The 287,843-nt window shown below is 44.1% G+C and overlaps 1 protein-coding gene and 1 long non-coding RNA gene across 3 annotated transcripts; one reads left to right on the top strand and one right to left on the bottom strand.

Annotated features, from left to right (window-relative positions):
• The first annotated feature begins 52,366 nt into the window (after window positions 1–52,366).
• LOC121285284 lies at window positions 52,367–123,619 on the top strand. Its single transcript, XR_005944625.1, has 3 exons — window positions 52,367–52,436; window positions 53,069–53,221; window positions 123,389–123,619. It is a non-coding gene; the product is annotated as an uncharacterized LOC121285284 (long non-coding RNA).
• A 157-nt stretch (window positions 123,620–123,776) lies between these two features.
• usp40 (ubiquitin specific peptidase 40) lies at window positions 123,777–273,114 on the bottom strand. Of its 2 annotated transcripts, none has more exons than XM_041200781.1 (32): window positions 272,852–273,114; window positions 259,627–259,988; window positions 246,782–246,849; window positions 242,945–243,058; window positions 241,304–241,468; window positions 218,594–218,740; window positions 216,149–216,292; window positions 210,721–210,849; window positions 207,130–207,234; window positions 205,093–205,200; window positions 203,199–203,538; window positions 200,022–200,103; window positions 189,188–189,359; window positions 182,463–182,547; window positions 181,271–181,341; window positions 173,851–174,197; window positions 172,631–172,760; window positions 166,985–167,042; window positions 165,826–165,879; window positions 165,488–165,576; window positions 163,897–163,983; window positions 159,054–159,090; window positions 157,197–157,261; window positions 153,148–153,222; window positions 151,967–152,096; window positions 145,981–146,075; window positions 143,566–143,684; window positions 142,483–142,548; window positions 139,263–139,473; window positions 136,009–136,104; window positions 134,814–134,908; window positions 123,777–127,848 (listed from the first exon to the last, which is right to left on the bottom strand). In XM_041200781.1, the coding sequence occupies exons 2-32, from the start codon at window positions 259,829–259,831 to the stop codon at window positions 127,728–127,730; spliced, it is 3,810 nt and encodes a 1,269-aa protein (XP_041056715.1). In that variant the 5' UTR covers window positions 259,832–259,988; window positions 272,852–273,114; the 3' UTR covers window positions 123,777–127,727. The 2 variants fall into 2 exon arrangements, with proteins under 2 accessions (XP_041056715.1, XP_041056714.1); XM_041200780.1 differs by having other exon boundaries at window positions 272,873–273,114.
• Window positions 273,115–287,843: the final 14,729 nt, after the last annotated feature.

The following is a 287,843-nucleotide window of genomic DNA, read 5'->3' as shown; positions in this document are numbered from 1 at the left end:
CAATTTCCCAACAACAGACGTTAAACTAACTGGTCAATAGTTTCCCACCTTCTGCCTCCTTTTTGAATAAGGGAATTATATTAGCATTTTTCTAATCCACTGGAACCTTTTTAGAATCAAGGGAATTTTGAAATATTTTAGCCAATGCATCCACTATCTTTGCTGCCACTTCCTTTAAGACCCTGGGATGTAGGCCATCAGGTCCTGGGGACTTGTCACCCTTTAATCCCAATAGTTTGCTCGTACTTTTTCTCTAGTGATGGTGATTGTTCTAAGTTCCTCCTCTATATCCTCTGCACTACCTGTTACTATTGGGGTGGTACTAGTGTCCTCCACTGTGAAAACTGAGGCAAAATATTGATTAAACGTCTCTGCCATTTGTGCGTTCGCCACTATTAACTCCCCAGTCTCTTTCCTTTTATATACTTGTAGAAGCAAGTAGATGAGAAGCAAGTAGAAGCACAGATGAGGGAATCCATGTAACCCATCCTCCCATAAGCCTCCAGCATTCCCATCAAAGCTAGCTGTCTATCGAATGATTCCAAGAGTTTTTGCCTCCACTGTCCATAGCCAGGCATTCATTCTGATGGGAGCTGGTTGTCAAAGTAATAGGCAACTGAAGATGAGTGAATATAACTTTAATGTCAGGTATATATTAGGCAGTTAAAGATGGGTAAAATATTCTGTTAAGCGCATGGTGTAGAGCTAATAGGAGAAATAAATAACTAACCGGAGTCTCGTGTTACAAATCTACCCTCCATTCAAGATTCAAGCTACAATTGTCCTTAAATTTGTTAGATTTATTAAGTACAAAAAAAACTTAAAACAAGATACCACATTATCTTAGAACATGACTGCAAAGAAATTTAAAAATGCTCCATTCCTGTTCTTTTAGCTGATATGTGCACACTCGCAGCTGTCTTGTATTGCAGGTGACTATAATGAGCCATCTTGGGGTGTTTCTTTGGAGGACTCTTGTGATGGCATGTCCTGGGCTATCACTTCTCCTACACCATCACTTTGCTGCATATCTTACTTGTTGGGTGCCATGCTAGCCAATTGTTCTGGATTAGCATCATGTCTGCCAACTTCATTACCTGGACAAAGCGCATTTAGAATGTGCTCAGAATCCAGCCTCTGCCCAGAAGGGTCAGCAGTTCGTGCATTTCTGCACATTCTCTGTTTCTGGAACTCCCTCTTTGTGGATCCTGCCTTCGCTTTGGGATGTTCTGTAACCACTTCTTTAACTTGTACTAGTACATATCTGTGCATTTTGAGGCCCAGGGTGCCTTGCTTTAGGTCTGTTACCACTACTTCTGGAAATACAATAGTTTTTCTACATCTGTCACTAGTGGTTGAAAGGACTTTGTGTTTTAAAAAAAGCAGAATAGTTATTTGTACTCATTTCCCTTCTTTTGGATATTTTCCCCCTCCACAGTAGCCAACACAGATACAGTATGTGACTAAAATGTATTTATTGCCTGGATACTTCTGTATTTTGACCACTGTTTAGAGGTTGCTGATGAGAACTAAACCAACTCAACTAAGATTATTGGCTCCCTCGGCTGGCACTAAGGCTCACTGTCAACAAGGGAGCCTTCAATGAGGCCGTGGGCAAACGCGATGGGGTTTGCTGGGCAGCCTTCAGGAGCCAAGGGAGACTTGTGTAATCCAGTTAAATTCTGGTGGGCTCAAGGATAATTACTCTGGCAGGTCCACTAAATTCAGCTCCACATTTCGTGCTCCTGGAGATCTCTAAAAGTTCATCTTTTTCTTCTTGCCTCCTATGCCTGTATTAAAAGGTTTTCTATCCCACTCACCTTCTCTTCAGTACTGCTTGCTTCCATTTCCAGCTCTTTCATTGCTGAGGATATCATTAGATTCAAAAACATCATCTTCCTGGTAAGCCACATTGAGAACCATGGTCACTGTTTAATCACGGGTGGGATCTGATGCTTTTCTGGACTCTTCAGCTTCCGATAGTTGTGGATCACTAGCCGATTCCAGCAGTGGCTTCTCTCTAACCTGAAAATCACATTAGCCATTACAAATTGAACACAACAGTTACAATTCTAGGAGCTGTCAGGTACGTAAACATTAGCAACCAAAGGAAAATTCCCCTGGAATCTTTGGTGATATATGCATAAGAGGGGAATCCTGAAGTAAAGGTCACAAGTGTGAATTCAGCACAAACTGATGATGAATGATTAGGAGACAACCTCAGTGCAAAGGTCAATTGCAACTCTCCTAATTGCTGTTCTGAATGAGATAAGCCAACTCATCTTGGATGGGGGAGTCAAGCCTGGGATAATATAGTTTGTATGCCGTAGTGCTACAAAAGACGGTGGGCAGAATTTTCCTTCCCTGTTAGCATTGGGTGTGAGCAGGCAATATGGCGGGAAGGCCAAAAATAGGTTTCACGACATTGTGAAACCAGTTTGCAATCGTCCGCTCTGCCTGTCAATGGTGGGCTGCATTTCTCACCACTGGATGTCAGGAACGTAATTTGAATTATAATTATAAACCCTGCTTGCCGGAGTCATCCCCCCACACTGGATCATCCAGGCACAATCACACCGATGTGTTTCACAACTGTACATAAGTGTAGTGCACCTGGTGAGCGACTTCAAGGTCTGTTTACCTACCTTGCTTTGGGCAATTCCCGTGGTAATTCAGGCTTCTCAGGCAGCACTGCATCACTTTTAGATGCCTCATGGACAGGTCTTTACCTACCAGATCAGCTGTAAGGTGGGTGTGGCTTTTCAATGACTGTAGGGCTAGCACTTGTTTGGGGAAGGTGGGGAAGAGGCCTCAGGGAAGGGAAGAAGCTGCAGGGTGAATGTATGATGGCTTTGAGTGTGAGTGTTTAGGGTGATGAGATGGCTGCCTTATCCTGGTGGCACAGATGAGGTCATTCATCCCCTTTCTGCACTGGGTGGCCAACCTCTTCTGGCAGTGTTGGCATTGACCACTACTATCACCGCCTCCCAAGCCGGAGTGGTGAGATTGCTGGACTTCCTGCGGCCAGAGGAGGACATCACCGTGGGCATCCAAAAGGCATTGACGGGTCACTGAACTCCTGACTTTCAGGGCCATATCTTCATAGCAGCAGTCCTGGGCTGTAAGCATTGAGAACTGTGTGTGTGGCTGCAGTTTTGATATGGTACCCGGAGTGAAGAAACTACATGATAACGGTGTTGCGGGTGATTTAGTGGCTGCCTGCCAGCATGATGACATGTTTCCTGTGGCTGCATAATTAATGAGGTGGGAAGTGGGCGATTATGGCATGAAAAGCCACCATTCCAGCTGGCGGATAAAATGTCCCTTTTCCCACCTGCTACCACAATTAGTGCAATTCCAGGAAGATTCGCCGAGTGTCTTGATCCTCTAGGCTTTGGGGTGTCCAAAGAGTTGAATTCCAAACTGATAAAGTGCTTTAAAGCATCAGACTGATTTTTGTGCCTGTATAATCTCTGCTCATAAACGAAAAGAGAAGTCATTTTTATTTTTGCAGGGTGCTTTGCTGGCACTGCAGGGGAGGGTTTAAACTAACTTAGCAGGAGTGATGGGAACCGAGAGGTAACAGAGAAAAAAACAAAGTACCCAAAGAATTGGGAGAGACAGACAGCACCAAAGGAAGAAATAGTAAGGTTTTAGGCAAGGTCAGAGTAAGAGGGAAAGCAATATGATGTAAAGTAGGTTTTCAGTGCATGTGTGAATGCAAACAGTGGTAAATAAGGTTGGTGAGCTGCAGATGCAGATAGCCACATGGGAATGTGTTGTTGGGGCAATAACAGAAACCTGGCTCAAAAGAGGACAGGACTGGGTATTAAATATGCTTGGATACAAGGTGTTCAGGAAAAAAAGGAGGACGGGTGAAATGTTGATTAAGGATAAAATTAAGAGTTCTGGGGAAAGAGAATGTCCTAGACAGGCCAAGGACAGAATCTATTTGGCTGAGATTAAACAATAGAGGTATTTTTACACTGCTGGGCATATGCTACAGGTGACCAACTAGTGGTAAAGATATAGAGGAACAAATTTGCAAGGACAGTACAGCAAGGTAGAAAGCTATGGAGTAGTTAAAAGGGCTTCAATTATACTAATAGACTGGATAGTTATAGTTTAAAGGATAGAGAGGGGAAAGATTTTTTAAAGTGTGTTCAGGGGCATTTTCTATATCAGTATGTTTCCAGTTAAAACAGGAAGGATGCATTGCTGGATCTGGTTCTAGGAAATCAGGTGGAACAAGTGAATCAAGTGTCAGTAGGGAACAACTGAGGAAAGTTATCATAGCATTGTAAGTATTAGGTTAGCTATGGAAAAGGACAAAGAGCAATCTGGAGTAAAAATAATAAATTGTGGAAGGGGGGTTGTGGGCAGGCCAATTTCAGGGCGGTGAAAACAGGTCTGGCCCAGGAAAATTGGGATCAAAAATTGGCAGACAAAACTAGAATTGAACAATCGGCTGCCTTTAAGGAGGAGAGAGTTTGGATATAGTCAAGGTACATTCCGAGGAGGGGGAAAGGTAGGACAAACAATGCCAGAGCTCCCTGAATGATGAAAAAAGGAGAATATAAGGTGAAGCGGAGAAAAAAAAGTGCATATGACAGATGTCAGGTTGATAATACAAGTGAGAACCAAGCTAAATATGGAAAGTTCAGAAGGGAGGTGGAAAGAAAATAAGAGAAGCAAAGAGAGAATGAGAAGAGACTGGCGGCCAACATAAAAGGGAATCCAAAGTCTTCTTTCAGCATACAAATAGTGAAAGGGTGGCAAAAAGAGGAATAGGACAGATTAGGGACCAAAAACGGGGATTCATGCATGAAGGCAGAACGTATGGCTGAGGTACTAAATGGCTATTTGCCAAGTCTTTATTAAGGAACAGGATGTTGCCCAGTTTATATTGAAAGCAGAGGTAGTGAGACACTGGATGAGGTAAAAATTGATACGAGTTATTGGAAAATCTGGCTGCACTTAAAATCGATAGGTGGAATCTAGCGAATCTCCTGGGAGTGGGAAACTAGGTGGGTGGGGTATTTAATTGCTTGGGAGGCAAAGTCAAGTGGGGGATGAAGTTGGGAAGTAATTTGCTGGTGGATTAAAAGCGGATCATGGTTCTGGATGGCAAGCAGTGGGAACCAAGTTTTAATGTATTCACATGTCATGTACGCTCATTAAAACATATGGTCATCAGGTTAAATTGTACCTTTGTGATTACGTCGGCAACCACTGGGAAACGTGAGCTTTCAGACTGGTTAAAGATGGTGTGTAGCAGGCGCGGTAGTCTTCCTGGTGGATTTGGAGTGAGTAGAAGTTGCTTTTCATATGGGGAGCTTTGTTGGACTAGGAGAAAAAGAGCATTGAGCTTGGGTGCTGGCTGTGCTGGGAGGTCAGGGCATGGCTATCCAAGGGAGGGAGGTTGGGTTATCGTAGCTCTAATGGCAGATAGAGGAAGGGAGGTGGACAACAGAGCAAAGGTCAATATCTGCTGAGGGCAGATGAAGCATGATCTAGGGTAGATAAAGGGTGATTGAGGACAGGTCAATGGTGAGGCTGGGAGAGTTGAGGTTAACTGAGGGCAGGTCAAGGGTGATAGCAGAAGGGTCGAGGATGACGGGTCAGGTCGAGGGTAGTGAGGATAGTTATAGGTTGGCAGACAGTTGAAGGGTGATGGGTGGTTCAAAGGTCACAGTCGGCAGAGCTAGGGTGATGGATGGAGGGTCGAGGGTGATCAAAGAAGGCCAGGCCAGAAGTGACTGCATGAGGTTGCAGGATGATGGCTTGCAACTCCAGGGATCCAAGTGTGGCAGGTGGAGCAGGATGGCAACAGGTTCAAGTTCAAAAACCTCCTGTCTGACAGGCAGAATGATGCTGCCGGCTTGCAGGGAGTGGATGCCTCTCCAGGTGCCATTTAAGTATGGCGCCCGGACGCAAGTTTGACCATCATGAGGAAATGGTGGGTCATCGACTTCCCGCCTGCACCCAGTGCAAAATTGGCAATGCCCCTCAACCATCCATAGCTCATTGGCTGGCTGCTACATGATTGCACGTGCCTCCAAGCAGAAGTCCCGCTCACTTCCAGTCTGGCCAGAGGAACACTGGCCTTTGCAACAAGATTCCGCCTGATAAGTCACTGGGACCCAATGAGGTGCATCTGAGGATGCTGGACAAAGTGCGTGTGGAAGTTGTGGAGGCGCTGGCTGTAATCTTCCTATCGTCCTTAGATAAGTGATTAGAGAATTGCAAATGTTACACCCTTGTTTGAAAAAGGATGCAAGGATATACATCGCAACTGCAGATCAATCGGTTTAATCTCTGCAGTGGGAAAGCTTTTTGAAACCATAATTTACCACAAAATTACCAGTCACTTGAGCAAGTGTGAATGGAGAAAATCTTGATTGAGTTGTTGATGAGGTAACAGAGAGGGTTGATGAGGGTAATGTGGTTGATGTGTACATAGCCTCCAAAAGGCGTCCAATGAAGTGCCACATATCAGGCATGTTGGCAAAGTTGAAGCCCATGGAATCAAAGGCACAGCTGGCACATTGATGTAATAAAGCAGATGGGTTTTTGGGAGGACTTGCTACTTATTGGGACTGGGGTTGTTCTCACTAGCTCTTCAATGTTGGTCTTCGAGAGCAAGAACACAACTAGATTCAATCACAAACATTGGACCAAAGTATGTTGGGGGAGGGGGGAAGGTATCATAAATAGCAAGTTAAGGAAGCATTGGAAATAAAATATCATAAATACTGACATATAAAGATTGGGAGAAATTAGACTGTTTGCGGGTCTGTGGGTTAGATGAAAATAATGAGCTAGAATTTCAGTTCAAGGGTTAAAAGGAATGCTGAAAGGACCAAAAAGAATAACAAGGAAGGGATGTAACTCTTAACAAGGACCCATGATAATGATCAGCCAGCATAAACATGAAATGTTGCTTGAGTTAAATGCAACAGCTATGTTCTTTGCACATCCTCAGTGTACCCTTTTCCAGGTATGATCAGGACTTTTGATCTGTCATCCCAATTCTCATTGCAAATAGTATTATCATTGATGATCAAGGCAGCAGATTAAGACATCCTGAATGGATCAACCTTCACCAAAAGAGGAGAAACAGAGATCACACCCAGCATACAAATAAACTCCATGGTGATGTTTATGTTCAAAATCACTACACATCTGTCTGACCCTTCTTTTAATACACATCACTGACCTCTTCGAGGTTGACTTTATCAGTTGTGGCCCCAGTTTTGGACAGTTCTGTAATTGCTGGATCACTCACAAGTAACGTGGGGATTTCTGTAGTTACAACAAAATGTGCGTCACTCTCTGAAATGGAAAATTCTTCGTTTGGAATTTCACTGTTATCCAAGCCTAGGCTGGAACTGGTTCCTGACAGAAATTTCTGTGTTTATAAGCAGAAAGGTTTCAGCAACAGACAAGCAGCTTTTGGGAGGTCTTTATACAAATTGGGACTGGGGCTATTCTGGTTTTACTTTGTGTTACATCGAGTGCAAAGACAGTAAAGCAGATCAGTCAGCTCAACCGATCTGTGCTCTCATTTATGTTCCATCTGAGCATCCTTTCACCTCTCTTTATCTAACTTCATCAGCATTTCATTCTATTCTTTGCTCCCTCATCTGTATCTATCTTCCACTTAAATGAATCTATTCACCTCAACTACGCCCTGTGCTAGCGAGTTCCTCCCTCTCCGGGTAAAGAAGTTTTTCCTGAATCCCCTCGAGTGACTTGAGTCTGTATGGCTCTGAAGAAGGGCCATATGGACTCGAAACGTCAACCCTGTTTTTCTTCCCACAGATGCTGTTGGACCTGCTGAGTTTTTCCAGAATTGTCCGTTTTCTCTCATTACCTCTGGCGTCTCCCAAGGATCTATCCTTGGCCTCTTCCTATTTCTCATCTACATGCTGCCCCTTGGGAACATCATCCAAAGGCACAGCATTAGTTTTCACATGTACACTGACAACACCCAGCTCTATCTCGCCACCACCGCTCTTGCTGACTCCACGGTGCTCAATTATCAGACTGCTTATCCAACATCCAGTAGTGAGTAGGCTGAAATTTCCTCCAATTAAATATTGGGATGACAAGCTATTGTTTTCAGTCCCTGCTCCTAACTCCATTTCCCACCTATCAGCTCCATCCCTCTCTCAGGCAATGGTCTGAGATTAAGCCAGTCTGTTCATAAGCTTGGTTTCACTTTGGTCATGACATGGGCTTCTGACCTCGATTGCACACCATCACTAAGACTGCTTATTTGCACCTCCATAACTCTGCTCAACTTCATCCCTGTCTTAGCTCATCTGCTGCAGAAACCCTTATCTAAGCCTTTGTTGCCTTTAGACTCGACTATTCCAACATACTCCTGGCTGGTCTCCCACACTCTACCCTCTGTAATCTTGAGATCATCCGAAACTCTGCTGCCTCTTCTTAATTTGCAGCAATTTCTGTTTCCCTTTCACCCCTGTGTTTACTGACCTGCATTGATTCCTGGTCAATCAACATCTTGATTTTAAAATTCTCATCTGTTTTCAAATCCCTCCATGGCCTTGCCCCTCCTTATCACTGTAATCTTCTCCAACCCCACAACCCTCCGAAACATCTCCTCTAATTCTGGCCTCTTGTGCATTCCCAATTATAACTGCTGCACCATTGGTGGCTGTGTCTTCAGTTGACTAGGCCCCAGGCTCTGGAATGTCCTCCCTACACCTCTCTGCCTCTCTACCTTGCTTTCCTCCTTGAACACACTTCTTAAAACTTATCTCTGACCAAGCTTTTGGACATTTGACCTGAATACCTCCTTAAGTGGCTCAGTGTCATACTTTGTTTTGTAATGCTCCTGCGAAGCACCTTGTGGAATTTCATTATAAGCGCTGTATAACTGTAAGCTGCTGTTATTCTTTTTACACACAGTCATACGCAGCTGGAGAATGAGATATTTTGGACATGCATGGGTTGGATGCAAATAAGAGGGGCACAATTTCAGTGGAAGGCCCAAAAGGAATTCTGAAAGACTGAATAAAACAAAAAGGAGGGATGTAACTCTGATAACAAGTAGTCATGATAATGATGAGGCACTACAAAAACTCCCTTCTGACTGAGTCAATTGTAACAGCCGGGTACAGTGTAGGAGCCACCTCCTGCATGCTTCTTTATAGGTGGGATTGGATGTCCAGGCCTTTCAGCAAACTGCAGAAACTCCTGCAGCCATCCGAGGGGTGGAGCACCCCTCCGACCAAGGCCTGGAGGACCTGGTGGGTGAAGCGGGGTGCAGACTTCGCCTTGAGGCTTTCGGCCTTTCACTTATGGGTTGCAGATATCGCTGGTGGGCTGGAGAGAGTCAAGATTGTGTGTTGGACTGGCCTTCAAATATGGCGCCCAGACCTTCGAACCCGCCGGCTGATGGTGGGTGGGTGAATCAGCGCCTGACCCGCCAGGTGATTCGGAGCAAAACGCACCATTGCATAATTATTGAGGTTCCAAGTGCAGAATTGGGTGCGAGTTGCCGCCATTACGGATGGTGGGCTGGGCACTGCCAAGACCGCCCACCACTGCATTAGTTTTGTTTTGGGAGCATTCCGCCCACTGTCTCTAGTTAGCACTGGTGATCCCAACATTGCTTGATGATCTGAGGCATTAGCTTAAAACATCCTAAATAAATTACCCATCACCAAAAGAGGAAAAACTCCAGAATCACACCCTGGGCACAAAATAAACTCAATTGCACTGTTTATTTGCAAAATTATGACACACCCCTCCCAACCTTCCAAATTTTAAAATGCATCACTGTCCCCTTCCTACTGGTCAACCTCTGTATGGTTGACTTTGTCAGGTGTGGCCACAGTTATGGGCAGTTAAGCACCAGATCACCCACCATTGATCTGGAGATTTTGAAGAGGGGACAAATAGAATTTGAGGATAAATTAACAAGAAATAGAAAAACATATTAGAAGAGCTTCTACAAGTTTTAAAAAAGGGGCCTCATCTATTTACAGTCTATCAATGAGGGGCCAAGCATAATGTATCCAAGTTTGTTGATGATGAGGCAGACACAGAATCCTTAAAGGATATAGAAAGGTTAAGTGAGTGGGTAAGAAGTTGGCATATTGAGTATAATGTGGGGAAATGTGAGATTATTCAATCTGGAAGGAAGAATAGAAAAGCAGGATATATTTTATAAGTTGTGAAACTATTAAATGTTGGTTCAGAGGGATTTTACACAAACTGCAGCAAGTTAACATATAGGTACAGCAAGCAATTAGGGGGGAAAGTGGTCCGTTGGACTTAATTGCAAGGGGGACGGAGTATAAGTAAGGAAGTGTTGCTGCAAGTTTACAGGGCTTTGGTGAGACCACGCTTGGAGTAATTTTTAGTCTCTGTGCCTAAGGATACGCTTACATTAAAGGTGGTGTAACCTGGGAAGAGAGAGTTGTTCTGCATGGAGAAACTGAGTAGAATGGGCCTATAATCTTTGGAGTTTAAGCAAAGTAGGGGTGATCTCACAGAAGCATAAAAGACTCCAGGCAGAATTTTTCCTGCCTGCTGGTGTCGGGCATCATGGTGGGTGTGAGCGGACAATATGGCAGGAAAGCCAAAAATCGGTTTCACAACATCATGAAACCAGTTTGCAATTGTCTGCTCCACTTGTCAATGGTGTGCCACGTTTCCTGCCACTGCACATTGGGAACTACATTGTAATGTATCTGTATATCATTATAAGCCCAGCTCACCGGAATGTCTGAGCACAATCACAATGATGCATTTCACAACTGATCATAAGTGACGTGCACCTGGCGAGTTGCACTTCGCTCAGGACTTTGAAGCTTGTTTGCCTACCTTGCTTCGGGCAGCACTCACAGTTATCAGTGCCAGGCTTCGCAGGCAGCGCCACATTATTTTTAGGGCTCACAGGCAGGTCTCTGCCTACCAGACCAGCTGTAAGGCAGGAAAGGCTTTTCAATAGCTGCAGGGTTATGGCTTGCTTGGGAAAGGGGTAGAAGTGGCCTCAGGCAAGGGAAGAGGCTGCAGGGCTAGGACATTACTGGAGAGGAGGGGTATCCCAGGGTGTATATGGGGACACATGTGGATCTGTGCAAGTGGCCTCCAGATGGTGAGGGCTGAGGAGGCAGTCTCCAGAGGAGCTGAGGCCAGATGGAGATGTGAGGGTGTGTGTGTGAGAGAGTGAGTGGTGATGTCCCTTGAGCTGGCAGTGAGTGAGATGCCAGTGAACGTGTGATGGCCTTGTGAGTGTGTGAGTTTAGAGTGATGAGATGGTTGCCTTACCCTGGCAGCACGGAGGAGATCATTCATCCTCTTTCTGCATTGGATGCTGAACTTCTTCTGTGCAGCATTGGCACTGACCAGCACTGCCACCGCCTCCCAAGTTGGAATGGTGACACTGACAGGCCTCCTGCGGACAGAGTGAGGGTAGAGGATATTGTGATGGGCTCCAACGGGGATACGCCACTGAATCGAGGGGCTGCAGTCTTCTTGCCTTTTGGAGCCATGGTTCTATGCAGCACCCTGGGCTGCAAACACTGAGGTGTGCATGCGGCTGCACTTTAAATATGGCGCTAGTGTGAGGAAGCAGCGAGGTGATGGCGGGGTGGATGATTCAGAGGCCACCGTCCAGCGAAATGGCATGTTTCCCTGGAATGTATGATTAATGAGGTGGGGGTGAGACAATACAGCAAGAAAATCTGCCATTGCGGCCAACGGGTAAAATGTCCTTTTCCTGCCCACTACTGCACTCAGTGTAAATCTTGGATGATTCCACCCTCCGCAAGGGCCTGACAGAGCAGATGTTGAGGGTCTGTTACCTCTGGTTGGCAAATTAGGGCCATAGTCTCAGGGTAAAGTGTTGGCCAATTAGGACTGAGATAAGGAGACATTTTTTCACTCAAAGCATTAAAACATCTGCCGCCCATATCCTAACTTGCACTAAGTCCCACTCATCCCTTACCCTTGTGCTCACTAGGCTACATTTGCTTTCAGTCGGACAACATCTCAATTTCAAAGTTCTTACCCTTGCCTTTGAATCCTTGCCCATCCCATTGTCTGTAACCTCCTCCTGTCCTACAACCCTCCAAAATATATGAACATACGAATTAGGAGCAGGAATAGGCCACTTGGCCCCTTGAGCCTGCTCCACCATTCAATAAGATCATGGCTGGTCTGAATGTAACCTCAACCCCACATTCCTGCCTACTCCCAATAACCTTTCACCCCCTTGTTAAACAAGAATCTATCTAGCTCTGCCTTAAAAAATTCAAAGATTCTGCTTCCACCGCCTTTTGAGGAAGAGAGTTCCAAAGACTCTCGACCCTCTGAGAGAAAAAAAATCTCCTCATCTCTGTCTTAAATGAGAGACCTCTTATTTTTAAACAGGAGCCCCTAGTTCTAGATTCTCCCACAAGAGGAAACATCCGATCAAGTCTCCGATCTCTCTCAATCCTGACCTCTTACGCCTCCTCAATTTCATCATTCTACCACTGGGGTCTGTGACTTCAGCTGAGCAGGGCCTAAGCACTGGAACTCCCTCCCTAAAACCTTCCATCTGTCTCTCCACCTTAAAACCCACCTCTTCAACCAAGATTTAGATCACCTCTCATAATATCTCCTTGCATTGCTCCGTGTCAAACTTCATTTGCTAACACTCATATTTGGGGACACTTTACTATGTTAAAGGTGCTATATAAATGCATTTTGCTTTTGTAAGAAGCAGCACAGAGTAACAGAAAAATATATTTACATTTAGCAATGCTGCACATATGATGCCATTTTAAAAATCAGAAATATGCAGCAAGTCATCTCAACCTGAATTTGGCACAAAAGATTCCTTCATTCACACCAGTTACAAACTGAAAGAACCTAACAAGACACATTGAAATCACCAGACCATTCCTGGCTTATACGATACGTAAATCACTGGCCAATACTGGGGCCACACCAGATGAAACCAACCGTGTAGGCAATGACCAGAAGGAAGGGATCAGTAATCATAAAAATGGAAGAAGGAATAGGCCATTCAGCCCCTCAAGCCTGCTCTGCCATACAGAAAAATTATGGCAGATCCTAAACCTCAACTCCAATTTCCTGCCCAATCCCTATATCCATCAATCTCAGCCTTGAAAATACCCAATGACTGAGCCCTCTGGGGTACAGAATTCCAAAGATTCACAACCTCCTCCTGCACTACAACCCTCCAAAACCTCTAACCCCTCCCAATTCTGGCCTCTTGCACCTCCCCAATTTCATCTTACTGCCAATGGGGTCTGTGACTTCTGGGATGTGCAAGACTCAGTACAAGTTAGGATAAGGGTGGCAAATGTCTGGATGCTCCCAAGTTTATGGGAGGTGACAAATGGTAAGCCAACTAGCACAACATTGGAATGGTCAAGCCTAGAGGATGAAGGTTTCAGTAGCAGATGAGTTGAGGGGCAGAAAGGGGCAATGTTCTGGAGGTGAAGAAGGTAGTTTTGGTGATGGAGCCGTTACATGGTTGGAACACATCTCAGGGTCAAATAGGCTGCCAAAATTGTGAATGGTCTGGTACGGCCCCAGACAATGGCTGGATAGAGTAATGGAGTTGGGTAGCTCAAGGGATTTGTGGCAGGGACCGTAGACAATGACTTTGAATGGAAACAGAGGAAGGTAGCCCCGCCAAGCTGGCTGACAAAAGAGAGGTGTTGGAGGATGATGGTGTGGTCAACCATGCCAAAAGCTGTAGACAGATTGAGAAGGATAAACAGGGATAGTTCACCATGGTCACAGTCACGTAAGATGTCATTTGTGAGATTGATAAGAGATGGTGGCAGGGATGGAAACATGATCGGGAGATTTCAAACATGGAGTTGTAGGAAAGATGGGTATTGATTTGGGAGAGGAAAGGGAAGTGAAAGATGGAATGGTCGTTTGCAAGGTCAGGGGTGATAAAGGTGGCTTTTTTGAGCAGGGGTGTGATGGTGGCAGATTTACAGAGGATGTGGACAATATCTGAGGAGGGGGAACAAGGGTAGTACAAGCACCACCTGTAATGCCAGGAGTATTACAGGTAAAATGGATGAGTTAAGGGTGAGGATTGACATGTGGAATTGTGATATAGTAGCCATCACTGAGACGCGGTTGAGGGAAGGGCAGGATTGGCAGCTCAACATTCCGGGATATAGAATCTTCAGATGAGACATGGGCGGGGATAAAAGAGGAGGAGGTGTTGCATCATTCGTTAAGGAGTCCATTACTGCAGTAAGGAGAGATGATATCTTGGAGTGGGCATCGAATGAAGCTTTGTGGGTACAGTTTAGGATTAAAAAAGGGGCAACTACATGATTAGGTGTTTATTATAGACCCCCAGATAGTCAGTGGGAATTTGAGGAGCAAATATGTGCACAATTTGTGGAGGTGTGTAAAAACAATAACAATAGGGTAATTATATTAGGTGATTTCAACTTTCCCAACATTAATTGGGCTAGACATAGTGTTTAAGCACTTGGATGGAGTGGATTTCTTGAAATGTGTACAGGAGAACTTTTTTGGTCAATATGCAGAGGGTCCAACAAGGGACAGTGCATTGCTGGACCTAATTCTGGGGAATGAAGCCGGACAGGTGGCTGAGGTGGTGGTGTGCGAGCATTTTAGTGATAGCGACCACAACATGGTAAAGTATAAGTTTGTTATAGACAAAGACATCGACAAGTTGCAAAAAAATGTTTTGGATTGGGGGAGATTGTTTTTTAGTAAAATAAGGCAGGATCTGGCCAAGGTAGACTGGAAACAGTTATTTGTGGGGAAATCTACAGAGGAACAGTGGGGGGTGTTCAAAAAGGAAATGGGTAGGGTACAGGCTCAACATGTTCCCTCTAGGGTGATAGGAAGGAGTAACAAGCCCAGAGAACCATGGATGACCAGAGATATTCAGGTTACGATGAGAAGGAAAAGAGAGGCTTTTAGCAGGTACAAGGGAAGCAAATCAGCAGAGGCATTAGTGGAGTACAGACAGTGCAGGGTGGAACTTAAGAAAGTAATTAGGAGAGCAAAGAGGGGATATGAGAAAGCTCTGGCTGGTAAAAGTAGAGAAAATCCCAAGATATTCTATAAGTATATCAATGGGAAGAGGATAACCAGGGAAAGAGTAGGGCCCGTAAGGGACCAAGGGGAAAAATCTATGGGTGGAGCCAGAGGACATCGCTAGAGTGTTGAATGAATACTTCACGTCCGTCTTCACCCAAGTGAATGAGGATGAAGGTATCGAACTCGGAGAAAGAGACTGCAAGGTTCTTAAGCAAATTGATATAGGGAGTGACGAGATATTGGAGGTGTTGGCAAGCTTAAAAGTTGACAAATCTCCAGGTCTGGATGATTTGTGTCCCAAACTGCTGAGGGAGGCAAGGGAGGAGATCGCAGGGGCTCTGACCCAAATTTTTAATTCCTCTCTGGCCACGGGGAAGGTGCCAGAGGACGGGAGAATAGCTAATGTGGTTCCGCTATTTAAGAAGGGCTGTTGAGATAAGCCAGGGAACTACAGGCCAGTGAGTCTCACGTCAGTGGTAGGGAAACTATTGGAGAAATTTCTGAAGAGGAGTATCTATCTCCACTTGGAGAGGCAAGGTTTGATCAGGGATAGTCAGCATGGCTTTGTCAGAAGGAGGTCATGCCTAACAAATTTGATTGAATTTTTTGAGGAGGTGACCAGGTGTGTAGATGAGGGTAGTGCAGTTGATGTAGTTTATATGGATTTCAGCAAAGCCTTTGACAAGGTCCCACATGGGAGACTTATAAAGAAGGCAAATGCACATGGGATACAGGGTAATTTGATAAGGTGGATTCAAAATTGGCTTAGCTGTAGGAGGCAGAGGGTGATGACAGAAGGATGCTTTAGTGACTGGAAGCCAGTGTCCAGTGGCATACCACAGGGTCCCCTATTAGTTGTCATTTATATAAATGACATAGGTGACTATGTGGGGGTAGGATTAGTAAGTTTGCGGATGACACAAAGATTGGCTGGGTAGTTAACAGTGAGGTTGAGTGCCTTGGGTTACAAGAAGATATAGACGGGATGGTCAAATGGGCAGATAAGTGGCAGATGGAATTTAACCCTGAAAAGTGTGAGGTGATACACTTTGGAAGGATTAATTTGTCAAGGCAGTACTCAATGAACGTCATGGCACTAGGAAGTTCTGAGGTACAAAGGGACCTTGGCGCGTGTGTCCATTGATCTCTGAAGGCGGAGGGGCATGTTAGTGGGGTGGTGAAAAAGGCATATGGGACACTTGCCTTTATCAATCGAGGTATAGATGACAAAAGTAGGGAGGTCATGTTGGAGTTGTATAGAACCTTGGTGAGGCCACAGCTGGAGTACTGTGTGCAGTTCTGGTCGCCACATTATAGGAAGGATGTGATTGCACTGGAGGGGGTGCAGAGGAGATTCACCAGGATGTTGCCTGGGATGAAACATTTAAGTTATGAAGAGAGGTTGGATAGACTTAGGTTGTTTTCGTCGGAGCAGGCAAGACTGAGGGGCGACCAGATCGAGGTGTACAAGATTATGAGGGGCATGGACAGGGTGGATAGGGAGCAGCTGTTCCACTTAGTTGAAGGGTCAGTCACGAGGGGGCATAAGTTCAAGGTGAGGGGCAGGAGGTTTGGAGGGGATGTGGGAAAAAACTTTTTTACCCAGAGGGTGGTGATGGTCTGGAATGCACTGCCTGGGAGGGTGGTGGAGGCGGGTTGCCTCACATCCTTTAAAAAGTACCTGGATGAGCACTTGGCACGTCATAACATTCAAGGCTATGGGCCAAGTGCTGGTAAATGGGATTAGGTAGGTAGGTCAGGTGTTTCTCACGTGTCGATGCAGACTCGACGGGCCAAAGGGCTTCTTCTGCACTGTGATTCTGTGATTCTGTGAACCACTACCAATGTCAGCTAACATGGGGGCCAAAAAAGGCAAGTTGGGAGGTCAGCAGTTTAGTAGGAATATGGGCAAGGGAGCAGGAGGTGTAACTCCTGGGCATGGGTTTGGACAGGGCAGGTGAAGAAATAGGAGGGATTCCTTCCTAAAAGCATCGTGGGTGTTTCTACGACAAATGGAGTTCAATGGTTCAAGAAGGTGGCTCCCAACCTCCTACTCAAGGGCAATTAGGGATGGGCAATAAAAACTGGTCTAGCCAGCGACTCCCGCACCCCATGGACAATACATTTTTAAAAATTCTAGAGGAAGATGTGAATTCAGGGCTAGGGCTCGGGGGAATCTTAAAGGATGTTTGGCTTGATGAGCTGGGGCAAGTATGGAAGTGGCAGAGTTTGAATGGATAATTTCCGTGTTAGTAACAAAGAAGTCTAGGGGCTCTGCACACTTGTTGGAGATGAGGGTGGAGGAGGCAGGGGAGAGGGATTTTAAAAAATGGTTTGTAGTTTCTATTCAAGGTGTTACATTTGCATTCCAGGATGATCCTGAAATAGTGATCAATTTTGGCAGAGGAGAGCAGAACCCAGTAGTGTTGTCCATGGTCCAACCAGATCTGGCAGTGGACAGCTAAACCAGTTGTCCACAATAGCATTCAAGTCTGTGTCTGTTAGGCTCAAGGGAGTGGAGATGAGGGTTGTAGCAAAGTGAATGAGCAGGGTGAGAGAGAGAGAGAGAGAGAGAGAGTAATGGTTTTAATGGGGACACAGATGGAAATGAAGGTGTGATTGAGCAACTAACAAGAACTGGTTTGGTGAACAAAGCACAAAAGACAAGACATTTCAGAATTTTAAAGCGCTGCTGTAAGGGACATGGGATAGACACTGAAGGAAGTGGGACTGGGAGAGAGCAGAGGGATGTGGGTGGAGAGGGTCAGAAGTGATCAGTGATGGCTTTATCAGTGATTGACACAATGGTAGTAGGGAGGTCACGTGAGATGGTAAGATCGGGGTGGTGGTGGTGTGGTCACATACATGGTTAAGGGAGTTTATTATGGAGTGGAAGAATAAGAGAGCATAGGAAGGTACTGAACTCAGGGGAGAGAGGTTAAGCTGAGTTAAGGTAAGGGTTGAAATCACCGAGTCTGTGAAGTTGCTCAGTGCACAGGCTGAGGGAGGAAAGCATGAAGTAGCCTTGGTGAGAAATTTGGTGTGGTACATGGGTGGGTGCTGGAGGATGAGGAATTGAAGGAAGCGATGGGGGTGGGGTGGACAAGCTGAGATGCTCAAAGGGAGAGAGGGAGTCAGACAAAGACAGAAATGGCATCACTGATGTGTGAAATCTGGTCCCTCCCACATATGTGCAGCCAACAAGCAGCAAGGGAAATGCTGGTGACAGGTTTCACTCGTGATAACGATAAGGCAATATGAATATTACGTGCTACGTGAGTCAATTACAATAAGGGTGCACAGCGTGTATGCTCTGCCCCATGTGCCTGTTTCTCTGCATGATCAGATGTCCAGGCCTCTCAATCTGCCATCTCAAATTATTGTTGGTGATACCAATGTTGCTTGATGACCCGAGGCAACAGATCCTGAATAATTCGACCTTCACCCAAAGAGGAAAAACTCCAAAATCACCCCCAGGGTACAAATAAATTCCACTGCACTGTTTATGTACAAAATCACTACAAACTTGTCCACTTGTCGCATCCCTTTAACTTTTAATACACATCACCTGACCTGTTTCTGCCACTTGTTCTCCTCATACTTGACTTCATCGGCTGTGGCTTTAATTCTAGGATGTTTTCCAATAACGTCAGAAGCTAACAATAAAGTGGAGTGTTCCATCGCCTGATCATGCTCCTTATCAGTCTCTTCGCTTACAGTCGAGTACAATGAAGGTTTATATTTTGATAAATCCAGACTGAGACGTTTTCCTGAATGTTTCTAGATTTACATATAGAAAGATGATTATTTTTAGTATTGCTGCATACAGTTTTCTCTAACTCCACAATGCAAACTCCTGTATTGAACCAGGCAGAACAGCGAGATCGAGGGCATATTTATAGATGATGGGAAATAAGAAGCCAAGATAAAGCCATGTGATTTTCACAACTATCAATGTGAATGTCATCATCTGAATGTCCAGTGTGGGCTAGGAATAATAACTGTGAACATATGCACACTTTATGAATGGTGAGAGGAGCTTTATCTAATGGATGGAATGTCTCACTTGATAGACAATTCATTATTTTGAGGTTTTGTCTCTTGACTGTTGAAGGTAATAGATTGCCTTGGGATATTTCTCCCGAATTCCCCAAGGGCAGTTATTACCAGCTGCACCATGCAAGCAACTAACATGCCATCTGTCATATAGAAGTACAGGGGTTGAGGATTATAATATGATCAGTTTTAAGATCATCTGGGTATTAATGCCAATGAGGACCAGGTCAGAAAAATGTGATTTCAGGGGGGACAAAACCAAAAGGAATTAAATGATTGGCATTGCTGAGAAATAGCCGGGACAAAAATATGGACTGTAGACCCTGATTTCTGAAATTCCATCCCTCCATGTCTCTACATCTCTTTCCTCCTTTAACTTCCTAAAATCGAGATCTTTCACCAAGCTTTGGTTCTCTGACCTAACATTACCTTATGTGTCAGATTTTGCTTCATAACATCCCTGTGAAGTGTCTTGGGTCTTTTCTGAAAAACTGCATGAGGGCAGATGGGCTCCAAAGTGGGCAAGTAGGTGGCAAATGCAGTTTAAGGTGGAAATGTGCGAAATAACATGTGCCAGAAGCATGAATAGGAAAAGAAAATCCATTTGAAATGGTAAGATTTGAAATGCAGTCAAGGCCTGAGGGATCTTGATGTGCAGGATACACAGGTCATTCAAAGTGCAGTATAGGTTGATAGGTAGTAAAACTGGGTCAATGGAATCCTTGGTTTGTGATTACAGGTGTAAAGTACATAATCAAGGAGATATTCTTAAGCCTGTACAAAATGCTGGCTAAGCCAAGGTTAGATTCTTGTACAATGTTTTGGGCACTATATTACATGAAGTTGTCTACGAATTAAGAGCTGCTGGCTCCGTTTAAGTGGCATCACAGATGTCTGAAACCTGGTTACCCCTCAAAGCCCCTCTTCACAGGTTTGCAGTCAATGAGAGTGAGTAACACACGCTGCTTGCCTCACTCATGATAATGATCAGAATATGATGAGCTGCCTGAGTCAGTTCAACAGGGCTGTTCAGTGCATGCCCTATTCTCTGTGTGCCCAGTTCTGGGATGATCTGATGGCCAGGCTTTCACTGTGCCATCTCTATATATCATTGGTGATACCAATGTTGCTTAATGACCCCAGTCAGTCGATCAAGGTATCCTGAATAAACCTACCATCACTAAAAGAGGAAAAACCCTAAATACACCCAATTGAATAAAGTCCATTGCGCAGTGTTTGTAGAAAGTCACAATACACTTGTCCCGCCCCTTCAGCCTTTAATACATATGGATCACTGAACCTCTCCTGTTGGTCGCTCTCTTCACGTTTGACTTTATCAGGTGTGGCCCCAGTTTTGAGCAGTTTTATAATTACCTTTTAAAGTGTAACAGGTCTGGAGAATTTAAATTTATCTTGCTCTATGTCACTTCCTGGTTTTATACTTGAATCTGTTGCAGTTGCACTACTTGACCAATCCAGGCTGTCAAGTCTTGCTAAAAGGCTCTGCATTAATAACAGAAAGATTGGATTATTGTGAGCAATGCTCAGTATACCTTTCTATCACTCTGCAACACCTCCTACAATGATCAAGACAGACCCATCAGACCTAGACCAGATTTATACTTTGCAAAATAGCATGTTGCCAATGAGCAGTGTGGGAGTATTTGCTGCACACCTCACTCATTGCAATATTACAGGATTTTGACCCAGCGACATTGAAGGAACGGCGATATAGTTCCAGTTTATCCATCTGAATAATGGTTTGATATCAGCTGCATGAATATTAGCTGCTGTTTCTCAGAATGACTGGCGTGCTTTTACGTGTTTCTTGGTGGATTTTTCAAGTCTTTGTGAATGTGAAGGTTGGTGTTGATCATGACATTAGCCATCTAATGGAGCAAGATGGCTTTGTGGTGAATGGCAGGTGGGTCAGTGTGGGTCAGCACTGAAAGCCACTCAGTTGGAGTGGATTAAGCATCCCTCGTCCTGTCCTCATGGCAGGGTTTAACTGCACATCCACGATCCACGACTGGTGGCTGCAGGACCATGAGCAGAGCAGGATTCTGCAGCTGAACAGACTCGACTGTCATCCATCAAGTGACTATAAAACAGCTTGAAAATCATTCGGTTACTGATTCCATTGAGGAAAAATATGATTTCAGTTGGATCAAAGTAAAAGATGTTAAACAGTAAACAGTCCATATTGCTCAGTTAGCTGGGATAAAGGTACATAGAAGAATACAAGGTACATAGTTGGTATTATTGGGCAGGATTTTTCAGATGACCTTCGGTTTCCTGTCCTGCTGTCGAAGAGAGTTTTCGGAGAACGCCTCCTGGCTGATACCAGCTGCTCTGCAGCTACTTCACACTCGGCGGGGTGTTAATCACGAAGGGTGAAACTTCCGACCCCATCTGGAGAGGAGTTCCCGCCTTAGAGAGCTGCCCGCCAATTGGATGGCTGACAGCTCTGTAGTCCCAGCAGCGCCAGATTCGAGCAGTGGCCATTGCTGGGACTACAGCCAGCCCCCAAAGATGAGGAGGCTGGACTGAAGGTAAGTCTGGGGTATTGGCAGGGCCTGACTGACAAGCCCCAGCAAGGGCAGTGAGGGAGATGGGGAGCCTGGTTTGAAAGGCCATGGGTGGGAGTGGGGCTGGGGGTTGCCTCCGATGGTCACAGAAGACCCCAAAGGAGGTACCAGCCCTCTTGCAATGTGCAGGTAAAGCTACCGGGTGACTAACTTAGCCTAGGCCTCCCCCTGTTGTGAGTGAAACAGCGGTGGCGGGAGTAGGCACCACACTTGCCATTAATTGGTTACTTAAGGGCCTCAATAGGCCCAAGGGCCACCTGATGTCTCCACTAGTCCCTACGAAATGGGGAAAGGTCGGGGCAGGCAGGTCATGTGCTGCGTTTTATGAGTCCTCCACCCTCAAATCCCCGGTGGAGGTCCATAAAATTCCAACTATTAAATATACAGGAATACGAATATCTGAAGTTAGTTTAATTGAAGTTAGAGGTAAGATGCTAAAGGCTTTGTTCGAGAACTTGAAAGAGAACAGAGGGAATCCCCGTATGACTTCTGATCTGCACCACTGGGGTCTACCTGCTTTAATCTGTTGCATTATAACTGCAGTTGTCCAGATTCTGCATAGTTCATGCAGCTAACCGCCCAATGCACACTGAATAGAATGGTCTCCATGCTGTGTGCAAAGTCTTGAGACAGGTTGCAGCTGGATCCTTCCATGCTCCGTGGGATTGTATGCGCGAGCCATCAGCCTACGTTGGTACCCTGGACCCGTGAAATCAGCGCCTAGCAGCCTCTGCAGCAGTAATTGACAAACAAGACAATAAAAATGCAAGGAAAGCACAGAGGTTCATTCCTAAAGGTTCAGTTTCCAAAGGGCTTGATGTGGACACACAGACACCATGGCAACTCCAGTAATTAAATGGACACATCTGGAGTTAGCAGGCTCCTGCCTTTCACATTCAATCTCTTCCCACTGGCACCAGTGTTGATGACAGGAGGGCCACCAGCCCACTGGACAGAGCGAAGATGTTCTCCCTCCTCCCATCCAGGGCCTGTACAACGGCCTCGATAGCACCATCGGAACATAGCAGCCCCCATTCAGTAGTTACTTCAGTCATATTTCGCCTCTCAGACATTTTTCCAGGGAGTGTGCAGCCAGACTGCACCTCCTGTTTAAGAGATGTTGGCTTCCTTTAGGTGGTGCCATAGACGCCTAAAATCTGGTCCCCGCTTACGGGTGGATGGCCAATGAGCAATGTGGGAGTGTTGGCTGCATACCGCACGCATCATAATGTATACATGCTACCTGAGTCAATTATAATAGGCTTGTGCAGTCCACACGCCATCCCTGCATGTCGATTTTCTGCGTGTGATCAGACGGTCAGCCCTTTCAATCCTGACTAAATCTACCTTTGCCTAAAGAGAAAAGCTCCAAGGTCACACCCAGGCTACTGAATTGCACATTTAATATACATCTAACCTGGCCCTTCAACTTTCAACACCCATGGATTAGTGACCTCTTCCTGCTTGCTGTCGTCTTCATGGTTGCCTACACCAGTTGTGGGCTGCAGATTTTCAGATGACACCAAGATGGAAATTTCTGAAGTTTTACCTTGCTCTGCATCTATCTTTGATGAAGGGCTAATTTTTGACATTTCTGCATTTAATTTCTGCAATTAAAAAATCATTATTGTTAGCAATGCTGCATTATACTTTCCAAATCCTCTGCCCCACCTCCTACACTGAATAGGGTAAACCAGTGAGATCGAGGATGTATTTTACATTGTGAAACAGAAAGCCAAGGTGGCAACTGAGCCATGGCTGTTGAAGTGATTGATTCATTTCCCAGGCAATGAATGTGCACTGGGAACATATGAGCCTTTTATAAATCTGCTCATTGGATTTCGCGAGAGGAGGGTTGTCCAATGGATTGAATCAATCGCACATTGATGTTGGACAGTTTATAACCTTGAAGTTTTATTTTGCGTGTTGAAGGTGATTAATTGACATTTTGATCCACTTGTCTGAGCTTTATTACCAGCTACACCAGACAGATGTAGGATTCTACATCTAGGATTCGACAACTAGGATTCTAAAGATCATTCAGAATTACAGATGTCAATCAACTATAATACATTCAGCAATGAGATCTTCTGGCTTTGGTGCTGGTGAGGACCAGGACTGAAAAATATGGTTTCAGGCAGTAGTTAAATGGACCATATAGCCAAGAGATAGCTTGGGTCTAAACAGATAGAAATGCTGGTGTTAGTAAATACGCAGTGCAAAGTATATCCTTAAGTTAGTTTAACTTAATTTTCAGGCAAGATGCTCAGGGGCTGATTTTCCCTGGATAGTTAATGCACTAAGGAGTCTCCGAGGGGACTCTTGAGTTGCAAATCCAGGTGAGCCCATGTTTACCACAAAGCAACATCTTGGTAAGGGATAAAAACAAAAAAACTGCGGATGCTGGAAATCCAAAACAAAAACAGAATTACCTGGAAAAACTCAGCAGGTCTGGCAGCATCGGCGGAGAAGAAAAGAGTTGACGTTTCGAGTCCTCATGACCCTTCGACAGAACTTGAGTTCGAGTCCAGGAAAGAGCTGAAATATAAGCTGGTTTAAAGTGTGTGTGTGGGGGGCGGAGAGATAGAGAGACAGAGAGGTGGAGGGGGTTGGTGTGGTTGTAGCGACAAACAAGCAGTGATAGAAGCAGATCATCAAAAGATGTCAACAACAATAGTACAATAGAACACATAGGTGTTAAAGTTAAAGTTGGTGATATTATCTAAACGAATGTGCTAATTAAGAATGGATGGTAGGGCACTCAAGGTATAGCTCTAGTGGGTTTTTTTTTATTTTATATAATGGAAATAGGTGGGAAAAGGAAAATCTTTATAATTTATTGGGAAAAAAAAGAAGGGGGAAACAGAAAGGGGGTGGGGATGGGGGAGGGGACTCACGACCTAAAGTTGTTGAATTCAATATTCAGTCCGGAAGGCTGTAAAGTCCCTAGTCGGAAGATGAGGTGTTGTTCCTCCAGTTTGCGTTGGGCTTCACTGGAACAATGCAGCAAGCCAAGGACAGACATGTGGGCAAGAGAGCAGGGTGGAGTGTTAAAATGGCAAGCGACAGGGAGGTTTGGGTCATTCTTGCGGACAGACCGCAGGTGTTCTGCAAAGCGGTCGCCCAGTTTACGTTTGGTCTCTCCAATGTAGAGGAGACCACATTGGGAGCAACGAATGCAGTAGACTAAGTTGGGGGAAATGCAAGTGAAATGCTGCTTCACTTGAAAGGAGTGTTTGGGTCCTTGGACGGTGAGGAGAGAGGAAGTGAAGGGGCAGGTGTTGCATCTTTTGCGTGGGCAAGGGGTTGTGCCATAGGAGGGGGTTGAGGAGTAGGGGGTGATGGAGGAGTGGACCAGGGTGTCCCGGAGGGAGCGATCCCTACGGAATGCCGATAAGGGGGGTGAAGGGAAGATGTGTTTGGTAGTGGCATCATGCTGGAGTTGGCGGAAATGGCGGAGGATGATCCTTTGAATGCGGAGGCTGGTGGGGTGATAAGTGAGGACAAGGGGGACCCTATCATGTTTCTGGGAGGGAGGAGAAGGAGTGAGGGCGGATGCGCGGGAGATGGGCCGGACACGGTTGAGGGCCCTGTCAACGACCGTGGGTGGAAAACCTCGGTTAAGGAAGAAGGAGGACATGTCAGAGGAACTGTTTTTGAATGTAGCATCATCGGAACAGATGCGACGGAGGCGAAGGAACTGAGAGAATGGGATGGAGTCCTTACAGGAAGTGGGGTGTGAGGAGCTGTAGTCGAGATAGCTGTGGGTGTCGGTGGGTTTGTAATGGATATTGGTGGACAGTCTATCACCAGAGATTGAGACAGAGAGGTCAAGGAAGGGAAGGGAAGTGTCAGAGATGGACCACGTGAAAATGATGGAGGGGTGGAGATTGGAAGCAAAATTAATAAATTTTTCCAAGTCCTGACGAGAGCATGAAGCAGCACCAAAGTAATCATCGATGTACTGGAGAAAGAGTTGTGGAAGGGGGCCGGAGTAGGACTGCAACAAGGAATGTTCCACATACCCCATAAAGAGACAGGCATAGCTGGGGCCCATGCGGGTACCCATAGCCACACCTTTTATTTGGAGGAAGTGAGAGGAGTTGAAGGAGAAATTGTTCAGCGTGAGAACAAGTTCAGCCAGACGGAGGAGAGTAGTGGTGGATGGGGATTGTTCGGGCCTCTGTTCGAGGAAGAAGCTAAGGGCCCTCAGACCATCCTGGTGGGGGATGGAGGTGTAGAGGGATTGGACGTCCATGGTGAAGAGGAAGCGGTAGGGGCCAGGGAACTGGAAATTGTTGATGTGACGTAAGGTGTCAGAGGAATCACGGATGTAGGTGGGAAGGGACTGGACAAGGGGAGAGAGAAGGGAGTCAAGATAACGAGAAATGAGTTCTGTGGGGCAGGAGCAAGCTGAGACGATCGGTCTACCGGGGCAGTTCTGTTTGTGGATTTTGGGTAGGAGATAGAAGCGGGCCGTCCGAGGTTGGGCAACTATCAGGTTGGAAGCTGTGGGAGGGAGATCCCCAGAGGAGATGAGGTCAGTGACAGTCCTGGAAACAGTGGCTTGATGTTCAGTGGTGGGGTCATGGTCCAGGGAGAGGTAGGAGGAAGTGTCTGCGAGTTGACGCTCAGCCTCCGCGTGGTAGAGGTCAGTGCGCCAGACAACAACAGCACCACCCTTGTCAGCAGGTTTGATGACAATGTCAGGGTTGGACCTGAGAGAATGGAGTGCAGTAAGTTCAGAGAGAACTTACTGAACTTACTGCACTCCATTCTCTCAGGTCCAACCCTGACATTGTCATCAAACCTGCTGACAAGGGTGGTGCTGTTGTTGTCTGGCGCACTGACCTCTACCACGCGGAGGCTGAGCGTCAACTCGCAGACACTTCCTCCTACCTCTCCCTGGACCATGACCCCACCACTGAACATCAAGCCACTGTTTCCAGGACTGTCACTGACCTCATCTCCTCTGGGGATCTCCCTCCCACAGCTTCCAACCTGATAGTTGCCCAACCTCGGACGGCCCGCTTCTATCTCCTACCCAAAATCCACAAACAGAACTGCCCCGGTAGACCGATCGTCTCAGCTTGCTCCTGCTCCACAGAACTCATTTCTCGTTATCTTGACTCCCTTCTCTCTCCCCTTGTCCAGTCCCTTCCCACCTACATCCGTGATTCCTCTGACACCTTACGTCACATCAACAATTTCCAGTTCCCTGGCCCCTACCGCTTCCTCTTCACCATGGACGTCCAATCCCTCTACACCTCCATCCCCCACCAGGATGGTCTGAGGGCCCTTAGCTTCTTCCTCGAACAGAGGCCCGAACAATCCCCATCCACCACTACTCTCCTCCGTCTGGCTGAACTTGTTCTCACGCTGAACAATTTCTCCTTCAACTCCTCTCACTTCCTCCAAATAAAAGGTGTGGCTATGGGTACCCGCATGGGCCCCAGCTATGCCTGTCTCTTTATGGGGTATGTGGAACATTCCTTGTTGCAGTCCTACTCCGGCCCCCTTCCACAACTCTTTCTCCAGTACATCGATGATTACTTTGGTGCTGCTTCATGCTCTCGTCAGGACTTGGAAAAATTTATTAATTTTGCTTCCAATCTCCACCCCTCCATCATTTTCACGTGGTCCATCTCTGACACTTCCCTTCCCTTCCTTGACCTCTCTGTCTCAATCTCTGGTGATAGACTGTCCACCAATATCCATTACAAACCCACCGACACCCACAGCTATCTCGACTACAGCTCCTCACACCCCACTTCCTGTAAGGACTCCATCCCATTCTCTCAGTTCCTTCGCCTCCGTCGCATCTGTTCCGATGATGCTACATTCAAAAACAGTTCCTCTGACATGTCCTCCTTCTTCCTTAACCGAGGTTTTCCACCCACGGTCGTTGACAGGGCCCTCAACCGTGTCCGGCCCATCTCCCGCGCATCCGCCCTCACTCCTTCTCCTCCCTCCCAGAAACATGATAGGGTCCCCCTTGTCCTCACTTATCACCCCACCAGCCTCCGCATTCAAAGGATCATCCTCCGCCATTTCCGCCAACTCCAGCATGATGCCACTACCAAACACATCTTCCCTTCACCCCCCTTATCGGCATTCCGTAGGGATCGCTCCCTCCGGGACACCCTGGTCCACTCCTCCATCACCCCCTACTCCTCAACCCCCTCCTATGGCACAACCCCTTGCCCACGCAAAAGATGCAACACCTGCCCCTTCACTTCCTCTCTCCTCACCGTCCAAGGACCCAAACACTCCTTTCAAGTGAAGCAGCATTTCACTTGCATTTCCCCCAACTTAGTCTACTGCATTCGTTGCTCCCAATGTGGTCTCCTCTACATTGGAGAGACCAAACGTAAACTGGGCGACCGCTTTGCAGAACACCTGCGGTCTGTCCGCAAGAATGACCCAAACCTCCCTGTCGCTTGCCATTTTAACACTCCACCCTGCTCTCTTGCCCACATGTCTGTCCTTGGCTTGCTGCATTGTTCCAGTGAAGCCCAACGCAAACTGGAGGAACAACACCTCATCTTCCGACTAGGGACTTTACAGCCTTCCGGACTGAATATTGAATTCAACAACTTTAGGTCGTGAGTCCCCTCCCCCATCCCCACCCCCTTTCTGTTTCCCCCTTCTTTTTTTTCCCAATAAATTATAAAGATTTTCCTTTTCCCACCTATTTCCATTATATAAAATAAAAAAAAACCCACTAGAGCTATACCTTGAGTGCCCTACCATCCATTCTTAATTAGCACATTCGTTTAGATAATATCACCAACTTTAACTTTAACACCTATGTGTTCTATTGTACTATTGTTGTTGACATCTTTTGATGATCTGCTTCTATCACTGCTTGTTTGTCGCTACAACCACACCAACCCCCTCCACCTCTCTGTCTCTCTATCTCTCCGCCCCCCACACACACACTTTAAACCAGCTTATATTTCAGCTCTTTCCTGGACTCGAACTCAAGTTCTGTCGAAGGGTCATGAGGACTCGAAACGTCAACTCTTTTCTTCTCCGCCGATGCTGCCAGACCTGCTGAGTTTTTCCAGGTAATTCTGTTTTTATCTTGGTAAGGGAGTTGAAACACATGCTAGGAAATGGCCATCCGGTGGGTTATTAAGGGGCTAATTGTCATTGAAATCGCCTGCTAACACTCATTAAAGAGACTGCACAGCATTTTGGTGCCTAGTGTTTGAACAATTGCCCTTTCCTAACAGTGACCAGGAGTAAACAAATCGTTGCCAAGGATTTTGAACCCTGCTAGGGTGAGTTGGAAATCTGAAGGGACAAAGAGGATTGGCTGTGGAGGAATAAAAGTGAAATACTGTGGATGCTGGAGATCTGAAATAAAAACAAAGAACTGGAGAAACTCAGCAGGTCTGGCAGCATCTGTGGAGAGAGAAACAGAGTTAAAACTTCGAGTCCAACTGGTTGCAAAGGAGAGTCATATTGGACTCAAAATGTTGACTCTATTTCTCTCTCCACAGATGGTGCTAGACCTGCTGAGTTTTGCCAACATTTTCAGTTTTTATTGGCTTTGAAGGAACTCTGTGTGATGCCACCTCCAGCAGTTGCCATGTGTCCATGTCTGCCCTTGCCCACAATAGGCAGAACAGGTGCTGGTCAGCTTTACTTCCCCCAGTGCTAAGCTGCTGTCTCAAGCTGTGTGCTCCCCACCAATGCGCCCCACCCCACTCCTGCAGGAAAGAAGTGTCTTAGTGACAGACTTGTGGGGTGTCATGTGCCTGTCATGGTAGAATTGCTGATACCTTCTGTGTAAGCTCTAACTTGTAGATAGGTAAGGAACTATAGGCCAGTTATTTTAATGTCCACGATAGGGAGGATAATGGAATCTTTCTCAAAGATATAATTGTAAAACATCTGGTAATTGAAGATATAAAGTAGAACAGAATGGATTTACAAAAAGGAAATTCATGCTGAATTTTTTCGAAGAAGTAACTGAAAGAATAAATAAGAGTAAGGTAATGGACGTAACACATTTGGATTCTCAACAGGTCTTCAATACGATAACGGCGAATAGACTCGTGACTAATGTCAAAACACACGGGACAGTATTTAATGGAGGTGACAAGGTTTCAGCTGCTGGCTGGGGAGCTGACAAGAGCCCCACATCACCTGTTTTAGTGAAGGCCCACTGAATTCAGGCATTTGATAGGCGAGCCTTCGCCCAGGATCAAGGACCTCCGCGGGCGGAAGTCACTTCTGCCAAGGGCTGCCAGCCAATCAGAGGCCAGCAGCTCTATTGAACAGCAGCGCCAGTGGTGAGGCAGTGGCTCCTACCAATCCAACAGCCACTGAAGGCCTAGGATCGTTACTGCACACAGGTGAGAGATAGTAAGATGGCGTTCACAGGGTGGGATCACAGGGGAGGGGGTTTGGGGGTTAGCAGCAAGGGCAGGGGCATGGCTTTCAGCAGGAAACCCCCTTCCCTTCTGATTCCGGATGCCTTGATCAGGATACCCTTCCGCAAATTTGGAGGACTGAAAAATATAAGGAGAGAAGAATAAACTGGCAGAATGGGTGTAAATGGTAAATTAATATGAATATAGATTATTGTGAGGTGGTGCTTTTTGGTAAAGGAATAGGAGGCTATTCTCAACAAATCACACAGTCAACCAGTCTCACTGAAACTTTACCTTCCCCATGAGGGTTTGCAATCTCCACATTTGAAGATCTCTCCTTGGAATTCTCTCCAAAAGTTGCTCCCACTCAGACAGCTTTAACAGTGACCCACCTCACAGGGTTTCAATCCAGCCTTCCAAGGTTCCTTCTCCCTGGATTGCAGAGTACACTCAAACATTAGCTCACCAGCACACTTTCAGATCTTTGGCTGTGCTAAGCAGAACACCACTACTCCAAAGTGGTACCTTTTCCCAACAGCCATCTTTACTTAAAGTCTACTCCCCGCACCCCTTTCTCTAACTTTTTATATCAACTTAACTGGGGCTCCTGCCTATCTCTGTATTTGTTGCACTTGTTGGCTGGCAGACTGCCTGTCACTGACTGTCTTAAAAAGAGCTGCTCACCAACCCTTGGACTGATCTGGCGACCTATCAAAACACTCCCAGAGGGTCTACCCTTGTTACAAGGCAGGAACCAATGTAACATATATTAGGACAACCTGTACCTTAAATGTTACAGTCTCCACAGACTACTAATTTAGCATCCAGAGACACATGGATCACATGGATTTCATTACTCATATCAGTGATGTCTCAGTAGTGACATCAACCATAGTCCTGCTCTCAGAAGAATTTTTTGGGTGCATTCAAGCCAGAATACACCTCCCCTTTGATGATCTGTGTCATTTACAGCAGGTGTGTACAGGGCACACCTCACCCCTGTGAGTCCTTTTCCAGACACGATCAGATGTCCATGCCTTTCAATCTGCTGTCCCTAAAATTCTGCGCTCCCTCCTGCCTTGCGTGTAGGAAATTAGCAGCCCTGAGCATTCAGGTTATACAACCCACTCATTGTATTATTACTTGCTGTCTGGGTCAATTACAGCAGGTGTGTACAGAGCACATCTTACCCCTGTGTTGTTCTTTCACAGGACGTTGACCCTTGTTCGGCATTTAACACATTCTGCTATCTTACCTTTATGCCACTATCAGCACCTTCTTTGGCCTTTAACAGCACCATTAATACTCCCTTTGTCTTGTGTCCATGACATCTTTGTCCAATCTCTCCTGAGCTCCCACCTATCCCTGACCTTTATTTTGCTCCACCTGCTCCACCCACTCTTAAACAGTATCCGCAGTATTTGTCTTTTGTCTGCGTGTCCTTTTCCAGGCATGATCAGATGTCCTGGCCTTTCAATATGACATCTCTAATTATATTTGACAATAAAAATGCTGTTAAATGATCTGAGTCTGTAAATCAAGACATCCTGCTTAAAACAAACTGCACCAGAAGAGAAACAAGCTCTGAAATCACGCCCAGGTTACAGATAAACTGCATTGTACTGTGCATGTACAAAATCACTACACACCTGTCCCAATCCTTCACCTTTGAACACACATCACTGACCCCTTCCTACTGGGCCCTCACTTCCCCATTGGCTCATTAAAGTCAGATCCAAGTTTTGGGTCATTGATAATTTACCTGTTGAACTGAGAGTTCTGTGGAGATTCCTGGAGTTTTATCTTGCTCTGTGTCATCCTCTGGACTCATAAATGCAGAGCTAACTTTTGACAAATCCACACTTGGGCGTCTTGATGAATATTTCTGTATTGATAAATAGAAAGATATGATTATTTCAATTTATGCATGGGATCTGAGTGCCGCTGGCAAAACCAACGTTTATTACCCATCCCTGATTATCCTTGGGAAGGTGGTGGTGAGCTGCCTTCTTGAACTGCTGCACTTCATATGGTGTAGGGGCCCCCACAGTGCTGTTAGGAAGGGAATTCCAGGATTCACACCCAGCGATGTGGATGGTGTGTGGCTTGGAGCGGTACTTGTAGGTGATGGTATTCCCATGCATCTGCCACCCTTGTCCTTCTAGGTGGTAGAGATCATGAGTTTGGAAGGTATTGTCAAAGGAGTCTTTGCGAGCTGCAGTGTATCTTGTGGATGGTACAGACTGCTGCCACTCTGCCCCAATGGTGGAGGGAATGAATGGTGATGATGAGGTGCCAATCAAGTGGGGCTACTTTGTCCTTGTTAGTATCGAGCTTCATGAGTGTTGATGGATCTGTACTGATCCAGGCAAGTGGAGGGTATTCCAACACACTCCTGACTTGTGCCTTGTAGATGGTGGGCAGGCTTTGGGGAGTCAGGAGGTGAGTTACTCACCACAGGATTCCCAACCATTGACCTGCATTTATAGCCGCACTCTTCATATGGCTACTGTAGTTAAGTTTCTAGTCAACGGTAACACCTGGGATTTGAAGCTGAGAGATTCAGTACTGGAAATGTGGTTAAATGTCAAGGAGAGATGGTTATATTCTCTATTGTTGGAAATGGTCTGGCACTTGTGTGGTGCAAATATCACCAGATACTTATCAGCCTCAGCTTGTATGTTGTCCAGATGTAGTTGCATGCAGGCATGGACTGCTTCCGTATCTGAGGAGTTGCAAAAAGAATTGAACACTCTCCAATAGTCAGGAAACATCCCCACTTCAACCTTATGCTGCAGGGAAGGTCATCCATGAAACAACGGAAGATGGTTCAGCCCAGGAAATTGTCCTTAGGAACTCTTGCAGCGATGTCCTGCGGTAGGAGAACAGGGCTTTGATCTGATCTGTTGGTTATGAGATTGCTTAGTTCAGTCTGTAGCAAGCTGCTTCTGCTGCTTAGCATGCTTGTCTTCCAGTGCTGTAGCATCATCAGGTTGGCACCTCAACTTGGGTACACATGGTGCTGCTCCTGTCCCCTGGCTTGATGGTAATGGTAGACTGAGGGAAATGCTGATCAAGATGAAGGAGTGTGGATTCAGCATTTGAGGGAGGATGGTAAGTGATAATCTACAGGAGGATTTGTTGCCTATGTTTGACCTGATGCCAAGAAGTTTCACGGGGTCTGGAGGCAATGCTGAGTCCTCCCAGGGCCAATCCCTCCCGCCTGTGTACCACCCTGTCGCCACCTCTGGTGGATATATCCTGCTGTTGGGAAGGGATGGTGATGGAGGAGTCTGGGACATTGGCTGTAAGATAAGATTCTGGGTTGACTCTGTCAAGTCTTGCTGGACTAGACTGCAGGATGTCCAGACCTTTCTGTCTGCTGTCTCTAATTATTGTTGACAATGCCAATGTTGTTTGATGACCCAAGGCAGTAGATTGTGACATCCTGAATGAATCAAAGTTGACCAAAAGAGGAAAAACTCTGAACTCACACCCGGGAAAAATAAACTCCATTGCACTGTGTATGTACAAAATCACGACATATTAGACCTGACCCTTCAACTTTTAACCTACATGGATCACTGACCACTTCCTGCCAGTTACTCGTCATGGTTGACTGCATCAGCTGTGACCCCGGTTCAGGACAGTTTAGTAATTACCTGATAAGCTGAGTCCAGCTTGGAATTTTTAGCTGTTGTGTCTCGCTCTTTGTCAGCCTCTGAACCTGAACTTGATGATCTTGGAGTTTCTTTTATTTTTAAAGATCTCTAAATAGAAAGATATTGTTATTTTTAACAATACTGCATATGTTTTTCTATTACTGTGCACTGCCTTCTGCACTGACCAGTGAGACCGAGGGTGTATTGATGCACTGCAAAATAGGAAGCCAAGATTACCCCTGAGCCAGCTGAATTTCATGTCAGTGTATGGGATTCTGGGCAATTTACTGGGCAAGGAATGATCACCGTGAACATTGGGACCTCTTATAAATCTGTTCATTAGATTTTTTGAGCATGCTGAGAGGGGGTGTGTCTACTAACAGAATGACCTGCTTGTTGACGCTGGACATTTCATTATTTTGTAGTATTCTCTCTCGCGTGTGGAAGGCAGTCGATTGACCTGAGACATTTCAACCTGCTTTACTCAGGGTAATACAAGCTGCATCATGTAAGTAACTAGGATTGCATCCATCATACAGGAGTCAAATAATTATAAAATCATCAGTTTTAAGATTATTTGGATATTGATGCCAGTGAAAAGCATGCCATAAAAGTATGATTCAAGTTGCTGGGGCAAAAGCTGGTACAATAAGCTGGTATTACTAACTATCCAGGAGAAAGCACATACTCAAGTTAGTTTAACTCATGTTACAGGTTAAAAGATTTGTTAGAGAACATCTGAAAAGAAGAGCGTGATTGCCAGCGTGGCTTCTGTTCCACACCCTAAGGGTCTACCAGCCTTTCAACCTCCATGTTCCAGGGCCACTGCTCCCCTCTCCACTTTGCCAGATTTCCCCTCTGTGTTGTTACTGGAGCTAATTGCTTGGTTCGTACTAGACAGGCTGGTCCCTGTGTACCGTGTGAAACCTTGGGACAAGTTGGAGCTGGACTCAAACCCCACAAATGTTATGTTGTAAGGATCTGAGCTGGTACTTACAAGGTTCGGATTGAAGGTCGGTTGATCTTCCTGTGAGCTGCAACCGTCCTTTTTCACTGTCACTGGGATTTCCACATTCTTCAAACATGAAATGAAAGAGAGGGTCAAAGTTTAGCTTGTGGTGTGAAATGAGAGCAGACAGAGAGAAGTAGGTGGTGAAAGCAGCTGTTCACACAGTGTAGAGTGTGAAACAGAATTCTGAAGGGACAAAGAAGATTAGGTGTGAAGAAACAATGAGCAACATCTTTTTCAGCATTGCCAGTTGCCATGGCTTCGACTCTGCCCCTCCCTATGATTGGCAGCGCGCCTACTTCAAGGGGGCAGGGAATGTGCAGTGGAGTTTATCCTCTATACCAGTTCCAACCTGCTGTCTTGAGCTGGGCTCCATTTTCTCTTGCTAGTCAGCTAGCAACTTCTTGCTGAAGTGTGCTAGTGAAAGTCTTGTGATTTCTTTGTTCCTTTCATGGTCGAAGAGCCCATATTCTCTGTGTAAGATGCAAGTCATGGGTAAATAAGGAACTATTTATCAGTTAGGTTAACACAAAGATAATGGAATCCTTACTCAAAAGATATAATGGAAAAACACCCAGAAACTGAAGAAGAACAGAACAAATTTGAAAAGGGAAAGTCATGCTTGACCAACTTGATTGATGTTTTTATATTTCACAAAACTTTTTTATTTGATTCATATAAGCTTTCGGAAACCTCATCCCGCTTGTGGATAAGGGTTCCCAAAAAGCAATAAGGCCAATTGGCCCTTTTGCCTGCCTGCCAACCTTAAGGTTGGATGAGCAGTGTTAACAATGACACTAATTAATTCGTTAATGGCTTTAATAGGCCTATCAGTTTTTGGCGGGCGCACAGCTGACTCCAGCACCCACCCGCTGAACAAAACATCGCGATGATGTTAGGACGCAAGCCTGACATCATCACATGTCATTTTATGTGCCAGCATGTCAGGCCCGCCCCCGCATGCCGACTGAAAAATTCGGCCAGTGTATTTATTTTTCCCAAAGATTACTGGTAAAATTGGTACTATGATAGGTTTTTATTATTAGAGGTAAAGTCCAAAGACATAGTGAAACAATGGGAATTCGCATTCGAAGGGGAAATATATATATAAAGGAGAGAAGGCTATGTGTAAGGGCAGGCATTCTAAGATCTAGAACAAGTGTGAAAAGCCTTCAGCATCTATGCCTCAAGCTGCTGCCTACAAGGAACCGAAGCTGAGAAAAACTCACTTTGAATTCGACTGTTCATGGTATTGTGCGTTACATTGCCTGGGTCTTTTAAAATATATGTGTCTTACTGTTGCCTTAACAAAAGTGTATCTGGGAGTTAGATTAACTAGGGGATTTAAAAGTTATCATAGTAGTAATTTGTAGATCTATGTATGTACTTAAAATCATTTCTTCTATTAATAAAGGTTTAATTTAATTTTACAAAAATGCCTATAAGACTCAGTGGTATTATTACTACTGAATTCAAGGCACACATCTCAAAATGTATACAAATTGCAAAACAGTTGTGGCAGTTGTTTCAACTTTCCCTTTGGGATTTGAGCAGCTCAGCATTTACCATTGGCTGTTCCATAACAGGTATGAAACCAGTTCGCGATTGTCTGTTCTGATGATCTGCTGATGGCAGATGGGCCATGTTTCCTGCCATAGGACATCGAGAACCTTCCTCTCCATTCCATCGTCCGTCCACATCGGCGGGAAAGCACACCGACGTGTTTCACAACAGCACATAAAAGGCGTGGACTTGGCAGGCTGCACTTTGAGGAGAACTCAAAGGTGAGTGCACAATAATGTGTGCAGTGCTTGCCAGGGTTGCCTGTTAGATCTCAAGCTTGGAGTCTTGCAGGAGGTGGGGGCGTTGGGGGTGGGGGGGGGTGTTGATGGCGGAGGAGGGGATGGTGGCAGTCAAGGGCAGCCCCGCTGTTGAGGCAACTTGTGGGGGAAGGGCAAGGTTTGCCCTGCCATTAAATATAGCGCACAAGCAATCGGAGTGGGGGATAGGGTGGGCGAGGGAAGCAGCCACAGATTCAGCAAACCTGTATAAAGTGACCATTCCTCTGCAGCTGAGACAGTTCAGACACAGTCACATTGATATGATTGGGGTCGGGCTTCTAACTTATCTGCCCACTCAAGCAATGCAGAGGCATCAAAGTGCTCCAAAGATTACCACCACTCCCACCCCCCCCGGCATAGACTGCAGGGTCATGAGTATTTTAGTGGACGGCAGAACAATTGGACAACTGCACGCATTGTACAATCTCTTTGCTAAAGCTGGCCATAGAGCAGTCACTATGGAGGTGCTCACAGCCCAATGAAATGTCATCATCCCGGTTTGGACCAGTCTCCCCATGGTTCAAACTAACAGTGCAGCCTTGCACTGTGGGTTAGGAGAATGCCTGTGCCTGAGCTGAGAGCACTGCATGCAGTCCAATGGGCAAATCTGCTGCCAATCGGCCAAGTGGAGTAGGGCGGAGATGGGTGGGGTTTCAGGCAGCCATACAGCGCACTAATTTCTGGCCATCCAAGGTGTGGCTAGCACTGTCCGGGAAGATTTAAGGGGCCTTCACACTTAACCAGGACATGTTATTTGTACACCCATGCTAACCACGTATGTTTTTTTCATCCTGCAGGAGGAGTACATCAAGAGCATGGAGCCTGGTGAACTAGCTGTATGCCCGACAGCCTACAGAGAGCGAAGACGATGGAGGAGAGAGCGACTGAGGCTCCTGGCTGTGCAGAGGCAGGAGCAGCACCCTCAGGAAAAGGGGCGGCTCAGGCTCCTGCACACACCGCCGAAGAGCCACAGCAAGTCGTTGGTGGTTGGTGCCCAGCGACACCCAGGGTCTATAGACACCGCCTTTGATTCCTGCAGATGACCGAGAACCAGTGTCGCTGAAGACAGCACATGTCTAGGGAACTGATCATTCACATCTGCCAGCTGCCGTAGGATTTGGCACCACGGGGACACGGTGGGTATCTACTGCCAGCAGCTGTGAAAGTGACCGCGGTGCTCAATTTCTACATCAGTGGCTCCTTTCAGGGCTCCACGGGTGACCTCTGTGGGATATCACAAGCCTCCACCCACAAATGCATTCATGAGGTCACCGATGCCATCTTCACGAGGGCACACAACTTTGTGCATTTCACCCGGGGCCAGTGCTGCCAGGATGCAAGAGCCATTGGATTTGCCCAGATCTCAGGTTTCCCACAGGGTCAGGGTGAGATCAACTGCACTCACCTGGTGCTCAGATCTCCATCACAACACGGGGTGAACTACATCAACCACAAGGGATTCCACTCGCTGAATGTGCAGCTGGTGTGTGACCACCACAAATGCATCCTGCGGGTCTGCGCACGGTTTCCAGGGAGTGTGCACAACTCCTACATCCTCAGTCAGTCACAGATCCCTGAAGCCTTCTGGGGTCCACAGAAGCTATCGGGATGGCTCCTCGGGGACAAGGGCTCCCCACAGAGACCGTGGTTGATGACACCCGTGTGGCAGCCTCAGACTGCAGCAGAGCCATGGTATAATGAGGCTCATGCTGTCATGCATCGTCGTCGTCTACTGCGCCCTTTACAACCTGGCGCTGCAATGGGGACACGATGGCTGAGGTGGAGATAGAGGAACTGGAGGTGTCCTCCGATGAGGAGGACACCACAGGAATGAAGGTTGGGAGGTCCTGGAAGGCGATGATGACAGAGATGAGGCCCTCGCACGGGCTATACGAGGCAGGCGCGCTTGGGAGGCCCTCATAGCTGCTAGTTTTGTGGAGGATGATGATGACATGGAACGAGGTTACCCCACAGATCCTCACATTGCATCTATGAATGTTTGACTCCAGTCTGGCTCATGGCAGCTCACATACCCTCTGTGAGAATGCTCCTATCATGGAGATGCAGTGGAGGCCCTAATAGTTGCTTGATCACAGGAGGATGATGACGACATGTAGTGAGGACACTCCATAAATCTTCACGTAGACTCTGAATGTCTGACTCCTGTCTGGCCAAGGGCAGCTCGCTTGAGTTCTGTGATCAGGGTGATATCATAGAGATGCAGCCATGAAACTTTAGAAGCATCTGATCCTTTGTCTGCCTTCAGCACCTGAGCCCTTCTGAAGCACAGCTGGTTGCTGGTCACTGGTCACAGATGCTGAAGGGATGGGGGCCAGCCCCACCTTAATGGTGCTGAGAGCACAGAGAGAATGATGGAATTCAGTGACACCTGCCCACGACATTCTGGCACCAATGACCAGCACCACCAATGTGTCCAGTGAGTGTGAGGCTTCACTTTGGTCTGAAGGCTGCACAGAGAACAGGGAAGAGGCCCTGGACAGAGACACCTGCCTTTATCTTGTGCAGAAAGGTTTCACATCTGAGTGACACAAACACTGCTCATCAGAACAAGGAGCCATTGGCAGGGAGACATTCTTGGGAGTTTATTGACAATAGTGAACAGTATGTACAAGTGATTAATACCCAGCCCAGACTGTAAAACTAGTTCTTCTTAACTTTCCTAACCCTGCCGCTATGTCTTGGTGCTTCCCAGACATCCACAGTGGAGGTGGAGGCAGCCTGCTCACTGCAATGCGCTGTCTGTGCTGACCTTGGTGGGCATCCTCTGGAGGGCTGAGACCTGGAGGGCCCCGGCTTACCTGGGGGGTCCTTTTGTGTGGCAGTGGCACCCTCCTCGACCTGTGGAGCTGGAACTGTGGTCATAGGAATAGGGGATTCGGATGGGCCAGACACTCCAGAGTCACCTGGATGGATGGTCCCAGGATGGGCACCTGCTGATCCTCCTCCCTATGGGTGCTTCTTGCTGAATCCTTGAGGAGAAGGGGTAGCTGGAGTGAGATTGAGTTGCCTGGCACCCCTCTCGTGGACACAGTGTTGGAGGCCAACTATGGCATCAGTGATGGAATTCAGCCCGTGCAGCAGTGCAGGACCAATGTCCTGGACCAAGGTCTCCATGGCAACCCCTATCCTACCAGTGTTGACCTCGGTGTGTTGCCATGTCACCACTATCACCTCAGAGTAAAGGCGGACAGACACCTCCATCATGCCTTGCAATTGAAGAGTGCAGTGGACATCCCTTCCTGGTGTTCCCGAGCTTGCCTTTGCAGCTCCAGCAACTATGACATGACCCGAGTTCAGAGGCTCGTCACCTGACTCGGACTCCGCAAATTTCTGGCCACTAGCAGTCCCCTGATTGCTGGAAAACTGGGAAAAATCCCTGCCTCTGCCTGCTGTGGATCAGACAGTGCGATGTGTTCACCAGATTATGATCCCATGGCTATTCTAAAGCTGGGTCCCACTGAGGTGTGTGTCTCTGCGCCGGTGGAGGGCGTGGGTGAGCACTGTGATGGGTCTTCAATGAAGGTGCCTCCAGGTTCCTCTTCAGTTTCTTTGGGGCTTAATTGGAGGTCCTCGGTCATGAACTCCGTCGGCTGTTTCCCAGATGTGCTTGCGGAAGCAAGGGGAGATAATTAGTGCATGGCAGTGGCTTGTGAAACAGGACACATCACTCACAGCATGGTTATCTGATGGATGTTGCTCTGCTGCACCCTCACTTGGTAGAGCAGTGCCGACCTCACCGTCAGCACGGGACCAGTCCAGATCCTCACCGGCCAGCTGGATGGCTCTGTTTTCAAAGTCCGTGAGGACCTTGAATTCAGGCATTCCTCCACCTGTCTGCGACCTCTCCCTCTTGTTGTTGGCCAGCTTGTCCTGCATGAATAGAGATGGAGACAGTGTAAGCAGGACGCCTGCCAGGCCAGATCATAAGTATGCCCCACATGTGTGGGTGGTGAGTGGTGCCATAGATGGGATGAGGACAATGAAGTTGGGTGAGAGAGTGAATAGTGATGTCCCTTGAGCTGGCAGTGAGTGAGGGCCCTGTGGATGTGGTTTGTGAGTGTGAGTTGAGAGTGATGAGAAGAGTGACTTACCCTGGTGGAACGGAGGAGATCATTCATCATTTTGCAACACTGGCTGGCTGTCCTCTTTTGAAGGGCATTGGCGATGACCACCACTGACACTGCCTCCCAAGCCTGGTTGGTCACACCACTGCCCATTCTGCGGCCAGAGTGGGGGTAGGGGACATCATGACAGGCCTCCACAACATCCAAAAGGCGTTCCCGTGATACGTCACTGAACCTGGGGGCTGCAGTCTTTTTGCCTTTCGAGGACATCTTCCCTGCAGCAGTTGTGGGCTGGAAGCATTGAGATGTGTGTGCATGGCTGGACTCCAGTGTAATGAAGCGGCGAATGAGAGCCTGCCCGCCATGGAAACTGCATTATTCTCAGCAATGCATAAATAATGTGCCAGGTTTGGAGTGACACAGCGTGAAAACCCACCATCGCCGCCGGCAGGTAAAACATCGCTTTACCCGCCTGCTACCGCACTTAGGGCAAATCTGGGATGATTCTGCCCTATGACGTTGGCTAGAGACAGAAATGATACATGCACTTGTGAAGGAGACCTGAAATAATGATCATGAACATAAGACTAATGAATCCAATCTCAATTCGGGTGATTTTTATTTTCACCTAGAGAGGCTTTAGACTGGACGTCGCTATTACATAGAGTGGTTGAAGTGAATAGCATAGATATATTTACAAGGAAGCTTGATATGTACATGAGGGAGAGATGAAGAGAAGAATATGCTGATAGGGTTTAATGAAGGTGAATGGGAAGTGGCATAAACACCGGAATGCAGCAATTAGGACAAAAGTGCTGAGTCTTGTAATTAGTGAGGCTGCAACTAGTAATAATGGGCAGAATTGGAGAAAGCACTGTTCTTACCATAACATGTCTAGTCAGATCATTGAACTTCCTACTGCATTGCAAACAGATCCTGAGCGCTAGCTTTCCGCCATTCACATATCTTAACATTGTTTCTCACTGATGGCCTTGTGGAGGTCTTCCCCCATCTCCAAACAGGAAAAGGGGATCTCCCCACTCTCCTCTGCTGTCTCTCTCAGTAGCACCACAAGAACATATCAGTGCCATCTCAGTAGATGGTATTGGTTGTGGTTTCTTGGAGCATTCAGCCAGAATCCCCTTTAACAGGTGCTTGCTACCTATAAGCGGCCTCAGAGTCCTGGACTCCCACCTGTCTTGTGTGTAGGTCATGAGCAGCGCTGGACACTCAGGCTGCACACCCCACTCATTGTGTTATTACTTGCTGTCTGAGTCAGTTACAGCAGTTGTGTACAGGGCACAGCTCACCCCCGTGTGGCCTTTTCCAGGCTTGATCAGATGTCCCGGCCTTTCAATCTGCTGTCTTTAATTATTTTTGACAATAAAAATGCTGCTTAATGACCTGAGACTGTAGATTAAGACATCCTGGTTAAAACAAACTACACCAGAAGAGAAATAAACTCTGAAATCACACCTAGGATACAGGTAAACTGCATTGTACTGTGTATGTACAAAATCACTACACACCTGTCCCAATCCTTCACCTTTGAACACACATCACTGACCCCTTTCTGCTGGGCCCTCACTTCCCCTTTGGCTCATTAAAGTCAGATCCCAGTTTTGGGTCATTGATAATTTACCTGTTGAGCTGAGAGTTCTGTGGAGATTCCTGGAGTTTTATTTTGCTCTGCATCATTCTCTGGACCCATAAATTCTGCCATTGATGGGCTAACTTTTGACAAATCCACGTCAGGACGTCTTGCTGAATATTTCTGTATTGATAAATAGAGAGATATGATTTTTTTCTTATCCTTTCATGAGATATGTGCATCACTGAGCATTTGTTACCCAGCCCGATTGCCCATGGGAAGATGTTGATGAGCCGCCTTCTTGAACCATTGCAGGACAGCTGTTGTATGTATGCCCACAGTGCTGTTAGGAAGGGAATTCCAGGGTACTGATCCAGCCACAGTGAAGGAACAGGAATATATTTCCAAGTCAGGATGATGTGTGGCTTGGAGGGGAACTTGCAGGTGGTGGTGTTCTGTCGCTCTTGACCCCCTAGGTGATATAGATGATGAGTTTGGAAGATGCTGCCTAAGGAGCCTTGATGAATTACTGCAGTGCATCTTGTAGATGGTACACACTGCTGCCACTGTGCATCAGTGGTGGAGGGGGGTGAATGTTGAAGATGATGGATGGGATGTCAATCAAGTGGGCTGCTTTGTCCTGGATGATGTCAAGCTTATTGAGTGTTATTGGAGCTGCACTCATCCAGGCTAGTGCAAAGTATTCCATCACACTCCTGACTTGCACCGTGAGGATGGCAGACAACCTTTGGGGAGTCAAGAGGTGTGTTACTTGCTGCAGAATTCCCAGCCTCTGACTTGCTCCTGTAGCCATGTTATTTAAATGGCTGATCCAGTTAAGATTCTGGTCAATGGTAACTCCCAGGTTGCTGATGGTGGGCATTTCAGTGATGGGAATGTCATTGAAAGTCCAGGGGAGATGGTTAGATTCTCTCTTGTTGGGGATGGTCATTGCCTTTCATTTGTGTGGTGCAAATATTCCTTGCTCCTTATTACCCCAAGCCTGAATGTCATCTTGCTGCATGTGGGCTACGTCTGCATTTGTATCTGATGAGTTGTGAATGGCACTTGTAATGACAGCGGATCACAGCTTTGAATTACTTCTGGAGATATTGAACTTTTTAAGTAAGACGTGTTTTTTTAAAAAGATCTACAAGAAAAAGCTGGCTAAGAATGTAATGTAACCACTTTCTGGAAAGTTCCTATCTGGATTATACTTGACCGACTAGTCCAGAGAGCCAAGGAATGGTTCTAAAAAGGTGTCAAGGCCTACTTCGGACAGAAACTCTTTCAAGGGAGAGATACAATGCAAAAGACTGAAATTTAATCTCCTGCGGTTGTGGAGATAATGGAGATTGATGACCATATCTCAGCAGAAACCATCTCCTGTGGGTGATATTTCAGAATGTGGAAATGGTCTGAGTTGAAAGAAGGCAGACACTGGGCAAAAGACGTTTGTTTCTTTTCCCCTTCCAGGAATACACAAGGAAATGGGTTAAAAAGCTAGCTGCAAATCTGATCTGCGTGTTCTAGTTCTGGTGTACTAGTGTGTGGTGTGAAGGTCACAGCAGAAGAACATCAAATAGACATCCCTGCAGCTTGCATGTAGAAGTCTATTTCTCTCTCTCTGGCTAGAGGCAAGTCAGCAAAGCCACAGTCAAAAAGTAAACAGGACGACTCCTTCAGCTAATCTGCAGAACCAAGGGCAGAATTTTACATCCTGGCTTTTAGTAACTAATAAACTTACTCTTTCTGTGACTGAAGAAAGCCTGGTTAAATTGGCTCCTTCTAAAACATAAATACATTTGGACTGGGAAAAGGTATCTACAAAGGAAGGCATCCCTTTTAAATTAACTTTGTTGTGATAATCTGCGGGGTTTGAATAAAGAAGGGGAGACAGCTCATTCCCCCTCAGCCAGGAACATAACAAAATTGGGGCCGCGTTTGGGAAGTTAACAATCTGGAGTATCTCGTGCGGGATCATAATAAATTGGGGGACCTCGCCCATGGACCAATCATAACAAATTGGGGGCTTGGTGCTGGAATACTTCCCACAGATGAATCAAAAGAATTAAAGTGGGGAAAGTAAATTTTTCCTTTGAAACCAATTTTAAAAACTGCAAAATGGTTTTCTTGAGTCTTTACTATTAAAGTGTAGAAACGTCCACATTTGACGCCAGTTCTTTTCTCGGAGAAGAGGACTTATTTCTGAGGATTTAAAAGCTACGTTCCTCGAACAGTTAAAAGAGCTAGCGAGGGACTAAGAATTAGAACTTTGCCTGAAAGCCAGAAAACCCAAAATTTAAAAGGGGGTGGCCAACGGTCTACAGGTGGAAATTGAGGACAGTGAAAGAGTAGCAGTAGAGAGATTAAGACTGGAGCGGTGGAAATTAGAATTTCAGGAAAGAGAAAACGAAAGAGAAAGAGAGGAAGAGGAATGTGAAAGGGAAAGAGAAAAGAGAGAATTTCAGGACAGAGGAAGGGAAAGGGAATTTAAACTAAAACAGCTCGAGCTGAGGAGCAGGAATCCTACTGTGTCCCTTGAAGAGACCACTAGCTCAGACTTAAGGGCTGAGGCAACCCGGTTTGCTCATTTAATCTGTTAAGCTTGATGAAGCAGAGGTGGAAGCGATTAGCACACTGGTCCCTATTACTACAGAGTAAACTTTAAGGGAAAGCTCATGAGTTTTACTCCCTCTTGCTTAAAGAAAGTGCCACTGACTGAGATAGCGAAGAGGGCTCTTTTAAGAGTGTACCAGTTAGTGCCGGAAGTGTACCATCAGAAATCCCGTACCCTCAGGAAACAGCCTGACCAGACATACCTGAATTTGAAAGACTTAAACAACTTGATTTTGACCAGTGGGCGCAGGCACTTAAAACAGAAGCCACTTAGGAAAACCTCCATGAAGTAATTCCCCTCGAGGGGTTTAAAAACTCCATACCCAGCCAGACAGCTTTTGAAAAGCTGAAAGCCATTTTTATAGGTGAGCCAGTGCTTGCAGCCCTGAACTATAGCCAAGCATTTAAAGGAGCCATCCATGCCAGTGACATAGGTGTAGGGGTGCCTTCCTCCAGGAAAATGAATCAGAATAGAGTCACTAATCGAGTACTTCTCCAAAAAACTAAGCAAGCATCAGTAATCCACAGTGGAGAAGGAAACCCTCGCTTTATTTTTGGCTCTCAAACGCTTTGAGATATATGTCTGAAATGGATAGAGAGAGACCACAGTCTATACTGACCACAACCCTTTAATCTTTGTGGAAAAGTTTAAGACACAGAATGCCAGGTTATTCCTTTGGAGTTTGCTTCTCCAACTGCACCACCTAAAATCACCCACATTGCCAGGAAATAAAATGTGATTGTAGACACCCTGTCCAGAATTTAAAGAGACCTGATTAGAACTGACGAGATAAAATTGACCAGGGCTAGGAGAATGAGTGTGTGTGTGAGTGTGTTGGTTTTATAATTTTCTTCACCCCTTTGTAATGAAATGAGAATGAATCTCATTTCATTTGTCTGTGGGGGAAGTGTCATGACAGTGGATCACAGCCTGAATTACTTATAGACATATTGAACTTTTTAAGTAAGATGTGTTTTTTTTTAAAAAGACCCACAAGCAAAAGCTGGATGAGGATGTAAGGTAACCACTTTCTGGAAAATTCCTGCGTAGATTATACTTGACCGACTAGTCCAGAGAGCCGATGGAATGTTGCACCTAAAAAGGTGTCAAGGCCTACTTCAGACAGACACACTTGAGAGGGAGAGATGCAATGAATTACTTTAATCTCGTGTAGTTGCGGGGACAATGGAAACTGTTTACCACATCTCAGCAGAAACCATCTCCTGTTGAGTGATATCTCAGAATGTGGAAATAGTCTGAGTTTAAAGAAAGCAGATTCTGGAGGAAAGACATGTTAGTTTTTTCCCTTCCAGGAATACACAGGAAATGGGTTTAAAAAGCTAGCTGCAAACCTGATCCGTGTGTTCTAGTTCTGGTGCGCTAGTGTATGGTGTGAAGGTCACAGCAGAAGAACATCAACTAGATGTCCTTGTAGCTTGCATGTAAAAGTCTATTTCTCTCTCTCTGGCTAGAGGCAAGTCATTAAAATCACAGTCGAAAAGGAAACAGGACAACTCCTTTAGCTAACCTGCAGAACCAAGTGTCTCCAAACCAACTGCTCAACTGCCAAGTCAGTTTTACCTGAATCACCCAACTTAACGGCCACAACGTTTCACCATTTATTCCTAATGGACAAGCCAAAGACTAATTTATATATCTTTTTAAAAATACTTTTATTTTTGTATTCAACTTCTCATTTCTGATCTATGCATATGTGTGTTGTGTTTTATTATTTTTGTCTCTGGTTTTTAGTAACTAATAAACTTACTCTTTCTTTGACTGAAGAAAGCCTGGTTAAATTGGCTCCTTCTAAAACATAAATACATTTGGACTGGGAAAAGGTATCTACAAAGGAAGGCTTCCCTTTTAAATTAAACCTTGTTGTGACTGACCGAGGAGGGGGTGGCGGGGGGGGGGTTGTCGAATAAAGATTGGGAGCTAGCTCATTACTCCTCACCTGGGAGCATAACAAAATTGAAGTCCTGTTTGGGAAGTTAACAATTTGGGGTATCTCATACTGGACCATAAAAAATTGGGGGACAGGTCCTAACACACTGAACACTGTGCAAGCATCAACAAACATCCCCACTTCTGATCTTATGATGGAGGGAAGCAGCTGAAGATGGTTGGGCCTAGGACACCACCTCGAATAACTCCTGCAGTGATGTACTGAGGCTGAGATGATTGGCTTCCAACAACCAGAATCATCTTTCTTCCTGTAAAGTATGACTCCAACTAGTGGATCATTTGGCCCTGATTCTCATAGACTTAATTTCGCCAGGGCTCCTTGATGCCACACTTGGTCAAATGCTGTCTTGATGCCAAGGACAGTCACTCTTACCTCAATTCTGGAATTCAGCTCTTTTGGCCATGTTTCAGCCAAGGCTTTACTGAGGTCTGGAGCTGAGTGACCCTGGCGGAACCCAAACTGAGCATCGGTGAGAAGGTTATTGCGGACTAAGTGCTGCTTGGCAGCACTGCTGACAATACCACCCATCACTTTGCTGATGATTGAGAGTAGACTGATGGGGTGGTATTTGGATGGATTTGATTTGTCCTTTTTGTGGGCAGGACCTCCTTGGGCAATCTTCCACATTGTTGACTAGATGCCAGTGTTATATAGCTGTACTGGAATAACTTAGCTTTGAGTGTGGCTAGTTCTGGAGCACAAGGCTTCAGTACAACTGCTGGGAATGTTGTCAGGGCATGTAGCCTTTGCTGTATCCAGTGCCTTCAGCCATTTCATGATATTGACTTAGCTGAAGACTGGTATCTGTGATGCTGTGGACCTCAGGATTAGTGGCTAGATGGATCATCCATTTGGTGCTTCTGGCTGCAGAGGGATGCACATGTCAAAGCCTTGTCTTTTGCTGCCTCATCTCCTGAATGCCGAGTCTGCCCCAGAACAGAGGCCTTCTGAAACACTGCTCTCGAGATAAGTCAAGGAAATGCAGCCTCTGCCTGTACGCCCTGTGTCACAGGTAGTGCCTCCTATGAGCAGCACCCTCTGTGGTGCTGCCCTCCATTCTGTGCAGCTACAGGTCTGAGGCCAGAAGGTGTTGCTGCTGCTCATATTGCTCCTCTTCTGACCTCCGGTCTGTGGCAACATCTCCTGATGTGAGAGAACAAATCTCCAAAGTGTAGATCAAATCTCCAAGCCACTCACCATCCTGACTTGGAACTATATCACCGTTCCTTCAAAGTACCTGGGTCACAATCCTGGAACACCCTCCCTAACAGAACTGTGGGTGTACCTATGCTACATAGATTGCAGTGGTTAAGTAAGCAGCTCACCACCTCCTTCTCAAGGGTAATTAGAGATGGGAAATAACATCCAAGAAAAGATTTAAAAACTTAAGACAAAGTGTACCCTTTCAGATGCCAAGCGTGCACATCCCCACGAGAAAAAGTTAAAGGTACTTCGGATTAAACTAAATAGGTTCATGCAAGAGGGAAAATTTAGAGATGTCATTGTCAGTGCTTCAACTTTTAACATTTGTGGATCATTGACCCCTTCCTGCCAGTCGATCTCTTCATGACTGACTTCATCAGGTGTGACCTCACTTTCGGGGAGTTCTGTAATTACCTTGTAACCCAAGACAGGTCTGAAGGTTTTAGCAAATTTCTCTTGCTGTTCAAGAACCTCTTGATTTCTAAGTGATGTGAATGAACCTGAAATATATGGCGAGTCCATACTGTGTTGTCTCCTTTGTTCATGCTGTATTGAAAAAAGGAAAGATATGATTATCTTTATCAATGGTGCATCCATTTTTTTATGACTCTGCAATGCCTCCTACACCAAACAAGGCAGACTAGTGAGATCGAGAACATATTTCTGCTTTGTGGAACAGGAAACCAACATAAATATTGAACCAATGATTTTCACAACTATCAAGTGATTTGCCATTTACTGGGCAAGGAATGTTAATGATGTACAGAGCAACTTTTTATAAATTTTTTCACTGGATTTCTTGAGCATGATGAGAGGAGCTTGTTTTAATGGATGGAATAACCTACTTGTTGATGTTGGACAATTCACTGGCATCCTTCCATCTTGTAAAATGACGGTTTATACCTTGTTGGGCAACTCTGTTAGCACTGCCTGGTGTGGCTCAGGAGCTTCACTCTGGCATGGCAGTTGTAGTGTATTGAGAATTGCACTGTGCATTTTGTCAGTTTAAGGCTACTATACGTACATGTACCAACAGAGAGAGTCTAGAAGGAGAATAAAGCAATCCATGTTTTAACAGCACATACTGTTCTGATTCTGAATGTTTCTTATTGAATCTTACTCTTTCTTCCCAAGAATTTCACAATGGCAATGGAGAGGGTGAAAAATATGAAACATTGCTTTCAGGTATGAAACTTCTGAAAGGTATTTCTCTACTTTCTGCATTCAGCCTCTTAAGTTGGAGATTTAGGGAACATTGAGGCTGTAACCTGTTGTTAGACACACATGGGTATTGGACCTACCTGTGACAGTGTATGCCAATCCTGGGTATTGGACCTACCTGTGACAGTGTATATCAATCCTGGGTATTGGACCTACCTGTGACAGTGTATACCAATCCTGGGTATGGGACCTACCTGTGACTGTGTATACCAATCCTGCGTATGGGACCTACCCGTGACTGTGTATACCAACCCTGGGTATGGGACCTATCCATGACTGTGTATACCAACCCTGGGTACGGGATTTACCTGTGACTAGGTATACCAATCCTTGGTACGCGATCTACCTTTTTAAAAATTCATTCATGGAATGTGGGCTTTGCTGGCTGGGCCAGCATTTATTGACCATCTCTAATTGCCCTTGAGAAAGTGCTGGTGAGCCGCCTTCTTGAACTGCTGCAGTCCATGTGGTGTAGATACACCCACAGTGCTGTTTGGGAGGGAGTTCCAGGATTTTGACCCAGCGACAGTGAAGGAACACCAATATATTTCCAAGTCAGGATGGTGAGTGACTTGGAGGGGAACTTCCAGGTGATGGTATTCCCATCTATCTGCTGCCCTTGTCCTTCTAGATGGTGGTGGTTGTGGGTTGGGAAGGTGCTGTCGAAGGAGCCTTAGTGAATTCCTGCAGTGCATCTTGTAGATGGTGCTGCTAATGTGCGTTGGTGGTGGAGGGAGTGAATGTTTGTGGATGTGCTGCCAATCAAGTGGACTGCTTTGCCCTGGACTGTGTCAAGCTTTTTGAGTGTTGTGCGAGCTTCACTCATCCAGGTAAGTTGGGAGTATTCTATCACACTCCTGATTTGTGCCTTGTAGATGGTGGATAGGCTTTTGGGGGTCAGGAGGTGGGTTACTCGCTGCAGAATTCCTAACCTCTGACCTGCTCTTGTACCCTCTGTATTTATATGGCTAGTCCAGTTCAGTTCCTGGTCAATGGTAACCCCCAAGATGTTGATTGTGGGGGATTCAATAATGGTAATGCCATTGAACATCAAGAGGCGGTGGTTGGATTTTCTCATGTTGGAGATGGTCATTGCACGAGTATTACTTGCCACGTGTCAGCCCAAACCTGGACATTGTCCAGGTCTTGCTGCATTTGGACAAGGACTGCTTCAGTATGTGAAGAGTCGTGAATGGTGCTGAACATTGTGCAATCATCAGCAAACATCCCCATTTCTGACCTAATGATGGAAGGAAGGTCATTGATGAAGCAGCTGAAGATGGTTGGGCCGAGGACACTACCCTGAGGAACTCCTGCAGTGATGTCCTGGAGCTGAGATGACTGACCTCCAACAACCACAACCATCTTCCTTTGTGCTAGGTATGACTCCAACCATCGGAGAGTTTTTCCCCTGATTCCCACTGACTCCAGTTTTGCTAGGGCTCTTTGATGCCACAATCGGTCAAATGCTGCCTTGATGTCAAGGGCAGTCACTCTTCCCTCACCTCAGGAATTCAGCTCTTTGATCCATGCTTGAACCAAGGCTGTAGTGAGGTCAGGAGTGGAGTGGCCCTGGTGGAACCCAAACTGGACGTCAGCGAGCAGGTTATTGCTGAACAATTGCCGCTTGATAGCAGTGTTGATGACCCCTTCCATTACTTTACTGATGATGGAGAGTAGACTGATGGGATGGTAATTGTTCGGGTTGGATTTGTCCTGCTTTTTGTGGACAGGACATACCTGGGCAATTTTCCACATTGCCGGGTAGATGCCAGTATTGTGGCTGCACTGGAACAGCTTGGCTAGGGGCACGGCAAGTTCTGGAGCACATTATATTGCTATTGCTGGAATATTGTCAGGGCCCATAGCCTTTGCAGTATCCAGTGCCTTCAGTAATTTCTTAATATCATGTGGAGTGAATTGAAGTGGCTGAAGACTGGCATCTGTGATGCTGGGGACCTCCAGAGGAGGCCAAGATGGATCATCCACTCGGCACTTCTGGCTGAAGATTGTAGCAAATGCTTCAGCCTTATCTTTTCCATTGATGTGCTGGGCTCCTCCATCATTGAGGATGGGGATATTTGTGGAGCCTCCTCCTCCAGTGAGTGGTTTAATTGTCCAGCACCATTCACAACTGGATGTGGCAGGACTGCAGAGTTTAGATCTGATCCTTTGATTGTGGACTCGATTAGCTCTGTCTATCACTTGCTGCTTATGTTGTTTGGCATGTAAGTCATCCTGTGTTATAGCTTCACCAGGTTGACACCTCATTTTTAGGTGTGCCTGGTGCTGCTCCTGGCATGCCCTCCTGCGCTCTTCATTGAACAAAAGTTGCTCCCCGGCTTGATGGTAATGGTGGAGTGGGGGATATGCTGGGCCATGAGGTTACAGATTGTGATCGAGTACAATCCTGCTGCTGCTGATGGCCCATAGCACCTCATGGATGCCCAGCCTTGAGTTGCTAGATCTGTTTGAAATCTATCCCATTTAGCACGGTGATAGTGCCACACAACATGATGGAGGGTATCCTCAATGTGAAAACGGGACTTCGTCTCCTCAATGACTGTGCAGTGGTCAGTCCTACCGATACTGTCATAGACAGATGCATCTGTGACAGTGTATAACAACCCTGTGTATGGGACCTACCTGTGACAGTGTACGACAGTAATACCTTACACTGCTGCTAGGTCACTTAACTTCATTGGAAAACTTGGATGCTATTCCGAACAAGCAATGATCTCACTGAGGACATACCCCTCAGGGAAGCTAATGAACACAGACTGTGTTAAAAGTCAAGACTAAGCATCTCAGAATTCGGGCAAAAAGGGCCTGAATTTTTTGGATAGCAAGGTCGCTCTCCCTGCCCCCCGAAGCTTCAGCGGGTAACACCCCCTCAGCTCTGAGCGCCCCTCAGCCATTTCATGCTCCAATCAGCATTAAGTGGCTGCAGGCGGGGCATCCACCCCTCAATCAAGAGGAAGTCCCGCCCTGGAGAGCTGCTGGCCAATCTGATTGGCTGGCTGCTCTCCAGTCCCTGCAGTGAGAGGAGCTGCGTTAACTGGTGAGAAAATGCAGGAGAATGTTGGAGCCTAATTCCGGGCACTGGTGGCCCAGGTAAGATTAAATGGTCCTAGGGTGGGGAGGGAAGGGAAGGCCTGGGGGAGGGGAGGGGGCGTTGCGAAGGGGGCAATTGGGGTGTCGGGAGAGGCTCGGGGAGGGAGGGAGGGCTGGAGGCCACTGGACCTCAAGAGTTGGGGGGGGGGGTGGTGGGTAAGGGGTTCATGACTTCAGAAGGGGGCTTCTGATGCCAGCAACCTTCACCCCCACCCATCACTTCCCACCCAAGATCTAAGTCCATTGATTTTTTCCCTCCCCCCCACATAAGGGCAATCCTCCCGTCAGCCTAAAAGTTGAGGCTGGGTGGAATGTTTCTTAAGTGGTCAATAATTGGCCACACAAGGGCCTCGATTGGGGCAAGGGCCGGCTGAGCGCTGTCTGCCCCAGTGTGAAATCACTGTGAGCTCAGGGGAGGCAGGAACCTCGAGGGAATCTCGTTTCTTCAATTTCACCCCCACCTCCCCTCGCCTAAAAACCCACTGGCAGGGGAGCGTAACATTCAGGCAGAGGGGTTTCATGAAGTAAAAAGTCACTTGTTTCAACAGCGGATCTTTTGCCTCAGGACGAATGAATTTAAAAAAAAGATTAGATCATATCCTCAAACCCGTTTCTTTATCTTGTGATTAAAGTGATACAACACCCCCCTCTGCTGGCGGATGTACCTCACTACAAACATGGAGGGGAAATCATCAGGAATTCAATAGGAGGGCCGCATCACACAGCATTGAGCAAAACTAACAGGAACATCAACATGGTCACAAGTTCGGTGTGGAAATAGAGAGGTAAGCAGTGTTTAATGGACCTCTTGGAAAAACTTGTAAGAACTTTGATAAAGTTTGAAACAATTTCAAAAGTCCTGAAAACTTTCATAACCATATAAGTATGGCATAAAAGGCTGAGGGAAAATAAAAATAAAAAGACATGTAAAGTAACAATAGTTTATAAAAAACCCCCATGCCATCTCTCCGAAAGAGCTTTCCCCTCACTCATTCCCTTGCCCCGTCAGCCCCTGTACCCTCTCTCAGAGAGAGAATAGAGCGGGGAGGGGGAATGGGGATTATTAACGTCGAGGGGCGGAGTAGGGTTCAGGTTAGGTTTTTAAAAAAACATTTCAACATAGAGAAACACCAACAAATTGAACAACAATCTCAACATTGAAAAATATCAATAAGTTCTAAAGGAACAAACATCAACAAATTCATCAGCAACTTCAACAGGAAAAATGACAGCAAATTCAACAACTTCAACACTGAAAAACACCAACAAATTCAACAACAACTTCAACATTGAAAAACACCAACAAATTCAAGATCAACAGTAAAAACACCGATAAATCCAACAACATCAACAGGTAAAAACACCAACAAATTCAACAACAACCTCAACATTGAAAAACACCAACAAATTCAACATCAACAGTTAAAAACACCAACAATTTCAACTTGAAAAACAACAGCAAATTTAACAACTTCGACATAGGATAACACCAAGAAGTTCAACAACAACATTGAAAAACCCCAAAGTTGTGGGGTGCCAAAGATTGTGAAGGCAGAGAGAGAGATAAAAGAGAGAGGATGAAGACAGAAAGGACAAACAGAGAAAGAAAGACGGACAGAAGAGGAAAGACAGAAAGGGAAGTGAGATGGGATAGAAAAGACAGATAGAGCACATAGAAAGAGAGAGAAAAAGAGAGAGAACCAGGATGATTCTGGAATAGTGAGCAGTTTCAGCCAACGAGGAGTAGACCCGTTAGTGTTGTGTAAGGTCCAGCCAGGTATGGCAGTGAATGACTAAACCAGTTGTCCATCATAACTCATTCAAATCTGTGTCCCTTAGACATAAGAGAGCAGAGATGAGGGCTGTACCAGGGGAAACAGCTAGGGGGAGAGAGAATAATGGTTTATTGGGGACTCGGAGTGAAGATGAAGGTGGAGTTGTGTTTGAGCAGAGGGCTGAAGGTGAAACAGCTGGGATTTTGAGAGTGGAGTTGAAAGTGAATTGGGGGAGATATTTTTCCAGGGTGAATATAGGAGGAGTTAGGGTTTGGAAGGGGCAACAGGATGTGGGTAGAGAGCATTACAGGGAAATGATGAGAGATGGTCTTAACTGTGATTGATACTGTTGGCATAGTGAGACCATGTGAGATGGCAAGGTCAAAGAGGCGGTTGTGAATATGGGTTGGGGAGTTTACATGGAGGGTGAGATTAAGGGAGGATAGTAGGGCAGTGAACTCAGAGAAGAGAAAACATAATGAATTGTGTTGGGTGTTGAAATCACCGAGAATGAGAACTTGTTCAGTGCAGAGGCTGAGGGAGGAAAGCAGTGGAGGTATCTCGTTGAGAAAATTGGCATGGTACTTGGGGGGTGGGGAGGGGGGGGTGGTTTGTGGTACAGAGGTGGTTGTTGTATGATGTGCCTGCATGCCATTGTAATGTAACGATGCTCAGTAGAGCAAGGGTTAATGTGGGACTGGAGAATAATACCACAGTATGATATGTGGAGTCACATGGTAATAGACTGAGAGAACAGTCTAGAAAGAACACTCTGGAACCAGCCTGCATGGAGAAACAGCACCATGTGTGACAGTAACCTGGGATCTGTACACAGTTAAAGATTAATGTTACAGACAGGAGGGGGATTAATTTAAACAGCTCTGATTTCCCCACTCACTACTTGTCTATAAACAGGAAGGTGTTTTTGATTTCCCCCTTTATAAGTAGTGATCTATCTTTCCCAACCCTTCAGTTTTGGAGTTATCTAATCCTCTATTAATAACCCCACAGCAAACTCGAGATAAGGTAAAATAAGATTATAAATAAAATAAGTTTATTTTACACATACACACAAAATGCGGGAAGGGGGTTCGCAAAGTACCCCCCCCCCCAACTATTTTGCATTCATACAATAAAAGAGGGATAAGGGAAAGAACAGGGTACAGAGCAAGACCACAGTAAAAATAAGTGTTATGGTTTCATGTGAATCCAGAGTCCAGGATGAAAAATCCAATGGTATATTCCTTCAGAGGTTAGCAAGCTGACTGTTGCAGGGTGATCTGTCATTCCAGGAAGTGAGGACTTCCATGATGGGAGAAGATACATAGAGATTAATTAGGTTTGAAGGCACAGATACAGATGTGCCAATGTTCCAGTAGTTCACAGTGTAGATGAGGGCCAGGCAATCTACCGGGACAGAGCTCTTTTGTTGCTGCCTATTACTTGGTAAAATGGTAGACTGCCTGGGTTCAGTTCCATTTGGCAATGTTACAGGTTCTAGCAGCTTGGGGAAGGTCATGTGACATACCTCCCAGTTCTTCTCCTGGGTGTTGGACAAAGGATGTATTTTCCCAGGTCTTGGGGTGTTTAATGGAGGATTCAGAGTCCCTTGGGTCCTTGCAGACATACTGTCTCTGTTGGCCAACTGTGCCTTAGAAATGTAAAGGGATTTGGTGCATTTCTTTGGAATTTAGTTTTCTGCAGTCACAAGGGCAGTAGCGCCCCTTTAAAGATAACAAGGTCCCTGCTGGTTTCTGAGGGTTAGAAATTCCTCTGGTATGAGTCATGGCTAAGTCAGGGAAAAGTCTTTGTCCATTTAAACAAAAATAAATAAATAACTTTATAGCATAGCCAGTAAAAGGTTCATGTTTAAATAAACAAATCTTGAGAGGGTTGCTTCCAAAAGATATGTGATATGAGAGGTGGAATTTTAAATGATTAACCCAGAACAGTCTCCCAAGGTGGGAGGCACTAAAAAAAGCTGAAGCCGAACTAGAGAGACATACAGCTAAGAAGAAAATTTTGAAAGAACAATTGAAGATGCTTGGCTTGAGACTTAGAAGTTGAGGAATCCACCAGAGTGGAAGTTTATTGCAAGACCCCTGAGTGGTGCAGTGTAAAAAGGAAAAGAGCCTGGTGATGTCACACAGACAGGTGAGCAAAAATACAAAAATTGCAAGATCCTGTGTGACGGAGTTAAGGAACCTGGTCAGATATGGGTGAGCAAACATAGAATGAAAAGAAGCTGTACTTGGTATTATAGAGTAAGTGGCAGTCCCACGGCTCAGCATATCCACAGGGGAGCTGGAAGGCAGCTGCAAGTTGAAAAGAAACCTGTAAAAACAAAATCAGCTAGCAGAGCCAAGAGAAAGAAACCTGCAGGGCACATTAAAAAATGGAAAAAGCCCGCACAGTTTAAGAGACTGGGAACCCGTTACACTCAGGAAAAATAAACTTTTTCAGCAAGGACAAGTAAAAAGAATTGTTGCTCTTCTCAAGTGTTCAAAACAAATGGCACTAGGAAAACAAAACCTGTGAGTTGTCAGCTCGTGGCTTGCAAAAAAAGCACGCACCTGCTAAAACTCTTGAAGCACAAAGCTCAAAGAGAGCTGCAGAGTTTTAAATAAGAATCACCCAGAAAATAAATGCTGCAGTGTTCTCTTTAAAAAAAAAAGTTTTAAGAAAATGTTTTAAAGAAAGCCCACAATCGTGAGGATCCCAGAAAAGCATGGGAAAATTATTGGGAGACAGCTGGCAGGTTGCCGATAACCCTCAACGTTCAAGATAAACAGTACCTGAAGAGTTTATAAAGAAGAAAAAGAGAGAGGAAAGTGCTTCCATTTTAAAGCATCCTTGATCACCAGGGAGCCCGCCAAAATCAGAAAAAAAAAGGTGGGCAAATCACAGTGACAGAGCAGATAGCTGCAGACAGCCTGAAGTGAAAAACATGGATACTGCACTTAAAGAGATAACAAAATTTCAAGTTGTAACAACAAAAAAAACCAAACAGCTATGGACAGCAACTTAGAAGAGCCGGTCACAGGAAAGGGCTAAACAAGATCCATGAGTAGAAGTCTCGGAGGAGACAATCTTTAGTTTACAGGAGAATCACAGGATTAAATAAGAAATCAGAAGAAGTACAAGTAGATGAGGTTTTATTCTTCTTTGGTTTATTGGCTGGTGAAATACGCTATAGCCAACGTACCAACCAATACTTGGCAACATTTGGTGAGATATTAAAAGGCTTTAACAGATATTTTAAACTCTAAGCTGTGGAGAGCGCAGACCCTAGAAGAAGGTCTAGCACATCCTCAATAAAGCACCGAGGGCAACATTAAGAGACCGCAGAGAGACACCAACTCCCAATAAAGCACTGAGGGCAAAAAAGGACTCCAGAGAGGGTAACAAAAGAACCCAGAATGAGGGCAACAAAAGACCCTGGAGTGACAAAGCCATATGACCCCAGAGCAAGGGAGACAGATAGCAGTGCAGAGTCAGCAGATGGCTGAGAATGGAGGAAAGATATCTGAGCTAACTCAAAAGAAGCAAAACATGCAAAAAGTAAACGAAGCTGTTCAAAGCGAAAACATTTGCATCAGAGATGAACTGGAAGATTTGAAGCACAGGGTTCAAGCTGAGTATATGCCTTTGAAAATGTACAATAAACTGAAGTCTTCAATGAACCAAGCTGTTTGAGATTGGAACAAAAACATTTCAGAGATAACACAAAGGTATCAAGAGGAAATAATGATCCTCAAATCCAAGGTTGGCAAATCAAAGCAAGAATTGGGAAAACTCAACCAGATGTACAGCCAGGCAAAACAGTAGGCAGAAAAGGCTCGCAAAAAATTGTGACCCTAAAAGACTGCTTGAAGAATCAATATATAGCTATGGAAAAACATGAGGAATGGAAAAAGAAGTTGAATATTACTTCAGAAAAAGCTGTGTTGAAATTATCAGTAGTGACAAAATGATGCACTGAAGCCCAGAGTGAGTTGGCAAGAGGTCAACAAGAAAATAAACAGTTGAAAGAACAACTGATTGTCCTTCAAGATCAAAAGCAAAAGGAATGCATAACCATTCAGCAACATGAAGAAATGAACACTGTCTTAAACAGCAGAATGGAAGCATAGCAGAGGAAGCTTGAGGAGTCTTTGCTGAATTACAGGAAAGTTCAAGATGAAGCAAGTGAGCTTCACAAAGAAAAGGAAAACCTGTTTACGAACTTTTACATGGCACAAGAATTCCTCAGGACAAAGTTTATTCTTCTGGAAAATTACAAAGAGAATGCAAATGAATTTAATATCACTCTTAACCACCTGAAGAACCAGTTGGCAGAGAAGACTCAGCAATTTTCAATATTCTAAGGGGGAAGCAGAAAGCTACAAGAAGCAGACTGAATAGCTGAAGGAGCAGTTGGATGGAAAAGGGAGGCATTGAAAGGAAAATCCATCAAGCTTTCCAAACTGCGAACGGATAATGAGGCCATGAGCAGCATCATTACAGAATTGAAACAACTTAAGACTTTGCCGGAGACAGAACTGGCCAAGAGTGAAACCAAAATGAAGGACAAGGACAAAGTTCTGTTGCAGACAGAGAAAGAACAGACAGAACTAAGATCGGAAAATGTAAATCTGATACTGAAGTGCAAGGATCCAGAAGAAGATATAGCACTGGATGTTGCAGACATACTGAGAACCATTGGGCTGAATGAAAAGATTCATAAGCTTGCAAAAGGGTCTGAAAATATAACAGCAGAAATTGTGAGCCAAGTGGAAATGAATGTTCCATTTACAAAGCATATACGCCCAGCAAGAACATGGCGGACACCACAGAAAAAGAAAATTCTTGTCCACTCTGGGAACGAACAGAGAGCACATTCCCTTTGGAAGGAGTGGGACAAACCTATAGTGTGTGAAAAAAGCAGATGGGTTGTTGATAAAGAGGAATGCAACTTGAAGGAGCACAAAGAACGAATCAAGCGGAGATAACCAAGTACCAGAAGCACAGAGAACTACTACTGTTCCTGCAAATGTGACAGACTGAGATACGGAAGAACTGTCAAGCCTCAAGACTGTCTGAAATTATAAAATCAGAGACTTAAGATGGGGGAGCAGGGATGGCAAGTAAAGATTGTATTACAAATACTCTGTTGGAAAGGAAAGATTTCTTTGGAGAAGAACGGGGAATATCGTATGATGTGTCTGAATGCAATTGTAACGTGAAGGTGTTCAGCAGAGCAAGGTTTAACGTGGGGCTGCAGAATAGCATCACCCATGGTATGATGTATAGAGTCATATGGTAATAGACTGAGAGAACTGCCTAGGAAGAACACTCTGGAACTAGTCTGCCTGGAGCAACAGCACCATGTATGACCGTAATCTGGGATCTCTAGATAGTTAAAGATTAACTATAAAAGGTTCATGTTTAAATATACAAGTTTCAAGATCTCATCATTGAGACGTCTAAAGAACCCAAATTACAACAGTGGTAGGCAACCAAGATTGGAAATGAGAGGTGAGGGAGTGGAAATGGTGAGGTTCTCAAAGGAGGAGAAAGTACCAGAGGTGTAGGGAGACAGGCCAGGGTGAGATTTGGTTAGAAGAGACTAACTGTCCATTCCACAGTCAGTCATCCTTCAAGGCCATGATGTTGATTAAATCATCCACAATAAGCTTGTGGTTGGCAAGATCCTTAGGAAACAAGAGCAGGAGTAGACCATCTGACCCATCAAGCTTCCTCTGCCATTCAACTAGATCATGGCTGTTTGACTACCTCAACACCATTTTAATGCACTATCCCAATATCCCTTGATGACTTTAATATCTAGAAATCTACCCATGTCTGTCTTGAACATACCCATTAACTGAGCCTCCACAGCCTGCTGAGGCAGAGAATTCCAAAGATTCACCACCCTCTGCGTGAAGAAATTCCTTATCTCAGTCCTAAATGGCCTACCCCTTATTCTGAGACTGTGTCCCCTGGTTCTAGACTCTCCCAACCAGTCAGGGGAAACATCCTTTCTGCATCTGCCCTGTCGAGCCCTGTAAGAATTTTGTATGTTTGAATGAGATCATCTCTCATTCTTCTGAACTCCATGGTGTACAGGCCTGGTCCTCTCAATCTTGTTCACAAGTGAATGGACATTCTGGAGGAAGATGTGGAGAGGGGGCCATGATGGTAGAGTCCACATGATCAGCACTGGCAAGGGAGGAGATTGCCAAAGTCACTCCCCCTAAGCTTGGCGGGAAGGTGAGTGGGGGAGTGGAATGGGGAATTTGGCTTTGCTGCTTGTAAGGAGGCAGTGTCATGTGACTTGATGGACTGGTCGCTGATTGCCAAGAGAGGCACAGAGGGAAGCTGTGGACTTATCCAAGAGGGAGTCAAGTCTGGGGTGGAGGCTGGAGAGCAGGAAGGTCGAGGAGTACTGAAGGATTGGGGTAGAGATTTGGGAAGGCAGAGAGCCTAGGAGGGGAGAGATTAAAGGAGGCATAACGACAGGCAAGAACAGTCCAGGAGGGGCAGAGAAACAAGAAGCAAAAAGGAGGAGGAAAATAATAAAGTAGAAATGGAATTGATGGGCTCAAATCTGGAGTGACTGCCAAAGAATAAACATAAATAAAGAGGGGGAAAACTTAAGTTATGTAGACTGGTTGCGTAGCATTTATCAGGACACAAAAATCCTGGTAGTGAATGGGGATTAGCGAGAAGCTAATAGGAGAATTCATGGTTGGTCATACGTTCCAAAGTGCATTGTCAGTGAGTGTGAGGGGGAGTGAGTGTGTCTGTGAGTGTGAGGGGGGAGTGAGAGAGTGTGTCGGTGAGTGTGAGGGGGAGTGAGTGTGTCTGTGAGTGTGAGGGGGAGTGAGAGAGTGTGTCGGTAAGTGTGAGGGGGAGTGAGTGTGTCGGTGAGTGTGAGGGAGGGTGCGAGTGTGTGTCTGTGAGTGTGTGGAGGAGTGAGTGTGTGTGGCTGTGAGTGTGAGGGAGAGTGAGAGGGTGTGTCTGTGAGTGTGAGGGGGAGAGAGAGAGTGTGTCTGTGAGTGTGAGCGGGGGAGTGAGAGTGTGTGACTGTGAGTGTGAGGGGGAGAGAGAGAGTGTGTCAGTGTGTGTGAGCGGGGGAGTGAGAGTGTGTGACTGTGAGTGTGTGGGGAATGAGAGAGTGTGTCTGTGAGTGTGAGGGGGAGTGAGAGAGTGTGTCTGTGAGTGTGAGGGAGGGTGCGAGTGTGTGTCTGTGAGTGTGAGGGGGAGAGAGAGGGTGTGTCTATGAGTGTGAGGGGAAGAGTGAGAGTGTGTCTGTGAGTGTGAGTGGGAGTGAGAGAGTGTGTCTGTGAGACTATGGGGGTGTGAGAAAGTGTGTCTGTGAATGTGATGGGGAGTGAGAGAGTGTCTGTGAGTGTGTGTGGGAATGAGAGAGTGTATATGTGAGTGTGAGGGGGAGTGAGAGAGTGTGTCTGAGTGTAAGGGGGAGTGAGAGAGTGTGTCTGTGAGTGTGAGTGGGAGTGAGAGAGTGTGTCTGTGAGACTATGGGGGAATGAGAGATTGTGTCTGTGAGTGTGATGGGGAGTTAGAGAATGTGTCTGAGTGTGTGGTGGTGTAAAAGAAAGTGTCTGTGAGTGTGTGGGTGCGGGTGAAAGAGTGTGTCTGTAAGTGCGAGGGGGAGTGAGAGATTGCGTTTGTGCGTGTGAGGGGGAGTGAGAATGTGTGCCTGTGAGTGTGTGGGGGAGTGAGAGAGTGTGTCTCTGAGTGTGAGGGGGAGAGTGAGAGAGTGTCTGTAAGAGTGAGGAGGAGTGAAAGAATGTGTTTGTGAGAGTGATGAGGAGTGAGAGAGTGTGTCTGTGAGTGTGTGGCGGAGTGAGAGAGTGTGTCTCTGAGTGTGAGGGGGAGAGTGTGTCTGTGAGTGTGAGGAGGAGAGTGAGAGTGTGTTTGTGTCTGTGAGGGGGAGTGAGAGAGTGTGTCTGTGAGTGTGTTAGGGAGTGAGAGAGTGTGTCTGTGAGTGTGAGGGGGAGTGAGAGAGTGTGTCTGTGAGGGTGAGGGGGAGTGAGAGTGTGTGTCTGTGAATGTGTGGGGAAGTCAGTGAGTGTGTCTGTGAGTGTGTGGGGGGGTGTTGAAAGATTGTGTCTGTGAGTCTGTGGGGGAGCGAGAAAGCGTGTCTGTGAGTGTGCGGGGGAGTGAGAGAGTGTGTGTGTGAGGGTGAGTGAGTGTGTCTGTGAGTGTGAGGGGGAGTGAGAGATGGTGTCTGTGAATTTGTGGGTGAGTGAGTGTGTCTGTGAGTGTGAGAGGCAGTGAGAGAACTTGCCTGTGATTGTGAGGGGGAGTGAGAGAGTGTGTCAGGAGTGTGTGAAGGAGTGAGATAGTCCATCTGTGGATGTGAGGGGGAGTGAGAGAGTCTGTCTGTGAGTATGAGGGGGAGAGTGAGAGTGTGTCTGAGTGTGAGGGGGAGTGAGAGATTCTGTCTGTGAGTGTGAGCAGGGGAGTGAGATTATGTCTGTGTGTGAGGGGGAGTGAGAGAGTGTCTCTGAGTGTGAGTGAGAGAGTGTGTCTGTGAGAGTGACGGGGAATGGGAGAGTGTCTGTGAGTGTGTGGGGGAGTGAGAGATTCTGTCTGTGTGAGTGAGTGTGTCTGTGAGAGTGAGTGTGTCTGTGAGTGTGTGGGGGAGTGAGAGACTGTGTCTGTGAGTGTGAGGGGGAGTGAGAGAGTGTGTCTCTGAGTGTGAGGAGTAGAGTGAGAGTTTGTCTGTGAGTGTTTAGGGGAGTGAGTGTGTGTGTCTGTGAGTGTGAGAGGCAGTGAGAGAATGTGCCTGTGATTGTGATGGGGATTGAGAGAGTGTGTCTGTGAGTGTGAGAAGCAGTGAGAGATTGTGTATGTGAGTGTAAGGGAGAGTGCGAGAGTTTGAGGGTTTGTGGGGGAATGAGAGAGTGTGCCTGAGTGTGAGGTGGATTGAGAGTGTGTGTCTGTGAGAGTGAGGGGGAGTAGGAGAGTGTGTCTGTGAGTGTGTGGGGGAGTGAGAGAGAGTGCCTTTGAGTGTGAGTGGGAATGAGAGTGTGTGTCTGTGAGAGTGAGACAGTGTGTCTGTGAGAGTGATGGGGAGTGGGAGAGTGTGTCTATGAGTCTGTCGGGGAGTGAGAGAGTGTGTCTGTGACTGTGAGGGGGAGTAAAGAGTGTGTCTGTGAGTGTGAGGGGGAGTGAGAGAGGGTATCTGTGACTTTGTGGGGGAGTGAAAGCCTGTGTCTGAGTGTGAGGGTGTTTGAGAGTGTGTGTCTATGAGGCTGTCAGGAAGTGAGAGTGTGTCTGAGAGTGTGTGGGGGAGTGAGAGAGTGTGTCTGTGAGTGTGTGGGGGAGTGAAAGAGTGTGTCTTTGAGTATGTGGGAGGGAGTGAGAGAGTGTGTCTGCGAGTGTGTGGGAGGGCGTGAGAAAGTGTGTCTGTGAGTGTGTGGGTGAGTGAGATAGTCCATCTGTGGATGTCAGGGGCAGTGAGACAGTGTGTCTGTGAGTGTGAGGGGGAGAGTGAGAGTGTGTGTCTGTGAGTGTGAGCGGGGGAGTGAGATTGTGTCTGTGAGTGTGAGGGGGAGTGAGAGTGTGTGTCTGTGAGTGTGAGTGAGAGAGTGTGTCTGTGAGAGTGTGGGGGAGTGAGAGAGTGTGTCTGTGAGTGTGTGGGGGAGTGAGAGAATTTGTCTGTGAGTGTGTGGGGGAGTGAGAGTGTGTCTGTGAGTGTGAGAGGCAGTGAGAGAACGTGCCTGTGATTGTGAGGGGGAGTGAGAAAGTGTGTATGTGAGTGTGTGAGGGATTGAGAGAGTGTGTATGTGACTGTGTGGGGGAGAGTGAGAGTGTGTCTGTGAGTGTGTGGGGAAGTGAGAGAGTGTGTCTATGAGTGTGAGGGGGAGAGTGAGAGTGTGTCTGTGAGTCTGTGGGGGAGTGAGAGAATGTGTCCGTGTGTGTAAGGGGACGTGAGAGAGGGTGTCTTTGACTTTGTGGGGGACTGAAAGCGTGTGTCTGTGAGTGTGAGGGGAAGTGAGAGTGTGTCTGTGAGTGTGTGGGGGAGTGAGAGAGTGTGTCTGTGAGTGTGAGAGGCAGTGACAGAACGAGCCTGTGATTGTGAAGGGGAGTGAGAAAGTGTGTATGTAAGTGTGTGAGGGATTGAGAGTGTGTGTCTGAGAGTGTATGGGGGAGTGAGATAGTGTGTCTGTGAGTGCGTGGGGGAGTGAAAGAGTGTGTCTGTGAGTGTGTGGGAGGGAGTGAGAGAGTGTGTCTGTGAGTGTGTGGGGGTGTGAGGTAGTCCATCTGTGGATGTCAGGGGCAGTGAGATTGTGTGTTTGTGAGTGTGAGCGGGGCAGTGAGATTGTGTCTGTGAGTGTGAGTGGGAGTGAGAGTGTGTGTCTGTGAGTGTGAGTGAGAGAGTGTGTCTGTGAGAGTGTGGGGGAGTGAGAGAGTGTGTCTGTGAGAGTGTGGGGGAGTGAGAGAGTGTGTCTGTGAGTGTGTGGGGGAGTGAGAGAGTGTGTCTGTGAGTGTGTGGGGGAGTGAGAGAGAGTGCCTTTGAGTGTGAGTGGGAATGAGAGTGTGTGTCTGTGAGAGTGAGACAGTGTGTCTGTGAGAGTGATGGGGAGTGGGAGAGTGTGTCTATGAGTCTGTCGGGGAGTGAGAGAGTGTGTCTGTGACTGTGAGGGGGAGTAAAGAGTGTGTCTGTGAGTGTGAGGGGGAGTGAGAGAGGGTATCTGTGACTTTGTGGGGGAGTGAAAGCCTGTGTCTGAGTGTGAGGGTGTTTGAGAGTGTGTGTCTATGAGGCTGTCAGGGAGTGAGAGTGTGTGTCTGAGAGTGCGTGGGGGAGTGAGAGAGTGTGTCTGTGAGTGTGTGGGGGAGTGAAAGAGTGTGTCTGTGAGTATGTGGGAGGGAGTGAGAGAGTGTGTCTGTGAGTGTGTGGGAGGGCGTGAGAAAGTGTGTCTGTGAGTGTGTGGGTGAGTGAGATAGTCCATCTGTGGATGTCAGGGGCAGTGAGACAGTGTGTCTGTGAGTGTGAGGGGGAGAGTGAGAGTGTGTGTCTGTGAGTGTGATTGAGAGAATGTGTCTGTGAGAGTGTGGGGGAGTGAGAGAGTGTGTCTGTGAGTGTGTGGGGGAGTGAGATAGTCCATCTGTGGATGTCAGGGGCAGTGAGATTGTGTCTGTGAGTGTGAGGGGGAGTGAGAGTGTGTGTCTGTGAGTGTGAGTGAGAGAGTGTGTCTGTGAGAGTGTGGGGGAGTGAGAGAGTGTGTCTGTGAGTGTGTGGGGGAGTGAGAGAGTGTGTCTGTGAGTGTGAGAGGCAGTGAGAGAACATGCCTGTGATTGTGAGGGGGAGTGAGAGAATGTGTCCGTGTGTGTAAGGGGACGTGAGAGAGGGTGTCTTTGACTTTGTGGGGGACTGAAAGCGTGTGTCTGTGAGTGTGAGGGGAAGTGAGAGAGTGTGTCTGTGAGTGTGTGGGGGAGTGAGAGAGTGTGTCTGTGAGTGTGAGAGGCAGTGAGAGAACGAGCCTGTGATTGTGAAGGGGAGTGAGAAAGTGTGTATGTAAGTGTGTGAGGGATTGAGAGTGTGTGTCTGAGAGTGTATGGGGGAGTGAGAGAGTGTGTCTGTGAGTGTGTGGGGGAGTGAGGGAGTGTGTCTGTGAGTGTGAGAGGCAGTGAGAGAACGTGCCTGTGATTGTGAGGGGGAGTGAGAAAGTGTGTATGTGAGTGTGTGAGGGATTGAGAGAGTGTGTATGTGAGTGTGAGGGGGAGAGTGAGAGTGTGTCTGTGAGTGTGTGGGGAAGTGAGAGAGTGTGTCTATGAGTGTGAGGGGGAGAGTGAGAGTGTGTCTGTGAGTCTGTGGGGGAGTGAGAGAATGTATCCGTGAGTGTGAGGGGAAGTGAGAGAGTGTGTCTGTGAGAGTGTGGGGGAGTGAGAGGGTGTGTCTGTTAGTGTGTGGGGGAGTGAGAGAGTGTGTCTGTGAGTGTGAGAGGCAGTGAGAGAACGTGCCTGTGATTGTGAGGGGGAGTGTGAAAGTGTGTATGTGAGTGTGTGAGGGATTGAGAGTGTGTATCTGAGAGTGTGTGGGGGAGTGAGAGAGTGTGTCTGTGAGTGTGTGGGGGAGTGAAAGAGTGTGTCTGTGAGTATGTGGGAAGGAGTGAGAGAGTGTGTCTGTGAGTGTGTGGGAGGGAGTGAGAGAGTGTGTCTGTGAGTGTGTGGGTGAGTGAGATAGTCCATCTGTGGATGTCAGGGGCAGTGAGACAGTGTGTCTGTGAGTGTGAGGGGGAGAGTGAGATTGTGTGTCTGTGAGTGTGAGCGGGGGAGTGAGATTGTGTCTGTGAGTGTGAGGGGGAGTGAGAGTGTGTGTCTGTGAGTGTGAGTGAGAGAGTGTGTCTGTGAGAGTGTGGGGGAGTGAGAGAGTGTGAGTGTGTGGGGGGTGAGAGAAGGTGTCTGTGAGAGTGTGGGGGAGTGAGAGAGTGTGTCTCTGTGTGAGGGGGAGAGTGAGAGTTTGTCTGTGAGTGTGTGGGGGAGTGAGAGAGTGTGTCTCTGAGTGTGAGAGGCAGTGAGAGAATATGCCTGTGATTGAGAGGGGGAGTGAGAGAGTGTGTCTGTGAGTATGAGGGGGAGTGAGAGAGTGTGTCTGTGAGAGTGTGGGGGAGTGAGACAGGGTGTCTGTGAGTGTGTGGGGGAGTGAGAGAGAGTGCCTTTGAGTGTGAGGGTGAGTGAGAGAGTGTGTCTGTGAGTGTGAGTGGCAGTGAGAGAGTGCATCTGTGATTGTGAGGGGGAGTGAGAGAGAGTGCCTGTGAGTGTGTGGGGGAGTGGGAGAGTGCGTCTGTGGGTGTGAGGGGGAGTGAGAGTGTGTGTCTGTGAGTGTGTTAGGGAGTGAGACCATGTGGCTGTGTGTGTGTGATGGAATGACAGGGTGTGTTTGTGAGTGTAAGAAGCAGTGAGAGATTGTGTCTGTGAGTGTGAGTGAGAGTGCGAGAGTTTGAGAATTTGTGGGGGAGTGGGAGAGTGTGCCTATGAGTGTGGGGTGTGAGAGGCTTCATCTGTGAGAGTGAGAGAATGTGTCTGTGAGTGTGAGGGGGAGTGAGAGAGAGTACCTGTGAGTGTGAGTGTGTGTCTGTGAGAGTGAGAGAGTGTGTCAGTGAGAGTGAGAGGGAGTGAGAGAGTGTGTCTATGAGTGTAAGGACAAGTGAGAGATGGTGTCCATGAGTGTGAAGGAGAGCGAGAGAGTGTGTCTGTGAGTATGTGTGGGAGTGAGAGAGTGTGTCCGTGAGTGTGAGGGAGTGTGGGAGAGTGTGTCTGTGAGTGTGTGGAGGAGTGAGAGAGTGTGTCTGTGAGTGTGAGGGGGATTGAGAGTGTGCATCTGTGAGTGTGTGGGGGAGTGAGAGAGAGTGCCTGTGAGTGTGTGGGTGAGAGACTGTGTCTGTGAGTGTGAGAAGCAGCGAGAGATTGTGTCTGTGAGTGTGAGGGAGAGTGTGAGAGTTTGAGAGTTTGTGGGGGTGTGAGGGAGTGTGCCTGTGAGTGTGAGGTGGATTGAGAGTGTGTGTCTGTGAGTGTGTTGGGGAGTGAGAGAGAGTGCCTTTGAGTGTGAGGGGGTGTGAGAGTGTGTGTCTGTGAGTGTGAGTTTGAGTGCGAGAGTGTGTCTGTGAGTGTGAATGGCAGTGAGAGTGCGCATCTGTGATTGTGAGGGGGAGTGAGAGAGTGTGTCTGTAAGTGTGTGGGAGGGAGTGAGAGAGTGCGTCTGTGGGTGTGAGGGGGAGTGAGAGTGTGTGTCTGTGAGTGTGGGGCGGAGTGAGAGATGGTGTCTGTGAGTGTGAGTTTGAGTGCGAGAGTGTGTCTGTGAGAGTGAGGGTGAGTGAGAGAGTGTGTCTGTGAGTGTGTGGAGGAGTGTGAGTGTGTCTGTGAGTATGAGGGGGATTGAGAGTGTGTGTCAGTGAGTGTGTTAGGGAGTGAGACCGTGTGGCTGTGAGAGTGAGGGGGATTGAGAGAGTGTGTCTTTGAGCGTGTGATGGAGTGAGAGAGTGTGCCTGTGAGTGTGTGGGTGAGTGAGAGAGTGTGTCTATGAATGTGAGGGAGAGTGCGAGAGTTTGAGAGTTTGTGGGTGAGTGGAAGAGTGTGCCTGTGAGTGTGTGGGGGAGTGAGAGGGTTTGTCTGTGAGAGTGAGAGAATGTGTATGTGAGTGTGAGGGGGAGTGAGTCAGTGTGTCTGTGAGTATGAGGGGGAGAGTGAGAGTGTGTCTGTGAGTGTGATGGGGAGTGAGAGAGTCTGTCTGTGACTGTGTGGGGGGGTGAGAGAATGTGTCAGTGAGAGTGAGGGCGAGTGAGAGAGTATGTCTGTGAGTGTGTCGTGGACTGAGAGAGTGTGTCTGTGAGTGTGAGGAAGAGTGAGAGATTGTGCCTGTGAGTGTGTGTGGGAGAGAGAGTCTGTGTCTGTGAGTGTGTGGGGGAGTGAGAGAGTGTGTCTGTGAGTGTGTGGGGGAGTGAGAGAGTGTGTCCTTGAGTGTGAGGGAGAGTGAGAGAGTGTGTCTGTGAGTGTGTGGGGGAGTGAGAGAATGTGTCTGTGAATGTGTTTTGATTCATGTGATAGTGTGTGAGAGCTTGGGGTAGTGACAGTACGATCGTATGCATGTGAGTGAGAGAGTGGGTCTTTGAGTGTGTGGACGGGAGTTAGAGTGTCTGTCTTTGATTGAATGGGAAGTGAGAGAATGTGCCTGTGCGTATGCGTGGGAGCGTGACTGTGTCTGTGTGTTGGAGGTTTGTGAGTGAGTGTGTCCCTATATGTAGGCGGGAATGTGTGTGTGTGTCTGTGCGTTGGGGGATTGTGATTGAGTGCGTCTCTCTATATGTAGGCGGGAGTGTGTGTGTCTGTGTGTTGGGGGATTGAGTGTGTGTGTCTCTATATGTGGGCAGGAGTGTGTGTGTGTGTCGGTGTGTTGGGGGTTTGTGAGTGTGTCTCTATATGTGGGCGGGAGTGTGTGTCTGTGTGTTGGGGGATTGTGAGTGAGTGTGTCTCTATATGTGGGTGGGAATGTGTGTGTGTGTCTGTGTGTTGGGGGATTGTGAGTGAGTTTGTCTTTATATGTAGGCGGGATTGTGTGTCTATGTGTTGGGGGATTGTGAGTGAGTGCGTCTCTCTATATGTAGGCGGGAGTGTGTGTCTGTGTGTTGGTGGATTGAGTGTGTGGGTCTCTATATGTGGGCGGGAGTGTGTGTGTGTGTGTGTCGGTGTGTTGGGGGTTTGTGAGTGAGTGTGTCTCCAAACGTGGGCGGGAGTGTGTGTGGGACTGTGTGTTGTGGGATTGAGTGTGTGTGTCTCTATATGTGGGCAGGATTGTGAGTGTGTATGTGTGTTGGGGGTTTGTGAGTGAGTGTGTTTCTAAATGTAGGCGGGAGTGTGACTGTGTCTGTGTGTTCTAGGACTGTGAGTGAGTGTGTCTCTATATATGGGCGGGAGTGTGGCTGTGTTTATGTGTAGGGGCACTTTGAGTGAGTGTGTCTCTATATGTAGGCGGGAGTGTGTGTCTGTGTGTTGGGATATGGTGAGAGAGTGTGTCTCCATATGTAGGTGGGAATGTGTGTGTCTGTGTGTTGGGGGATTGTGAGTGAGTGTGTCTCTATATGTGGGTGGGAGTGTGTGTGTGTCTGTGTGTTGGGGGATTGTGAATGAGTGTGTCTCTATATGTGGGCAGGAGTGTGTCTGTGTGTGTGTGTGTTGGGGGACTGTGAGTGAGTGTGTCCCTATATGTAGGCGGGAGTGTGTGTCTGTGTGTTGGGGGACTGTGAGTGTGTCTCTATATGTGGGCAGGAGTGTGTGTCTGTGTGTTGGGGGACTGTGAGTGAGTGTGTCTTTATATGTGGGCAGGAGTGTGAATGGGTCTGTGTGTTGGGGGATTGTGAATGAGTGTGTCTTTATATGTAGGCGGGAGTATGTGTCTGTGTGTTGAGGTTTGTGAGTGAGTGTGTCTCTATATGTGGGCAGGAGTGTGAGTGGGTCTGTGTGTTGGGGGATTGTGAATGTATGTATCTCTATATGTAGGCGGGATTGTGTGTCTATGTGTTGGGGGATTGTGAGTGAGTGTGTCTCTATATGTGGGTGGGTATGTCTGTGTGTGTCAGTGTGTTGGGGGATTGTGAGTGAGTGTGTCTCTATATGAGGGTGGGAATGTGTGTGTGTCTTGTGTTGGGGGTTTGTGAGTGAGTGTGTCTCTATTTCTCTTATGTGGGTGGGAATGTGTGTGTGTCTGTGTGTTGGGGGTTTGTGAGTGAGTGTGTCTCTACATGTAGGCGGGAGTGTGAGTGGGTCTGTGTGTTCTAGTACTGTGAGTGAGTGTGTCCCTATATGTAGGCGGGAGTGTGTGTCTGTGTGTTGGGGGATTGTGAATGAGTGTGTCTCTATATGTGCGCAGGTGTGAGAGTGGGTCAGTGTGTTGGGGGATTGTGAATGAGTGTGTCTTTATATGTAGGCGGGAGTATGTGTGTGTGTGTTGAGGATTGTGAGTGAGTGTGTCTCTATATGTGGGCAGGAGTGTGAGTGGGTCTGTGTGTTGGCGGATTGTGAGTGAGTGTGTCTCCACATGTGGGCAGGGGTGTGAGTGGGTCTGTGTTGGGAGATTGTGAGTGAATGTGTCTCTATATGTAGGAGGGAGTGTGTGTCTGTGTGTTGGGGGACTGTGAGTGAGTGTGTCTCTATATGTGGGCAGGAGTGTGAGTGGGTCTGTGTGTTGGGGGATTGTGATTGAGTGTGTCTCTATATGTGGGCGGGAGTGTGTGTCTGTGTGTTGGGAGATTGTGAGTAAGTGTGTCTCCATATGTAGGTGGGAATGTGTCTGTGTGTCTGTGTGTTGGGGAATTGTGAGTGTCTCTCTATATGTGGGTGGGAGTGTGTGTGTGTCTGTGTGTTGGGGAATTGTGAGTGTCTCTCTATATGTGGGCGGGAGTGTGTGTGTGTGTCTGTGTGTTGGGGGATTGTGAGTGAGTGTGTCTCTATATGTGGGCAGGAGTGTGTCTGTGTGTGTGTGTGTGTGTTGGGGGATTGTGAGTGAGTGTGTCTCTATATGTGGGCAGGAGTGTGAGTGGGTCAGTGCGTTGGGGGATTGTGAGTGAATGTGGCTCTATATGTGGGCGGGAGTGTGTGTCTGTGTGTTGGGGGATTGTGAATGAGTGTGTCTATATGTAGGCGGGAGTGTGACTGTGTGTGTTCTAGGACTGTGAGTGAGTGTGTCTCTATATGTGGGTGGGGGTGCATGTGTGTCTGTGTGTTGGGGGATTGTGAATAAGTGTGTCTCTATATGTGGGCGGCTGTATGTGTGTGTCTATGTGTTGGGGGATTGTGAGTGAGTGTGTATATGTGGGCGGGAGTGTGTGTGTGTCTGTTGGGGGATTGTGAATGAGTGTGTCTCTATATGTGGGTGGGGGTGTGTGTGTGTCTGTGTGTTGGGGATTGTGAATGAGTGTGTCTCTCTATGTGGGCGTGAGTGTGTGTGTGTCTGTGTGTTGCAGGATTGTGTGGGTGTGTCTCTATATGTGGGTGGGAGTGCGAGTGTGTCTGTGTGTTGGGGGTTTGTGAATGAGTGTGTCTCTGTATATGGGCGGGAGTGTGTGTGTGTGTCTGTGTGTTGGGGATTGTGAGTGAGTGTGTCTATATATGTAGGCGGGAGTGTAACTGTGTCTGTGTGTTCTAGGACTGTGAGTGAGTGTGTCTCTATATGTAGGCAGGAGTGTGTGTGTGTGTCTGTGTGTTGGGGATTGTGAGTGAGTGTGTCTATATATGTAGGCGGGAGTGTGACTGTGTCTGTGTGTTCTAGGACTGTGAGTGAGTGTGTCTCTATATGTGGGCTGGAGTGTGTGTCTGTGTGTTGGGGGATTGTGAATGAGTGTGTCTCTATATGTGGGCAGGAGTGTGTCTGTGTGTGTGTGTTGGGGGATTGTGAATGAGTGTCTCTCTATATGTGGGCAGGAGTGTGTGTCTGTGTGTTGGGGGACTGTGAGTGAGTGTGTCCCTATATGTAGGCGGGAGTGTGTGTCTGTGTGTTGGGGGACTGTGAGTGTGTCTCTATATGTGGGCAGGAGTGTGTGTCTGTGTGTTGGGGGACTGTGAGTGAGTGTGTCTTTATATGTGGGCAGGAGTGTGAATGGGTCTGTGTGTTGGGGGATTGTGAATGAGTGTGTCTTTATATGTAGGCGGGAGTATGTGTCTGTGTGTTGAGGATTGTGAGTGAGTGTGTCTCTATATGTGGGCAGGAGTGTGAGTGGGTCTGTGTGTTGGGGGATGGTGAGTGAGTGTGTCTCTATATGTGGGCAGGGGTGTGAGTGGGTCTATGTGTTGGGGGATTGTGAATGTGTGTATCACTATATGTAGGCGGGATTGTGTGTCTATGTGTTGGGGGATTGTGAGTGAGTGTGTCTCTATATGTGGGTGGGTATGTCTGTGTGTGTCAGTGTGTTGGGGGATTGTGAGTGAGTGTGTCTCTATATGAGGGTGGGAATGTGTGTGTGTCTTGTGTTGGGGGTTTGTGAGTGAGTGTTTCTCTATTTCTCTTATGTGGGTGGGAATGTGTGTGTGTCTGTGTGTTGGGGGTTTGTGAGTGAGTGTGTCTCTACATGTAGGCAGGAGTGTGAGTGGGTCTGTGTGTTCTAGGACTGTGAGTGAGTGTGTCCCTATATGTAGGCGGGAGTGTGTGTCTGTGTGTTGGGGGATTGTGAATGAGTGTGTCTTTATATGTAGGCGGGAGTATGTGTCTGTGTGTTGAGGATTGTGAGTGAGTGTGTCTCTATATGTGGGCAGGAGTGTGAGTGGGTCTGTGTGTTGGGGGACTGTGAGTGAGTGTGTCTCCACATGTGGGCAGGGGTGTGAGTGGGTCTGTGTTGGGAGATTGTGAGTGAATGTGTCTCTATATGTAGGAGGGAGTGTGTGTCTGTGTGTTGGGGGACTGTGAGTGAGTGTGTCTCTATATGTGGGCAGGAGTGTGAGTGGGTCTGTGTGTTGGGGGATTGTGATTGAGTGTGTCTCTATATGTGGGCGGGAGTGTGTGTCTGTGTGTTGGGAGATTGTGAGTAAGTGTGTCTCCATATGTAGGTGGGAATGTGTCTGTGTGTCTGTGTGTTGGGGGATTGAGTGGGTGTGTCTCTATATGTGGGCAGGAGTGTTAGTGGGTCTGTGTGTTGGGAGATTGTGAGTGAGTGTGTCTTTATATGTAGGCGGGAGTGTGTGTCTGTGTGTTGGGGAATTGAGTGTCTCTCTATATGTGGGTGGGAGTGTGTGTGTGTCTGTGTGTTGGGGAATTGTGAGTGTCTCTCTATATGTGGGCGGGAGTGTGTGTGTGTGTCTGTGTGTTGGGGGATTGTGAGTGAGTGTGTCTCTATATGTGGGCAGGAGTGTGTCTGTGTGTGTGTGTGTGTGTGTGTTGGGGGATTGTGAGTGAGTGTGTCTCTATATGTGGGCAGGAGTGTGAGTGGGTCAGTGCGTTGGGGGATTGTGAGTGAATGTGACTCTATATGTGGGCGGGAGTGTGTGTCTGTGTGTTGGGGGATTGTGAATGAGTGTGTCTATATGTAGGCGGGAGTGTGACTGTGTCTGTGTGTTCTAGGACTGTGAGTGAGTGTGTCTCTATATGTGGGTGGGGGTGTATGTGTGTCTGTGTGTTGGGGGATTGTGAATAAGTGTGTCTCTATATGTGGGCGGCTGTATGTGTGTGTCTATGTGTTGGGGGATTGTGAGTGAGTGTGTATATGTGGGCGGGAGTGTGTATGTGTCTGTTGGGGGATTGTGAATGAGTGTGTCTCTATATGTGGGTGGGGGTGTGTGTGTGTCTGTGTGTTGGGGATTGTGAATGAGTGTGTCTCTCTATGTGGGCGTGAGTGTGTGTGTGTCTGTGTGTTGCAGGATTGTGTGGGTGTGTCTCTATATGTGGGTGGGAGTGTGAGTGTGTCTGTGTGTTGGGGGTTTGTGAATGAGTGTGTCTCTGTATATGGGCGGGAGTGTGTGTGTGTGTCTGTGTGTTGGGGATTGTGAGTGAGTGTGTCTATATATGTAGGCGGGAGTGTGACTGTGTCTGTGTGTTCTAGGACTGTGAGTGAGTGTGTCTCTATATGTAGGCAGGAGTGTGTGTGTGTGTGTCTGTGTGTTGGGGATTGTGAGTGAGTGTGTCTATATATGTAGGCGGGAGTGTGACTATGTCTGTGTGTTCTAGGACTGTGAGTGAGTGTGTCTCTATATGTGGGCTGGAGTGTGTGTCTGTGTTGGGGAATTGTGAGTGAGTGTGTCTCTATATGTGGGCAGGAGTGTGTGTCTGTGTGTTGGGGGATTGTGAGTGAGTGTGTCTCCATATGTAGGTGGGAATGTGTGTGTGTGTCTGTGTGTTGAGGGATTGTGAGTGAGTGTGTCTCTTTATGTGGGCGGGAGTGTATGTGTGTCTGTGTGTTGACAGGGTGGTATTATGAGTGAGTGTGTCTGCGTTTTGGGGGTATGATGAATGATTGTATCTGTGTGTGTGCGGGGTATTGTGAGTTACTGTCTGTGTGCATGTTAGGTGGGTAGGGGGCGTTGTTATGACCCAACACAGGTTAAAGCAGATTCATTTTAAAATCCCAGAGGGAAACTTTAGACAACTGTCATAAACTATAATTTTAAGTTGTGTGTTTGAGATGGCAGCTCTCAATTTAGGAATCAGACCACCAGTTCTCGAGAAGTTTTATATTAAACTAAATGAAACATTTTATTAATTTATACAGGTTAAAATACATATACACATGGCTACAAATTACTATCATAACTTTTAAAAAATACCCAAACTAATCTCCATTAAGGCAACAGCAACCCATAGACTTAACCAGACACCAGGCAAAGCATTTTCACCTTATGATTTCAAAATGAGGTTCTTTCCACTTTGGTTCCTGTTGAGCCAGTTGGAGGCTTACAGCTGCTTTGATCTTACGTTGCCTCTGCTCTGCACACCCAAAAACTGCTATTGGTTATATCCAGTACATCTCACTGAATGTAAATTCCTATTGTACCACCAGCCTCTTTGAACTCCACCTCTTCTAATAATAAAACCCCTTTCACAGCACCAATTTTATTAGTAATAAAAACATATTACTTGGTCTCTGCTGGCTAGGTACCAGATTTCACCCTGCTTCTTGAATGGTCTTTTCGACAAAATGCAAATACATGCTATCTCTCTTACATCTCAAAACTTGTACACATCAAAGCACCCAGACTAGCTGGCTTTGATCCAATTAAGACACACCCACAGACTAAACCTCTATTTGAAAAGAAAAATATTTTCCAAAAATATTATATACATTCAAAGCTTTGTGACAGGAGGGGCGGATTAAAACACACACAAACAATTTATGCTGGCTCAATGCAGTTTCCCACAGCAGCCATTAGGTTTTTAGTTTTCTGTCTGAAAACTTGTTTCGAGTTTCCAACCTTCCCCGTTAAGCCACCGTTCTCTGTTGATGTGTCACACGCTAGAAACCCAGCTGATGAAGGATACAACTGGATCCAATCTAGACGCAGTTCCGTGAACATTAATTTGCATAGTTGCACATTGCAAGCATGTGCCTCCTAGCCCACCACCACAGTTTCAACCTGTTCTGTCTTACAGGTGCACAGGTGAATCCCCAGCTCTTGCCCGCTGCACCCCCCTCCCCAACCCGCATATAATTAAACAGGATTAAAATGCACTTAATATCTCAGCTTGCACTCTTTAGATGATGAAGGGGCTTTGGGAGACTGCGGTGTTTGCTTTTCTCTCCCCTCTCCGTGTCAGGAGGTCATGGGCCCCAGTTCCACCGCAGAGACTTGTGACCCATAAGGTAGGTCGACACTCCCGGCGCCATTGCTGAGGGAGTGCTGCACTGCCAGAGAAACCATACCCCCCCACCCTCCCCGAGCAGCTATTGGAATAAGAGCCCCAAGGGGTGCTTCTGGGTTTTGGGGGGTGGGGGGGGGGGGGTGGTGGGGGGGGGGTGTGCTGCTGGCATCTGCCTCTCGAACGCAACCTCGTGGAGAAGAAGAAAAACACGCGCACTATTGGCCTGTTTGATTCACGGGGCATCGGTGGGATCTTGCCATACAATAACCAGCTACCGCATTGGCCAAAGCAACCCGGTGGGTGGGCTTCAAACAGAAGTGGGTGAGGAACCAGGTGGTCATCCCGATGGAATGCGAGGCGAACGTGTTGGAAATGGGCTTGAACACTCCCCCAAAGAGCCCGTGGAAGCAGTGCAAAATGGCCCCCTGGAGGGTCCAGTTTGTTCATCCCCCAGCCCAATGTGCCTGATCTGACCGGGAGAATGCTTTTCTCTGCCCGGAGGGCAACCGGCAAATCTTTCGACTGGGTCCATCAGGATTGTGTACAGTGGGAGTGAACGGGAAGGGGTTTGGGTCCATCAGGATTGTGTACAGTGGGAGTGAATGGGAAGGGATTTGGGTCCATTGGGATTGTGTATAATGGGAGTGAACAGGAAGGGGTTTGGGTCCATCGGGATTGTGTACAGTGGGAGTGAACGGGAAGGGGTTTGGGTCCATCGGGATTGTGTACAGTGGGAGTGAACGGGAAGGGGTTTGGGTCCATCAGGATTGTGTACAGTGGGAGTGAACAGGAAGGGGTTTGGGTCCATTGGGATTGTGTACAGTGGGAGTGAACGGGAAGGGGTTTGGGTCCATTGGGATTGTGTACAGTGGGAGTGAACGGGAAGGGGTTTAGGTCCATTGGGATTGTGTACAGTGGGAGTGAACGGGAAGGGGTTTAGGTCCATTGGGATTGTGTACAGTGGGAGTGAATGGGAAGAGGAGAAGTGCAGTCGCAAACCATCTGCTACGGACTCCCCGCCAGCCCTTCCAAAAGCAGCTTTGGGATCCTCTGCCGCTCGCCCCTTCAGCAGGCAGCCAAGGGCTCGGTGTCTGGAAGAGGGCTCCACCAGCTGTGCAGCACTCCCTCAGTACTGGGATGGGCAGCCTGGAGGAGCGGGCTCTGGCCCCCTAGGTGTGGGGAACCCGACTCCAGGACCTCCCGACTCGGAGACGAAGCAGGAGGAGGCATGGCGCTCGAATTCAACATGAATCATTAGCTCCCTTTCGGCCCACCCCTTCAAACCACAGCACCCCACCCCCCCTGCCGTTGCTCTGGGATCAACCTTGCATTTGACCAAAGGATGGGGCCATAGTTCCCTTTCTGCTCGAATTGAAGAGCAGTAGAACCCATCGTTAGGCTACTTCTTCCGCTCAGGCCCTTTAACTGGGGTCTCCCCCTCCCCAGTACCCCTGCCAAAACTGTGCACAGGAGGCCTCAGACCTCAGGCCTGAGGGCTACTTTGACCCATTCACATCCAAGCAGTAAACCACAGCAGAGGGTTTGGGCCTTGCTTGGCCCCTGCACCCCGCTCCTTGCCCGCGCCCCAGACACCACCTCCTCCGAACCCCCCCCACCCCACCCCACCCCGGCCACAAGGCCCCACATCGCCCATGACAGCTCCAGTGAACAGGTTAGGATCACGAGAAAGACACATTTCCCCCGCTCCCCGGAGAAATCGGCCTGTTGTTATGCTCTGCTGCCCTTCCCTTCGCCGGCTGTAAATATTTGTGGCACCAGGTGCATTGCCATGGCAACAAAGGCCTGAATCCCAACCTTGTGGTTTTAGTCTTCTTTTGATTGCATTCACTTTAGTTGACTGGCCGGGTGCAAAATAAAAATGCAGCAGAACCACTGCCTTAAGGGGACAATCGTTCATCAAGCTGCACCAATCGATTACCCCCCCCGCAACCTCACCCACTGGCTCCCCCGCACCCCACCCTGCTTCCCTCCGACCACCACCACGACCACCACCAACCTCTATCCTCACCACGAGTCACCCCCAGCTCCAACCTCATCTGCTCTGCCCACTGCCATCCTACGTCCTGCTAGGTGGCTGGGCGAAGGTTGGGTGGAGGCAATAACAAGGCTACAGCCTGTTACAGCGCGATACAGCGGGGAGGGAGAGGGGCAGTGGGATTAGTTTGGGATTGATACAGGGCTATGGGGAGGGAGCAGGACAGTGGGATTAGTTTGGGATTGATACAGTCTATAGAGAGGGAGTGGAGCAGTGGGATTAGTTTGGGATTGATGCAGGGCAATGGAAAGGGAGTGGGGCAGTGGGATTAGTTTGGGATTGATACGGGGCTATGGGGAGAGATCGGGGCAATGGGACTAGTTTGGGATTGATAAGGGGCTACGGGGAGAGAGCGGGGCAGTGGGATTGATACAGGGCTACGGGGAGAGAGTGGGGCGGTGGGATTAACTTGGGATTGATACAGGGCTATGGGGAGGGAGTGGGGCAGTGGGATTAGTTTGGGATTGATACAGGGCTATGGGGAGGGAGCGGGGGCAGTGTGTTAGATTGGGATTGACACAGGGCTATGGGGAGGGAGCAGGACAGTGGGATTAGTTTGGGATTGATACAGTCTATAGAGAGGGAGTGGAGCAGTGGGATTAGTTTGGGATTGATGCAGGGCTATGGGGAGAGATCGGGGCAGTGAGATTAGTTTGGGATTGATACGGGGCTATGGGGAGAGATCGGGGCAATGGGACTAGTTTGGGATTGATAAGGGGCTACGGGGAGAGAGCGGGGCAGTGGGATTGATACAGGGCTACGGGGAGAGAGTGGGGTGGTGGGATTAACTTGGGATTGATACAGGGCTATGGGGAGGGAGTGGGGCAGTGGGATTAGTTTGGGATTGATACAGGGATATGGGGAGAGCGCGGGGCAGTGGGACTAGTTTGGGATTGATACAGGGCTATGGGGAGACAGTGGGCAGTGGGATTGTTTGGGATTGATACAGGGCTATGGGGAGAGAGCTGGGCTATGGGGAGAGAGCGTGGCAGTGGGTTTAGTTTGGGATTCATACAGGGCTATAGGGGGAGAGTGGGACAGTAGGATTAGTTTGGGATTGATACAGGGTTAAGGGTAGAGAGCAGGGCAGTGGGATTGATACAGGGGAGTGAGAAAGGTAGTAGGATTAGTTTGGGATCGATACAGGGCTATGGGGAGAGATCGGGGCAGTGGGATTAGTTTGGGATTGATACAGGGCTATGGGGATGGAGTGGGGTAATGGGATTAGTTTGGGATTGATACAGGGTTATGGGGAGAGATCGGGGCAGTGGGTTTAGTTTTGGATTGATACAGGGCTATGGGGAGAGATCGGGGCAGTGGGATTAGTTTGGGATTAATACAGGGCTTTGGGGAGAGCGTGGGGCAATGGGACTAGTTTGAGATTGATACAGGGCTATGGAGAGAGAGTGGGACAGTGGGACTAGTTTGGGATTGATACAGGGCTATGGGGAGACAGCGGGCAGTGGGATTAGTTTGGGATTGATACAGTGCTATCAAGAGGGAGTGGGGCAGTGGGATTAGTTTAGGATTGATACAGGGATATGGGGACTGAGAACAGCAGTGGGATTAGTTTGTGATTGATACAAGGCCAAGGGGAGAGAGCAGGGCAGTGGGATTAAATCGGGATTGATACAGGGGTACGGGGAGAGAGCAGGGCAGTGTGTTAGATTGGGATTGACACAGGCTATGGGGAGGGAGCGGGGCAGTGGGATTAGTTTGGGATTGATACAGGGCTATGGGCAGAGAGCAGGGGCAGTGGGATTAGTTTGGGATTGATACAAGGCTAAGGGTAGAGAGCAGGGCAGTGGGATTGATACAGGGCTATGGGGAGAGATCGGGGCAGTAGGATTAGTTTGGGATTAATACAGGGCTTTGGGGAGAGCGCGGGGCAGTGGGACTAGTTTGAGATTGATACAGGGCTATGGAGAGAGAGTGGGACAGTGGGACTAGTTTGGGATTGATACAGGGCTATGGGCAGAGAGCAGGGGCAGTGGGATTAGTTTGGGATTGATACAGGTCTATGGAGAGGGACTGGAGCAGTGGGAGTAGTTTGGGATTGATGCAGGGCAATGGGGAGAGAGCGGGGCAGTGGGACTAGTTTGGGATTGATAAAGGGCCATGGGGAGAGAGCGGGGCAGTGGGATTGATACAGGTCTATGGGGAGAGAGCGGGGCAGTGGAATTAGTTTGGGATTGATACAGTGCTATAGGGAGGTAGTGGGTCAGTGGGACTAGTTTGGGATTGTTACAGGGCTATGGGGTGAAAACAGGGCAGTGGGAGTAGTTTGGGATTGATACAGGGCTATGGGTAGAGAGCTGGACTATGGGGAGAGAGCGGGGCAGTGGGTTTAATTTGGGATTCATACAGGGCTATAGGGGGAGAGTGGGACAGTGGGATTAGTTTGGGATTGATACAGGGTTATGGGGAGAAAACAGGGCAATGGGATTAGTTTGGGATTGATACAAGGCTTTGGTGAGAGAGCGGGGCAGTGGGACTAGTTTGGGATTGATACAGGGCTATTGGGAGAGAGCGGGCAGTGGAATTAGTTTGGGATCGATACCGGGCTGTGGGGAGAGATTGGGGCCGTGGGAATAGATCGGGATTGATACAGGGCTATGGGGAGGGGGTGGTTCAGTGGGATTAGTTTGGGATTGATACAGGGATATGGGGAGAGTGCGGGGCAGTGGGACTATTTTGGGATTGATACAGGGCTATGGAGAGAGTGTGGGACAGTGGGACCAGTTTGGGATTGATACAGGGCTATGGCGAGGGAGTGGGGCAGTGGGATGAGTTTAGGATTGATACAGTGCTATGGGGAGAGATCGGGGCAGTGGGATTAGTTTGGGATTGATACAGGGCTATGGGGAGAGATCGGGGCAGTGGGATTAGTTTGGGATTAATACAGGGTTATGGGGAGGGGTCTGGCCGTGGGATTTGTTTGGGATTGATACAGGGATATAGGGAGAGCGTGGGGCAGTGGGACTAGTTTGGGATTGATACAGGGCTATGGGGAGACAGCGGGCAGTGGGATTGTTTGGGATTGATACAGGGCTATGGGGAGAGAGCTGGGCTATGGGGAGAGAGCGTGGCAGTGGGTTTAGTTTGGGATTCATACAGGGCTATGGGGGAGAGTGGGACAGTGGGATTAGTTTGGGATTGATACAGGGTTAAGGGTAGAGAGCAGGGCAGTGGGATTGATACAGGGCTACGGGGAGTGAGAAGGGTAGTAGGATTAGTTTGGGATCGATACAGGGCTATGGGGAGAGATCGGGGCAGTGGGATTAGATTGGGATTGATACAGGGATATGGGGAGAGCGCGGGGCAGTGGGACTAGTTTGGGATTGATACAGGGCTATGGGGAGGGAGCGGGGCAGTGGGACTATTTTGGGATTGATGTAGGGCTATGGGGAGGGGGTGGGGCAGTGGGAATGGTTTGGGATTAAGACAGGGCTATGGGGAGAGAGTGGGACAGTGGGATGAGTTTGGGATTGATACAGGACTATGGAGAGTGAGTGGAGCAGTGGGATTAGTTTGGGATTGATGCAGGGCTATGGGGAAGGGGTGGGGCAGTGGGATTAGTTTGGGATTAAGACAGGGCTATGGGGAGAGAGTGGGACGGTGGGATGAGTTTGGGATTGATACAGGGTTATAGGGAGAAAACAGGGGTGGTATTGGTTTGGGATTGATACAGGGCTATTAGGAGAGAGCGGGGTAGTGGGACTAGTTTGGGATTGATACAGGGCTATGAGGAATGAGAAGGGTAGTGGGATTAGTTTGAGATTGATACAAGGCTATGGGGAGAGAGCAGGGCAGTGGGATTAGATCGGGATTGATACATGGCTATGGGGAGAGAGTGGGCCAGTGGGGTTAATTTGGAATTGATACAGGTCAATGGAGAGGGACTGGATCAATGGGATTAGTTTGCGAATGATGCTGGGCTATGGGGGGAGAGCGGGGCAGTGGGATTTATTTGGGATTGATACAGTGCTATGGACATAGAGTGGGGCAGTGGAATTAGTTTGGGATTGATACAGGGTTATGGGGAGAGAGTGAGGCAGTGGGACTAATTTCGGATTGATACAAGGCTATGGAGAGTGAGAAGGGTAGTGGGATTAGTTTGGGATTGATACAGGGCTATCCGGAGAGATCGGGGCAACGGGAATAGTTTGGGATTGATCCAGGCCTATGGGAAGAGGCCAGGGCAATGGGATTAGACTGGGAATGATACTGGGCTATGGAGGGAGAGCGGGGCAGTGGGACTAGTTTAGGATTAATATAGGGCTATGGGGGAAGAGTGCGGCAGTGGGATTAGCTTGGGATTGAGACAGGGTTATGGGGAGAAAGCAGGACAGTGGGAGTTGTTTGGGATTGATACAGGGCTTTGGGGAGAGAGCGGGGCAGTGGGATTAGTTTGGGATTGATACACGGCTATGGGGAGAGAGCAGGGCAGTGGGAGTAGTTTAGGATTGATACAGGGCTATGGGGAGAGAGCAGGGCAGTGGGATTAGTTTGGGATTGATGAAGAGCTATGGAGATAGAGCGGGGCAGTGGGATTAGTTTGGGATTGATTCAGGGCTATGGGGATAGAGCGGGGCAGTGGGATTAGTTTGGGATTGATACAGGGCTATAGGGAGAGAGTGGGGACAGTGGCACTAGTTTGGGATTGATACAGGGCTATGGGAAGAGGCTGGGGCAGTGGGATTAGACTGGGATTGATACAGTGCTATTGGGGAATAGTGCGGCAGTGGGATTAGTTTGGGATTGAGACAGGGCTACGGGGAGAGAGTGGGACAGTGGGATTAGTTTGGAATTGATACAGGGTTATGGGGAGAAAACAGGGCAGTGGGAGTTGTTTGGGATTGATACAGTGCTATGGACAGGGAGTGGGGCAGTGGGAGTAGTTTGGGATTGAAACAGGGCTACGGGGAGAGAGCGGGGCAGTGGGATTAGTTTGGGATTGATACAGGGCTATGGGGAGAGGCCGGGGCAGTGGGATTAGATCGGGATTGATACAGGGCTATGGGGAGAGGCCGGGGCAGTGGGATTAGATCGGGATTGATACAGGGCTATGGGGGGGGGAGAGTGTGGCAGTGGGATTAGTTTGGGATTGAGACAGCGCCACGGGGAAAGAGTGGGACAGTGGGATTAGTTTGGGATTGATACAGGGTTATGGGGAGAAAATAGGGCAGTGGGAGTAGTTTGGGATTGATACAGGGGTTTGGGGAGAGAGCGGGGCAGTGGGATCAGTTTGGGATTGATACAGGGCTAAGGGGAGAGAGCAGGGCAGCGGGATTAGTTTGGGATTGATACAGGGCTAAGGGGAGAGAGCAGGGCAGTGGGATTAGTTTGGGATTGATACAGGGCTATGGGGAGAGAGCGAGGCAGTGGGACTAATTTGGGATTGATACAAGGCTTTGGGGGAGCGGGGCAGTGGGACTAGTTTGGGATTGATACAGGGCTATGAGGAGTGAGAAGGGTAGTGGGATTAGTTTGAGATTGATACAAGGTTATGGGGAGAGAGCAAGGCAGTGGGATTAGATCGGGATTGATACATGGCTATGGGGAGAGAGCGGGCCAGTGGGGTTAATTTGGAATTGATACAGGTCAATGGAGAGGGACTGGATCAATGGGATTAGTTTGGGAATGATGCTGGGCTATGGGGGGAAAGCGGGGCAGTGGGATTTATTTGGGATTGATACAGTACTATGGACAGGGAGTGGGGCAGTGGGAGTAGTTTGGGGATTGATACAGGGCTATGGGGAGAGAGTGGAGCAGTAGGATTAGTTTGGGATTGATACCGGGCTATGCACAGGGACTGGGGCAGTGGGAATAGTTTGGGATTGATACAGGGCTTTGGGGAGAGAGCGGGGCAATGGGATCAGTTTGGGATTGATACAGGGCTAAAGGGAGAGAGCAGGGCAGTGGGATTAGTTTGGGATTGATACAGGGTTATAGGGAGAAAACTGGGCAATGGTATTAGTTTGGGATTGATACAGGGCTGTGGGTAGTGAGCAGGGCAGTGGGACTAGCTTGGGATTGATACAAGGCTTTGGGAAGAGGGTGGGGCATTGGGATTAGTTTGGGTTTGATACAGGTCTATGGGGAGAGAGCGGGTCAGTGGGATTAATTTGGAATTAATACAGGGCTATGGAGAGGGAGCGGGGCAATGGGAGTAGTTTGGGATTGATACAGGGCTATGGGAAGAGGCCGGGGCAGTGGGATTAGACTGGGATTGATACAGGGCTATGGGGGAAGAGTGTGGCAGTGGGATTAGTTTGGAATTGATACAGGGTTATGGGGAGAAAACAGAACAGTGGGAGTTGTTTGGGATTGATACAGTGCTATGGACAGGGAGTGGGGCAGTGGGATTAGTTTGGGATTGATACAGGGCTATGGGTGGGAGAGTGTGGCAGTGGGATTAGTTTGTTATTGAGACAGCGCCACGGGGAGAGAGTGGGACAGTGGGATTAGATTGGCCTTGATACGGGGTGAGGATTAGAATGGAAAACAATCCCCCAGGGTTCCTGCTCCTGGGAACCATCCATGGCGTTTTCCGGATATATGTTGCGCACCAGCTTTGGGCATGTATATGATCCCAGTTGGCCTAACAGGCCTCATTCTCCCAGCAGCCCACAGTCAGCATTCGTCCATCAACCAATAACGTCAAAGGGAAAAAACACCTCGAGTGTACGGGCTCATGTGCCAGCTTGATGTTTGTGGGATCTTGCTGTGCATGTAATCCTACGCCGCGTCTGGCTGTGCTTCCAGATTCTTCCTCACCACATAACAGAAGCCAGCGGGAGGCCATCGCAACACATGTTAGGTTAACAATGGGTGTAGATCACTTATCTGGTTGGCAGTGCAGAGTAGGAAAGTCAATCCGAGCGTGGCATCAAGGAGCCCTAACAAAGCTGGAGTCAGTGGGAATCGGGGAAAACTCTCCGCTGGTTGGAGTCATACCGAGCACAAATGGCTGTGATTGTTGGAGGTCAATCATCTCAGCTCCAGGACATCACTGCAGGAGTTCCTCAGGGTAGTGTCCTCGGCCCAACCATCTTCAGCTGCTTCACCAATGACCTTCCTTCTACCATGAGATCAAAATTGGGGGTGTTTGCACGATGCTCAGCACCATTTGCGTCTCCTCAGACACTGAAGCAGTCCATGTCCAAATGCAACAAGACCTGGACAATATCCAGGCTTGGGCTGACTAGTGGCAAGTGACATTCACGCCACACAAGTGTCAGGCAATGACCATCTCTGACAAGAGAGCATCTAACCATCACCCCTTGGTGTTCAATGGCATTACCATTGCTGAATCCCCCACAATCAACATCCTGGGGGGTTACCATTGACCAGAAACTGAACCGGACCAGCCATATAAATATTGTGGCTACAAGAGCAGATCAGAGGCTGGGAATCCTGTGGACAGTAACTCACCTCCTGACTCCCCCCAAAAGTTTGTTCACCATCTACACGGCACAAGTCAGGAGTGCGATGGGACACTCCCCACTTGCCTGGGTGACTGCAGCTCCCACAACGTTCGAGAATCTCGACACAGTCCAGGACAAAGCAGCCCCTGCACAATCGGCACCCCATCCACCAACATTCACTCTTTCCACCACCAACGCACAGTAGCAGCAGTGTGTATACCATCTACAAGATGCACTGCAGCAACTCACCGAGGCTCCTTCGACAGCACCTTCCAAACCCACAACTGCTACCATCTAGAAGGGCGAGGGCAGCAGATGCACGGGGAACACCACCAGCTGGAAGTTCCCCTCCGAGCCGCACTCGCCACCATGACTTGGAAACGTATCGGCCGTTCCTTCACTGTCGCCGGGTCAAAATCCTGGGAACTCCTCCCCTAACAGCACGGTGGGTGTACCTACACCACAGGGACTGCAGCGGCTTGAGAAGGCGGCTCACCCACCACCACCTTCGCAAGGGGGCAATGAGGGGATGAGGCATGGGAAGTGCCGGCGATGCTCACGTCCCGTGAATGAATAAATAAAAGGATGATGTCGCTGGTGGGGAAGGCTCTTGAGGCAATACACCGGGACAAAATTAACGGCCGTGGAAAAGCTTTTGCTTACATGTCGAATGCCAGCAGGGGTTTGTTCCCGGCGCGCTGTATGCCCGGCCGACTTGGCCACACTTTCGAGAGAGAGCGCCTAAGAGATTGACGAGAATCGTCATTTCGAGGGCCGAGGGCCTTCAGCGCCACGGGTAGGCCGGAGAAGCCGGAGCTGTTTTTCCCCGGGGAAGAGGAGGCCGCGACGGGGGGGGGTGGGGGGTTTGGTCTAAGAGGCGTTCAAAACCACGAGGGGTCTGAACGGCGGGGAACCGTTCCCCCTTTGGCGTAAGGATGACGAACGAGAGGGGCGTGGAGCTAAGGCGACGGGCGACGGGGATGACAAGGAGGAACTAGGGCCCGGGACGCTGTCTGGAAGCTACTAATGTATATAATTTTGGAAAATATTTTTCTTTCAAAATAGAGGTTAAGTCCGCATGTGTGTCTCAATTGGATTAAAGCCAGCTCGACTGCGATGTGCACTGGCTTTGACGTGTGAGAGGGGTAGGCGTGCATTGGCACGCGCGCTGAGGAGCGCTCCAATCTCCCTGAGGCACAGGGACCTTAACGCGATCAAATAAGAGGTTTGTCAATTTATCGAAACACATCCCCTCTCGTGTGACCGTCTCGTCTGGGAGGGAGGGGGTGGTGGTGGTGGGGGGTGGGGGAGAGGGGGTCATGTTTTTATGTTTATGAGCCAATTCTTTAATTTATCGAATGGCGGGCGAGGCTTCCTAAAAAAAAACGCGGAGGCCGCTTGGTCTTCCCCGCCAGCCTGGCCAACCAACCAATCCTAAGGACGGGGCGGGGACTGGGGCCTGCGCCCTGCGCAACAATTGAGTCCTCCTGCACTTCCTCTTCTGTCCACTGTGGCGCTGTCGCTGCGAGAGGGAGGTGGGGTGGCCGATCCGATTGGCCAGCAGCTTTCTAAGGCGGGGCTTACTCCCGCGTGAGTAAGTCCGTGAGAGGGGGAGGGGGCAGGGCCGGAGGGCTGCCGGGCGATCCGATTGGCCTGTAGCTCTCTAAGGCTAGGCAGGGAGAGGAGAGGAGAGGAGGAGCGGGGGAGGAGGAGAGGTGTGGAGGAGGGGGAGGGGTGTGGAGGAGGGGGGAGGGAAGGGGAGGGGGGAGGAGGAAGAGGGGAGAGGGGGGAGGGGAGGAGTGGGGAGTGAGGGTGTTGAGGGGGAAGAGAGGGGAGGGGAAGGGGGAGGGGCGGAGAGGAGGAGGGGATGCAGGAGGTGAGGGGAAGAGGGGAGGGGGTGGGGAGAATCTGCAGGACTTTGAGCAGAAGAGCAGTGGTGGGAGGGGGGAGGCCGTTAAATCAGGGGAGCTCGTTCAAAAGGGGCCAGCAGAGGCAGGATGGGCCGGGCGGCCTCTTTCTCCGCGCTGCTTGCTTCACGGTCCGATGACTGAGCGCCGCTGCAGGGGTGCCTCGAGGCCACAGCTACCCAGCTCCCCCTCTCCGCCCATCCGGCTGAGAGATCCGGGGGCGATCTGCGGACCCCCTGGGTAGCTCAGTAAACAGAGCGTAAACAGATGAACAAAATCCCCGCCGGGAGGAAGAAAGGGAAGGAGCCAGTTTTAACCAAGAGCCCGAGCCAAACATCTGCTGCACTGTGCTCGCAGTCCCCTGCTGCTGTCCCTGCCCTGAGAGTGTTTGATGGGGACAGTGTAGAGGGAGCTTTACTCTGTATCTAACCCTGTGCTGTACCTGTCCTGGGAGTGTTTGATGGGGACAGTGTAGAGGGAGCTTTACTCTGTATCTGACCCCGTGCTGCACGTGTAGTATTTAATGGGACAGTCACATTGGCTGAAACACACACTGTTCCATCTTTCTCTGTGGTGGCTGATTGCCATTTACAGACTGAAATTGTATTTTAATGGAAAACAAAAACAGAATTACTTGGAAAAACTCAGCAGGTCTAGCAGCATCGGCGGAGAAGAAAAGAGTTGACGTTTCAAGTCCTCATGACCCTTCCACAGAACTAAGTGAATATAGGGAGAAGGGTGAAATATAAGCTGGTTTAAGGTGGGGGCAGGGGAGGTATTTCACCCCTCTCCTAATATTCACTTAGTTCTGTTGAAGGGTCATGAGGACTTGAAACGTCAACACTTCTTCTCCGCCGATGCTGCCAGATCTGCTGAGTTTTTCCAGGTAATTCTTTTTGTTTTGGATTTCCAGCATCTGCAGTTTTTTTGTTTTTATCTTTGTATTTTAATCGATTGGATGTTGGTACACAGCACCATCTGCTGTGTCTCCTTTAGTCCTTTCCTTCATTTCCAATTGGACGCTGCTGTTACCATAAAAGGGGATTAAATGTCTCACCCTCTCTTCCAGTTACAGTCAGACATCGGGCAGCCTGTTCCTATCCGAAGGGATTAACCCTCTCACCCACCTCTCTCCCAGTTACAGTCAGACACCGGGCAGCCTGTTCCTATTGGAGGGAATTAACCCTCTCACCCACCTCTCCCCCAGTTACAGTCAAATGCTGGACAGCCTGTTCCTATCAGAAGGCATTAACTCCCTCAATCACCTCTCCCCCATTACAGTCAGCCACCTGGCAGCCTGTTCCTATCGGAGTCTGTTAACCCTGTCACTCACCACTCCCCAGTTACAGTCAGACACCAGGCAGCCTGTTCCTATCTGAGGAAATTAACACTCTCACCCACCTCTCTCCCAGATACGGTCAGACACCGGGCAGCCTGTTCCTATCTGAGGGGATTAACCCTCTCACCCACCTCTCCCCCAGTTACAGTCAGACGCTGGACAGCCTGTTCCTATCGGAGGGGATTTACTCTCTCACCTACCTCTCCCCTAGTTACAGTCAGACACTGGGTAGCCTGTTCCCATCAGAAGGCATTAACCCCCTCAATCACCTCTCCCCCATTATAGTCAGCCACCTGGCAGCCTGTTCCTATCGGAGTCTGTTAACCCTGTCACTCACCTCTCCCCAGTTACAGTCAGACACCAGGCCACCTGTTCGTATCTGAGGGAATTAACCCTCTCACCCACCTCTCCCCCATTTACAGACAGACACAGCGCAGCCTGTTCCTTTCCGAGGGGATTAACCCTCTCACCCACCTCTCTCCCAGTTATTGTCAGAGACTGATCAGCCTGTTCCTATTGAAGAGGATTAACGCTCTCACCCACCTCTCTCCCAGTTACAGACACCGGGCAGCCTGTTCCATTCAGAACAGATTAACCCTCTCACCTGGAACTTCCAGTTGCAGTCAGACACCTGGCAGCCTGTTCCTATCAGAAGGGATTAACCCTCTCACCCACCTCTCCCCCAGTTACTGTCAGAGACTGATCAGCCTGTTCCTATTGAAGAGGATTAACCCTCTCACCCACCTCTCTCCCAGTTACAGACAGACACCGGGCAGCCTGTTCCATTCAGAACAGATTAACCCTCTCACCTGGAACTTCCAGTTACAGCCAGACAACAGGCAGACTGTTGCTATCCAAAGGCATTAACCCCCTCACTCACCTCTCTCCAGTTACAGTCAGACACAGCGCAGACTGTTCCTTTCCGAGGGGATTAACCCTCTCACCCACCTCTCCCTCAGTTAGTCAGACACCGGGCAGCCTGTTCCTATTTTAGGGGATTAACCCTCTCACCCACCTCTCTTCCAGTTACAGACAGACACCGGGCAGCCTGTTCCATTCAGAAGTGATTAACCCTCTCACCGAGAACTTCCAGTTGCAGTCAGATACCAGGCAGCCTGTTCCTATCAGAGGGGGTTGACCCTCTCACCCACCTTTCCCCCAGTTACAGCCAGACAACAGGCAGACTGTTCCTATCCAAAGGCATTAACCCCCTCACTCACCTCTCCCCAGTTAGTCAGACACCGGGCAGCCTGTTCCCATTGGAGGGGATTAACCCTCTCACCCACCTCTCTCCCAATTACAGTCAGACACTGGGCAGCCTGTTCATATTGGAGGGTATTAATCCTCTCACCACCCCTCTCCCAATCAGTCAGACACCGGGCAGCCTGTTTCTATCGGACGGGATTAACCCTCTCAATCACCTCTCCCCAGTTACAGTCAGACGCTGGGCAGCCTGTTCCTATCGGAAGGCATTGACCCCCTCAATCACCTCTCACCAGTCACAGTCAGACACCTGGCAACCTGTTCATATCGGAGTCTGTTAACCCTGTCACTCATCTCTCCCCAATTACAGTCAGACACCGGGCAGCCTGTTCCTATCTGAGGGAATTAACCCTCTCATCCACCACTCCCCCAGTTGTAGTCGAACAGTCAAACCTGGCTGCCTGTTCCTATCACTTCTAGCCACAAAGCGTTGTAGGAGCTTCTTCCGCCAATGGCAGCTGGTTCTGGGTCAATTGTTAAATTTAAATACTATCTTGACTTCTGTTAACCAAATCTATCCAGGGTGTGTGGCAAAGGCAGGCAGGCGAAGTCCGCTCACAGATCAGCCACGATCTCATTGGATGGCAGAACAGTTTCAAGGGGCTGAATGGCCTCCGTCCGTTCCTGTACTTCCCCCCACCCAGCCCATCCACATAATTTTGGAGGGGGAGGGTGCTTATCGGGGAGGGTGTTCCCCTGCCTTCCCCCACCGCCCCCCCCCCCCCCTAGCCGTCTCGTGGACAACCCCTCGGGCTTGAAAGGTAGCAGGCAGGTCTGTCTGCTTGTCATTGACTAGAATCAAAATTAAACTCAGGCCTGTCCCTATAATGGATGGCCCAGCCTCAATGTTCAGTCCTCGAACCTAATGGGGTATTAAACTGACACCAAGCCACCAAGCCCATGATGGTGAAGCATAAATCTAGACACAGATCCTTTTCTTGACAGTAGGTTTATTTACAGAATGGAGCATTACAAATCTCTGCCTGCTATCTGCCAACTCACCCAGCATTCCCTCTTTATATGTACTCAAGATACTTAATCAATCAATACCCTCCACTTGTTTGTCCTTAGCCTTAACGATACAATTAACAAAACATTAACATGAGCCTCAGCAGCACATTCCAAAGAGAAATCCAAGTGTTCATTTGTTCATTTATTCATTCATGGGATGTGGGCTTCACTGGCCGGGCTCAGCATTTATTGCCCATCCCTAATTGACCTTGAGAAGGTGGTGGTGAGCTGCCCTCTTGAACTGCTGCAGTCCATGTGGTGTAGGTACACCCACCGTGCTGTTAGGACAGGGATTCCAGGATTTTGACCCAGCGACGATGAAGGAACGGCCGATATATTTCCAAGTCGGAATGGTGAGTGCGGCTCGGAGACGAACTTCCAGCTGGTGGTGTTCCCCGTGCATCTGCTACCCTCGACCTTCTAGATGGTAGCGGTCGTGGGTTTGGAAGGTGCTGTCGAAGGAGCCTCGGTGAGTTGCTGCAGTGCATCTTGTAGATGGTACACACTGCTGCCACTGTGCGGCGGTGGTGGATGGAGTGAATGTTGGTGGATGGGGTGCCGATCGAGCAGGGGCTGCTTTGTCCTGGATGATGTCGAGCTTCTTGAGTGTTGTGGGAGCTGCACTCATCCAGGAAAGTGGCGAGTATTCCATCACACTCCTGACTCGTGCTTTGTAGATGGTGGACAGGCATCAGGAGGTGAGATTACTCGCTGCAGGATTCCCAGCCTCTGACCTGCTCTTGTAGCCACAGTATTTATATGGCTGGTTCAGTTCAGTTTTTTTTCAATGGTAACCCCCAGGATCTTGATGGTGGGGGATTCAGTGATGGTAATGCCATTGAACATCAAGGGGTGATGTTTAGATTCTGTCTTCTTGGAGACAGTCATTGCCTGGCACTTGTGTGGCGCGAATGTTACTTGCCACTTGTCAGCCCAAGCCTGGATAGTGTCTAGGCCTTTCTGCATTTGGACATGGACTGCTTCAGTGTCTGAGGAGTCGTGAATGGTGCTGAACATTGTGCAATTGTCAGCGAACATCCCCATGTCTGACCTTATGATGGAGGGAAGGTTAATGATAAAGCAGCTGAAGATGGTTGGGCCGAGGACACTACCCTGAGGAACTCCTGCGGTGATGTCCTGGAGCTGAGATGACTGACCTCCAACAACCAACCATCTTCCTTTGTGCAGGTATGAGTCCAAGCAGCAGAGAGTTTTCTCCCTGATTCCCATTGACTCCAGTTTTGCTAGGATTCCTTGATGCCACACTTGGTCAAATGCTGCCTTGATGTCAAGGGCAGTCACTCTCACCTCACCTCGGGAGTTTAGCTTCTTTGCCTATGTTTGAACCAAGGCTGTAATGAGGCCAGGAGCTGAGTGGCCTGGCAGAACCCAATCTGGGCATCGGTGAGCAGCTTATTGTTAAGCAAGTGCCACTTGATAGCACTGTTGTTGACCCTTTCCATTACTTTACTGATGATGGGGAGTAGACTGATGGGGCAGTAATTGGCCAGCTTGATTTGTTCTGCTTTTTGTGGACAGGACATAACTGGGCAATTTTCCACATAGCCAGGTAGATGACAGTGCTGTAGCTGTACTGGGACAGCTTGGCTAGGGGCACGGCAAGTTCTGGAGCACAAGACTTCAGTACTATTGTCGTAATATTGTCAAGAGTCCCCTTCAGCCGTTGATATCTTGATATCACGTGGAGTGAATCGAATTGGCTGAAGACTGGCACCTGTGATGCTGGGGACCTCCGAAGGAGGCTGAGATGGATCATCCACTTGGCACTTCTGGCTGAAGATTGTAGCAAATGCTTCAGCCTTATCTTTTGCACTGCTGTGCTGGGCTCCTCCATCATTGAGGATGGGGATATTTATGGAGCCTCCTCCTCCAGTAAGTTGTTTAATTATCCGCCAACATTCACGGTTGGATGTGGCAGGACAGCAGAGCTTAGATCTGATCCATTGGTTGTGGGATTGCTTAGCTCTGTCTATCACTTGCTGCTTATGCTCTTTGGCATGCAAGTAGTCCTGTTTTATAGCTTCACCAGGTTGACACCTCATTTTTAGGTATGCCTGGTGCTGCTCCTGGCATGCCCTCCTGCACTCTTCATTGAACGAAGGTTGATCCCCTGGCTTGATGGTAATGGTAGAGTGGGGGATATGCTGGGCCATGAGGTTACAGATTGCGTTCGAGTACAATTCTGCTGCTGCTGATGACCCACAATGCCTCATGGATGCCCAGTCTTGAGTTGCTAGATCTGTTCAAAATCTATTCCATTTAGCACGGTGGTAGTGCCACACAACACGATGGAGGGTATCCTCAATGCGAAGACAGGACTTCAACGACTGTGTGGTGGTCACTCCTACTGACACTGTCATGGACAGATGAATCTGCGGCAGGCAGGTTGGTGAGGATGAGGTCAAGTATGTTTTTCCCTCTTGTTAGTTCCCTCACCACCTGCCGCTGGCCCAGTCTAGCAGCTATGTCATTTAGGACTTGGCCAGCTTGGTCAGTAGTGGTGCTACCAAGCCACTCTTGGTGCTGGACATTGAAGTCCCCCATCCAGAGTATATTCTACGCCCTTGCCACCCTCAGTGCTTCCTCCAAGTGATGTTCAACATGGAGGAGCACTGATTCACTAGCTGAGGGAGGGCGGTATGTGCTAACCAGCAGGAGTTTTCCTCGCCCGTGTTTGACCTTTTGCAATGAAACTTCATGGGATCCAGAGTCGATGTTGAGGACTCCCAGGGCAACTCCATCCTGATTGTATACCACTGTGCCTCCACCTCTGCTGGGCCTGTCCTGCTGGTGGAACAGGACATACCCAGGGATGGCAATGGTGGCATCTGGGACATTATCTGTAAGATGCGATTCTGTGAGGATGACTATGTCAGGCTGTTGCTTGACTAGTCTGTGAGACAGCTCTCCCAATTTTGGCACTAGGCCCCCAGTTGTCAGTAAGGAGGACTTTACAGGATCGACGGGGCTGAGTTTGCTGTTGTCGTTTCGGTGCCTCGGTCAATGCAGGCTGATCCTATGAAGGTAGAATTTAAATGCAACAAATAAACCTGGAATGATGAAGCCAGTTTCAGTCACAGGGACCGTGACAACCGTCATTGAGTGTCGTAAAAACCCCATCCAGTTCACTCACTTTCCCCCCTTCAGGGAAGGGAAATCTGCTGCCCTTACCCGGTCTGGCCTACACGTGACACCAGACCCCACTCAACAGCAATGTGATTGACTCTTAACTTCACCCCCCCCCTACCACTTGAAATGGCCAAGCGAGCCCCACACCTTTCAAGGGGGAAGTTAGGGATGGGGGGGTGGGGGAGGCAACAAATGCTGGGGCCTTGCCAGCGATGCCCCCATGTCCTGTGAGGGAATAAATAAGAAAAAAATATCGTGAGGTGGCGTGTTTTGCTGGGAAGATGCCGGAAGGCGCCTACAGTTTGGATAAGGGGAGTTTTTTGGGGGCGATGAAGCAAAGCAATCTTGGGAATATGGGTATACAAATCAGTAAATAGTAGCGAGGCAGGTTAATAAGGTCGCAGCGAAATGTCGGAGCTCATTTCTAGAGGGACAGAAGAGCAGGGAAGGGCTGTTGAATTTGTACAGCTCCAAGGTTAGGCCGCATTTGGAGCACTGCGAATAGTTCACCTGTACAATGGAAAGGTTATACAGGTAAGAGGTAAGACAGCGTCCAGGACAAAGCAGCCCCGCTCGATCGGCACCCCATCCACCAACATTCACTCTCTCCATCACCGACGCACAGTGGCAGCAGTGTGTGTACCATCTACAAGATGCACTGCAGCAACTCACCGAGGCTCCTTCGACAGCACCTTCCAAACCCATCACCCCTACCATCTAGAAGGACGAGGGCAGCAGACGCACGGGGAACACCACCACCTGGAAGTTCCCCTCCGGGCCACTCGCCATCTTGACTTGGAAATATATCGGCCATTCCTCCACTGAATCACAGAGTGCAGAAGAGGCCCTTCGGCCCATCAAGTCTGCACCAACACGAGAAACACCTGACCCTAGCTATCTAATCCCATTTACCAGCACTTGGCCCATAGCCTTGAATGTTATGACGTACCAAGTGCTCATCCAGGTACTTTTTAAAGGATGTGAGGCAACCTGCCTCCACCACCCTCCCAGGCAGCGCATTCCGGACTGTCACCACCCTCTGGATAAAAAAGTTTTCCCTCACATCCCCCCTAAACCTCACAGAATCAGTTGCTGGGTCAAAATCCTGGAACTCCCTCCCTAACTGCACGGTGGGTGTACCTACACCACAAGGACTGCAGCGGCTCAAGGAGGCGGCTCACCGCCACCTTCTGAAGGGGGCAATTAGGGACGAGCAGCAAACGCCGGGCCTGGCCAGCGATGTTCTAATCCCAAGAACAAATGCTTAAAAATGTGGTAGCGAATTCCCCACCCTCTCAGCCCTTTGGGGAGAAAGAGATTCTCCTGAATTCATTATTGGATTTATTAGTGACAATCTTACGGTGACTGCAATTGGTTTTGGTTTCCCCGTCAAGTGGAGACTCCTTTTCTATGTCTAAACGATTAAAACCCTTTGATTATCCTGAAGACCTCTATCAAGTCACCCCTCAGCTTCCTTTTGTCATAGAGCCCCAGACTATTTGGTTTTTTCTTAAAGTTTCGGATGTCGGAGATTAATCACACCGAGGCATCATTTCGTACATAGAAACCCCATTTCCTACTTGTGCACAAGAGAGAGCAATACAACGAGAGCTATTGTACGGTCTCAAAGCAGAATACACAAACACTTGCTTAAAAGCATTTTACAACCAATCAGTAAATTTTGCACATTTCAATCCACTTATTTGCATACGTGAACTGACCAATCCATGTTTTATTAAATTTCCAATCCCTTCACAACAGACTTTGTGGTTACGAAAATGCTTATCACAAATTTAATTACATTCGGCCTGAGAAAGAACAACATGGAATGTCTCAGGGCTCATCCTACAACAGTAGTCAGACAAGATGGTATTGTTCTTCAAGGTTGCAGTATTTTTCTCTTAGGCCTTAAGCATTTAATTCAATTTCTCCTTTAACCCTTTTAGTACTAAGTGGCTTCCCTATTTGTCTAGGTCACCACATGGACCTGTTGTCGTGATTTGGCTTTTTATTCTCCGCTACCTCCATTTCATTTTTCTGTGCTCCGTGCTGACCAAGTGTGGTCTGACCAAGTTTGGACATCGCTTGTGTGTAATCCTCTTTCTCTAGAGATAAACCCCAGGGGTTGGTTTGCTATTATTAGTAGCTGAGAAAAAAGAGAGACATCGAACCTTTTCACTTTGCACTCATCAGGACACTTCGTGAGAATGCCAATGGAAGGGGTGAGCAAGAAGTTGTACTGTACGTGACTGGCTGATCATATCGAACAGCGCATCCTGGCCACTGTTTGCCATGGTCAAGGTACATGGCCGCACACGACCGGCTCATGCTTGCAGAACTCGAAACACAGTGCCCAACATTAGATGCGATTCTGCGATTGGACAATGCTTGCTAAGTAACCCCTAGCGTGCTAAAAATTACGCTGACAGCCAATTTAAGGTTGGCCGTTGGGCTCACAGTGTGGTACATTTGCCAGTGCTGGAAGCTGCATATTTTAGTACATCGGGCCCTGTTCTTTGCAGACAGAAAGAACAATGTACGCACATTGCGCCTGTTTTGGCCTAAGCAAAATAAGTGACAGCCATTCGCTGACTCATTCCTCAGGGCAACACCTTGACCGATCAGGGGTTAAGCTGCCTGGTTTAAATTCCAAACAATGCTTGGCAGTTAACTGTCAGTCACCATCACTGGTGCATTCTCTGTGGCAATGCCTCTACCAAGCAGAGTCCACTTCCCAACCAATCAGCACTCTCTTCACATGCAGTATAAATTGTTGTTTTATAAAGTGTCCTGATGAGTGCAAGACGAAAAGCTTTGACATGTCTCTTTTTTCAGCAACTCTCAAGTTCTGTGCTACCGAAGGACTATTATTAATGGTCTTTTTTTGTTAAGCTGTATCTCTCTTTTTACTGATTTGAATGGCTGAGCTAGGCTGACCCTCAAAGGTCGCGCTGGGGAGAGCACTGGGGAGAATGCTGCACCCTTATTGATGCAACCTTCGCACAGTCCTGCCATGCCTTGGTGGCTCAGATCGGAGCCTCGGAACCCCATTAGGGCTGAGTTTGCAGTGGATTCGGAAGGGGAAGGGAACGTTGGCATTTATTGTGAAGGGAATTTGAGTATGAAAGTAAGGAAGTGTTGCTACAACTGTACAGGGCCACAGACCATAGCCAGAGTGTTTTTTTAAAAATCCTTTCATGGGGGGTGAGCGTCGCTGGCTAGGCCAAGCATTTATTGCCCTCCCTCATTGCCCCTTGAGAAAGTACTAGGGCACAGCAGCTGGTAAATGCTGAGCTGCTCAAATCCCAGGGGGAAACTTGAGACAGCCGCCACAACTGTTCTGCAATTTGTATTTTTATTTCACGATGCGTACCTTGAATTCAGTCGTAACAACTCCACCAAGTCCCAGAGGTTTTTTTTTACAAAACTAAATCAAACATTTATTAATAAGATAAATGATTTTAAGCACATACATGGGTCTACAAATTACTGCTATAATAACTCCTAGCTCCCCAATTAATCTAACTCCCAGTAACACTTCAGTTAAGACATCAGTAAAACAACATAGATTTCAACAGACCCAAGCAAAGCACACAATACCCTGTACAGTGATATTTAAAATTAATTCTCTTAGCTTTTGTTCCTATAAGCAGCAGCTTGGTACATAGAGGCTGGAGGTTTTTCACACTTGTTAGATCTCAAAGTTTCTTCTTCCTTACACATAGCCTCATCTCCTTTATACATGTTTCTCCCTTTCTAAGGTAAATCCCGTTGTTTCAATATGTCTTTTGCAACTTTACGTTTTCCATAATATAAATTTTTCATAGCATTCATATTATCAGTAATCTTTGGGAAAAATAAACACACTGTTTGGCTTAGCCTCTGTTGGCTAGGTGTAACACCTTACCATCTCTTTAAAATTTACGACTCAGGTTTGTCTAAAAACACAAATATTCTTCATACATCCCATTCTAAAACTTCAGCCAGGTTTACATATTTAGCATTCCAAACCTAGTTTCCCTTCTGATACATCAAAGCACCCAGACTAGCTGTCTCTAATTCAATTAAAACCCACAAACTCACACCAACACACAGGGAAACTAATCCAAATCCCACTATTAACCAACTTTATGATAACTTACAATAACGTTATGAAAATTATATTATTTTCACGACACCCCCCTCCTTACTGGAAAATTAACCGTCATAATTTAAAACGGTGGCTTCATTTCCTTAACCCATTTTTTAAATGTCCAATTTTCCCTTTTAGCTTCAAACTCTTGACAATGCATCTGCAATCAGATTTTCCCAACCAGCCGCATGTATAATCTATTGATTAAATGGTTGCAATAATAAAGTCCGTCTGAAAAGGCTTGCACTTTTGTCTCAAAATTTGTCCAGAAGCTTTAAAGGATTGTAGTCAGCATAAACAATTGTTTCTGATGAATTATTTGCCACGTACATCTCAAAATGCTGCAATGCTAACACCAGACACAAAGGGCAGAATTTTATGTCTGTCCGGCGGGCGGATCCGATCCCCGCCGGACAAGCGGGGCCTCGCTGCCATTTTACGTGGGCGGGCCAATTAAGGCCCACCCAGTGTGACGTCCGGTGGGAAGCGCTCTGCGCTCCCTATGCGGGCGGGTGGGATTCCCCAAAAGCGAGAATGCACTCTTTTGTGCATGCGCTCGAAAGAGCGCACATCTCCCTGAGGCTAAGTGCTGCCTCAGGGAGATCGCTGATACTTTTAAAACTATTAAAAGTAGAAAGAAAAAAATTCCCTAACATGAGAGGGGACATGTTCATAATGTACATAATAAGTTTATTAAGCTTTTAAAAACCCTACATGAAACCTCATCCCGCCGGTGGATGAGGTTTCATGTTTTCTCTATTTGCCACCGGGGCTCCTGGCCTGCCCGCCAACCTTAAGGCCATTGACAGGTCGGCGGGCCCGCAGCTGATTTTGCTGCGCCCCCGCCTTCCTGAAAATTTAAATGGGCCGAGATATTGTCGGGAGTTCCACCCGGCGCCATCCCACGTCATTTTACGCGTCGACGAGCAGGGCCCGCTCCCTGCTCGGCGACGGCAAAATTCTGCCCGAAGTCTCCTTTTCGATCGTTGCATATTGTTGTACCTATAGCTGTACATACAGTTTCCATGAAAAACACTCCATTGGTTTCTCAACTCCAGTGTCAGCTTCTTGCAACAATACGGCCCCAATGCCTACATCATTTGCACCAATGGCCAACTTAAATTGCTTGACATGATTGGGTACTGCCGAAATAGGTGTCATAGTCAATACAGTTTTCAAACTATCAAATGCCTTCTGACACTCCTGTGTCCATTGAAAACTCTTTTTAATAGTTCAGTCAATGGAGCAACCACAGTGCTAAAATTTGGTACAGAATTCCGGTAAAACCCACTTGTGCCCAGAAACATCAAAACGTTGCCTTTTGTTCTAAGCACAGGGAAATCCACGATAGCCTTGGCTTCACATCCCTCGGAGCCACCTTACCATGTCCAATGGTATGGCCTAGGTATGTAACTTGCGCTTTTGCAAATTCACTTTTAGCCAAATTCATCACCAAATTAGCTTCTTGTAATCAATTAAATAATTCGTCCAGATGTTGTAAATGCTCCTCCCACGTTTGACTGAAAACTATCAAGTCGCCAATATAAACAGCACAATTGCTCAGTCCTGCAATTGCTTTGTCAGTCTTTGAAATGTTGCTGATGCGTTTTTCATACCAAACGGTATGACATTAAACTGATATAGTCCATCTTGCATCACAAAAGCTGATATTTCCTTTGCCCACTCCGATAACGGTACTTGCCAATATTCTCTTAACAAGGCAGTCTTTGTGATAAATTTTGATTGCCCCACTTTCTCAATGCAATCTTCTAACCATGATATGGGATTTGAATCCGCTTTTGTCACCGCATTCACCTTTTGATAGTCCACACATGGGCCAGGATTTTCCCCTCGGCGATTTGGGGGCGGGGCCAGGTCGCCGAGGGGAAAATGACGCGGGATGATGTCGAGAGGAATCCCCGATGTCATCCCGGTCCCTTTAAATTTTTAGGAAGGCGGGTGGACAGCGAAATCAGCTGTCCGCCTGCCGACCTGTCAATGGCCAATTGAGGCCATTGACAGGCTAGTTAAGATAATTAAAGACCTGCCCGTCCAAGCTTAAGGCTGGCGGTCAGGCCAGGAGTCCCAGCGGGCTCCAGTTTATTCATGAAACTTCATCCACTGGCGGGATGAAGTTTCATGTCCGTTTTTAAAAAATGTAATAAATTTTAAGTGTTTATTATTAACATGTCCCATCTCGAGGGTGCCATGTTAATAATTTTAATATTTCTCTATTTTTAGACTTTACTCAGGACTCAGGAGACAGGACTGTCTCAGGGAGCAGTGCGCTCTTTCGTGCGCATGCCTTAATTGGCCAGCCCACTCAGAATGGCGGCTGGCCCCACCCTCCCATCCGAGGGCAAAATTCTGCCCATAGCCTTTGTGTTCCATCTGGTTTGGGGACCAGCACATGGCGATATTTCGGTGGGGGGGCGCGCTCAGTTCGTCCGCCATTAATTAAAGCCCCTTAACTTGCCAATTGCGTACGATTTTGAGGGGCCCGTGTGAACTTCGGGTCAGCGCACGAGCCCAACGGGCAGGCAGGTAGGAGATTATTTAAGAAAACATTTGCAATGTCGGGATATGTGGACTCAGAGGGGTTGTTCAAGTTTTTCACAAAGTTATAATTGATGAAAGTGCTTAAAACTTGCCTGTGTGATTGTTAGTAGTTCTCATCGATGTCCAAGAGGCTTTTGTGTGAAGTGAAAGCTTTCTGCAGACAGCACTCTTTTTCAGCCTTGCAGCTTTCCGGAGGCCTCCAGTTAGCCTGGGGCTATGGGCTCAGACCTCTCCAGTGGAGGCAGCTCCCCTGAGGAGGAAGGGAGGGATAGAATCAGCAGGAGGCCAGGACTGGACAATCAGCCTCCAAGGGAGCCACCTTTGGAGGGCCAGGCGCAGGCACAAGGGGCACTGGGCCAAGAGGTAACGCAAGGCGGAAGGGGCCGCAGAAGACACCACTATCCTGCTGCCAGGGTATACAGGCGGTGAAGCAGCTACCTCAATATGTCTGAGGTGCAGTGCTGAAGGAGGCTCCGCCTCTCAAGGGAGACAGTCAACTATATCTGTCAGATGATTGGCCCTGAGATCTCCCCTAACTATGTGGGTGGACACTCCATGCCAACGACCCTGAAGCTCACAGTTACCCTCCACTTCTATGCCTCTGGCTCCTTCCAGGGCTCAGTGGGTGATCTTTGCAGTGTCTCCCAATCAGCTGTCCACACTTGTGTCAAGCAGGTTACAGACGCTCTGTTCAGATGGGTATCCACCTTCACCCACTTCCGCTGTGACTAGGCAAGACAGACACAGCGAGCCAGAGGCTTCGTGGCCATTGCTGGCTTCCCCCGCGTCCAGGGTGCTATAGACTGTACACATGTGGCCATCAAGGCACCAGCAGGTGAGCCCGGTGCCTTCGTCAACAGGAAGGGCTTCCATTCTATTAACATGCAGAGAGTGTGTGATCACAGGATGCTGATTCTACAAGTTTGTGCAAGGTACCCAGGCAGCTCCCACGACGCCTACATCCTCAGACAGTCCCAGGTGCCGGGGCTCTTCAGTGCTCCGGCTCGGCTGGATGGTTGTCTGCTGGGTGACAAGGGCTATCCCCTCAGAAGGTGGCTCATGACTCCTCTCCGCCGTCCAAGAACAGAAGCTGAGCATTGGTACAATAGGAGCCATGGCTCCATAAGGGCTGTGGTGGAGAGAACTATTGGTCTTCTCAAGATGCGCTTCCGATGCCTGGACCACTCAGGGGGCACACTCCAGTGCCCCCCAGATTGCGTCTCTCTGATCATGGTAGCATGCTGCGCTCTGCACAATCTTGTGCTGGAAAGGGGGGATGCAGTTGATGATGAAGACCTTGACGCCCTGGATGAGGCTGCACATGATGAATCCAGCAATGCCTCGGAGGATGAGGAAGCACAGGGCGATGATGAGGGGCAGCACACCAACCCACTACTACACCAAGGAGGCAGGGACACCCGGGACAATTTAATCCAAAGAACCTTCAGCTAGCTCCAAACGCATGGATCAGCAGGACCAGCATTGGCTGGCGCTTCCACACGTGACACATCTTCCACCTGTTCAGCTGCAAATAAGGGTTTAGTACAGAAACATCAATGTCCACTCAAACACTCATGATAATTATGTGAAAAAGAAAAATGCACCACAAACGAAAGACCCTCAGCCATGGTAACAAAGGTGGACTTTATTCTGTCCAAAACAGAAACATACACCACTTGTTAGCGATCATAAAAATATGGGTCCCTATTCTAAGGCCAACACAAAATCACCAGTGACATACCCGGGGAGTGCCTAAGGTGCCTTATGCTTAGGTTTTCGGGTGCTACGTCTTGGTGTCGCCCCATTGCTCAGAGTGGCTTGTGAGACAGCCTACTGATTCTGCTGTCCTGTTGGCCTCGATGACCTTGGTGGGCATCCTCTGGCCCATGGAGCCTGTGCTGGCCCCGCCTGGGAGGGAGTGGCCAGTTCCAGAACTGGCACCTCCCCAGCTGTCGCAGCCTCAACAGAAGCAACGTTGAGTGGCAGAGGGGCGGAGGAGCTGCTGCTCCCGTCCAGAACGTCCTGAAAGGAGCTTGCAGCGACGACAGGCAGCTGCTGCACCGACATGAGGTCCAAATCTACCTCCCTGCTCACCGCAGATGCATGGGCACCGAGTGCCAGCGCTTGGCGTCCACAACATCTCCGACAATGGAAAACACCACCTGTGGCCAGTACCGCTGTGAAGGCTTGCTGGTCAGAGCGTAACCCAATCATATTTTGATCCATTTGGTGGAAGCCCCTCTCTATGAGAGTCACCAATCTCTCATTGAAGGAATCCTGATGCTCTGCCCTGAGGGCGGGTTCTTCGTGTGCACGCTGCCTAGACTCCTCCGTCTCAGAGAGCAACTGAACTATTCCCTCATGCGGCCCTGCCAGATGCAAACGCACTTCCTGCCGCCTTTCCTGCAGCTGCTGCTATGGGGACAACTCCAGAGGCACGTCATCAGTGCCGGACTCAGCATGTGCCTCGTCCTCTGCAGCCCTCCGGCTGCTGGCGCCATCGGCACTCTCTGTCCCTACCATCTTCTCCAGCAATCGTGATGTGCCCTCACCACTGTGACCCGGGATGCTAGCCGGCGGTAAAGTCCCCACCGAGGTGTGTGTGTCTGCGCTGGCGCCTGGCTGGCTGAAATGATGTGCTGCAAGTTGTACTTGTTGGGCCTCAGGTGTGGAGAGGGGACTGCAGGGTTGAGGTGCAGGTCGCTCTGGTGGTGATGTTGAAATTAACAACACGGACAGTGCATCAGTTAGCGTTCATTCAGTTCAACCTTTCATCCCTTTCATCCCCAGCCTCATAAGTCACTCACCCTTCAAGACCCTAAGGAGAAGAACATTGGTGAGGTGAAAAAGAGCCAAGAGGAGGCCCAACCCTTAAATGCACATTCAGACAGGCTGGTCAGATGGCCTCAGGAATGCCACATGGCATGTTATGAACCATAGGAGTGGGGAGGGTGATAGTGGTCACAAATGGGATAAGGTGACTTTGCAAGGTGGTGGAGATGCGATTCCTCAAGGGGACGAGGGTCCCTTCTGTATGACCCGTACGTTAGAGTGTCTCAGTCTGTGAATGAGCAGTGTTTCAGCATTAACGATTGCAGCAACCATCAGTGGTTTGGATGGTGGGCAGACAGAGTGGATGGGACTGCGGACCTGAAATACCTGCCCGCTGGACCCCAGCCTCGTCGCCCCCGGCCTCCTGACTCCTGCCCAGCTCCATGGCCTGCTCTTCAAAAGGCGTGAGGCACTGCAGGAGGGCGCACCCACCTCCAGTTCTCTGGCGCTCCCGGGCATTGTGGTGAGTTTTTGCTTGCAAAACAGAGAGGAGGATTTATTGGGGCTGCTCGCTCATGTAGACTGCATGCGCACGCCGCACCCCAACCACAGTGGCCCATCTGAGGCCTCCAGCGGCTCCTGTTCACACTACTGGTGATCAGGCCCCAGAAGAGAGCACGGCTGGTCCCAACCCCCTCCCCCAACGGCCACCTTGGACATTCAGCGTCCATCATGTTGAATAGCACATGAGTTTTAGCGCCCATGGCAAGGAGGTGCAACTAGGTGCGGCTCCCCTTGCACCATTTCATTACCATCAATATGACAAGTGTTGGAGTTCTGAGTACGTGTCATGCGGCCTCCCCTGCAGGTTGTCTACAGACTACTCAAATGCCACTGGGTTGGTATTAAGCCACAGAAGTTTATAGCGCATCGAAATACAGATAGCCACATCGCCATTAATGGCACAATGTACATCAAAATCCATCTGTTGCGTTAGGTGATTTCAGTTGTGATTCAATTGGCTTTTGTGCCCCTGGGTTAGACAGCAGTGATGCAATCAGGGTCCTCAGTCCTCTGGCTCACCACTCACTGGAAGCGGATGTGTACAGATTCAAAGTAAGGACAAGATTGAACCCAGCTGTGTGAAGCCCAGCCATTTGGGAGAGTTAATGAAGAGAACCCAATTGGTATGTTAGAACTGATGGGTTATAACTATCAGGAAATAGTGAAGAGCCTTGGCTTTTCTATAGAAGTTTAACTGGTCTTTAGAATTATTAAACAGCTTTATAGGGCTTGTGGGGAGTCCAAAATAAGGGGCACTGAATTTAAGGTAGTCACAAATAAATCCAATAAAGAATTCAGAAGAAATGTCCTTACCCAGATGTGGTTAGAATGTGGAACCCACAAGGAATGGTTGATGTAAATAGCAAAGATCCCTTTAAGGGGAAACTAGATAAAAACTGAAGACTCCAGCACTGCCAGTCAGTCTGCCTCCCTACCAGTGTGGTATGGTTTATATTGGGGCCAGGAAGGGTTTGTACACATCTTCATGATAAGTTTTAGTTAACTGGTATACTAGGCTAGGGGATAGATCAATAGAGAAGCAATGGTTGACATTTAAAGGTATATTTCAGAATACTCAGAATAAGTGTATTCCTACTATAAAGAAAAATTCTAAAGGGATGACCCACCGTCAATGATGAACTAAAGAAGTTAAGGAAAGCATCAAACTTAAGGAAAAGCATATAATTGCGCAAAGATATGGGGCAGGTCAAGTGATTGGTCAGAATATAAAGGCTGAAGGCACTGGATACTGCAAAAACTACGGGCCCTGATAATATTCCTGAAACAATATTGAATATTTGTGCTCCAGAACCTGTCACGCCCCTAGTCAAGCTGCTCCAGTACGGCTACAACACTGGCATCTACCCAGCAATGTGGAAAATTGCCCAGGTATGTCCTTTACACAAAATAAAAGCAGGAAAAGTCCAAGCCGGTCAATTACCGCCCCATCAGTCTACTCTCCATCATCAGTAAAGTAATGGAAGGGGCCATCAACAGTGCTATCAAGTGGCAGTTGCTTAACAATAAGCTGCTCACTGATACCAAGGTCAGTCAGCTTCTGGCCTCATAAAAGACTTGGCTCAAACATGGACAAAAGAGCTGAACTCCTGAGCTGAAGTGAGAGTGACTGCCCTTGAGATCAAGGCAGCATTTGACCGAATGTGGCATCAAGGAGCCCTAGCAATACTGGAGTCAATGGGAATCGGGGGAAAACTCTCCGCTGGTTGGACTCATACCTGCGCAAAGGAAGATGGTTCTGGTTGTTGGAGGTCAGTCATCTCAGCTCCAGGACATCACTGCAGGAGTTCCTCAGGGTAGTGTCCTAGGCCCAACCATCTTCAGTTGCTTCATCAATGACCTTCCTTCCATCATAAGGTCAGGAGTGGGAATGTTCGCTGATGATTGCATAATGTTCAGCACCATTCGTAACTCCTCACATACTGAAGCAGTCCATGTTCAAATGCAGCAAGGCCTGGGCAATATCCAGGCTTGGGCTGGCAAGTGGCAAGTAACATTCGCCCACACAAGTGCCAGGCAATAACCATCTCCAACAAGAAAGAATCTAACCATCGCCCCATGACATTCAATGGCATTACCATCACTGAATCCCCAAGTATCAACATCCTGGGGGGGTTACCATTGACCAGAAACTGAACTGGACTAGCCATATAAATACTGTGGCTACAAGAGCGGGTCAGAGGCTAGAGATCCTGCAGTGAATAACTCACCTCCTGACAAACCCAAAGCCTGCCCACCATCTACAAGGTACAAGTCAGGAGTGTGATGGAATACTCTCCACTTGCCTGGATGAGTGTAGCTCCAACAACACTCAAGAAGCTTGACACCCTCCACTACCGATGAACAGCACCGCAGGAATTTACCAAGGCTCCTTAGGCAGCACCTTCCAAACCCACGACCACTATCATCTAGAAGGACAAGAGCAGCAGATACATGGGAACACCAACACCTGGAAGTTCTCCTTCAAGCCACTCACCATCCTGACTTAGAAATATATTGCCGTTCCTTCACTGGCAATTCCTGGAACTCCCTCCCTAACATAACTGTGGGTGTACCCACACCACAGGAACTGCAGCAGTTCATGAAGGCAGCTCACCACCACCATCTCAAGGGCAATTAGGGATGGGCAATTAATGCCTGCCTAGCCAGTGACACTCATATCCTATAAATGAATTAAAAAAGGCAGAGAATAACCAAAAGGTTAATCAGGAGTAAGAAATTAGAGTATGAGAGGAAGCTAGCTAGAAATGTAAAAAAGCATAGCAAGAATTTCTACAGGTATTTAAAGAGAAAAAGAGTAAGTAAAATTTCCTAGATTCTGGAAAGGTTCCATCAGACTGGAAAGTAGCAAATATAATCCTTCCATTCAAGAAGGGAGAGTGGCAGAAAACAGGAAACTATAGGCCAGTTAACTTGATGTCTGTCATGGTGTTAGAATCAATCATTAAGGAGGTTATAGCTGGGCACTTAGAGAAACTCAAGGTAATCAGGAAGAGTCAGCATGATTTTGTGAAAGGGAAATCATGTTTAGCCAATTTATTGGAGTGCTTTGAAAGAGTAACATGCACTGTGGATAAAGGGGAGCCTGTAGACATGCTGTACCTGGATTTCCAGAAGGGATTTGATGGGAGGGGGGGCACATCAAAGGTTATTACAGAAATTAAAAGCTCTTGGTGTAGGGGGTAACATATTAGCATGGATAGAAGACTGGCTGGCAGGCAGAAAACAGAGTATGCATAAATGGGTCTTTTTCTGATTGGCAGGATGTGACAAGTGGAGTCCTATAGGAGTTTGTGCTGGGACCTCAACTTTTTACAATTTATATCAATGACTTAGATGAGGGGAGTGAAGGCATGGTGGTTAAATTTGCAAACAACGCAAAGTTAGGTAGAGAAGTATGTTGTGAAGAGGATATAAGGAGGTTGCAGACGGATATAGATAGGTTGAGTGAGTGGGCAAAAATAGGGCAGATGAGGCATAATGTGGAAAAATGTGAAATTGTTCACTTTGGCAGGAAGAATAAAAAAGCAGAGTATCACTTAAACAGAGAACTGCAGAATTCAAATGGGCAGAGGGATCTAGGTGTTCTAGTGCACGAGTCACAAAAAGTTAGCATGCAGGTACAGCAAGTAATTAAGAAGGCTAATGGAATGCAAGAGGAATTGAACATAAAAGAAAGGATGTTATGCTTCAGTTATACAGGGAATTGGCAAGTCCACATCTCGAATATTGTATGCAGTTTTGCTCTCCTTATTTAAGGGTTGGAATGCCTTGCAGGCGGTTCAGAGGAGGTTTATTAGATTGAAACCTGGAATGAGCTGGTTCTCTTATGAGGAAATGTTAGACAGACTTGGCTTGTTTCCACTGGCGTTTAGAAGAGTGAGGGGTGACTTGATTGAAATATATAAGATCCTGAATGGTATTGACAAGGTGGACGTGGAAAGGATGTTTCCTCTTCCTCATTGGTGAGTCCAAACTAGAGGTACCATTTTAAAATGCAGGGTTGGCCTTTTAGGACAGAGATAAGGAGAAATTTTTCTCAGAGGGTTGTGAGACTTTGGAATTCTCTGCCTCAGAAGGCAGTGGAGGTGGGGTCATTGAATAGTTTTAAGACAGAGTTAGATAGATTCTTGTTAGGCAAAGGAATTAAAGGCTATTGGGGATAGATGGGAATATGGAATTCAAAACCCAAATGGATCAGCCACGATATTAATGAATGGAAGAACAGACTCAAGGGGATGAATGGCCTACTTCTACTCCTATTTCGTATGTTTGTATATTCTTGAATCCAGAGTACCCATTGTTTGTCCAATCACGATGCCTCAGTGAGGCAGTTGTCTTTTGTGACAAGCAACCGTTGTGCATGCACAGTCACTTCATAATGATGTTTGCAACTAACATATTCTCTTCCCTCCCTCAGATGCGCCATCCTCACAATGGGCTGCATTGGGACGCCTGAGGACGCCCCCATTGCCCAAGGAGGAGCTGCCGACCAACGCACCCACATCACATCCTCTGTCTGCACCAAACACCAGTGCAGATATAGGCCTGTCAGTGGGCAATGGCATGTCTGCTCAGTTGGTAGAGCACAGCGGTGAGGGCACATTGCACTCGCCTGCTGACTGTAATATGATGCGATGACATTGCGACATGTGCCTGATATGTTCTCATGCGAGGTTAGATCAGCCATGCGCCCAATCTTGCAATGTAAAATTCTGGCTCTAGGTGCAGACACAGGCCCTGAAGCTGTGTTTTGATGTTGCATTTAGTTCCACCAGCTGCTTCCTAAAAAAAACCTCACTTTTGAAGAAGGGAAAGCCTGGAGATGGGTCTAGAGCTGTGTCATGAAAGTAAAATAATCTTCATAACATTTTTCTGATTTATTGTGAAGTAGGTTTATGGGGCTAAGTATAGTTGGGTCTGTGTGTGATTGAATTACAATTGTAGTCAAGCATACCGCAAGCTTTAAATCATCAAAAGAAGCTAGGTGCTTGACATGCTAATGAGTAAACATGGATGCTGGCTTAGCATGCAAGGTGTGAAGGGAATTGCATTTTTAGATAAAGGAAGGGATATTTGGATTTCAAAGGGATTTTAGTCTGTTTACAAATAGCTAGATAAGCAAGGCTAAGGAATGTGTTTCATTTTTTTTTTCCCCAAAGGTTACTGGCAATATTGACACCATGAAAGTTTTTGTTATGAGGAAGATATAGTTTCAAAGACATATGGAACAATAGAACTTACATATTAAAGAGAGAGAAACATATAAAGGAGAATGAAGGGCTATATGGAAAGAGAAGGCCATGTAAGATCTAACAGGAGTGTATGAAATAGCTCTAATGAAGCCTCCAGCATTTGTGCATGAGTCTGCTGTCTTAGGAAATTGAAGTTGGGGAAAAGCCATTTGAAATTCCACCATCCAGGGTATTGTGTTAACTTGCTGAGTTTGTTTTAAATCCAAAATTTATTTTGGACCATTGCTTTAAAGGGAGTGTAACTGAGGGATAGCAATTTTAGGAGTTATTATAGTAGTAATTGTAGTCTTATGTATGTGCTTAAAATCTTTTATTTTGATAATAAATTTAATTTTAAAAATCTCTAAAGGTCTTGGTGGACTTATTACTTCTGAATTCAGTAAATACATCTCATAATAAATACAAATTGCAAAACCGTTGTGATAGCGTGACCAAGTTTCCCTTGTGGATTTGGTTTGCCTGGCACACATTATCTGCCACGTCATAACAGGCTGGAATTCTAATGCAGGCTCAATCTTTCTTTGTTCGGTTATTACACAAGCCCTAGACTTAAATCTCGGCTTAATTTTCAAATTCCTGCATGCTCCCTGACACTCCAACACCAAGCTTCTTGCTGTCTTTCACTTCACTCCATCACTGATGGCCCCTCAGTTTTACCACTACTGTCCTACCCTCTCTATTCAGTTCTCTCCAAGCTCTCTGCTTTCAAATACCTTTCCTTTAATGTGCCTTTGATTTCTTAACTTGCTCTTTATTTTAAAACTTTTCTCTCTTGCTTGGTATCCACTGCTTTGCACTCTTCAATGTAAAGCAGTTAGCGATGAGCCCCAGCATTAGTATAAAATTGCAAATTGTGCTGTTCACTAAGTATCTGTTATTCTGCATGACCATTTATCATATTCAATTATTTCATGATTTTGCAAATGAAAGTAACAAGTGAAATTGATATTTGAGATCTTTACATTTTATGGCTGGGGAGCTTATATGTAGAGAGATGCAAGGTATCATAATTGTATGATATAACTGGATGGATCAGATGGTCTTTACCTGTCAATTGTTGTTCATATGTTTGCACATTTTCATCTACCATATTTTGAATAACTCAAACTTGGAGGTGATAATAATTGCCCCAGTGAAGGTAATTGTATTTTTATTGCATTAATGCATCAAACTGGAACACGTGTTAGATTTCATCCTTTAAGGAAGCAGCTGTTTAGCTGTATAGTGACAGTGCTGGGAGTGTGGATCCTTCTTCAACACATTGGTAGGATTGTAAAAAAAGTTTTAAATATAATACAGCTTTTGCAAAGAGCTCTGACCCATGAGAGATTATATAAGCCATTTCTGAAGTTTGTGGTGAACATAAAGAAATTGGAGTATTGTATGTTAATGCTTTAGAGAGAATGCAAATACAGTTTATTTAATGGAGAAGTAAGTACCTTTAACATATCAAGAGTTCAAAAGAGATAGTGTTTTAGTGACAGACATATATGGAGTGTTCAGAACACCTCAGCATAGGTAGATATGCATATTCCTTTGGAATGACTCCAAATAGTTTTATGATAGCAATCTGCCCACTGCATAAAAGACCCATTAAATGCAATCCAAACCAGACTAGTTGAATGTAACTGAGCATTTCAGCTACCACAAACTCAGCATTGCTGTGCATGCATGTTTCACCATTTGTCATATTCACTCCCTGCACCTTCCCAGTGGTATATGGCAGGATACTCTGTACAAATTACTGTCGTTGGGAAGAGAAGTTGAAGTTCAGTGTAAGATCATCCACTTTCAATCCAAGAAAAAATAAATGCATTTTCTAAATGGTCAGAAACTAGGATAGAAGCGCAAAACAATTTAGGTGTCCATAGGTATACAGCTTACTAAAAGCTACTGCACACGGTACAAAACAAGACTAAAGCTCTCCAAGAGGCTGTGAATGGCAGTGCAGTGAAAATTCTCAAGACTGAGATTGATTTTTTAAAAATTTTAGCTAAGAGCATCAAGGGATATGGATGAATGATGCCAGTAATGGAGTTGAGTTATAGATCAGCCACGATACAATAGATTGAACAGAACATGCTCGAGGGGCTGAGCAGCCTCTTCCTGTTGCTATGGCCTAGTTCATGAAGCCACTCTGCGCCATTCAGAATTTACCATTCACATGGTAAGTTTGAGTTAAAGGAATTATTCAGTGCCAATGATAGGAATTCAGTCAGCTTTTAATGTCAACATTAATTGAGACTTCAATCAAAGAATCCATTCAATGGCAAACAGCAACTCAGAAACAGAGCATTCAACGAGAGCTTTTTAGGAAACCATAATTTTTTTTTTACCTCTACAGCCTTAAGGCAGCTTTCAGTTCCAATTTAAAGATTCTTGATGGTTTGAAAGAAAGCATTCAATTATTTAATGCAGTAAACGGACTGAGCATGAATTTGCTAACCAAGAAAATATTTCAAATTATTCACTTATGGAAGAACTCCTGCCTATCACAAAAGACTGTGCACATCATACTGGGTAGGTATTGAACCACATAAGTTTCCAGTACATTGAATCACATCTGTAGAAGTGGCTATGATTCAATGTGATTTCAGTTGGGTGATTCATTTGACTTTAGTGCCCTGGGGTTAGACAACTGTATTGAAATCAGGATCCTCAGTCCAGTGAGCACCCCCTGGCCTGCCATTTACTGTAAGTGCCTGTGTACAAATGCTAAGTGACGACAAGATTAGACCATGTTGTGAAGCCCAGCCATTTGGCAAAGTTAATGAAGAGAAACCAGCAGCCATGCCAACACAGAGGGCTTTTAACAGGAAAAAATGAACAGCCTTGGGCTCTTTTCAAAGCAGGGTGAAATAATAGGTCTTTGGTATTATGAGGAGGTTTGATAGGGTAGATATAGCAATGGTCCCACTTGTGGGGAGTCCAAAATAAGGAGTTGTTACTAATAAACCCAATAATGAATTCAGGAGAAACTTCTTCATCCAGGGAGTGGTTAGAATGTGAAACTTGCTACCATAAAGAAGTAGAGTGGGGGGAGGCTTGTGATCATCATCTCTCTTTAAAAATGGCCGTCAATAGTTCCTATTTTTGTTCTGGGGAGACAGGTTGGATTAGAAGCTGGGCCCTTCGTCCTGGAATGAGGCTGCTAGGTGTAGAGGCAGGCTGGGAGGAAGGCTTGCTTCTATGCACTGGCACTTTGTTTAAGCTATTTAAAAAAAATTATTAAAACAACAAAAAAAATCCCTCACCACCCCACACACTCCCCATCCCTCATCCGTGTGATCTATGTGCCACCTGATGGCCCCTCATACTCCCTATGCCAACACATACTCACAGGAATATGACAGGCAAAAAAAAGTGCCCAAAAATGTGTGTAGAGTGTTAAGGTTACTGGCTGCTTTTGTTGAAGTCAGTTGTTAATGTGTTTTCTTAACAGAGAGATGCTAAATAGAGGTTTGATTCTTACTTTAGGTCGAGGTTTTGATCCTCTAAAGCTTTTATGGAAACGACAAATTTCCTCTTCATTGCACCTATATTTGTCTTATAGGTTCCTTTGATTTCAGTCAGCTTTGTTCTCTGAAATATTAATTGTGTGATTTGAAAATAAGCCAATCGAGACATTTTTCATCAACATATTTAAAACAGCTGGGGGCACAAAGGTTGGCCAAAAGGAACAGGTGGATGTAGTTTTGTTTTATTCTATCCAGTTCTGTACCTGACCCATGCCCAAACAGAGAAGCACTAAGCTCTAAGCACTAAGCAGAACCTCTCTTGTCTCCCAGTGAAAAAAGCAACTCGTGATTTTTATACCAAATCTTTTGATTTTTAAAAGTTTGTCTCAATTTATAAATGGTGGGGAGGGCATGTCTGGTCCAATGACGTAGGTAACTGTTCTGGAGCTATTCTGCACCAATAATGTCCTCAGTGGCATTGGGATGAATTGTTACTTAATCTATTTTTGGGTAGGTAGAGAGGCGGAGAAGTTTTGGGAGGGGATGTCAGAAATCTGGGCCTAGGTGGCTGAAGATACAAGAAGCAATGGTGCAGCAAAAGTGGAGAAAGTGGATACAGAGGGTAGGAAGACCAAAAGGCTTTGGAAGGACAATAAATCTGAAGTAAATGATGGGGACTGGGACATAAAGAGAAGTGAATACAAGGATGTTGATTTTAAAATTAATGCCCCCCTTGAACAGGCAGATGGCGGCTTGGTGACACAGAGCTGCAGCGAAGTGTTCACTTAGACTATACGTTGAAGCTTCCCACTTATATATCCACTCCATTCCCTCCCCAAGAGACTTGAGACTCTATTCTGGCTGTATTCCAGGATGACCTTTTTTTTTTTAGAAAAAAACAATAATTGATCTTCCATATAACAATGGAATTAACAAGTTTAAGAGGAACATGAGCTTTCCTTTTGGCTTGTACATACCCTGTGTTAACATCAAACAGGTACACATAAAAAACAAGGAACTAAATATTAAATTGTATGAAAGAAAAAGATACTAATCAGCTCTGACCACCAAAAGATTAATTGCATCTGAAAATCATTTGTTAAACCTAAGTACTCTGTTGCATGAATACAAACTATAGATACCTATATTGCAATTTTTTTTAACAGGACATCCTCAAGTTTGGTCTGAGATTTTTTGCTGTCTCTGAATTCAAGAGCCAATTGCTCCACAATAATTTCTAGTGATGCTTTATTCTCTTCCTGCGTCAAACAGTTTTGGTGACTCCCCCTTCATGCCCATGTCTGGCACTTGCTGCCTTGGACAATGACATGATCTGAGTTCCTCCCTACTGTACTCCCCTTGAGGAAGTGTCACACTGTGTGCCAGGAATACAGTGGTTTGAATAAAATAGGTGTGCAAAGGAGCCCTAGTGGTTAATGGGAATCAGAGCAAAAACTCTCCACCAGCTGGAGTCATGACTAGTACAAAGGAAGATGGTTGTGGTTTTTGGAAACCAATCATCTCAGCTCCAGGACATCACAGTTGGAGTTACTCAAGGCAGTGTCCTAGGCCCAACCATTTTCAGCTGTTTCATCTGCCATTAAAGTATAATAATTTTCATAACATTTTTCTGGTTTATTGTGAAGTAGTTTATGGGGGTAAGTATAGCTGAGTCTGTGTGTGTGAGATTTAATTACATGTCAAACCAAGGCCCACTCTTTCCTCATAGGTGGATGTTAACAATCCCAAGGTCCTATTTGCTGAAGAGCAGGAGGAGTTCTCCCAGTATCCTGGCTAATATTAACTCTTCACCAACATCAATAGAACTGTTTGTGAGACTTTGCTGTGAGCAAATTGACAGACACATTGCTTACATTACAAAAGTGGTTATACTTCAATTGTACTTCTATGGGTGTAAAGCACTTTGAAAGGTCCTGAGGCTGTGAATGGAGCTAAGTTTTTTCTTTCTGCACTAGAGAATGTTCATATTAATAATGTACTACATTAAAAACAAATTACAGAAAACCCAGACATAAGTACCTTTACTTATTGACAGTTTATTCATGGTGTAACCTTTCCACACTTGACTGTAAAGTTCTGCAATCCTTTCCAATCCCCCGCAAATGGAAATATCTTGTTTTTGAAATAACATTTTATTTTGATTCTAACGCTAAGCAGAATGACGGTGATGAAATGTGACACTTGTGCAACTTATCAAGGAAAAGCTTTGAAGTCAGTTTAGGGGTTTTGATGTGAAGATGGAAGAAGTCTTATACAAGTGACAGAAAAATCCCTCACACTGAGACACTAAGGAAATGGTTGATGGGGGCATGTCAAAGCGGATTCCTAATCTGGCTGCTGGATATGTCTGGATTTTTAAATTCCACAGAAAGTGCACACACTGTAAACAGAATAAAAATAACCACGATTTCTTTCCCCTCCTCTTTCTTCAGGCAACTGAAGGCTAAAGAATTATGCACCCTTAAGGCAGCAATTGAAGAGAGAGACTAGATCAGCTCAGAAGGAGAGCAAGTTTCCAGCAAGAACATGGCACAATCTTTGAAATGAGCAGTCCAGCCATGTCCGACATATTGCAATCAGAAACTCTGTCCGCTTCTCAATGAGAGATCATCAAACCAGGAGACTAGAACTTATCCATTTGTTTTCTGTAGGGAGCAGCTGGGATTGGGTACAAAACTACAGCTGTGGAGCAGAAAGCAGCAAGGATCCTCCTTGACACTTTTTTTTAAAACAAAAGTTAATGGGCTCTGATGTACAAATGCTGATTGGCAGCAGTCTATTTTGGCCAACAAAATAAATTTGAACTTTAGAGCTCGTCACTCATAACGTGTCCGTTTACAAAACATCTGGTCCCCAGATGTGTCCATTCTTCAGGTTAAAATGTTAACAGGGTCTGCTGTTCTGACAATAGGGAACTTCAAAAGTCAAGCACGATTCTCTCCTTACTTGGGTGTCCAGTTATTTTCCCCTGGGGTTTCTGTATATTCTACATCGTTAATAGCTTCACATATCCAGGTTCTAAGAACTTCAGTAAGTGGATAGATTATACTGGTAACTAATCTGAGATATGAGGATGGCACTAATTCTGGCAGATACAGAAGAAAATCTACAGACTCCTGGACGCAATTGTAACAGAAATGGATCATTAAATTGCAGCAAAACAATTTGTATGATATCAAAGACAAGAGTTACACCCAAATGCAAAATAACAGTGAAATTTAAAGAAATAAATCAAGTAGAATTATTTTCTTATCTGGGGCCTAATAACATCTGATAGCGAAAATTCATCAAGACATGAGGAAGTGCATAACATTTGCAAAACAAACCTTCACAAAAACATCAGATCTCTTTAGATATAGGAACATCTTGATGGAAAGTGGAATGAGATTACTAAAATGCTACAGCTGGTCAATGTTACCAAATGGATTCAAAAGTTGGAATAGAAGCAAGACAATGGAAGATAAATTAAAGGCAACAAAGATGTAGTTTTTGAGACAACTAATGAGGAAGCTGAGGAAAGCAAGTGCACAAGAAACTTTGCAGATATTATCGAGAGACAACTACTATTCCTTGGGCAGGTACTTTAGAGAGGGTAATTAGAACATCTGTTAGTGACTGCTAAAATTGAAGGTAGCAGAGCAAGAGGGAGACAAAGGAGGAAATATACCTATTCTGCTTCTTAAGCTGTTAGTGTAAGATTTGAGAATAACACCAAGATTTTGGCTGTTATCAAGGAAAGTTCAAGAGCCATGATCGCCAATGTTGTAAGACATGGCACCTGAAGATGATGATCTAGGCTGTAAGATCACCAGAAATCAGTCAATTACCACTGAAATCAGCACATGCATTGAAAAAGCTGCAGCTATTATGTCCAAATTTCAGTAAGAAAGTTTGGAACAACAGCAACCTGACTAAAAACACCAAACTTCAAGTCTACCAAACCTGCATTCTCAGTGCACTCCCCCACAGGAGTGAGAACTGATCAACATGTGCTATGGAGGAGAAAAAGCTGAACATAGTTTCCACCTTCACTGTCTCAGATTTATCCTCAGCATTTCTTGGCAGGACAAGGTCAGAAGACCTGGAGCACGTTAATTCTGTCAGCATACTGTCATTACTAACCCAACAAGGTCTGCGCTGGCTTGGCCATGTTCTTCAGATGGATGACAGCCATAGACCCAAAGACCATTTGTAGAGTGAACTTGCCACTGGGCATCCATACCTCCACTACAAGGACAGCTGCATGTGAGATATGAAGATGACAGACATTGGGTAGAATTTTCTGTGCTCGCTGGCAGCGGGCATGCTCGGTGGCATGAGTAGGCCATATGGTGAGGCAGCCAGAAATTGGTTTCACGTCCACTCAGCCCGTCGATGACAGGCTGCGTTTCCCTCCACTGGACATCGCGGGGGCCTCACTGTAATACATCTACATAAGGCCAGCCAGCCAGAATCATCCCCTCACACTGGGTCATCCGCCCACAGCAACATGTTTCACAACAGCATATGTAAGGTGTGCACTTGGCGGGCTGCATTTTTAAGGGGATCTCGGAGGTGAGTGCACAGTAACATTGCACCGCGCTTGCCTGGGTTGCCTGTCGGACTTCAAGGTTGAGGTGCGTTGGGGGGTGTTGAAGGTAGTGCACAAGCAGATGTGTGGCGGTGGGGGGGGAGCATTGGGGAAATCTTGTATAAAGTGACCATTCCTTTGCAGCTGAGACAGCTCAGATGTAGCCACATCGACATGCACGGAATGGGGTCTCTAGTTTATCTGCCCACTCAAGCAATGCAGAGGCATGAAAGTGCCACCAAGTGCACCAGAGTTTTCACCCCTCAGGCACAGACTGCAAATTAATAAGCTTCTTAGTGGACTGTAGAACAGTTGGACAACTGGGCACGTTGTACAATGTGCTTGCTAAAGCTGGCCGTGTAGCAGTCACTGGTGGAGGTGCTCACAGCCCCTTGCAATGTTATCTTCCCAGTTTGGACCACTCTCCCCTAAGGTTCAAGCTAACAGTGCAGCCTTGCAGTGTGGGTTAGTAGAATGTCTACACCTGAGCTGACAGCACAGCATGCTGTTCAATGGGCAAGGCCGCCACCAAAATCGGTCAGGTGGTTGGGGCTCCAGGGAGCCATGCAACACACTGAACTCTGGCCTTTCAATTGATGCCCAGCACTCTCCGGGATGTGTTAAAGGGCCTTCAGACTTAACCAAGAGAAGTTCTTAGTATACCCAAGCTAACCCACATGTCTCTTGCTTTCATCCTGCAGGAGTACATCATCAGGAACATGGAGCCTGATGAACTAGCTGTATGCCTCGTGGCAGCTAATGGCAGGAAGAAGGTGTGGCTGGGGCTCTTGCACAAGCCGCTGAAGAGCCATAGCAAGCCGTCGTTGGTCGGCGCCTAGCTAGACCCAGGGTCTATAGACACCGCCTTTCATTCCTGCAGATGACTGACAACCAGTGTTCCCGAAGACTGCGTATGTCTAGGGAACTGATCGGTCACATCTGCCAGCTACTGTAGGATTTGGTGCCACGGGAACATGGAAGGCATCCACTGCCAGTAGCTGTGAAAGTAACCAAGGTGCTCAATTTTTACGTCAGTGGCTTCTTTCAAGTCTCCACAAGTGACATCTGTAGATATCACAAGCCTCCACCCACAAATACATCCATGGCATTGAGGGGAAACAGCTTAGTGCATTCCGCCCAGGACCAAGAAAGCCAGGATTCAAGAGCAATTGGATTTGCCCAGATCCCAGGTTTCCCACAGGTACAAGGTGCAATCAACTGCACTCACGTGGTGCTCAGACCTCCGTCCCAGCAAAGGGTCAAATGTGTCAACCACAAGGGCTTCCATTCGCTAAATGTACAGTTGGTGTGCGACCACCACAAAAGCATCCTGCAGGTCTGCGCACAGTTTTCAGGGAGCATTCTCAGTCGTTCACAGCTCCCTGACATCTTCCAGGATCCACAAAGGCTGCAGGGATGGCTCCTCGGGGACAAAGGCCACCCACAGAGGACATGGCTGATGTGGCTGCCTCAGACTGCAGCAGAGCGAAGGTATAACGAGACTCATGCTGCAAATTACAACTTGGTGGAGCAAATCATCCGGATGCTGAAAATGAGGTTCCGGTGCCTAGACCGGTCTGCTGGAGCCCTGCAATATAGTCCACAGAGGGTGTTACACATCATCGTCACCTGCTGCACCTTTTACAACCTGGCGCTGCAATGGGGAGAGGAGCTGGCTGAGAAGGAGATACAGGAGCTGGAGGTCTCCTCCGATGAGGACGTCAACTGTGATGAAGGTGAGGGGGCCCTCAAAGGTGACAGTGATGGCGATGAGGCTCTTGCACTGACCAGATGAGGCAGGCATGCTAGGAAAGGTCTCATAGTTGCTAGATTTGTGGAGGATGATGATGACATGTAATGGGGAGACACCATGGATCCTCACATTGCATCTATGAGTGTTTGACTCCAGTCTGGCTTATGGCAGCGCACATACCCTCTGTGATAATGCTCCTGTCATTCAAACGCAGTGGAGACCCTAATAGTCACTTAATTGCAGTGAGGACACTCCATAGATCTTCACATAACCTCTGTGAATGTCTGGTTCCTGTCTGGCCAAGGGCAGCTTGCTTGTGCTCTGTGATCGGGGTCATATCATGGAAACGCAGCCATGAAACTTTAAAAGCACTTGATCCATTGTCAGCCTTCAGCACCTGTCCCCTTCAGGGGCACGTCACTGGTCAGATACTGAAGAGATGGGGGGGCCAGCCTCATCTTAAAAGGTGCTGAGAGCACATAGAATGACAGAACTTTGTGACGCCTGCTCATGACATTCTGGCAGCAAAGGCAAGCACTGTCGAGATGCAGGCATCACTAATATGTCCAGGGAGCGAGAGGCCGGACCATTACTCTGGTCTGAAGGCTGCACAAAGCATAGAAAAGAGACCCTGGACTGAGACACTTGCCTTTATCTTGTGCATGAAGATTTCACATCTGAGTGACATGAACACTGCTCATCAGGACATGAACACTGCTCATCAGGACAAGCAGCCATCAGCAGGGAGATATTCTTGGGAATTTATTTACAACAGTGAACATTGTGTACAAGCCCAGGCTGTGTCAAGTGGTTATGATACTGGGTTTGTAACCCCAAGATCAAGAGTTCAAATCTCACAATGGCAAACTATGAAACAATGTAACTTCATCTGAATAGGAACAGATGGAAATGTGTTTGTACTCGAGAGTTACATCTTAACTTTCCTAACCTTGCCGCTAAGTCTTAGTGATCCCCAGACATCCACAGCGGAGACGGAGGCAGCCTGCTGACTGCTACGCCCTTTATGTGATGGCCTTAGCAGGCATCCGCTGGAGGGCTGAGAACTGGAGGGCCTCGCCCTGCTTTTGGGGTCCTGCTGTGTGGCCCTCCTCAGCCTGTGGAGCTGGAGCTGCTGAGGTTACAAGAAGAGTGGACTTGGATGGGCCTGCCACTCCCAGAGTCACCTGGACGGATGGCCCTGGGAGGTACACCTGCTGACCCTCCTCCCTATGTGCCCAATGGCCCTTGGCTGAGTCCAAGAGGTAGCTAGAGTGAGATTGAGCTACCCGATATTCCTCTCATGTGCACACTGTTGAAGATCAACTATGGCTTTGGTGATGGAGTTTAGCCCATGCAGCAGTGCAGGACCAACGTCCTGGGCCATGGTCTCCATGGCGGCTGCCATCCTACCAGCGTTGACCTTGGTGTGTTGGCATGCCGGCGCTATCACCTCAGCCTAAAGGCAGAAGGACTCCTGCATCATGCTTTGCAATCTGAGGAGTGCAGCGAACATCCCTTCCTGATGTTCCCAAGCTTGCCTTTGCAGCTCCAGCAATTGTGACATAACCGAGTCCAGAGGCTCGTCATCTGACTCGGAATCAGCAACGTTCTGGTCTCCGGCAGTCCCCCGAGTGCCGGGGACCTGGGAAGTACCTGCCGCCGTCTGCTGTGGATCAGAAAGTGTGACACGCTCACCAGATTGTGATCCCGAGGCTACTCTAAAGCCAGGTCCCACTGAGGTGTGTGTCTCTGCACTGGTGGAGGGTGTGGATGAGAGCCGTGGCAGGACTTCAAGGAGGGTGCCTTCAGATTCCTCTTCAGAGGTTTCTTCGGGGCTTGATTGGAGGCGTCCTGGGTCGTGGACTCTGTCAGCTGTTTCCCAGATGTGCCTGCAAAAGCAAGGAGAGATAATTAGTGCATGGCAGTGGCCTGTGAAACAGGACATATCACTCACGGAATGGTTGTCTGACAGATGCTGCACTGCTGGATTCTCACTTTGTAGAGCACCACCGACCTTTAGAGTAGCCTCGGGATCACAATCAGCACAGGAATGGTCCAGGTCCTCGCTGGCTAGCTGGATGGTTCTGTTTTCAAAGTCCGTCAGGACCTTGATATCAGGCATTTCTCCACCAATCTGCGACCTCTCCCTTTTATGTGCCAGCTTATCCTGCATGAAAAGAGATGGAAAGAGTGTAAGAGGATGCCTGCCAGGCCAGATGGTAAGTATGCCTGGCATGTGTGGGTGGTGAGTGATTCCATGGATGGGATGGGGACAATGAAGGTGAGAGAGAGTGAATGGTGATGTCCCTAGAACTGGCAGTGGATGTGTGATAGGTTTGATTGTGTGTGGTTGAGTGTGAAGAAAAGAGTGACTTACCTTGTTGGAACAAAGGAGATCGTTTATCCTCTTGCGGCACTGGGTGGCGGTCCTCTTTTACAGGGTGTTGGCGCTGACCACCACTGCCACCCAAGCTGGATTGGTGATGTTGTTGCCCATCTTGTGGCTAGAGCGGGCTAGACGACATCACTGCAGGCCTCCATGGCATTCAAAAGGCGCTTGAGGGGTGCATCATTGAACCTGGGGGCTGCAGTCTTTTTGCCTTTCTGGACCATGTCTTCTCAGTGCTCCCAGGACTGCTGCACAGAAGTGTGCGCATGGCTACACTTTAAATATGGCGCCCAGTGTGAAGAAGGGCCAAAGTGATGGTGTGGCGGGTGAATGAAAGCCCACCATGGAAATGGCATGTTTCCTGGGCATGCATAATTAATGCAGCGGGTCTGGGATGATACGGCCTGAGAAGCCGCCATTGCAGCTGATGGGTAAAACAACACTTAACCTGTCTGCTACCGCACTTAGTGCAAATGTGGGATGATTCCGCCATTAACAGCAGATAGTTGCTGACAACTGTGAGTTCTGGAAGCTGACTGTTTGAAAGGGCACTGGAAGAGGCAAGGCAAAATGAAAAGCATGGCTAACTGATAAGTAGACCCAGAACAAACAGAAGCCAATGAATCCTGCACCTTCTTAGCCCAATGTCTCCCTCTGCAGCAAATGCAGCAGAGACTGCCACAGAGTGGGACTTCTGAGCTACACCAAGCAATGTTTAATGCAGAATTGACTATGATGATGAAAACCATTGTCTCACGAGACGGAAGGCTGCCAAGTCAAATGTGTATAGTGACTGGGAGCTATAACTTCCAACTATTGTACAGATGCACTACTTGAGCAGGTGGTGGAAATGGGTTCAATAACTTGTGAAAAAAAAATTGGAAATACACACTTCAGGATATGGGGAAAAGAGTAGGTGAATAGTTATTTCAAGATGTCAGCAGGCACAACAAGGCTTCCTTCTGTGCTGTATGATGCTTTAAACTTTGGCAGATTTTTACATGGCTGGGGCAGCTGGGACCAATAGCACACACCTATTCACTTAATGTCACTGCAAGTGCCATTTGTCCGTCCCTGTGTAGAGCAGAGATCAAATCTGAGCTCTGTATCATCAATATGACTTGGTATGAAACACTACAGAATATTCACCCACTGAATTTTGAATAAGGGAAAATCCAGGCTTCATTATCAACTTTTTTTCTTTGTTGTCATCAGAGTTGAATCTCAACCTGGCCTGAACCAACATTCACATGCGAAAGAAAAGAATTCGATTTATATAGCAGTTTGCAGTGTCCCAAATCCCTTTACAGCCAATGTAAAACTTTTTGTGATAATGACCAGATAATCTCTTTTGGTGATATTGGTTGAGTGATAAATATTAGCCAGAAGAAAAGGCTCCCTTCAAAAACAATCTTCTTCAAATAGTGCATCTTGGGATCTTTCGTGTCCACCAAATGTATTTCCAGTAAGAGTCACCACGTTGCTCTAATTCATCTTCGATTTTCAGTGGTCCACCATAGGTAGCTGCCTGGACCCAAATCTCTGGAATTCCTTCAGCATCTCTCTCCTCCTTTAAGACACATCATAGAACCAACCTCTTTGACCACGCCTTTGATCTCCTGTCTCAATGTCTGACATGGTTTGGAGTCAAAATTTGCTTGATATAACACCTGTAAAGTGCTTTGGGATATCTATGTCAGAGGTGCTTTATAAATGAAAACTGTTTTAATTTTGCAGAATACCTACTACGCAGCCCAATATCCACATCCAATATCCAGCAAGCTTCAAAATTATGAAGTTCCTAGCCACCTAGAATTTGAGGTGCAATCATCAGATGAATCCATATTCAACCAGCCCAAAATCTCACCAAAGGTCTGCAGTGTGAATGTAATGGGGAAGTTGCATTTCTGTATATGCTTAAGTCAGAGTTTAATGTTCCACCTGAAACATGCAGTCAGTCCACACACTTCCAATGATTCACTGGAACATTTACTGCATATTACATCTTCGACTGCCCCACCAATTCAGATAAAATCTATATGAATCAGTAATATACAGTCAAATCATTAAAAGTCAAACTATCCAAAACTCAGACGGAAATAGCACAATCACAATAGCGGAATGCTTTTGTATAAAGTCTTTAATCAATTTATAGAGATTTACATTACTTATTGCACTTGTGCCTGTTCTTGATAAAAAATAAACCGATTCCAACATCTTAGGAAAATTCATAAAGAAGGCTTTCCCCCCTACCCCACAAAACATATTAGAATAATTACTTGATAAACAGTTGGTTGCTCACATTGGAGAGGATTAATCTGCAGCAGTTTGTATAAGATTTCCTTTCAATAGATACTAAAGCCCTTCTGAGCACCAGACTTGCATCCTTGCTAGTCTTGCAATTGCTTCTCTCTGCTTTTTAGGCCACAACCCAGAGGGAACATGAAAAATGCAATTCCTTCAAACCAAAGTCTCAATTTTTCCATTCTAATACATGATTTGCTTTTCTTTCCATCTTTCTTACATAATGTTGTAAAACCATCTTTTCTCCCTCTCCATCCCCAAATCTAATTACCGGGGTCCGAATTAATTACAACAGGGAACTGCATAAAGCCCTGTTCTGCTGAGAGTCTTGGAGGGAACTCTCTCATGGCTTCTCCTGTAACTTTGGTGAAAATTTGTTGCGAGCTCCAGTAGTGGAATGGGAAATGCTCCCCAGGAAATTCCCGGGGGCCATCTCTTGTGGCAGTGCGCAGTCAAAAGGAGGCCAAAACAGCAATGAAAACTTCAAGTTGCATACAAAGACTATGGTTAAAGAAGAATTGATTCAAACCATTCATAAGTACTGATCAGCTCCTGAAGTAATGGGGCACCTTCTATAAGTGGTCTTGTTATTTGCCTTATATAATTATGTAATAAATTTGTGGCTCTTCTTTCATTAATAGGGTTTCACTTTTTAAAACTGAACCACCCAACTGTTGCACTCTTTTATCCTCCTCTGTCTCTATACTTACTCCATCCGCTGGAGGCAGACAGAGTGGTGGGGAAGAAAATTTAGTCTAAGGTTGCCTCAGGATCATTTAATAGTTAGAGGCCCCCATCAGTGCCTGAAGGGGTTTACATTTCCCTCTTCGTTATGCCACCATGTGGAATGCTCCATTGACTGAAAACGGGCAAACACAGGCAAGGTCCCTCTCTTATGTGAGCATTGCATCTAATGTGAAGCTGATATTAGTCATCTCCAAGGCTACTGATGGGTCAGTGCACAGGCAATTCCGAAGCACAGTCACTGTTGGAAGGGTGGCAGAAGCCAAAGCCTGCTGTATGGAGAGTGAGACAGTCAGAGATAAATGAGGAACCTATCTGGGGCATGCCACCTGGAAGAAGAGTCTGCATTCAACACATGAACGCCTTCACACCCAAAGACCAATGAATCAATATACACTGATACTCTAGTTTTACTTGGCATCCACTGGCACAAAGTAAGTACAGCACAAGGCACTAATTTTGGAAAAATATGTTGGAGAAAATAACTAGCCCCAAAGGGGCTAAAATAGTTCTTAAAGAACTACAACAAATTAGGGCTACACCACTTATTGACTAAAAGAAAAACGGCTGAACTAATCATTTTTAAAAGTCTTTAGGGATTCTGTACATATTTGGTCTGTTGATTCTAAAGTAAATATAAAGTTAATGATAATCAAGCTTAGACATCTTGTCACCTGTGTTCCTGTTTTAATCACACTAACTAATGTGAAATAAGCTACTTCTTTTAAAAGAAAACCACTGCTTGGTGCTGGTAAAGGCTGCTCCAAAAACAAAGCAAATGCTTTCTAAAGGTCTCCATAAAACTAGCTTTCAAATCAGCCTGTGTAGGTGGTTTCTTACCTTCCCTCCCCACAATGAAGCCAATTGCTAACTTCTGACTGAATTACTCATCTCTTCTCATATGCACCTCTGCTAAAGGCTTTTCAGCTCAATTTGACATTATTAATAGTTTGTTAAAATCTATCTCCCATTTGGGCAATAACAAGGGACACATATAACATGGGTAGTTTACCATATTATGTCATCGCAAAACTCTAATACACATCCACACCCCACAGATTGAAGAAACAAATCGCTCGCCAAAATAATATTCTACTCAACAATTTTTGTGGCAATTTTTTGATTTAAAACTGAAACAATTGCAGTACCAACATAGTACCACGCTTTCTGAAGAAATTTTTCACTGAGCCACTGGTGCTTAACCTGCATTTTCAAGGCTACATTTTGCATCGTGTTCTGTTGGGCAGAGAAATATAATTCTATGCATTTTTCTGATCTCTTTTAAAGAAACAAAACTTCAAAGCTCATCCTATAGCATTTACAAAATTCACAGGCAGTTTTCACAATATTGTTAATTGATTCTCTAATTCTTGCCTCCTATTCTCTATTATCCAGATCTTATACAGTCCTGTTAGTTAAATTGCCCTGAAAAGCCCAGTGCAGATCAACACAATTATTGAGGTCCCAATAGCAGTGAATACTTCTAGGTTTTAAGTGAAGCCTGAAAGAAGTCACAAGAACAGTGCTTATTTTTCTATGTAATGGTGATAAATGGTGAATAAATCTCAGTGGAAGAGGTTAATGAATAACAATTGAAATTGGACTCTCCATTTCAAACAACTGTTTGAAATTCTTTATGCAAATCTGCTCTGCAATCATTAGTTTATAGCTGATATAATCTGACAAACATATTTTATTAAATGGGATCAGTGAGTAATAGTTTCTTAAGCATGTGGACTACTTACAACCGAATTAACAAAACTGACTCATTTGTAACAAGCACGAACTGGGTAAGGATTTAACTTCTACCTGGTTTGTACTTGATTGTACTTATACAGCAGAATAACCAGAAATTCAAAGTGGAGGAAAGCTTTACGATATCAACTTAGCAATAGGAAATTGGCTGCCCTACTAGCTATGTAGAAACCATCGTTGAGTGCTCTACAGTTAGTCCATCCTATTTACAAGAGGTTAGTTCTCTTTTTAAGGCATTGGATAGCCCAGGTGGCAAAATGACTAGTCCAAAAGAAAAGTAGCTTTTTAGTCATTTGTGACAGATAAAGTAAGGAAACAATGATCCTATAGGAGGTGTGATCCAATGGCAACATAGGCTCATATATAAACATTTTTATTCCTTTCCATAGAGTATGCGTTCTGAATCCACCTCAACTTAAACCATTTGTGCATCAACAGTAAAGAACTAAGTTTTCTCTGACCTGGCAGCTCCTGAGGTTACAAGTGTTCATGTGAGGACCACAGTCCTTGCCAGCAAGTCAGGTTCTCACTGAAAGTCAGACCATAAAATCCACTTTAATTGCGATTTTTACACCTGCGTTAAATAAAAATCATTTATATCACAACTAACTGGCTTTGCAAGTGATAACAGCCTTCACATAGGTGTGAGATCTATACTGGATTTTGTGGTCTTGTGAAATTCTAATCAATACCTCAATCACATCCGAACAAGCGCAAGAGGGATGTTTTCACGAAAGTACGTTACCAAAACACTATGTAAAGCATGGACAGCTGCAACACTGGGCGTCCACAATGTAAACAAGCACCAGTTGCTGGTGTGTGAGAAGCTTTGAATTATTTCTTGGGAATGGATTCCCATTTATTGCATAGGTATTTTAAAAATTAGTTTTGAATACTTGCAAGAAGAAAACTAATTATTTTTAAATATTGATTTAGGCAGTTATTGACAAAAAAAAAATCAAAGTTCCTCTGGAGAAGGTTCTTCTCTTTGTTCTGACAATGCGTTCTGTTGAGTCTCTCTTCCCAGTTCGAGAAGGTAGAAGGGAACCTCACCAGGGCACCATCAAACTGGAGTGAAGAATCTGACAGCTCTTGCCAATTTATCCTCAAACCTTACTTCATAACAGACCACCGGCTGCCTTTATTCCTGTGTATTTAGTAGGTGGTGAATCACTCTGTTCATTTAATCGCTCTTACTCAGCTCCACACTTTTAACAGTCATTGCAAGAGCTCATCAGCTCTTCCAGGCACCCTCTTCCAGATTCCACAGTTGTTATCTGAAGTCTGCTACACTGATTGACAAGGCCACCTCGGGTCTGCGAGCACGAGCACGAACTGTTTGTCTTTCACTGCTTTCTGGGGCATCTCCGCTCCGATGGGCAGTAGCTTGCTGACTGTGAAGGAAAAAGATATTGTTAATCTATGTGCCCAGAAGTTTAAGTTCTGTACTTAAGCTTATAATTCTTAATATTTCAAGCTTGATGAGGCTTGCATGAAGTTCTATGTTAAAGTTGCTATATAAATGCAAGTTAATGGTACAGACTTAGGCAAGGATTTCCTGGTCGGCAAGCAGGGTGCGGGGCCCGCTCGCTGGCGCGTAAAACAACATGAGGTGACGTTGGGCGAAACTCCCAACGTCACCCCACCTCATTTCACTTTTCAGGTGGGCGGGGGCTCAGCAGAATCAGCTGTGCGCCCGCCGCCCTGTCAATGGCCAATTGAGGCCATTGACAAAGTAATTAAAGTACGTAATGGACTTGCCCGTCCAACCTTAAGGTTGGTGGACAGGCCAGGAGCCCTGGTGGGCATTAGAAAAAGCATGAAACCTCATCCACGGGTGGGATGAGATTTCATGTAGGTTTTAAAATTTTTAATAAAAGTGTTAATGACAGTGATGGACATGTCCCAACTCATGTGACAGTGTCACATGAGGGGACAAGTCAGGGGAATTTTTTTTCTATTGTTAACATTTTTAAATTTGGCGCCGATCTCCCTGAGGCAGCACTTAGTCTCAGGGAGATGAGTGCGCTCTTTCGCGCGCACTCGGTCTGGGGATTCCCTTGCAGATAGCGCTCCCTTGCGGATGTCATGCTGGGTGGGCCTTAATTGGCCCGCCCTCGTAAAATGGGGGCGCGCCCCCGCTCCTAAACTTCCCCCCAGTGGGGGGGAAATTCTGCCCTTGGTTTATAAACAAAATTTTAATTAAATGAGCCTTTTCTGTTGTGCAAGACTTGACAGTTCAAGTCCTGCAAGTCACAAACATTAGTCTGCTATTAAACACATTAATGTGGCTCTTAATGGTGCAACATTAGAAAAAATGAAGGATTTATACAAATCAGCTTTGTGTGCAACATGATAATCTCCATTCCTGCTGCCCGCTGTTTTCCTTTAGCTGGGGGCCATCTAAATAAATAACTTGTTTGTTCAGGGTTTAAACTACTATGCTTTGTTGTGCTCAGTGGAGAGGAGATGCACTTGCTGGTCTAGTATTGTTAACTCAACATTTCCAGGCAGATTGAACAATATTTTGCACAGTGTCATACTTATAGCATTGTCAATGGGAAAACAAAATCTCTAAAAGGCTAAGCCAATTGTTGAATGACAGTTTCTACAGCTCAGGATTAACCCAGTGTTCATCAAGGAAAGATTCAAGTGAGTTCCTGCTCTGGACTGCAGGACTCTAATCTCAGAAGATTACACATCAATGACTATTTAAGACACACAGGATGAGTATTTGTTGACTCTTCATCATTCTCCACTGAGAATAATGGGAACTGTGACTTCACAATTACACTGTCCAGAAATCTCTATTTTGTCACATTCCCCCTGCCCCTGTCCCCAGGAGAGTTGTATCTCCTGCTTCCATATTCAGAGCTCTACAGAATTTGCTAATCTGTCTCATGCTCATGTTGTTCTCCACAGAGTCACAGAATTGTTACAGCGCAGGAGGGCACTATTTGGCCCATCATGTCTGCACCGGCTCTCTGAATGAGCATGAAGACTCTGTGCCATTCTCCCGCCTTTGCCCCGCAACCTTGCACATGTTTCTATTTAAATAATAATCTAATGCCTTCTTGAATGCCTCGATTGAACCTGCCTCCACCACACTTCCTGGCAGTGCATTTCAGTCCCAAAACACTAGCTGTGTCAAAAAGTTTTTTCTCACCTCGCATTTGTTTCTTTTGCAAATCACTTTAAATCCGTGCCCTCTCATTCTCGATCCTTTTACGAGCGGGAACAGTTTCTCCCTATCTACTCTGTTCAGTCCCCTCAGGATTTTGAATACCTCTATCAAATTTCTTCTTAGTCTTCTCCTCTCCAGGAAGAAGAGTTCCAACTTCTCCAATCTATCTTCATAACTGAAGTTTCTCATCCCTGGAACCATTTTTGTAAACCTCTTCTGCACTTTCTCCAATGCGTTCACATCCTTCCTAAAGTGTGGCACCCAGAACTGTATACAATACTCCAGCTGAGGTCTAACTAGTGACTTATACAAGTTAAACATAACCTCCTTGCTATATGCCACTATTAATAAAGCCTAGGGTATTGTATGCTTTATTAACTGCTCTCTCCACCTGCCCTGCCACCTTTAATGACTTAAGCACATATACACCCAGGTCCCTCTGCACCAGCACACCCTTTAGAGCTGTATCCCTTATTTTGCATAGTTTCTCCATGCTCTTCCTACCAAAATGAATCACACTTCTCTGCACTGAACTTTGTCTGCCACCTATCTGCCCACTCCGCCAACTTGTCCATGTACTTTTGAAGTTCTACACTGTCCTCTTCACAGTTTACAATACATCCAAGTTTTGTGTCATCTGAAAACTTTGAAACTGTTCCCTGCACACCAAGATCTAGGTCATTAATATATATCAAAAAAAAAGCAAGGTCCCAATACCCTGGGGAACTCCACTACAAACCTTCCCCGCCTGAAAAACATCCATTAACCATGACAAAAACAGAAATACCTGGAAAAACTCAGGTCTGGCAGCATCTGCGGAGAAGAACAAAGTTGACGTTTCGAGTCCTCATGACCCTTCAACAGAACTAAGTAAAAATAGGAGAGGAGTGAAATATAAGCTGGTTTAAGTTGGGGGGGAGAAGTGGGTGAGGGGTGGTTGTAGGAACAAGCAAGCAGTGATAGGAGCAGATAACCAAAAGATGTCACAGACAGAAGAACAAAGAGGTGTTGAAGGTGGTGATATTATCTAAAAGAATGTGCTAATTAAGAATGGATAGCAGGACACACAAGGTACAGATAACTCTAGTGGAGGTGGGGTGAAATAAGACTAAAAGGGCATAAAAGGTATAGATTTAAAAATAATGGAAATAGGTGGGAAAAGAAAAATCTATATAAATTATTGGAAAAAACAAAAGGGAGGAGGAAGAAACGGAAAGGGGGTGGGGATGGGGGAGGGAGTTCAAGATCTAAAGTTGTTGAATTCAATATTCAGTCCAGAAGGCTGTAAAGTGCCTAGTCAGAAGATGAGGTGCTGGTCCTCCAGTTTGCGTTGAGCTTCACTGGAACAATGCAGCAAGCCAAGGACAGACATGTGGGCAAGAGAGCAGGGTGGAGTGTTAAAATGGCAAGCGACAGGGAGGTCTGGGTCATTCTTGTGGACAGACCGAAGGTGTTCTGCAAAGCGGTCGCCCAGTCTGTGTTTGGTCTCTCCAAGGTAGAGGAAACCGCATTGGGAGCAACGAATGCAGTAGACTAAGTTGGGGGAAATGCAAGTGAAATGCTGCTTCACTTGAAAGGAGTGTTTGGGCCCTTGGACGGTGAGGAGAGAGGAAGTGAAGGGTCAGGTGTTGCATATTTGGCATATGCATGGGGAGGTGCAGTAGGTGGGGGTTGAGGAGTAGGGGGTGATGGAGGAGTGGACCAGGGTGTCACGGAGGGAACGATCCCAGGGAGGGTGAAGGGAAGATGTGTTTGGTGGTGGTATCATGCTGGAGTTGGCGGAAATGGCGGAGGATGATCCTTTGAATGCGGAGGCTGGTGGGGTGATAAGTGAGGACAAGGGGGACCCTATCATGTTTCTGGGTGGGAGGAGAAGGCGTGAGGGCAGATGCGCGGGAGATGGGCCGGACACAGTTAAGGGCCCTGTCAACTACCGTGGGTGGAAAACCTCGGTTAAGGAAGAAGGACATGTCAGAGGAACTGTTTTTGAAGGTAGCATCATCAGAACAGATGCACGGAGGCGAAGGAACTGAGAGAATGGGATGGAGTCCTTACAGGAAGCGGGGTGTGAGGAGCTGTAGTCGAGGTAGCTGTGGGAGTTGGTAGGCTTGTAATGGATATTGGTGGACAGTCTATCACCAGAAATTAAGAGAGGTCAAGAAAGGGAAGGGAAGTGTCAGAGATGGACCATGTGAAAATGATGGAGGGGTGGAGATTGGAAGCAAAATTAATAAATTTTTCCAAGTCCCGACGAGAGGATGAAGCAGCACCGAAGTAATCATCGATGCACCGGAGAAAGAGTTGTGGGAGGGGGCCGGAGTAGGACTGGAACAAGGAATGTTCCACATACCCCATAAAGAGACAGGCATAGCTGGGGCCCATGCGGGTACCCATAGCCACACCTTTTATTTGGAGGAAGTGAGAGGAGTTGAAGGAGAAATTGTTCAGTGTGAGAACAAGTTCAGCCAGACGGAAGAGAGTAGTGGTGGATGGGGATTGTTCGGGCCTCTGTTCGAGGAAGAAGCTGAGAGTCCTCAGACCATCCTGGTGGGGGATGGAGGTGTAGAGGGATTGGACGTCCATGGTGAGGAGGCGGCGATTGGGGCCAGGGAACTGGAAATTGTTGATGTGACGTTAAGGTGTCAAGAGGAATCACAGATGTAGGTGGGAAGGGACTGGACAAGGGGAGAGAGAAGGGAGTCAAGATAACGAGAAATGAGTTCCGTGGGGCAGGAACAGGCTGACACGATCAGTCTGCCGGGACAGTCCTGTTTGTGGATTTTGGGTAGGAAGATCTCTAGAGGAGATGAGGTCAGTGACAGTCCTGGAAACAATGGCTTGATGTTCAGTGGTGGGGTCATGGTCCAGGAAGAGGTAGGAGGAAGTGTCTGCAAGTTGACGCTCAGCCTCCGCGAGGTAGAGGTCAGTGCGCCAGACAACAACAGCACCACCCTTGTCAGCGGGTTTGATGACAATGTCAGGGTTGGACCTGAGAGAATGGAGTGCAGTAAGTTCAGAGAGACAGGTTAGAGTAGGTGAGAGGAGCGGAGAAATTGAGATGACTAATGTCACACCGACAGTTCTCAATGAAAAGATCAAGAGAAGGTAAGAATCCAGAGGGAGGAGTCCAGGTGGAGGGAGAATATTGGAGGTGGGTAAAAGGATGCGTTGAACAGGGAGAGGACTCCTGCCCAAAGGAGTGAGCCCGGAGACGAAGACGGCAGAAGAAGAGTTCAGCATCATGCCGAGCCCGAAATTCATTGAGGTGAGGGCGTAAGGGTATGAAACTAAGTCCTTTGCTGAGCACTGAACGTTCAGCGTCTGAGGGGGGAAGGTCAGGGGGTATAGTGAATACACGGTCGGGGCTCGGATTGGAAGATGGGGTAGGGACGGAGGGACGGGCAGGGGTGGAGGGTCCTGGATGGGTGTTGGTGTCGATGAGTTGTTGGAGCTTGCGTTCCTTAGCACTTGAGAGAAAGAGAAAAAGTTTCTTGTTGAGGTGTCGGATGAGACGAAGGATAAAATGAAACGGGGGCACGCGCAGCTTTGAAAAAGGGTGCTGCGGTTCTGCTGGAGGGAGAGGTCAAGTGTGTTCATATGGCAGCGCATGGCACTGAGTGTGGATCTCAGAATGCGGCGGGAACAGCAGTCCGAGAAACGTTTTATGTCCCAGAGATACCTGTAATCCTGGGTGGGTTCGAAACATGAGGGATGGAATTTCAGTTGAAATCCACGTTGGGTAAGCCGGAGACAGAGACAGTCACTGAGAAAGGAGATATGGCTGTGAAAGCGAGTTTTAGTAAACACCTTGTCAAACACCAGGAGAGAAATGGAAAGCAATGAAGGTGAACAAGGCAAGAGAGAGATTCGAAAATCCTGACGGAGAGTAGCCAAACTTCTTCAAGGTAGGCATTTCTTCAGGAGAAGTGGCAGTCAATTAAACACAGAGATAGAAACAAAAAACTGCGGATACTGGAAATCCAAAACAAAAACAGAAATACCTGTAAAAACTCAGCAGATCTGGCAGCATCGGCGAAGAAGAACAAAGTTGACGTTTCGAATCCTCATGACCCTTCAACAGAACTAAGTAAAAATAGATGACTCACTGTTTCCTATTACTCAGTCAATTCTGTATCCACATTGCTACTGTTCCTTTAATTCCATGAGCTATAACTTCCCACAAGTCTGTTCTGTGCCATTGTATCAAACGCTTTTTGGAAGTCCATGTACACCACATTAACAGCATTACCCTCACCAACTCTCTCTTAACAAAACTCCAGCAAATTAGTTCAACACTATTTTCCCTTAAGAAATCTATGCTGGCTCTTCCTAATCAACCCACATTTTTCCATGTGATTATTAATTCTATGCCGGATAACTGTTTCTAGACAGGAGACAAAATCTAATTGCAAACTGCAGCAATATAGTTTGTTTCTCAACTGAGTGTTTCTACAGGACAGTTTAGACAAAATATAACTGCACATCACTCCAGGCTCCGTACTATTGGGAAATGCTCTGCTCTTAGGGGTACAAAAGAAGGACATCTGTTGCTAAATAGATAAAAGCAAAATACTGTGGATGCTGGAGATCTGAAAATCAAAACAGAAAATGCTGGAAAAACTCAGCAGGTCTGGCAGCATCTGTGGAGAGAGAAACAAAGCTAACATTTCAAGTCCAATATGACTTGAAGAGGAGTTTCAAAGAAGTCATATTGGACTCAAAATGTTAACTAAGTTTCTCTCCACAGATGCTGCCAGATCTGCTGAGTTCTTCCTGCATTTTCTGTTTTTATTGTTGATAAATAGATTTGGGTAGTGAGCTGTTAGGAAGGACTAAAGGTATTAAAGGGTATTTATACTGGGGAAAAAGTGGCTTTGAGATGGCCTTATTAATTGCTTTAAGGGAACAGATAAACTGGATCACCAGCATGTCAGCCCCTTGCAGCAAATGCAAACACAGCATTACTTCCAAAGAGAGTTTATTACAATCCTATTGTATAGACCATTGGATCAGTCAAAATGGCATGAAATTCATGCCATGATTCAGACATGATTCAGTTTGAGCCCTGAAAGAGAAATCTATTTTAACAAATTTTAATAAGAGCAGATAGGCTCTTGTGGAAATTATAGCGGAAGGGGTTTAGTCCATGGGCAGAAATCTTAGCAAATAAGTTACCGTTTGTCTTTATTATTGCCTTCGAGTCTGAGCTTTTCTTTCCCAATGTCATCGGCCATGGTGCTGAAGTCTTTATTCTTGTCAATTAACAGATTCTGTACGAATAAAATGTTTAAAATTATCCAATGAAGTTTAAGTAGGTGAGTTCCTCCAATGTAATCTGATCAATTCTCATTTTATCCTTGAACACTTGGTCCTTCATTTCCCCTTTTGGGTTCAGAGAGGCATTCGAGAATTCCCTTCATCTCACCCAAGTTACTGAAATGGGTTTATACACAACTCATCACGGAGTAATGTGGACAAATGTGAACTCGTTAATTTTGGCAGGAAGAATAAAAAAGCTTACTATCTAAATGGTGAGAGATTGCAGAGCTCTCAGATTCAGAGGGATTTGGGTGTCCTAGAGCATGAATCACAAAAAGTTAGTGCGCAGCTACAGCAGGTAATTAGGAAAGCTAATACAATGCTATCATTTATCGTGAGGGGAATTGATTACAAAAGTAGTGAGGTTATGCTTCAGTGTACATGTGGTGAGACCACATCTGGAGTAGCATACACAGTATTGGTCTCCATGCTTAAATATGTAAATATATTAGAAGCAGTTCAGAAAAGGTTTACTAGACAAATACCAGGAACGGATGGGTTGTCTTATGAGGAAAGGCTGGACAGTTAAGCTTGTATCCATTGGAATTTAGAAGAGTAAGAGGCAACTTAACTGAAAACTTTAAGGTCCTGAGGGGTCTTCACAGGATAGATGTGGAGAGGGTGTTTCCTCTTGTGGGAGAATCTCGAACTAGGGGTCACTGTTTAAAAATAATGGGTCACTCATTTAAGGCAGAGATGAGAAATTTGTTCTCTTGGACAGTTGAGTGTCTTTGAAACGCTCTTCGTCAAAAGACGGTAGAAACAGAGGAATGGAATTCAAATGCAGACAAGTTATTGTTAGACTTTAAAGATCAGATGTGATAGGATTCCGGCCTTTGTATTACAAAAATGATGTAGAACCACTGGAGAAAAGATTTACAAGAACGATATCAGAACCAAAAGGTTACGACTATCAGGAAGGACTGCACAGGCTGGTGCTCTTTTCATGGATGGAGCATGATCGATGGCATACACCTGTTTCTCTGCCGTAAAATTCAACATGAGAAAGAGTATCAATGAGGAAACAAATGTTGGGCAACTTCAGGCTTACCTTAACACCAATGATATCTCCGTCTTTCAGATAATAAGGTGCTCCCTGGAGGCTCTGCAGTTTCTTTTTCTTCTTCTTCTTTGAAACTTGTTGGCTCTAAAGAGAAAATATGAGATTTTAACTGCAAGACAGGTTAAGGCATGAGGTGCTCAAGCTCCAGCACAGCAACCCATGAGGTTTACTTCGACGAGGTCAATAGTACTTCAAAACAGTGAGGCTAAAATGAGAGTTCACCCTGGTGTACTGGGCCAATATTTATCACCCGACCACCACCACAAAAATAGATTATCTGGTCATCATCACATTGTTGTTTGTGTACCTTGCTGTGTGCAAGTTAGCTGCCGTGTTTCCTACATTACAACAGTGACGACATTTCAAAAGTACTTCATTGGCTGTAAAATGTTTTGGGGCATCCTGAGGTCATGAAAAGCACTATATAAATCCAAGTTTTTCTCCTCTTTAAGATCAAAGGCTTTGAATAAATACTTCATCAGGGAAAAAACAAAATCGGTTTACAGCATTTCAAAACATGGGGCTTTTGATGCTGTATGTTTGCTAAGATCAGAGGAGAGGTGGAATAGCTCCCCTCTTTCCCCACTCTTTGTTTGACTGCGACAGGTTTTTTTTTTAAAAAAGATATGCTTGCCAATCAGTGAGTGTTTAACTGTTTATGTGTTGTGACAGTAAAATACATAAGCAGACAGGTTTTCTTGAGTTTCTTTTTGAAAAGAGGATAGCTTTTATTACACTTAAGCTGGTCTACGAAAAATAATAAAAACGCTCCAACTTTCACACAGGCACTCAAGTTCACGCATACAAAAAGTAGTTTACAAAGTAGGAGGACAGATTAAGTGATATTTTAAAAATCCAATAAATATTAGAGTGGGACGGTTATTGCAGGTTGATGACTTGTGTGAATCCAGGCTGAGCTCTTCGATCCTTCTGTTTTCGGCATCGAGGCAGTTTATAGATGTGATGGATGAGTTTTCTGTTCTTCTGGAGATGGCAGCTGCTGGGCTGAGTTCTTTAAAAATTTCTCTGCCTACAGTGGCGTGGATAGTCAAAAATAGCAGATAGGGTTTAAACTTGTAAAAATAGGTGGAGAGGGATAGAGACCCACACAGGGATCTTCTATGCTGTTCACTTCCATACTGGCTTGTTTCTCCCTGGTGCTTGGAGTAAGAAAGATTAGTTATCTGAAATCAGTTTAAACCATTGCTATACAATGGGGAATGGATAGTGGTTACTCACACCTACTTAAGATAAACTGGTTTCTCTACGGATCTCTTTAAGTTCTGAGTTCTGGTACAGAGAGTCTGGGAATGCATGGATTTTGAGCTTTGTTAAGTTCATAGACAATAGAGGATGAGAATAGAAGGTACGATGGTTTTGGCTCAGCATGTCCATTCAGGGAAAGCAGCCACCCAGGTTAAATTAATTAAGAGCTTTCTGGAGACTTGAGGTAAATGAGTCTCATAAGTCATCTGACTTTCGACAGCCATATTAACCACTTGCTGTTTTAGTACTTTTAAAATGTAGTCAGCGATTTTCTGCTAGTAAGTGCATAAAGTAATTTTTTAAAAGTATGGCTTCGTAACAATATTCTATCTCAAACAAAACACCCTTGTAAAGTACTTGCATAATCACAGTGCATCAATAAACTGTCAGCTTCTTCACAGCGATGACATTGGAGAGTTCTCAGTTGCTCTCTGAAGTCAGACACTGATTCTATGAAGCTGTAAAACAACAGAAGTACAAGGTACTGAAATAACAGTAGCAGGGACGAGAACTGAATAAAGTTGTAACGGGCTCCGATTTAACTGCACCATGGAACAATGGAAAGTATTCTGATTCTCATTGCTGCTTATGCTCAATCCCATAGGTGGGGGACAGGAAGACCCATTATTAGCTGTACCGAAGATTGGTTTCCCCAAACGGACAGCTAGGTAAAAGATGAAGGTTGTATTTTATTGGGTTTTTAAACTGCAGAGTAATGGGACAACTGCAGGAAATGAGATGCAAGACATCATAAGTAAGCCCAACTGCCCTCCATAGCAGCCAGTTGATACCTTGCAATCAAATACAGCACTTGTGTCATAATGTTCCTGTATGATACTTACTGTGGATGTTAAGCTACCTTACATAGTAATGAAACAAACTGCAGCTCCAAGTCAAACACAGCTTGAGTACCTAAGTACTGCTTTCCCAACCACAATGAGAACATAACCGACTTAGCAGAAATTTGTATTCAAATGGCATCTTTTACACAACTAAAGTGTCCCAAAATACTTCAATGACAGAACGGTCATCATCGAGCAGGAAGAAATATGGGGAAGAAAGATGAGCAATATTAAAAGGTAAGTTTTCCCTGCTTTCAAATGCCCAAAAAGAGGTAAGAAGTGAACATGAGATGGCAAGGGATTGATGGCTGGCCTTTATCACTGACGACAGGCCTAGGGGAAGGGAAGCCAAAATATACACTCTTTTAAGAGCCGGAACAGCAGTTTGTATGAATTGAAGATATTGAGCCAGGTGAAATTGGTCAGGACAGGGGTAAAGCAGGTGGGTGGCCAGGGTACAGCCGTGGAGGTGGCAACTGATGTAAAGCAGGTAAGCCTGGTAAGGAGAGGGTTAGAGAAGTAGAAGATTGAGATTATTAAAAGGTGTAAATGAGAGCTCAGCATCACAGAGGTTGTAGTACGCAGGAAATGGGCAACCTTGCATAGAATTTTTTGGGTAATGTATCAGAGAGGGTGTTTGGAGCTTGGTTCAATAGAATGCTGAAGTTGGCACACCTGTTGATTCAGACTGAGCAGGGCAGCCAGGGAAAGAAGCAGCACCAAATCCAAGGCAAAATTTTTGGAAGGAGCATGACAAACTGCATTTGACTTCAAAATGTTCTGGCCGATGCAGAACTTGATATTCAATATCACGCACAGAGATGGAGGCAGAGAAACGACGTTTTATATCACTGGTGTGTATCTAAATGTCAACCCAATGCTTTGAGGATGAATTTACTAAGCAAATAGAAATGGGCTGAGGATGGAGCCTTGGGGAGTGCCAGAGAATACTGAATAGATGCTGGAGAAGTTATTTGCATTCAATTTCCAGCATGAGACACAAGTGAACCATTACTCATTATTTAGCATGCTAGGCACATAAGTCTTACCAGGTATAAGAGAATTGTTTTATTGGGCCAAGTTCACACTCTGCATTCTAAAGAGCCATAATAGTACTGTTGAATTGTTTCTCACCCAGCTGGTCATAGGCATCCACTCAAACTGATCTGGAAAGTATTTGGCAATTTCAATCTGCTCTGGTGGCAATGAGTAGTGCTGTACAATTTTCTGTTTAAGGGCTCGAGCCGTGCATTCCTTGGAGGTGTCCCAAACAAATTCCTCCGCTGGGTAATACGACCTTTCGCCAGGCACTGCCATCTGCAGCCGCAGCAAAAACTCTGTGGACCTGAACAAAAGATAATTTCAAGTGCATTTACATAAAAGATATTGGACCCCCTGCTGTTACTGCAAACACTAGATGCATAAACTATTTTTTTTTTAATTCACTCTTGAGAAATAGGCATTGCTGACATTTATTGACCACTCCTTACTGTCCTCGAGAAGGAAGCAGTGAACCACTGTACTGAACAGCTGCAGGCAGTACGACAAAGGTGGTCTCACAGTGTTTCCAAATAGGAAATTCTAGGATTTTGACCCAGCGATGAAGAAGTAATAGTGATATATGTCTATGTTATGATCCCCAGCTGAGATTACCCCTGGACAAACCTGATCCCAGGGTGGAATCCAGCCTGATAGATCCTAACTTATAATTGTTTGTTTAAATATGTGGAGAGTAGCTACTGAACAGAATCACAGGAATCAGCTGGTGTACTTTCTACAAAAGAATAAGACAATTATTCAACAAGAAAAGATGAACTGTATTACAATACTCCTTCACCCACAACTACACCTTTACAGATATATATAGATTTGTAAGGATAACACAAATCACAAAAGCTATCTTATACTTTAAGGTACACAGTAAGTGCCCAGTCCATATAAATCTATGGCACTCTGTGGTCAGACACACCGCACTCTGACTTAAGTGACAGATACACCTCAACCAGATGCTGTGGATCACTCCTCAACTCTCCCCAGGCGCTTTTCAAACCATGAGCCAACCGGTCAACACTAAATTCCGTCCTTCACACAAGGGTTTCCAATCTTCACTCTCCAACGCCTTGCTTTGGAATCTTCTCCCAAACCAATGCTTTCTCTCGGATGCCTTCTGCAATGGTTCGCCTCCGGGGTTTTGAACTCTCCTTCTGATGTTCTTCTTCCCTGGGTCACCACATGCATTCAAGCTGTCTTCCACGCCCTCTCTCTCATTGTCTCAGCTGTCAACAGTACACCACTGCTTCACATGCCCACAGCAAACAGTTATAGACCTTCAGTTGTCTCTTTTTACCTTCTTGCAAGCTGTTCTCACTTTAAATCTGAAGCCTGGAGCTTTTTCTCTGTCCCTCACTCTTAACTTCACTTAACAGAGCCTTTTCCAGGTTCCTGTCCTTCCTTTGACTACAAGGTCTTCTTTGGACTTTCCCCTCTTCCACTCCTTGGATTTTTGGGGTTTTTCTTCACTTGGGACCATTTAGTTCTTTTGGGAAATCTGCAGCCCCCTCTACCAGTGTCCAGACTGTCTGGGGTCCTGGCTTCAACTGAACTTAAACTGCTGTTTCTTTAGTTCTGTGCATATATCTGTGGGAGGAACCTGCCTATCTACACCTCCCCCTCCAACCCCCCATTGCTAGCTACACCACTATTCTTTCTACTCGTGTGTTTACTTTTACTTTATTGGGGTCGTAAACGTCTCATTAGAAATGTAAGCAGCCTTTTAAAGTGAAACTAAACTTCCACTTGACCTTGCTTAACAGATACAGAAATACAAATGAAACCTAAACTTTAAAGCTAAAACTCATTCATAACATCCACAAATACAAGTATAACATACTTAAACAATCTCTATTTCCTAACAGTCTAAGTCAGGGTGATATACTGATTGACATTAATGGATCTAGAATTCTAAAACAGGGACTTCCAGAAACAATTTTCACCAGTTTAATCTTAGATTTTTGGATAGAGAATATTGGTTAAAAATATTGGTATGGCAAGATACAGTTAAGGAGCATGGCTTTTTTCTTCATTCATTCATGGGATGTGGGCGCTGCTGGCCAGTACAGAATTTATTGCCCATCCCTAATTGCCCTTGTTCAGAGGGTATTTAAGAGTCAACCACATTGCTGTGGGTCTGGAGTCACATGTAGGCCAGACCAGGTAAGGATGACTTTTTCCTTCCCTAAAGGACATTAGTGAACCAGATGGGTTTTTACATCAATCGACAATGGTTTCATGGTCATCATTAGACTTCTAATTCCAGATTTTTATTGAATTCAAATTCCACCATCTGCTGTGGTGTGATCTGAACCCAGATCCCCAGAGAATTACCTTGGGTCTCTGGATTATTAGTCCAGCGACAGTACCACTACACCACCACCTCCCCCTTTCTCCTCCTCCAAAATATTCTTCTGGAGGCAGCTACAAGAATAAACAGAACTGCCTGGTATATTAGCTGTCTTTTGGATAAGATGATAAATCAAGGACCCATCTGCCTGCTCAGGTGGATGTAAAAAAATAGTTCAAAGACCAGGTGAATTAACCCTAGTATCCTGCCCAGTTTTTAATCCCTCAAACAACAAAAAAAAAAAATAGCTGGTCATTATCCCTTTGCTGTTTGTACTAGCTTGCTGTGCGAGAAATTGGCTGTTGAGTTTTCTACATTATAACAGTGACTACACTCCAAAAGTATTTAATTGATTATAAAGTGCTTTGAGATGTCTGGTGGATATGAAAGGCGCTATATAAATGCAAGCCTTTCTTTTTTGAGGTGTCCAAACTAGAACCTGTGGGCCACATGCAGACAATCCTCCAGCACAAAAAACCTCAGGCAACTCAAATCTTACTTGTACTTATATTTCACGCTCACTGGTTTATCTTTTTCAATTTTGGAGACCTCGGTTTTTGGAAAGGGCTCCATTAGAGTGCAGTTGCCTCATGGCTGGATAAATTAAAATCAGGTCATCAAGTCCAGCTGGTTGCAATTTTTAAAAAGAAATCATGGGAATAGTGATTAAACTTTCTATACGGCCAGTTCTCCTGCTTTAACCCACCCTTTATTCATTTTCAGGAATACAGTACACTGTTAATAAAGTGAATTTAACCATTAGAAAGAAAAAGCAGCAGTTGGTATTTTTCTCTGTGCAGAAACATGCTCTTCAGAGAATAAAAGTGGTCTCTGTTCACTAAATCAAAGAATGTGGTGGAGATGATGAATCTTTGCAACGACAATCCAGGTCTATCAGCAATGAAACATCCCACTGCAAGCATTGGGCTGAAACAATACAATGAACATACTTACAATAGATGCTCTTCTGCCTGCAGTGGTTGAATTCCAATCTCTGCACTGGCCCCCAGCTTGAATTTGCTGCAGAGACAAAAAGAATAAAATTCAGGATGGAGGCTGAGTTTCTCACTTTAACAAATCTCATCATATGGATTCATCCAGTGCACATATAGAATGTAAGGGGGCAGAGTGCAGAATATCAGCAGGACACAAGAAATGGTGAGTGAGGCGAACAATGTGCAAAGACATAAAAACAAACACTTACAGCACTTACGGCACAGAAAGAGGCCATTCGGCCCATTGTATCCATGCTGCCAGGAAAGAGCTATTCAGTCTCATCCCACATTCCAGCTGTTGGTCATAGCCCTATAAGTTTGCGGTATCTCAAGTGCAGTTCCAAGTGTTTTGTGAACGTGATGAGGGCTTCTGCTTCTATCACTTAATCAGGCAGAGAGTTCCAGATCCCCACCAACTAAGTGAAAAAATCTCCTCAATTCCCCTCTAATCCTACCAACAATTACTTTGAATATCACCCCCGGTTATTGACCTCTCCCTGCCAACAGAAATCGTAGGTATATCTCTAAGTTCTCCAGCCCCCATGAAACCAATCATCCAAGCTTGGACATGTATGCAGTTTCTTCATTGTTGCTGGGTAAATATCTTTGAAATCCCTACTTAACATTACCATAGCAGCACCTTTACCACAAGGACCACAACAATTCATGGAGAAGGCTTGCCAATTCTCAGACAGCTAGAGATGGGCAATAATGCAGTCACATATAGATAATGAATAATAAACACATTTCCCAATATCAGAAATTAAGATCCTATTTAGGGAGAATCTTCTGGCATAAAACTTCTGGCATAAAACAAGTTCAAATACTAATCGCCCTGCCTGTGTTATTATGAGAGCATTATAATCTACAGAACAGTTTCACCATCCACTTTAGTGTGCAAGTACAAATGAGCAAGCTTATTCATGTTGGTGTAAAATGCAAGCCAGGCAATCAATGTGCTGAACTCCTGCCACAAGGTTTGAACAAGTTTAGTGTAATTGCCAGGAGATATTTACCCGAGTGTCCACCTGCTGGTACTTACCTGAGCTGCTGCTGCTGGTTCCGTAGGATCTTGACAGGGCATTTATTCTCCACCAGCCAGACTCTTAGGAATTCCACTGAAGGGACAGAGGGATCCTGCAGCACAGGCAAGGTCAAAACCTGCAAAAGGAAAACAGTAAGCTAAAAAGATTGGTGTGTGCTGTACACAGAGTCAGCAGCATGATTCACCATATATATTCATTCTTTTTGCTTCATATATAAATGTAAGTCTGCACCTTTCTGTAGTTTTTCTTTTTTAAAATTCAACGTTTGTGCTTGTTTTTGCTATGTGCACCCCTTTGGTAAGGACTATACTGGTGGGGAATAGCACTTTTAGTCCAGTGGCAGTCTCAGTTTTCCTAAATGAGTTGCAGCAGTAAAACAGCAGTAGTGACGGACTTCAGAAAATGTGGTTCATTAAAGTGCGTAAACTTTGACCTCAAGAAGCAATTTTCATCTCATTTTCCCATAATTGTGAGATTCTAGCACCCACAATCCAGAACAGCAGCAGTTCCCAGCAACATGGAAAGTGAGAGGTTGCAGTAGAGAAGGATTATAACTTTAAATGAGGGCTTTTATTGGCACTGTGAATGTCGAGACAACCCTGCCATCACTTCATTTGGGAAGAAGATAAATGCTGAGAATTACTGGCACCATGTTCTTGTAAGATGGGATTTACAGCTGAGAGAGATTTTGACTGGGCAGAAACGTTTAAAGGAATGGAATGGTGGGAGATAAGGCTAGGAGGAGTTTGTCCGCTTTGAAATATTTTTTTAAAATGTCATCAGTCCAAGAGATGCCAGTGATGCAGAAACTGAACGAGGGAGTGAAAAACAGTAATGAATTTGAGCTGTCTATATCACATCAGCTAAACAGGGAGTTGAGAAGAACAGAAGCACGAAGTAAATTCTCAAAGCAAGCAGAGGGAAAAGTTAACGGTGGGAGAATGGTGAAGCAGAAAGCCCAAGGATGGAATGTATTAGATGTCACTTGTGGCATGGTATTGGAATACTGATGTGCGTGTGTGCAAATATAATTTGTTGTGTGTGAAGCTAGTAGCGTGCAGAAGAGCACAGCAAATTTGCACTCAAGGTGGCGACTGTAAGAATGTGGGTGTTTGAGGGTTTTGTGAGGGATTAGGCATTGCAAGAGTTAATCAACCTAAACTTTCTTCCAAAGGCTTAGTTCTGAATAAACATACTCCCTTGAACTTTCTGCTGATTGCAGGTTCTCAACTGAGTCACAAGTGGCCTTGTTATTGCAACACACTAATTATTGATAGAAAATTGAGGAAAAAGAAAATCTATTGTTTTTACTTCATATCTGTGACTATGGGAATGAATTGCAAATCGTTGAAACAGAACCAACTATAAATCCCTTTTCCTAATTTGCAGCATTATGCTTTTGCTAGTCAGCAGTTATGTAGAGTATCCCCTCTACAGACTTATTGGTAGATTAATCACAAACTCAGCAAATGAGAGGCTATCCCTTGGCTTCAGGGGCTTGTATTCGCTAAATAAATAGATAGCTCATATTTTAATATTAAATCTGTCAGCTTATAGTTTCCATTAATTTAATTATTTTATTAATTAAGTTTTATTTCTCTTTTGTCAGAATTAAAAAAAATGTTAAAAACTAAGTTTTAATTAGTTAGAACTCATTGACCTCAAGGTCCTGGGCTATATCATCACCCTGGAAACAGAAAATGCTTCTACTAAGGCTAAAAGGCAGGTAAGGGAAGCCCAAGGTATGTGCCTGGATTCAGAGCTTGTGATACCAATTATTGGGTAGAACGGGGTACAGAAAGTGCATCATTGGATGGATTTTCTATATTCTGATTACAGCCACAATGCACCGGTGGTGGGCAGGTTTGATGTTTAAAGTGGTGGTTTGAGCTGCTGATTAAGCAGACTGTTACAGCATGGGATTGTACCAATTGTCAGCTCAAGATGACCACACTTGGGATGTGTTTGAGGAACCGACATCCTGGTCACATCTCTGCAGGATGAAAGAAGGTGTGTTTAATCCATTAAGCTTCTTACTCGGTGCTTGAAAACATCAGTACCTCCAAGTCATACATGGTCATGTATTTCTGTTCCTTCATCGTTGTGGGTCAAAATTTTGGAACACCTCACTTAACAACAGTTTGGGAGCACCTTCACCACACAGGCTTCAGTGATTCAAGGTGGCAGCTCACCACCACCTTCTCAAGGGCAACCATGGATGGGCAATAAATTCTGGCCCTGCCAATGATGTCCATAACCCAAGAGTATATTAAAAAATATATAAATCTCTGCTAATTAAATGGAGGATCTGCTGATAGGCATCCAAAGCTCTACAAACTGAAAAGGGTACAGACCTCTTCAAACAGTGTGCAGGAGAATCAAAGGGGAATAAAATTAGTGAGTTAACCTACCTGAGTTTTTAAATCCTCCAGACTAGCTTCCCCGGATATCTCAATATTACCCATGTACTTGAGCTCAGTGCCCATATACTGTTGTAATGAAAAATCTGCAACACAACACATGGATAAATCAGAATTGCCCAAACACAATTTTGTACAGCTAACTCTTGCTGCTGATCATGTATTAAACAGTCAAATAAAAGAAATTACATCATACAAGGCATATTGGACAATGACTTACCCATTCATAGTAGTGACAGACAATAATAGCGTAGAGCTGTTAAGAAATTGCTGAAGAAAAGATGCTGTGAAGCTTTTCGTTTTACACTCATTAGGACAGATGTAAGAATGCCAACTTTCAAAGGGAATAAAAATTTATACTGCAAGAGAAGAGTGCTGATTGGTTGGCAAGTGGACTCTGGTTGAGGTGTTGCCACGGAGAATGCACCTGGTAACATTTATCCCCCAAGCTTTTGTTTAATTAGAAAATGTGCAATGCCTGGACATTTTCTGTTTACAGAGGACAAACTTTTCACGCAGCAAATGGTTAACTAGTAGAAGACAGAGTTGGGATAAGGGGGCATTTTCAGGATGGCAACCTGTAAATAGTGGAGTGCTACAGGGATTAGTGCTGGGGCCTCAATTATTTACAATATATATTAATGACTCAGATGAGGGAAGTGAATGTGCTACTGCCAAATTTGCGGATGATACAAAAATAGGTGGGAAGGCAAGTGGCGAGAATGACACAAGGAGTCTACAGAGAGATATAGACATGTTAAGTGAATGGACAAAAGCTTGGCAGATGCAATATAATGTGGGAAAATGTGAGGTTAGGCACTTTGGCAGGAAGAATAGAGGAGCTGAATATCATTTAAATGGGGAAAGACTGAAGAAAGCTGCAGCACAGAGAGATCTGGGAATCCTTGTGCATGAATCCCAAAAAGCTAACATACAAGTTCAGCAGGTAATAGGGAAGGTAAATGGAATGTTGGCCTTTATTTCAAAGGGAAAGGAGTATAAAAATAGGGGAGTCTTACTAAAACTATACAAGGCACTAGTTAGGCCTCACCTAGAATACTGTGAACAGTTATAGGTTATCTAAACTTAACTAAGGAAAGATGTACTGGCATTGGAGACAGTCCAGAGAAGGTTCACTAGGTTGATCCTGGGTATGGAGGGATTTTCTTCTGAGGAGAGGTTGAGTAGGTTGGGCCTGTACTCATTGGAGTTTAGAAGAATGAGAGACGACCTTATTGAAACAGATAAGATTCTTAGGGGGCTTGACAGGGTAGATGCTGAAAGGTTGTTTCCCCTTGTGGGAGAGTCTAGGACCAGAGGGCATAATCTCTGAGTAAGGAATCGCCCATTTAAAACAGGGGTGAGGAGGAATTTCTTCTCTCACAGGGTAGTTAATCTGTGGAATTCTTTACTGCAGAGGACTGTAGAGGCTGGGTCGTTAAGTATATTTCGAAGTGGAGGTAGACAGATTTTTAATTAGTAAGGGAATCAAGGGTTATGGGGAAAAGGCAGGAAAGTGGAGTTGAGGATTATCAGGTCAGCCATGATCTCACTGAATGGCAGAGCAGACTTGATGGGCCGAATAGCCTACTTGTGCTTCTACGTACGTCTTATGGTCTTAATGCCACTAAGTAAATTGCTTATTTGGAGAGCCAGTGCAAACACGATGGTTCAGCTGGCCTCCTTTTGTGCTGCAAAAATTCTGTGATTGTGTGCAAAAGGACCCTGCATAAGCTTCCAGCAAGCATAAGTGAGCCACATTGTGAGCCCGACTGATAATTTCAAACTGGTTGCTAGTGTAATTCTTTGCACGCTCGGGATTGTTCAGCAAGTGCTATCCAATTGTGGAATCACATATAATAATGGACAGTGTTCTGAGTTTTGCAAGCATGAGCTGGTTGAGTACAGTCAGTACTCTGCCTGTTGTGAACAGGCAAAGGGACATGCTGTTTGATACAATCCAGCAGTCACTGGGACGTATGGCCTACATACCTGGGATCACATTGGCACTGAAATTCATATACCACATTCTGCATTTGTGTGGTAGGCAGAAAATCTGTTCACAATTGGATAACACTTACTGAGCAATCCCAAGTGTGCTAAGAATTACACTGACAACCAATTTAAGATTATCAATTGCGCTCGCAATGTGGTTCACTTACGCTTATTAGAAGCTACATATATTCATATGCAGGGCCCTGTCCTCTCCAAACAAAAGAATATGTTTAGCCTTTCCACCTTTTTCATTAAACAAATGCATGGGGGACAACTGTTCCCTGGTACAACCCCCATGGCAACACCCTGACCAATCGGAGTCGGCTTGCCTTTTTTGAATTTAAACAAAAGCTTGGGGAAATAACTGTTCCCTGCAACGTTCTCCATGGCAACATCTTGACCAGAGTCCACTTGCCAACTAACCAGTACCCTTTCCTCCTGCAGCAAGGAGAAGATGATGGCATAGCGGTATTGTCACTGGACTGGTAATCCAGAGACCCAAGGTATTGCTCTAGGGACCCGGGTACAAATCCCACCATAGCAGATAGTGGAGTTTGAATTCAATAAATATCTGGAATTAAAAGTCTAATGATGACCATGAAACCATTACTGTAAAAACATATCTAGTTCGCTAATGCCCACATCTCCCTCAGCTGAAGAATCAGTACTCCTCCATGTTAAACAGTGACAGTGGCAAAGGCATAGAATGTATTCTGGGTGGGGGGCTTCAATGTCCATCACCAAGAGTGGCTTGGTGGCACCACAATAGACTGAGTTGGCTGAGTCCTAAAGGACATAGCTGCTAGACTGGGTCTGCAGAAGGTGGTGAAGAAACCAACAAGAGGGAGAAACATACTTGACCTCATCATCACCATCCTGCCTGCCCCAGATGTATCTGTCCCTGGCAGTATTGGTAGGAATGACCTTGTGGAGATGAAGTCCCTTCTTCACATGGAGGATACCAACCATCATGTTGTGTGGCATTACCACCACACTAAATGATTTTTAACAGATCTAGCAACTTAAGACTGGGCAATCATCAGGCGCTGTGGGCCATCAGCAGCAGCGTACTCAATCACAATTTGTAACCTCATGGCCTGGCATATCCCCCACTCTACCATTAGCACCAAGCCAGGGGATCAACTCTGGTTCAATGAAGAATGCAGGAGGGCATGCCAGGAGCAGCACCAAGCATACTTAAAAATGAGGTGTCAACCTGGTGAAGCTACAACACAGGGCGACTTGCATGCCAATCAGCATCAGCAGCAAGTGGTAAGACAGAGCTAAGCGACTCCTCAATCAATGGATCAGATCCAGTAGTGAATGGTGGTGGACAATGAAACAACTAATTGGAGGAGGAGGCTCCACAAATAGCTCCATCCTCAATGATGGGGCTGCCCAGCACATCAGTGCAAAAGATAAGGCTGTAGCATTTACAAGTATCTTCAACCAGAAGTGCCGAGCGAGTGATCCATCTCCGCCTCCTCTGGAGGTCCCCAACATCATAGATGCCAGTCTTCAGCCAAATCGATTCACTCCACTTGATAGCAAGAAACTGCTGAGGCACTGGGTGCTGCAAAGGCTATGGGCCCTGACAATATTCTGGCAATAGTACTGAAGACTTATGCTCCAAAGTTGCTGTGCCCCTAGCCAAGCTGTTCCAGTAAAGCTACAACATTAGCATCTACCCGGCAATGTGGAAAATTGCCCAGGTATGACCTGCAAACAAAAAGCAGGACAAAACCAACCCAGCCAATTACCGCCCCATCAGTCTCCTCTCAAACATCAATAAAGAGATGGAAGGGTTCATCAACAGTGCTATCAAATTGCACTTGCTTAGCAATGACCTGCTCACTGATACTGAGTTTGGGTTCGCCAAGGTCACTCAGCTGCTGACCTCATTGCAACCTTGGTTCAAGCATGGGCAAAAGAGCTAAACTTCAGAGGTGAAGGAGCCCTAGCAAAACTGGAGTCAATGGGAATCAGGGGGAAAACTCTCCGCTGGTTGGAGTCAACCCTATGAACAAAGAAAGGTGGTTGTGGTTGTTGGAGGTCAATCATCTTAGTTCCAGGACTGCAGCTGTTCCTCAGGGAACAGACCTAGGCCCAACCATCTTCAGCTGCTTCGTCAATGACATTCCATCCATCATTAGTTCAGAAGTGGGGATGTTCGTTGATGATTGCACAATGTCCAGTACCATTTGCAACTCCTCAGATACTGAGCAGTCCATGTCCAAATATAGCAAGGCCTGGACAATATGCAGGCTTGGGCTGGCAAGTGACAAGTAACATTCGCACTGCACAAGGCAATGACCATCTCCAACAAGAAAGAATCTAACCATCACCCCTTGACATTCAATGTCATTACCATCACTGAACCCCCCACATCAACATCCTGGGGGTTACCATTGACCAGAAACTGAACTGGACTAGCTATATCAATACTGTGGCTACAAGAGCAGGTAAGAGCCTAGGAACCTTGCAGCAAGGAACTCACCTCCTGACTCCCAAAGGCTCTCCACTATCTACAAGGCACAAGTCAAGGGTGTGATGGAATACTCTCCACTTGCCTGGATGAGTGCAGTTCCAACATTACTCAAGAAGCTTGACACCATCCAGGACAAAGCAAGCCGCTTGATTGGCACCCCTTCCACAAGCATTCACTCCCTCCACCACTGACGCACAGTGGCAGCAGTGTGTACCATCTACAAGGTGCACTGCACAAACTCACCAAGGCTCCTTAGGAAGCACCTTCCAAACTCATGACCACTACCATCTTAAAAGGACAAGGGCAGCAGATACATGGGAACACCACCCCTGGAAGTTCCCCTCCAAGCCGCTCAACATCCTGACTTGAAAATATATCACCATTCCTTCACTGTCGCTGGATCAAAATCCTGAAACTCCCTCTCTAACAGCATTGTGGGTGTACCTACACCACATGGACTACAGCAGTTCAAGATGGCAGCTCACCACCACCTTCTCAAGAGCAATGAGGTATGGGCAATAAATGGTAGCTTAGCCAGCGACACCCACATTCTGTAAATGAAAAAAGTATAAATTGTTTCCTCTGAAATCTGGCATTCTTGCATCTGTTCTGATGAGTGCAAGACAAAAAGCTTTGACAGCATGTCTCTTTTTTCAGCAATACTCAAGTTCCATTCTACCAAGTGACCATTAAGCAATTCTTCAGTTGGCAAGTTTGATCAGCCTGACCTTTGGTGGTGGGAAATGAGAAACTGTAGCTGGGTTTTTTTTAAATTTGCACTTGGCTGAAACCTAATTAGCAACTAGGTAATATAAGTGCTACATTAAATCAAATATTTGCCCCTGAGATAGATGCCTCTTCTATTCAGTTGAATGCAGAGGGAGGGGCAGTTTTTGGTACCTATTGAAAGTGTAGAGGACTTAGCCCCTTCACTGGGGAAAGGCCAGTGAACTGGTCCACCAGGTCTCTCAGCCAGCTTAGAATTTCTAGTGGTTTTGTTACAGATCATTGAGGCAGAAGCTTTGAAGTTGGCACATTGCAGTTACACAGGACATATATGTAAGTATGTTCAGCAAAAAGGAATGGGGAATAAACTGAAAAGAATGTCTGATGGGAATTAATATAAGAACAGAAGTAGGCCATTCTGTTCCACCAACGTTTTTGAATAATAGAGGTGTAATTACCCTAGTCAGTTGCAACACAGCTTTCCATCAGCTAATCGATAAGGGACATTGACAGCGGTGATGAACAAATCCATATCCCAAAACATTTCACACCCAGATGAAGTAGCTCCAACACAGAAATAAGATTTTCTTTTGCAATTGTAGATTCAAGAAAATGATTCAGTGCAGTGTTTTTTATATCTGTCTGCTCATAATTATTCTGAAGATTTCCAGAAAGTTCAGTCACACCAACACTCTGCTAGAACCACATTATATCCTGACTTGCAAACTATCACGGAACAACATAGTTTCGTCAACTTTGCTGACCTACCTCTAGCAGCAGACTCAATATTTAAAGCACAGAGCCTATCAGCAATGTTTTCCTGGTCCTCTTGAAAGCGTCCTCTGCTTCCTGAGTTCAGTGGAGGCTGATAGAGCCAGACAGGTAATATCAGGAATCCCTGTGAGAGATACACCAAGAAACTGAAAAAGCACAAAAAAGGACACAAAAGAGACTTTTATTTTTAATCTGGCTCTGGCAGTGAAAGCAGTTTACTGATCGTGTAGGCCAAATCATGAAACAGAAATCTATTCTTTCACTCATCGTATGGGTCTTTTTTGAGCAAGTATCAAGCAGGAAGTATAAAGATTATGGTGCTGGGATTTTCTCCCTGTAGCAGAGAAGGTTAAGTGGAAATTTAATAGAAGTGCTCATAATTATGAAAGGCCTTGATAGAGTAACTAAGGAGTTGATGTTTCCACTGAAGGCCAGTAACCAGAGGACACAGATTTAAGATAATTAGCAAAGGAATCAGATGGATGAGGAGATCTGGAATGCACTGTCTGAAAGGGTCATCGAAGCAGATTCCATAGGAACTTTCAAAAGGGAATTGAATATATTCTGGAGAAGAAAAATTGGCAGTGCAGTTTGGAAAGAGCAGAGCAGATGGCTCTTTCACAGAGCTGCAGACAAAGGTTCGATGGGCTGTATCAGAACAAATCAGGAGAGCATGAAAAACTAGATTTCCACTGAGTTTGCAGAGAAAAGGTAGCTTACTTCTGCCAGTGCCAATGGAACTTGCACATTGAGCATTGAAGGGATTACTGTAATGTAAAAGCACTTATGCAAAATCACTGTGACTTAGATAAAGACAAGGAGACAGGAAAAGGGTAGAAACGGAAATGAAATGCAGTAGGACAATAAAGAAGTAAATATTAACAAGTGAGGAATGAAGAAAGAGCTTACACAAATAGCAGAGTTATTAGAATGTCCAAAATCGTTTTAAAGCCAATTAAGTAATTTGGAAGTACAGTCAATGCTGTAATGTAGGGAAACACGACAATGAGATATGCAGCGGTTCAAAAATCACTGAAATAATTAGACTATTTAGCGGTATTGAATGCAAAAATTGAGCAAGTTCAAGGTTTGACGACCACTTTTTCATAGAAGTCTGAAGGAGTGGAATTTGTGGCAGGTTCTTCCAATTGGTTTAATTAGGGTGAGAATTTTACCTTTGGTGGAAGCCTTCCCTCCATGATGACCAGTGTCTCTCCATTGGTTATCTTCATGTCTGCCAATGTGGCTTCCTACAAACACCAACACAGAAAACAGTCATGTACAACCATAAGATTCCCTCCATTTTCTGCTATTTTCTCCCAATTCCTTCTCCTGAAACCACTGACTGCTGCTTAGGAATGAGCTCAACAAGTACCTGCATTCCACTCAACAGCCATTTTGTACACGAGCCTAGAAAATGATACTACTGTTGGCCAGGGATTGCAGCCAAACTGCTGACACATAGGCAAAAGCAAATTTTGAACTGAAGTAACCCGAGTTCAGTTGCTGGCCTGAGCTGGTTGGAACCGGTTTGAATTAGCTGAATTTCGTGAAAAACAAGGGAAATGTGATTAGACACAACCTTATTTAAAAAAGGAGTAATGAGGTAATGCTACCTAAGTTCTTGGGACAGAGCCAATAAGGAGAAGACATGGGCTAGACAAGCAAGCCTAAACCAACGGGAGAGAGACGGCACAGCTTGAAGAGATAAGATTCGGAATAAGAATGGAGAATCTCGGGCGTGGAGCCAGCTAAGACTCCAGAGACCAACCATCACAGAAATGGGAGAACCTATGTCAGCAATGTAGAGAAGATGTCGAAAGAGAGAGAGAACGGAACGCCTGGCCAGTGTCAGCACTCCTTTTCGGGTATTAGCTGTTATATTCTGTGACCACTCGAAGTGTCAGATAAATCTAGTGGGTGCGCGTTTAGATCCTAGTTTGGGTATAAAACTGTATAACCTGCTGCAAACTGCATGTCCATATCTAACCAGACGTATAAGCTATATGTAAACAATCTAACAACGTGAGTAAAGAGAATTGAGAGTTAAGAGAGAATTGACTCTTCTCTTTGTACTATGCCAACAACCGGTACCGGTGACCCCCGATCAACACTACTTAACTGCAGGAGTATCAAAATCAAGTTTGATCCTGTCATCTTCACATATCTACTTTCCAGCAGAAGTTACAATCATGGAACTCAAGGCCAATACCATGTGCATGAAGAATAAAGTCTGCACTCTTACTGCAATCCCAACTGAAATCAATCAATTCAACAAAAATTTGTGGCTTACACTGCCCTGGCCTCCTCCTCTGCAGTATGATTCGATAATATCTACCTTTTACATAGGAAAAGGGGTTGATCATTAAGCCCCTCTAGCCTGTACAACCATTAAATTGGACTCCGGCTAATCAGTTTCTTGACTCTTGCCTTGGTTCCAAAGGCTTTAATACCCAGGCCTAATTAAAAAAAAATGATCTCAATTCTAGAATGTTCAGTTGGCCCTTGGCCTCAACAGCCTTTTTGTTTTGGGAGAGGGCTGGTGGTGGAGGTAGGCAGGAAGAAAGAGGTCCAGATTTCCACCATACTGAGCGATTAACGTACAGATTTTCTTGATAACCAACATCAGATGGAAGAACGATGATAGAACCTTTAATTCTTTCATTCAATAATGTAGATGTCACCGGCAAGGCCAGCATTTATTACCCATCCCTAATTGCCCTCAAGAGGGCAGTACTGACTTATCTTTTTGAACCACTCAGTCCATGTGGCAAAGGAACTGCCACAATGTTAGGGATGGCATTCCAGGGTTTTAACTCTGTAACAGTGAAGGAATGGTGATATAGTTCAAAGTCAGGAGGTGGAAGCTTGTGCCATCCTTCGTGGCCAGTTTGGCGGAGGGATTATATCTTGATCAAATCCATGGTGGGAAGGCACGTGGACGGCCTTTTTCACTGCCGCCAACTGAGGCCCCTAAGTGAGCAATTAATGCTCACTTATGGGCCACATCTTGGTGCCGCTGGTATTAACCCAACGGCTACCAGGGCACTCACCACATGGGAAGAACAAGCAGCAAACAACTTGTAGGCTCCTGTGGGCAGGGGGGGAGGGGGAGACCCTCATTCAGAAGCACCCCAGTGTCTGATCAAGGGAGCCGGCGTGGGGAAGCAGGAGGGAGCGACAAAGTCACACCCACTGCTTTTGCTACCACCCTCCCATCCCCAACAATCCCCACTCTGTGATCCCCCTTCCACCATCTCTCACCTCTGGCCTGAGATGCAATCCTAGGCTTCGGGCAGATGTTGTACTGGCAGCAGCCACTGCCTCTCTGATGCTGTTCAATACAGCTGTCAGCCTCCAAATGGCTAGTAGATCTAGATGGGTGGGACTTCTGCCCCAGGTCCTGATCCTGGGAGGAGGCCTGATGCTGGCCTGTCAAGTTCTCGAGTGGAATGAGATGCAATGGACCTTCTCTTTAAAAAAAAGAGGATGTGGAGCTCCGATCTGCTCTCCAGCTGGTGGGTGAGAGCCTTGTCACCTCCACAAGATTCCGACCAGGATGTGTAGGAATTAGAGGGGGATCCTGCAGGTGATGGTGTTCACACGCACTTGCTGCCCTTATCCTTCTAAGTGGTAGAGATCTTAGATGTGGAAGACGCTGTCGAAGAAGCTGTGCTGATCTCTGCAGTGCACCTTGTGGATTGTACACACTGTAGCCATGGTACTTCTGCGTTCACAATACTTCCGATAACATTGGGCTTCTAGCTGAACGAAAGGGCCACTTTTTTATGCTTGAGGATTCATGCTATTTTCTCCTCTACCCACCCGTCCCCAAATAGCCATCGAGCTTTGAACAGCTTAAAGACGAAACAGGATGAGCTTTCTTCTACCAAACATGTTTTTTTTTATTAAAAAGGAAAGTCTCTGTGGGCTGCTATGTATGCTAAATGTTGCATAAATCATTCACAGGGTGACAGTATACGTTGACGTTCTATATCCTAAAATCATTATCATATTAAAACATCCCATGTCAAACAAAAAGATCAATGATGTCTATATAAATCTTCCTCTTTTCCAACACCATTCCGGTGTGGGCTCCCTGCACCAAAAGCTCTACAGTTCTGAAACCAGCCAGTAGAGGGTACACAAGAATAACCTTAGGAGGAGTCTCTTGAGTTTCCATGGGTAGAATATTGCGCTCATTGAGCAGGCCCGCGCCCGATCCAAACAAGTGTAAAACAACACGTGATATTTTGGCCGGCGCGTGCGTGGGAGTCGGCGGCGAGTTCGCGGACAATTAACAGGCCCAAAAAGGCCATTAAAATTGTAATTAAACAAAATTTTTCGCTGCCCATCCAGCCTTACAGTTGGCGGGCAGGCAAAAAGGCCAAGTGGCCTTTGGATTTTTTGCCCATGGATGAGGTTTTGATTAGTGATTTAAAAAAAAAAAAATTTTCAAACTAATTTGTAACATATCCCTGCTCATGTGACAGAGTCATGAGGGAACATGTTATTAACATTTTTAAATTCTTTATTTTTTATGTGCTAAAAGCAGCTCTGCACCTCCAGGAGCGTTTACTGCGTGCACCCGCGTGCATTCGTGAAGTTCCGCGATTGCCCTCCTCCTCCCACAGATCACCACCACCCCCCCCACCCTCCCTGCCATACAGGCAGCGCTGAGCAATTCACTCTGGCTGGCCATTAATTGGCCAGCCAGCGTGAAATAGCAGTTATGGCCGGCAGTCTGATTTGTGGCCACTTCCACTCGCTCCTGCCCAGCGACCGGAAAATCCTGGCCCATGTGACGAAGCAACCAATTCTAGCTCATAACTTACCCCAAGCAACCCAGTCAAGTATGAGGGATGGGGCCTATGGAAGTAAACTCAGGTCCCAGAAGATCACTCTGGTGGTGCCCTGATGTCTGGAGGTAGCCAGAGGTATAAAACATGCCTCCACAGTTACACAATTTTAAATCAGAATTCAAGATGTGGAGGGCATGCAGACACCATCTGACCATTTTCTTTGTCTGAAACCTAACAAATTACTGTAAATATGTACTTTGTGCAATCTTAACTGTACTATTTGCTTTCATTCCAATTGCTTAGTGCCGTGAAGATGTACTCTTACCAACAATACCACTGGTATCACAATGCAAATGAGTGAGCGATGCTAATTGTAATATTGTACCTTTGTGGTAGAGCTCATTTCCACCTCATCAACTTACTTCATCTTTCAAAATCTCTCCAGCATCATAGCACCAGTCAGTTTTCCTTAAGTGCCAATACTCTCCTGTAAATAAATAGCAAGATTTAGCAGAACACACAGAGGGAGCCTTTTAAACTTTTAATAGCACCGACAACTCCTCCAGAGGCAGTATGCTTTCACTAAAAAGCTAGATGTGTTTGCTGATATCACTTTTTTTTTTAAAAGTATGGGCCAGAATTTTATGTCCCACAGGCAGGCCCGCCCCCGACCTGTCTGGCCGCAAAATAGTGCGAGAATACGTCGGGCGAGCATCCCAACATCATCCCGCACCCGCATGATATTTCGCACAGCTGTGGGAAGCACACCCACCGACAATTAAACAGTCAATTAAGCCCATCAAGGAGGCCATTGAAAGCGATTTTTCGTGGTCCGTCCACTTTTATGGTTGGCAGACGGGCCATTTTCCCAGGGCGGCCTTTTTGCTCGAACCGCAATCAGGGCAGAATGAAACCTCCGTGGGGAAATAATATAAAGAGGGATATTTGGGGACGGTTGTTTTTTTTTAAAAAAATGAGGTATGCTTTCAGGTGCTTGATTGTGCTGCGTGGACATAGTTTGCAGCATTTTTGTTGTTTGGTTTATTCTGTGGAGGTCTGCAGCTCCCTGCCTTCAGGGAGCTCAGTGGAAGCTTTCAGCAGCACCCGTGGTGATGCTGGCGCCCGCCCTCTTCCTGCTCCCACCGGCAGTGCTGAGCCTTTCTCAGCGTACATTTCACACTGGCTGGCTGTTAATTGGCCAGCCAGGGTGAAATCACGGTCGGGGGTCAATTATGGACGGGGAATTGTTTCCTGTCTGCTCCCGGGCCTGCTGATCACGTGCGCCCACTGAACGAAAAATTCAGGCCATGCTTTCATTGCTGCTAGTGTTCTATGTAACTAATACATTGATTTTACGGAATCCTTTATTGAAGGGCATCAGCTCACACCAGGTAACTGCAAAAGACAGAAAATTGTTGGGTGTCTTCCAAATTTGCTGATCATAGAAAGGAGTATTGATTTAGTCTTCAAAATCTTTATTACCTTACCTTCCTACGACTGAATGCTTAATAATATCTGAAATAATGTTGGTTCTCAGTAATCCATTGCAGATTAAATTCTGGTAATCTTGTGATTATTATGCTGCAAATTCAATCTTGCTGCATGAAAGCCACCCTGTATTACTGAATGGTGAATGTGACAGACTTGTGCACAATGAAATAGCCTTACCACTTGTCTTTGTAAAAGTGAAAAGGGCCTGGCCTATTGCCAGGATGCATGTATTCCAACGTTTCACACATAGATTGACACCAATATAGACTAGATTACTAAATTTGTCATCACAAAATATGGGAATTATGGTATCTTTGAAAGAGTCAAACAAAGTGAAGATTGGGTAACGCAGGATGAGATATAGAGAGTTTACCTTTCAAACTGAACCAATGTGTTAAACTTTCAATTGTGTCCCTAAATGTTGGTTCCCCAAGGCAGCATTTAGATAAAAAAGGGTCAGAAATTTGGACTATTACTGGTATGAATCTGTGGTTTCACATCCCACTAAGCAGAATCCCGAGGAAAATACACCTGCCACTCTGAAGTCATAAGAATCATACAGCACTGAAGGAGGCCATGTGACCCTGTGTTGTCTCTCTGAAAGAGCTACCCAATTAGTCTCATACCCCTGCTCTTTCTTCATAATGCTGCAAGTGTTTGTTTCCTTCATATTTTAACAGTCCTTGTCCCCTGTACAAATTAAGATTCAAAATATTATAAACAAATCCAGGCTGCCATTTCAGCCGTGAAGTTACATGTTGAAGAGGACACCATCATTCAATATATACCTGCTAATCCAGCCTTCTCCAACATCAGCTTCAAGCACTGGAACAGAAGGGACAACAAATTTAAGTGAAAAACATGTGACATAACAACAACTTATATTGATGTAGCACCACTGATGTTAAAAAACAATTCCATGGCACTTCACAGGAAGTGAAATAAAGAAAATGGATTGTCAGCTATTTAGAGTAGTGACCAAAAGCATGGTCAAAGCCATGAGTTATAAAGAAGGCCTTAAAGATGAAGATTGAAGGATTTAGGGAGGTAATTCCAGTATTTGGGGCCTAGGTAGTTGAAGACACAGTTGCCTTTGGTGGGGTAAAGCGAAGGGAAAATGTGAAAGGGGCCAGTGGAATGGGGCATGGGTGGTTTGCGCAGGAGGGTGTGGAGGAAATTGGAAAAGAGAGTAGGGGTGGTAGAATATGTGATATCATGAGGATGACAAGGTTGAGGATTTTAAGTTTGAGGCATTAGAGTATCAGGAACCAATGAAGATCAGAGAGGGCAGAGGTGATGGGATGGTCCACCAAAATTCTGGATAAGCTGCAATTTACACGGGATCACCTTCTATCCTAACAGCTAATATGCCTCCTATGCCAATTATTGCAAGTGCAACACAGTCTGTTGCAGGTCACTAATCAGAAGCTCCTGCTCTGAAATACATCAATTAAAGCAATTCCAAAAAACCAAGGAGACACTTTGCATTCAGCAAAATCTTCCAACCTCCAAATTGCTGAGAATAGACATCCGATTGAAGATGCGCTTCAGGACCCTGTGAAAGTTCTGATGCACAGACCTACACGGGAATTGCTGAGGAAGCTTAAACTTCTGACAGGCAATTTCCTGGTCCCTGGGTCTCTCCATGAACATCTCTGACTCTAAGCTAGAGTCGGAGACTTTGGACAGTTCCTCTTTACTTACCTGTATAGTAACCCAGGAAATATTAGACAGATTAGAACCTCGTCTAACACCCGGGTGCCCCTTGAACCCCAGACTATCCGGCCCCCCCCCCCCCACCCCCACCCCCCCAACCCCCACCACCCTCCCCACCGACCCGACTAACCCTTCACCCCTACTACCATCTCCAGCCAGACCCGACTACCTCTCCTGACTCGCCGATTACCTCTCCTGAGCCGACTAAACATTCGTCCACCTACCACCTCACCCACTCCATCCATCTAACCATTCATCCACTCACTCTCCCACCCCCCATCCATCCATCCATTAACATTCAGACTGGACCTTTAAACTTACCATATGGCAGTTACCAAAAAGGGACGTGTCCCATCTTTCCCCGACTACTCTGCTATTTGGGAGTTCCCTGATGGACGCTGCATTGCGCATTTCTGTGACAGCTGGGATTGCAAAATCCCACAGGAAATGCACAGCAGTGTTGAGCTGGAGGAATGTTTGAACATGGCGGCAATCCAGTCATCAGTGCCACTGTTTGGAAAATCTGGGCCAATGTGTTGGTCTGTAGTCCTGCTCTCACGTGCATGCCTATTAACGCTGGGAATGCAGTGGCTTAGCAAACTGCTCAATCCCACTGCGGTACCCAGACCAGGCAGGTGGAATGAAAATGTACTCCTACCATTGGCTGCAAGAATCCAGCATGAAATGCGCTGGGCATTCTCAATCCACTACCATGTGGGCATGGTCCCCAGCATGAAACTGTTCAGAACCTGCCATGAATTGGAAATCTGCCCTAGAAATAGAAACCATCACACTAGTGCCTTCTGAGCATGGGCACAGTAAAGACCTTACATCAATGTAACTTTACTTACTTTATTTTTAATTACACTTCCCTTTCCTAATAAAAGTCTCACCAACCTCCTAAAGGGAACATGACACAGGTCTGGTATGATGTTATAATTGTGGCGTCATACAGGAATATCTGCAATACCCCATATAACATATTATACACTGTACAATACTGGAATGAGAGAGGCCGAAGACAAAAAGTCAGAAAATTAGTGGCTGAAGGCAAAAAGGTCTGAAAATTTTTTGTGACAAGGAATCATGAAATTATAAGCACTTTTTATGATCTGTAATGAATTTAAATGCTTCTAGGCCACTTCCAATGGATGGAATTATTAGGCTTCAAATGGGTATAAACATTAGTTATCCCTTTGTTTACCTTCTATTACCGTCAAAACTGTGCACTTGTGTCAAATCACCAAATTGACCTCAGCATTTCAACACACGTACACATTATAATTTTTTAAATATGGAACGCTTCACGAATTTACACATTATAGTGCATAGGGCAAAGTGTTCTACAAACAATCTCAAATCAAAAGAGAAATCAGCTAAATCATGAGAAATATTCATATCTGATCAGGTTCACACAAGGATAACTGGGTGGTCTGCTCTAAATACTGGTGGCAATCATATAATGACCACTGTAGCTGCAAGTGATTTAATTGCTGGATTTGTTCACCTACTAACAACATGAAATGTTTGGACCGCCAAACCTTTGATCATCATCTGACGGACCAGGAATTGTAAAAATACCAAGAGATGAATGCAAAACAAAGACAGAATTACCTGGAAAAACTCAGCAGGTCTGGCAGCATCGGCGGAGAAGAAAAGAGTTGACGTTTCGAGTCCTCATGACCCTTCAACAAAACTGGTTCCAGTTCTGTTGAAAGGTCATGAGGACTCGAAACGTCAACTCTTTTCTTCTCCACAGATGCTGCCAGACCTGCTGAGTTTTTCCAGGTAATTCTGTTTTTGTTTTGGATTTCAGCATCCGCAGTTTTTTGTTTTTATATTTATGAGATGAATGCAGTTGGGTTCATTTATGGACTCTAAATCTAACAAACATCTGAGTTGGCCAGGTTGATGACTTTCCAGTTACCTCATTATAAAGGCACAGAATATGAACCCTGCTGAAGTATCAGCGATATATGTGTGATGCAAGCAGGTTGTGCCTCCTTCACTCAACAGCCAGCATTGGTTACAGCAAAAGCTATGAGGCCTGACAAATTTCAGCAGTACTATCGAAAACTAGTGCTCCAAGTCAGACACTTTTCCTAGCAAAGCTGTTCTAGTAGAGCTAAAACACTGGTATCTACTCAGCAATATGGAAAATAGCCCAGGTGCGTCCTGTCCATAAAAACCAGGACAAATTCAATCCAGCCAATTACTGTCCCATTGGTTGACTCTCAATCATAAGCAAAATGATGGAAGGTATTGTCGACAGTGCTACCAAGCAGCACTTACTCACCAATAACCTGCACAGTAATGCCAAATTAGGTTCTGCCAGAGTCATGCAGCTCCTGACCTCATTGCAGCCTTGGACCAAGGATGGACCGAAAGAGCTGAATTCCAGAGGTGAGGGGAGTTATTTTCATCAAGGCAGCATTTAACCAAGTGCGGCATCAAAGAGGCCTAGTCAAAACTGAAGTCAATGGGAATCAGGGGGAAAACTACCCACTGGTTAGAGTCATACCTAGCACATAGGAAGATGGTTGTGATTGTTGGAGACCAGTCTCCTCAGCCCCAGGGCATTGGCTGCAGGAGTCTGTTAGAGTAGTGCCCAAGGTCCAACCAACTCAGCTGTATCAATAATGACCTTCCCTCCATCATAAGGTCAGGTGAGGGTAGGTTTGCTGAACTACACACACTGTTCAGTACCATTTGTGACTCCTCGGATACTGAAGAAGTCTGTGCCCATAGCAGCAAGACCTGGAAAATATTCAGGCTTGAGCTGTTAAGTAGCATCTGTGCCATACAAAGGTCGAGCAATAGCCATCTCCAACAAGAGATAATCTAACCATCTCCCCGTGACCTACAACAGCATTACCATTGCTGAATATTCCATATCAACATTGCAGGGCTTCCCATTGATCAGAAACTGAACTGGACCAGCCTAATAAATACTATGACTACAAGAACAGGTCAGAGGCTTGGAATTCTGCAGAGAGTAACTCACCTTCTGACTCCCCAAAGCCTGTCCACCATCTACAAGGCACAAGTCAGGAGTGTGATGGAATACTCTTCACTTGCCTGGATGAGTGCAGCTCCAAAAACACTCAAGAAGCTCAATACCATCCAAGACAAAGCAGCCCACTTGATTAGCACCTCATCCACTATCTTAAGCATTCACTCTCTCCAACATCAACGCACAACAGCTGGAGTGTGTACCATCTACAAGATGCACTGCAACAACTCGTCATGGCTCTGTCGACAGCACATTCTAAACCAGTGATCTCTACCACCTCATTGAATAAACATAGCTGATGCGTGGGAACACCACCACCTGCAATTTCCCCACTAAGGCTCAAATCGTCCTGAATTGGAACCATATCACTGTTCCTTCATCTGCGCAGAGTCAAAATCCTGGAACTCACTACCTAACAACTCTGAGTGCACCTACACCACATGGACTGCAGCATTTCAAAAAGGCAGCTCACCATCACCTTCTTGAGGACAATTAGGGATGGACAAAAATTGCTGACTTTACATTGTTCACATCCCATGGACAAATAAAAATCGAAAGTTAAGATACAGATCAGCCATTTAATTGATTGGCGGACCAGGCTCAAGCCGATAAATGACATACTCCTATTCCTAATCCTCCGAGTGACCTTTCATAAAATAGTTGTGCACTACTCTGTACCCAATACACGTTTATATTTACCAAACTTCGATAAAATAAATAACTTTTATTCATGCATTATAGGTATTGAATGTACTTGCTCACATACAAGTGCAGAATATAGAATTTATTCTTTATGCAGATTCCATCATTCATAGAACAGTATGATGGTAGTGATTTGAAATTCATACACAAGAATGTTGCAATAAAAACCTCCCATGGCATACATCTACTCATATATTTACCTCTCGGACAGAAATGCTCTGTTCTACCACAATTTCCATTTCAGGGCTTAAGTGAAGACTGTCCCCAACAGAAAAGTATAAGAACAGCTAAAGAGTGGAATTAAAAAAAAAGCAATTAAAATAAGTACCTTTACATCGATAGTCAAGAGTTGAGAAAATTCTGGAAAATCTGATACAAATAAATCTGGCAGCACATGACATTTGTGTGCCAACATGCTGTGGCACAAAATGCTTGTAGTTGGCTCTTCATCAGCTATTTCTCCAACAAGGAAAATGAAAATTAAAAGGTATTTTGAACAATCCTTGCATTACTTCTGGGTATAAGGCACAAGCCACCAGCCCAACTACTAGGCTCAGTGAGTAGTACGTTATGCAGGGAGTCCATGAAGATAATTTAAGAAATATAACCCATTATGATTAAAACGTACGGAAAAATAATAGGTCAGGTTGATGCGTCATATGTTAATGAACACCTCAAAAGTAGTGGCCATAGAATGAGACTGTATTTCAACAATGGAATATGTTTAAGAACTCCCTTTTCTCCAGATTTGTAGTTGCTCAAAAACTGTTCAACAGCTGAAAGGAGTTAGCAAAGACATTGGGTTCTTATAAAAACAGATACTGCAATGGGAAAGTGGAAAAGATGGTATTCTGGAAACATGGGGTTAAATAGTCTGAAAGGCCTTTATGTATGCCTGTCTTGTGAAATGTAGTCTGTTCTGTGGAAGCACAAGTTTGATCAGCAAATTAACATTTCTCATTCATACTCTTCTTGCATTCTTTTATGGCAACCATGTATAGTTGCAGAATAAATAATGCTATTAAGGTCACTGTTTCAGAATGTTGTTGATAAGTAAAGACATTAAAAACACTCAAGGGTTGAAGACAAGGTCCTATGGAGTCTATAAGCAAGAATTGTTAATGGTGCTGTTTAAAGCTTATTAATTGGCTGCAAATTATAAACATCTGGTAAGTAAAGATGAAAGCAAAAGAGACAGACATTCTTTCAGATGACACCTGGAGTACTGAGTATTTCCAGCATTTTGTGTTTTTATTCCAGCACATTGTATTTTTATTTCAGTTTTCCAGCATCCACAGTATTTTGCTTTGCTTTTGAGGTGTACAGCTCCCTTGGATATAACATTCATACGAGTGGGTCTGTGCAAATGACACGAGCATTATCTTATTGAAATGGTAATTTGCCAGTCAAACTTGTGTTTCCACAGAACAGAGTATATTGCACAAGATAGGTTTAAATAAAGGGCTCTCTGATCTATCAGATCTTTCCCATTGCAGTATCTGGTTTTTTAAAGAACCCAATATCTTGGCCTCAAATATTTTCTTGGCAACCCCTTTCAAATGTTGATCAGCTTCTGTATAATCAAATGTTTCTTGGTTTCTCTCATTATTATCACAGTTTGAAACTTGAGGGTTATTTTTAAGTCAATGTATGGATATTAATAGATTAATTAAGATCAATAGAAAGAACTGATGTCTAATTAAGAATATATTCTTAGCAATGATGGTTTTAAATAGAAAAAACCTGCACCTGCAAAATTACGCAGAAGACAGCCCTGACCTCTCTTCCTACCTGTGTCTCTGTTGGAGTGTGGCCAGGAAAAAGTGCTAAGCTGCTTCCTGTTTTCAATCCAATGCCCTTCACAGTCAAATCTTCACAGACTATAGATTTAAAAAAAGAAACATGCATCAATATTTAAACAGATATCTTGGGGCCAGAGATGGGGGGTGGTGGGGGCAGGCGGAGAGGTGAGCGCTAAAAGAGAGAATCATGAATGATTGCATTCATTAAGGCAGGTGATAACACTGATGAGAAGTCAAGAATTCATTCAGGGCACCATGACAATTCCTAAAGGGAAACTCCATATGGCTCGCTGCAATAGCACAACTTGTCTTGAAGTAATCACCCACCTGGAGGGAGTAGCCTTCCAGTTCTGTCAATTGGTCTCAAACAGGTCCCATCTTCTGTAAAATAAGAGGCAAATTATCCAGATCAACATGTAACAGCTGTCAAGAGACACACAAAAAACAGACCTTATAACTCAGATTTATTTGAAAAAAGATACAATTTATATCACTGCTTCCCGACTGCTAAACGTGGAACTGAACCATACAGACTAAGAAGGACCAAACAGATTCCCAGTCTGCACTGAGTTAACCAACTGCAGCAGGAAAGCAGGGTGTCTTTCACAAATCAAGAAGTCCCAAAGCAACTTACAACCATTTAAGTGTTATAGCCCTGAAAGCCAGTTGGTGAGAAATGATACTGGAATCAATCTTTACTCAGTCTTATGTTTATTTACAGAGTGAAACATTACAAGCATATACTTCCTAACTCAACCACTCTCAGTTTCAGTAAGTCTCTCTTTTTATCTGCTCAAGTAAAACCCTGAGTGATGTCCTCAATGTGCATTTTATTAAACACAACTGATATACAATTAACATGAGGCACTTCTGAAATGTAGTCACTATTGTAATGCAGGAAATGCAGCAGCCAATTAACACAGCAAGGTCCTACAAACATTACTGTAATAATGATAACATAATATGTTTTAGCAGACTGTTACACTGGTTTAAGCAATAGCCCTCGATTATGCAAAGGGAAATCTGCCAGGATTCCTTCTCCCAAACATTACCCAGGGTCACCCTAGTGAAGATACAAGTGCGTGGATGCTAGGGAAGGCAGAATCAGGCTGGATGATCATGATTCATGTACAGTTAAATAGATTGAAGTATTCAAAAATGTCTGTCCCTAGGCATCTTTAGGAAGAGAACATTTTTAACCATGAGCGATATTTAGGGAGATTAACTAGCATATAATAAAGTGCTTTAATAATGTCATACCTAGCAGTAGAATTACATCTATTGGATACCTTGGTTCCATTTATTGGTATCTAATTGCAGTTAATAATTCATTGGGTGTTTGGGCATAAGCAAATCCAGCACCACTCACTGTACGATGAATTGATACAAATAAGATCCAGGTCAGCTGGTCTCAGATGGTAAGATGAGCTAACTCAGGATAGGGGGCAATAAGAAAATTGCCATTATCTACAAAGATATACTTTACCTTGTTCGTCTTTCAGCTTCAGCTTTTCAATGGCATTAGCTTTGATTTCCACAATCAACTGGAACAAAAAAAAGTCATACTAGCTTTAGCAAAGAATCACATAAAGCAATAATTTGCACTTACAACAATACCTTCAACACAGTAAAACATCTAAGGGGGTTTCACAGCAGGATTATTGGGCAACATTTGGCACTAAGTCACATGAGGTCAAATCAGGACAGGTGACCAAAAATTTGGTCAAAGAGGCAGGTTTAAAGGAGAATTTTAAAGCGGAGATGGAGAGTTACCTTTGTGCCATAACATTTCATTCAGAAACAGCATACTAAGGTTTCATATAACAGGGTTTGTTTATAAGGGTATTACGTGCACACTAGTTTGGCAGAAAATTGAAATATAATAGTAACTTTGCAACAAGTTATACTTCAAGCAAATATGCTATTTGGGCGTGAATAATATACTTCCAAATCATAATTCATTTCAAAGAGTGAAATGAGATACAAATATACATGCATGTACAGGGCTTTAGTAAATGGAATTGCAACTATGCAATTCAAGTTACCATTGTTGGCTCCATCATTAAAGCCAGTGCACACCAAAGCCATACACACCAGGTTTAAACACACTGTATAGCATCTTAGTCATGGATGCAGTTGACATAGCTCAGTGGCAAATGTACAAAGGAGAAAGACGCCATGTTTCTTGCTTTCAACTGGTGCCCAGTGAACCCAGCTAGAAACGGTATGTGAGAACAGAATCAGGTTCAGCTTTGATGCCACAACAGCCAGCACTCATTTGAGTGAGATACTGGAGGGCAGGGCACCTAGGAAAGCAGAAGGTGACCAATACTGAGGAACCATACTCAGGCACAAGTCTTCAGGGGAGAGAGGAGGCAGAACCACAAAAAATGCTCCCAAGTCTCCTGGGTTGTCCAAAAAAACTAGATTCAATTGGTGAAAAACATCCAGGTTATCCAACTCCATCAGATACTTTAGCCCTTTTAATTTTCTTGCTGTGCAAACTTTTATTTATGGATGTCAGCATAGGTATGTTTTCAAAAGGCTGTTTACTGGCATTTTCGCACTGGAATATCTGAACAAGAGTAAGTCTCACAGTTGCTGTATTGTGGGGGTGGGGGAGTGGGGGAATGAGTGGATGGATAATGAGTATCACAGTCCTGTTTTTATACTGCATTTGGTTTGTCGCTTTGGTCCAATATTTATCGTACTGTATCACAATATAACGGAATCCAGGAACAGACCACTTAGTCCAAACTAACGTGTGTTGATGTTTATCCTCAATGCAAGCATCAGTCCGAACCCCATATGCCCATCCTGTTGATATTGCCTTTGTTTCAATTGCTAATTTCAGTAGTGCATTCCACAATCTCTGTGCTCTTCTGTTCTGAGAAACACAATTGCTGAAACATACTTTCACTATTTAGTGCTTGCCCCAAATCAGCGCACAAGATGATGGCATAATACCAAAGTATAAATGCTGTATAACTGGTGCACTACTAGAATCGGGTTCCTGTCAGCTGCTATAGCTTTGAGTAGTGGGTTTCATTCTATAAACAACATGCAAATTTACATCCAACACTGTCACAAGGTGAAAAACAAATGATGTTGGTGATTCCATTTCTTGACAACCCATTAAAGAAAGATGGTGAACTGGGGATAAAAGGCAGGACACAATACCAAACTCCAAAACACAAGAGAAGCCAACACATTGTTCATAAGCCACAAGTAAAGCTCCTATTTCAGAAGTGTGTTTTTTCCCCACTACTCAAATTGCCGGTGATTTGGTTTTTCCACTACAATTAGTTGAGGTTACCTAGAATTGCATAGTCTACAGCACAGGCAACCTAACTCAACTAGTCTATGCTGGCATTAATGCTTCAAACAGCCATCTTTCACCCTACTGCATTTAACCCTATCAGCATTTCTCTTTTATTTCTTTCTCCTCATGTGCTTATCTAGCTTTCTCTAAAATGCATCCAAGTATTTCCCTCTATTATTCTTTGTGGTAGCAATTTCTATAGTCTTGGAACAGTCTTTGGGTAAAAAGGTTTCTCTTGAATTCCTTATTGTGTTTATTGGTGATCTACTGCTGCTTGTGTTCCCACAATTGTGGGTATAGCACTTGGCCGCAGTAGTAGGAAGGCAGTGGGTGCAACAGGGAGAGAAAGCCTCCAGTGAGCAGCGGTGAAGGGGCACAGCAATCAGCAACAAATTGGTGAACCAGGTACACCAAGTAAAATTAATTCAGCTTTGAGTTTTGGGGGTGGAGGCAGAGTGGAAGTTAATTTTTATTGTCTAGAATTAACAAAACTTTTGTCCCAATCAGTTCATGGCAACAATTATGCTCCACTTGAGCTGCCGCCTCTCATGCTCATGCTAACTACCTCACTTACATGCTTATTCAGCTCTTCCCTAAATAGGGAAGCTAATCGGCTTCAAGTATTTCCTGTCGTAACAAGTTCCAATTCTTACTACTCACAAGGTAAATAAATTTCTTCTGAATTCCTTATTTGATATCTTGGTGATTATCTTATATCCTTGGCCTCTAGTTTTACTCTTACCTACAGGTGAAAGCACTCTCCGTGTCCACTCTATCTAAACCTTTCATAATTTTAAAATCTTCCTTAGTCGACCCTCAGTCTTCTCAAGAGAAAAGAGGCACAGCCTGTTCAACCTTTCTTGACAGGTATAACCTTGCAGTTCTGATTTCATCCTTATAAATCTTTTTGCAGAGTACTTCAAGTGCAGTCTAACATAGGTTCAATACAGGTTATCTTAACTTCTCTACTTTTCAATTCTATCACTCTAGAAATTAATGCTAGTGCTTGGTTTAGCTTTTTAATGGCCTTATTAACTTGTCAGGCTACTTTTAATGATTTGTGTATTTGTGTTCCAAGATCCCTTTGCACCTTTACCACATTTTGATTGTTATCATTGAAATTTCAGACCACCTTGTTTTTAATTACCAAAATTTAATACTTCACACTTAATTATGTTGAAAACCATTTGCCAATTATGTGCCAATTCTTCAAGTTTACAATTTGTCTTACAATTTGTTGCAGTCCACCTCATTATTGTCTATTGCCCTCTCCCAATATGGCGCCTTCTGCAAATTTAGAAACTGTATTTTTGATTGCAAAGTCTACATTGTCAATATTAATTGTGAATGACAGTTGTCCCAGCACTAGGTCTTGTGGGATCCCATTCCCCACCATCTGCCACTCTGAATAGCTTCCCTTTACCTCTACTCTCTGCTTTCTGTCTTGCAGTCAACTCCCTATCCATTCTGCTGATAGTCATCTGACTGCAAGTTTTATTCTAGTCTATTATGTGGCACCTTGTCAAAAGGCTTTTGGAAATCTAGATAAATTACATCTACTACATTTCCCTTGTCTATTCTTCCTGTTACCTCTTTAAAGAATTCAATGAGGTTGATCAGGCAAGACTTTCCCATTTAAAATCCATGGTCAACAGTCATTATACAAAAACTGAAAAGCAGAATGCTATGGATGCTGGAAATCTGAAATAAAATCAGAAAATTCTGGAAATACTTAGCAGGTTAATGCATGATTTGTGAGGAGAAACAGAGTTAACATGTCAAGTCTGTGACCTGTAGTCAGAACTGGGAGAAGTTAGAGATGTAATAATTTTGAGCAATGGATGGGCAGACCAAACACAAAAGGAAGGTCTGTGACAGGGCGAAAGTCTGAAGAGATTGAATGGTAGAAGAGTTAATCTTCCAAGGCCCAAGAGAATGGTGATTGGGCAAGAAAAGAAACAAACAATGCGCCTAGAGCTGATGTTCTGCTGACTGAAAAAAAAACTGAAACAAGCAAAGGAATTGAAATGAGATGGAGCAGAAATTATGGCCTGAAATTGTTGAATTCAACGTCGAGTCCAGAAGGCTGTAAAAATGCCCAATTGAAAGATGAGGTGCTGTTCCTCAAGCTTAGCGGGTGCTTCACTGGAACAGTGCAGCAGGTCAAGGACAGACATGTCAACATGAGAGGAAGACGGAGAATTAAAATAACAGGCCATCAGAAGCTCGGGGTCATACTTGCAGACTGAATGGAGATGTTCTGCAAAGCAGTCACCCAATCTGCATTTGTCTCCTCAATGTAGAGGAGGCCGTATTTCTGGTTTTGAGATGCACTATTTTCTCCTTTAGTTGGGATTCCATTATCTTTCATACCATCAATGTTAAGCTGACCAGTCTATAGTTCCCTGGACATGTTCCATCTCTCTTAAATATAGATATAACATTTGCTATCTGCAAGTATTTGGCCAAAACCCCTTTCTCTAATGAACTATTAATTATGTGTAATAATGCCTCTGCTACCTCTTCCCTGGAATTCTTTTTAAATCAGAGGACGAAATCTACCCGGATGAGAGGTTTGAACCTTTTTGTGTTTGATTAGTTTATTTAATATTTATTTTTAACTTAAATGTCATATTATTTTTAATCTCATCTTCCAATGTCATGTCACTTGATCAATTTCCTTGGTAAATATTGAAGCAAAACATTGATTTAATATTTCAGGCATTTCACTGCCACTGCCCATGATTTTATCCCATCTGTCCCTTAGTGGCCCTATTCCCACCCCGACTTTCAATTTTTTTATTTACGTGCCTGTAGAATATTTTAGTATTTTGTTTTATACTCCTTGATAATTTCATAGTTCCTCTTTGCCTTCCTAATTGTTTTTTTTTTGACAGCTCTCCTAATTTCTTCGTGGGATGTGGGTGTCAGTGGCTAGGCCAGCATTTATTACCCATCCCTAATTACTCATGTTAAGAGGGCATTTAAGAGTCAACCACATTGCTATGGGTCTGGAGTTACATGTAGACAGCAGATTTCCTTCCCTAAAGGATATCAGTGAAACAAATGAGTTTTTAGAACAATCGACAATGGTTTCAGGGTCATCATCAGACTTTTAATTCCAGATTTTTATTGGATTCTAATGCTGGTACAGAGACCAGAATCTCTCTCCCCGTGAGAGGGCCAGTGGTGCAAATTATGGGGAGGAAACTAACAACAGTTCCATTGAGATATGATTTTGTGCAGGCTTGAGTTGCCTCCTGGAGCTATCAATGCTTGGGAAATAATTTGAATACTTTAATTTTTTTTTTTACCTTACTGTATCATCAACCCCAAACCCAACACCTCTGCCACCAGATGAGCAAGTGCAATAGGAACAGCAAGTCAGACACTATCCCGACTTGGACACATATCTCTGTTCCTCCATTATCACTGGGTCAAAATTCTGGAACTCCTTACCTATCTGCAACATAGGAGAACCATCACCGTATGGACTGCGAGTGGTTCAAGAAGGCAGCACACCACCACTTTCTCAGCTAACTAGGGGTGGGGAATAAATGCTGGTTCTACTTTTGACACCCCTATCCCAAGAATTATTAATAAAAAATCAGACACTGCTCTCAAGGCAGCAATCCTAAATGACTCACTCTCTGTGAAGCCAACAGCACCATTTCTTTTCCGAGCTCTAACTGCTGTGGTTGTTAATATTGGTGAGTAATACACGTTTATGAGGAAGTTTTGAAAAGTTCTCATCGACACTTATAGTGCTAAATGGAAGCAGCTTCAACAGGCTCACAGAATGCCACTTACCATCTCCATGGTGACCGGAATTGTCACCGTCGCTCCTGTAGTCTGCGCCAAACTCTCACCACAGTAATTCTTGACCTGCAGCCAGCTGCGGTCAGCTACAGTTACTGGCATACCATTGAAAGAGAGAACACTATGTGAAGGCAATAAAAAAATAGGGACCATTAAAACACATTAGTGTTATTTTGTATACACACAGAGAATCAGCCACATTTGTTCAGTGTTTTTTTCTGCATACTGATTACATGTTGATGAAAACACACATTTATCCAACTTCCGAAATACCTAAAGCAGCATATTTTCTGTACATTTTTGAATTGCACTGAATATTTTACTCCTTTCAAGTTTGGCTACCATCTGTATTCAGTAAAGTACAGTGTAGTCTGTTACATAACAGAGGCTGTAATCATTCATCATACTTTGATTCTGCCCTTTGCAATCCTTGTGCTGAAAAGCCTGAGTGCTGGAAAGCTGAGCATTTTGCAAATTCTTTTAATTTAAAAATAATATACAGCACCAAGCACTCCAAACTTAAATATAGCACAATTTGCTCTATTCTATCAAAACATTGCATCTTAAACCTAACCTTAAAGGGGTCACCTTTTACTGAACCAGTGAGATATTTATATTTCCTACATGTGCCACCTGGACAATCTATCTGGGTGAGACAGCCAATTTAACAATTAAAAACAATTAGATCATATACAGATCTACAGCACAGGAGGTGACCATTCTTTCCATCATGTCTACACTGGATTTGAAAGAGGTATCAAATTAGACCCTTCTCTTCCCCCGTAGCCCTACAAATTTCTTCCTTCCACTATTTAATCCCATTGTGGCTTTAACGAGATGGGACCTTGTTTTTACGTCTCAACTAAAAACACTTTTGAGAACTGAATCCTCAATTTCTGGCAAAGAGGAAAGTGGCATCAACTGGGTTATACTGTGTAGCTTTGCACAATGGTTTCACATCCACTGGGAACCAATGTTCCTTCTAAACTTTCTGAGTGTGCTGCAATTAGGAATGTACCACACAGACAACAAACAGGTTGAGCACACAAAAGAAAAATTAGAGGGAACAGTGCTAGGAACTGATCACTTCTTAACATTCTCATGTAGAGATCCAGAGAAAAATACATAGAGAGGAAAAAATACATCTCACAATAATGAAGTTTTAAACACAAGTAAGGCAGTCTTTCAGCAACAATAAAATGATCTCTCACCTTAGGCTATGGCACTTCTGGTCTGATGCTAATATAGAGTCACCATCTTTTAGCCTCAGATCTGCAAGGCTCTTGTGCGCATCATCAGCATCATATGCAACCCAATTCGTGGACCCTTTATTTTCCAAGTTCTTTCTGCAATAAACCGTCAGCTCCTCTGGAGAAATCCCTGTTGACAGGGCTAGAGCTTCTTGTACAGAAGCAAACAACGTGTTCCGAGTGAACACTGTTTGAGTCTCGGTGAACTGCACCATCTCGGTTTCTAATTTGCTACTCATTGTGGGACACAATACCTTAAGAAGCACGGGCTCATAGTCCTCACCTGCTTGTACCTCCATTCCACAAACCTGCCAACAGAACAGCAGATGTAGCAAGCTGTGACATGAATGCTCAGTAATCACTCACATAAGTATGTTAGCCACATCTGTAATCTCCATTACTGTACAGAAAAGCATCATTAACTGAGGTAAGCAGGCAACAGAACCACTAAGTTGGAGAACTCAAACAAGGAGAAATTAAATGAACAAGTAAAAATGGAAATATGTATTGCAGAAAAATGTTGCAGGAATTGTCATTTGATTTGTACACAAATATGCTGGGCTTATTACACACACACATAAATATGCACACAGGCACAAGTCTAGCACCTAACAGCTGTCAAACTCCAGACATTACATTCTGAAATTTACAAGAGTTGCAACTGCCTTTTGATTGGTTCAGGAGTAGCTACAATTACCTAAATTTCCCCTAGTTAGAGCAATGATTCTAAAGCAGGCTTGTCCAACCTATTTGCGTGGGCGGGGGGGTCCACATTTCAAAATTTTTCTCACTCAAGGGGTCGATGGGCAAATTTCAGAAAGAGAGGGCAGAATTTTTCGCTGAACAGGCGGGTGTGCGTGTGACCCACTCAAGCGTAACATAGTGCGTAATGACATTGGTGAACGTCCTGGTGTCATCATGCACTTGTGCGATATTTCAGTCAGCAGGCGCGAGCAGAAGTCGGAGCCGCACCCACCATTAATTTGAAAGCCAGTTAAGGCCATTAAAAAGACAAATGACGATGATTTTATGCTGCCCGTGCGATTTTGCGCTCGCCGCAAGGGCAAAACAGGCAGGCGGGCAGCCGATAATTTGCAAAACCTCATCCATGGGCGCAATAAAATGAGTCAGCAGCAGCGCCAGTGTGAGCAGTGAGGAGTTTGGTAGATAGTTTACTGCTGGTCAATAACTAATAGTTGGCAGCTTCATCTGCGTTCGGGGCTTTATTCTTAGTATTTCCAGGCTTCATTTCAGGTCTCCTTGGTGTCTCCAAGGACCCCGAGGTATCAGACAGTCTTCTGTGACCCTGGTAAAGAGGGTTGTGGTCTCCACTGGAGGCACCTCCTCTGAGGAGGTAGATTGGGGCAGAAGGGAGAGGAGGCCAGGTGTCCCAATGCAGCTTCCAGGGGAGCAACCTGTGGGAGGAGAGGCGCAGGCACAAGGGGCACAGGGCCAGCAGGTGGCTCAAGGCGGAAGGGGCTGCAGAGGACGGCACTATCCTGCTTCCAGGGTTTACAGGTGGTGATGCAGCTACCTCAGAGCTATGTCAGAGGTGCAAGGGCCGAAGGAGGCCCCTCCACACGCGCTCACTCCCCCTCTCTCCCCTCCACACGCGCTCACTCCCCCTCTCTCCCCTCCACACGCGCTCACTCCCCCTCTCTCCCCTCCACACGCGCTCACTCCCCCTCTCTCCCCTCCACACGCGCTCACTCCCCCTCTCTCCCCTCCACACGCGCTCACTCCCCCTCTCTCCCCTCCACACGCGCTCACTCCCCCTCTCTCCCCTCCACACGCGCTCACTCCCCCTCTCTCCCCTCCACACGCGCTCACTCCCCCTCTCTCCCCTCCACACGCGCTCACTCCCCCTCTCTCCCCTCCACACGCGCTCACTCCCCCTCTCTCCCCTCCACACGCGCTCACTCCCCCTCTCTCCCCTCCACACGCGCTCACTCCCCCTCTCTCCCCTCCACACGCGCTCACTCCCCCTCTCTCCCCTCCACACGCGCTCACTCCCCCTCTCTCCCCTCCACACGCGCTCACTCCCCCTCTCTCCCCTCCACACGCGCTCACTCCCCCTCTCTCCCCTCCACACGCGCTCACTCCCCCTCTCTCCCCTCCACACGCGCTCACTCCCCTCCACACGCGCTCACTCCCCCTCTCTCCCCTCCACATGCGCTCACTCCCCCTCAAGGGAGAGGGTGACCTCCATTTGTCAGATGATAGGGCCGGAGATCACCTCCAACTGTGTGGGTGGACACCCCATGCCAGTGGCTCTGAAGGTCACAGTGGCCCTCAACTTCTATGCACTCAGCAATTTCCAGGGATCAGTGCGGCATCTGTGTGGAGTCTCCCAATCAGCTGTCCATAGTTGCATCAAGCTGGTGACAGAAGATCTGTTCAAGCAGGTATTGACTTTCCTTCATTTCCCTACAGACAGGCTAAGCAAACCAGAGGCTTTGCAGCGATTGCTGTGTTTCTCTGCATCCAGAGTGCAATCGACTGCACACATGGCCATCAAGATGCCAGAGGGTCAGCTGGATGCCTTCGTTAACAGGAAAGGATTCCACACCACGAATGTGCAGATAGTGCAAGACTATAGGATGCAGATTCTGCAAATCGGTGCAAAGTACCCTGGTAATTCTCATGACGCGTACATCCTGTGACACTCCCAGGTGCCAAGGCTCTTCAATGCTCCAGCTCGGCTGGATGGACACCTGCTGGGCGACAACGGCTATCCCTTGAAAAGGTGGCTTATGACACCTTTCTGCCACCCAAGAACAGAGGCAGAGAAGCGGTACAACAGGAACCATGCCTCCACAAGGGCGGTGATAGAGAGAACCTTAGGTCTTTTGAAGATTCGCTTCGGATGCCTGGACCTTTCAGAGGGAGCACTACAATGCCCCTCCAGAGCGTGTGTCACTGATCATGGTCAGTGCTATGTCTTGGTGCCTCCCCCCTCCTGGCACCAGCATTGGAGGCAGCCTGCTGACTCTGCTGTCCTGTTGGCCTTGATGGCCTTGGCGGTCATCCTCTGGCCAGTGGAGCCTGTGCTGGCCCCGCCTGGGAGGGAGCAGCCAGTTGCCACAGCCTCATCAGATGCTACGGTCACTGGCAGAGAGGTGGAAGAGCTGCAGCCGTCATCCAGAGCATCCTGAGACGGGCTCGCAGAGACAACAGGTAGCTTGTGTGCCAACGTGAGGTCATTCTGGATCTCCCTGCTCGCGATTAATGGATGGGCACCTAGCTGGGATACTGGGTGCCTCATCCATCTCCCACACTGACACTGACCACCCGAGGTCAGTGCCTCTGTGAGGGCTTGTAGGTCCCAGCGCAATCCCAGGAACCCCTGATTCTGTTCCTGGAGCTGCCTCCCCGGGAGAGTTGCCGCTCTCAATGGCGGAGGTAGTGTACTCGGCCATGAGGGGCAGCACAGTGTTGATGCTCCGCATGGACTCCTCCATAACAGAGACCACGGCATACCCTCATGGATGTCTGCCAGATCCTCCCGCATATCTCACTGGACTTCCAGCATCTGTCGCCTAATGGATGACTCCAGAGACTCATCACCAGCCTTCAACTCAACATCGTCCTGGTTCCCAGCAGTCCTTCGATTGCTGGTGCCCTGGGCGCACTCTGCCCCTGCCTGCATCTCGAGCAAGTGTGAAGTGCCCTCACCGGTGTACACCAACATTCCAGCTGCTGATCTAACACACACCGAGGTGTTGGTATCTGCGCTGGTTCCTGGTTCAGAGAGCAGATGTGACGCAGGTGCATCTAGAGCCTGGCAGTCCTCTGGCATCAGGCGTGGCTCTTCAGGGTCCCCTGTGATTTGCTGTGTGGTGGCTAATCTAAGGGGGAACAATGACATGTCATTAGTTTAAGTCATCAGACTGTCACTATGCATGCCAGACACCATGGTGAGACCGTGGCAATCTGCATCATGGTGCCATCATCTTTCAATGATCTATGGGGAATTCAGTTTTGAGGCTCTCATCAATGATGAGACAACACAAATATGCCTGCACCATCCGAAACTCTCACCTTTGTGCTCTGCACTCTTACCTTCGTCCATCACCCCAGCCTCTCTGCGACTGGTCGACCGAGGTGTGTGCTGGCTCTCCATCTCCAAGGCATCCTGCTCATACCTAGTGAGGATTAGGAGGTTTTGGGAGCTTCTGCCGGTCCGCGTGCTTTCAATGCTGTTATGGGCCATCTTCTCCTAAAAGGACAGGGAAGCATTGATTAGTCCACTCTCTACCTGCAGCCTGGCCAACCACATCTTAGGTGCACCTTGAAGGGCACAGCCGAGTTGTGGCCCTTGAGCCACAAGCCAAGTAGCAAGGGTTCTTCCCCTTGGCTGGCTCTGGTGTCATTGACAGTTAGCACGCAGACTTTAGCTTCCCTGAGCTCCACGGGGTGGGGGGGGGGGGACAGCCAGACCATAACACTGCAACACATTGATCCATGCCAACACGATACTCACCCTTCCTGAGCGCAGCATGTCGTTAAACCTCTTGCGGCACTGGACCCAGGTGCACCGTACAACATCACGGCTGCTGATCAGCGCTGCCATGTCCTCCCAAGTTCTTTTCGTAAGGTGTGGTAGCCTCCACCTTTCATCCCTGGGGACAAGGGTGTCCTTCCTGGCAGCCACCTCCTCCAGGAAGACAGCAAGGCACTCATCAGAAAACTGGGGGGCCGAGTGCCCACCTGATCTGCCCTTCCATCTGACGTCTGCAGCTGCACTGGAAGCCATAATTCCCTGTTGACAACACTGAAGATGTCTTCTTCGCTGGCAGTCTTCCAGGGGCTACCTGGGCTGTTTTTACTCCAGCCACCAGGTCGCCCCCGCTTGGCCCTTCCCAATCCCTGCTTCTCAGTGAGGAGCTGAGTCTCACGCTGGGCTGGCCTTAATTGGCCCGCCAGTGTGAAGTCGCGGTCGGGGGCCGATCGCAGTCAGCGGTCCGTTTCCCGGCTGCTCCCGGACTCGCTGACCACGCCCACCGCCAAGCTCAAAACTCTGCCCATGAAGTTCGGCACAATGTTACAAATGGATCTAAAAAAAACTCAAACAACTTTCTGCGCAATAAAAAAAATGAGTAGTAAACAAAGATAAGTATTAGAGGGCAATAGGGTGAGTGTGTATGTGTCTGGATCACTCCCAGTCTCAAGGTGCTCACTCACTCATCCTCACCCACTGAAAGAGGGTGCAAGATGGTGTGTGCACGGGAGAGGGTGAATGAGAACTCTGATACTGGAAGAGAGCCAGACTTATGGACACACACTGTCCTCGCACACAAACTCTTTCTGCCACCTTGCAGGCATTCACTTTCTCACCCCCTCCCTATCACCCATCTCATGCACTCCCTCTCTTCCTCCCCTCCCCTCTCTCCCCCCCTCCACACGCGCTCACTCCCCCTCTCTCTCCCCTCCACGCACGCTCACTCCCCCCCTCTACGCGCGCTCACTCCCTCTCTTTCCCCCCCTCCACGTGCGCTCACTCCTCTCTCCCCCCTCCACGCATGCTCACTCCCCCCTCCACACGCACTCACTCCCTTTCTCTCCCCTCCACATGCACTCACTCCCCCTCTCTCCCCCCTCCACACGCATTCACTCCCCCTCTCCACACGCACTCACTCCCTTTCCCCTCCACATGCACTCACTCCCTCTCTCACCCCTCCACACATGCTCACTCCCTCCTCCACACATGCTAACTGTCTCTCTCTCACTCCTACACATATGCTTACTCTCTCTCTCCCCCTAAACATATGCTCAGTCTCTCTTCTAACACTCTCTCTCTGTCCCAACACTCACTCTCTCTTACCCAACACTGCATCTTGATGTTATTTTATACATTCTTTTTGGCCTCTTCAGGACCTCTCATTTCTACACCTTGCTGAATGGCGAATGGGTAAACTGTTTCTATTCTCTGCAAAAAACACCATCAAACTGCCATTGCAGCTAATAACTCTGAATTTAATTGAGAGGACTATGCCTAATAATGCACATTAGATCATGGCACTGACATTCTACTTACATAGTTTTCTTAGCAGTTTGGTTCGTAGCCTGTTGAACACAATGAGCATTTTGTGCATCATACTTCCTAGGCAGGATCCATATCACATGGGCAGGGAGGAGCTTGTGGGGGTGTTAAAACCCCTTTGACCAAGCTTTTGGCTGTCTGTCCTACTATCACATGTGGCTTGGTGGTCAATTTCACTTCATAATGCTCCTGTGAAACATCTTTGGATGGCTTTTAGCATGTTAAAGGCGATGCTTAAATACAAGTTGCTGTTGTGTGTGTGCACATGTACGCATTCGTGTGCGTGAATGCCTGTGTGCGCGCGCTGTGTGGGTGTGTGTGAGCATGAGCATGCATGTGTGCAAGTCACAGAAATGCAAATGCATACAACTTGCATTGATATGGCACCTTTAACATAAAAGGTGTTTCACTAATAGGGACAGGAAAATGGATGCCAAAAGGCTTTGCTGAAGTGATTATTTAAATGTGCAAAAGAAGGTGTAGAGTTTAGAGAATAAATTTACAGACAAGGCCTTGGGGAAGAGGGGAGGCACCATCAATAGAGTAGGGAGAACCTATATCTCCTGCTGGAAGAAATCAGAACAAGGGAGCATGGTCTTAAAGTTAGAGTTAGGCCTTTAACGGGTGATGTCAGGAAGCACTTCTTCACATGGTGTAAATCTGGAAGGCTTGCCCCCCAAAAAGCAGTTGAGGCTGGGAGTCAATTGACATTTTCAATTAGAAAATGGCAGAACAGGCTTGGGGGGACTGAATGGCTTACTCCTGTTCCTATGTTTAAAACTCAGAAAGGTTATGGTGATGTCTGCTACTAAAACTACTGCTTCTCAACAGAGCAAGCATATGCTGGGGTTAGGAGGGGAATAGTGGCTTTCATGCACATAAACATAGAGAAGTGATGCTGCCCTTTTGACCTCTGAAACTCTTTTTTTCAAATTCAGCCCAGACTGACGGAATGAATGTTGCCTCCATCTAAAGGCTCCTTGTGAAATGGATTAGGGTAGTCTCAGTTAAAGGAGAAAACTTCCCCGAACTCAGCAGTAAACTGACAATCTCACACAGAGAGGCCACTGGATAAGTGGTTTGGAAAAATGTCAATGCAACACAAAGTACTTCACTGAGGCATATTGTTAGGCCAGAAGAAAAAAAAATAGCTTTACTCAGCATCTAACTGTGCTATATCTGATCCAGCAATGTTTGGTGCTAAAACAAGGTGCCCAAAATAGAAAATGTGGCATTTCCCCAGCACTATTAACCCTCAAGCCCTGATGAGCATAAAACAAAAATCACAAATATATAAAGTGGAAAAATTATGCCAATCACAAATTAATTGTTAATTACCTGGTTACCGTTCCATACAAAGAGAATGGCTCCATCTGTAATGCCCAGGCTGTGCAAAGAGGCATGGTCCTCTGGGTTGAGAAGGGAGGAAACTGCGATCAGTACTTATCTTGGAATGTGATTAAATCTTATTACCCACCACATGGTGATAAGGCAGCAACACCAAGAATTATTCTCTGTGTTTACCAATGGTGCTACAAAGGCAACCATTGAAATTAGTTTTTTATCACACGATTTTAATTTCTGGCCTTTGGTTAGTTCAGTTGACTAAATGGTTAGAGTATGGTGCAGAATGATGCCAACAGCCTAGTTTCAGTCCCTATACTGGTTGTGGTAGTTCATGGGAGCCTGCCTCTTTGCCTTGCCCCATGCTTGATATGGAGTGGTGCCCTTCAAACTATATAACCAACTGTAACTCTCTAATGGAAAGAGATGCCTATGCCCTTTGTGGACTACAGCTAATTACATAACTACATTACATTTAATTGCTTACCAGGAGTGCTGAATAAAATGTTAAATAGTTTATAATGTATTTTAATTGTACCAAATTACAGTGTATAAAAAAGCCTGATATGGTTACAAGTTCCACCGTGAGATGCCATACCCATTCAGAACCCTTGCGACTTCATCTTTATTGGTATTTTATTTGCAGATTGCCACCACTGCCATGCTTCACTGAAAATTACAGAATTAGAAAGGATATTTTTGGCCCACAGAAAAGTGGAAAATGGTAACGTGTTTCAACCGAAGAAATTTAATACCCTGCAATTACAACACAAAAGCACTGAATAAAAGTCTGGCTAGGAATGATTTGAAGCTGTAGGAGTAAATATAGCTCGAGATAATCAAATGGTTAGTGCTGTGATGAAGGAACCATGGAAATACTATCTAAAAAAAGCAACCACTTATTAAATGCAGATTTATAGGATTGGGTGAATATTCTAGAGTTTCACTTGATTATTGCTTAAAATAGGAAGGTTTTTTTTGCAGAACCTCCCCAAGGATATTAAATAAATCTGGTAGGGTCATGACAAGGTGAGTTACACATGGCCTACTGATAAGTATAGGCTCAAAATCCTTTTCTTTTCTCATGTTTTCCTACACATAACACCAAGGCAGCTATCTTGGAAAGTATGCCTTCCGTCAGCAGAGACAGCTCCCAATAACTGCTTTTACATCCACTATTCCTTACCATTGAAGGTCTCGTAAAGGTGAAGACCGGCTGGCAATTGCTTGGCAACAGTGATCACCATATCACCCTTCCAGAATTCCAACAGCTGCAATGAGAAATTTTTAGTTACATTATGTACTGGTATTTGAGATGTTAATTGTTGCTTATAGCATACAGATTGGTCCGCTTTTAGACAAGACTGGCTTGTAACAGTATTACCAAACCTCTGAAGAGGAAGCCCAGTCCACTGGAGCTTTCCATCACTTAAATGAATAGACAGGATACCTGCTCCCAGATTGCTGCCAATGCTATTATTAAACAAGAGGGTAAGGATTGGCAAGAGCAGTGAGGTTCCTTATCCCTAATCATCCTTTTTCTGTACCACCATTTTGCTGCCACTGAACACCTGCCCAACATGAACATAAACTGAGAAAGGAGGAAAAAAAAGAGAAAAAAAAACTTATATTTATCTCACATCTTGCACAAGTTCAGGATGCCTCAAAGCACTTTACAACCAAATTAGGTATTGTTGGAGACACAGTCGCAGTTGCAATGCATCGTATGTTGGTTGTGACTGGCTAAGGAATGATTGCTGAGACATAGGTGTTTCTGAACAATAAGTAGTTTATTGGAAGAACATAACTATTTACAGATCTACAAAACTATAGGTGTTACTCAGTCTAAGCCATGAGCATTCTCTCCTCTTCACTCTTGGTCATGTGTTGCTTACATCATCATGTGGGTGATACTGTTTCTCCAGTCCCACACATTAACCCTTTCAACCCTGAACACCCTAATACTACATGATGTAGGAAACTCAGTAGCCAATTTCTACACAGGAAGCTCCTACAACCAATGATAATATCCAAATGATCTGTTTTAGTACATGTTGGTTGATGGATAAATATTGGTCAGAATTAAATGACTCATTGTCTAAACAGTTACAAAGGCAACCTGTTATCTAATGAGCTATTAATGATGGCAAAATTATTAAAAACAGCACAGCATTTTGAGGTACAAATAACCTTTCATGTTTTGTATTAATGTGCATCCTCGCTGAAGATGTTATTTCAATGCTGACACTAGGATTTCAGTAAAGTGTAAAATAGTGGGTGCATGAAAATTTGATAAACAGGAACGATTATTCATTTAGCTCTCCTAAATCCGGTGGTGATTGGGAGAGGATTTTGAGTTGTAAAAGAACCACAGGTCCATCGTTGGTAATGGGACAGTTGAGAGAGGGGTGGAAAGAAAGGAAAAAGAAGGAAACAGGGTTAAAGAAATGATGGAGGAGAGGCAAGAGGATGAAAATGGTAAAGAGGGAATGAGACAGGGAGGGGAGGAAAGGGAGAAAGGAAAACAAACAGAAGTGTGAGGTTTGGGAGAAGAGAGGGGGAAGGTAAGAAAGGCGAGAGGGGAGATGGGCCCTGAGTTTAAATTAGCCTAAGGAACTGACCCCATAAAACTTGGCACAGTCACCATAATGCACTCCAGACCAACTCAAGCCTGGCACCAGCCATCTGCTCTGATTACAGCATTTAATGTGATTTTAGAGTTGGGGCAACGGTTTCATGTGTAGTATGAACGCACTATCTGCACTCTTCCAACAGTCAAAAAACATGCGTCACAAGTTTCAGGAGCTGAGCAAAGGGCAATTGAGTCAATCAGTGAATTTTTTTTCCTGCAAACAGCAGTTTCCAGCCTTGAACAACCCTTCAAAAAGACTAATGAAGCTCTCCAACCACTCATGTAATCTACGCAGCCTCTCCGAGTTAACCTGATCCAGTCTTTCGGAGCTCCACACATGCACTCTGCATAAAATTTGGCATCCATTCTCCTCTGTCTCTGGCCCTTACACGATTTATTTCCTTCCCACTACTTCGCTTTCTTCCTTTATCCTGCTCTTTCTGCTTCAAGCCTGCAAATTCTCTTTGAGATCTCTCCTGACCTTGCAACTGATTTTTGGAGTCTCTCCAGGCTATTGGACTTCTTGTGCCCTTTCTAATCACCCTCCTGGCTTTCATAACATCTCCCAGTCTCCTTAGCTAAATTTAACGTCCGCCTCTGAACGACTCCAAGACGCTGTACAGGATCATGTGAGAGCTGATTTGTGCAAGACGCAACACCATTGTACCAATCAAGGACAAGGTCAGCAGGATGCTATTGACCAATGAGGGGCAGGAGGCAAGGTGGATGGAACAGTTTTGGGAGATCCTCAACCAGTCCAACAAGGCATCTGGGATTGACGAGATACCAGTAAGGCTACTGAAACATGGCAAGAACATTGTCACAACAGAGCTCACAGACCTGTTCAACAAGACCTGGACTGCGGAGGACATCTGGATAACTTGAGGTGAGGAGTAATCGTCAAGCTGAAAAAAGAAAGGGGAGCTCAGCGACTGCAACAACTGGAGGGGCCTAACACTGCTGTCAGTACCTGGTAGGTCTTCAGCACGGTGCTCCTCAACAGATTGAAAACAGAAGCAGACAGTTACTTTCGTGAAGAACAGGCAGGTTTCCTGGGTGGCAGGTCACGCTGTAAGTAGATCTTTATGCTCAGGAACATCATAAAGCAGAACTTAAGAGTATCAGAAGGCACTTGTTATCAACTTCATTGGTTTCAAGCAGGTTTTCGATAGCATCCATTGTCAGTCACTCTGGTGCATGGCAAGACTGCAAGCCATTCCAGAACAGTATATTAACATCTTCAAAGTCTTATACCGCGACTCCAGCTGCTGCATCAAGGCCAGCATGGGCATTACGGACCCCTTCAACATCATCACAGGAGTATGGCAAGGCTGCATACTCTCCCATTCCTTTTCCTCTTGGTTACAGATTTTATCATGAGGAAGGTGTTGAGTGCAGATTTTTGCATCCCATGGCAACACCACCAGTTGACGGACCTGGATTTTGCAGACAACATCGGGTTGCTGGCCGAAGAATCACGCATGCTCCAATACGTGGCCACCGGCCTTGAGAGTAGTGGTGCCTAGGTTGGTCTATGCATCAGCTACAAAATAACCAAGGCAGTGATGACTGAACAGCAACAAAGCCCTCCGGTCACCATCGGGCAACCGAACATCGAGAACATCGACCATTTCCCCTATTAGGAAGCAACATCTCTAGGGAGGGTGACGTGGAGATTGAAGTCCACAGAAGAATGAGCAAAGCAGCATCGGTCTTCCACTGGCTCCGCACAGTCTGGGCACCCAGCACCATTAGCTTGGTCATGAAGCTGTGGCTCCACATGTCTACAGTAATACCAAGAGCAATCTATGCCGGCGAGACACGGAAGAGAAGAGCAAAGTGTCAAGCAAGTTGGAATTCTTTTACCAGCGCTACTTATGAGAGATGCTGGGCATCACATGGAGAGACAGCATCATCAACAAAAAGTGCTAGAGAGAACTAGTCAGAGGCACCTACAGGACATCATGACAGAGAGATGACTGAAGCTGGCTGGACATGTTTTTCACCTCCTGGACTGGCAGTTGAATAGACACCACTAGACAGAAGACAACGACAACGGGGCCAACCGCAGAAGAGCTGGTGAAGTACATTTAAAGAGGACCTCCAAGAGTGGACCACCACCTGAGCGGCAGCAAAAGGCACTGCAATGAACCAGGGCTGGTGGTGGAGTCTTGCTGAGACTCCCCACATGGGACTGGAGGAATTAAGTCTAAGTAAGTCTGATACGTTAAATGATTTGGTTATTTATCCGCTCCTTAAAATTTTCCTTACAGTCCAATACCTTCTAAATTATTGTTTCACTTTCTCATCCGCTTAAGATTTTTCTCCCATTCCCTGACGCTCCACTGCTTAAATTTTATTATCCATAATGAACTTATTTTGCAGCCTTATGGCTTATCAACCTCCACTCACTCTCACCACTTTTTATACGGTTTAAATTGGCTGGTAGAACGAAAGGTGCTGATAATCTTAACCTGTGCCAGGTTTCAGGAGGGCAAACTTCACTACATGGGCTGAATTTTGCCCTTGACGGGTGGGTGGGCCCAACCGACTCAGCGGGCGGCAGCCAATCGCCACCGCCGAAATGGTGCGCTTCCTGTGCGGGCAGGGGGGTTCCCCAAACGTGAGAGTACGCTCTTTCACGCGTGCGCGCAAAAGAGCGCACATCTCCCTGAGGTTAAGTGGTGCCTCAGGGAGATCGCTGAAAGGTTTTGAAAGTTTAAAAATAGAAAAATAAAAAAAATCATTAACATGTCCCCCTCATGTGAAAATGTCACACGAGATGGGACATGTTAATAAAGTGCACAAAAACTTTAATAAGCTCTTTTAAAGCCGACATGAAAACTCATCCCGCCACTGGATGAGGTTTGTTAAAAAAAACACTTACCTGCCTGCCCGTTGGACCCGTGCATTGAGCCAAAGTTTGCACGGGCTCCTTAAATTGGCGTCAATTGCTGAGTTAAGGGCCTTAAGAAGGCTATTAATTAATGGTGGGCTGTGTCACGCTGCATAATGCGCCCACTCACCTAACTATCACGATGATGCATGCTGACGTCAGCGCGCGACATCTTAAGCGCTAACATGCGGGCTCCACCATCTGCACGTCAGCCAGAAAATTCAGCCCCATATGTACGAACATACAAATTAGGAGGAGTGGGCCACTCCACCCCTCCAGCCTGTTCCACCATTCAGTAGGAACATGGCTGATCTGATTTTAACCTCTCATTCCTGCCTACCCTCCGATAACCTTTTACCCCCTTGCTTACCAAGAATCTATCTACTTCTGCCTTAAAGATATTCAAAGACTCTGCCTCAACTACATTCAATTTGGAACGAGTAATTTGGAAAAATTTGGTAATTGCCTAACCTACCAAGAGATGATGAAACTAATGGAGAATACAAATGAAAGTAAAGAAGATAAAAAATGTTGAAAATAAACAGGTCCCCAAGTCAAAGGAAAGGAGCGAGTCAGTTCATACATCTCTAAAGGAATATGAATGATGGCATGAAGCAACAATTCAAGCGTTTAGGGAATTGAGTTGCAATCATAGGGCAATTGATTATAAGGTGAGACATACTATTTTGATTTTGTACACATGGTCAGGTTTTACTTGGATTACTGTATGCAGTTTAGGTCTCCTCACATGGTGTTTGGTAGAGGGGTTTTAGAAAGGATGCTCAGAAGGGCCACTACACTAATTCCCAGTATAAAGCATTTTAGTTATCTAGATAGGCTAAAATAGCTGGGACTCTACACATTAAATAAACATTGACTTAAAGCTGATCTGATTGAAGTTTATAAAAAGATTAACAGAATAGATTGTGTTCCAGTTGGCAGTTTACTTCAATTAAATACATTAGGGTGGACTGGGGAGTGTCACAATTTTAAGTTGGGCCAGATCTGGATTAGATGTCAGGTGGTGGTTCTTTTCCCAGAGAATGGTGCACCTCTGGAACATGCTGCCATCTCTTGCAGTTGTCAGTAATTTTCTGAACTCCTTCAAGAGAAAACTAAACCTGTTTCTAGCTGGGGCAGACATCACCTCATACAAAAGCTAGGTACTGCAGGGCAATTTAGGGCCAGAATGATATCTCAGACTAGTTTTGATCACTTAGGTGAGTTGGAGAGGAATTTCTCAGATTAATTTCTCCAAGATTGCCTTGGATTTTTTAAAATCTTGTTTCTCACGTCTCTCAACTAACATTTAGAAACAGATTTACACAGGTATCATTATATTCCCTGTCTTAGACCTCGCTGTACGCAAATTGCTGCAGCATTTCCTACATTGCTACAATGACTACATATCAACATAATACTTCATTGGTTATAAAACAATTTAAGCTGTCAGACAGAATGAAAGGTGGGGCGTAAATGGAAGTCTTCCTTTCATATCACTATAATCTATATGTAATATTAAGTGTCCTTCTACTCACTATGAGCAACGTTGCAGGTCATTCTAGTAAATTTTCATAAAATCAATCTGCAATAATAATCTGACCTCTTTCACCCATCCATATTGACCTGCTTTAGGGGGTTTACTACCCCTGTGCACATTGTGAATTCAAAGGCAATTTTTCTTTGTCATTCTTTTTAACCCTAATGTCTGCATTAATTAGCCTCTGTTTAGTTACATGTACTGGATTATGTAGTGAAGATTCTTCTAATCTGCTATAGCCCAACTTCACAGTGTCCTGCAAGTTTGCTGCGCACTTCTCCTATGGCACTGGTGTAAACCCGCTGCTTGTACTATTTTAACAAAATCATTAACCTGTTCGAAACAAAAGGGTCAATTACTTCACTAAAATAGTGTGCAAAAATTCCATATAACTGTGCTAAATAGTGACCTAAAAACAGCACTCAACAGAATTTCAACTCCTTGAAGAACTCTATTTTGCCTCTTCCTGGTTAAAAAAATACACTTCAATGTCAGTAACCAGAGGATTTAAGATAAATGGCAAAAAGGAAAAATCCAGGAGGGGAGATGATTTTTTCATGCAGTGAGTTGTTAGAGTGCTTAAAAGGTGTGTAGAGGCAGATTCAACATTACTTTCAGAATGGAATTGAGTATTTACAAAAAGGAGAAACTTGCAAGGCAATGAGCAAAGAGCAGAGGACAGAAGACAATTGGGTAGCTCTTGTAAAGAGTAAGCACAGGCAACAATAGGCAGGATAGCACCTCTGTTTACTGTATTATTTTATGTGAATTTAGCAAAGCAGTGAGCTATAACGAATAGATTACAGTACATCATATTGGCATTCACCAAAGTTCTGCACTCACCTGGAAAATAGCCTGTCTGAGATCACCAACCGTTTTCCTCCTATCAATAGTTATTGTCAACACACTATCTTTCTGGGAGGAAGCTGGGTGTAGGGCACCATTATCAAACTTATATTCAGGACCCAGGTGAAGATGGACTTCAATGTTATTGGCTGCAGAATCGAACTCTGCCCTGGATTTGAAATGGTATAAATAAAAACTTGTCAGTTTTTTTTAAATGGAAGTGATAAGAGGCAAAGTTTTGCATTGTAAACCATATTTCTTCAGATTTGCTTGAAAGCAGATTGGATTCATTTGATATAGGACTTGAATCCCATGTGGGGAATGAAATCAATGGATCTCACATGACCTGCATCAGGACCAGAACTAAATGGTCACATTCCTTCACACAACATAATATATTTGTTAGCAGTAAAGTCCATGGGATTAAAGGGACAGTGGCAGTAAAGATTTCTTAAAAATGGCTGAAGGCAAAAAGCAGAACGTAGTGGTGAACAGCTGTTTTTCAAAATTGATGGAGGTATCAGTGGTGTTCCTCAGGGATCTGTTTTAGGAACATTGCTGTCTTTGAAATAGATTAATGACTAGGGCTTGGATATACAAGGCATAATTTGCAGATGATATGAAATTCCAAAATGCAGCAAACAATGAGGAGGGTAGTAACAGGCATCAGGAGGATATAAAAACAAAAAAACTGCGGATGCTGGAAATCCAAAACAAAAACAAAAACAGAATTACCTGGAAAAACTCAGCAGGTCTGACAGCATCGGCGGAGAAGAAAAGAGTTGACGTTTCGAGTCCTCAAAACGAGGACTCGAAACGTCAACTCTTTTCTTCTCCGCCGATGCTGCCAGACCTGCTGAGTTTTTCCAGGTAATTCTGTTTTTGTTTTTGATCAGGAGGATATAGACAGACTGGGAAAATGGGCAGACATATGACAGATGAAATATAACAACAAGAAATAGGAAGAATGAGGAGAAACAATATGAAATAAATCATACAATTCTAAAAGGCTATTTAAAAAAGTATGTGGGTTCATTGCCTTTATTAATAGGGAGATGGAGTACAGGAACAAGGAAATTATGTTAAACCTTTGTAAAACAATGGTTTCAGAAAGATCTATCAAGGATGAGGGCCTTCACAGACATGGAGAGGCTACAGAAGCTAACGTTATTCTCCTTGGAGCAGAGAAGGTTAAGGAATTTGGTCGCAGTGTTCAAAATTATGAACTGGTTTGACAACAGTAAATAAGCAAAGCGGTTTGCCACGGCAGAAAGATCAGTAGCCAGAGGACACAGATTTAAGGTGATTGACAAAAGAATCTGAAGCAACATGAGTAAACACTCTTTTTGCACAGCGATTGGGAACGGGCTGCCTGAAAGGCTGACTGAAACAAAGTCAAGAGTAACATTCCAAAAAGAATTGGATAGGCTCTTTTAAAAAAAAATATAGGGTATGAGGAAAGAACAGGGGAGTGGGGTTAACTGAATAGCTCTACCAAAGAGGTGACAAAGGCACAATGGGCCAAATGGACCCCTCCTGTGATGTATCATTCTATGATCCTAAAAACATACAAGGTCCATTTATCTTGTTTGTTTGGGATTGAATGCAATTGTTAACAAACAATATTCTGCACTCCATCATTAATGTGCACAACACGCTACTGTGCTATGGAAAAACAGCACAGAGATTTCACAGCTTCTCCTGCATCATATTGTATCTAACTTGTGCTTTATAGCTATTCCGCCTGTTTGCCCGACTAGAGACGAGAACAACCTCAACTGCAAATTTTGAGGACCGGACTTCATGGACAGAAAATTCCTATTGACCTAACATGGTGCAGCATCATCAATGCACTGAGTGAAAGCACTTCTTTTAGGTGCAGCATGTTAATCAGGAATAAATATTTTAGCTTCCAGCACTATGAGTTAAAAAAAAAACATGAGGACTGGAGAATCGCAAACATTACGCCCTTGTTCAAAAAAGGTTGTAATGATAAGACCAGAAATTAGGCCAGTCAATTTAACTTCAGTGGTGGGGAAGCTTCTAGAGACAATTATCCAGATTGAATTAGTAGTCAGGTAGAAAAATGTGGGTTGATTAGGAAGAGCCAGCATGGATTTCTATAGGGAAAATCATGTTTAGCTAACTTGCTGGAGAGGTAATATAAAGGGGCACAATTCTTAAGGCTGTGCATGAGCAGAGGTACCTGGGCGTATATATGCATAGATCATTGAAGGTAGAGTGCACAGTTAAAGCATACAGTGTCCTGGGCTTTATTAATAGGGGGCATAGAGTACAAGGAGAGTTAGGTTATGATAAGCTTATACAAGACACTAGTTAGACATCAGCTGGAGTAATGTGTGCAGTTCTGAGCACCACACTGTAGGAAGGATATGAACATATTGGAAATAGTGCAGAAGAGGTTTACAAGAATGGTTCCAGGGTTGAGAAACTTGAATTAAGAAGATAGATTGGAGGGGTTGGGGCTGTTCTCCTTGGAGAGGAGAAGGCTAAGAGGAGATTTGATAGAGGTGTTCAAGATCATGCGGAAGCTAGACAGTAGATAGGGAGAAACTTCCCACTCGTCAAAGGATCGAGGACGAGAGGGCACAGATTTAAAGTGATTTGCAAAAGAAGCAAACGTGATGTGAGAAAAACTTTTTAACACAGCGAGTGGTCCGGGTCTGGAATGCACGCAGGTTCAATCGGGGCATTCAAGAGGGCATAAGATGATTATTTAAATAGAAACAATGTGCACAATTATGGGGAAAAGGCAGGAAAATGGTACTAAGTCATAATACTCATTTGGAGAGCCGTGCAAACACGATGTGCCATAACCCTTCATGCCCTTCTGCATTATAATGATTTTGTGATTCTGTGATCAATGATATGATAAGCCAAGTTACAGAGGGGCCCAAACTGCACTGTTAACAACCTTCAAGGGAACTTCAGGATATCTCTATGTACCTAAACTTCTAACAGGCGGAACCTGTTTGAATAGACTCTATTAATCCATTCTGTGTTGTACCATCTGCTAGACTATCATCTGAGGCTCTTATTCCATAGAAAAGATTGCAGGTTTAATACTGTATTTGCAATGTTGTTGCTATTAGAAGCAGCATCAAAGCACAGTACTCATCAACATTGAGGCCAAGATTCACATTGTGTTGCATCACAGAATTATAAGTATACTTGGTTAGTATAGTATTCAACTTGTACCTGGACCATAGTAAGTGGGAGCCAAGCTGCAGCTGGTAGAAATCAAATTCACATCATCGCATGGCTTTTAATGTGGTTGCTTTTACCAGGAGAATTTGTATAAGCTTTATATTCACATTTAAAAGCTTTATCCCAAATCACCAAGCAGTAACTGTTTCGCCTTGTTCGGCAGTATATGTGGTACCTTTCTGCTTTTAATCAAACTTACGTGCATTTCCAGATCTCCCAGTTTTATTACAGTAACAAGACAATTTTTTCTCACTCAAGTATTTTCCAACTTTCCAGACAGCATGACATGTTTGACAACCTTTTGCTTTAAAAAGACAAGGTAACTCTATCCACAATGATGCAAACAAACAGCAAGAATCCCAATACATGAGCTTCCCCAAGAGGAATTGCTAAATCTGTTTGTAATCTACCCCTATTTATCACCATGGTAGTGCCACACAACATGGAGGGTATCCTCCATGTAGAGACGGGACTTTTGTCTCCACAAGGGCTATGTGGTAGTCACCCCTGCCGATACTGTCATGGACAGATGCATCAGCAGCAGGCAGGTTGGTGAGGGTGAGGTCAAGTTTATTTTTTCCCTCTTGTTGGTTCCCTCACCACCTGCCGCAGACCCAGCCTAGCAGTTATGTCCTTTAGGACTCAGCCAGCTTGGTATTTAGTAGCATTAGTGAATCACTCTTGATGATGGACTTTGAAGTCCCCCACCCAGATGACATTCTGCACCCTTGCCACCCTCCAAGTGCTTCCTCCAAGTGACATTCAACATGGGGGAGTACTGAGGTGGTAATCAGCAAGAGGTTTCCTTGCCCACATTTGACCTAATGTAATGAGGCTTCATTGGGTCCAGAGTCGATGTTGAGGACTTCCAGGAAACTCTTTCCTGACTCTTTACCACTGTACCATCACCTCTGTTGAGTCTGTCCTACTGGTAGGACAGGACATACCAGGGATGCTGATGGTGATGTCTGGGACATTTCTGTAATGTATGGTTCTGTGATTATGACTATGTCAGGCTGTTGCTTGACTGGTCTGTGAGCCAACTCTCCCAATTTTGGCACAAGCTGCCAGAGCTTAACAGGGAAGACTTTGCAGGGTCGACTGGACTGAGTTTGCCGTTGTTGTTTCCGGTGCCTAGGCCGATACCAGGTGGTTCGACTGGTTTCATTCCTTCTTGACTTTCAACCGGTTTGACACAATGGAGCGGCTTGCTAGGCCATTTCAGAGGGCAGTTAAGAGTCAATCACATTGCTGTAGATCTGGAGTCATATATAAGCCAGATAAGGTAAGGATGGCAAATTTCCTTCCCTAAAGAACATTAGTGAACCAGATGGGTTTTTAGGACAATCGACAAAGGTTTCATGGTCATCATTAGATTTTAAATTCCACCATCTGCCAAGGTGGGATTTGAACCCAGGTCCCCTGGGTCTCTGGATCACCAGTAACAAGATCACTATGCTACTGCCTCCCCCAAATAGACATCTTCAAAGTTAGGAAGGGATTTAATAGCGTAGACATGGGGAAAAACATCTTGTATTTATTTAGCACCTTAAATGTGACAAGATGTCCCAAGACGCTATTCAGGAGCATTGTCAAACAAAATGTGACAACGAGCCTCATAAGGGAATATTAGATCAAATGAACACAAGTTTAGTCAAATATGTAAGTTCTAAGTGATGTCTTTAAAGGAGAAAAGCAAGGCAGAGAAGCATAGGGAGGGGATCCCAGAGCTTGGGGACTAGGCAACTGATGGCATGCCCACAAATGGTAGAGCGATTAAAATCAGGGTTGCTCATTATATGAGCGCAGATATTTCATAGCGTTGTGGGCTAGAGAAGATTACAAAGACAGGGAAGGGCAAGCCCACAAAGAGACTTGAAAACAAGGATGAGAATTTCAAAATCAAGACATTGTTTGACCACGAGCCAAAACAGCAAGCAGAGGGGCGATAGGGGAACAGGACATGGCTCGAGTTAGGACAACAGCGTTTCGGATGACCTCAAGTTTACGGACGGTGGAATGTGGGAGGCCAGCCAGGAGTGCATTGGAATTATCAAAGTCTATTTGTTTGTGGGGAAGTCCAAAATTAGGGATTGTAAATAGAAGATTATCACTAATAAATCCAATAAGGAACTCAAGAGAAACTTCTTTACCCAGAGTGATTAGAATATAGAACTTACTATCACATGGAGTAGCTGAGCCAAATAGCGAGGATGCATTTAAGTGGAAGCCAGATACACATATGAGAAAGAAAGGAATAGGAGGAAATACTGATAGGATTAGATGCAAAGGAGTGGGAGGACGCTCATATAGAGCATAAACAATAGCACAGAATAGCTGGCTCGTTTGGTCTGTTTCTGTGTTATGAATCCTTAGTAACAGTAACAGTACCCTACAACCGGCTTATGTGTTAATAAGGAAGCCTTGATTCTATCACGGAAGGCAAGACAAAAAATAAAATAAGGAATTTAATTTCTATGGCCAATGTTTCATTGTCAAAAATATTGGAAAAAGTATTTAAAAACACAATTGTAGGAAGACGCTCAGAAACGTGTAAATTCTACTTTAAACTGTACATCTATTTTGGAAAATATTTTGAAAGTTTCATTATCTGTAACCATCAGAATAAATTACAAATTTCAGTGCTTTTAAAAGGATTTTTCAACTGTTGAATTGGTTGGCAATTTGAAACATGGCTTTAAAATCAGTATTTTCCAAAGCCTGATTGATAATATCAAGTCAAATATTAAACAGAACCATGTTCTCAGGGAAAAAAGACAGCACTCTTAACGGCCGAATAAACTTATATAGTGAATAGCTCAACGCCTCAGGGTATGTTGGAGAGACTAAAGACAGACTGGGTGATTGCTTTGCTGTTCAATCTGCAAGCGTGACCCCAAGCTTCTGGTCGCCTGTCAGTCAAATTCTCCACCCGTGCTGTCACGCTGACAGCCCTGTCCTCGGTCTCTCCAAAGAACTCAACACAAGCTCAAGGAACAGCACCTCATTCATCTTTGGATTAGGCACTTCACATCCTTCTGGACTCAATAATGAATTCAAGAATTTTAGAGCCCTCAGTAACCTCTATTTTGTTTGCTTTTCTTTACAGGATTTAGTTTTACACTCGCTTTTCTCTCATTTTTGCTTTTGAACTGTGGCTATTTATCATTCTGCTATTAAACATCTCCTCTAGTCACAGCTTTTGTTTTTCTATTTGTCCGTTATCACTCCCTTTGGCTTTGCACTGCTGACTCTTTTGTTCTTTAAACACTTCTGTCTTCCACCCTATCACAAGCTTTCTTTAATGTTCTTTTTCTTGCTGAGTATTTCCAGTTTTTTCTGTTTCAATTTCAGCAAATTCTCAGACTGTTTCAGTACAGTTTTGATTTTCAGATATTATTTTCCTGAATTATGTATTGAAAACTATGAATGAAATAAAAATCTGTTTAAAATCAGGAAGACTTAGGTTTAATGAAGAAATAAATTTTTTTTTAAAAAAAAGCATGATTTGTGCATACTGAATCAAAGAGTCGGAGATTATTTCTTGCAAATAATCCATCTTTAAGGGCACAATTAGCACAATTTAACTGGTTAAACCCCAAAAACCAGGGGTTTGTGAACCGAGTGGCCAAGAACTTTGGGCACGCCCATTTTGGACAAGCAGGGCATAGGTTACTTTCCTGGACCCGAATGGTGAGCCCGGAGGCTCCCACAGTATTGGCCCGTTGGCTTCATTTTGATGCAGCCGTTGGGGTGAAGCAGAGTGCCAGATTTGGCCACTGTCTACATTGCAACAGTACTCAATTAAGTGGGGCCGGAGTCAGGTGGGAGTTAGGATGCTGTGCAGTTCTCTTTCTATATGGAAGAATCTATAGCAATCGAGTTCGATGATCATCACCATAAATTTTTTAATGAATTGTTCTCTTTCTTTGCGCAGAAAGTGCATGTAGCGTGTTCATAAAACATGTACAAACATCACAGGCCCTTACGATGCAGCCATATGTTTTCCCTACTTAAAAGTGTTCAGTCATAACAAAAACAGAGAAAGCTGCAAAAACTCAGCAGGTCTGGCAGCATCGGGGGAAAGAGAAACAGAGTTAATGGGCAGAATTTTGCCCTCGAATGGCATGCAGGCCCCACCGGCTTGGTGGCGGGCAGACAGCCGAACCCCGCCACCAAAACGGGGCCCGCTGCCATTTTGAGTGGGCGGGCCAATTAAGGCCCACCTAGCGGGCTGCCCGACGCTAAGTGCTATGCGCTTCCTGTGTAGGGGGAGGAGGGATTCCCCATCTGTCAAAGTGCGCTCTTTCACGCATGCATGTGAAAGAACGCACTGCTCCCTGAGGCAAAGTCCTGTCTCAGGGAGATTCGTGACAGGTAAGTAAAGTCTAAAAATAGATAACTATTGAAATTATTAACACGTCCCCCTCATGTGACAATATCACACGAGATGGAACACGTTAATAATAAACACATAAAATTTATTAAATGTTTAAAAAAGACATGAAACTTCATCCTATCAGTGGGGGCAGGTCTTTAATTATCTTTAATTATCTTAATGAGCCTGTCAATGGGCCATTGACAGATTGGTGGGCGGACAGCTGATTTCACTGTCCGCCCGCCTTCCTAAACATTTAAAGGGACCGGGATGATGTCGGGGATTCCTCCTGACATTATCCCGTGTCATTTTTCCCTTGGCGAGCGGGCCCCACCCCCAAATCGTCAAGGGGAAAATCCTGCCCAATGTAAAACTCTTCTTCAGAGCTGGGTTTAGTCATGATGCTTTTGGCCATCAGGGTGTGGGACAGGCTTTGTGGGCCAGTTGGTCTTTTCCTTTCCAATCAATTTTTGTATGTTTGTAAAAGGCAAATATGGATCAAGAAGACCGTATAATGGAGATATTCTTTGACTACTAAAAGAAAGGGAACTCATCTGAACCCTCAGTTATTCATTATTGGGCTGCCTCCATATTCACAGGGGTCATTTTATAGAGTTGTGAAAAGACTGAGCCTGTTTACCAACTGCTGTTGAGATATGATATTTGAATGATTCTATACCAATATACAACTGCTTGGCCACAATTACATCTGAATTTTTACCTCAATAAGAACATAATAAGAAACAGGATGAGCAGAGCAGTCAGCCCCTCGAATCTATTCCACCATTCAATACAATCATGGCTGACCTTCAGCCTCCTATCCACTTTCCCATCCACCCCCATATCCCTTGTATTCCCATAAAATCTGTCCATCTCAGCCATAAATACACTAAAAGATGGAGCATCCACAGCCCTCTGGGATAGAGTATTCCAAAGATTCACAAGTCTATCAGTGAAAAAGTTTCTCCTCACCTCCCCTCACCTGTAATGATCAACAACTTATCCTGACACCATGCCCCCATTTTCTAGATTCGCCATGGTGGTCTAAAAGCGTCCAGCATCACGAGAAAATGGATATAGCTTTGTTCTTAGCTTGTCTTTGTCTCGCAAAACAGGTCCAAATCATAGGACCATAGAAATCCTCGAGAATTGTGCTCATTTCCATTAGTTCCCCAATTGTATCCTTGAGCTTTAGCAAATAATTTCCAATCTTTAAGACAATTTTCTCTGAATTTGTGTGTGATTCCCTCCTTATATTTCCTTTTTTGATGTCAAAAAAATAAGAGCCTGATAAAACATCCAAAAATAGCTGGACTTTTAAAAACTGTTGAGAGAAATGACTTCAATGACCCTTAGAGATAGTAGATCCAAGTAGGATCTGCAGTGATCCTTGTCCTTGGGATTGGGGTACTACCAATATGCTTTAATACATGCTCTTGAGCTTCTCAAAACAAGGGATGTGGAAATGGCTTAGGTTTTTAAACTTTACCTCATTAAAAGATAAAGGTTTAATCTTAGATTTTGAGAGAATTTTCTAGTGAGCCACAACATTTTTATTGCCTTATAACTCTATAACTTGGAGAAATTATGCTGCAGAATCAATGCTGGGCAGTGGGAGAGGGTATTTTCCCAGCCCTGTGCCCTGTGGAGGCAGGTTTGGAGGGATGGGGTGTTGGGAAAGTAGAAAACCCTGTCAGGATGGCTCTGATGTGGTCCACCTCCAGGCAAGTGTCCTGGGGCAGGGTGCCACTGGAACCTGCACTCCACGGAGGTGGGCAGGCAATCAAGGCAATTAAGGACTTAATTAATTGATGCAAATGATTGCAATTAAGTGATAAGAGTAATGCAAGCTTTGACAGTGTTGCATGGGTCCTTCACTGTGTCAGGAGCCTGGCAATGCTTCAGAGGCAGCTTCTTGGCAGAAGGTCAAAGGCCACCAGAGGCTGCTGCAAATGCTGGCATCAGGGAGTCGCAAGGTACAAAGGGATGCAATCAAAGAGGAATTCATCCTTTTGGAGGAATCATCCTTGTAGTTCTGACCCTTGTTTTCCTATTGCTCCCTTTTGTGAGTGCCTCCAATTTGAGGTGCACCCTAGATCTCCCTCTTGCTCAGCAGCATTCATCTCTTCAGGTAGGGCTACCAGCCAACCATTTTTTCAGGCCCTCCCATTAGCCCTCTGACATCCCTGTTCCACCCACCGTCCTTAATTGGATGGTGAAAGTGGAAGTGACCCTCCCTATAAACTTGCGCTGGCAGGTGGTCTGCCAAGATGCTTGGGCAGGGAACCCACAAATGCTCCTCACGTTGGGTTTCTGAGGCCCATGGAAAAATTCAGCACTATGTTTCAGTCTGAATGTTATGAAGCTCACCTTGAAGAAAAAAACAAATGCAGACTATTTCAATGGAAGCTATTAGACTGTGTTGCTAGGAACTCAGCCAGCTGACAGCATTACTCACACAGTCACTTCAATTTGTTTATACCTTTGAGGGCTGCAAGTGTATTCTTAGATGGAAATCAAAAAACATATTTTTAAATTCTAATATAGTACAAATTATAAGCTGTTTTGGCACATTGGTCTAATTTTATGTAACAAAATTTACTGGTAGAAAGATTAGCTTTATAGAAGTTACGTGAACCGTTACAATTACTAAGCTTATGGTAAAAGGTAAGAGGACAGTGGTCTGCATCACTGGATAAATCTGTAAGCGTTTTGCTAATTTCAAGGGTTTTTAACTACGATTAGGCCAAATGATCAATGTGACATTTGAAATTAACTTGAATCCACGAACATTAACTTGCCTCACTAATAATTTAAAAAGTTCACTGGAGCAAACTGTTCTCTTGCTTCTGGAACTTGGGGATTTGAATCCATTTTATATTATGGAATTAATATGTTCTCTTCTGACCCTGTGAAGTTTAGGCTTACTTAAACCAATACTTGGTGGGTGAGTGTTCAATAAACATGGCTGCCCTTCATTCAGTGCTGATTGGCATGTGAGGCCATGGATTCCTCCCTCACTGTTGGTATTCCTATTTTGCTCTTTGCTACTCGTCCTTACTATACAACTCGGTATTTGCTGTTCTTGAATGCAGGTTTTGAGTTAAGTCACTTGATTGGTTGTTGTCTCCAACATAAAAGGATCAATAAAAAAAACTTGCATTTTGATTCCAAGCAAACACCCCTTAGAATGCAACTCTAATTCATATTTACGCCAGAGATTACCTTTGCTTTTGAAGACTGGCATCCAGGTTAGCTATCTCTTCCAGCAAGTCGGGAGGTACTTTGTACCTTGAGTTTCCTCGGGCTATGGGAACATATAAAAATAAAACAAACTTAATGTTTTACTTGGGGAACAAAAGTTTCAATCACCACAGATCATCAACACATCAACAGGGCATTTGCTTTTGCATAGCCGTTGCAACTATACATTTATAGCACAAATGAACAACATTTAGCATCTATGAAGTAGTAAGAAGCAATTCTACTACACCATTTCTCCCTTAAACCCATTGCATCGCACCTTCCTCTGTTTCAGATGCTTATCTATTCCTCCTTTAAAAAGATGCAACGCTCTCCGTCTCAACTACAATCCCCATAAAGCTGTGTGGATTTACAAAGGACTGCAGAGGATATATGGCAAAGAAACAGGCCTTTCGGACCAACCAGTCCATGCCGGTGTTTATGCTTCAAACTTCCTCCCATTTTCTCTCATCCAACTCTACCATCATGCCATCTATTTCCTTCTCCCTCATATGCTTGTCTGGCTTCCCCTTAAATGCATCTATACTATTCACTTCAACTGGATAAGTGTGAGGTTATGCACGGGCAGGACAAACAAGGCACGGGAATACACGATGTATGGTAGGACCCTGGGAAAAACCGAGGATCAGAGGGACCTTGGTGTGTACGTCCACCGGTCCCTTAAGGTAGTGGGACAGGTAGATAAGGTGGTTAAGAAGGCATATGGGATACTTGCCTTTATTAGTTGAGGCATAGAATTAGCCAAGGCATAGAATATAAGAGCAGGGAAGTTATGCTGGAACTGTATAAAACGCTGGTTAGGCCACAGCTAGAGTATTGCGTGCAGTTCTGCAAGCCGCATTACAGGAAGGATGTGATTGCACTAGAGAGAGTGCAGAGGAGATTTACCAATTGTTGCCTGGGCTGGAGAGTTTTAGTTATGAGGAGAGATTGGATAGACTGGGTCATTTTCCCCGGAGCAGAGGAGATTGAGCGAGGACATGATTGAGGTGTATAAAATTATGAGAGGCATAGATAGGGTAGACAGGAAGGAACTTTTCCCCTTAGTGGAGGGATCAATAACCAGGGGACATAGATTTAAGGTAAGAGGCAGGAGGTTTAGAGGGGATGAGAGGAAGAATTTTTTCACCCAGATATGGTGGGAATCTGGAGCACACTGCCTGAAAGGGTGGTGCAGGCAGAAACCCTCATAACGTTTAAAAAATATTTGGATGTGCACTTGCGACGCCACGGCAAACAAGGCTATGGGCCTAGTGCTGGAAAATGGGATTAAAATAGTTAGGTACTTGTTTGACCAGCAGACTCGATGGGCCGAAGGGCCCTTTACTGTGCTGTGGACCTCTATTACTCTATGACTCCTTGTGGTACTGAGTCCTATATCATTTAGGCAAAGAGGTTTCTTCTGAAATCCTTTTTGGATTTCTTAGTGACTAACTTATTTGGTGGCCTCTAGTCATGCTCTTTCCCACAAGAAGAAACATTCACTCTGAATCTATTTTATTAAAGCCTTTCATAATTATAATGACCTCCATTAGGTCACCCCTCAGCTTTCTTTTTTTTAATTCTAACTTCTCAGAAGTGATGGTAAATAAAGCTTTATTGATGTTGCAATTCTGCCCACCTGTTGATGGATTTGGCAATATTGTGCTGGCATTCAGAGGCCTATGACAATCAGCAGACACTATGCCTGCTGCAGTGCAGAAGTGTCAGAATATCATTTTTATTTTTAGTTTCAAATATTAATTGGAAGTATCAAATGCAATATCATTTCATTAATAATTGCCTCTTTAAAGAACATATTCTCAATTAACAGACAGGGCTGTGATCAATCACATACAGCACATTAATGAATGGAAGCCAATGGTATATTTTCAGATAAAAATAAATTCAGCAAGATATCACTGAGGATTAGATAACTGCAGAGACCCATCTGGGATGATAAGTTAACAGGACTTATTGCGAGTTGGGATACAAGCAGTAGAGTTTTGGATGGACTCAAGTTTCCAGCGAGTAGAAAGTAGGAGGCCGCTCAGGAGTGCAATCAGATAGTCAAGTCTAGAGGTAACAATAGTATGAATGAATGTGGGGTCACCAACAGATGAACTGAGGCAGGGGCAGAGTTGGGCAATGTTACAGAAGTGGAAATAAGGGGCCTTCGTGATGGCGCAGGTATATGGCCAGAAGCTTGTCTCAAGATCAAATATGACACCAAGGCTATCAACACTCTGATAAAAGCAAAATACTGCAGATGCTGGAAATCTAAACAAAAACAAAAATACCTGGAAAAACTCAGCAGTTCTGACAGCATCTGCGGAGAGGAATACAGTTAACGTTGAGTCCGAATGACTCTTCGAGTTCTGATGAAGAGTCATTCGGACTCGAAACGTTAACTGTATTCCTTTCCGCAGATGCTGTCAGACCTGCTGAGTTTTTCCAGGTATTTTTGTTTCTGTCAACACGTTGGTTCAGCCTCAGACAGTTGCCAGGGGAGGGGATGGAGTTGGGGGCTAAGGATCACAGTTTGTGGCAGGGGCCATTCTCACTCAATGCTGGATGTTGGGCAAGCAGTGTGACAATTTAGAGAGAATGGAGGTGTCAAAAGAATGGCAGTGGTGAGGTAGAATTATGTGTCATCAGCATACAAGTGAGACTGATGCCTGTTTTTGGATGGCACAGCATGATGCAGCTTGTTGCTGAGAAATAGGAAGGAACCAAGGATAGATTCTTGGGAAGCACTAGAGGGAGCAGGAAGAAAAGCCATTGTAGGTGATTCGCTGGCTACAACTGGTTATAAAGAATGGAACCAGGCGAGTGCAGTCGCCCAGCTGGACAACAATGAAGAGGCATTAGAGGAGGATGGTGTCATCAACCATGTCAATGGCTGTGGACAGGGCGACAAGGGATGGTTTACTTTTGTCACAGTCATACAGGATATTATTTGTGACTGTGAGAAGGGTCATTTCTATTCTGTGGCAGCAGGCGGTTGGTGGGGGGAAAACACCTGATTGGAGGGAGTCAAACATGGAATTCTGGGAAGATGGGCATGTTCAAGGATTTGTTGGAGTTGGGCTGGTAGTTACTGAGGACCAATGGGGGCCAAGAGTTTTATTTTGAAGTCCTTTCTAAAATATACTGTACCCTCTGCTGGTCGCTGTAGTTGAGATTTTCTATAAAACAGCATGTAGGCACACTCCTTGCCCTGAAACTGCTTCTCAATGTCCTTCTCCTGGATAGGTCGCACTTGGGAATCATCAAAATCAAACCAGTGTACTTCAGAATCAGGTGTCCTAGGTTGTCTTTCTTCTGTCTCATAGGCATGTGCAATGCTTGCTTTGCAATTTCCTGTCTGTGCTTTGGCTCCTGTCTTGGCTTTGGATGTATTGGGCTGTTGCCCTGGGCAACCACGATCAGTCTGTTTTACAGCAACCCGTGTTCCATCTGCCTTTAGCAGAAACACATCAGGATGACTCTCCAGAAACTGAAATAAAAGAGGGGAGATTACAATAGAACTCTAGGACAACCACAGAGCAACATTAGGATTTAGCAGACCTGGCAGCTGAATGACAAGACTGATATTTTTATCTAGATCATTGGGTTTAAGTCCAACCAAGGCAACCTTTCTTCAATTACAGTTGTTACAACTTCAAGCTAAGTTACTTCACATAAAGTGTTTTACTTGTGTTACTGTATTTGATGTTACTTTCCACTTAAGTGCTCCAGCATCCTTTCCTTAATTGAATGGAGTGAATACCAATAGAACATACAACTTAAATGTCACCTCTCTTTCACATTCTGGAACAATAAATAATGACAATTAGAATTACCTTCTATCTTGGACACCAGGGACTGGAGCAGGCATGATGGCAGGTGGCGCCTGGGATAAACGGACAGCAGTACCCGCATCCAATTCCCAGCATTGGGAAAACTGTTCCTAATTTATTGGGGGACCGGATGTCACTTAGGTTTACTAACGAGCCACTTAAAGCCAATTATCCGAGTCCACCGGGATCTAGAGAGGGCTCAGGAATTTAACGGGACTCAGATGGGTCTCCTATGCCTCCTGAAGGCCACCCAGCAAACCCTGTTGGTCTTGTGGCAAGAATCCCTTGTTCAAGGCACTCAGGGCCTGATCGAGGGATTCAGCACTGTAAGGGGGGAGGCAGGGGACTGCTGAAAGCCACTCCTGGCCTTGCATTCAATACCCCTTCCCACACTCTGGCCAGCGATACCCCTTCCCACAACACTCATCCCATCCCACTCACCTGTCTTCAGGGATCCAGTGATGATCCCTAGTGAAGGCCTCAGAGCGCTGCCAGCAGTGGCTACCCACTCCAGGTGGCTCTGCTGTCAATGGCCAGCAGCTTTTGGGGCGCAACTTTCACCCTACCGGCGCCTTCATCATGTGGGAAGCCTGATGCTGGCTAGCTAAGTGCCTCATTGCCCTTAAATAGCATTGGGCCTCCCTGGCAGAAGAGGCATGGGGCTCCCATCTGTTCATCAACCATTGGGGGGACGCTTCAAGGGCAAGGAACTAAATTCCGCTCAGATCTCTCAGATGTCTACAGGATTGGATCTCGAGATATAATATTCCAGGCAAACTCAATTGTCTCCACAAAGGCAGTCACAAACACATACTACAATGCTGCTTTACATTTATATTAAAGTTAATTCCTAGGTTGAAATTAACTGTAAATCACAATATGCTCTTTCAACACCTCTCCACTATCTCTCTCAACCACTCAATTGCATATGTTGAAAGACAGTTAATAATAGATGTGGGATAAACAATGGGAAGATCAAAGCCAATGTCTTCAGCACATGCCACAAATAAAAACATATAATCATAATAATGCCATTCCATTTTGGGAAAGAACCTCACCACGACCTATAGACCTCAAACAGTCAACTTGTAGATATTGTAGTAGACAAGAAAATCATGGCTGTAATTATTGTCTGTGCCCATTTCCTTGGTTGAGCCAATACACTTGCAATTCTTTTATGCCTATTCTATTCACAAAGTGCAGTCCCCTACCTTCCTTAAAGAGCCATGTTGCTTGCGGTATCTTTTGTTCCATGCAACACCAACTTTCTCCAACAATTTCTGGCCCAGCTGATCCACCAGTATGCCATCAGGTCCCATCTCAATATGAACAGACAGGAGAAAAGATTACAAAAAGGCAAGATATCTCAAAAGTACCATCCTTCATTTTAGCACATTATTAAGGCAGCAAGAACAGCACCAGCAAATTAATCCTAGCTGCCCTAATTACCAGGACTCCTGCTGGAGAAGGAAGGTATCAAGCTGCTGGAGCTCAGACACCAGCAGTGCACTCACTATGGGTACAGAACAAGATGCGTCAATGACACTAACTACTCCAGTTACCAGTTAACTCTTATAAAAAGGTATTAGTATTTTTGAAGCACCTAATAATGACTACAAAAGCAAACTGCTACTCAATTGCTTCGATGGATGAGTGTTCAGCAAAGAAAAAAGACTGGTTTACAGTCTAGGTTGATGTCATCTCATATGCAACATTAGGCCAAGTCTCGATTTGCATAACCGATTACAAATACTGCATACGAAGTCAGTGTAGGAGGGGTAGATGGAGGCATCGACTTTGCGCCATACTCATTGTCCTGAGGGCAGTTGAATCTGCTTTCCTCAAATTAAATAGCAAAATCACTTGATAACTGAGACTCCTCCATTTGGGTCTGTCCAAGGTTGCTTTTTCCCCATATATTGGGATCCAGTTTGCAAGCCATCAGCTCCTGGCGACTTGCCCAGAGAATGCTGCTTTATGGCCTTTGTGACTTCCACTTGAGAAGGATCTAGAGCAAACTCTTCCAGAGTGTGGTGCTGTGGAAGTGACTCAATGGTATTATTGCACACCTTGGGTTGTTGGTTTAGAAGATTGCTAAACAGCTCTGCCCAATAAAAGAGAATCACATGCTTACTTGTTAGGAGCTGATTGCTGAACACCCATCCTCTCAGCAGATGGTAATCTTCTAATTGGCATTCCTTGTTGGTGATTTCTTGTCAGATGTGTAAGACCTGTGAGCACCTAGATGCTTGCCTATGTCTTGGGTGTTGTTGTCGAACCAGTCTTGGTGCTTCCATTTAACAAATCCTAGGACCTGAGATGCCGTGCTACAAGTATCATCCATTAAATTCTTCCAAGAATTTTCAATGACAATATTGTCCTCTGGGAAATCAGCAATTCCTGTGGCTGGTTTGTGCTCCAGTTCTTGTAATTCGACTATATCTTTAAGAACAGTATATTAAGCTTCCTTTGTGGCTTGACACTGAGCCAAAAGCTTTAGGTTTTGTCTTCAAAGATACAATACTCCTGAGAAGCCGATGGTCGCACCAGCATTCTGCATCTCTAAGGGAGCGGGTGGAGCTCATGTCCTTGAGATTGGTCTGTCGTACAATAATGTAATCCAACATGTATGTTGTGCCAATGCTCGGGTCTGGGGTTTTCAGTTTGTCTGCTTTCTGGAAGACTTTTGCATTTGTGATGGTTAGGTCAAACTCACTGCACTTAGAGAGGAGCTGGCCATTGGTGTTTACTGTCAATACTGTGGTGTCCTCATGCTCTTCTCCACTTATCTGTGCCCACTCGGGTATTGAAATCGCCAAGAATAATGAGTTTGTCCTGGTGGAGTACATCTCCAATTCTAGCAAATTGTCACACAATGTACATTTGGTACAATACAAGATCAAGGAGATAAACTAGTAAAAACACTAAAGAAAAGAAAGCCATTCAACCAATCAAGCTCACTCTTTCCAATCTTTGCACAATCAGGTAATCTAACTAACCTATTTAACCTGTTGAAGAAAACTACAGAGGGGTTACGTACAACAACTTACCTTTATAGAGTACCTTTTACATAGTTAACAGGAAAGTTATCAAACAAAATTTGACATTTTATTTTACAGTCTATATGTTCTTGCATGGCCATGTCTTGGATCATTATTTTAATAGGTCTACTAATTAAGAGGTGCACAGTGCAGCAGGATGTGAGCAGCTGTGATGTATATGCTGGGTACCCATGTCTAATACAATACCTGGCCTAGAATAGTTCTCAGGATTTCTAGGGGATCTCCCAATTCCAGCAGGTTGTCTACATTTGTTGGATCTTTTGTTGAGTTGATCACCACATTCTCTTCATCCTGAAAAGAAAGCCATATCATTGCTGCAAGTGCCAAATACACACAAGCACCTTACCCGGGTTTAATGTGAACTATTGGAAAATAATTGAAGCAAGTTTATCAAAATAAATGGCTGAGGAGATCATTGGAAAATTGTAACCGATGTATCTAAGGCTCTCTAGATTCAAAAATTATGCCTTTGGATTGAAACATTTTGAATGCCAGGCTATAATTTAAAGTAGTAAGGGAAAGAGAAATCAGGGAACTGTGATCCTGTCAGTTTAACATCAGTTTTGGAGAAGTTAATGGAATTTATGAGAGAAAGAATGCAAGATTTGAACTTTCACAAAACTAATTCGTTCACAGAATTAAAATCAGACTCAATGTTTGAGCACTTAGATAGGTATGAACTAATCGAAGAGAGTCTTGGATTGGCAAAGTCTAGGTCATGTCTGATTTAGCTGAATGTAGTCACAAGCAGGGTGGATAGGGGAGTGACTATAAATGCTGTCTGTATGGACGTCCAGAAGACATTTGAAAAGGCTTCACATAAGATTAGCAAAAATGAAAGTGTACGGAATTGGAAGTAATCTTATGATGAGAGTCAGTAATTGTTTGGGAGGTAGAAGACAGAGAGTAGGAAGAAAAGGTCCCACACGGGAGACTTTTAAAGGCAAATACACATGGGATACAGGGTAATTTGATAAGGTGGATTCAAAATTGGCTTAGTTGTACGAGACAGAGGGTGATGACAGAAGGCTGCTTTAGTGATTGGAAGCCAGTGTCCAGTGGCGTACCACAGGGATCTGTGCTGGGTCCCCTATTATTTATCATTTATATAAACGACATAGTTGACTATGTGGGAGGTAGGATTAGTAAGTTTGCGGATGACACAAAGACTGGCCAGGTGGTTGACAGTGAGGTTGAATGTCTTGAAGATATAGACAGGATGGTCAAATGGGCAGATAAGTGGCAGATGGAATTTAACCCTGAAAAATGTGAGGTGATACACGTTGGAAGAAGTAATTTGACAAAGAAGTATTCAATGAACGACATGGCACTAGGAAGTTTTGAGGAACAAAGGGACCTTGGTGTATGTGTCCATAGATCTCTGAAGGCGGAGGCGCATGTTAGTGGGTGGTGAAAAAAGCATATGGGACACCTGCCTTTATCAATTGAGGCATAGATTACAAAAGTAAGGAGGTCATGTTGGAGTTGTTTAGAACCTTGGTGAGGCCACAGCTGGAGTACTGTGTGCAGTTCTGGTCGCCACATTATAGGAAGGATGTGATTGCACTGGAGGGGGTGCAGGGGAGGTTCACCAGGATGTTGCCTGGGATGAAACATTTAAGTTATGAAGAGAGGTTGGATGGACTTGGGTTGTTTTCATTGGAGGAGAGAAGACTGAGGGGCGACCTGATCGAGGTGTACAAGATTATGAGGGGCATGGACAGGGTGGATAGGGAGCAGCTGTTCCCCTTAGTTGAAGGGTCAGTCACGAGGAGACACAAGTTCAAGATGAGGGGCAGGAGGTTTGGGGGGGATGTGAGGAAAAACTTTTTTACCCAGAGGGTGGTGACGGTCTGGAATGCGCTGCCTGGGAGGGTGGTGAAAGCCAGTTGCCTCACATCCTTTCAGAAGTACCTGGGTGAGCACTTGGCACGTCATAACATTCAAGGCTATGGGCCAAGGGCTGGGAAATGGGAATAGGTAGGTAGGTTAGATGTTTCTCACATGTCGGTGCAGCCTCGATGGGCCAAAGGGCCTCTTCTGCAGTGTGATTCTGTGAAAAGGGAATGTTCTCTGATTGGCAGGATGTGAGAAATGGTGTTTCCCATTTGGGTTACCGGGGCATTGGATATTCACCTTTTCATCACATATATTAAGACAGATGAACGAATAGGGAACGGCCTCCCTAAATTTCAAATTACACTAAGTTAGGAGGCATAATAAATTGTGTAGATGGGAGCAAGAAGTTGCAAAAGGCCATAAACAGCGTGGATGAAACAATTATATTTGGAGTCCAACATGAATCATTATGCAGTCATCCACTTTGGATCAGAGAATGGCAAATTAGGATATTTTCTGAACAGTAGAAGGATAGAAGCTATGGAGAAGCAAAGGGATTTAACAGCTTATCTACAAAAGACATTTAAAAACTAGTTCACGGATACAAAAACTAATCTAAAAGGCTAATGCCTCTATCTCAAGGGGATTGGAATACAAAAGCGAGGAAGTTATGCTTCAGTTGCATATAGCCTTGGTCATCTGAAGTACTGAATTCAGTTTTGGGCACAGCACCTCATGAAATTATATTCTAGCCTCAGAGTAGGTACAGTGCAGAATCACCGGAAGGTACCAGGCTTAAAGGGTTCAATTATGAGGAGAAAGAGCCTAGGCTTGATTTGTATTCCTCCAAATTTATAAAGTTGACAGGTGATCTAATTTAAAATAATAACAGGATTTTCTAAAGCAGATATAGAGAAATTATTTCTGGTGGGCAAATCCTGAATAAAGAGGATAATCTTAAAACACAAGCGATGTCCATTAGGAGTGAAATCAGGAAGCCCTTTATCATACAAAGGACAATGTAATTCTAGAGGTCTCCCCCAAAAGACTGTGGGATCTGGTGTAAATTAAAATGATCAAGATTAAGATCAATTGATTTTTGTTAGGTAAGGCTATCAAGGGAGGAGGTTTTGTGGCATCCCTCACTCTGGGCCAGTAGCTCCAGGTTCAAGTCCCAATTCGGGACATGGTGGCTGTGGAAGTTGCATTCATTATGTGGCCAAACAGGTTAATTATCATCCTGTAAATGCTTCCAATATGATGGCAGGTAGTAACAGCGAGAGAGTTGCCTGGTCAGCCATATTGCAGAGGGCAATGGCAAACCACTGTAGTACTTTTGTGAAGCATAATCATTGGACCAATCCAATGGAAATCCATGTTTGTTCATGCTTTCTTAAGGCATGGTCCCTGAAGGAGGGGGAAGGGTATCAAGAAATATGGAGCAAAGCTGGGTAAATGGCACTGAGGTACAGACCAGCAATCCTCTAAACGAATAGAAAGACAGGCTCAATTGATGACTGTTCCTATGAATTGGAACAAAATCTTTGACCCCCTTTAACTACTGATCTGAGGACATGGGCTCAATTATTTTTGGAATCCTCTTTTCTATTGGAACTTATTAACATATTTTCATTTAAAAGTTTCAGCCAACTAGAAGACATTATCACAGATGGCTGGAGTACGTAATTTGTACTGCTACAGACAAACTGCTGTATAGGCCACACAGATAGGTAGCAGCACAATGACAATATTGCAACATATTCAAGAAATGTTATAAGCTATCCACTTTTTTAAATATCAATTCTAATCAAAACAACTATAACGCAGACAATCACATCTTGGGATAAACATCTTAATTTTAAATAAAGGGTCAGAGACGTTAACTAGTATTATTAAGTATCTCAAGAGCAATAATATGTTTTATAGTAATTGACTCACTAGAGAGAACCAGGTGCCCAGCTGGTCAATATCTTTGATGTATGCATGGTAATGGCCTCCATAACAGCCTCCTTTGTGGATGATTACAGAAAAGAGTTCATACTCATATTCAGAATCTGGCAGTTCATCCTGAGACAAAACAAGGAAGGTGAAGAGATTTTCACTGGTTGTAGAAGTTTTTATGATAACATCATGCATTTATATAGCATCTTTATGTAATAACATATCCCAAGAAACTTCACAGAGAAAATATGGTACCAGGTCACATAGGCAGATATTAAAAACAGATGACTAAAAGCTTAGTCAAAGGGGTAGGTCTTAAGCAGTGTCTTAAAGGAGAGTGATGCAGATAGGCAGAGGGGTTAGGGAAGGAATTCCAGAGGTATATGATCAACATTCAACACTTTACACTATTTTAAGTCATAATTTAAAATAAACTAACAGTCCTTTTCCCATATTGCAATGAATGACATTTCAAATCGCTGGATGATCAGGACCTTCCTAGAAACAAAGAACTTGCATTTATTTGGTGCTTTTCACACCCTCAGGATGTCTCAAAGTGACTCAAAGTCAACATATTAATTAAATGCAGTCAGCATTGCTTTTTGCTCAAACACAACAGAAATATTCCCACAAACAATAAATTAGGTCAATGATCGACCTGTTTTTAAAGCAATGGTTAAGCAATAGATGAAGGCTGTGGCACAGGGAGAATTCCCCAGTTCTTCTGCAGATATGCCAAGCTGACTAGGCAGAAAAGACCTCAGTTTTACATGTCATCTGGCGGGCTGCACTCCAGGTAGTCTAGTGCTCTCTCAATGCTGCCTTGAAGTGTCAGCCTAAATTATGTACTCAAGTCCTGGAGCATTTGTACCCTAAAATGAGGTTTGCGCAACCAGAAATGTTTCTCACTAGTCAATGTGGAGCAGTATTTTCCTGTCTTGTACAACCTGCCATTTTAAAGATAGACAAGCAAGGTGGCTGCACAGACACAAGCATTCACAAGCTCATGGTCCTGTTATGAGTCTGCTCCAATGGAAATTTCTCTATCTGCACTATGGACAAACATAATATCAGATTTTACAAAAATATTATAAGACTCTGTCATACAGCATTGGAAACATTTAAAGTGATAATTTAGTTAAAAGGTTCATCAATCTGAAACGTTAACCCTAGCTTCTCTCTTCATAGATGCTGCCAGATCTATTCACTAATTCCAACATTTTCTGTTTTATTTCAGATTTCCAGTATCTGCAGTATTGTATTTTTGTATGGGACCAATGGTTTTATTAATTGAGGAATAGAGTACCAAAGCAAGGAAGCTAACCCTTTATAACACATTAGTTAAGTCTCAATTCTTAATGTCAAATCTGGACACCACACTTTATGAAGAATGAGATACCAAAGAGATTTACTAGAATACTCTTGAGAGATGAGAAACTTCATTTATGGGATGGCGGGGGTCATGGTTGATGCAGGAAACTGCAGAAGCTGGGGTTGTTTTCCTTAGATCAGAGATTTGATAAGGATATTGAAAACCATGAAGGAATTTTAATAAACGTGAAGAAAATGTTAAACAAAAACAGAAAACGCTGGAAAAACTCAGCAGGTCTGGCAGCATCTGCGAAGAGAGAAACAGAGTTAACGTTTACAGTCCATATCACTTCTTCAGAGCTAAAGAGAAGTAGAAATGTGATGGAATTTATACTCTTTAAGGGGGGTGGAGCAGGTGAAGCAAGATAGAAGGTCAGCGATAGGTGGGGGCTAAGGGGATAATGACAAAGATGTCATGGGCACAAGACAAAGGGAGTGTTAACGCTGGTGGTGAAGACTAAATGAGGTCCTGATAGTGGCATAAAGATAAGAAAGCAGAATGTGTTAATGGCTGAACAGGGTCAGCACTCTGTGAAAGAACAACATGAAAACAAGTGACAGATAGCCCTGTGGGGGGAGGGGGAGGGAGCGACGGTTGGGGAAAAAGGGATTTCAAAAAATAAATAAATGAATAAAAATAAATAAAACACTTTAAAATTGAAAAAAGGATTAAAAAGGGGGTAAAGATAGAGGACAGAGTTCATGGTCTGAAGTTAATGTTAAGTCTGGAAGGCTGTAAAGTGCCTAATCGGAAGATGAGGTGCTGTTCCTCCAGTTTGCGTTGGGCTTCACTGGAACATTGCAGCAGGCCAAGGACGGACATGTGGGCATGAGAGCAGGATGGGGTGTTGAAATGGCAAGCTTGCGTGGGTCATGCTTGCGGACTGGGCAAAGCGGTCACCCAGTCTGTGTTTGGTCTCCCCAATGTAGAGGAGACCATATTTGCTTTTATATTAAGAAGAAAATGTTTCTAGTGGTAGAAGTCTCAATAAGCAGAGGACAGATTTAAGGTGAGTGGTAAAAGAATCAGAAGCAACTTAAGGAAACATTTTTTACACACCAAGTTGTTGTGATCTGGAATGGGTGTTGGATTGTACATTCTGTAACATTCAAAAGAGAGTGGATAAATATTTGAAAAAATATTATAGTGCAATGGGGGAAAATGCAGGGGAATGGTACTAGTTGGATAGTTCTACCAAAGAGCTGGCACAGGCATAATGGGCCAAATGGTTTCTGTCCATGCTGCATTCTGCTGACTCTATGAAAACAGAAAAGGTGTTGCATCTTGTCTCACATTTGCATCACAGCGATCATGCCAAGTAAATTAGGCTCCAAACGCAAGAAGGGATGATGGGTGATGAATGGTTGCACTACCCTGACTGGCAGCATTGATTACGATATTAGTAAATCACCAGCTGCTTAAAAGAAGCATACTCTCACCAGTGGATAGCAATTTTAACTGTACTGAATTGCCATTGTAAGCAGAGGAAAACTTTAGAGGAAATTTGAAGTGGGGGAAAGGTTGTACTTTTAAATCAAATTCTGCTACCTAATAAGAACGAAAAAAAGTTTCTGTTGAGTCACAACCTATAGCTCGGCACTATTCTGCTGATATCAACGGCAAACACTTTTAGGACAAAGATCCACAGGAGATTTGATGGTATGGCATTCAAGTTGGATACAAAGAATCTGTAGCACATAAACAGGTCAACCCATCTGTGTTTTGTTCATTCTTCATACAGAGAAGAAGTCCGAATATTTCCTTTCACCCTGTCTGAAATAACATCATTATGAACAGAAAGTGGGATTGAGGCAAAAGAGTGCAGCAAAACTCAAAATCAACAGAATAAATTGCACATGTGCGTGACAGCCTGGAAGATACTGCACAGGTCCACGTTGAATAGCATGCATTTTTTTTAAAATTATAGGTATTGACCCACTGAAAATACTGGCCGTGCACAACAGCAAAATTTTATAAGGTACCCTGTCCCCTACTTATTTTGCAATAGCTTGTATGGGGAATACGACATATTAAAGGTATATGTGCAGTTGGATACCTTAGATGGTACCATTCTTATCTGAGTCAATGACAGTGGGTTGAAGTCCCAAGCCATAACATAAGTATTCCAGTGTACTGCTTGGCGTTACCAGAGGTATCAAACCTTTAATTCAGATATTATACTGAGATTTTATTCTGCTTATTAAAGGGGGACAAGTGGATCTTTAAGATTCTGTAAAATTATTCAAAGATAAGAAGATAGTTCTCCCAGTGTCCTGGACAACATTCCACTTCTGATGGGTCAAAATCCTGGAACTCCCTCCCTAATAGCACTGTAGGTGCTACTCCACAGGGACTGCAGTGATTCCAGAAGGCAGCTTCCCACCACCTTCTCAAGGGCAATTAGGGATAGGCAATAAATGCTGGCCTAGTCAGCAACATCCACATCTCGTAAATGAATAAAAAAAATCAACACAACCAAATGTTGCTCATTCATCTCAATTTGTGGTATCTTCCTGCACGAAAAACAGCCATCATTATTTACCTGCTAACTCTCACTGTACTTCAAACTAATTCAATGTTTGTCAAGACCTTTGAAACATTTCTAAAAGAGACAATAAGGCACCCTATTAAGGCAAATCCTCTGCATTCACCCCTCTTTCATAGGAGTAATATTACCTTTTAAAAGATTAGTAATTGCACTGAGATGTAGGACCATTAATCTGCTGCTTAATATGAAAGTCTCAGCAGTCATCACACATAAAAAAATCAGCTAGAAAAAGATCAACTTGAACATCCTTCTGGTTTTGATTTCCTATTCTATTTTTAAATGATTTAACAGTGAGTATTGAAGACTCTAACAGAGGGATATGAATTAACATAAATAGGGATAGTAATTAACCTAGGAGGAGGTGTAATCATGCCATTTCAACGATGTGACACACAGCTGAAGCACAGGAAGCCCCTGTTGCAGTTAATGATTGTATTACACCAGTAAGTGAATAGGCTTCAGCAACAAATAGCCTTTCACTTTTAAAAAATGTTATATCTACTTGCCATGCCCTACTTCCATTCTTCAGCCAAACAAGGTGTACAATCCGATCCCAGGTCCACTGGAACATTTGCATGAATAACGAGCAGTTCAACTTGATGATATGAAGGCTACCATAGTCTCTTGATTTTTCCCTTTTTGGAGTAGCAATGTGGCTGTAATATTTACTCATTCCTTTTGATAGATCCCTACTAGACATTTATTTTGCACATCATGTTTTTCTTTTGAGCCATATTGTCACTGTGGAAATGCATCAGTCACAGGTACGCACCCATGATCTTCCACAAGGCTGCATTGAATTTGTGAACCTCTGAGGGAAACAAATCTGAGTCATTCCACAGCTACACAGTTTTTTCCTATTACACAGGCTGGGGAAATAGCTGGAGTTTTCTACATACTCATAACAACCAATATCAATATTGCTCGTGGAAGATCTTGGGCATATACTCATGGCCAAAGCATTTCTGCAATGATGAAATGGCTGAAAAAAAAAAACATGCTGTACAACAGGGATTTCTGAAAGAGATTAAGTATTTCAGCCATATATCAGCTCCAAAAGGGAAAAAAAAGTCAGGAGATGCTGGTAGTCTTCATGTTATATCATCGAGTTCATTATTCATGCGAGTATTCCAGCAGAATGCCAGCCTCAAAGGGCCAGATTCTGATACTCTCACACAGTGAGGCCAGCTGTCGAGATTCTAATACTGTTCTGACCGCAATCAGATAACAAACGCAGAGCATCAATCAAACTTGAAACACCCAATGGCAGGAGGTGGGGTTGCAGTGGAGAATCACTCAGGTATGCACTGCATAAAACCACTGAACCACACAGGGGATGTTGGGATTTTATTAATGACATCCTTCCACCTAAAACTTGCTTTTGTACCAATTTACCTAGGCAAACAGAAAATAAAATGTCAGTTGTAAAACACTGGATATCAGGAGAGTCAACCGCACTTAAAATCTTGGAACTCGTCAAAAGTAAAGGAGAAATTGTGACCCACCTGCTCACAGAAGGGCCGCAAATTGAGTCTGACTGGAAAGGAGTAGCGTCCTGTCTCCTTGTAACGCTCACATTTAGCAAAATCAAAGTTGAAACGCAGCAACGAAATGGTGAGGAATGTGGGGAGGTGCCGGAGCTTCGCTGCCTGTAAAACAAGAGCATGGAACAGATCAACATGGTTAAACTGGACTCATATTGCCTATCAAATCTGCTTTTCAGAATTGCATCTCATACAAAAGCCACTGGCATTCTGCAGCAAAAATGAAACCTCATCAGCAAGGCTTCAAGTTTTCTCAATTGAGCATAAACAAGTATAACACTATTTGGTTCCTTACTAATTATTAAATTATTTTTGAAGTGCAGAATTTATTACTGAGAAAAGAGGCATGCTGTTGAAGCTTTTCATCTTGCACGTATCAGGACAGACACAAGAATGCCAAATTTCAAAGGGAGCAACAATTTATGCTACATGAGAAAAGGGTGCTGATTGGTTGGCAAGTTGACTGACTGGTTAAGGCATTGCCATGGAGAATGCACCAGGGAACTATTGTCCCCCACCCTTTTGTTTCATTCAAAAAATTGCAATATCCAGATATGTTCCCTTTGCCTGCAAATGACAGGTCCCTGCATATGAATATATGTAGCTTCTCCAAGTGTAAGTGAGCCACATTGCGAGCCTGACTCAATCTTAAATGGATGTTAATGTAATTCTTAACATACTTGAGATTGGATAGCAAGTGTTGCCCAATCGTGGAATCTCATCAAACATTAGAGATTATGTTCTGGGTTTTGCAGGCACGGGTTAGTTGACTGCAGTCTGTACTCCACCTATTGTGAACAACTGAAGGGATTTTGCTTTTTGATACGACCCGAGGTCATTGGGACGTACAGCCTACGTACTCAGCAATATACTGGCACTGAAATTCATATACCACATTCCTCATGTGTGAGATAATTTGAGTTAGAATAGACATTTTTCATGTCCAGGACTTGGGATGGGATCTTCTCCAGGCCCAGCTCTTGCTAGCATTTTTGTTGGTTTCCACGAGAATTGGGTCTTTATTCCTGGTGGATATGGATCAGCAAAACTCAAGTTTAAAAATCAACTCCGAACAACTGACACAAAAACATGTTTGTTAGTCACCAATATCTGCCTTTATCTCAAAAATGAAATCATGCAAGTCACCACATGCAGGCTAACCATTTTGGTGCAATTTACTTATTTATAAAAATGAGTTGCAAAACAAAAGGAGATAACAGGATACAAATGCAATTCAATAAGCAAAAAATATAGAGTGCCCCAAATCTTACTGCAGCAGGGCACCTCACAGAATGTGCCATTAGTTCCACTTTTTCCTCCATCAGCCCACAAATAATTATGCCCTGGAAATGCGAGCTGATAACGGTATGGCACAACGAGGCATCTGAGACCTTGGTGAATGATAAGGTTAACAGTGTATCATATCTCCTTAACTAATAAGATTTAAAGATTGAGAAAGAAACAGCAACGTCAGTGAAGGAGGATGCATCAGAGCGGGGTGGATTAGAGCCAAATCAAGTGCAGAAAGAAAGAGAGACTTTCTAAATCTTTGACGACCAATTTACTACATACAGAAAAGAGACTCAACAGATTAAACAGTTCCTTTGTTGAGCCCGGGGGGTTGACTGACATTGCATTTTCACATTCTTTAAATAATGTTAAGTACCAGCTCTAAATTTCTGCAGCGAGTTTAATGTACAAAAGCAGCAAATTCTCAAAAGAAAAATGGAGGCAAAGGGCAAGATGCTAGGAGTATGAGAAAAAAAACAAAGGAGTGACATAAATTGACCAACAAGTTATGGCCAGTTCACAACTCACGCCATCTCTCTCCTTTGCCTGAACCCGGTATCAAAAGCGGTGTATGTCAAGATATATAAACCCAGTTTACTCTGGTTAATTAGTTCATAGTTGTTGCAATTTTAACTTAACTCATTGGGCCGGAAACCCACAAGACCAGGTGGAATGCTGATATTGCATCCTGCAAATGGGATGGATTTTAAACTATCCCACCAATCGGAAAACTGGCAGGAATGGATGCAATGTTGGTTTTCCACCCCGCTCAATTTTACTCCCCATTGAAGTCAATGAGTAGTATTGGGTATGTTCGTATGTACTGGTTAAAGTCATCATTCCACCGGATCCCGTAGGTTTCCCACCTGGCAAATTAGGTTGAAATTGCCCCCATCATATCCGAGTGGTCCTGGCAGTTTTCCAATGAAGGACTTTTCAAGACACATTAATATTTCTCCAATTTTAGAACAATAGATACAAAATACTAACTTCTGACAGGGTGCAAAATTTATTTTTGATATTGTCAGTCCATTTATATTTGGGAATGCAGTCTATGATCTATGACTATGCAGGATCTCAAGATAAAACACTTTGCAGACCATGGGACAAGCTTACCTTCGTTGCTTTAACCAGTTTCTCACATCTTCCACACTGGTAGAGGTTATCATTATCAAAATCTTCTTCTTCAACATAGAAGGTACACAGAGCTTCTTCCAGTCCACTGACACCCTTCACAGCCACAGTCAAGTCCAGGAAATCCTCCTGCCAATTAAACCGATGGTACCCATAATAGAGGCAATGGGAGCAAGTTAGAAAAGGGAGAACGATGGGAACAAATTACATGCAAGCCAAAAACAAAAATAATGATAAATACAAGAATTAGTCAAACTATCCAGGAGCTGGAAATTGAGCTTTCTTATTTAATGTCTTATTGCCATTGTGGGAATGGACATGGCATGAGTTGAGGAGAAGGATAGATGGGACCAGGACCTGCACGTAAGCTCCAGTTTGAAGGAAGCAATTAACGGGGCTTTGCTTTGGAAGCAATAAAGGGGCTTGAGCATTGAAGTGACAAAGGGGCTCAAGCTCAGAAGGACATGGAGCTCATGTTTAGGAGTGGGAACACAGAAGCTCGGAAAGAGTGGGGATTTTCTGCCTCAGAAACAGCGGGAGAATCATGGCCTGGAACGCAATTTTGGAAGTAGCATGGAAGCAAATGATTGGTTGCAAGCAATGGCTGGGCTAGAAATATAGTACTCACATCACATCAACTAAAAAGCAGAAATTGGAACCACATTTTTGTCAGGCAGCTGTTTGTTTAAGACATTCCATCATAAATGCTTATACACAGATTCACATTAGACATAATTAGTACTTTTTCAAGTGAGGTTATTATTGTTTTGTAAATGTGGCAGCCAACTGGGGACAGCAAAGTGATAAATGATCAGACAATCTATTTTAATGTGTTGGCTAAAGCATAAAGGTTAACATAAAGGCACCACATGACTTTCCCTGTTATTCTTCAAATAGTATTGAGAGATCTGCTAGGTCCACATAGAGGCCTCATTCAAATGATGGCACTTCCACAAATGCAGCACTCCCTCAGTTAAATCATCTTAGGTAATCTGAAGGAAACTTGATAGCGTTGTGAACTGAGAAGGATAGTGTAGAACTTCAAAAAGACATAGACAAATTGGTAGAATGGGCAGCCAAGTAGATGAAGTTCAATGCAGAGAAATGCAAAATGATTCATCTTGGTAGGAAGAACACAACAAGGCAATGTAAAATAAAGAATACAATTCTAAAAGGGATGCAGGAGCAGAGGGAGCTGGGTGTATATGTGCATAAATCAGTGAAAGTGGCAGGACAGATTGAGAGAGTGTTAATAAAACATACAGTATCCTTGGCTTTAATAACAGGAGCATAGAGTTGTGACAGTCAAATCATGACTGGAAATATAATTGGGCAGTGGACTATTATTTTCTTTAAAAGGAAGAAACATGGAATAATGGACATTGTGCCCTCAAAACGGCTGCCGGAAAGTCAGGTGACTTCAGTTTGTGGTTTCTGGACACACAGAGACAACATGACTGGGAATTTACTTAAAAATGAAAAAGGGTCTTCCAGGTCTAAACTGGTTTCCCTCACCAGCTCAATAGATGAAATTTAACAGATAATGGTGCCAGACCTCACGGTCACAAGGATGGAACATCAAAGTCTCTCTGAGCTAATCATGACTAGTATGATTGGTGGGTTAGCAATCATTTCCCCCCTGCCCCTCCCTCCAGCACCCCATTGTGTATCAATCATCTCAGCTCCAACCTATTATGTGGGCAATGGGAGACACTAAAACTTGCCATCACATGATCAAAACTAGCTTGAGGGGAGTTGAGAACTTTTAACTCCACAAGAGCACCCAGCAAGGTTGTCTGGGACCAACAGCACAGAGGGATCATCTCCCAGCAAGGAAGGAAGGAACCCTACCAACAACAGTCATCTCAGCAGTGAAAAGAAGGGCTAATTTGTTTTCACCTGCGAGATTATGCTTCTTCTCTACAGAGACTTGGCTACAATTTTGTATGAAAACCCAGAAACTTCCAACCTCCATTGTCTTCATAGGACCAAGAAAGAAAACCTTTTCTGGACCACAACATTGGTTCATCTTAAAGGTCTGGCTAAGAATATGTAACCTTTTCTTGTTATTCTGCTAGTGAACTAAATGCATGCTTCATCTCTAGAACTCATCTTTTCTTGTATGTATATGTGCCTGTGTGTTTGAGGGAGTAGGTGTTGTGTAAATAAACATTTATCCATTCTTTTGATTTAAACTTACCAGAAAGACTATTTTGTGTCTATGCTTTAAAATCACAACATTTAAAAGGTTTAAAGTAGCCTTTCTCAAAATATATATCATGTTGCAGCGAACTAAAGCAAGGAGGTTATGTTAAATTTGTATAAAACACTGGTTTGGCCTCAACTGGAGTATTGTGTCCAGTTCTGGATGTCACATTTTAAGAAAGATGTGAAGGCATTATAGGGAGTGCTGAAATGATGATTTCAGGGATGAGGAACGTCAGTTACGTAGATAGATTGGAGAAGTTGGGACTGCTTTCCCTGAGGGAGAAGATTGAGAGCAGATTTGATAGAGGCATTCAAAGTCATGAGAGGTCTGAGTACAGTAGAGTAGATAGGGAGAAACTGTTCCCATTGGTGGAAAGATTGAGTGAGAGGGCACAGATTTAAGGTAATTGGCAAAGAGAGCAATAGAGACATGAAGGGAAACGTTTTCAAGCAGAAGCGGTTAAGATCTGGAATGTGCTGCCTGAGAGTGAGGTGGAGACAAGTTCAATTGAGGCATTGAAGAGGGAATTGGATTATTATCTGAAGTGGAAGAATGTGCAGGGTTACGGGGAGAAGGCGGGGGCATGGCACAAGGTAAAATGCTTATTCGGAGAGCTGGCACAAACACATTGAGCCAACCAGTCTCCTTCTGTGCTGTAACAATTCTGTGAATCTACAAGATCTCAAATGGAACTTGAACTGGTTACATTCTGGTTCAGAGGTGAGAGTGCCACCACCAAGCCAGTTCAACATAAAAACTTGACTCAGTTATGACTCAGGAACAGTGCTGTGTGGCAGATACAACTCTTATTATTAATCGTTTATTAATAACATATGCATTAGAACTCCTGTTGCATTGTTGAGAGTCAAAGGATTGCCTGCTTTATCAAAGAATGGAGAGATTTATGCAATGCTTGAGCACAGGGTCAAGGCTACTTACTGTGTCTGACTAAATCAAATTCTGTCTTATTGAACAGCATTTTTGGATTTTTACTGCTGCTTTAGAGATTGAATTCTACAATTTTGTCCCTTATTCTGCAAAAAATGTACACAACTGGTATACTGATGTTTCATTTTAATTTCCAACCATTTTTAAAACTGAGAATAACATGGTATGCAAGTTGTACCATCTGGAAATAAATGCCTGGTATTAGCAGGAGCAAGATGCAGAAGAGGAGTTTCATTTGTGGACCCCTTATTCTGAAACTATGCTGCCTAGTTCTAGATTCCCCCACAAGGGGAATCATCCTCTCAGCATCTAATCTGGGGAATGATCTTAGGGCAGAGTTGAGGTGGGAGTCGTGAGGCTACTGAAATTTGACAATAAGACACTATCAAAGACCTTTGTCCTTTGGCATGTCAGCTCTGTGGATAAGAAATTTGGGAATTTGGCAGATATGTGAAATGCAAACCATAGGTTTGGCAAAACTAAGAATGGAATGTGAGGTTTGGCTCACTAGTGGATTCTTAGAGTCTATCTGAAGAGAGGGAAGAGGATGGACATAGACCCATTAGAAGAGGAACATAGGAAATAGCAGTAGATCATTTGGTCCCTCGATCCTGTTCTGCCATTCAATGGGATCATGCTGATCTGATCTTGACCTCAAATCTGCTTGTTCCATATAACCCTTGACTCCCCTATGGTACAAGAATCCATCCATCTCAGTCTTGAATATATTTAATGCCTCAGCCTCCATAGTTCTCAGTAACAGAGAATTCCAAGGATTCATGCCCCTCAGAAAAAAATCCTCATCTCAGTCTTAAATGATGGACCCCTTATTCTGAAACTATGCTGCCTCGTTCTAGATTTCCCCACAAGGGGAATCATCCTCTCAACATCTAATCTGTCATGTTCCCTCAGAATCTTATATGTTTCAACAAGGTTAATTCTCATTCTTCTAAACTCCTATGGCTATAGACACAACCTCAACTTTTCCTCATAAGACAATCCCTTCATCCTAGGAATCAACTTAGTGAAACTTCTCTGAACTACCTCCAATTGAATACTTTCTAAGGATTCTGCAAACACAAACTGATAGTCATAGACAGAGTTATACAGCACAGAAACAGGCCCTTTGGCCTATTGTGTCCGTTCTGGCCATCAAGCACCTATCTATTCTAATCCCATTTTCCAAGCACTTGGCCTGTAGCCCTGTATGCTATGGCGTTTCAAGTGCTCATCTAAATACTACTTAAACGTTGTGAGGGTTCCTGCCTCTACCATCCCCTCAGGCAGTGAGTTCCAGATTCCAACCACCCTCTGGGTGAAAAAAAAATCCTCAAATCCCCTCTAAACCTTCTGCCCCTTACTTTGAATCTTTGCCTCCTGGTTATTGACACCCCCTCTAAGGGGAAAAGTTTCTTCCTATCTACCCTATCTATGCCCTTCATAATTTTGTATACCTCTGTCAGGTCCCCTCTCAGCCTTCTCTGCTCTTAAGGAAAACAACCCTAGCCTATCCAGTCTCTCCTCATAGCCAAAACACTCCAGCCCAGGCAACATCCTGGTGAATCTCTTCTGCACCCTCTCCAGTACAGTCACATCCTTCCTATTGTATGGTGACCAGAACTGCACACAGTACTCCAGCTGTGGCCTAACTAGCGTTGTATACAACTCCAACATAACCTCCCTGCTTTTATAATCTATGCCTCGGTTAATAAAAGCAAGTATCCCATATGCCTTCTTAACCACCTTATCTACCTGTGCCCTTGAGGTTCACCATGGATGAGGAAAGCCATCATGATACAATGGGATGGTGAAAGGACCCATTCACTTCCATCTCTGCCATTTTTTTCTTTTTTTTTTCAATTTTCAATCTTTCCTTTTGTTCAGTATGAAGCTGGGAATTAGGCAGTCTGGGAATTCCAATCCTTTTCCTTTGGTCCATCTCTAAACAAAGAGATGTGTGAATTCCCCAGATGGTTGTGAATATCCATACTTAATTAAGTATATGCCCGAGACTTGATACTGATTGTAACTCAAATGCCAAAGGTCACATGATTTGCAGCAGCCATTTTAATAGCTTGTTTAGTTTTTAGAAGTATTGACTGAAGGTTCATAATACACTGGGCACGATATATTTTGTGTGTGTGGCTTTCTACATCCAACAGCTGATAGAAAATGTAAATATTATACTATCAATAAACGTGGATGATAAATGTATTCTCTTAAATTCAACTAATTTATTTTTAAAAATCATTCTAAGTAGAAGACACTCACTATGTCTTCCCCTTTCTGTTTCTCTCCCTCTGTGTCCGATAACTGTAAATAAGTAATATACTTGCATTGTTAAATTATCAACAAAATGCAGATAATAAATAGGAGCTACCATTTGCTTTCAAAACTCGATTCATTTGCCTGTCTCTCAGCTTAGTATACTTTCCAAAGCTTAAAAGCGAAAAGCTACAAAAGCTGTGTAACCGGATTAGTCCACCATTGCTCTGACACATGCGCACGCACACAATCTCCCTGTATAAAGAAAACACTGAATATCAACTTTACCCGAATAAAGCTTTAGCAGTTTGACCGCTAGCATTTCCTGAAATTATTTTTAAAAAGTTGAGCAAAATTAAAAGAAAAACATTCCCTAGGTTTAGCTAAATGTACCCTAGGAAATTGGATACATTACACTTGCACAAACTGCCTTGAACGTCACAGCTCTGGGCAGGAACGTGAGCTCCCAACCAAGGTTTCTGATAGAGAAGGAGGCCGTCAAACAAAACTCTTAATGAAGACACTAAAAGATAGTAAAGCCAGTTCAATGTATAAATGTAAATGTATCATGCAATTATTTGATTTTTTAAAATTTTATTTGTAACTATGTTTTAGATATTAAAAAATTAATAGAAGAGGCACATGAAAAGTTAAAAAATCATTTTCACAGATTTGTTGGGAATAGATTTCACCACATTTTACTCCAGTAAAGAGCCAGCAGAGACAATGGGAGAAAAGGCCTGTAAATAGCTTTGGCATGTTGCATTGTCATTGATGTTATTGTTCCAAGAAAGTGTCAAGTATGATTTTTTCCAATAACTCTGCAAAAAACGTAATTTCAATCTTGAAACCAATATTACTGCATGTCTATAAAATATTCATAGCACTCTCTCCTAGCTACAGCATTTAAAATTAGTTTTCTCTATATTTTTAAAATTCCAATGCTGTGAAAGCTCAATTAATCCTCCCGCTACCAGATAGACAAAAAAAATGTTGTAATATTTCCAAGATGGCTCCTGGATTCTCACATTTTTGTGCTGAACTGCAAGTGATGGGTTCAAATTCCAGGGTGTTTAAGAAGTAATATTTAATAGAATCATAGAATAATACTGCACAGGAACTCTGTTGGTGTGTACGCGTTTGGTGTGGGGTGAGGGGCACAAATAGACGTAAAGAAAATTGTTAATAAATCAGGAAGTCAGAGATTATGAGGGATGACTGAAAGCTGGTTCAAAGTGAGAGACTTTGAAGAGGTTAATTTCTAGAAAAGTAGAAATCTTTAGGGAGGGAGTTATAGAAAATTGGAGTATGATGACAAAAGGCTCTTCTGACAGTGGTGCAGCAAAGGGAAGAACAGAATGAAAGGAACACAGCATTTGGGCGTGGATGTAGGATTGGAGCAATGCTATGGAGAGTTTTACAGACAAGTAGTATTTTGAATTTCATGAGCTCAGAGGCAGAGAAACATAGGAATAGAAATCATTTATTCAGGCTCTTGAGCCTGTTCCATTCAATTAGACCGTGGCTTCCCAATTACTCAACTCCATTTACTCACCCTGGTTCTATAACCCTAAATACCTTTGTCCAACAAAAATCTCTTGCTGCATTGTTCCAGTGAAGCCCAACACAAACTGGAGGAACAACACCTCATCTTCCGACTAGGCACTTTACAGCCTTCCGGACTGAATACTGAATTCAACAACCTTAGGTCGTGAGCTCCCTCCCCCACCCCCACCCCCTTTCTGTTTCCCCCTTCCTTTTTTTTTCCAATAAATTATATAGATTTTCCTTTTCCCACCTATTTCCATTATTTTTAAAAAAAAAATTTTTAAATCTTTTATGCTCTCCCCACCCCCACTAGAGCTATACCTTGAGTGCCTTACCATCCATTCTTAATTAGCACATTCGTTTAGATAATATCACCAACTTTAACACCTATGTGTTCTTTTGTTCTATTGTTGTTGACATCTTTTGATGATCTGCTTCTATCACTGCTTGTTTGTCCCTACAACCACACCCCCACTCCACTTCTCTCTCTCTCTCTCCACCCCCCACACACACACCTTAAACCAGCTTATATTTCAACTCTTTCTTGGACTCGAACTCAAGTTCTGTTGAAGGGTCATGAGGACTCGAAACGTCAACTCTTTTCTTCTCCGCCGATGCTGCCAGACCTGCTGAGTTTTTCCAGGTAATTCTGTTTTTGTTTTTGTTTAAAAATCTATCAATCCCAGAGAGACTGTGTAGATCAGCAAGTCGGAGCAATTTGAAAATGGGAATTAATGTCGGCAGGATAAGTGAGCAGAATTTAGGATGATTTGGATTTTGTTCAAGGTGGAAGATGGATGACCAGCAACAAGTGCCAGACTATTTGAGTCTGGAGGTGACAATGCCATATGTACAAGGGTTTCAGTGGCAGAGGTGTGGAAGTAAGGGCTAGGACAAGAATTGTTACGGAGATTGAAGTAAGCAGCCTTAATGATGGAATGCAGGGCTTAAAGTTCAGTTCAGGTTCAAACCTGGCAACATAATTGCGAATGGCAGGAATAGACTTAATGTCAGAGTGGAATTTATAATGGCATCCACAGGCATTGGCTTCAGCCTTTCTGCTGTTTAGCTGTAAGAAGTTTTGGCACATGTGTTAATATGTCAATCACCTTGTTAAAACCAATTGCTAGTTAAACAGGTGTTGGGCATTAATTATCCCATCTAAATAGAATAAAAAAGTACAGCTGGAACAGTGTGTGTGTGGAAGCTACTAGCACTGAGGAGTTGTCTTGAAAATAAACCAGCTTTAACCAAAAGACCAGCTGGATTAATTCTTCCACCACAACCTCTTATTGTGACTAACATGGTAGCAGAGGGTAAACTTTAAGCTTTGCTGATTGATTGCTGTATATGAAGATTTCTGCCTCAATCCTCTGAGGGAAAAGAAGTGTACTGTTGCTAACAATTTAAGTTACAGAATAGCAGAAGGATGGTGCAAAATCGCAAGCTTTGACTATCCACCAATTTTTTCTGACTCTGAACTTTATCAGCAATGGAAGGCTGAAGTTGAAATGTGGACCCGGGTTACTGCTACACTCTGGAAGAAACAAGGTATGGCTTTGGCGTTATCATTACCAGCCAAAAGAAAGGTAAAGAATGAAGTATTTTCAGAGTGGAAAGTGGATGATTTGGATCATGAAGAAGGATTAAACCATCTGATATCCTTTTTGTAGGACTTATCCAAAAATTGAGAGTTATTGGAAGCGTATGAAGCTTGGACGATCTTCGATAGGTTTAGGAAATCAGATGATTAGCCCATGGAAGAATATATCATGGATTTTAATAAATGGTACAGGAGACTACAGAGATTTGAACCTGAAATTCCAGAATCGGTATTGGCATTTAAAATTACTGGACTGTGCTCGCATTTCCCATGTTGATAGTCTTTTAGTACTAACAGGGGATCAGTTCCAGGGGAAAGAACCTCTCTTAGATCAAATGACTGCTGCCCTAAAAAATTTCTGGGGAAACAGTCATTCCCTGCCACCTTTTTAGCAAAATGTGAACAACAATGCTGTAAAACAAAGGGTAGAGGATTCAATAGTGACCTAATTTCCCAGTCGACCAAATATTAGACGAAGATTCCAATACAAAAATGGGGTTAATGACAAAAGGTCTGAAAATGGTTGTAACCCTAGCCAATTTGAGAGTCGGGACAAAAGGCGTGTCTGGGATGGTAACCGCAGACGTTTAAACCCAAAAAACACACAAGCAATGGTTAATCGGTGTTTTTGGTGTGATTCCCAAAACCATTATGCAATGAACTGCCCACAGCGAGGGAATCGTGTTTTTGAAGTGACCCATGAGACGGATTCATCTGAAAATGATGATGGTGACTGCCGTGATGGAATTGTATTGATCACTGAGTTTGAATCCGGTGATGAGTATCTTGATGGTAGATTCCTTCAACTGTGCAGTTTTGAACAGTGGTTGCACTTCTACAGTGTATGGCATGGGCTGGCTTGACTGCTATCTGGAGTCTCTCGATGAGGCAGACCGGCGGAAGGTCAAGGGGTATGAAAGCTCTATCTGCTTCAGGTTTGGGGATGACAATACATTAACATCCTCCAAACGGGTGGTCCTCCCTTGTAAGATAGCAGGGATCAATCTGTTTATCAGTACTGATGTGGTTTATAGTGAGATACCGCTATTGTTGAGTCGATCTGTGATGAAAGCGGCTCAGATGACACTAGATATTAAGATTCATAGAGCAGTCATGTTTGGAAAAAATGCAGATCGACATTTTACTCGCTCAGGCCATTACTGCTTGCCACTAAGGAGGCCAGAGGTTTCTCATCAAAAAGTTCATAAAGTTTTGTTAACTGCTGAGAATGAGAATTTGGTGGACAAAAAGATCATTTGGAAATTACATAGACAGTTTGCACATCTGGCACCACAAACTGAAGACTCTACTTTGGGATGCAGGAGTGGTCGATAAAGGATATGATGATCTTATTGAACAAATCACTGCTCAGTGTGAAATTTGCCTTAAATATTGCAAGACAGCACCGCGGCCTGTTGTGAGCTTGCCACTAGCCAAGGAGTTTAATGACGCAGTGGCAATGGGCTTGAAAATTTGGGACAAGGATTAGGGTTTTTTTTAACTACACTTTATAGATATGTCAACCAGATTTAGTCTATCCACTGTGGTACATAGTAAAGATAGAAGAACCATTGTCCATAAGGTCATGGAGAAATGGGTAGGAACAGGATTATGAACACTAACGAAGTTCCTCACAGATAATGGTGGGGAATTCGCCAATGAGGAATTTCGCGATATGTGCGAAAATTTAAACATCGTAGTTATGCACAATGCAGCCGAGAGCCTGTTTAGTAATGGTCTTTGTAAAAAAAAAAAACCATGAGGTAATAAATGACATGTTACATAAAATATTAGCTGATCAACCGGATTGTAAATTGCAAACAGCGCTAGCATGGGCGGTGCACGCAAAGAACTCTCTACAAATGGTTTGGGGTTACAGTCCCTTTCAATTGGTGTACGGAGTTAATTCAAAGTTATCTTCAGTGTTGTCAGATGCTCTCCCTGCTCTAGAAGGGGCTAGCATTAGCTCCACTTTTTTTCTGCTCATCTGAACGCTTTGCATGCGGGCAGAAAAACTTTCATTAAAGCTGAGGTTTTGGAGAAAATTCAGCAGGCCCTATGGCACCACATAAGATCATCAGGAATACAATTTAGACAAGGTGACACCGTATTATAAAAGGGAAGGCCAAAAAGAGTGGAAAGGATCTGGCAAGGTTATAGGGAGTGATGGAAAAGTAGTAATTGTGCAACAGGGCAATCAAACTGTTAGGGTGCATTCTTCACTGTTAATTGGTACTGACTGTACCTTTACAGGTTCTGAACAGGACATAGAACGCGAGGAGGCACCATGCACTTCACATACACTGCGTAGTTATGAGCAGATGACAGCAGATACAGGGTTGACTGACTATGAACAACGTAATACTGAGGTACAAGATAACGCTATGCATCCAAAAGGGCAACTACCCAAAGTAGGAACAAAGGTAACATGCATGCCAGAAGGGACCAGTGTGTGGAGGGATGCCACTATCATAGGAAGAACAGGTAAGACCACTGGTAAATACAAACATTGGCTCAATGTGCAGGATGAAGGACAGGAGACAAGACCTATCAATTGGTAAACCGAGGTAAAGATGTGGAAACCCAGAAAGCGCAGTATGAGTTCTGACAGTGGACCAGAAATTGGTCGTGATCAGAGGGAAAAAAACACTGACTTGTGAACGATGTTCTGTTCTCATGGGAGGACGATCATATAGTAGCAGTCCAGAAAGGGAGAGGAATGAGAGTAGAGGCCGTAGCTTAACAAGGAGGACTAGAGGACAATCTCAATAGAAGTAGAGTCCTTATGACCGAGAGATTCTAGTAGCTGCTAATAAATTGGAAAGCAAGTTGAAAGGAAGCCAAACAGAAAGATTCAAAGTTGAAAGGAATTTGGGGTATATTCTGAAATACCTGACACAGGGCAGCCAGCTTTATCTCACAGGTGGATCTGTACAGAAAAGGTACTCCCAGATGGCACATATAAGGCCAAAGCGAGATTAGTAGCCCGAGATTTTGAAGAGAGACTACGAGATCAGGATGTCAGAATGGACTCACCTACTGCAGGGAAAATGAGTTTGAAGATTTTTTTAGCTATTTTGGCATCCAATTCCTGGGAGTGCAAATCGATTGATATAAAGACTGCGTTTTTACAGGGAAGTTCCAAAGGGAAATTTATTTTTTGAAACAACCCAAAGAAGCCGGGGATGTAGAAGGAAAGCTATGGAAATTGAATAAGTGTGTTTATGGGTTGAATGATGCATCAAGAGTATGGTATGTTTCTGTGAGGTCTGTCCTGTTGAAGAGAGGTTGCATTCAGTTAAAGGCAGACCCTGCGATGTTCTACTGGTACCATAAGGAGAAACTAGCTGGAATCTTTATCATGCATGTTGATAATTTCGTGTGCGTGCGTGCGTGCGTGCGTGCGTGTGTGTGTGTGTGGGGGGGGGGGGGGCTGTGTGTATCTGTAGAATTTGAACAATGGGTAATCGAGAAGATAAATTCCAGGTTGGCAGTCAGGCTTCTGGGGCCTTTAAATACATAGGTTTAGACATTAAGCAAAGCAAGTTAAGAGTGACATTAAATCAACAATCTTATCTAGAATATGTTAATTATATCCCAATAACCCGTGGTAGACCCTCACAAAGAGGATCCTGCTACCAAGAAAGAAATGGAACAGTTGAGAGGTTTGATTGGGCAGTTGAACTGGTTATGTACTCAGACTGGGCCTGATGCTAGTTATGATGTGTTGGAGCTGAGTACCATGATGAAACATGCTATAGTTGAGCAAGTTCTGAGAGCAAATAAAACACTTAAAAAAAACTAAATAAATAAACAATTGAATTCTGAGAGATGTGTGCTCAAGTTTCCAGCCTTGGGTGATCCAGAAGATATGAGATTGGTCATTTTTAGTGATGCTTCACATGTCAATCTTCCAGACAGGTACTCTAGCACACCAGGGTTCATCATATTCTTGGAGGGAAAGGATGATAAATGTTGCCCACTGGCTTGGGAGGCCAAGAAAATAAAAAGGGTAACGAAAAGCACCTTAGCTGCTGAAACGTTAGCCTTGGTAGAAGCATTAGATATGGGAGTTTACTTATCCAATATATTGACAGAAATATTATACAAGGGGCAATGTGGGAAAAGTTTGCCCATAGAATATTCTGTTGATGACTGGTCTCCTTGGTACAACGTTCATTCCATGAAGTGTCACTGAAAAAAAGGCTACAAATAGACCTAGCCAGCATAAAAGATGTTAGAGAAAACAGATCTCAAAGATAAAATGGGTTGACACAAGTCACCAACTACCAAGACTGTTTACCAAAAGAAGTGCCTGCTCTAAGAAATTATTAAATGTGTTGGAATATAGCAATCACCTTGTTAAAACCAATTGCTAGTTAAACAGGTGTTGGGCATTAATTATTCCATCTAAATAGAATGAAAAGGTACTGCTGGAACACTTTGTGTAGAAGCTACTAGGAAGTTAGTAACACAGGAGTTGTCTTGAAAATAAACCAGCTTTAACCAAAAGACCAGCATGGATTAATTCTTCCACCACAACCTCTTATTGTGACTAACATATGCAGGACTTCAGCTCAGATAAATAGTGTTGAGAGAATTGAAACACTCAAGGAAGCAAGACAATCATTTGAGGGAGAAGGAAATAGATGGTCATGATGATAAACTTAGGTGAGAAAAGACAGAAGGCGGCTCAAATGGAGCATAAACATCATGGATTAGTTGGGCTGAATGGCCTGTTTCTGAGCTGTGTATCCAATGCAATCAAGAAAAATGATGGAAAGGTAGAGCTGTGTAAAAAAAAAAAAAGGTAAAATGTTGGCTTTTATCCCTGCCGACGAGCACTTAGAGCTTCTGTTGTGCAGCAGGCCTGACTTCATTGCAATGCTAACATATAGGAAATAGGAGCAGGAGTAGGCCATTCAGCCCCTCAAGCCTGCTCCACCACATTTAATAAGATCATGGCTGATCTAATTGTGGCCTTAATTCCACTTTCCTGCCTGCCCCGCATTACCTTTGACTCTGTTGCATGATGCATTTACACTTATACATTGAACTGGCTTTACTATATTTTAATATCTTCATTAAGAGTTTTGTTTGATGGCCTCCTTCTCTATCAGAAACCTTGGTTTAGAGTTCATATTCCCATCCAGAGCTGTGATTCTGAAGGCAATTTGTGCATGTGTAATGTATCTAATTTCCTAGGGTGCATTTAGCTGAACCTCAGGAATATTTTCCTTGAATATATCAATGACAAGTCTCTACTGTTCTCTGGAGCAGAGAATTTCAAAGATTAACAATCCTCAGAGAAAAACTTTCCTCCTCATCTCAATCTTAAATAGAAGACCACCTATATCTAAACTGTGCCCTCTAATTCTAGATTCCCTCATGAGGGGAAATATTCTCAGCATCTAGCCTGCCCAACCCTCTCAAAATCTGTGCATAAGATCACCTCTCATTCTTCTAAACTCTAACGAGTATAGGGCCAACCTGCTCAACCTTTCCTCATAAATCAACCCCTGCATCCCAGGAATCAATCTTGTGAACCACCTTTGAACTACCTCCTTAAATAAAGAAACCAAAACAATATGTAGTACTCCAGGTGTAGACTCCCCAACGCCCTGTACAATTGTAACAAGACTTGTCTACTTTTATACTCCATCCCTCTTGCAAAAAAGGCCAACATTCTATTTGCCTTCCTAATTACAGGGATGAGAGTAGCCGAAGATAAAAAGGTCTGAAAATATTCTGTAACAGGAATCATGTAATTCTAGCACTTTTAATGATTTGCAGTGAAATGCAAATGCACTTAAATTACTTGAAATGAGTGGAATTATTAAGAGTTCAAGTGGGTAAAAACATTAGTTTTCCCTTTGTTTACCTTTTATTACCATTAAGACTGTGGACCAATGCATTTGGTCCACAGCTCACCACCACCTTCTCATGAGTAATAAAATGCTAGCCTAGCCAGCGACGCTCACATCCCATGAATTAATAAAAAAATTACATCAAATCACCAAAGCGATTTCAGCAGTCAATGCAGTGAGTGCATATAATACAGGATGAAATCTGCAATAAGTTATAAATATTTAGCTTAATTCATTTGTGAAGGTGTTCTGATTAATATCTTGTTTGTAGTATTTATGGAAAAGTTCTGAATTATAATAGTATTTGACTGCGTTGTTTGCAGGTATGAGGGAGCTAAAGGGTTAATGTTTTTTTAAAAATGTGCACTTTCCAGAGGAAGTTGCTGCCAGCTGGTTTGGCGCCAAACAAAGACCCTGGCATCACATGATCAGCAAAAAGATCGCCAGTGAGTTTGGAGTTAGTTGGCCAGGCCACACATAGTCAAGAGGTCAGGTAGCCAGACCACACATAGGCAGGAGGTTAAGTGCACTTAAAGGAGGGTATAAAAGTAGAGACCTTGACACACAGGAGGAGGAGCCAGTGAAGACATCAGAGAGACAACATCAGAGAAAACCGAAGGCAACACCATGTGTCCAGGCAACTTCAAAAAGTAAAGATTGAAGTCTATTATCACTTATTGTTGAGTTTTTTTTTCAATCAATAATTATAAATTGTTAACTTTTTCACCCAAATCATTGTTGATTTTTGTCTTGTTCCAAAAATTCGGTAAGGTCAGGGGACCTTACAAGTCCACTATGTACATGAGAAGTGAAGCAAAGGACTACAGCAGTGCATCTCAAACTATTTACCAATGTGGTCCCATTTTAATTCACTACCACCTTCTCAAAGGCAATTCAGGATGGGCAACAAATGTTGGCCTTGCCAGCAACACCCACATCGCATGAATGAATATTTTTTTTAAAAATCTCAAAATTAATGTGACCCCAGTTGCTGGCAAAAAGACAGCATCATTCAGTATATAATTAAAGTTTGCATATTATATGATCAACATATAAATGACTTTTTTTTATAAAAGTATTATTTTGCGTACTCATGTAAGCTGCAGCCAAGTTTCCCATATTCCTGGGGACCGAAGATTCAGTTAAGCCTCTCGATCCCCACCACACATTGTAATCAGCCTCTCTCCCCGCACCACATACACCTTCCCAAACCTATTCCCCACACTCACTAGTAAGCCTCTTCTCAAAACCCCTCCCTGCACTCACTCAGCTGCCCCTCCTCCTGACCCCCTCCTTCCCACCTCACTCACTCAGCACCCTCTCTGCCCAAACGCCCCTCCCCCCCCCACCCACACACACACACACTCAAGCTGTCCTAGAGCACCACAGGCTCCTTGGACAGGCCATCATAACTGAAATTTGGCAATACATATTCTTGAAAATCCATAGACTTTTGATCCTAGCACATGCTGAGGTGTGAGATATTTTTCCACTTTTTGGTAATACTTTCCAATGGCTATTGTTGTTTGCTGCTGTAATTCAACAAGCAGAGGACAGAGTCACGATGTTTAGAAAATTGGTGCTGATTCACTACAACCAGCCAAGACTCCACAGCTCCTTCCTCCAATCCACTGTTCTTCCCACCTGCTGAATCCTGCCTTCGGCCAGCAGGAGAGCACGCCCTCCCGATGGGATGAGTGGCTTCAGCCAGTTCTGGGCTGATGGGAGGTTGAGTAGCTGCATCCCCCAGGCCTTCTCCTGGCCTCGATATGGTGGGGATTTTCCGTACTTTGAGACTCTCTCCTCCTGGCTTTGGCCACACTGGAAGCAGCAGCAGCCAAGGGGAGACAGAGGTCAGAGAAAAAAAATTTAAAAAGGCTGAATTCCATTATCCAGAAGTCAGAATTCCACCAAATTCCGCCACTATAATGGCTCGCTGTACCTGAATATTAACATTTTGAGATTCATGTATGAGGACACCCAGATCCCTCTGTGCTGCACATTCTGCCGTATCTCTCCACTTAAATAACATTCTGCCCACCAAAATGGACAACCTCACATGGAAAATTTTTACTTCAACATTCATTGTGATTTTTCTCTCCAGCATTCTACTAGAGTTTAGTGCTCAATATAAGAGTCAGTGCTACCCTGCTAGATCAGTCACACGGAATAATGCTTGCAGCAACTTTATCCCAATTATGACAAAATGCAGATTCAGCTCAATGCTGAAATGCATTCCTATATTACTTGTAAATCATTGTTTGCAGATATGAGATGGCTTAAATATTCCAAGTGAGGTTTCAATAGTTAAAACGAGCAATTTTAGCAGATTTATGGCACAGAATAGCTTTGTCATGGCGCACTATTGATCATCTACAGTGGCTTATAGTGTACCATAAGTTTTTTTTTAAATGTAACACACCATTGTTCATAAAAACATGGGCCAAGTTCATATTTTATGAAAACAATACAGCACTCCACTTTGCAATGGAAAATGGACCAAAACCAAGATGCATATTATAGATGATAAATATCTATATATACACACACACACACACACACACACACAGGAAAGCATGCTTTATATATGACTATGTCAAATGGTAGAAAAATAACTAAATTGGTGGCAAATGGTACTAAGTTGCAAATAAAGTTAAATTTTGCCTCTTTCAGTGTCAATACAGGGCTGAATGATTGTGACTGACACAAAGCTGTACCTCAAGGAAAATTCCCCATTTTCTAGGAAGGGGACTGGGGATGCACACTACCAGTGCTGAGGTGGAGGGGGGTGGTAGTCCATCAGATCACAGTTCTGGTAGAGGATGTGAGATAAGGGCATCCGCCTCCCTTTTCAAATTTAAGAACATGAATGACCTATGTTTCCAGTAGTTTCAAATTTGCTCCTGCATTTGCACTTTCTCATGCCTTTTCACCATCTTGCTTATCTATTTATAGGCCTTTATGGGGTCAGTGTCTATTCAACATGCTAAATGTTCTGGGAAAGGAGTCAGTTTTTCTAACATATTTAGGGCATAATTTCAAAATTTGCAGATGATACAAAACTCAAACGTAGTAAACAATAAGGGAGATAGTAACAAGCTACAGAGGGCAAAGATAGACTGGTGAAAACAGCAGGCACATAGCAGATAAAATTTAAATATAGAGATGTTTGAAGTTATCCACTTCTTTGAAAGAATGACATGAGGCAATATGAACTAAATGATACAATTTTAAAAGGGGATGCAGGAGAAGTGAAAAGAAAGAATGAATTGCATTCATATTGCGTTTTTTACAACCACAGGATGTCTCAAGGTGATTTACAGCCAATGAAGGACTTTTGAATTGTATTCACTGTCCTAATGTAGGAAATGCAGCAGCCAATATGCACGTAGCAAACTCCAACAAACAGCAATGTGATCACTGTAGATTGAAAGGGTAACATCAGAAGCACCTAATGCTGATGTAATGATGTAATAACACATGACTCAGTAACAGAGATCTGAAGGGAGAAGTTCCAACCTCGTACAGAGTTCTTAGAATGTATACAGAAGCTGTAAATAAAGGAGCAACAAATTACAGTCTCAAGCAGCTTACTGTGAGAGAATAGACAGGCCCCAAACACACGAACACGACAGGCCCACGAACATACATGGTGACGTGACAGTGGACAGCAAGCAAAAGATCCAGAAAAAGCTTCAAGCAGCAGCTAAAGACCTGGCAAATTTTAGGGATCCTTGACAGAGGTTGAAAAGAACGAATTCAAGATACCAAAAAATTGGAGTATCGTGGGTACAGCAGAGGTACACAGACCAGAGTCCAGACAGCAGTGAGCACAGACCAGAATCAACAAGCAACACCAGTGGAACAGCAACAAGTCCAGGGCCTGTCACAAGCATGGAATCCACACTACCACTCTCAGAACCATTCCGAAACGTTGAAGGCTTACAACAGGATCAGCACTGGGACAGCTGGAGAAAGAAGTTTACAGACATAGAACTGCTTCTGGTTTGCGCATAAAATATCAAAAGGATCAGATCGATACATTACTCTATGCAGTTGGACCTATTGCTGATGTCATTGCAGGGCAGGGAATTGATGAGACTTCAGCTTCTTATGAAGAAGTCCTGCAAGCATTTGATTCCTATTTCAACGTTCGGAGAAGTTTAACAAGAGAAAACAAGGACCAGTAGAAAGCATTGATTTGTTCATCAACAATCTGTACAGGTTGGCAAGGAATTGCAATTACAGAATCTTAAAGGATGAGTTGATTTGTGAACAAAAAGCAGTTGGGGTCATAGATGAAGCATTCTCAGATCTCTCACAGACAAGAGAGGGAACCCTAGTCAAGGTGGTACAAACTGCAAGGCAAACTGAGCTCAAAAAACAAAATTGGGCACTTGTTCATGGAGAAGATGAAGAAAAGATCAAGTGAGATCAGTTTGTAGGCTATTAGTGGGAAAGCGCGCCAAAGCCTGTCAAAACAGGGTAAAACGCGCCAACTGCCATCTTGAAGTGTACTCGGTGGCAAGAACAAACTGCACAAGAGAGAAGAATGTCCAGCACGGGGGCACAGAGAGCCACAACTGTGGAAAAATAGGCCATTTTAAAACTGTCACTTGAGATCGCTGACAACCTATAAGAGGAGGGAAAAATATTAAAGCCAAACCACATACAAAAAGTGGAAGAACTACAGAAAAAGGTAATCATTTCCTAGGGGAAGTAAATGAAACAGAAACTAAATACTAGAGTATTAAACTTGAAGTGAATGGACACCTCAGAGTCTAAATTATGACACGGGCAGGAGTTTCTGTCCTATTTGGCAAAAATGGCTCAAGCAGATTATATTACATCCGTCACCTATCAAAATACAGGGTCCAAGTCCATTGAAAGTCAAAGGCCAACTCATGGCAAAGTTGAAGTATAAAGAAAGTGAAATCACTGAACCTCTCTATATCATCCAGAATCAAGAACGTTCTTTACTAAGCAGATCAGGAAGGCTTAAAAATTGAAGCTAATCTATAAAGTACATGAAGTTGCTGATGAGCATTACAGCAATATGTTCTGGAACGGATTTCCAAGATTATTTACAGGCCTGGGAAAACTAAAGAATTGAGTACCATATTACCCTACAAGCTGCTGTTAAACCTCTTCACACCGAAGAAAGTCCCTCACTCACACTAAGGCAGGGTCAAGAAAGAAATTGAGAACATGCTACGTTAAGGGATTCACTCACCAGTAAACATGCCAACAAAATGGTGTTCAGGAATGGGCAAAGTCCCAAAGCCAATCGGTTCTATAAGAGTTTGCATGGATTTAACTCAGCTATACAAATCAGTGGCACTTGAGAACCACCCAATGGCCTCAGTTGATGAGTCTTGCCAAACTAGCCAAGAGTAGCCCATTCACTAGATGGAAACAGCAGATTTTGACAGTTGCCTCTGGACAAAGAATCCATACTGCCGACCACTTTTATAATGCCATTCAGTCGTTATTGCTTTAACAGATTATCATTTGGAATAGCGTCCACTTCAGAAATTTGCCTGATACCCTAGAAGTTAAATGCCACATGGACGACACACTTGTACATAGCTCCACGAAAGAAGAGCACGACCGCAGAGTTACAGCAGTCCGGACGGAGTGTCTTACAGGATGCAGGTCTAACAATGAATGAGAAATTAGTGTTTGCCAAACCTATGATCAAATTTCTAGGTCACATCATACAAGCCACGGGAATAACAGTCAATCTACAAAAACAAAGGTAATCAGAGAGTTTCCACAACACAGGAACATTACAGAGCTTCAAAGATTCCTCAGGATGGGTCAATCAAGTAGACAAGTTCCTACCAAGTTTGGTAGAGGTCAATGAGTTTCTGAGACAGCTGTTGCAACAGGGTCAACAGTGGTACTGGAATGTGAATCAACAAAATGCTTTCGAGAAAATCAAACATCTTTTGATATCCTCTGAAATTTTTGCACATTATGACCCAAGACTACTGGCCATAGCAGCAGATTCATCATCTACAGGTCTTAGGGCAGTATTATTTCAAATGCAGAGAGATGGTAAATGTAGACCAGTTTACTACACCTCAAGGTCACCCACAGAAACAGAAAAAAGGTATGCCACAGTTCAAAAGGGTGCACTGGCAGCCACATGGGTATGCAAAAAATTCTCAAGCTACATTGATAATCTCTTGGTATTGAAAATTTCTTAGTATTCAATGAAAGAATAGTCATTCTGAGAGCACTTTGGCTTGATATTCTTCAAAGAATTCACCAAGGTCACTTAGGAATACCAAAATGTTGTACAAGAGCCCAGCAATCAATCTGGTGACCAGGCATTACTTGTTTTATAGAAGAAATGATTTCATGTGCCTCGAACAGCTAAGTGCTAAAAGAACTATCACCATTTACTTTTCCATCAAGGCCATGAGAACGCCTGTGAATGAATTTATTTGATTTTAATGTAAGGATATTCTTTATTGTCATTGATTACTACTCAAGGTGGATTGAAGTGAATAGATGGCACAGCATCACGGCAGAAGCAGTCATTCAATCACTGAAGAGAATTTATGCAACATATGACATTCTAGACATTGTAGTGTCAGCACTGCAATGGTCTGCAATTTGCTAATGAATTATTCCAAAATTTAGCAATGGAATACTGAATTATTCATGTAACCAGTTCACTTCATTATCCTCAAGCAAATGGAGGAGCTGATAGAGGTGTACGAACCATCAAGTATTTGCTGAAGAAGAATGAAGACCTTAATCTAGCACTTCTGAGTTATTGAACCTCACCACTACAAAATGGTTTCTCACCATCAGAGCTGTTAATGGGAAGGAGCTTGAGAACGCAACTTCCAACTCGGCAACAGAAAATAGAACCCAATATCACTTCGAACAACCATGAGGGTAAAACAACATGAGGAAAAACAGAGAAACAAACAGGCTCGTAATTTTTAAGCAGAGCATGAGACTTATCAGTGCTGAAGCCTGGGGAGAGAGTATGGGCAGAAGATTAACAGAGAGAAGGCTCCATAATCGAAGTGCTCCACAACTAAGATCATACAGGATTGAGACAGAGCAGGGAATTATAAAGAGAAACCATAGTGCCTTAATATCCTTGGAAAAAAAGTCAATAGGAACATGGGCTTATTATTCGGATCCTGATGGAGATGAAGAAGGAGAAACAAGAGAAAGCTTTACAGCCACCCAGGTGAAGGACATTCATACTGACAGAAGGGAGTGCAGAATGTCCTTGACCTCAGAAAGAGGTCAGAACAAGATCAGGGAGATTGGTCAAGGCACTTGCGAGATCAGCCCTGTGAAGTCAGAGGCTTTGGAGGGAGATTTAGGAGGATATATATAATTGGGATGAAGACTTGGGGGTAGATGCAGATTAAAGGGTTAACATCAGAAGTACATGATGCTGATGTAATGATGATGCCATAAGACATGATTGAGTAACAGAGATCTGGGGAAGAGAATTTCCAACCTCGTGCAGAGTTCTTAGAATGCTTTTAAAAGCTGAAAATAAAGAGCAATGGTTTTAACAAACTACAGTCTTAAGCAGCTTATTTTAGGAGAATAGACAAGCCCCAAAGAACCCCAGCCAGACCTAGATCACACGACAAAACAATAATGACCAGATAATCTATTTTTTGTGATGTTGATTGAGGGATAAATGTTGATCAGATACCGGGGTTAACTCCCCTGCACCTCATTTAAATAGTGCATTGGGATCTCTTACATCCACCTAGGCAAGCAGATGGGATCTCGGTTTAACATCTCATCTGAAAGACGGCAGCCTCGGCCATGCAGTACTCCCTCAGTCCTGAACTGGAGTGTCAGCCTTGATTTTTGTGCCCAAGCCTTGAAGTAAGACTTGAACCCAGATTCATGTGACTCAGAGGCGATAGTGCTACCAACTGAGCCACGGTTGAGACCCGAGTGCATATGTACACAAATCTTTGAAGGTAGCAGTTGAAAAAGCAGATAGGATGCATTGCTTTATTAATGGAAGTATAAATCTGATTAGACCTCCACTGAAGTACTGTGTTCAATTCTGGGCACCATACTTTAGAAGGATGTAAAGTTCTTAGAGAGGGTGCAGAAGAGATTTTATTGGGAATGGTACTAGGGTTGAGGGACTTCAGTAATGTGGAGAGACTGGAGAAGCTGGGGAAGTTCTTACAGCAGAGAAGGCCAAGAGTGATATAATATAGGATTCAAAAACATTAACAGTTTTATACCTGTCTTTCACTAATATTGCCGCACTCCTTACAAACAATCTTGTTAACGACTATTCCGTGGTACAGTCTGTTAATGAGGTCATGTCCAGAGGTTCCGACTAAAGAGCTTTCAAGTGCACTGAAGAGAATTCGGTTTAATTCTTGTACATCATGCTGACTGGTCTCCTGTAAAATAATTTTGACTAATTCAATTACACATTACACCAATCTTCAAAGTCTATCAATGAAAGAAAATTTGAAGGGCTTTCAGATAAAACATCATACCATCAAGATAGCGGCAAAGCACATGCCATTGATCAATTCCACGAAATTATAGCTCACAACTTCTTCAGAGATCTCAGTCCATTATTTCAACTCATATCCTCCAATTCTAGTCTTCTATGCATCCTCACCTCCCTCTGCTCCACCACTTCAGCGCCCCTGAAATTCTCCTGATTTTGCAAGCAACCTGAAAACCTAGCTATTCAGCCATGCTTTCAGTCATCCCTCCTAACTGGTATTACTGTTCAGTTCCAGCTCAGTATGTCTGAAGGGACTTCACAAATGTCAGAAGTGCCTTATAAATTGCATGGATGGCCCCTTGGTCAGTAAATGCTCTACAATACCAACTATGTACATAAAATCTTTGAGAGCATCTGTTGCATCCCAGGGATCACACTTCCAAGTTTTAGAAAGAAAAAGGCATCTGGTTTTTGTCTGACGTAGAGCCAGAAATTTGCAAGCCCCCGATAATGTGCAAACTTTCCTCAAAGTGCAATTAAATCTAGGGACTAGATTACTTCCACAGGAAGTATTCAATGTGACTTCAAAGGGACAAGTCAGGTTAGCAATTAAACGTCATAACCATGTTCCAGACCGTAGACTCCACAGTTGATGAGCCAGTGAAGCAAAATATTTTTGAAGCCAGGATCACACATACCCTGGTACCTGGCTCAAGAAGCAAGAAAGAGGGGAGATCAGGTCACCTCCCTTCCTCTTGGTCAGGCAGATCTAAAGTAGTGAAAATAAAATTAATTTAGAATATAATAATGCTGCAACGAGGAATTTTGTCCAAACCTCTACTGTATTGATAAAACAGAAAACAGTAGGAGCAAAAGAATGATTGCAAATCTTAAAAGAGGAGGGTGGGCAGGGGTTGAGGAGACATAGGAACAGGAGTTGACAATGAATGGAGACTGCATCATTTCCCAAGGAAGCAGGAGATCAGGGTGATCAGTGGAGTACTTCCTAGCAGCTGAAAACCAGGATGGGGGAATATAGCAACAAGATTCAACCCCCACCCACCACCACCTCCCCCCACTCCCAAGCCTATTCTGCTATTTAATTAGATCACAGCAATTCTGTATCTTAATGTAATTTACCCGTCTTGGTTTTGCAATCCTTAACACCCTCACAAAAATTCATCAATCTGAGCTTTAAAATTTTCAACTGACTGCCAGCCTCAACAGTTTTCTGGAGAGAGTTCCAGTTTTCCACTACCCTTTGTGTGAAGAACGGGAGAAGGGAACAAAATATAAACCATGCAATTTTTCTCCATTTAAACAACACATAACAGAGATGAGAGTTGACTTTGCTTCACTAAACCATATAAAAACACAATAATTAAAGAGATAAATAAATAATCAGCATTATACAACACACCTCATTACTTGTCCAGCCAAAGCTATCAGTTAAGTCAGATGTAGATGCTGCTAGCTGGTCTGCAAGCAATAACTGTGCAAAAAGCCTCTGCAGCTCTAGAGGGATGACTCGAACCTAAAAGAGTGATAATACAATTACTGTACTCAATCATTACATCCCGGCATACTCTAGTAATCCAAATCATTTTTCAACTCTGCCCCTGTGCAAAGCAATGACATGGGTAGACGCAACATAACACCGACACAAAGCATCACCTCCACTGAAACCACACAAGTGCTTTGTAACAGCAACAGCTGACATCATGTTGTGTTTTATAGTTACGAGAACATTTTTGGACATTGTAGGGTACAAAGAAATATAGTGAGGGAGAAAATATTAAAGTGTTTAGAAACGTTGAAAGTGGATAAATCACTAAGGCTGGATGAAATATAACCCAGGCTGCTAAGGGAAGCAAGGGAAGAAACAGTATAGGCTCTGACCATCATTTTTCAATCTTGCCAACATTCTACCATTGTTTAAAAAAGGAGGAAAAGATAGTCTGTTTAATTACAGGCCAATCAGCCTAACCTTGGCGGTGGGCAAACTATTAGAAAACATTCTGCGATGGCAAAAGTGTAATTCAGAGAGGCACAAGTTAATCAAGGACAGTCAGCATGGATTTGTTAAGGGAAGGTTGTTTCTGACAATGTAGACTGAATTTTTTAAGGAGGAAACAAGGAGGACTTTTGAGAGTAGCATGTTTGATGTAGTCTACATGGGTTTTAGCAAGGTTTTTACCAATGTCTCTCACACGGGCTGGTCAGAAAATTAAAAGCTCATGAGATCCAAGAGCAAGTGGTAAGTCTGATCTAAAATTGGCTCAGTGCTAGAATACAAAAGGTTATGGTCAACAGGTAATGCTGGAAAAGCTCCGCAGGTCTAACAGCATCTGTGGAGAGAAAAACAGAGTTAACGTTTTGAGTCAATCAGTCATATAGACTCGAAACGTTAACTCTTTTTCTCTCCATAAATGCTGTTAGACCCGCTGAGTTTTTCTGGCATTTTCTGTTTTTGTTTTAGATTTCCAGCATCTGCAGTATTTTTGCCTTTATCTATGGTCAACAGGCGTTTGTGTGACAGGAAGGTTGTTTCCAAAGGGGTGCTGCAGGGCTTAGTCACAAGCGTCTTACTGTTTGCAGTGTACATCAAAGCAGGAGGCATGAGTAAGAAGTTTGCAGTTGATACAAAAATTGCCTGAGCGATTGACAGTGAGGATGAAAGTTGTAGGCTGCAGGAAGCTATCAAAGGACTTGTCAAACAGGCAGAAAAGTGGCAAATGGAATTCAATTCACACACGTATGAGATAATGCATTTGAGGAGGTCAAACACGTCAAAGGAATACACAATAAATGGTAGGATTCTGAGAGGTTTGGAAGAACTGAGAGATATTAGAGTGTATATCTACAGATCCCTGAAGGTTGCAGGACAGGTAGCTAAAGTCGTCAGGAAGGAATTAGGGATACTTTCCTTTATTGGCGAATGTCTAGAGGTTATGCTAGAACTGTACAACACCAGTTAGACCTCAGGTACAGTTCTGCATACAGTTCTATTCATCACATTACAGGAGGAATGTGATCACGCTGGAGGGTACAGGAAAGATTTACAAAGATGTTGCCAAGAATGGAGAATTTTATCTATGAGGAAAGATTGGATTGGTTGAGTTTGTTTTCTTTGGAACAGAGCGGGGTGGGGAGCGATTTAATTGAGGTGTATAAAATAAGGAGGATCCTAAATATAGTGAATAGGAAGGACCGCTTTCCGTTAACAGAGAGGTTAATAACCTGGCCATGGATTTAAAGTAGCTGTTAGGAGAGTTCAGGAGTAGGTTTTTCACCTAGAGGATGCTGGGAGTTTGGAACTCTGTCTGAAAGTATGGTAAAGGGAGAACATATCACCAAATTTAAAAAATGTTTGGACATTCACTTGAGGTGCCATAACCTACAGGGCTACAAAATGAAGAACTGGAGGGTGAGATTAGACTAGAACACAATTGTTTGGCTTGCATGGGCAGGATGGGCTGAATGACCTCCTTCAGTGCCATAACTCTTTCTATGTTTCTATGCACTACTTAGACACACAATTACCTGCAGAATAATTGCCTAATGACACTACTAAATTCTGCTCACTTCACTATTATTCACTACACCTGTTTTTATTCCTGATTTCGAACATCCATAGTATTTTGCTTTTAGCCACCTCTGGTTAATCATTTACTTATCTGACCATATATGAGAAAGTTATGGTGAAGGATGATAATAAAGGGATGTGAGCAGTCTTGTTACAAGCGTCAAGAGACACCAATGAGTACTCACACCTGGAATCAGCTACCAATTTGAACTAGAACCACTGACATCAAAAGAATCAAAACCAAAAATAGCTGGACAAACTCAGCAGGTCTGACAGCATCTGCGGAGAGGAACACAGTTAACGTTTCGAGTCCGAATGACTCTTCATCAGAACATCAAAAGAATGTCAGGAGTGAGACACTTCACAAACTCTCTCTTTTTAAATGTTAAATCAATCAACATGCTATATTGTAACACCAAAATTAATGAATATTTGCTCCAATAGAGTGAGACTTGACAAGCCTGGCAGTGGCCCTTCTGGTTTAATGGAAAACCCTGGGTTAGCACTTTCTACATTCTGGCAACTATTAAACAAGGAGTTAAAAAGTCCAAATTGGAGAAGAAACTCTTCCAAGAAATACACAGAACCTTACTAGATCAAATCAGTATCATCATCAGTGGACGAATGAAAGACTTGCACTTATATTATATCTTTAATTACCTCAGGATATATCCCAAAGCACATTACAACGAACGAAGGGTTTTTGAAGTGCAGCCATTGTTGTAATATAGGAAGGTCCATTAATCATAGGTGACTAATATGTATTAGACAGTGAAAGTATGTACATTTAACAGCTTCAGGAGTTTAAATTTTAGAATATTATAAGATTATTGAGGTTTTTTTGTGCTGAAAAGGGCCTGCACATGGCATCAGAACAGTGAAGACAGGTTCAGATTTTTTTTTATATTTGCTCACGGGATGTGGGCTCCACCCATTCCACTGAGTTTTTATTTATTCTGTAGCTAAACGTGTGCCTAAATATTATATGTGCCACGTGCTAGCTTGCATCCTGCAGTATCGGAAAGCGTCCAAATAATTACCATGAAGCACAGCTTGCTAACAGTGGTTGCCCTTACAAAGCACCTATAGGTTTCAGTGGAAGTGACCCTTTGTGTCAGTTTTATATCAGAAAATCCGTCACTGGATGATTCCATATGGAGGAAAGATGAAGGGGTGGGGTGGGACAAATTAAGAATCATTATCCAAATCGTTCTTCCGCAGCTGACAAAATAGTTCCTAGCAATACTAATATGCCCTGGAGTAAGTTAGCCACAGAGACCAAAAGGAGAAAGGAAGTGATATCACATGCTCACATAACGCGGGTGTTAGAAAATTTTTATCAGTTATTTACTTGAAATATAATTTAAAAGTTTAATTGGTCAGAAAATGAACACATTTTTTCATAGGGTGCTGAAAGTAAATAGTCCTGTATAGATCACATTACTTGTGTACTTCAACAGCCATTTTGTTTTATTTCAAAAAGGAAGACAGAAAAATTAGTCAGTAGCCCAAGGATAGCCTTTAAAGAGGACCCATGAGACCAGCTCAGGGTTAAAATGAGCCTTTTGTGTGGTTTTGATCCATTTACTTGAATGCCTGAATTTAATAATAAAGAAAAAAAGTGTAAAATGCAAGAAAATGCTAAAAATAGATAAATGCAAACATTCCCACCTTTGACTCTGGCTTGTCTTTGTCTGATAAATATCCCAGTTCCTCAGGCCCCAGGGCAAACAATGATTCTGATTCAAAAGAAGAGATGAAATGTTAATCATGCAGCATAACTTGCATTCATACTGAGCCATTAATGTAAAAGAAAATCTCAAAGTGCTTCACAGGAGTTTAATAAGACACTTTAGAGTGAAAGGAGACAATAGGAGGGGTGACCAAAAGCTCTGTCAGAGAGTTAGGTTTTAGAAAAGAGAGAGGTAGAAAGGCGTAGAAGTTTAGGAGGAGAATTCCAGATTTTATGACCTAGGCAGCTGAACGCACAGCCATCAACAATAAGTTTAAAGGGAATGGGAGATGGACAGAGCACCAGAGTTGAAGCGTCGCAGAGTTCTTGGAGAGTTGTAGAGCTGGAGGATTTCAGAGAGGGTTAAGACCATGAAAAGATATGAAAACAATGCCGAGAACCTTAAATTGGATGCACTGGAGCACCCAGGATCAATGAAGATTTACAATTAGGAAAGTGTTGGAATAGCAGAAATAAAGACAGAAAAACTCAGCAGGCCTAGCAACATCTGTGGAGAGAGAAACAAAGTTAACTTTTCCAGTCCGTATGACTTGTCTTCCGAGCTAAAGAGAAGTAGAAATGTCATGGATTTTATACTGTTTAAGAGTGGGTGGAGCAGGTGGAGCAAAATCGAAGGTCAGGAGAGATTGTCTTGTATCCATGACATCTTTGTCTAAGGGAGTATTAAAGACTAAAGGCGGCACTGATAGTGGCATAAGGGTAAGATAGCATAACATAAGTCAGCGCTCTGTGAAAGCACAACATAGGAACAAGTGACACATGGCCCTGTGGGGTTGGTTGGAGGGGCCTGGTTGGGTAGAAAGTATTAAAAAAAATTTAAAATATTGTTTTGATTTTATTTTTATTGATTTTTCGTCTTAATTTTTAAAAATCCCCCCCCCCCACCTCCCCCCGCAACAACCTGTCCCACCAGGGCCATCTGTCACTTGTTTCTATGCTGTGCTTTCACAGAGTACTAACCCTCATTCTACTATTAACACATTCTGCTATCTTACCTTTATACCACTCTCAGCATCTTCTTTAGTCTTTAACACCACCATTAACATTCCCTTTGTCTTGTGTCCATGACAACTTTGTCAATCTCTCCTGAGCTCCCACCTTTCCCTGACCTAATTTGCTCCACCTGCTACATCCCCTCTTAAACAGCATAAAATCAATCACATTTCTACTTCTCTTTAGCTCTGAAGAAGAGTCATACAGCCTGGAAATGCTAACTCTGTTTCTCTCTTCACAGATGCTGCTAGGCCTGCTGAGTTTTTCCAGCATTTTCTGTTTTTATTTCAGATATCCAGCGTCCGCAGTATTTTGCTTTTTATCGGAGTATTGGAATAGCCTTGTCTGGAGGCAACAAAGGCCTGCAATGAAGTTTCAGCAGCAGATGGAATGAGTCAAGGATGGATATGGATGATAATACAGAGATGGATCTGGCAGTTTGTGTCACTGTAGTGGATATGGAATTGAAGGCTCAGCTCAGGAACAAATAGAATCCTGAAACTCTAAATACAAGTTGTTGCATTTTAACTACTGTCCCCTTATCAGACCATCCCACATTATGCACTAAATTCTACTGGATGGGGGTTAGAAATAGAAGAGTGCCTAGCTTCAAGATTTCTATTTGCAAAAGTTTGTGGCAAATTATGCGAAGTATACCAGAGAAAAACTGGAACAACTGCATTCTAACCCACTTCTTCCCAGCCAGCAACTTCTCCAGGTTGAGAAACTCCTAGTTAAAAAAAAGCTTGCATTTATAAAGCACCTTTCACAACCTCAGGACACCCCAAAGAATTTTGCGGCCAATTAAATCCTTTCTTCAAGGTCAAAAATGTATCAGACAATTTTTGTACAGAAAGGTCCCACCAATGTGATAATGAACTGATAGTTTTATTTTAAAGTGATGTTGATTGAGGGATACATATTGGCCAGGGCATTGGGAAGAGATCTTCTGCTGTTATTCCAAATAATGCCATGGAATCTTTTACAACCATCCAAGATGATAGGCTGGGCCTCCTTTTAACTTCATAACCGAAAGATGATGCAGCAGTCTTCTTCAATACCTCACTAAAGTATCAGCTTAGATTATGAGTTCAAGTCTCGGGAGCGGGATCTGAATCCAATCTTCTAACATAAATGAGCATTCTACCCATTGAGTCATCGCTGACATGTCAGAAGTAGATAGTGCAACTTCTATCATCATGTAGTGGAGCACATTGTTGCACCAATCAGACACATAAGACACATTTACAATATAAAGTACACCCATAGGCTCACACTCCTTCCTGCTGTTGGCTGCACTACAAAACAGAAAAGCACCATCCAGCTTTCTTCCGTTGGTAGCAAAGAGCCATTTTTTTTGTAAGTCTTCTAAACAGCTGCCAGATTCACATGCCCCACTTCTATCCAGAACCAGGTGGAGAATAACCAGGTGGAGTTACAAATGTAAACAGATGGGGCCATGCAACACAAAATCAGAACAGAAAGATAAAAGTGCCTTCAATAATTAATTTCTCAAAGCATAAACCACTTTCATTTTAGAGTTCTTGCTTATTCAGCAGTATAAAAATTGGGATTGTACTTAAACCTTCATATACCATGGGGCATTTTAAAAGCTATCCACAGGGTATTAACTTCTTCTGACCTCTCTGCCCAATTGTAGAATATGTGTACCCTTGGCCTTACCTTATATTCTTCCTCTCTCCATTTTCTGAAGCTTCCCTGCCCGGCCTAAACTGCCTCTGATGGATGGTCCTTCATCTCTCCTCCAAACTCACCGAGCATTTCCAGAATGTGCCATTATTGTTTTAGATTCCCAACATTGTTTTTTTTAATCACATGTGTGTGTTTATTGTAAATACATTCTTCCTAGTTAGAACATTTACGGCTCCTTTAGTACTTTAATATTACTTTCAGCCACATGCTTTTTTCTCCCAACAGTATTTTCACTGCACTAAAACCAATAGTATCATATTTTACAATACAGCTCCAATAATTTAGTTGAGATACTACTAGGTAATGAGTTACAGGCCATAATTAAATGGAAAGCTTCACAGATAATGGAATTGTGCTGGTGCAATGGCACCAAGTGTTAAAGTTTGAATACACAAGCCATAAAAGATAGGAATTAACAAATTCAGACACCTGCTGCCCTCAGTTCTTAACCTAGGCTGCATAATGCACAAGTATCTTCCAATTTTGAAGAGCGAGGAGAAGAAACAATAACTTTAATTTCATAGAATGTCCCAAGGTACTTCACAAGAGCATTATAAAATAAAATATCATGCCAAGCCACATAAGGAGATACTGTATTTGGGCAGTTGACCAAAGGCTTGGTCACCGAGGTAGGTTTTAAGGAGCATCTTAAAGGAGGAATACAAAGTGGAGAACCGGAGATTTGTAGGGAGGGTATTGCAGAGCTTAGGACCTAGACGAATAAAGATGCAGCCAATGGTGGAGTGATTAAAGTCAGGGATACTCAAGGGCAGAATTAGGGGAGCACAGAGATTGCTGGAGGAGATTACAAAGATAGGCAGGGGACAAAGCATGGAGGGATTTGAAAACAATGAGAATTTTAAAATCAAGACATTGCTTGACTGGGAACCAGTGCAAGTTAGTGCATGCTCAGCAACTACAGGCTAATCTTTGGTGGTGAGGAAACTTCTGGAAGCAATAACTTGGGACAAAATTAATAGTCACATGGACAAATGCAAGTTAATTAGGGAAAGCCAGCATGGATTTCTTAAGGGAAAATCATGTTGAACTAACTTGGAGATTTTTTTTGCTGAGAAGGTTGATGAGGGCAATGCTATTGATGTGGTGTACATGGATTTTCAAAAGGCATCTGATACAGTGCCACACAACAGGCATGAGCAAAGTTATAGCTCATGGAAAATGGACTGTAGTAAGATGGATACGGAATTGGCTGAGCGACAGGAAACAGAGAGTAGTGATTAAGGGATGTTTTTCAGGCTGGAGGAAGGTCTAATAGTGAATTTCCTCAAGGGTCAGTGTTGGGGTCCTTGCCTTTCCTGATATATAATTAATGACCTAGCACTTGGTGTACAGGGCACAATTTCAAAGTTTGTAGATGATACAACACTTGGAAGCATTGTGGATTGAGAATAATGTAGAACTTCAGAAGGACATAGACAAGTTGGTGGAATGGGCAGACAGATGGCAGCTGAAGTTCAATGCAGGGAAATATGAAGTGATTCCTTTTCGTAGGAAGAACATGGAGACAGAATATAAAAAGGTACAACTCTAAAAGGAGTGCAGGAGCAGAGGAACCTAGGTGTCTATGTGCATAAATCATTCAAGGTTGAGAGAGTGATTAATAAAGTATACTTTGTCCTAGACTTTATTAACAGGTGCAGAGACTACAAGAGCAAGGTGGTTATGTTGAATTTGCATAAATCACTAGCCCGGCCTCAGCTAGAATATTGTATCCAGTTCTGGGCACCGCACTTTAGGAGGAAGTGAAAGCATTAGAGAAGGTGCAGAGAAGAGTGACGAGAATGGTTCTAGGGGTCAGGAAATTCAGTTATGAAGGTAGTCTGGAGAAGTTGGGCCTGTTTTCCTTAGAGAAAAGAAGGTTGAGAGGAGATTTGGTGGAGGTACTCAAAATCATGAGGGGTCTGGACAGAGTAGATAGAGAGAAACTGTTCCCACACATGAAAGGATCAAGAATGAGGGGACATAGATTTGGTAATGCAAGCAAGAAAGGATATAAGGAAATTAGAGGAAATTTCTGCTTATCCAGTACTGGACATCACATAAGCAGCCTAGTAATCTAGCAAGAGCAAAGGAATTGAGAGAGATGGTGGTGAACTCAAACTGGGTGTCGTCAGCCTTTGTAGAAATTGGTGGATCATCATACAGTGTAAAGCCTAGTGCATCTTGATGGCTTATGATGGAGGCAATGGCAGGGATATGAAAGCAAGCCACCCAACCACCAACCAACACAGCAGCAAGAAAGTAACAAAGATCAAAGAAGAAATTTACATTGGAAAGGGCTTCCTGGAGAAGTATAGTATGTTGCATTGGGCCAATCTTTGCGTTGTAATTCTATTGCCATAGATTACACATATGCTGCCAGTCCTCAAGGGCAGCAAAGAAAATAGACACAAGGCAAGTCCTCACAGCATGGGTGGGGGGTGGCGGCATTGGGAGGCAGAGCACCTGCATCGAGCAGATAAACAGCAGAGAAGATTGATATCCTAAAATAGAGAGGATGAGTAGCTCACAATTGCCTGATTGTCAAAATTTTCACCAACACTGGCTAATTGGTAGGCCCAATATTAAGATGTCAAAAAGTAGTACTTGGTCAGATCATAGCTACAAATCCAGTTTTGCAACATATATCAGAAATATTAACCATCTTCTGATCAATCAATAAGGTGCCATAGATGTTGGCAAATAAGTGCACCTTTGAAGCCTCGAAAAATCCCTCAAAAAATAGGCATTGATTTACATAGAGTGAAAAAGTAAATTGCCGACGTGGGTGTGGGTTGTCACCATCTTTTTTATTCACCACAAGGTGTCCATTGCTGCCTGTTTGATCCCTTGTGCCCAGTTATAAGGTACCAGTTAGTAAAACATCCATTTGTGGGGTGAAAAATTGAGGCTGATTACTAGTGCAAGTTTAGCATGTCATGGCTGAAAAAGGGGGAGGTCAACTTCTCGCCGAGAATATGCAAAAACACAATTTTTGGGACTGAAAAAAAAAATGGGGCTATCATATACGCCATGATCTACAGTCATCTGCTTTTTAAATGGTACTGACAATCTTGTAGTCTGCTAGAAATCTGTTGTGGCAAGAACAATTCTTTTCTCCGTACTGCGTTACAATCTCTGTGGGACAAATAACTTACAAAAACACAGAGGCTGCTTGCTACCAATGTTTCCAAGTGTAAACACCTTGCACCTTCTTCCCAATAAAACTATCTGGGCCCTCTTTAATCTCTAACAATCAAACCATCCAGGCTTGATGTCAGGCAGACTTCAGGAAAGGTAATCTGGCCCCTTTCCTCTTACTTAAAGGCACAGTCGCAAAACATGACTTTATAAACTCAATTTGTAACACCTCCCCCCTGAAACTCCAAATTATAACTTATAACATTCTATATAGCTTAACAACTAACTTACTACATATAATACAAGTAATATTCTTTCCCTGTGCTATCACATTTTCCATTAAACAATCTATCTTGGCAGTCTCACAATGTTTAATTTGCATCAACTCAAACACATGCAACAGTTCACCCTCTCTTTCAGAGCTATAGGTTCTTCAATGTACACATTTTTAAAAAAAAGTCTCAGCTAGCCAACCATCCAAGTCGTCTTTCTCCTGCTTAAATGCAGGATTACGATTCTCTTTTGCTGCTTTCAGAATCTCATTGAGGTTAGATCGATGTTCATATTGTTATGATCTCCACAGAGACCAATAACTTGAAAAAAGGTTCGAACTTGCAGTTAATTGCTGAATGAATTACAGGACAAGGTTTCATGTTTTAAAACTTCTACTGCAACAAATAAATAAATAAATAAACAATATTGACAAAACCCTATTTTCTTTTTCTAGGCAACTTATACTTTAAACTACAGAAAGGAACATTCCACTTTTATATTTATCACACATCGCACTCTCCACAGAATTACAGCCTTTGTAGCAAATGGTCCACAGTTGCCCCCAGCTTCCAATGTGTTCCCATCCCTTGTTTCACCGAGTAGTAACTTCAAGTGATCGCCTCCAGGTGCTTCCCTTAATTTTCAGAGAGTTTCCTAATTTCACTATCACCAATAAAGCCTGTCCCGATGATTTGTCCCCTTTGGCCACACTAGTCAAATCTCCTGGAATCCTTGAATGGCTGCAGGATGCGTTCTTTGACTAGAGACCGTTTCCCCCCCACCCTCAAATCAGGCTCTAGTAGTTCACAAGCCAAGCGGCCTCTTCTCTCTGCTGACCACACAAAACTCCTATCTCTCAGTTATATTCATTAATTTGTAGGGAAGCTTGTAACCTGATCTTAAAAATGGCTTCCTCTGCATCCTTCCCTATGGCAATGTGAATCACATGAGCCTTGTACCGAGGTAGAAATGCAAATTAGCTACTCTTTTTCACATTAGAAGTAAATGGCCAGTTTACAGCACAACTGTTTGCAACCTGAAACTTTCAACACCTTTTTGGGACTTTGGGAGACTTGGGGTCTACCCATTATAAACTCAGAGACTGCTGCCACTGTCTCCAACATTTCACCAACAATCTGGGCCTCCGTTTGGTCCTTAGCTGCCTCAGGCCTGTTGTCAAGCAGATTTCAGAACAAGTCACATGAAACCCTCCGTTTTACCCTAAAGACACAGTTTCAAACCATAACAATTTTATAAATCCCATAATTGTTACAATTAAAAACACTGATTTTTTTAAAAATTAGCTCTCGTATTCTTTGACATTCTGTTTTTCATCTTCCCACTCAACATAAGCTTTATCCAAATTTTTCAGAGCATGAGCCACAGCTTCATTTTGAAGTTTTATTTTCCACTCTAGGACTTGATTCCAACCCCATAGTTCCACATTAACAGCATCAGTTAGAGCGAAGTCAGTTTGGTTTAAAACACTGTCTCTCTTTGTCCGTTAGCCTGGAATTTTGCTGCTGTATTCTGTTTTGACACCATGGCTTGGGATCTGTAGGCAATTTTAATTGAGACAGACTCAATTCACTTTTTTGCTGGTTTTAACTCTGCTGTCCATCAGGGGTTTCACTGTCCCTTCACTCTCAAAAGTGTGACCTTATCTGATTCTTCTTTCACATCTTTAGTCAAAACCGTATTTTCTGTAGCAGGATTACAAATACTCAATGATTTCTTTAGTATACTGTCAGTTTCAATGGACTTGCCTACCACCCTCAGAGATGGCAGCTCCCACTAGGTAATTTCTTAGTATGAAATCAACATTATTAATAGGCAACTTCGACATCATTCCAACAATAACAGACCCATTGACTAAAGTACAGCTCAAGTTCATTCTACATAATGGAACAGATAAACAATTTCTATTAATACCCTGTATCGACACACTTTTATTTAGCGGACTCTCTGAAGAGAAATTCACATCTTTTGCTAACATTAGGGGTTGAGCCAACTCCGTATCTCAAAGGATAACAATCTTTTTGGCTCCTTTATCATACAAAAACAGAGTTACTTCACCCTCAAATACAAAACTCTCTTAATCTTTTATGTTCCAATTTACACCACAGAAAATACATTAGGTGGTATTGGTTTGTCACAAGCTTCACTCACTAGTGCAGGATTTTCTGCAGAAACACTAGACACTCTCAAAAACGCTGCCAGCTTAACTTTTAACTTGTAGTAGTCTGCCTTCACATGCTCTGTCTTATGGTAAAAGTAACATGTGGTCTCCTTAATCATATTTATCTCTCCCATTGACCCTTTCATTACATTGAGAAGCAGCTGTCTTTTCACTTTTCTGCTATCCCTCTCATTGTAATTAGTGTTCTGTTCACCATCACTTCTCTTATCTCTACAGCTTCTCTGTGGGTTTGCAAACAAATGTTTGCTGCCACCTATGCATTTGTGGGATAATTCATAACCGTCAGCCAAAGCAACCGCTTCCCCTTTTTAGGAACTTTATGGCCTTCTCAGTGGGACTTTATTTCTAAAGGAATACTGTTTCTGAAAGGAAGCCTTTCATTATCAAATTCAAATTTCTTGGTTTCCCTCTCTATGTAAGCCAAGGCTTTCCTTTTCTTTTACTCTTTAAAACTCTACCTTTATTTCTTGCCTTTAGAATCCTAATTCAAGTTTTTTGCATTTCTCTTTCTTTCTCAAATTCCATTTGCTTCATTTGTAACTGAATCTTAGCCAATTCAACCTTTGTTTTATCTGGATTACTTTTTTTTCACCCTCAAGGTTCAAATGTTGAGTCAATACTAAAACTATCTCTGCTTTTTAGTGCTTACTGTTAAATCTATTTCTAACTTTTCGCCATCACTTTTAAATTAACCTTTGTTAACCGAAGCAAGGCACTCACAGACAAGTCCTCTCCTTTGAGGAAAGCTTCAGCAATTAACATGTCCATTTTATCTTTCAATAAATACAGCAAAAGTCACTGTGAATTCTTGCTTGTTCAAACTCTGGCCAAACCCAGTGCATTCGTCCCAGCCTGTGGTTTTGAAATCCCACAAGAACCCCAATTTGTTGCGATTCCCATAGAGTCCGATGATTTTTTAAAAAAATTTTAAACTTCCAGTTAATAGCTGAAAGGATAACATGGCAAGATTTCATTTTTTAAGACTTTTGCTGTAACAAAAGACTAAAAACACTATTAGCTAGACACTATCTTTGTAGACAACTTATACTTTAAAACAGAACATTCCCTTTCTCTTTTAACACAACTGAAAACACACTTCACAGATGTATTTTACACTGCCCTTTAAATAGACATTCAATTCTCTGGAACCAGTCCAAGGTGATTTTTAGCTCCCGAGTGATTACTTTTCTTTTCTCAGCCTGGAACTTTTAATCTAGGAGCTTCACAGTGAGGATTTCCCCCTGAAGATTCTTCCTACAGCGCAAGCTGGGTGAATCTTCCAGCCTCATTTTAATTCCTCGCAAATGTAGTCTTTCCAATACAAGCACAAGCTCCCGCCCACATTCCTGCACAGAGAACCTAGAAATTTTCAGCCACTAGCTGCTCTCTCTGGGATCCTGGTGGACTGGCTTTGTCTGAGAGTTTTTAGGAATATCTTAGACTCTCCCCTTGCAAAGCCCATTTTTATGGTAACATGAATCATTTGGACCTTGTATCTAGATTGAAATACTGATTCGCTAACTTTGAGGCTCCAACTCTCTATTATCTTGGAAGTACGTGGGCAGCTTAAAGCATGACTGTTTACAACCTTATATTCTCTACATTTTTCTGGGACTTTAGAGACTCTCAGTCTGTAAGCACACAGGCTGCTGCCATTGTCTTCAAGTGTATGCACCCTACACCTTCTTCCCAATAAAACAATCTAGGCCCCTTTTAACTTCTAACGATCAAACTATCCAGGTTTGCTGTCAAGGCAGACATCAGAACAGGTCACATGATCTCTTCATTTTATCCTAAATTAAAGACACCATCCCAAAACAAAATCTTATAAACCTCATAATTGCAACAACTGCAGCCCAATAACAAATTTGGGAACAAGTGAATTTCCCTGCACTCCCATATGCATACATGCTGTTAGATATTAACACACAACTCAGTGATGACATTAGTAATGTCTGAGACAAAGCAGTCATGGGTATTCACTAGTAACAATCATTAAAAATAATACAGTAGTCTCTCCTGTAGAGAAGCAATATGGAACATAGTAGGAAGCATGATAACATTCTACCCACTATCAATAATCTTCATTAGTACATAATGTACAAAATAAAACTTAATTTGTATCTCGTGTATCTTTTTGCACTCATTATGGTGGCAGCTATCATTGTTGGAAAGAGATATTTTGGCAGGTGGATGGAACAGTTTTCTCACCTGCAATTAAATATTCCTGGATCAAGTGAAACATGAATATATGCAGAGTAAAGCTCCCTCACTCATCACCAGCAGTACATCTTAAAGCAAATATTAAAGGATTGGAACACTGTCACTTGTCACCTTCTGCACCAAATATCTGAGGCCTCTTGGAACAAGCCTGATTAGAATAATTTGTGTGAAATTACAGGCACCAAATAAGGCTTGTTAGTACCAGTCAGGAACAGTCAAATTCATTCCATGTAGGACTCCTCCTGTGAATAACCACAATGCGCATTTATATAGCATCTCTAACATAGTAAACTACCCAAGGTTCTTCATAGGAATGTTCTCAGGCAAAATTAACACCAAGATACATAAGGAAATATTAAGATTAAAGACTTTGTGAAAGAGGTAGCTTTAAGGAGGGGCTTAAAACAGGAGGTAGAGCAATGAGGAGAGGCTTGGGGACAGAACTCCAGAGAATAGAGCCTAGGCAGTTAAAGGCACGGCCGCCAATGATGAAACAATTAAAATTAGGAACGCGTAAGAGGCGAGAATCGGAGATCTTGTCGGGCTGGAGCAGACTACAAAGTTTGAGGCGGCAAAGCCATGAAGGCATTTGAAAGGGAGAGAGTAAAGGCATTGGTGGACCAGAAGCCAATCTGGGTCAGTTAGCACAAGGGTGAAGGGTGAACAGGATTTGGTGCAAGTTGGGATACATGCAGTTTTGGATGAGTTCAAATTTACATTTGCATCGTGGGAAGCCAGCCAGGAAAGCATTGGAAGAATGGAAACTAAATGTAATAAAGCAATGGATGAAGGTTTTAGCAGCAGATGATCTGAGGCATGGGATGGGTGATGTTAGAAGTGGAAGTAGGCAGTGTTGGTGGTGGAGAGTACATAGGATTGGAAGCCATGTTCAAATAGAACAGAACTCCAATGTTGTGCAGAGTCTGGATTAGCCTCTGTGGCCAGGGAGATGGTTGGAGTTGATGGCTAGGGAATGGAGTTTGCAGCAGTGACCAAAGTTAATGGCTTAGATCTTCCCAGTATTGAACTGAAGGATATTTCTGCTCATCCCCAATATTGGATGTTCAACAGAAGAGACTTTCATACCAAGAGTCTTCATTCATCCCTCTGATGAAAGGCTGTCCACTGGCCTACTGTAATACGTGCCTTTTTTCTTGTTTTATTTAAATAAAGCCACATCAACATCTATTGTTGAAACACAAAGATAACAGGTGTAAGAAAGATATCTTTTCATTTCTGTCAGACTGTGGATTAGAATTACAATGGCTACAGGTTGAAAGACATGTCCACTGGAGCAGGATGAGAGATATATACAATGTTGCTGTCCTGTAAGATGCAGCCATGAAAGACAGGATGGTGCCAGAAAGGAGTCCTGGAACAAGGAAGCTGCCTGACAACAGCATTTTAATTGGCTCCTGGCCAGGTGACCAGAGTTCGTGTGAAGATTAGTGCAGCTGAATAGCTCCTAGCCTGAAAGGAACAAGACCTAAAACCTCTTTCTCCTGTGTGTGGAAGATTCCAGTAATTCCACAATAATAGCTAGCTGTTTTTTTTTCTCCTCTAAAACCTGCTCTCTCTCTGAAAATCCCTGTCAAGAGGCAAACCACTGTTAGAGACATTGGAAAGCAAGGTCTCAACCAATGAACTAAATACTGAAAGTGCTAGAAGACCACCTCGTGTCATCAACAAGAACTGAAAAGAATTTGGAAGATATCGATTAAAATCAACCCATCGAATCCTAAACTCCGGATTGGTGCTATGGAACTGTTGTATCCCACCCTTAGAATCCATGTTTTGTGTTTCTTATGCATCTTGTGTGTGCGTGTGTATAGGGATTTAAGAAGGGGTAGAGTTTAGGTTATAGTTAGAAATTAGCAGTTCATATTTCTTTCTTTTGCCTCTGGTTAACGACAGCTTGTTCAATAAACCGTTATTTACTTATTAAGTTTACAAACCTGGTGCTCATATTCTGTTAACCTAAATTAAACAGTTAGGTAGAATTGGGGCAATCTGGTGGCTTGATCAAACTTTTTCACATTTGTCGTGATTCAGGGAACAGTGGGGCTTGATATTACAGCGGACTATCCCCAGTGGGTCGTGACATGGGGAACAGTGAAATGACTGCTGCACTTGCAAGGAGAAAGCTTTCTATCTCATTGAGTAACAAGGAATTTTGATCCTCCCCTCAATTTATTCCCATTCCACCTTCAAATAATTTACCTCGGAATTCAGGCGTGTACAGTAAGGTCTGAAGCAGCGAGTTGAGGTAGCAGGTGCCTCCCTGGTTTTTGATTCCACTGAGGTTACTGGCTGCCCGATGCGGTGGTGGGTCAGTGTCCTTTTTCCTGGATTTCCGCCCTTTCACAGTTTTGTTCTCACACACAAAGCCAGCATCTTCCTCTTCTTCAAACATATCCCCAAACATTCTGCAGAATTCGAGGCACACAACCTCTCATTCGGTTGTTTTAGCCAAATAAACCGAATTTGCAGCTCTGAAGTTTACTGCTATCTCATTCTTAGCAGCATTGGCTGTTCTGATTTGTAGAAAGCTATAGGTTTGATGTTCAGACAGTGTATGTCCCCTGAAACAAAGAAAATATTTGCAAGTTATAGAATCAAAGAATAACATAGCACAGAACAAGACCATTATGTCAACAGTACCTGCTCTTTGTAAGGCTATCTAATTAGTCCCACTCCCTGACATTTTCCCCACAGACCTGCAATTTTTTTTCCAAGTATTTATTGCACTCCCTTCTGAAAGTTACTATCGAACCTGATTCCACCACCCTTTCAGACGGTGCATTCAAGTTCACAACTCGCTGCATAATGAAACGTTCCTTTATGTCGCCTCTGGTTCTTTTGCTAATCACCTTAAATCTGCGTCCTCTGGTTACTGACTGTCCCTTCTGCCGCTGGAAGCAGTTTCTCCTTATTTACTCAATCAGGGTATATTAGCAAAAATAAAAAGTAACGTAGTAGACAGTTAACCAATATATTTTCCACAGTCACAAACAGTTTTGATTTAGAGTTAATGAGTTATCATAATATTTGATTCCTGTTTTATGTTCCAGAGTGACTCATATCCAGCAATTTAAGATTATCACATTGTAACCGGGAGAAAAGAACAATTTAGATGGCCAGAGCACTATGTTACCAAGGGTGAAACACTAGGTAAGTGAAGTTCCTCAGTTTGTAGTTTGGCCGAAAAATGAATATGAAATAGGAAAGAAATATATATAAATACAGCATTATTTTAAAAAATCCCAAATGCTGGTAACTCTCAGCATGTTGGGCAGCATTTGCAGAAAGAACAGACAAGTTAATGTTTCAGGGGCACAGCCCTCCTAAAAACTCAACTAGCCATTGGGTGTATGGTGAGGTTTTTTGGGGTTTGGAAAGACCCACTTTCACAGGGCACTTCTGGGCATACATGCTCCTGAGTGCAGCTTACATCACAAGAGATACTGGCTGTGACTTGCTTTCAAATAAACAGTTGGTCATTACTGAATAAAGCTATAGTCATTGTTGCAACTCAACGCAGACTATCACTGCTTGACTATATAAAGCCTTGTGGCCAAATTATTACTGCAACCAAGATTTGGTGATCACCTAATCGTACTCATTCACGGGTACCAACATTCTCAAAGTACAACCTTACTGCAATACAACCTGATGGAAAGGTTCAAGACACCAGGAACAGCAATAATAAACACTAAGATAAAGGCAAAATACTGTGGATGCTGGAAATCTGAAACAAAAACAAAAAATGCTGGAAAAACTCAGCAGGTCTGACAGCATCTGTGGAGAGAGACATAGAAAAAGAGGAGTGTGAAGAGGAGTCATACGGACTCAAAACGTTAACTCTGTCTCTCCACAGATGCTGTCAGGCCTGCTGAGTTTTTCCAGCATTTTTTTGTTTTTGTGACAGCAATAATAAAGCTGTTGCAGTTTATGCTTCACCTCAACGAGATTACACTACAGGTCTTAAATACCTCCTTGTTTGCTGTTTACACAGGTTTAACAGATGGCTGTGTTAGTTTATGGCATTAAATTAGTTTGTTTTATAATCTCTAGCTACTTTACCAGTATCTAAGAGCTCCATGAGGTATGGGGCCTTTGTGGATTTGAGAATGACTGGTAGAGAACAGGCCACATCAACAGAACACCTCTGAACTTAATGGTGCTTACATACTTGCTAATGAGTGCAGATGATATCACAGCAATAAAACAAGGATTTATTTGCTATTAAGTCTGCAGTTAATTGTCACTAAGTAAAACAGCAGTCATTATATCACACGGCTGATTTATTTTATTAAAAGGTTGCTTATAGTGGAGATGAATAAAAGGGCCTTTTATCACATTATTAACGAAATCAAATAGCAAATTTCTCTTTCCCAAATTGCTAAGTGTTAATATTTCTGAACTCCTTTAATCAAACTTTTAAGCAACCTCCCCCACAAATTTGTTTTTTTTCCCCACACTAAATGAAAAGCAGAGACAAATGCAATATGATCTTTACAGGAATATATTAAAGCTTTATGAAACTATACTTGAAAATTTACAGAAGAATAAACTATTAATTACAGGACGTTTGTGTACCCACTATGTTGTAAGTATGTAGTGAACTTATTTGGAGTGCAGCTAAAGAAGCAAAGCCTGGGGCTGAAGATTGCATTACAACCCCAACTAACATGAACCAAAGAATTTATATAACTAGCAGCACTGAGCATGGACAAATAAAATTGCCTCTCCTATAATTTTCCCTCTGCTATTCTTTGTTTTTCAATCCCTTCTAGCTCCTGTAGCAGCTAATATTGTCAGTAATTCCTTTTGCTCTGGTACCATTCCTCCCATCTTCAAGACCACTATTATCATTCATACTTCCAATCTTCCTCCATTCCTGCTCTATTCTCCCATAATTATCCTCCCGTGTCTTGCCTAAGGTCTCATGATGTGCCTTCTCAGTTTGAATTCTATCTATCTCACAGCACTGAAATGATCCTGGACAAAGTAAAGAACATCATCCTCTGTCAGTTTGACCATGCTTTCCCACCTTGTCCTCATTGGTTTCTCTGCAATCGTTGACAGTCAATCACGGCAGCCTCCTTCACTAAATCTCCTCTGCCCAGCTCCACATGATTCCATCTCTATCATGATATCTTACATGATTCCATCTCTATCTGTCCGCATAAATCCAGTCCATCCCCAGCAATGGTACCCACTTCCTCCACCTCATCATCAACTGTGAATACCCACAAAGGATTCATCTTTGGATCCCTCTTCTTCCTCTTGCTGCCCTACAGTGACATTACCTGCAGCTCCATGTGAATAATTACCCCAAATTCCTCATCATTTCCCTTGACTCTATGCTGCCTAACCTAAATCCTTCAGTTGACCATCAGGTAGACTGACACCATCATTTTCAACACCCACAATGAAATTCACTCGCTTCTCATTGATACAATCTTACTCTGTGGCTACTTGCTTAGGCTAAATACAACAATGCATAATTATCTTATGATGTTCAACCCAGAACTGAATCTAATCATCAAATCCACTTACATCCACCTCTGCGACATTGTCCATTTCCACCCCTATCTCTGCCCACTTTGTGCAGAAACTCTTATTCATACCTCTGCTGTATCCAAAATCAATAAGCTGAACACTTTTCTTGCTGACTTCCCACTATCTACACTACACAAATTCCAGCTTGTCTAAACTGCTACCACCAGCATCTTATCCTGTACTATATTCAATTGACCCATTATGTCAGAGTAACAGGCAGAGAGAGGGTCCATTTTCTCAAACATACACTGGCTCAATGTACCCAATTTAAAAATCTCAGCTTTGGCTTCAAAGTTCTGCTTGGCTGTTCTCCTGCAATCTCCTCCAGCCATACATCCCTTCCCATACCCTTTGGTTATTTGGCTTCAGCCTCTTATGCTTTGCCGCTCTCCTAAGCTCTCCTTCATCAGTTAGCTTAGCCCTTCTCCCTCCTGAAATTCCTCTGCCTATCCATCCTTGTTTAAAAAACCCATTCACAAACTAAGCAGTTCAATTTTGCCCTCAAACACCTTTACCTAATATCCTTCACATGGCTCCATCCATCCATGTCCTTTATTATTCTTTGTAAAGTGCTTTGAGCCCATGGTGCTATATAAATACAAGTTGTTATTTGTTTCAAAAATAAAAATGGCTGGAAAAACTCAGCAGGTCTGACAGCATCTGCGGAGAGGAACACAGTTAACATTTCGAATCCGTATGGCTCTTCATGAGAACTAAGGAAAAATAGAAAAGAAGTGAAATATAAGCTGGTTGAGGGGGTTGGGACAGGTAGAGCTGGATAGAGGGCCAGTGATAGGTGGAGGCAAAGAAGAGATTGCCAAAGATGTCATAGACAAAAGGACAAAGGGGTGTTGACAGTGGTGATATCAGTTAAGAAATGTGCTAATGGTGACATTAAGGGTAGAAAGCAGGACGAGCAAGTGACAGATAGCCTTAGTGGGGGTGGGAAGGGATCGAAATAGGCTAAAAGGTGGAGATGAAACAATGGATGGAAATACAATTAAAAATAATGGAAATAGGTGGGAAAAGAAAAATATATTAAAAAGTATAAATTATTGGAAAAAGGGGGATCAGAAAGGGGGTGGGGATGGAGGAGAGAGCTCATGATCTGAAATTGCTGAACTCAATATTCAGTCCGGAAGGCTGTAAAGTGCCTAGTCGGAAGATGAGGTGCTGTTTCTCCAGTTTGCGTTGAGCTTCACTGGAACATTGCAGCAGGCCAAGGATGGATATGTGGGCATGACAACAGGGTGGTGTGTTGAAATGGCAAGCGACAGGGAGATCTGGGTCATGCTTGTGGACAGATTATTTGTTTCCCCTTGTTTTCTTTGTCACTACCTCTGCAAAGGACTAGTCTGTTATCTCTATACTTAGCTTGTCTGTTTCTTTTCCCTCGTCCTCTCTCTGCCTTTCTGTGAAACTCTGCTCTCTGTTTTTCATACTTTCTGTGATTGACACTATTTCACAGAATTACTTGTCTCCTTAATCTCGGATGGCACACTCTTTTTCCTCTTCCTGTATGACTCTCACATTCTCCCCTTCTTTACTTCTCCCACTGAGGCCTGAAGATAGATTCCGACCCTCTGATGGCCACGAAATTGCCACTGCCACATGAAGCATGTGACAGTTTGAGTTTTGAGGGGGAACTCAGGCTCAAAAGCAATAAGTGCTGGAACAGAAGAGATAGTCAGAGCCAAGAAGCACTTCCACTCAGAATAGTTCTCTCTGTTGAATTTATCTGGATCCTGAGCTCACAGTAGCAATGCATTCGGTAACTGCTACAAAAGGCAGGAAGAAAGAGAAACCAGGAATTGAAAGAATGCAGTAAATTGAATCTAGTTTATAAGTGAGTGAGGGTCCAGCATCTTAGAGCAGAAACAGAACAGCAGGAAGGAGAAAAGGCCAGGACATACACTGCTTATGTTTGTCAGGGGAAGAGTGTCCCCTGCAGCCATCGTTGCCAGGAAGCAGTTTGGGAAGAGTGTCCCCTGCAGCCACTGTCGCCGTGAAGCAGTCTGGGAAGAGTATCCCCTGCAGCCACCATCACTGTGAAGCAGTCTGGGAAGAGTGACCCCTGCAGCCACCGTCGCCGTGAAGCAGTCTGGGAAGAGTGTCGCCTGCAGCCACCGTCACCGGAAAGTAGTCTGGGAAGTGTGTCCCCTACAATCACCGTTGCCGAGAAGCAGTCTAGGAAGTGTGCCCCCTACAATCACCATTGCTGGGAAGCAGTCTGGGAAGTGGGCCCTGCAATCACCGTCACCAACTGACATCACAGGAAAACCATAAGTTAATTGGTTGGTAAGTAACTGCTAGTTTGAACTACTTATTCTAAGTTGATTTCAGATTAAAGGTGACTACTGGGGCCCAGGATCGGAGGCCTAATGCTTTAGCTTCAACTCAGCAGAGAGAGCGGGTTCCAACTGATTTTAAGAAGTGTATTTTGAATCTCTTTTCTAACTTGCTTTCAGATTAAAGGTAAATAGGAGAAATATTTTACAGATTGATAAACTAAAGACCAGTAGGAAATTTAAAAACAAATTGAAAAAGTAATTAAATAGAGATGCAGGGGCTGGTGATGCGTTGTAGCTGCATGATGTGGGTGCTTGTGGACCCCACTGTGGTTCCTAGTGACCACATCTGTAGCAAATGTTGGTTGCTTGAGGAACTCCGGCTCAGAGTTGATGAGCTGGAGTCTGAGCTTCAGACACTGCAACACATCAGGGAGGAGGAGAGTTACTTGGACGCTGTGTTTCAGGAGGCAGTCACACCCCTTAGATTAACTACCTTAAATTCAGCCAGTGGTCAGGGACAGGAGGGTGTGACTATGAGTGAGGTAGGTAGAGGGATCCAGGAAATGGCACTGCAAGAGCCTCAGCCCTTGCCCTTACCAGACAGGTTTGAGATTCTTGCTCCCTGTGTGGACGAGAGTAGGGACTGTAGTGAGGATGAGCAAACTGACCATAGCACCGTGGTACAGGGAGCCATTCAAGTGGGGGGGTGGGGGGGGGGAAGAAAAGAGAAATGTAGCTGTAATCGGGGATAGTATAGTTAGGGGAATAGATACTGTTCTCTGTAGCCAGGATCGAGAGTCCCGAAGGCTGTGTTGCCTATCTGGTGCCAGGGTTAAGGATATATCTGGGCTGCAGAGGAACTTGGAGGGGGGGGTGGAGGAGATCCAGTTGTCGTGGTTCACATAGGTACCAATGATATAGGTAGAACAAGGAAAGAGGTTCTGCTGAGGGAACACAAGCAGCTAGGGGCTAAATTAAAAAGCAGAACCAAAAGGTAATAATCTCCAGATTACTATCTGAGCCACAAGCTAGTTGGCACAGGATCAATAAGATTAAAAGGGTAAATGCATGGCTCAAAGATTGGTGTGGGGGAAGTGGGTTTGAATTCATGGGACGTTGGCACCAGTACTGGGGAAAGAGGGAGCTATTCCATTCGCACAGGCTCCACTTGAATCATGCTGGGACCAGGGTCCTGGCGAATCGCATAACTAGGGTTGTAGACAGGGCTTTAAACTAATTAGTTGGGGGGGGGGGGGGTTCAGTTACATGGAAATTTTAAAAATCAAAGTTTAAGGAGAGGGTAAGAGTGCAGTTTAGTGACGAGGCTGATTGCTATCAAAACGCAAAAGGAAGGGACAGAGTGTGTCTTATTGCGCCAACGAATCATATAAGAGTAGGGAAAATTGACAATAGGGAAAACTTAAAGGCTTTGTATCTGAATGCACGTAGCATTCGGAATAACACTAATGAATTAACAGCGCGAATAGAGATAAATAGGTATGAAAATAATAAAAACAAAAAACTGCGGATGCTGGAAATCCAAAACAAAAGCAGAATTACCTGGAAAAACTCAGCAGGTCTAGCAGCATTGGCGGAGAAGAAAAGAGTTGACGTTTCGAGTCCTCATGACTCTTTAACAGAACAGGGAAAAAGCAAGGAAGTTAAAAATAACAAAGGCAAAACCTAAGGCATACCAAATTGCAAAGGTCAGTGGCAGGCTGGAAGATTGGGAAACTTTTAAAGATCAACAAAGGGTTACTAAAAAAAAATAATAAAAAGAGCAAAGGTAAATTATAAAAGAAAACTAGCGAAAAATGTAAAAACTGATAGCAAAAGTTGCTACAAGTATGTAAAAGGAAAGAGTAGCTAAAGTGAATGTTGGTCTCTTGGAGGATGAGACTGGGGAGTTAATAGTGGGGAACGCAGGAATGGCAGAGATGCTTAATCAATATTTTGCCCCAGTTTTCATGGAGGACACTAGTACCACCCCAATAGTAACAGGTAGTGCAGAGGTATAGAGAAGGAGGAACTTAGAACAATCACCATCACTAGAGAAAAAATACTGAGCCAACTATTGGAATTAAAGGGTGACAAGTCCCCAGGATCTGACGGCCTACATCCCAGGGTCTTAAAGGAAGTGGCAGCGGAGATAGTGGATGCATTGACTATAATATTCCAAAATTCCCTGGATTCTGGAAAGGTTACAGTGGATTGGAAAAATGCTAAAATAACACCCTTATTCAAAAAGGAGAGACAGAAAGTAGGAAACGATAGACCAGTTAGTTTAACGTCTGTTGTTGGGAAATTATTGGAAACCATTATTAAGGAAGTAGTAATGGGTCATTTGGAAAGTCAAAATGCAATCCATCAGAGTTTTATGAAGAGTAAATGGTGTTTGACTAATTTGCCAGAGTTCTTTGAAGATGTGACAAGCAAAGTGGATAATGGGGATCCTGTAGATGTAGTATATCTGGACCTCCAGAAGGCCTTTGCTAAGGTGCCGCACAAAAGATTCACACACAAGATAAGATCACACCGAGTTAGGGGTAATATACTAGCTTGAATAGAGGATTGGCTAACCAACAGAAAGCAAAGAGTCGGGATAAATTGGTCTTTTTCTGGATGGCAAGCTGTAACTAGTGGGGTGCCACAGGGTTCGGTCTTTGGGTCCCAGCTATTTACAATCTATATTAATGACTTGGATTCAGGGATAGCAGGTGCTATAGCTAAATTTGCAGATGACACCAAAATAGGTGGGAAAGTAAGTTGCAAGAAAGAAATAAGAAATTTACAAATGGATACGGACAGCTTAGGTGAATGAGCCAAAATTTGGCAGATGGAGTTTAACATGGGTGAGTGTGAGCTTATCCATTTTGGTCAGAAGAATAAAAAGGCAACTTATTATTTAAATGGAGAGAAACTTCAGAATGCTTCAGTGCAGAGGGGTCTGGGTGTCCTCATGCATGAATCGCTTAAAGCTAGTATGTAGGCACAGCAGGTAATAAGGAAGGCAAATGGAATTTTGGCATTTATTGCTAAAGGAATAGAGTACAAAAATAGGGAAGTGTTGTTGCAACAATACAAGGCATTGGTGAGACCGCACCCGGAGTACTGTGCACAGTTTTGGTCCCCTTACTTGATGATGGATGTAGCTGCATTGGAGGCGCTTTAGAGGAGGTTCACCAGATTGATTCCGGAGATGCGGGACTTGTCTTATGAGGAGAGGTTGAGCAGTTTAGGCCTATACTCGCTAGAGTTTAGAAGGATGAGAGGATATCTAATTGAGGTATATAAGATGCTAAAGGGGATAGACAAAGTAGACGTGGAGCAGATGTTTCCCCTTGTGGGGCATTCTAGAACGAAAGGCCATAGTTTTAGGCTAAGGGGTGGTAGATTTATATCAGAGATGAGGACGAATTACTTTTCTCAAAGGGTCGTGAATCTGTGGAATTCACTACCTCAGAGTGCAGTGGATACCAGGACGCTGAACAAATTTAAGGAGGTAGACAGATTTTGAATTAGTAACGGGTTGAAAAGTTATGGGAAGAGGGCAGGAAATTGGAGTCGAGGCCAAAATGAGATCAGCCGTGATCATATTGAATGGCGGGGCAGGCTCGAGGGGCTGAATTGCCTACTCCTGCTCCTAGTTCTTATGTCATTAAAAATGAAGTGTCATCATTTAAAATTACCCTGCAGAATGAAGATGTTCATTTCAGTACTTCAACATAAAATGCATACTTCTGGGTTGCACCCAACACTGAGCATTCAGGATGACCAAAAATAAAAAGAAACAGGCAGGAAAATTTATCCAACAGGGTACAATGCAAAAGAACAAATTAGCAAAAGTAAAATACTGCAGATGCTGGAAACCTGAAATAAAAACAGAAAATGCTGGAAATACTCAGCAGGTCAGGCAGGATCTGTGGAGGAAGAAACAAAGTTTATGTTTCAGATTGATGGATTTTTATCAGAACAAATTAGCAAGCATGTGCCTCAACTAAATATTTTCACAACTTTAATTCTTCTAATCATATGTACACAGAGCACCATCAGGGCAAGATTTGACAGTGCACACATGATTCCATATCCAACACCACACTCTCCAAACTTATATCACCATAATTTCTCCATCAGCTTCCCCAAGTCCTTATCCAGCTTGGTTCCTCCATGTGCTCTCAATACCACAATAACATTATATCCAATCCTGACTGCACAATCCTTAATCCAATGCATATTTAACTTTGTCAGCCACTGTTCTGTCACTCTTCAAAACTGCTGACATCACCCTCTCCTCAAATGAGCCTATCCATGCCTGCTCTGTTCTCTCTAAGGATAACTGCATCGCCAACCTGCCTTTTCCATCTAAGTATGTCATCACCACCCGACTCCATGCTCACTTATCCAATCAGCCCCACTGTACAAATCCTTCCAGTCAGACTTTCACCTTTGCCCACATAACAGAAGCAACGCTAACAATGGTGCTCAGATTATTCTGGTAACTACTACCATGGTGTGTTCCCCTTGACTTCTCTGACTTGTCCATCATGTCGACAAGTCTGACCACCAGCTTTTCTCATTTGTCACTCAGGTCAGCTGGCCCACCACTAACTGCCCAAGTCAGCAATGCTACTGCAAAAGCTTTTTTGCCAATATCTGAATGGTTATTTTCATGTTCTTAGTCTACATGGTGCCCCTCGCCGGCACCATGCATTGGCATATTGTCAGTTTTCAAATGTCTACAGACACACCAAACTTTACACTATCAATGTGATTTTTCTTTTCATATTTGCGCCTTTGAGAAACTGTTGCAGCTAATGGTGGCAAATTTTGATTACTCTGCAATGTGATAGGGGCTGAATTAGAATTTCCAACAACTTATCAGCTGGACCAAAACAATGTTTTAGCATCTCCAAAAAGCCTGTACCATAGCACAAAACTCTATGCCTGTCCCCAGTGTTCGCTCAGGCTGAATCTGATGTATCACAATCAAGATGTTTTGTCTGACCCTGAATTGAGCTTCAAACTTTATATCAACCACAACACCGAGATCACCCATTTCAATATACAATCTGATCAAAAAAAAATCCATCTAACTTACATTCCTGGTAGTCGCATGATACAATGATAATGGAATTGTTAAGTTTTAACATAATTCCCACAATTAGTCACCACAAAGGGTTGTTAGTCCAACAAAAACCTTGATTAATTCAGGACCAAGTGTTTTTAAACAACTAGCTTTAATAAACATTAACTATTAAATTTTTTTTATACAACTGTTCTATATTAAGTGACAATGTTCTCTTCACAAAGTCTCATTCAAGTTGATTAGACTTGTAACCTTTGCAGATCACCATTCCAGGAGATGGACACCTATTATTGCACAGCCATTGGTAAATGCTGAGTTGCTCGAATCCCAAAGGGAAGCTTGAAACAACTGCCACAACTTGTTTTGCAATTTGTATAAATTTCGAGATGCACGCCATGAATTCAGTAGTAATAAGACCACCAAGTCTTATAGATCTTTACTAAACTAGATTAAACATTTATTAATAAGAGAAATTATTTTAAACACATACGTAGGTCTACAAATTACTACTGTGATAACTTCTAAATTTCCTACTTAATCTGACTCCCAGTTACACTTTTGTTAAGGCAACACAACAGTAAGACACATAGATTTTAAAAGCCCCAGGCAAGGTGACACACGATACCCTGAACCAGTCAAATTCAAAATGAGTTTTCTTAACTTCAGTTCTTTGAAAACAGCAGCTTGAGGCCTAGATGCTGAACATTTTTCACACTTGTCAGATCTTAAAATTGTCTACCCTTAAACACAGCCTTTGCTCCTTTATGCATATTGAATGCAGATTTCCTTTCACTTGGCTTTGGACTTTATCCTTCTGATAATAAAAATCTTTCATAGCACTAAGTTTTACCAGTAAACTTTGAGAAAATAAACACTGTTTCTAAACTTCACCTGGCTAGGTGACATATTTCATCCCTCCTTTGAAAACATTCTAGTCTGGTTTATTTAAAGATGCAAATGTCCTTTTACACCTTACATTCTAAACTTTCCACATGTTTACCACATTTTACATCAAAGCCTTCAGGCCAGCTGCCTTAAATCCAATTAAGTCTCTCACACACAGATCCATACAGACACAGATACCAATATTTTACAATAAATTCCAATAACATTATGAGAATTATTGTATCTTCCTGACAACACCCAACTACCCCAAGAGCGCTAACTTTTAAAAGAAACAGGTCTCATTCTTATTTGATTAACTTGGGCTGCACCAATGCACAATAGCATGCATGAAAGTGCTTTGTTGAGGCCATGTATTTAGGTGCTTCCCTCACTTACAATCTTTTAGTCTTTATCTCTGTTCTACAAGCTTTGTTCATAATATTTTAAACATATAGGACAAGTGACCTTGCAGGTTTTCACATGTGGCATCTTAGTAACTCCTCTCTTATCTTGGTATCATCTCTTGAGGAAGAGAAGGTTGTTTTGCTTGTTTGATGGAAACTGGAACAATATTCCAACTTCCTCAAGAGGTATAGAGACTAAGATCCCACCCATATCCCCATCCTCGTTCATCTGTTCTAGTCATTCCTCCAGATGGTGAGCAGAGTACGCTGACTGAAATCTCGAGGCTTATCAGTTCTTCTAGGGAACTTTTCTAAGATAACAACGGCTTTTTTTAGAGCAAATTTTACATGGCATAACTGTAAAAACGTCTCACCCAATGTTACTGCTTTCAGCATGAAAACCTTCAAAAAAACTTTTATCCATGGAAACAGAAAATGCTGGATATAGTAAGGTCAGGTAGCATCTGTGGATGACCTTTCACCAGATCTCTAGATACATCTTTTGATTCTTTACTTGTTCCATTGCCACTCTCTTTGGCCTTGTACCATGAAACCTTTTGTCATTTAATCTCTCTCGCCCTCCACCCTATGATAGATCTTTAACTTCCCATCCTCGTCCTTTCACTTGCATAAAATCCAAACACTTCCAACTTACCTGATTTCTGATGAAAGGTCATCGACCTGAAGTATTAACTGTTTCTCTCCACAGATACTGCCTGACCTGCCAAGTATTTCCAGCACTTTGTCTTTGCTTCAGATTTCCAGTATTGCGGTATTTTGCTTTTGTATCAATAGCAAGATTGATGATCAAAATGCATGATGCATGAGACTAGTGTGTGTGTGAGAGACTGTGTGTGTGTGTGTGTGTGTGTGTGTGTGTGGGGGGGGGGTGGGGAGTGAGTGAGAGTGTGTGTGTGTGTAAGTGTGTGTGGGGGGGGGAGTGAGTGAGTGAGAGTGTGTGTGTGTGTGGGGGGGGGGGGGGGAATGAGTGGGGAGCGGTGGTACATGGAAGGTTTATACTTTGTATCCACTTGGAGGGGGTTGAATCAAAACAGGCTGACACATTTAAACTGCAAAGTCCCAAGCTGTAAATGCAGTGGAGATTAAGACAGACAGGCAAATTCTGCCAGCATTGTTGCTCCTTTTGTGCCTCTCTGGTAATACCTGTTAAGAGCAAAGGTATGCATATAGACATTAGTAAAGCAAACTCTTACCATTCCTACAACTCTACCAACCTGTAACTTGCATCCAAAGATGGGAGAAGCTTCCAGAACAAAAAGAAACACATTTAAATAAAAGGACCGACTTCGGCCCCAGGAGCGCTCACTTCAACACAGGGGTGCAGCTATCATTATTCTGGTTTAATTATTAAAAGCGAGGAGAAGAGAAGCTTTGAACCCAATGTGAGTGCCTGACATAGATTTAACTCGCAGCAACAGCGTCTCCCTGGGAACCTCCAGGCGGCCATTACCGCACATCCCCTGCTTACTGCGCCTGCGCTTTCGCGATGCAAGCTGGGAATTGTAGTCGCCGGCCTGTTGTTCAGCACGGGCAGAGTGGGTGTGGAGAACTACAATACCCAGCGGCTGAGGGGCAAGGCAAACTTTGGAGGACTGGAGCTATATTGAAGCAGTTCCCAATTCATATTCTTTTCCTGAACAGTCACCTAGATTTAAAATCTAAATATATGCACATATATACTTAGTTTGTTGGCATATGGGACATTGGCCCCTGAGTCAGAAGGTTATAGGCTCAAATCTCACTCACTCCAGCACAAAATCTGGCCTGACAGTGACATTCCCAGTGCAGTACTGAGGGAGTGCTGCACTGTCAGAGGTGCCATCTCTTGAATGAGATGTTAAACTGAACCGAGGCCTTGCCTTTGCTGGATTTAAAATTAAAATCCCGTGGCCATATTTCAAAGAAGACCGTGGGGTTCTCCCCGGTTTCCTACGTTATAACAGCGACTACAATTCCAAAGTATTTAATTGGCTGTAAAATGCCTTGAGATGTCTCATGGTTGTGAAAAACTCTATATAAATGCAAGTCTTTTTTCTTTCATTCGGTGTTCTGGCCAATACATATCCCTCAACCAACAAACGTAAAACAAAATTATCTGGTCCTATAGCTGTTTGTGGGAGCTGTGATTGGTTGTCTTCTTTCCTATGTTACAACAGTGACAACTCTGCAAAAGTACTTCATTGATTGTAAATTGTTTTGGGATATCCTGAGCTTGTTAAAGACACGCTATTAATGCAAATCTTCTCTTTTGGTCTGAATTTTTATGTTTCCTATACTCACAAGGTAGAATGTGACATATCATTAATGAGAACTAGTTTACATTTTTGTTTGATGACTTGCTAATGGCAGAGGCTGAAGAAAGCAAATGCGCTGTGCACCAGTGACTTCTTGTTCATGTGTTTTGTAGCCTATCTGGTAAACCAAATATGCTATCTATATATTTGCACAATCTGCTTTTGCTACTAAAATTGTGTCTCCCAGTCCGACTATACCCATAGAGGAAACACATGACAAAAACTGAAGTACAAGAGGCTCAAAAATTTGCATCACCCTGATTAAAACCTGTTTTCATCTCATATAGGTAGAGAAATTGGATTTTCATTTTCTCAAAGATCAAAAATGTCAGCACGTGATCCTGCAGCTGCACAAATGCAGAAAAGAAAAATAATTCAGCAATAGGATGATAACTCTGCATTAATTAGTAAGCAATCTCACTGAGCCAGGTGTCAGTGTGGAGAATGTCAGAAATGCATTCAGAGGTACTGTTCAGAGATTACAGTGAAGGTACCTTGCTGAAGCAAAGTACAGGGAGCTTTATCCTACATTTTAACCCAGGACATGCCCAGTCTGGGAATGATTGATGGGGTAGAGTATGGAGAGTTATACTTTATATCAAATCTGTGCTACATTTTTTTTATTCATTCACAGGATGCAGGTATCACTGGCTAGGAGGAGTAGTTTCTTTCAGAATCTTCCTTTGCACTAACCAGCATTCTGAAAACATCCTCCAGGGGCTACGCTGGGGGGCTTTGCGGGACACGCATTGGACAAGTCTGGTCCAGAGGTAACAAAGGCATGATTGAGAATTTCAACAGCAGAGGAGCTGAGACAGGGGTGAAATGAGGCTACACAACAGAGGTGGAAATAGGTGGTCTTAGCGATGGAATGAGTATGCACTCAGAAGCTTATCTTGCAGTAAAATGTGACACCAGGGTTACAAACAAATTAGTTTACTCTCAGGCTGCTGCCAGAGAGAGGGATGGAGTTGTTAGCTAGGAAACAAAATTTGGACTTTATGGGACTAAAGACAATAGCTCCAGCCATCCCAATATTCAATTGGCTTGATAATCTAACAACAGTGGAGGAGTCGAGAGAGCTGGTGAGGTAAAGCTGGGTGCCGTCAGTGTACATGTGAAAGCTAAGGCTATGCTTTTGGATAATGTCGCCAAAAGGGTGCCTGTAGATGAGAAGTAGGAGGAGGCCAAGGATAGATCCTTGGGGGCACCAGAAGTAATGGTTCAGGAGCAGGAAGAGAAGCCATTGCAAGTGATTCTTTGGATATGATTATGCAGATCAAAATGGAACCAGGAGAGAGCAGTCCCACTCTGGATAACTATGGAGAGGTGATGGAGGAAGATGGAATGGCCAATCCTGTCAAAAGCTGCAGACAGATTAAGAAGGAGCAGGATGGAAAATTTACCTTGTAACATTTTCACGAAGCGCTGAGGCGCAATACCTAAGTGGCCATTTTGGCTTTATGGTTTCCACAGAAAACTCGAGTTTGGTCTACTTCATACTCCATTTCCATTTTGTTCATTCTCAGGTCAATTCCCTTGTGGTTACCATTGATTTGGCATTTATTTTCAATCCATATTCCAAACTCATCTGATTCACTTTGTACAAATGTCCTTTATAACCTCTCTTTGTATCCAGAATCAGCACTGTAATATCTTTGTACTTCAGTCGGTTTATCAATTCCCATCAATCTTCAGCCGAGCCTCTTAGTCATACAGACTGCTTTCTGTGATGAATGAAGAGCATTTGTTGAAAAGCCCGATTGAGGTAACACATCCTTTTCTCACTCACGCTGCTGATCTTTGCCTATTTTGTTCAGTCGTGGCTGGTTGACTCCAGTCAAGATTCCCAGAGAGACTTTCAGAAGCAGCAAGTTACATCTACATTGCTCTTCCCAAGTAGGAGGCGATCTCAGCCAGCCTGACCTTAGAGCTAAGCCTTAAAATTAGAGTAGGGCCACTCAAAAATGATGTCAGGAAGTGCTTCTTCACACAATGGGTTCTGAAAACCTGGAGCACTTTCCCCAAAAATTTGTTTAAGGTACCAATTTTTTTAATTCTTTCATGGAATTCTTTCACCGTCTCAGCCAGCATCTGTTGGCCATCCCTAATTATCTTTGCGAAGGGGGTGGTGAGCCGCCTTCTTATATCGCTGGAGTGCAAGTGTAGTAGGCACACCCACAGTGCTATTAAGAAGGGAGTTCTAGGACTTTGACCCAGCAACAGTGAAGGAACAGTGATATAATTCCAAGTCAGGATGGTGTGTGGCTTGGAGGTAGTGGTGTTCCCCATGTGCTTGCTGCCCTTGTTCTTCTAGGTAGTAGAGGTTGTGGGTTTGGAAGATGCTTGGGATTTGAAAGGCAATGCTATTACATGTCCTAACTGGCTTGGTGTAGTTATTTGGCCTCTTTCATGAGGGAATCTCTCTGTAAGTTGCCATTTTAGAGCAGTTCAATATAGACCTCACACTGAGAAAGACACTATGAAGCACTGCCATCTTTGAACATGAAACGTGGTGTTGGAAGTGGAGATAAAATAGGGTTTTGAAACCCTGAAAGTGCTGCAGAGAAACCACAGCTCAGAAAGGCACACATAAATGTTCAAATCTGCTAAAAGCTCTGAAAAACGTACAAGAAAAATTCAAACATGGCTATAAACTTCCCCCTTCCAGCTCCTATCAAAATGGAAGATGATATGGTGGCAGAACTGGCAGTTTTTCCACTTGCAACAGCACAACTAAGAGTTTGCAACAGATTTAATTAACAAGTTGGAGCTGATAAGAGTAGCCACACTTCTAACACTGCTGGGGAGGGACTGCTACATATTGTATCCCACCCTAAATCTATCCGATGAACAAGGGAAACAGACGACAGGGATTTTGAAAGCCTTGGATGCATGTTTTGAACATTGAATGCGCGTTATTATGATTACTATGTATTCAACACTAGAGTTCTAGGTGAAAACGAGCCCATTAATTAAGAAATGACTGCAGTAACACAGCTTGCAGAAACATGTGAATTTGGGAAACTAAAAGATGATCTGATTAAAGATGGAACAATCTTAGGCCGACAAGACCCCTCAGTGAGAGCAAGTCTACTGAAAGAGGAGAAACTTATGCTCAGGAAAGCAATAGACGTGTGCAGAAATGCAAAGTTTATAAAATGTCAGTTAGAACGAATGTATGACAGAGCAAATCAGGAGATACATTGTGCTGCGAGACATAACAGGCCAAAAGAGCAGAGCAATCGCAACAAAGGGCAGGATGCAAATACTGCAGAGGACAGCATACAAAGAAAAGGAGAAGGATTGTCCAAACTGGGGAAAGCAGTGTTTGAACTGCAAAAAGCTGAATCATTTTGCACAAATGTGTTTGGCTAGAAAGAAGCAAAACAAGCCTATACAGATGGCCATTAGGGAGATATCAACAGAGGAGTCTGATGAAGCATTATACACAATACAACAGATTAGATCCATCAAGTCTATAGGTGCGTCATGACACAGCAGTTGGTAAAGGCTGTTATTTAAAATTCCAGAGGGAAACTTTAAACAACTGTCATAATCTTTATTTTCTATTGGTATGTTTGAGATGCAGCTCTAATTTCAGGAATAAGACCACCAGTTCTCGAGAGATTTTTATATCAAACTAAATGAGACGCTTATTAATTTACAACAAATTAAACATATATACATGGCTACAAATTACTACTATCATAACTTTAAAGAAATTCCCAAATTAATCTCCACTAAGGCAACAATAACCAATAGACTTAACCAGACACCAGGCAAAGCATTTTCACCTTACAAATTCAAAATGATTTTCTTTTAATTTGGTTCCTTTTTAGACAGTTGTAGGCTTACAGGCTTTGATCTTACATGCCTCTGCTCTGCACACACAAAGTCCCTTCTGTTATACCCAGCACTTCTCTTTGAATGTAAATTCTCATTGTATCACTCAGGCCGCTATGAACTCCTTCCATAGTACCAATTTTATTAGTAATATAAACATTGCTTGGTGTCTCCTAGCTAGGTGCAAGATTTCACTCCCCTTCTCTGATGCTCTATTCAACAAAATGGAAATGTACCTCTACCTCTGTTTATATCTCAAAACTACTATGCATCAAAGCACCCAGACTAGCTGTCTTTAATCCATTTAACACAGACATAGACTAAATCTCTATTTAAAAAAAAATTCCAATAACATTATATACATTAATAGGTTCATGACATCCTCCTTCCTATCGATAAATGAACCATCATAATTCTAAAAGACAGCTTCAGTTTTAATAACCCATCTCCACTATTTCCTATACTTATTACACAATTACATTATCAGATGCATGCGTTAACATAACAATATATGAACACAGGTCCTTGGTATCAACAGAAATCACTCCAGATCAGTGTCCAGGGCCAGAATCTTCTGTTGAGTGTGCAGTGGTGGGCCCCGCTCGCCGACACATAAAGTGACAAGTGGCGATTACGGGCATACGTCCCAACATCACCGCACGTCATTCCGATCTTTCATACGGCAGGCGCACACCAAAGTCGGCTGCATGCTCACCGAACTGTCAAAAGCCTGTTAAGGCCATTAATACACTAATTAACCTAATTGTCAGGGTTGCCCGTCCAACCGTAAGGTTGGGGGGATGGGGTGCAGGCGAAGAGCCCAGGCAGCTTTCGCATTTTTCATGAAACGTCATCCACGGGCGGGATCCAGTTTCATGAAAGGTTTGCTAATTTCATAAAGATTTTTTAAACATCTGATAAACATCTCCCAGCTCATGTGATGCTGTCACATGAGGGGACGTGTGTAACTAATTTTTAACTGTTTTTATTTTTATGTTTCACATTGTATATAATCTCTCTGAGGCAGCTCCGTGCCTCAGGGAGATTTCTGCGCTCTTACACGCGCATGCGCAAAAGAGCGCTGTCTCTGACTCTCCCTCCTTCCCCCTTCCTGCACAGGTAGCACTGAGCGATACCGGGCCTGCGTCACATAAAATGGCAGCGTACAGCCGGTCACGGGCAGCGATCAGCTCCATGCCCACCCGTGCCCGCTCCTGACTGGCCCGCTCAATGGGGAGAAAATTCTCCCCCAGGTTTTTTAAAAATGCCAATTTTCCTTTAAGCTTCAAACTCTTGATAACACATCTGCGAACAGATTTTCTCTTCCAGCAATGTCTATAACCCATAGGTTGTAATGATAAACTCCACCTAAAAGGCCTTCCACATTTGTCCCAAAATTTGTCCAAAAACCTCAAAGGATTATGGTCTGCATAAATAACTGTTTCTAATGAATTGTTTGCAACATAAATTTCAAAATGCTGCAATGCTAACACCAAACCCAAAGTCTCTTTTTCGACCATTGAATATCTTCCCTGTATCACCTATATCACTTGCGCCAACGGCCAACTTGATTTGCTTGGCATAATTGGGTACTGCCAAAACTGGTGTTGTAGTTAATACAGTTTTCAAACTATTGAATGACTTCTGACACTCCAATGTCCATTGAAACTTCTTGTTCCTTTCTAATAGTTCACTCAGTGAAGCAACCACAAGGTTAAAATATGGTGCAAATTTCCAGTAAAACCCCTCACACCCAAAAATCTCAAAACTTTTCATTTTTTTGTAGGGACTGGGAAACCCACAATAGCCTTGACTTTCACATCTCTTGGAGCCACCTTAACCATGTTCAATGGTATGGCTTAGATATGTAACTTGCGCTTTTGCAAATTTACTTTTAGCCAAGTTCATCACCAAATAAGCTTCTTGTAGTTGAGTAAATAATTCTTCCAGATGCTGTAAATGCGCCTCCCACGTTTGACTGAAAACAATTAGATCATCAATATAAACAGCTGAAACCCGCAATTACTTTGCTTGTCAGTCTTTGAAATGTTGTAGGTGCATTTTTCATACCAAATGGCATGACTTTAAACTGATGTAGTCAACTTGGCATTACAAAAGCAGATATCTCCTTTGCTCTCTCCGACAACGGTACCTGCCAATGTCCTTTTAGCAAGTCAATCTTTGTGATAAATTTCAATTGTCCTACTATCTCAATGCAATCATCCAGCTGTGGTATAGGATATGAATCTGCTTTTGTCATTGCATTCACTTTTCGATAGTCCACACACAGTCTTTGTGTTCCATCCAGTTTCAGTACCAGTACAATAGGCGAACTCCAGTTACTACAGCTAGACTCAATGATATCATTTTGAAGCATGAAATCAATTTCTTTTTGTATTTATGATAACTTTGCTGGATTTAATCCATAAGGGTGTTGCCTTATTGAAGTTGAAACTTCTATACATACATCATGTTTGGCTAATTTTGTCTTCCCCAAATTATTTTCACAAATAGGTTTGTGTGATTGCATTAGCTTTTCCTAATCACTCTGATGCTTGTTTAGAAGGAAACTCAATATTTCATTTAAATTTCCAAGTATTGCCTCATTATTCAATTTGATTAGAGGAAAATCAATTTCAGAGTCCTGCACTTCTACCTCTTTCTCATCATCCACCATCATTAATACCTCTTTTTGTTCCACTTCTCTGTCAAAGTACTTTTGAAGTATATTTACATGGCACGCCCTCTGCTTTTTTCTTCTTTCTGGAGTATTTATTAAATAATCTATTTCACTCAACTCTTTTCAATCCTGTAAAGCCCACTAATCTTGCATTTTTGAATTACTTAGTACTGGTAACAAAACTAGTACTTTCTCTCCAGAAACAAAACTGCAAGTTTTAGCTTTCTTATCTGCCTTCATTTTCATCGCTTGCTGTGATATCTTTAAATGTTCCCTAGCCAATTCACATGCTCTATTCAATCTTTCCTTGAAATTTGATACGTAATCCAGGAGAATAGTTTCTGAATTTTAACCCAACAATTTCTCAAGAATCAATTTCAGTGATCTCCCATAAGACCATAAACTAGTTCAAAAGGGCGAAAACCAGTTGATGCATTAGGAGCGTTTCTAATAGCAAATAGCAAAAATGGAATCCTTGTATCCCAATCCTGTGGATAATCCTGGCAGTATGCTCTCATCATAGTTTTTAAAGTTTGAGGTCACCTTTCCAAAGCTCCTTGTGACTCCAGGTGATAAACTGTTGACTTAAACTGTTTTAACCCCAAATTGTTCATTACTTCCTTAAACAGCTGTGACATGAAATTTGACCTCTGATCTGATTGTATTTCCTTAGGTGAACCATATCTTGTAAAAAATGTAATTAACTCCACCACAACCTTCTTAGTCGTAATATTTCTTAAAGGTATCACTTCAGGAAACTTGGTAGACCCATCCATTATTGTCAGTAAATACTGATTTCCGCTTTTAGACTTAGGGAGGGGTCCTACACAATCAATCATGACCCTGGTAAAAGGTTCTTCAAATGCTGATATTGGGATTAAAGGCACTGGCTTAATCACTGCTTGTAGTTTTCCTGTTATTTGACACATATGACAGGTTCTATAGAATTTGACTACATCCCTATGCAACCCTGGCCAAAAAAGACCCCTCTGTATCTTTTCCTGTGTTTTCCTAATTCCTAAGTGCGCCCTCCCCCCCATTGGAATTTCATGAGCAATCATCAGAATCTTTTTTATACCCTAATGGGGTAACAATATGATGCATCATCCTGTAGCTTTCGTTTGCTGAGACATGATCTGACCTCCACTTTTTCATTAAAATATCTCCCTGAAGATAATAACACACTAGAATACATTTTGCTTCGGCTTCTGAATAAGCTTTCTGATATAACTGTTTTAATTGCAAATCATTTTTCTGTAACTCCACTAACCTCCTTGAGTTAAACACTTCAGCTGAATAGTCCTGTATTCTTTCCTCCTAAACAATGTTATCAAACACAGTTCCAGCTAATTGGATTTCAACACCTTCTTCTTCCTTATGAACTGCTTGCCTTTCTTGTTTTTCTTGTCCTTCCCTATAGAACCATAGAAAAGTTACAGCACAGAAGAAAGCCATTCGGCCCATCTTGTCCATGCCAGCCCGAGGACACCCAGGTGTTCTTTCTAATCCCACCTTCCTGCACCCGGCCCTTAGCTCTGCAGCTAACAGCACTTAAGGTGCAGATCCAGGTACTTTTTAAAAGAGTTTCGAGTTTATGCCTCTACCACCAACTTGGGCAACGAATTCCAGACACCCACTACCCTCTGTGTAAAAAAGTTCTTCCTCATGTCCCCCCTACACCCTCTGCCACTTATCTTGAATCTATGTCCCCGGTTCTAGAATTCTCTACCAAGGGAATCAATTTTATTCTGTTCACTCTATCTATTCCCCTCATAATTTTGTACATCTCAATCAAGTCACCTCTCAGCCTTCTTTGTTCTAAGGAAAATAACCCCAACCTATCCAATCTCTCCTCATAGCTACTCTTTTCTAACATTCTTGCAACATTCTTGTAAACCTCCTCTGCACTCTCTCCAGAGCTATTACATTCTTCCTGTAATGTGGTGACCAGAACTGCACACAATGCTCCAGTTGTGGCCTCACCGGTGTTTTATACAATTTCAACATTATATCCTTACTTTTATATTCTATACCTCTGCCAGTGAAGGAGAGCATTCCATATGCCTTCTTTACAACCTTGTCTACTTGAACTGCTGCCTTCAGGGGCCTGTGTATTTGTACATCAAGATCTCTCACTTCATCTACCCCTCTTAGTATATTCCCATTTATTGTGTAATCCCTGCAACTGTTTGACCACCCTAAATGTATGACCTCACACTTCTCTATGTTAAAATCCATCTGCCACTTTACCCCGCCCACTCTACCAACCCATCTATATCATTTTGAAAATTAAGGCTATCCTCTACACTATCCGCTACTCGGCCAATCTTTGTGCCATCTGCAAATTTCCCAATCGTGTCCCCCATGTTCACGTCTAAATCGTTAATATATAACACAAACAACAAGGGTCCCAACACCGAGCCCTGTGGAACACCACTTGAAACAACTTTCCATTCGCAAGGGCATCCATCGACCATTACCCTTTGTTTCCCGTTACAAAGCCAACTTTTTATCCAGTTTGCCACATTACCCTGAATCCCATGGGCTTTTACTCTGATAACATTACAACACAATCAGGAAACAATCCTGGATGTTCCTTCTGTAACATCTTTGTTGAAAATTCGTCTACAGGCTGCTCAACTACCATAGGCATCACCCACATTTGCGATCCAGTTATATCATTATGCACAACATCTGCAATGGGCAATATTTCCACCATTTCAACTATAACTTCACCTGTTTTCCATTTGCTCTTTAAATTTACCTTCCACAACGGAATAGATTTAGCATCTCCCTGAACCCCACTTATTATTACCTGCTCTTGCAAAACTCCCACTGAACAACAAATATCACTATCCCACAACTTTAAGGATTGACTAGCTCCTGTGTCTTTTAACATTTTAACATCTTTACTTGCTCCACCCTGTACCCTTGGAAAGACTTTCCCTTCACACACAAAATCTTTAAACATTTCTGCAACCTGCTCCTCAGAATTCTGAGTAAACTGTGAATACATTCTCACTTCTTCATCTATCACTGATTCTCCTGGTTTCACCTGTACACAAACCATTGGTTTCTCCTGTGCCTGAACCTCAGAACCCACAGTACGTTTACTTCCAGAGCTTTTCTGTACCCCAATAATTCCAACAGATTTTCCCTGTAATTTTCAACACAATGACTTCATGTGCCCCACTTTATTACAATGAAAACATCTCAATTTTCGAATGTGACTTCTACCTTCAGCTCTTTCCTTTTTATTTTGAGAAAAATCTTCCTGGGAACTTCCAGCTACTCCTTCTCTTCCCTGACTACCTACCTTCCTTTCACCTTCCCGCTCTTTATCCTTTTCCAATTTTAAAGGGTGATGAAAGAAAGGTTTAGCTCTATCAACTAACTCATAATCATCAGCTTTCTCTGCTGCTTGTCTTACAGAATCAATCCTCTGTTCCTCCACATGAGTTCTCACTACCAAAGGGATTGAATCTTTACATTCTTCCAAAAGAATTACTTACCCAAGAGCTACATATATTGTCTCTATTTTTAATGCCCATATCCACCGGTTAAAATTACTTTGTTTTACTCTTTCAAACTCAATATAAGTTTGCCCAGGCTGTTTTCTCATATTCCTAAATTTCTGTCCGTATGCTCCAGGAACCAACTCATATGCACTCAAAATAGTCTTTTTCACCACAACATAATTCACCAACATTTCTTCTGATAGCGAAGTATATGCCTTATGCACCCTACCCACTAACTTAGACTGTAATAATAACATCCAGTTGTCCTGTGGCCGTTTCATCTGTTTAGCTAGCTTCTCAAATGAAATAAAGAATGCTTTGGAAGAGCTTGTACAAATTTAAACATCTCCCCACTGGGTTCTACTTTGGAGATAAGTCCTTCCTCACCTATTGGTGTCTCTTTTTTAATTGCCAACATTGTCAGTTGGAAGTCTCTCTCTCTCTCTTTTACACTTTCCTTCTCTATCTTCACAATTCCTACTTCCCTTTCCTGTTTTCTTTCTCTCTCCTGTTCCCTTTTAAAAGCCATTTCTCTGTCCTTTGCTTCTAATTCAAGTTTCTTCAGTTCCTTTGCTTGTTCAAGTTCAAGTTTCTTCATTTGTAACTGAAGCCTCACTACCTCCAGCTGTAAGGATTCCATCCCATTCTCTCAGTTCCTTCACCTCCATCACATCTGTTCTGATGATGCCACTTTCAAAAAGTTCCTCTGACATGTCTTCCTTCTTCCTTAACCGTGGTTTTCCACCCATGGTGGTTGACAGGGCCCTCAACCATGTCCGGCCCATCTCCCGTGCATCCGGCCTCACATCTTCTTCTCCCTCCCAGAACCATGATAGGGTCCCCCTTGTCCTCACTTATCACCCCAGCAGACTCCACATTCAAAGGATCATCCTCCACCATTTCCGCCAACTCCAGCATGATGCCACCACCAAACACATCTTCCCTTCACCCCCCTGGTGGCATTCCGCAGGGATCATTCCCTCCGTGACACCCTGGTCCACTCCTCCATCACCCCCTACCCACGGCACCTTCCCATGCAACCGCAGAAGGTGCAACACCTGCCCCTTTACTTCCCCTCTCCTCACTGTCTAAGGGCCAAAACACTCCTTTCAAGTGAAGCAGCATTTCACTTGCACTTCCTTCAATTTAGTCTACTGCATTCGTTGCTCCCAATGAGGTTTCCTCTACATTGGAGACTGGGTGACCGATTTGCAGAACACCTTCGGTCTGTCCGCAAGCATGACCCAGACCTCCCTGTCGCTTGCCATTTCAACACTCCACCCTGCTCTCATGCCCACATGTCCGCCCTTGGCCTGCTGCATTGTTCCAGTGAAGCTTAACGCAAACTGGAGGAACAGCACCTCATCTTCTGACTAGGCACTTTACAGCCTTCTGGACTGAATATCGAGTTCAACAATTTTAGATCATGAACTCCCTCCTCCAACCCCACCCCCTTTCCGATCCCCCCTTTTTTCTCCAATGATTTATATAGATTTTTCTTTTCCCACCTATTTCCATTATTTTTAAATGTATTTCCATCCATTGTTTTATCTATACCTTTTATCCTATTTCAATCTCTTCCCTTCACCCCACCCCACCCCACCCCCACTAGGACTACCTGTACCTTGCTTGTCCTGCTTTCTACCCTTAATTAGCACATTCCTTAGATAATATCACCACCTTCAACACCTTTGTCCTTTTGTCTATAACATCTTTTGGCTATCTCCACCTATCACTGGCCCTCTATCCAGCTCTACCCGCCCCCTGCACCCCCCCCCCCCAAACCAGCTTATATTTCACCTCCTTTCTATTTTTACTTAGTTCTGGTGAAGAGTCATACGGACTCGAAACATTAACTGTGTTCCTTTCCGCAGATGCTGCCAGACCTGCTGAGTTTTTCCAGGTATTTTTATTTTTGTTTTCAATTGGTATGTTTGAGACGCAGCCCTAAATTCAGAAATAAGGCCACCAGTTCTCAAGAGGTTTTTATATCAAACTAACTGAGACGCTTATTAATTTACAACAAATTAAACATATACAAATGGCTACAAATTACTACTATCATAACTTTAAACAAATTCCCAAATTAATCTCCACTATGGCAACATTAACCAATAGACTTAACCAGACACCGAGCAAAGCCTTTTCAATTTATGTATTAAAAATGAGGTTCCTTTCAATTTGTTTCCTTTTTGGACAGTTGTAGGCTTACAGGCTTTGATCTTACATGCCTCTGCTCTGCACACATAAACTCCCTTCTGTTATACCCAGCACTTTTCTTTGAATGTAAATTATCATTGTATCAATAGGCCCTTTGAACTCCTTCCATAATACCAATTTTATTAGTAATATAAACATTGCTTGGTGTCTCCTAGCTAGGTGCAAGATTTCATTCCCCTTCTCTAATGCTCTATTCAACAAAATGGAAATGTACATCTACCTCTGTTTACATCTAAAAACTACTGTACATCAAAGCACCCACACTAGCTGGCTTTAATCCAGTTAACACACACAGAGGCTAAACTTAATTTTTTTAAAAAAATTCCAATAACATTATAAAAATGAACAGCTTCATGACATGGTTTGTGATTGTTATAATGAAGGCCACAGAAGGAAAGTATCAAGTGAACAAGAAATGTCAGATAGACACTGGTGTGTCATGCAACATCATGAACTTCACAGACCTGTGCAAAGTGGTTCAACATGGTGGTCCAAAAATGAAGCCCTCAAAAGTGAAATTGAGGTAAAATGAAGGCACGATACTCCTACTGAGAGGACAAATTAGTCTGAAAGGCAATGCAATGCAAGAAGGAAGATCTAGAGTTCCAGATCATAGATGGGTTGCAACAGCCACTCATCACAGCTGAAGCAAGTTTAAAGCTTGGACTGGTAATGCTGAATGTGCCAACAGAGCTTTACAACATGTCACAACACACAAAACCATTGACTGCTGAACAGATCCCAGAGGAGATCAAAGATGTGTTTACAGGGTTGGGACATCTACCAGGAGAATATTTTCTAGAAGTAGATGAGAGTGTAAGACCAACTCAGCATCTGCCAAGAAGAGTTCCAGCTGCCCTCAAGTCCAGCCTAAAAGACAAGATAGAAGAGCTGGAAAATATGGGAGTAATTGAGAAAGTGGCAACTCCTACAGACTGGATTAGCAGCATGGTAGCAGTGAAAGAACCTGGAAAGCCATGAGTACACTTAGACCCAAAGGATCTAAATAAAGCACTGAAGAGATCTCAATATCCCATGCCAACCATCAAAGGAATTTTGCTGCAACTCGCCAAGGCAACGACCTTTACTACCCAAGATATGAAGGATGGTTACTGGCAAGTGAAGCTTTTCTAACTACATTCTCAATGCCATTCAGGAGATACAGATAGTTGCGCATGCCATTCGGCCTTTTCTCAGCTCCAGAAGAGTATCAACACAGACAGCATGAGATAGTCAGTGATCTTCCCGGAGTGGAAGCCATAGAGGATGATCTACTAGTCTACAGATGTAGAGATACAATGGAAGAAACCATAGTTGACCATGATCAGAATTTGATACGCCTGCTAGAGAGCTCGTCAGATGACCCTGAAGCTGAACAAGAAATAATTGCAATTGAAGATACCCGAAGTCAAGTACATTGCTCATGTACTTGATGGCAAAAGATCTTTGCCCAGATCCTAACAATGTGACAGCTGTAGCAACAATGCAATGACCAACAGATGTGAAAGCAGTGCAATGATTTGTTGGATTCATGATCTATTTAGCAAACTTTTGGCCCAATTTGTCGTCAGAGTGTGAACCATTATGCCAGCTCATTGCCAAAGAGGTTCAGTGTTATTGGAGCACA

The sequence above is a fragment of the Carcharodon carcharias genome, chromosome 12 (assembly GCF_017639515.1).
Source record: "Carcharodon carcharias isolate sCarCar2 chromosome 12, sCarCar2.pri, whole genome shotgun sequence".
Classification (NCBI taxonomy): domain Eukaryota; kingdom Metazoa; phylum Chordata; class Chondrichthyes; order Lamniformes; family Lamnidae; genus Carcharodon; species Carcharodon carcharias.
This window is presented reverse-complemented; position numbering and strand designations above follow the sequence as displayed.

What these genes read in the sequence shown, in the direction of transcription:
- usp40 (XM_041200781.1), bottom strand. Translation starts at nt 259,831, where the DNA reads ATGTTTGGGGATATGTTTGAAGAAGAGGAAGATGCTGGCTTTGTGTGT. An exon ending in AACTGGTTAAAGCAACGAAG is followed by an intron (nt 216,293 to 218,593) that starts GTAAGCTTGTCC and finishes CTTGTTTTACAG; the next exon opens with GCAGCGAAGCTCCGGCACCT. An exon ending in ACTACAGCGACCAGCAGAGG is followed by an intron (nt 200,104 to 203,198) that starts GTACAGTATATT and finishes ATGTTCCCATAG; the next exon opens with CCCGAGGAAACTCAAGGTAC.